Here is a 288,358-nt window from a genome sequence, read left to right as displayed (position 1 = left end):
AAGCACAAATGAATGTAGTATTGTTTCCTGGAACTGTATACAGTTTGTTCAGTTGCTAAATTCAGCTGCAGGTGACCCTTAGAGAACATAATGTTCATGGCTTCAGCCTCATTAGCCGGAGTAAGCAAGTGCTATATATGGCAACAAGACCACTTTACCGACATCATTACATTTAGCATGATGTTCAGTGCTTGGCATTACTATTTGAATAAGAACAAGAATACAACTCAAAACAGATATTCATTAGTCATTGATTAGTATAATGCGTACGTTCCACTTTGACTTTGCCACTGGGGAATTACGACTCTAAAGAATCATGGAAAAGACTATTAACGTATAACTTTTTTTTAGTTTTGAATAGAGAGAAGATGGATTAGAACACATGTCAGTTTTTATTACTATAAAATAAAACATCAAAACAGCGCAAATATATAAATAAATATACACTCCAGTGAAAAATTAAATAATAATTAATAAAAATATAAAAAATAAAAATTAATAAGTCCCACTCTAAATCAATAAATTGAAAAAATAAAAATGTATTCATAAAAGTACTTTTTCCAAAAAAACTTTTGACGCATGTTTCCACCGAAATAGTGCTCAAATACCACACCGCACTCACCACATTTTGGTGAAAAAAAACGCCTTTTAGGGTTTTTCTGGGATCATAGACCCAGTCAACAAGCCTCCAAACACCAGATTTTTTTTAATATCCCCTACTCCAGACAGGAATATAGCCAGCCTCCAGCCTCCAGGATCACCAGACACCACTCTCCAAGAAAACGTTTTGAACAATGCAGGGAAAAAAACAAATATATAGTGTAATACTGCAATACTCAGGCAGAATCAATTTCCAAGTACCAAACCACTCACATTCTTCAAATGTATAATCAGCATTTATTGTATTTCAAATGGAGCCAAAAATGCCACATCATCAGGGTATTTTTGAGACAGATGACAGCACAAGAATCACCCACAAGCAAGATGGCCCCCGGGAATGCCTCACAACGGCATGCGTTCCACTCACCGGAAGTGACGTCAACGTGTTTTGCCCCTTCCTCCAGGGCATTCTCACAGACACCACCATTCAGGTCAAAGCCGTATATATAATAGATGCAGGATCCTCCCCTTTATGCCTGATAGGCCGTATGCTAATCTTAAACCCCATTCAGCTGTCAGCTTTTACCACCATGGGATCCCTTTACAATACATAAATAAGTATACAACACCAGGAAATGCTTCCCTCAATAAACCACATTAGTAGGCTTCCCCCAAAATACAATCATGCTGATTTAAACTCACAAATTATTTTATTATAATTATCATATACAAAAAACTTAATCTAAAGTTAAATAAATTAAATTAAAATTAAAAAAATATGTAAAAATTAAAAAATAGAAAAAAGAAAGAAAGAAAGAAAAAATAGAAAAAAAGATATAGAAAAAAATGAATAAAAATAATAAAAATAAATAAAATAAAAATAAATAATAAAATTAAAATTAAAATACCAATAAAATTAAACAGCTACGTTCTCAACTAGGTGCACACCTAGATAGAGCTATTAGCAACTAGACAAAAAGCAGTTTATGTCGATATCTACATTTAACCCTTTAGGTACCAATGTGCCTAACTGATATATCCTTTTTGTTTCATTCTGTGACACAGATTTAACCATATCACCCCCCTCCAAGGGGTTTTGACTCTATCTATTTAACAAAACATCAACAAAAGATAATAAAAAAATGCAAGCGCACATCAGAAAAGTCAGCCGCTAAGCACCAAAGGTAACTAATAAACCTCAAATAACCAGAATATAAAAGAAAAGTGCAGCGCTAAAATCAATATAATAAAATTAGGTACATATAATGATACATAAACAAAGTTCATAAGGTGACTATAAGTGTTCGTGGAGATATTGTATTCAAAGGAGTTCTACGATTTCTCTTAACTCGGTGCTAGTGTGATTAGGTGTAGAAAAAATGCGCACTCACCGGAACGCATAATATAATGCGCATAAATATATGTAAACTCCTGATGTCATCAGAGGTCATCCAAATGGGGGCAGAGTTGGGGTGGAGATCCCTCGCCAGGTGTACAGGTCCTGGGGCTCCTGATGTGGATCAAATAGGTGCCAGAGTCCCCTTTAAGGGATGAATGGGTGCAGCTCAACAGCTATATAGGAGGCTCCCTCTCTGGAAACTGGATTCTGGGTTGTCTGAAATTTAATACTCCCCAAGGGAGTCAAAGTAGGAAAATACCCATAGTGTAGTATTAACTTGTTTAATTGGGTAAGATAAAATATCAGGTAAAACATCAGACATCCAGGTATGTTAATGCAGGTAAAAACAGAGCAAACAGCTGTGTACAATGTGTGCAAATGGGACTAACCATCCACAGTCAAAAATGGCCGCCGGAACTCCGTGTTATTGGCTCCTCCTTATGCTTTTCGTGCACCCACACGTCATCTGAGGGGAACACCAATAACGCCAAGCCACGCGCCGTCAATATATATAGGCGGTGGCGCATGCGTATTCCACAGGTGCCATCTTTAAAGGAACCTAATTAAATGCGCACACGCGGCTAAGCGTGCACCATTTTTCCGTGGATCCTAATCGACAATGTGATTTATAAGAGCTGTCAGTGTCAAACAGCAAAATCTCCGGGGGGAAAAATCAGGAAACAATCGTATTTATACACGGAATGGATTATAGATCCAGATACAAATAATATAGAGATACAGAAGAGAAATGTTTTCCTTGTGAAAAAGGACATAAATCAAGTGTCCAAACAGGATCATGTTTCATGGAAAAAAGATTCAATCTCTTTTACATGTAAATCTATAAACAATCATCAAACAATAAAAAATCATGTGGAAATTAATAACATTGTTAAACATATAATATCAGCATAGAATATTCCAGATCAGATAAAAAGTCTTCAAGTAGTACTAGAATAATAAATTACAGTATAGGACGATAAGATACATAAACAGCATAATGCTAATAAAATATATATATATGGGGGTAATACAAATGATATTTTGAACCGATAATAATGACTTAATCTTAAAAATGACAATAATGGAGGAATCAATTATTAATACCAATATAGTGTAAAAATATACTACTAATAATTATTAATACCAATATAGTATAAAAATATACTACTAAAAATGAATATATAAATAGACAAATAATAAGAATTCCAATAGTTCTGCTAAAAATGTAAAAAGTTAAATGGAGAAGGCTAACTAATATTGATGAAACATTTTATGTCAATATCAATATTGTGGCCATAGGGGTGCAAAGTACGTAATTCGTGTACCCAGCGTGTCTCAAGCTGAGATACTGCTGGCAATTTGTTGGTACCTCTCCAATGAGAGCGAACAATATCGATCCCTATAAACTGTAAGGTTGTGGGGTCTTTATTGTGTTTTAACCTATGATGGTTTGACAAGGAGTGTTCCCTATAGCCTTTTTTGATATTGCTGACATGCTCCTGTAGGGAACTGTTATTTTATACACTAGTTGTGGTTTGTTTACATCCATATACAGCCACTACCATAGAGGTCCCATTACAGACAAGTCCCTAGGTGTGCTTCCTGCCCCTATAAAGAGGTCAAGAAACCCCAGGATGTTATATAGTTTTGTTTTCCAGGAAGTATCAGGCAGAGGGTTCCAGCCTGCCATGTGCTGTGTATCTGGGGAGAACTGTATGGGAATTCTGTGAGTACTGATCCAGATTAACAAGGCTGTTATCTATGTAGTTGTTACTGAAGCAGATTAGGTCTGCCTCTGTTATATTTCAACTTCTGTATAGGAACCCTAATAACTCTGTAAGAGAGAGATTTGTGGTTCATTATCATTATTCTATTTACACACTGCAGAATCCTTATAGTTGTCTATATATATATATATAGATCAGTGTTTTCACCTGCATAAGACTGTCAGGTGAACTTTCTATTAATTGCAGTGTATCTTTGCAGCCTCTTTGCTTGAAGAGCCTTATTGACCTGGATCTCTCTTTAGCTAGGATTAGCATAGGGAGCGTTGGATAAGATTAGGCTAGAGGTAGGTTAGGCATCCGACGGCCACTTAGACAGATAGAGGCCCGGTTGCAGTGACAGCCCAGTTTAGGGATAGGGACTAAGAGTAAGGCAAGATAGGGCATTTTATCCTTTTAGGTGATGCATCGCTGATCTTCAGACAAGCCGTGCAATCATCCGCATGTTACTTGGACGCCATCACAGCATCTAAAGTGGAAGCGTGCATCTTATTGACTCTCACCTCTCCAGGGGCCCCTGCAACCGGACTTCGCTATAACCCATGGTTGGAGGTATTCTGTATACTACATGCACATATACCCGGGTATAATTGCAACCTCCCAATTTATGCTAAATTGTAATTCCTGAATGTTATTCTTATGCATCCTTTTTTATGTGGCTGCTTTATATAAACTTTGCATTAATCTCATACAGGTGTGGTGACATGTTTCCATGTTAGAAATATAAGCTGGGTGCATTAATACTGCTATGTATAGTTACTTTAAGTTGTCTACCTGTTACATTCCTAGAAAGGGGTGAGTCTCCTCAATTGCAGGATCCCTATTCTAGGTGGAGGCACTGCCATTTGTATTATCACAACCCCCTCTTCCATATAGCGAAGGCTCAGGATTGCCTACTCATATACAGGTTAGCGCCATAGCTTGTTTGGTCTGGGCCATTTCACATAACCCCCCCCCAAAACAGGGCTACACTCCCTTAGTCTGTCACGTAGGTGCCTTGTAGTGCGCCCCACATATTGGAGCTTGCACAGGCATTCCAAGAGGTAGACAACGTGCTTGCTGTTGCATGTGACGCATTTATCTATAATATAGGATTTTCCCGTAGTTTGTGAGTTAAAGGCGGATTTTTTACACTTCCTACCTTTATTGACTGTGCAAATTACGCATTTATTACATGGGAAGAAACCTTTCAGATTTTTGAAGAAGGAGATATTTTCAGGAGGGTTAATGATGTTAGGAGCTATGCGGTGGCATAAAGAAGTAGCTTTCCTAAAGACAATTTCTGGCTTTTCTGGTAAGAAATTTGAGAGAATGGGATCAGTCTTTAAAACGCTCCAATTTTTATTAATGATATGGTTCACAGCCTTATGCTGTGTGGAGTATGTAGTTATGAAGGGACAGATTTGGGTCCGGTTGTGTTTCTCCTTATCTTTCAACAGGTCAGCCCTATCGATTTCAGCTACTTCTTTAATTGTATCATCTAGTTTCTGTTCCAAATATCCTTTCTTGAGAAATCTGTATTTTAAATTTTGTGCTTGTAGATGATACGTGTCGTGGTCGGAACAGTTCCTCCTTATCCTTAAAAATTGTCCCTTCGGAATGTTTGCCAACCACATCAGATGGTGGCAACTACCAATAGGGATAAAACTATTTCGGTCTGTTTTTTTAAAAAAAGATTTAGTAGTATTTCCTCCATTGTGATTCAATAAGGTGAGATCCAGAAAGTTAATCTCTTTAATACTGTAGGTATATGAAAACTCAATGTTTAGTTCATTATCATTTAATGTCTTAAAAAAGTTAATTAAAGCCGCCTCCTCCCCATTGCAGTATTACACTATATATGAACTTTGTTTATGTATCATTATATGTACCGAACAAAACATCAACTATGATGGATCTCGATTATGAAATATTCTATAATGATGCGATAGACTATGATATTTATAACCCTTTTTTATGTTCCTAATGTGTTCCCCCAATCTTGTGGATAATTTTCTTGTGGTCCTACCTATATACTGGAGATGACAAGGACATTCCAGTAAATATGTGACATAGGTACTATCACATGAAATAAATTCTCTAATCTTATGAGACACCCCATTAGTTTGTGACTGAAAATGCATATAACTCTTATTTTTGTTCCCCTTCATACTTTTACATGCCAAGCATATCCCACACTTGAAAAAACCAGCTCTATCCAAAAAAGTTAGCTTTTTCAAGGGTGCAACTGGAACATTTTCTACCAACGTATTCATCAGGGTTGGTGGTTTCCTATAAATGAATTTTGGTTTATTGGGCAATAAATCCTTTAATACATCATCTCTTTTTAGAATAGGCCAGTTATTGCTAATAATATTCTCGATTAGTTTATATTGGTTAGAAAAACCTGTAATGAAGGCTAAGTCACCATTAATATTTTCCTTTCTTTTTTTGTATAATAAATCATCTCTATTTATCTTATTAACTTGTTCTAATGTGTTGACTAGAGTTTATCTCTTATAGCCTTTTTCTTTGAATCTTTGTAGCACTATTTTTGATTGTACCTCAAAATTCTTATTGTCATCACAATTATATTTTATTCATAGTAGTTGACTTTTTGGAATAGCCCACAGCCAATTTCTGTGATGACATCTATGATTAGGGATATACCCATTCCTATCTACCTCTTTGAAATGGGTCCTAGTACAAAACTTATCCTCATGTCTGAAAATAGTTAAGTCCAGAAAATTAATAGCTACAGAGCTAATATTATTAGTAAAGGAGTTATTATAGGTGTTACATACCATTCCCTGAATGTATTCCTCCAAAGTTTCATGGTTTCCATTCCATATTATTATGATATCATCTATAAATCTCCTACACAATACTAGTTCTGACTTTTTGTTTTTAAATATAGTCTCACGCTCCCATCGACTCATGAACAAGTTTGCTACAGAAGGGGCATACTTTGCCCCCATAGCCCCTTGGGACAAGCTGGAATATATTATGGGTCCTGCGCTCAATAGATCCAACCCTAAGCAAACCCAATCCCTCTGGCACAACTGGTAATGAATAGCAAATACCCCGCCAAGAAATTTGCTGACACAGGGTTAAATGAAACAAGAACAATTTTATGGAGAATGAAATGCAGTGTAGAGGGGTGGGGTTCCCCTTTCAACTTCCAAACTTACTTTTCTTCTTTTATGCAATGCAGTAAATTTGGTCTGCCACTAGAGGGCTTCACAGCCAAAAATCTCCGGATGGCAGAGTCGCACTTTAAGCAGAATACAACTGATATCAAACAAATAAACTTACTTATACTCTATCAATGAAATGTATTACCCACACCCGTGTATGATTCTGCTTCTGAGGGGCGTTAGCCAAAAATCACCTCAGAGTCAGAACAGGATGCAATAAAGAGGTACCTCTAATAAGGCTACTAAGCCAGATTCCCCCACTCTAGTCCTTGTAACGGTGGAGCTCTAGTTGGTGCACGTTTAGTCCTTACAATGAAGTAAATAGCAGCTGAAGGCTTCTTTGGAGTTTCAGCTGGTGTGGGTTACATCCAATTTTACTAGGTTTCTGGGCTGAGAGGGTCCAACCTCAGTGTCTAAACGCAACACAAAGCACCCCAAGACCAGGGGCAGTCGCAGGATGCAATCTCCCAGTATGTGTCAGTCCCCGGGGCAGACAGTCTCAATTACACTGGTGGTGAGGGGCAAAGCAGGCAGGAGGATCTGTGGCTTGCACAAGGCCCCGGATGGGTGAGATCCCAGCAGTGGGGTGCGGATGTCCCAGTCTATATGCAAAGTGTGAATGGTGTGTCTTACTCTCTCCAGGGGGACAGCTCACCAGACTCTGAACACACAGCAGGGTCCCTCTATCCACGCTGAGTGCTGTAGTGCCTCCTCCTCTGCTTGGATGGGCTCCACATGTCCCTGTCTTTTCTCCAGCCTCGTGTCTCTCTGTTCTCCCCTTCACTTCCTGCTTCCTCCCCCTCCCAGCGTTCTTTGCTGTGTAGTGGATGAGCCATAAACTTGGCAGAATGCCCAGGTTTTCCAAATAGGGGAGAGAGAGGAAAGCTGACTGCTGAACATGTGATTCCTTCTGAATCCTCTTGTACAAGGAGCCTGCTACAGATAATTATAATAAAATACTTTGTGAGTTTAAATCAGCATGAATGTATTTTGGGGGAAGCCTACTAATGTGGTTTATTGAGGGAAGCATTATCCTGGTGTTGTATACTTATTTATGTATTGTAATGGGATCCCATGGTGGTAAAAGCTGACAGCTAAATGGGGTTTAAGATTAGCATATGGCCTATCAGGCATATAGGGGAGGATCCTGCATCTATTATATATATGGCATTGACCTGAATGGTGGTGTCTGTGAGAACGCCCTGGAAGAGGGGCAAAACACGTTGACGTCACTTCCGGTGAGTGGAACGCATGCTGGTGTGCGGCATTCCCGGGGGCCATCTTGCTTGTGGGTGATTCTTGTGCTGTCATCTGTTGCTGACCATGAGATCTCAAAAATACCCTGGTGATGTGGCGTTTTGGCTCCATTTGAAATATAATAAATGCTGATTATGCATTTTAAAAATGTGAGTGGTTTGGTACTTGGAAATTGATTCTGCCCGAATATTGCAGTATTACACTATATATTTGTTTTTTTCCCCTGCATTGTTCAAAACTTTTTCTTGGAGAGTGGTGTCTGGTGATCCTGGAGGCTGGCTATATTCCTGTCTGGAGTAGGGGAGATCCAATAATATCTGGTGTTTGGAGGTTTGGAGGCTTGTTGACTGGCTCTAGGATCCCAAAAAAACCCTAAAAGGCGTTTTTTCACCAAAATCTGGTAAGTGTGGTGTGGTATGTGAGCACTATTTCAGTGGAAACAAGGGTCAAAATTTTTTTTGGAAAAAGGACTATTATGAATATATTTTTATTTTTTCAATTTATTGATTTGGAGTGGGACTTATTAACTTTTATTTTTTATATTTTTTTTATATTTTTATTAATTATTATTTATTTTTTTACTGGAGTGTATATTTATGTATATATTTGCACTGTTTTGATGTTTTATATTATTTTTTGGTGTTTACACTAATGAGCAGCATTATTTATTTATTTAGTATTTAATTTCACGGTTTTGGCGCTGGTGATTTTGTACATACAGTTTTTATTACTGTCTGTGCTCCCATTAAGGGGATTCACTCTCTCTATTCTTTGTCCTGTATACCATTATCATTGAAGGTGAAAGCAAAAGAAAACCCACATTTTTCATTGTCCCCAAAAAAGTAAAAGAGGGAAATCTTCCAATAGGGACACTAGTTTTAGTGACCTGGGGGTCCCCAAGGACTTCCCTTAATTTTTGGGAATTTCCTCTCACTTCCTGTTTGGCTATGGGACAGGAAGTGAAGGGAAATCTCTGCAATGGGACACAGATGGTGAACAAAAATCAGACAAGGGTTATAACCCTCCCTTACTCTATTCATAGTGAAAAAAAAAGTTTTGTCTGTAGTTCTACTTTAACCACTTCCCCCCTGGAAGATTTACCCCCCTTCATGACTAAGTGCTAGTTTTTATACTAGTAATGGAAGTGATCAGTGACATAGCGGGACTCCTGGAGTAAAAATCTAATAACATGTTATTATTTAACCACTTCCCATCTGGCCCATGTACATAAACGGCTGGGCGGGAGCAGTGCAGAAGCGGGTGGCTGTTTGCAAACGGCCTCTGCATTCACTGCCTGTGCATACTCCCTGGCGCGCTCCCTCCCGCTGTGTCCGATCGCTGTATAGGACCTCTGTGTGAGGTCCCGATTCATGTGATCACTGATTGGCCAATCAGTGATCACAGAAACAGTAGTAAACAAGATGTCACTTCCTGACATCATTGCGTACTACGTGTGAAATCTGTGAATGAACACAGAGGTCACATGGTACAAGGCTATTCACAACAGCCTTGTACCATGCGACATGCTGTGACCAATCACAGCTCTCACTGTATTTCTCAAAGGCTGCAAGAATGCAGCCAGAGAGAAGGAGAAATTATTGCTTTTACAGCCTTTATGGGTGTAAAAGCAATCAGTGTAAGAAAATTTTAAAAAATCTTCATAACCCCCCACAAGTAGTAGGGTAGGGTGACAGGATGTTAAAAAAAAAAAAAAAAACCATAAATAATAATATAAAAATAAAAGAAAAATGTAAAACAAACGAATTTGGGTAATTTTTTTTACTAAAAAGATAGAGGAATACATTTTGGCTAAAATTTATGAAGAAAGATTATTTATTTGCAAAATTTATAAGAAAAACACTTTTTTTTCAAAATGTTTGGACTTTTCATTTATATAGCAAAAAAATAAAAACCGCAGTGGTGAATAAATACCACCAAAATAAAGTTTTATCTGTCTCAAAAAAAATTCATATGGGTACAGTGTTGCATGACCACGCAATTGTCATTCAAAGTGTGATAGCACTGAAAGCTGAAAATTGGCCTGGGCAGGAAGGGGGTGAAAGTCTCCGGACTTGAAGTGGTTAAGGTATTAAGGTTTGAACATGCACTACAGACACAGATTTATTTATGTATATATAACCATTCATCTGAATTGTTTTCCTTTTAGTCGTATTTTAGTGACTAAAATATTGTTAATTTAGTCAATGAAAACATTTTTGTCAACAAAATTAGCTCTGATTGACATACATATATCAAACATCGTATTGTTTTACTTACTGTACTGGAACAGAGATATGTATGGTCTTCTACGTTCCACTCTCAAATATTAACAACTAATCAAAACCTATATTTCCACTCATGGTTACAAATAACAGAATGGAAAAATGCAGGCAAGCACTATGGTGTAACTCATCATCACAAAAACACTTTCATTTCAGAAGTTAAGCTCATTTTGCTCCCCCTTCCAGCAGTGACTTTGCAGTCTACCAGTCTTCACTCTAGTAAAGATGCTATATGCTATTAAAATGTTTCCAGTTTTTGGTACAGTGCATCCTTTATGTTAAAACTGAAGCAAATACCTGTGTGAGGGGCTCTAGAGTCTGTCCTCGAGTGAGATCCTGACAATATTGTTGGGATTGTCCCCCCTTCTTTCTCCTGAACCATATTGATGTCGGCTCCAAGTTGTCTGCTTACTCAGGAGCTGATCTCCCCCTCCTCACCTCCAGGGTGCTCGGCCTTTCGCTGTTCTTCTCTAAAAGTGTTTGCGCAGCAAGACAAGCCAGCAGCAATACTAGCAGCACTTCAGTGACTGTATGGTAAGAGTAATTACTGAAATTACCATTCTCTATCAGGTATATATTTTTATTTTATATTCCATTGGTATATATCAGAAGACCAGTTCTACCTGCGTCTACTGGAGCCGATCACTTGAGTTGTAATCACCCCCTCTAAACATTCAAACACAGAGAAAATTGTTACTCAGTTCTTACTGACAGCTCAAGTGTAGTTACAACAAAAACGAAAGGTAAGAGGAAAGGAACAATAGCTGCTCCAGGCTGACAGTAAAATTTTCTTTTATTCAGGGTCTCCCACAATTCTTCTTTAACCACTTCTTCTTTAACTCCCCTTCCTGACCAGGCCATTTTTTGCGATACGGCACTGCATTACTTTAACTGACAATTGCAAAGTCATGCAACGCTGTGCATAAATGAAATTTGTCCTTTTTTCCCACAAATATAGCTTTCTTTAGGTGGTATTTTATCACCTGTGGATTTTTTATGTTTTTGCACTATAAACAAAAAAGACCGACAATTTTGAAAAAAACAAACAATATTTTTGACTTTTTGCTATAAAACATGTCCAGTAAAAAATGTTTAAATATCAAATGTCTTCAATGCCAAAATGTATTCTGCGTAAATATCTTTGCTAAAAAAATTCCCAATATGTGTAAATTCATTGGTTTACGTGAAAGTTATAGCATCTACAAACGGCGGTATATATATTGGAACTTTTTTTTTATACTAGTAATGGCGGCGATCAGCAACTTATAGCAGGACTGTGGGACTGCGGCGGGCATTCTGACACTGGGTGGGAAGTTATAGCGTTTATAAATGGCGGTATAGATACTAGCATTTTTTTTATACTAATGGTGGCGGTCAGCAACTTATGGCAGTGGTCAGCGACTTATGGCGGGACTGCGGCGGGCATTCTGACACTGGGGAGAACTGACTTGGTACCACTGACATCCCAATGACACTAATACAGTGATCAGTGCTAATAAAAAGCACTGACACTGTACTAATGACACTGGGCAGGAAGGGGTTAACATCTAGGGCGAACAAAGGGTTAACTGTGTGCTGCTTAACATAAGTGCTGTGTGTGTGTTTTACTTGGGAAACATGCTGCTGTGTTTTTCTCTGCTGTGCAGAGAAATACACAGCAGCATGTTACTGCTGGCAGGAGAGAGACCTGTGTTGTTTACACACAGGTCTCTCACGTCAGTGTTGCTCAGTGATCGCCAGGTGCTGGCGGGAAATCTCCAGCCGGGACCTGGTGATTGACATCTGTAGCCACCATTGGCAGCGCGGGTAGAGCGGCGTGCGTGTGTGCCCCTAGCCGGAAATGCAAATCACATATATACAGTGCATCCAAAAAGTATTCACAGCGCTTAACATTTGCCACATTTTATTATGTTACAGCCTAAATGGATTAAATTCATTTTTTCCCTCAACATTCTACAAACAATACCCCATAATGACAATGTGAAAGAAGTTCATTTTGAAATCTTTTCAATTTATTAAACGAAAAAAAAAACGCATAAGTATACACAGCCTTTGCTCAATACTTTGTTGAAGCACCTTTAGCACCAATTACAGCCTCAAGTCGTTTTGAGTATGATGCTACAAGCTTGGCACACCTATTTTTGGGCAATTTCTCTCATTCTTCTTTGCAGTACCTCTCAAGCTCCATGAGGTTGGATGGGGAGCGTTGGTGCACAGCCATTTTCAGATCTCTCCAGAGATGTTCAATCGGGTTCAAGTCTGGGCTCTTTCTGGGCTACTACAGGACATTCACAGAGTCGCCACTCCTTTGTTATGTGGGCTGTGTGCTTAGGGTCATTGCCCTGTTGAAAGATGAACTGTCACCCAAGTCTAGCCATTTGCCTGTTACTGAGGAGTGGCTTCCGTCTGGCCACTCTACCATAAAGGCCTGATTGGTGGAGTGCTGCAGAGATGTTTGTTCTTCTGGAAGGTTCTCCTCTCTCCAGAGAGAAATGCTGGAGCTCTTTCAGAGTGACCATCGGGTGTTTGGTTACCTCCCTGGCTAAGGCCCTTCTCCCTCGATCGCTCATTTTGGCCAGGCGGCCCGCTCTAGGAAGGTTCCTGGTGGTTTCAAACTTCTTCCATTTACAGATGATGGAGGCCACTGTGCTCATTGGGACCGTCAATGCTGCAGAACTGTTTCTGTACCCTTCCCCAGATCTGTGCCTTGATACAATCCTGTCTCAGAGGTCTACAGACAAGTCCTTGGACTTCATGGCTTGTTTTGTGCCTCGACATGCACTGTTAACTGTGGGACCTTATATGGACAGGTCTATGCCTTTCCTAATCATGTCCAATCACCTGAATTTCCCACAGGTGGACTCCAATCAAGTTGTGGAAACTTCTCAAGGATGAACAGTGGGAACAGGATGCACCAGAGATCAATGTTGAGTGTCACGGCAAAGACTGTGATATTTATGTACATGTGGTTTTTTGTTTTTTATTTTTAATAAATTGCAAAGATTTCAAAACGAACTTCTTTCATATTGTCATTATGGGGTATTGTTTGTAAAATGTTGAGAAAAAAAAATGAATGTAATCCATTTTGGAATAAGGCTGTGACATAACAAAATGTGGCAAAAGTTAAGCGCTGTGAATACTTTCTGGATGCACTGCATGTGATTTTGTGCAGCCCTGCCGCCCTATAGCAGTATTTCTGCTATAAGGCGGTGGGGAAGTGGTTAAGACCCATCTATGTAGCTGCTTCTACACTACCACCAACTCATGTTGGGAATGTGCATCATGTATATTCATCATTTCACTGTTCAAACAATAAATCTGCTGAGTCTTGGTTACATGGCTGAGCAAAGACCATTTATGATTTATTTGCTAAAACTTTCCAAAATAAGAAATAGCTGAATAGATGTCTTGTTTGCACCTGGAATTACACCTGAATACACAGAGTTTTTCCTCCCTATAGTCTGGTGTTTTTTATACAGAACTAAGAAAATAAACAGATCACTAGGGAAGAGAAATCAGAAAGACATGCACAAAAAATAAGGGCCAGTTCCCACCAGAACATAATGCGGGAACCCCACTTTCTGAGAATGTTTCCAGCACTACGTTTAAAACACTGCAGTTGCAATCTGCAGCAGGTGTCAATATTAACCAGTTTCTGCTGGCCTACATATATATGCGACCTTTGGGCTTTAACGCTGAGTGGCCACAATCTTGCGTGGAGCCCCAGATCGAGGGAGATTATCAGTGGTCTTGTGTGTCTTCCATTTTCTAATTATTGCTCCCACAGTTGATTTGTTCACACCAAGCTGCTTGCTTATTGCAGATTCAGTCTTCCCAGCCTGGTGCAGGTCTACAATTTTGTTTCTGGTGTCCTTCGACAGCTCTTTCGTCTTCACCATAGTGGAGTTTGGAGTGTGACTGTTTGAGGTTGTGGACAGGTGTCTTTTATACTGATAACAAGTTCAAACAGGTGCCATTGATACAGGTAATGAGTGCAGGACAGAGGAGCCTCTTAAAGAAGAAGGTACAGGTCTGTGAGAGCCAGAAATCTTGCTTGTTTGTAGGTGACCAAATACTTATTTTCCACCAGAATTTGCAAATAAATTCTTTCCAAATCAGCCAATGTGATTGTCTGGATTTTTTTCTCATTTTGTCTCTCATAGTTGAGGTCTACCTATGATGCCAATTACAGGCCTCTCTCATCTTTTTAAGTGGGAGAACTTGCACAATTGGTGGCTGACTAAATACTTTTTTGCCCCACTGTATATGCATCCCTATGTAAACATATTACTGCTCTGGGAGCGCACTTTCTGCATGCTCCGAGCACAGTAACCGGTGGGTACCGGAAAAGTCTTGATACATACTTGCGATCTGGAGCTTTCCGATCATGTAACTACCAATCACAGCAGTCACATGATCAGAATGCCGGCCTTCTCCTCCCGGCATTTAGAACCTCTTAAAGGGATGGGATGTGACAGTGGGAAGGGGTTAGATTAATGACACCCCAAACGCATGTCGCAAATAATGCAGTTGCAGTGAGTTTCTAAAAGTAGTGCATGCACTACTTTTGGTGCGGTGCAATTTGAGCCCATCCAAACTGAATCAGCTGATATTGCACTGCAGAGATCTGCATGTGAATCGCACAGTAATGCACTGTGTTCCCGGTGTGAAGTGGTCCTGAGATTAGGTAACTGGGAACTGCAGTATTTTAGTTTTTACACATAGGTTTAAGAGGTGGGAGTGGATGGGGACATTTTAATATTTCCTCCCCCACGTGCCTCTTCCCCTGATTTCTCGGTCAGGATCAATAGCACTACTATCAACCCATTCCTGCATGCCAGAGTGCTAGGGGTAACCCTGGATCTTTTCAGGCCCATATCCAATCCCTTTACAAATCATGCCACCTCAACCTCTGCAACATCTCCAGAATATGTCCCTTTTTAACCAATGACACCACAAAGCTCCCAATTCACTCCCTGGTCATCTCCTGCCTCGATTACTGCAACTCCCTCCTCATTGGCTTACCTTTACATAGGCTATCCCCCCACCAGTCCATCATGAATGCTGCTGCCAGGCTCATCCACCTTACCAACCGTCCATTGTCAGCTACCCCTCTCTGCCAATCCCTCCACTGGCTTCCACTCGCCCAGTGAATACAAATTCAAAATACTAACAACTTACAAAACCATCCACAACTCTGCCGCCAGCTACATCACCAACCTGGTCTCAAAATATCAACCAAACCACTCTCTTCAATCCTCCCAAGACCTTCTGCTCTCTAGTTCCTGTGTCACCTCCTCCCATGCCCGCCTCCAGGACTGATCCCAAGCTTCTCCCATCCTATGGAACGCCCTACCCCAATCTGTCCAACTATCTCCTAATCTATCCACCTTTAGACGTTCCTTGAAACTGTTCTCTTTAAAGAAGCCTATCCTGCTTCTACCTAGTAAACTGCATTTTGTTTCCTCCATCAGCTCATCCCCCCCACAGCTACTACCTTTTGTATTACTCCACCCTTCCTCCTAGATTGTAAGCTCTAACGAGCTTTCCTCTTGTACCAAATTGTATTGTAACTGTTATGTCTACCTTCAGGAAAATTAAAGTGCATTTGTGCCCAGACTATGGACATTCAAGTATTTGCATAAACTTAAAGTGATTGAAAAGTAATTTTTTTAAATTAACAAATACGTCATACTTACCTTCTTTGTGTAATGGCTTTGCTTAGAGTAGACCCAAACCTCCTCTTTTTGGGTCTCCTGCGGACACTCCTGGCTTCTCCTCTGTGGTGCCATATTGAAAGCTAAGCAAAGACAATATAGTGTGGCGCTTGCAATACTACAACACAGCAACTCCCCTAAACAATGATATAAATAAAATCCCTTCAGTGACACCATACACATGGAACTGTACTACAACACACCTCCCTCAGTAGCATCCTTAACTAAAAATGCAAAAATGCATGTATCAGTAAAGTGCATTATCAATAACACACAGTACTTCAACAATACCAAACACTGTGAAATATATTGCATAAATATTGTAAATAATATAAATTCTGTGCAAGTCAGCAACAAAAGTCTCTGTGAGAGGTACATATATCCAATAAACAGTGTTGAGATCCAATGTTCATAAAGTCCTCTTATAAAAGTGCCTTGGGCCCAGAGGTAGAAAATCCAATATCTCCACTTATTATGACCAATATGTGCTCCCTTGTGAATACCGCACTCACCAGATCTCCATAACTCCCTATAAATGGGTCTTCCTATTATAATTCATTTATGTAGCGCCAACAGTTTGTGCAGCACTTTACAATATTAGGGCAAACAGTACAGTTACAATAAAACAAGAAATATAAGCGAGCGCCAAGTACATTTACAATGCAATAAAATACAGGAGGAATCAAAGGGCCCTGCTTGTTAGAGCTTATAATCTAAAAGGAAAGGGTTAAGTGATACAAAAGGTAATAACTGTAGGTGATGAAACGATGGAGAAAATACATGTACAGTTGTTAGGAGGAGGCAGGATAGGCTTCTCTAAAGGGAAAAGTTTTCAGGGATCGCCTAAAAGTGGACAGAGTAGGAGATAGTTGGACACATTAGGGAAGGGAATTCCATAAGATGTGAGAGGCTTGGGAGAAGTCCTGCAGGCGAGCATGGGAGGAGGTGACAAGGGAACTAGAGAGCAGGAGGTCTTGAGAGGAACGAATTTGGTATTTTAAGACTAGGTTAGTGATGTAGATGGGGGCAGAGTTGTGGATGGCTTTATAAGTTGTTGTTAGTATATTGAATTTAATTTGTTGGGTGAGTGGCAGCCAATGGAGGGAATGGCAGAGAGGAGTAGCAGACACTGAACGGTTGGTAAGGTGGATTATTCTGGCAGCAGCATTCATGATGGACTGGAGTGGGGATAGCCTATGTAAAGGTAAGCCAATGAGGAGGGAGTTGTAGTAGTCGAGGCGAGAGATAACCAGGGAGTGAATTAGGAGCTTTGTGGTGTCATTGGTTTGGAAGAGGCGAATTTTGGAGATGTTGCAAAGGTTGAGATGGCAAGCTTTGTAAAGTGATTGGATGCGATGCTGAAAGGAGAGCCCAGAGTCCAGGATTAGACCTAGCACCCTGCCATGCGTGAAGAGTTTTGCCGATTGTTCCATTGATCTTGAGAGAAGTCAGGGAAAGGGGCACGTGGGGAGGAAATATTAGGAGCTCAGTTTTGGATAGATTGAGTTTGAGGACGTGGTGTGACATCCAGGCTGATATGTTGGTCTGTAAGTTAGTGATAAATGAGGACATTGATGTTGTGAGCTGAGGGGTAGAGAGCTAGATTTGTGTGTCATCAGCGTAGAAATTATAGTTAAAGCCATGGGAGGCTACCAGCTGACCCAGGGAGGAGGGGTAGATTGAGAATAGCAAAATCTTGGGGACCACAACAGAAAAAGGAGAAGTATGCAGGCTCGCTCCGAAGCTTATTTTGTCCACTAAAATTCCTTATAGCTACACTATGTGTTGTGTGCTCCTTTCTCTCCTTTCTCCAATGGACCTGCCCCCCTGCTCCCTCGTCACAGGATTTGACTGACAGCAGCAGAAGCCAATGGCAAAGCCTTTGAGAACAGGGAGAACCTCTACAGACAGGTACAGTGCTGGAATGAGTGAGGTAAGTATAAGGAAATGCTTAAAATAAAAATTGTTTAGGTTTTAGAACCATTTTAACAAGCACTTCAGGGTTGACTCACACCAGCAGCCATGTTGCGTGGCCACTGGTGTGTTCGGAGAACACACTGCCAAAGCACCAATCCCAGTACATTGCACTATTTACTTTCTTTTTTACAGAACTTTATTGAATTGTCATAATTTGCATTTCATTATGTTCTATTCACTACAGTGACATTGCTATTCAATTCATGGCACTCGAAGTACTGCATGCAATACGTTTTTTTCTCCACACACTACAGCAATATGGTGGTGTGAACTAAAATCATAGAAAATAAGGGAAATTGTTTTGCCTGTGCATTGGGGCTATGCTGGGCAATGCTGCCTAATGCAGCCCAATGTAAATTGTGTGTATAAAAAGGGTTTTAAAACAAGCCATCCATTCCCTCTCTGCTTTTACTTGTAAGTAATTAACTTTCAAAGATCCTCCAAGATCAAAATAAAGGTTGTTAAGTCTGGTTATTCAGATTCCAATTGTTTTAAAAGTGACTCAGTCCTTCCTGGGACCTATATACCTAGCCTGAGACAATTACTGCAGACAGGTTTCATCAGATAGCTGGACTCACCAAACTCTTGGCATCCATGATTATCTTTATTGCTTGCAGAAAGTTGAGGCAGACTATATTATAAGGCTTCATGTACACGAGCCTACCCTGACCGTGGAAAATCGCAAAATGCGGCAAAACCGTGGCCATACCATGACAAGCGCTATACCGCATCATTGCAGCATGATGTGCAATGATGCGTTTTCCCGTGGCCAGCGGTCAAAACGTTCCTATCCTGAACGCGATTCTTCCAAGTTCAGGAGAGGGAGGTTTAACCTCAACTAAACATGGCAGCTCCTACACTCTGCTAGAAGCCTATGTGTACATGGACACAGGCTTTTATGGAGTTGAGTTTAGGAGCTTTGGCAAAAAAAAGGCCAAAAGCTCCTAAACTCAAGTTTAGGAGCTGCTCATGTACATGAAGCCTAAGGTAGATGTTGACAATGAAGTCTTTCAGGTGGTCAAAATGAATATTTTCTTTCCTAGCTTCAATGTGTGTCTGAAACAATACAGGAACTTACAAATGTTGAAGAGGAAACTACATCATACAAAGAGGGAGGAATTACAGAAATTACATGTAATTAAAACAATGACCCCCAGGGTGGCAGCATATCATAAACAATTAACTAGTGAAACGACATAAGCTATATACATAGATGCAACTGCATCAATCATCCAACTGCTGGAAGCAGCACTCCGGTGTTAACTTCTAAAACATAAGGCCACATGCACACTGAGCATTTAGCCTCTCTGCGTTTAATCCGATCATATGGAGTGCCCAAGAGGCACAGATGCAGCTGCCAGCCTCTAGGACTAGCTGATAAACAAATCGGCTGAATGAAGCTGCATGCTGCACTAAATGGTACATTAATTTAGCACCGTATGAGTTCATTGATGTATACACAGATCACACATATCCTGCATTCTGGGCAAATGTCCCTGAATGCATAGAACGCTAAGTGGTAGTACCACTTAGTACAGTGTCCTGCCCTGTCTGGGTAGCCTGTGTTGCTATGGCCATTTTAGTCATTTTTTTTAATAGCATATTGTTTTGGCTACCGTTTGGAAGGTAAAGGGTCCATTGCATTCCCAGTGAGTTTTAGCAGTTTGGGATTCCTATTCAAATGCTAATGACCTTGCTTGGCTTGTTCGAAAAAAGGCTGGTTTACCAGGAAGTGATGTGGGCAGGGAATGGAGGGAGGAAGAAAGCAAGATAACTACCATGTGTTTTGGAAGAACAAACTGGGTTACAGACTTCAAGGAAGAGTCTGTCTTCACAATGGCAAAAGCATGCATCAACCATTTTTAGGTGACACCTGCCCCAGTCCCTACAAGCATATAGTATAGTCCCTACAAGTATATCCTCCCTGGAATAGGGACTGTGGTGCAAGGTTCGGTCAAAGGCGTTAACTGTTTTCTAGCTGTTGTAAACTATCTATCAGCTTTTTCTTGTAGCAGCTAGTGGGATCCCTCTTTAATGTTTAGTATAGTCATGACCATGGTGCACTTCTCTTTGTCTTCTGGAAGAATGATAATGCTTAGATCCTTACTAATTGATAAAGGAGCCCATCTCTCTAGTTGTGTCAAGTTGGAAAGAGGTGCTTTGGCACTGGATAGGATCGCCAAGATCCTCAGACAAGTTGTCCAGCTTTTTCCACAATATATGGTTGTTATATAGAGTTTGTATCTGTCATTTTAAAACCTCTACCCTGTTGAACTGACAATAATTCACACATTCAGTCATGTAAAAGAAAGGGTTAACACATATGCAGACTTCCTGACAGCAAGGAATAGTATTACTGTACATAACTAGAAAAGAGTGGAGTCACAATTTTCAAATCTTCCGGGTTGTTTTTGCACAATCAGCATCTGCCTTGACACATTCTACAATGTTTGAAATAAGGCGACAGTGCCACCTACTGTATGTGAATATAAGTGCTGGGGTATGTTCTTGATACTCATTAGAACTTAGGAAGTGAAATGGATAAGTTGTGAAATGTCTTCAACACAACAGAAAACGTTTAGATGAGTGCAACAAATTACCTCTGGCTATATCAGGGCTTGAAATTTCCACTCGCCTGCTTGCATTGGCGAGTGGAAATTATGGTGGGGGTGAGTTTGTCCCCAGGGCCGTCTTGCTGAGCAGGCTCGGAACTCAGGGCCGGATCTGTCACTCGCACTGGGAGCCGTCAGATTGCTCAATAGTTGAGAAAAATGAAAGCAAAGGAAGGAGTGTGTGCTGTGCTCTCTGCCTCCCCTAGAGTGCAGTACCTGGCTCTGTGCATGAAGGTAACGATATACTGCAAATTTTTATAGGGCTGTGTGTGAGTGTATGTGTGTGTATTTGTATACGTGTGTGTGTATTTGTGTGTGCTGTGCTCTCTGCCTCCCCTAGAGTGCAGTACCTGGCTCTGTGCATGAAGGTAACGATATACTGCAAATTTTTATAGGGCTGTGTGTGAGTGTATGTGTGTGTATTTGTATACGTGTGTGTGTATTTGTGTGTGTATGTGTGTGTGTATTTGTATGTGTGTGTGTGTGTATGTACATGTATCTGTGTGTGTGTTTGTGTGTGTCTGTGTGTACCTGTGTGTATCTGTACATGTGTCTGCGTGTATGTACATGTATGTGTGTGTGTACATGTGTGTATGTACATATGTCTGTGTGCGTGTGCATGTACGTATGTTTGTGTGTATGTACATGTGTCTGTGTGTATGTACATGTCTGTGTATGTATGTACGTACATGTGTCTGTGTGTATGTACATGTGTATTTCTGTGTATGTACATCTATCTGTGTGTATGTACATGTATGTGTGTCTTTACATGTGTCTGTGTGTGTGTACAGTTGCAAGAAAAAGTATGTGAACCCCTTGGGATTCCGTGGACTTTTGCATGAATTGGGCATAAAATGTGCTCTGAACGTCATATAAGTCACAACAATAGAAGAATACAGTCTGCTGAACATAATACTACACAAACATTAGATGTTGCCATGGTTTAATTGCACATAACATGTAAACATACACAGTGCAGGGAGGAAAAAGTATGTGAACCTTTGGACCTAATAACTGGTTGACCCTCCTTTGGTAGCAATAACCTCAACCCAACATTTCCTGTAGTTGCAGATCAGACCTGCACAACGATCTGGAGTAATTTTGGACCACTCCTCTTCACAAAAATGTTTCAGTGTAGCAATATTCTTGGGATGTCTGGTGTGAATCGCTCTCTTAAGGTCATGCCACAGCATTTCAGTCGGGTTGAGGTCAGGACTCTGATTGGGCCACTCCAGAAGGTGTATTCTGTGCTGTTGCAGTCATTGTTTTGTTGAATTACTTGTATGCTTTGGGTCATTGTCCTGTTGCATCACCCATCCTCTGCGGAGCTTCAGTTGGTGGACAGATGGTCGTACGTTTTCCTGCAAAATGTCTTGATAAACTCTGGAATTTATTTTCCCATCAATGACATCAATCCGTCCAGGCCCTGAGGCAGCAAAGCAGCCCCAAACCATGAGGCTCCCTCCGCCATGTTTTACAATGGGGATGAGGTTTTGATGTTGGTGTGCTGTACCTTTTTTTCTCCACACATAGTGTTGTGTGTTCTTCCCAAACAACTCAATCTTGGTTTCATCTGTCCACAGTATATTTTGCCAGTAGTGCTGTGGAACATCCAGGTGCTCTTTTGCAAACTTCAAACGTGCTGCAATATTCTTTTTGGACAGCAATGGCTTCCTCCGTGGTGTCCTCCCATGTACTCCATTCCTGTTTAATGTTTTCCTTATTGTAGATGTGTCAACAAAAATGTTAGCATGTGCCAGAGATTTCTGTAGGTCTTTAGCTGACACTCTGGGATTCTTCTTTACCTCATGCAGCATTCTGCGCTGTGCTCTTGCAGTCATTTTTACAGGACGACCACGCCTAGGGAGAGTAGCAACAGTGCTAAACTTTCTCCATTTGTAGACAGTCTGTCTTATCATGGACACATGAACATCAAGGCTTTTGGAGATACTTTTGTAACCCTTTCCAGCTTCATGCAAGTCAACAATTCTTGATCGTAGGTCTTCTGAGAGCTCTTTTCTGCGAGGCATGGTTCACATCAGACAGTGCTTCTTGAAACCAGTAAACCCAAAACAGGTGTGTGTTTTTTAAGGGCAGGACGGCTGTCAGCAACACATCCAATATCATCACACTGATTGGAGTCATGGTTGGCTCACTCCTGGCTCCAATTAGCTCTGGGAGAAGTCATTAAGCTAGGACCTCACATACTTTTTCCTCCCTGCACTGTGAATGTTTACATGTTATGTGCAATTAAACCATGGCAACATCTAATGTTTGTGTAGTATTATGTTCAGCAGACTGTATTCTTCTATTGTTGTGACTTAGATGATGTTCAGAGCACATTTTATGCCCAATTCATGCAAAACTCCACGTAATCCCAACGGGTTCACATACTTTTTCTTGCAACTGTACATGTGTCTCTATGCATGTGTGTACATGCTTCAATGTGTGTGTATGTGTCTGTGTGTGTGTACATGTCTGTGTTTGTGTGTACAGATGTCTGTTTGTGTGTGTGTATATACATGTGTCTGTATGTAAACCTACATGTATGGGTGGTTTGGTCAGGCTCAGGATTATGTGGTTATTATGGGTGGTAGAGTATGGGGCATTTGAGGTATTGCTGGGTTGGATAGTAGGTAGGATATGCTTGACAGAGTTATGAGTGAAAGATTATGGAAGTTATGGTTGTATGCAGTGCATGGTCTAAGTATGATGGAGTGTTTAGGGGGATATTGGAGGCCCTGATGTAATGTGGGGGGACTCTGGGGACCCTGATGTAATGTGGGTAATATTTAACCGTGTAATTTCATGAAATAATTTATGAGGGAGTGTTTAGGGGCGGAATTAGGGGTAGAGCAGGGTAGGGATTGGGTGGGGCAACTGGTGGCGAGTAACTCCTAAGGCCTGACTAGTAGCTCAGGACTTGAAATTTTAAGCACTGGGCCATATCATAACCTTGGTGTATGGCAGGCTAGCTGTCATATTTTTGAAGGTGGAGGTTCTGAAGCTGTCTTCAGAACATTTGAGGAAGAACAGTGGGACAGTGTTCTGGAATCGGTCCACCTTAGCTCTCTAAATGCCTCTCAGAGACTTTCACAATTGTACATTATTTTACATGTCTATTATACTCCTAGTAAGTTGCATACTATGACTATGGGCCTTCTAGACTCTCCTATATGTTGTTACATAGTTACATAGTTAGTCTGGCTGTAAAAAGACAAAAGTCCATCCAGTTCAACCATAAAAAAAAAAAAGTTATAATGTTGTAAGTGCAGTCGGGATAGGGGCAACCTTATTCATATGCTTTGACGCTGTCCAACGATCCATAGATGTTGGATGGATGTCCTTAACATGGTCAGTATAATATTTCAAGTCACCATTCCTTTAGTTCGTAAACCATGCCTCCTCAACATATTTATTTACTTATTACAGGTACTTACTTACACAGCTCTTTACATATACAGGTGAAACTCGAAAAATTAGAATATTGTGCAAAAGTTCATATATTTCAGTAATGAAACTTAAAAGGTGAAACTAATATAGGAGATAGACTCATTACATGCAAAGCAAGATAGTTCAAGCTGTGATTTGTCATAATTGTGATGATTATGGCTTACAGCTAATGAAAATCCCAAATCCACAATCTCAGAAAATTAGAATATTGTGAAAAGGTACAATATTCTAGGCTCAAAGTGTCCCACTCTAATCAGCTAATTAAGCCATAACACCTGCAAAGGGTTCCTGAGCCTTTAAATTGTCTCTCAGTCTGGTTCAGTAGGAATCACAATCATGGGAAGGACTACTGACCTGACAGTTGTGCAGAAAACCATCATTGACACCCTCCATAAGGAGGGAAAGCCTCTAAAAGTAATTGCAAAAGAAGTTGGATGTTCCCAAAGTGCTGTTTCAAAGCACATTAATAGAAAGTTATGTGGAAGGGAAAAGTGTGGAAGAAAAAGGTGCAAAAGCAGCAGGGATGACCGCAGCCTGGAGAGGATTGTCAGGAAAAGACCATTCAAAAGTGTTGGGGACTTGCACAAGGTGTGGACTGAGGCTGGAGTCAGTGCATCAAGAGCCACCACACACAGACGGATCCTGGACATGGGCTTCAAATGTCATATTCCTCTTGCCAAGCCGCTGCTGAACAACAAACAACGTCAGAAGCATCTTACTTACTTTTGCATCTCATTTGGAAACCAAGGACCCAGAGTATGGAGGAAGAATGGAGAGGCACGCACTGCAAGATGCTTGAAGTCCAGTGTGAAGTTTCCACAGTCTGTGTTGATTTGGGGAGCCATGTCATTTGCTGGTGTTGGTCCACTGTGCTTCATTAAGTCCAGGGTCAACGCAGCCGTCTACCAGGAGATTTCGAAGCACTTCATGCTTCCTTCCGCAGACAAGCTTTATGGGGATGCTGACTTCATTTTCCAGCAGGACTCGTCACCTGCCCACACTGCCAAAAGCACCAAAACCTGGTTCAATGACCGTGGGATTACTGTGCTTGGTTGGCCAGCAAACTTGCCTGACCTGAACCCCATATAGAATCTATGGGGCATTGCCAAGAGAAAGATGAGAGACATGAGACCGAACAATGCAGAAGAGCTGAAGGCCACTATTGAAGCATCCTGGTCTTCCATAACACCTCAGCAGTGCCACAGGCTGATAGCTTCCATGCCACGTTGCATTGAGGCAGCAATTGCTGCAAAAGAGGCCCAAACCAAGTACTGAGTACATATGCATGCTTATACTTTTCAGAGGTCCGATTTGTTCTATGTACAATCCTTGTTTTATTGATTCCATGTAATATTCTAATTTTCTGAGATTGTGGATTTGGGCTTTTTATGAGCTGTAAGCCATAATCATCACAATTATGACAAATCACGGCTTGAACTATCTTGCTATGCATGTAATGAGTCTATCTCATATATTAGTTTCACCTTTTAAGCTGCATTACTGAAATAAATGAACTTTTGCACGATATTCAAATTTTTCGAGTTTCACCTGTATATTGTACATTCATATCAGTCCCTAACCCTCAAGGGGTATACAATCTAAACTCCCTAACTCACATTCACACATACAGATACTGAGGCCAATTAAGACAGGATCCAATAAACCTACCAGCATGTCTTTGGAGTGTGGGAGTCCCCAGGGGAAACCCACACAGGCAAAGGGAGAACATGCAAACTCCAGGCAGTTGGTGCCATGGTTGGGATTCGAACCAATGACCCTAGTATTCTCAGGTGGAAGTGCTAACCATTTAGCCACTGTGATATATTAGATAGTCCCCATATAACGGACTACACTAGGGAGGCTTTCACAAGGGAGCTATTCCAGACTAGGAATCTCATTCAGCAGTATTGGAAAGTACACCAGCCTCCATCACTTTGAGAATGTAGTGACCACATGGGCTATATGCTGCAGTTAGAGAAACTTATTTTTCAACATCATGGATGTCCTGTGAAATTTAACAAGCTTTGGGACTGCTGGTTAGATACACCATGCCTATCTCCTATGGACCTTGTCATGAATAGCAAACTCACTGTTGAAATGTGTTTTCTCTTACCTGCTGGTACATAAAAAAAAAAAAAAAAATTTCTGTTAGGGTGCCGAATTGTCATGTTTTTGTAACTTCAGTTTGCTGATATGTTATACCCTGCTGTCCATGGTTCTTATGTTTTTTTAATTTTTAAGTTTTTATTTACATGGAGAACATTAATGTAGATTAAGGCATATGTTAATAAATCACATATAATTTGTGACCACCGTCTGCAGGCGCACATGCGGGTGTCCGACCCATGCAGGCTTAGGCCAAAGGAGCGTTTTTACAGCTGAATTATATCAAGATATAGGGATGTAGGAAGAAATAAGTGAGAAAAGAGTAGGGGAAACAAAAAAAAAGAAGAGAGCAGGGGAGGATGGTGATAGGGAGTACAGAGACTGGTGCCCAGCCAGAAGAATGCAAGGGACAGAGTATCTAGTCCTTACTGGGCATGAGCCTGTGTGACCTGAGAGGCCAGGAACAAGGCATAGTTTTGTGAACATTGTAAGTCAATAAAACCACACTTTACTGAATTGTTTTTTGAAGCCGCTGCTAGGCGTTCCATATCATTAACCATTTACCACAGCTATCAATTGACCAGTTGTAGGAGGGACAGTCTGCTTCCATTTTTGTGGGATGCATACTTTGGTGGTATTAAGCAAGTGGATCAGAAGGGATTTCTTGTACCTATAACTTGAAAGAGGGGTGATGTTTAGAAGGAATTTTTCAGGGTGCATCTCCAGACAGAAATCAGTAAGCTTGTGAATCAGCCATTAAATATCTTCCCAGAAGGATTGTAAACAAGGACACAACCAAAAGATAAGTGATAGCGTGCCAGATTCTTGTTGGAAATGCCAGCATGATGAAGAAATAGCGGGAAAGATCAAATGAAGAAGTGCAGGGGCCCTGTACCAGAAAGTCAGCAATTTATAACTTGGTATCTGCTGGACAGAGAGGACCGATGCTCAAAATGAAGGACCCAGTCTCTGCGCAGGAGTCAAGGTTTTGTCTAAGTCCCTTTCTCATGTCTGAAGGAAAGGGGAATATAGTACTCTGGAGGTTTGGAAATCAGAACATAGGTCATTGAGAGCGTGTGACGCAAAGGGGATGTCTGTGGCTGTTCAGGGTTCTGCACTTGTACGTCTATATGCTGGTGTATACGCATATATTATTGTACATTCTTTCTTTTTGTATGTTTTTGCTGCACATCCTCCACTGTAACTGTTTGCTCTGAATGACTAATTTAATAAATGTTTGTTCTGGTTTAAAAAAGTCTATGTTTATTAGGTGCCCTGATGTATGATATGCACATATAGTTCTAGATCAATGACTCACCATGTAGTCAAGAAAGTATACAGATTTTGAATAGATCTACAGTGACAGCCCCAGGGGTGGACTGACCATTTGGAAACCCAGGCACTGCCCGAGGGCCCGAGGTCAGAAAGGGGCCCCATGAGATGCCCCTGGTATCTTTTTCATAGGCTTTTTTGAGTTTGGGCAAAGACACGGGCCCCATGATCCCCTATTGCCCGGGGGCCCCATGAGTTGTCAGTCCCCCCCTGGACAGCCCTTGCATAAATTAGCAGGGGCAATGACAGCAGGCCACTGTTTACATATTTCTGTCACATTTCTTAGATCCTGATTATCTTGTATTTACCAATTTATGTATGGTAAATACAGAATGAAAACTGCTAGCTCAATGTGACTTTTACAGTGTATACCTTTCACAAGCCACACCAACATTGTCAACCAAGAATCAGACAGGCATTTCATGTAATTACACTGCCACCCACTGGCTTTCATATTCTTTCACTTGAAGGAAATGGAAAGAACCACTGTTATCTATTTAACTCCCAGAGGCCAACAATATGAAGGGGTACTACACCACTGACCGCTAACATGAGCAGGCACTTCTCTACTTTCCACCACCATAAGAAGATACTTCAACGCTGACCATCATTGTAAGGGGGGACTTCACCATTATTAGTATAAGAGGGAACTTCACCATTATTAATGTAAGGTGGAACTTCACCATTGTCAACGTAAGGGAGAACTCCACCACTATCAACATAAGAGGGAAGTTCACCACTATCAACGTAAGGGGAAACTTCTTCATTATCAATTTTACCACTATGATCTATTTTCTAGGTCTGATCAAGTCTCTCTTAGCTTGGTGCTTGATTACTTCTGCCTGTCTCTGGAATAGCCTTCCAGAGAACACAGAACTGAAGTTATGAATATTTATGTGTCCTCAGCCAGTCCCTGCGAAGGGCACCCAGAGGTGGCTGAGGGGGAGAAAAAATGTTTGGGAGATTTATTTAGAGTGTACTTGTCCTGGGGCTTTTGTCCCTGTGATGCAGCCTGTGTACCAGAAAGCTGATTGCAAGCCTCAGCATGGGCGCTGCTGAGGGCCTGATGGAATCTGGAATGAAAGATACTGGCCAGATGGCATAACCTTCAGTGGATGAGCAGAAGAGGGATCCTTTTATCACAGGAGAATGCTGCATGAAAGTTGGTAGGAGACAGCTGTATTGGGACATTGTGTGTAGAACCCTTGCTTAAGACTCCAAGTGTGTATCTGCTTTAGGAGTTGCATGCCAGAAGTTGCTGTATGAACTGCAGCTGCTCATAAATTGCCCTAGATTAACGGACTATCCCCTCTACCTCTAATCAAGGCTGCTAGAAGATTTGTGATTAAGAAACTGGCTTCCTATATCGGTTTGAAGTTTGGAATACAATAAACTTACAGTAAAGACATCCCCTAGATTGAGCCTCTTTGTTGGAGTGTGTGGAACTGGTGTATGGGCCTGGCAGCCTCTGAACAGGTAAAGGAGACCTGGGCATATTCTCAGCAGCCCCTCCGAGGATGAGTACTATATCAACATAAGGGGGAGCGTCACCATTGTCCATCACCATGGAGAGTCACTAAAATAATGATGATCAATGGCACTTTCACACTAACCACCAACAAGATGAGGGCACTTCACTACTAATGATTAACATAAGGGGAAACTTCACCACTGTCCACTAATATGGAGAGTCACTACAGCAATGACCATCAATGGCACTTCACCACTAACCACCAACATAATGAGGTCACTTTAGCACTATCAATGTAAGGAGGCACGCTACCACTGAGTAAGATGCACTGCCGCTCAGCAAAAATCCCCTACATTAATCCGCTTCACCCAGATTCTGGGTACCTACTGGAAGCTTGCCCATAGCAATCGTACTTATTACTGTAGCAACATTCCAATATGGAGAGATTCCAGTGTGAGGGATCAGAGTACCCACACCACCATATTCTGCTCCTTCACCAGGCCTGGGAGATGGCACCCAAATTTAGGTAAAAGTCTAAACACTATAGCAACCTGCCAGAAAACCTTATCATGAAAATAGAGGAAGTGAAAGTGGATGTTTCACTACTGAGACAGGACTTGTACAGAGGTGAGAAACTATATCAGCCAGATAGCCTCCCTGCTGTGTGAACAAAGACTTCAGTATTCTGTTTAATTTCTACAAATATGTTCAAAGGACTAAGAAAACCAGTTGTGTAAATTAAATATCAGCATTATGGCATTAAAGTATAACCAAGGGCAAAACTTTTTTTCTAGTAGTCTTGGATAGAGTGGAGAAGGATTAGAACACCTCTCACGTTTTTATTGCAGTCTGTGTCCCCGTTAGTGAGATTCACCCTCTCTATTTGTTCTGGTGATTGTTTTCTCAGAGAGTGAAAAAAAGTCCTAAATTTGAGTGGTCATCAGAACAGGAAATCTTCCAATAGGAACACTAGCTCTGGTAACGCCAGTGACTACCAGGGATTTCCTTCACTTTGGATGTATTTGGTCTTATTTCCTGTTTTGGCTATTGGACTCTACTTACATATGGCTACTCTATCCAAAATGAAAAAAAAAATTCTATTTAACCTTACACCTTTTTCTGACAGAGACATTTGTGTGGTTTTTATACATGTATAAAAATCATTTTAGGCCTGAAGATTACATTAAACCCCCAAAACATTATATATTTTCTGAAAGCAGACACCCTATAGAATAAAATAGTGGTAGTTCTAAATTTCTACCCCACATGATATTAGCACAACAGTTTAGGAAACACAGAATTTCAGTAAATATACACCGTTATTTGTAGGGTGTACAAAAGCAATGAATTAAAAAATGAGGTTGTGCTGAGTAAATAGATGCCCAACATGTCAAAATATTGTGCACAATAATCTTCAGTATCCTATATTTTCATAGGTGATGCTTTAGATGCCCCTACAGGTCATCAGTTTAGAGTTAACTGTGAATAATGGGCTTAGAATTGTTGATCTCACTCTGGTGTGTGCAGCGATATGTAACATGTGTGTTGCAATTGATGGTTTTGCACATAGGCTTCCCTATGCATATGTTTGGGGGGACTCAAAAATGGATTTGAGGAGGGAAATTTAGGTGCTTGGGTGTAACTTCATTTTTTACACTTTTTTACATTCTTTTTTACTAAATTTTAAAAAGTCCCTTATGTGATCAATTGTTGACAGGTTTTCTTTAACAAGACATCAGGGGTTTAAAAGACCCCTAATGTCTTACCTGTACTTCAGTGAATCTAATACAGTGCACATTGCACACCATTAGGTTCTTTCTCAGCCATACTGTGTGTAAAACATCACCTAAGGGTCATTAACAGGAAGGGAGGTCAGTAAACGGATGTTCATATGACCATGTATTTCATCTTTCTGACATGGGGGGCGGGGTTACAGTACATTGTGCAGATACGTAGCGTGCCTGTATTCCATAAGCTATTCTGCCTGAGGGCAGGCTGTGACTGGTTGACTGGTCAAGGGGTGTGTGCCAGAGGCAGGCTGTGAGTGGTCAGGAGGTGTGGTGACTTACAGTAGGGAAAACAATTATTTGATCCCCTGCAGATTTTGTAAATTTGCCCACTTACAAAGAAATTAAGGGTCTGTAATTTGTATCAAAGGTGTATTTTAAATGATAGAGACAGTATATCAACAAAAATTCAGCAAAAACACAAGATACAAATATTATAAATTGAGTTGCAGTTCTGTGAGCAAAATAAGTATTTGATCCCCTACCAACCAGCAATAATTCTGTCTCTCACAGACTGGCTATGTGCTCATGTGGTACACAGATTAGTCCTGTCAACTTAAGAAGGTGCTCCTAATGACAACTCGTTATGTGTATAAAAGACACTTGTCCACAGAATCTCTTTCTTGGGCACCACCATGGACAAGACCAAAGACCTGTCAAAGGACATCAGGGACAAGATTGTAGACCTGCACAAGGCTGAAATGGGCTACAAGACCATCAGCAAGAAGCTTGGTGAGAAGGAGACAACTGTTGGAGCAATTATTCACAAATGGAAGAAATACAAAATAACCATGAATCACCCAGGGCCTGGAGCTCCATGCAAAATTTCACCTTATGAGGTAAGGATGATCATGAGAAAAGTGAGAGATCAGCCCGGAAGAAGACGGGAGGAGCTTGTGAATCATCTCAAGACAGTTGGGACCACAGTCATCAAACAAACCATGTACAGGCCCATCTGAAGTTTTCCAATGGACATCTAAATGATTCAGAGAAGGATTTGGAGAAAGTGTCAACATTGAGCTCTATGGCATTAACTCAACTCTCTGTGTTTGGAGGAAGAAAAATGCTGACTATGACCCTAGGAACATCATCCCTACAGTCAAGCACAGAGGTGGAAACATTTTGCTTTGGGGCTGTTTCTCTGCTTAAGGTACAGGCCGACTTTGTCGTATTGAAGGGCCAATGGACGGGGCCATGTATTGTAAAATCTTGGATGAGAACCTTCTTCCCTCAGCCAGAACACTGAAGATGGGTTGTGATTGGGTCTTCCAGCATGACATTGACCCAAAACATACCGCCATTTTTGGAGCGAGCTGAAACTTCAAGTTGCCAAGTGACAGCCAAGAAACCTTAAGGATTTAGAAATCTGTAAAGAAGAGTGGACCAAAATCCCTCCTGAGATGTGTGCAAACCTGGTAACCAACTGCAAGAAACGTCTTACTTATGTGCTTTCCAACAAGGGTTTCTCTTCCAAGAACTAAGTCATGTTTTGCTTGGGGATCAAATACTTATTTTACTCACTGAACTACAACTCAATTTAAAACATTTGTATTATGTGTTTTTTCTGGATTTTTGATTGATATTCTATCATTTAAAGTGCATATATGATAAAAATTATAGACCCTTAATTTCTTTGTAAGTGGGCAAACTTACAAAATCTGCAGGGGATCAAATAATTATTTTCCCCACTGTAACAAACTACCCAATACTGGCATGCTGTTTGTCTGCACAGTGTCCAGTTCCTCTGAATGGCCAGCCAAATAATGAAAACTGACCACACTAACACTGATCAGCTTCTGTGGTTTGTGTGATCAGTTTAGAACATGGAAGAAAGGTGATTGGGCAGGATTAACCAGGTACCTCAGATGGAAGAACTACATAGTTATATATAGTTACATAGTTAGTATGGCTGAAAAGAAAAAAACTCCATCCAGTTCAACCAAAAAAAAAAGTTATAATCCTATACCCACAGTTGATCAAGAGGAAGGAAAAAAACAGCAAAGCATGATCCAAATTGCTCTTGCAGAGGAAAAAAATCCTTCCTGATCCCCTGAGAGGCAATATGATATTCCCTGGATTAACTTTATCTATAAATGTTAGTATCCAGTTATATTATGTGTATCTAGGAAAGAATCCAGGCCTTTTTTAAAGCAATCCACTGTGCTGGCGAGAACCAACTCTTGAGGGAGACTATTCCACATTTTCACAGCTCTTACTGTGAAGAAACCTTTCCGTAAGACTCCTTTTAATCCAGATGTAAAGAGTGCCTCATTGTCCTCTGTGATGACCTAAGGGTGAATAACTCTATACCGAGTTCACTATATGAACCACTGATGTATTTATACATGTTGATCATATCCCCCCTTAATCTCCTCTTCTCAAGAGAGAATAACTTCAGTTCCTCTAATCTTTCTGCATTGCTGAGCTCCTCTATGCCTCTTATCAGTTTGGTTGTCCTTCTCTGTACTTTCTCCAGTTCCCCAATGTTCTTTGTGTGAATTGGTGCCCAAAACTGAACTGCATATTCCAGATGAGGTATTACTAATGATTTGTACAGGGGTAAAATTATATCTTTCTCTCTGGAGTCTATGCCTCTTTTAATACAAGAGAGGATTTTGCTCGCTTTAGAAACCACAGCTTGGCATTGCATGCTATTATTAAGCTTGTGATCTGCCAGAAATCCTAGAGCCTTCTCCACTATTAACCCCCCCCAGTATGTATGATGCATTCATATTCTTAGCCCCTAAGTGCATAACCTTACATTTATCATCAATAAACTTCATTTGCCACATAGTTGCCCCATTAAACAGTGTATTGAGGTCGGCTCATAAGTTGGAGACATCCTGTAAGGACGTTTGTCCACTGCAAAGACTGGTGTCATCTGCAAAGACTGAAACTGTATTTTTAATCCCAGACCCTATATCATTTATAAATACACTATAATGCCAAAAGTATTGGGACGCCTGCCACATATGAACTTTAATGGCATCCCAGTCTGTAGGGTTCAATATTGAGGTGGCCCACCCTTTGCAGCTATAACAGCTTCAACTCTTCTGGGAAGGCTGGCCACAAGGTTTAGGAGTGTGTCAATGGGAATGTTTGACCATTCTTCAGGAAGCGCATTTCTGAGGTCAGGCACTGATGTCGTCGGAGAAGGCCTGGCTCGCAGTCTCTGCTCTAATTCATCCCAAAGGTGTTCTATCGGGTTGAGATCAGGACTCTGTGCAGGCTAGTCAAGTTCCTCCACCCCAAACTCGCTCATCCATGTCTTTATGGATCTTGCTTTGTGCACTGGTGTGCAGTCATGGTGGAACAGGAAGGGGCCATCCCCAAACTCTTCCCACAAAGTTGGGAGCATGAAATTGTCCAAATGTCTTGGTATGCTGATGCTTTAAGAGTTCCCTTCACTGGAACTAAGGGGCCAAGCCAAACCCCTGAAAAACAACCCCACACTATAACCCCCCCTCCACCAAACTTTACACTTAACACAATGCAGTGACTAAACCAAAGGAAAGAGAGGAGCAGAAAAAAAATATAGAAAACACTTAAAGGCACATGACAGTCGATATGACAGTCATGTGAAATATGACACTCCCCGTTGAAATCTATGATTTCTATTATAGTAAACTTTAGTTCAAGTCTTATATACTGTAAATAATGAATATTCTTTCCAGGAACATCTGCAAAACAAGAGGGAAGGAAAGAACAAAGGAAAACAATGCAAACATTTAGCATAATACTTGCAGATGTTGGTCTCGAAAGTCCAGGCTGAGACATGGAAATCCATATTCAGAGGGGAAGGCAGAAACATGCACGATTCCTTCTTACCTCCCTTTAAATCAAGTTGATGACTTGTCTTCCTCTTTAGGCAAAAGAAGTACTAGTTCCTTCATAGGCCTGAAGTAAATGTGTGCAGAACCTTCTTTCATGGTGTATATAGCCAAGATGTGTCCCGAAATAGTAGGTACTACACGACTGCCACGGTCAGCTGGGTTGAGGCTTGTGGGAACATAGTGCCATTCTTCAGGCGTAGAGAAGACATGAATCTCTCTTCTGGTGGCATTCTTTAACCAATTCAATACCGGGCAATTTTACCCCCTTCCTGCCCAGGCCATTTTTCAGCTTTCAGCGCTCCCACACTTTGAATGACAATTGCGCAGTCATACAACATTGTACCCAAACTAAAATTTTATCATTTTCTTCACACAACTAGAGCTTTCTTTTGGTGGTATTTATCAACACTGGGGTTTTTATTTTTTGCTAAATTAACAAAAAAAGGCCAAAAATTTTGAAAAAAAAAACATGTTTTTCTTTGTTTCTGTTATAAACGTTTGCAAATAAATAATTGTTCTTCATAAATTTAGGACAAAATGTATTGTACTACGTGTCTTTGGTGAAAATAACCCAAATTAGGATGTATTTTTTAGTTTGTAGGAAAGTTATAGAGTTCACAAACTATGGTATAGATCTGAATATTGATCAATCCTGAAGTACTGACAGCCAATCTAATTTCCTGAGGTCCAAGAATGTCAGAACAGTACAGATATCCCCCAAATGACCCCTTTTTGCAAAGTAGACAGTCCGACGTACTTCATAAGAGGGATGGCAAGTTTTTTGAAGTTGTATTTTTTTGTCATAATTGTTCGGAAAATGAAAAAATGAAAAAAATTATTTTCACTATTTTTTTTTTACATACTGTCACCAGTGCAGTACAGCGTCATCATATAACTGGCATGGCGGTGATTAGGGACACTGACTGGTGACAGTATGAAAAAAAAATATATAATTTTTTTTTCATTTTTTTATTATTTTTAGTTTTCTATTACATTTTTTTTTTACGATTTCTTTTTCATATTTCACTATGACCAAAATAGTACAATGTTACCATAGTAACATTGTACTACTTTGCGGAAGTGATCAGTATTTTTTTTTTTTTTTTTACACAATTTGCTTACAGCAAAGAATTACTTTGCTATAAGCAAGCATTTACCTGAATGACATCGATTCATTCAGGGTTTTTTTTTTTTTTCGTGCTTAGCTGTGATTTGGCCACAGCTAATCACATGACACAGCTGGGCTGTGATTAGCCCAGCTTGTGCATGTGATCTCTGTGACCAATCACAGCTACACACACTAGTATACAATGGATGGCATGAATGAAGCCATCCATTGTATACAACTGTCATGTGACCTGCTGTGATTGGTTACAGCAGGTCACATGGCATCGGCAACGGGGGTCGGTACTCAGATCTGTCATCGGCCGTGTCCGAGGTACACGGCCGGTGACAGATCGCGCCACTGCGTAGCTCTGCAGGCGCGCAAACTGTGCGTGCCCGGGAGTATGCCATATGGCGTCTACCTGGAATGCTAATGGATTTTGCACACCGCCATTCGGCCATTGGCCGGGCGGCTAATAGTTAAGGATGCTTGGGTGTAAGAGTGGTATCTGGAGTTGTTCTAATGCTTTTAGAGACTGTTTCCACGATTCCCACCTTTGTTGTTTCTTCTTGGGTAAGGGGGTATCCCAGCCTGAGCTTTCAGAAGTTGTCTCAGCAGTATCTTACCCTGAATGGTGAGAGCTGTAATGAAACCTAACGGATCATAAATGCTGTTTACTGTAGACAATACTCCTCGCTTTGTGAAGGGCTTGTCACAGCCTGATGCTTGAAATGTGAATGTGTCTTGTTTAACATTCCAAAGCAATCCAAGACTGCGTTGCGTAACAGAAACGTCAGATCCTAGTTGGAATTTCTTCACACTGACAGCATGGTCATCAGAAGGAAAGGCTATCACGACCTTGTCGCTGTTAGAGATGATTTTGTGAAGTCTGAGGTTTGCAGTGGCAAGCATGTTCTGGGTTCTAGTAAGAAGGTCAATAGCTTCTTCTTCATTGGGCAGAGATCTGAGTCCATCATCTACATAGAAATTCCTTTCGACGAACTGTCTTGCATCAGATCCAAATTCTTTCTCACCCTCTTGAGCTGTTTTGCTCAGTGCATAAATTGCTACTGCAGGAGAAGGACTGTTACCGAAAACATGTACCTTCATTCGGTAGTCTATGATTTCATCGTCGACATCATTATTGCGGAACCTGAGGAAGTTTCTGTAGTCTTCACGGACGATGAAACAGTGGAACATCTGCTGAATGTCAGCCATAACAGCAATTGGCTCTTGTCTGAAGCGAAGTAAAACTCCTATGAGATTGTTGATCAGATTAGGACCAGTGAGAAGATTGTCATTGACGGAGACACCTTCATGACAAGCACTTGAGTCAAAGACCACCCTAATCTGATCAAGCTTGCGAGGATGGTAGACACCAAAGCATAGTAGATACCAACATTCTTCTCCTTCCATAAGAGGAGGTGTCAGGTATCTCCTCGATCCCTGCCGCGATGGTCCCGGCGCAGGCGCAGTGCACCGCCCTGTGCAGGGACACGGGCACTAGGTCCGGGCCGGCCGCGGCGTTCGAGTTCGCGCATGCGCAGTAGAAGCCGCGGCCGCCCGCTGGGCACCAATGGCAGCGCAGGGCGGGATATTTAAATGGCCCTGAGCTGTCATTCAGTGCCTTCTGGTCTTCCCTGCATCCTGTGAACCTGTGATCCTGTACCCCTTGTAAGTTTTGACCCGGATTGAACCTGACCTTGCTGCTTTCTCCTGCTCTGACCCTTGCTTTGCCTGACCTCTCTCCTGGATGCCCCCTATTGGATTTGACCTGCTGTTGCTGACCTGGCGTGTGACCCGACCATTCTATGCCCGCTGCCTTGTACCTTGCCGTCCTCTCTGTTACCGACCCGGCCCGTCTGACCTTGCTCATCCATCCATCCATCCCTTGCAGTGAGGTCTTCCGACCTCCTCACATCAGACTCTTCCCCGTGGGAGCCCCTTGCGCATACTACTACCACTGACGGGCGTACCCAGTAGTCACGACCTGGTCTCAGGGAGCTCCAAGTCCATCCCCACCATCAGGGGCCCTGGTGAACAAGCACCCTGGGACTTAGATTCCGTGCGCTGGGGGCGCCTATTCAGTGGAGTGCTAGTAGTACCGCCGGGCGGTCCCTTACAGGAGGTGCAGGCTCAGCATGATTTCTCTCAAACACCTTCTGCATAAAGTCCACAAAGTGCTTTTTCATCTCAGGCTTGTGGTTCAAACTGTGATTTAAAGAAACAAACAGAGATTCTGCATGTACCCTGTTGTTTGGTCTCTTTCTTGGGGTACGAAATGGTAGAGGTGCTACCCAACTGTTGGAATCGTCTTGGTAGAACTCTTTACTCATAGATTTGAAGAATTCTTTGTCTTCTATGGTAGCTACCAACTCATTGTCTTTAGTGGTTACCTTAAACACTCTGTTGCCAATGTTGTCATTCCAGAGATTAGGAGCTTTCTTATTGTCTTGTATGATGTGCTGTGGTGCACCTTTTTCAAACATTCTTTCTTTCACAATATATTTATGTGGTTGTTGTGCAGAACAAGTTGTTCGTCCATTCGACAGAAAATGTGTTTTAAAGGAAGAGACTTAGTAGGATCTCCTGTCCTTGTCTAGGCAGACATTGCCTAGGATGACCCATCCTATATCCAGACGCTGAGCATATGGTGCATTGTGTGGACCATTGATTTGATGACGAACTTTGTGCACCCTTAGGATGTCTCGACCAAGTAACAGCAGGATATCGGCACTTTCATTGAGGGCTGGTATTTGGTTATGTGCTTTAAGTGAGAACGGTGAAAAGCAGCTTCAGGAGTAGGGATCTCCTCTTTGATGCTTAGAATCTGGTTGCACTCAGTGAAGGAGGAAGTAGAGAGGAGACATTGGCAGCAGAGGGAGTTTTAACTTGCAGACACCTGACCATCCTATACCCAGAGAAGGGACTTCTTGCCCAGGGAGCAGCACACGTGTAACCCCTTGGGGGACACTCTGGTAGATGTGAATCACCCCTTAAACATCTCTTGGGATCCCGCTGATGACAACCCAACCCTTAGAGGGAAGATATCCCCCATTCCTGGCTTGCTTTGATGACTGATTGGATTTTATACAGGTGCATTTTAAATGCGCGTCCGGTGAGTGCGCATTCTATATATTACTTGCACAGTCACCGATCCCATGAAGCAAGCACCTTAAAGGGCTCCTCTAACTCATGTAATATTTATGAACTGAATTTATTGTCATTATCTCAATATTTTTAAATATGTTAAATATTCTTACATATTTTTACTTCATTCATATTTATATATTTATATTTTTTTTAGTGCTGCACGTTTTATATTGTCTGATTAAGGTTTTTTGGTTACCTTCGTGCATAGTGGCTTTTACTATTTCCTTGTGCGCTCACATACCTTGTACAAAGTATTTATTATTTAGTCTGTAGGTAAGTTATAGAGTTCACAAACTATGGAATATATCTGAAAATTGATCGATCCTGAAGTACTGACAGCCAATCTAATTTCTTGAGGTCCAAAAATGTCAGAACAGTATAGATATCCCCCAAATGACCCCTTTTTGCAAAGTAGACAGTCCGACGTATTTCATAAGAGGCATGGCGAGTTTTTTGAAGTTGTACTTTTTTTGTCATAATTTTTCGGAAAATTAATTAAAAAATGATTTTCACTATGTTTTTTTTTACATACTGTCACCAGTGCAGTACAGTGTCATCATATAACTGGCATGGTGGTGATCAGGGACACTGACTGGTGACAGTACGAAAAAAAAAATTGATCATTTTTTTATTTTTTTTAATTTATTTATTATTTTTTATTAAATTTTTTTCTTTTTTTAGGATTTTTTTTTCATATTTCACTATGACCAAACTAGTATAATGTTACCATAGTAACATTGTACTACTTTGGGGAAGTGATCAGTATTTTTTTTTTTTTTTACAAAATTTGCTTATAGCAAAGAATTACTTTGCTAAAAGCAAGCATTTACCTGAATGTAAAAATAGTGCAGCGCTAAAAGTAGTGACAATAAGACAGATATAAGTCCACTAAAAGTCTTAGTCATATGGACGTGTCCAGTGACGAATGAGGATTCAGAATTGGTGATCCGTGTGGAAACGGCTGAAAAACGCACTCACCAGAAGTAAGACACATAAACGCAGTGTGCATCTAGAGCTCATGGATCCTCAATCCAGAGGGGAGTAAAGCTGGTCCGGTTACAGGAATGGTGAATCCCTCCTCTGTGGATGCAGCAACAGATCCTCCTTCTCTCGATTAGGTGTAGAATTCCAAGATCAAGATTCTGCAAGCAAAAGCTCCTCAAGGGAGTTTTAGGGAAGGACACCCATAGTGTAGTAGGTTATAAAAAGCAGCTTTATTAAAATAATGATATCCAATTCAAAGTAGGCAGGTATCATAAGCACCTGCACCTAGGTCCCCAAAACCTCCTATACCTAAGCTATCGCTCCCTAAAGGGAAAAATTCTAATATAAATAGGAATAGAAATGCTAATAGCAATAAGAATGACTATCAGATCAAAACCTCTAATAGGTTTGAACCACTATCCAATCTACCTGACTCTAATGTGGGTTTTAGAGACTCTAGGTGGCACCCCAATAACTACCAGACGCCGCAAAATTTTAACCAACCATATCCTCTTGAGAGGAATTACCAACACAGCCCTGCTAGACCAGCTCAACATGGGGGGTATTACCGTAAAGGACCTGAGATACAATCTAATGATAGAGGGTACTACCCCTCTCCAAGAAATCATAATAAGAACTATAAAAAACCACACAAAAAATCTTACAACCCTCCGAGAAACCCTGCTCCTAACTATTACCCTCCAGTAACTCCTAAGGTCCATAATACTAACGATTATCATTATTATAATAATCAGGAACAACGTTTTTTAGGATCAGGCAGGATAAGAAAAAGGAGTGCAGATCAAGAGGAAAGAGAGGAGGAAGAAGAATACATAGATACCCAAAAAAGGAGGAAGGTATAATAGGTAAAGGTATCTTTAACCTGAGTACTACAACCCTTTCAGATAATGAACTGAAGCTCCTAGATAAAGGATTAAAGTATGCACCGGCTAGATCCCTTAACAAATTTGAGACGTTCATAGACGTGCACAAGTTCGCTAGAAAATTGTCCATAAAAAGACATTTCCAAACTAATCCCATTGCTAAAGATGTAACTATGAATAAAAATAGGAATTCCTCTAACCTCAGTAATGCATCTACATTCAACCCTCCACCACAAACTAACTCTACAGTGGGTCTCTTTAGAGATCAAACCTTAAGAGACTTACAGAAATTACAGATTAAAAAAGTATATGCAGATGCAAGTCTTAAACGTGCAACTAAAACACTGCTAGAGAAAAATGACTTGGTCATCCGCCCTGCGGATAAAGGTGGAGGAATAGTAGTCCTTAACAAACAGGATTACATGGAGGAAGTATACAGTATCTTGAAAGATTCCTCCACATACCTTCCCCTCAATTACAACCCTACAACGGCCTTTAAGAACGCCCTGAAAGCTATCATTAAGACAGGCTTCGAGAGAGATATCATCAACAAAAAAGAAAGGGACTTTCTCTGTCCCAAGGCACCTAAAATACCAATCCTCTATATCTTACCTAAGATTCATAAGGACCCTTTGAGACCCCCAGGAAGGCCAATTGTCAGCGGGATCAATTCCCTTTGCTCCAAGATCGGACAATATATAGACCATTATCTTCAGCCACTGGTAGTCCACACCCCCTCATATCTCAAGGACACTAAACAGGTCCTAAATGCCATTAAAGATGCAGTCATCACTCCATCTACAATATTGGTTACAGCAGATGTTGAATCGCTGTACAGTAACATTAACCACGCAGATGGAATGCGAGCCGCAGAATGTTACCTAAGACAGCAGAGCCCTCTTAGTTCTACACATATTGATTTCATTATAGAATTACTTGAATTTGCAATGGTTAAGAATTACATGTGGTTTGATGGCAAATATTATTTACAAATAAAGGGTGTGGCTATGGGGGTGAAATTCGCCCCCAGTCTCGCCAATTTATTTATGTCCTTCTGGGAGGAAGAGATTATATACTCCAGGGACTGGCCAGAATTGGTCTTCTATAGGAGATATATTGATGACATTCTCTTGTTGTGGAATGGGAATACACAATCGCTAGAAAACTTTTTCACTACCTTGAATTACAATAATCAAAATATCAGACTCACCTATAACTTCAGTCATGAAGAAGTTAGTTTTTTAGACCTCACCTTGGTGAGGGTAGATAATAAAATTATCACCAAAACGTTTTTCAAGTCGTCCGATCGGAATAGTTATATTCCTTTGGATAGTTGCCACCATCCCAGCTGGCTTGCTAACGTCCCTAAAGGACAATTGCTAAGACTGAGAAGAAATTGTACTAACACCTCAGATTTTCAGATACAAGCCAATATTTTGAAAGAACGTTTTTTGGAGAAGGGCTATAATGGGGTATCCCTAGATAACACTATCTTAGATATTACCCAGATTAGCCAGGAGGAACTCCTAGGTACCAATTCTAAGAAAATAAATGACATTTTTTGTCCGTTTATCACTACCTTCTCTGTCCAACATAGAGCGGTTAAACATATCATCAAGAAAAATTGGAATATATTAAAATCTGATCCAGTTTTGAATAACATACTTCCTGATACACCTGAAGTAATTTTTCGGAGACCAGCCATTCTTAGAGATAAAATATCTCCTAACATTATTAACCCTCCTGTTAAATCACTCACATTGTTTAATATGAAAGGTTTTTACCCCTGCAATAGGTGCATCGCTTGTAAGTGCAATGGAAGTAGAAAGAAGAAAACCTTTTCCTATAGTTCCAGTCAAACACACAAGACATACGAAATAGATAAATTTATTAGTTGTGACAGCAAATTTGTAGTCTATCTGCTTGAATGCCCGTGCTCCAAACAATATATTGGCCGGACCACCAGGAGGCTTAGAGACCGCCTTCGGGAACACATTGCTAACATCAGAAAAGGATATAAAGACCATTCATTATCTCTACATTACAGACGCTTTCATCATAGGGATCCCACATCACTCAAGTTTGTGGGGATTGACTTAGTCACCCCACATTGGAGGGGTACACATAAAGTGAGAGCAGTTTCCCAGCTGGAGACTAAACACATTTTTGAATTGGGTACTTCCCATCCAGCGGGGCTTAACATAGACCTAGATCTTAACTGCTTTATTGCTAATGGATGATGTAAATTTAAACAATTAATCTCTCCCCTTTTTCCATGTTATAGACGCATGGTTTGACCTTCTCACATGCGTTTCTATCTAAGCATTTTCTACTGATCTTTTAATGACTCTCACATGTGTCATTATTTTCGAGGTTGGTGCAGATTTAGTTCTGCAGTCTTTTTATTTTATTTTAGTTTCACCCTCTGAGAACTTTTTTCTGGCACATAACTTTTATACATATGATGTCTTTTTGAATGTTGATAATTTTAATTTGCAAAGATATAATGACGCATGTATATACATTTACTGAAATTATACTATCTAATTGGAAATGAGTTCAACACATTGGCGCTATCGCGCCTTTTTTTATATATTTTTACATAGATCTGAATCAGATTGTCTTTAAAATGGGTGTATTTCACACCGTTGTTGAACTTGTCTTCATTGACATTCATCTGTCAATTATAGGGCATTCTTGCCCTTCCACCCTGTGTCTTCGAGCTCCATTAAAATGGATGACGGAGCCACGCACATGCGCCTTAGTTATTGCACACTGGCGCATACCTAACCGCGCATGCGTCATTATGCCTATTTATATGCGCCTATTCGCGTCATCACGCCAATGGTTCCATACCTCTGAAGATGTGCGTGCGCACGTAACACGTAAGGAGGAGCCTGGACGTCGAGACGCTACGCCGCCGGAGCCATGTGGAGGCCCGGCGGCCATTATTCAGAGTGTCAGGGTTAGTTTGTCTTGCTGACACATCTTTATGATACCTGCCTACTTTGAATTGGATATCATTATTTTAATAAAGCTGCTTTTTATAACCTACTACACTATGGGTGTCCTTCCCTAAAACTCCCTTGAGGAGCTTTTGCTTGCAGAATCTTGATCTTGGAATTCTACACCTAATCGAGAGAAGGAGGATCTGTTGCTGCATCCACAGAGGAGGGATTCACCATTCCTGTAACCGGACCAGCTTTACTCCCCTCTGGATTGAGGATCCATGAGCTCTAGATGCACACTGCGTTTATGTGTCTTACTTCTGGTGAGTGCGTTTTTCAGCCGTTTCCACACGGATCACCAATTCTGAATCCTCATTCGTCACTGGACACGTCCATATGACTATAAGACTTTTAGTGGACTTATATCTGTCTTATTGTCACTACTTTTAGCGCTGCACTATTTTTATGTTATTTCATTTAAGTTTATATTGGTTGCTTAGAGTGCTTAGCCGCTTTCAGGATTAGCGCTCACTGCTGTTTTTTTTCTATTCATTTACCTGAATGAAATCGATTCATTCAGGGGTTTTTTTTGTGATTGGCCCAGCTTGTGCATGTGATCACTGTGACCATTCACAGCTAGACACACTTGTATACAATGGATGGCATGAAAGGAAGCCATGCATTGCATACAACTGTCATGTGAGCTGCTGTGATTGGTCACAGCAGGTCACCTGGTATTGGCAACAGGTCCGGTACACAGGTCTATCATCGGCCTGAGGTACAGGGTCGGTGACAGATCGCGCTGCAGCGCGGCCTGCACAATGTGCGCTCCGAAAAGGACGCCATATGGCATCCACCCGCAGGGACGAGGTGTTTGCCTGGCCGCCATCTGGCTATAGGCTGGGCGGCAACTTGTTAATAGCAAAAAGCCAAAAATATATTTTTTTCAAAATTGTCGGTCTTTTTTTGTTTATAGTGTAAAAAAAACGCACAGGTAATCAAATACCACCGACAGAAAGCTCTATCTGTAGGAAAAGGACGTACATTTAATTTATGTACAGTGTTGCATGACCTCACAATTGTCAGTTAAAGTAATGCAGCACCATCTCGCAAAAAGAGGCCTGATCGTGAAGGGGGGTAAATCCTCAGGAGGGCGATTAAAATGTCCTGTGTGCATGAAGCCTAAAGCCTGTAGACGCCTACGTGTGACTAGAAACCGGAGAACAGAGAGACAGAAAAGTAAAAAAAAGAGACAAAAAAAGTGAAATTCCCTTAAAAGTGGCGTAATGGACGCCTAGTGTGCATGAGGCCTTAGATCTCAGTGTGTACATATGACCATGAAATATGACCAGATATCGTTTATTACACAAAGTCATCACACTGCACACTATCCTACACAGACCTCCCTGGTCAGCCATCCACGGCCATCTACGAGGACCGGGAGCGCGCTCTGCACAAGATCAATGTCGGGGAAGCGCACGGGAGCCAGCTCAGAGAGTCATGGAAAATCCCAGCATCGGCGATGGGATGAAAACGAGTCTTGAGCCGCAGTAAGGGGCGGGACTACAGGAGTAGCGGTGTGCGCATGCTTTGCTTGGCTTCACTGACGCTTTACTGCTCCGCCCGGGAAGTTTCTCCTGTGTGCCCGGAGCCCGTGATCTCTCAGTGTGTACATTTATACTGGAGGGCTGTTCGCTGCCCTGTTAACTCGACACTTCCGGTTATCTGTTGTCTAGCAGAGAAGAACCTGATGAACGACGAGGGTGGACGGCTCGAGCACTCCCCCATCAGTCCGGTTAGTGGCACTGCTAGAAGCGGGGGCTGTATGGCTTGTCTCAGTCAGTGTGGGGATGTGGAGGGGGGATAGTGCTGCCTGGCTGCTGAGTGTTGGAGGAATGTGGAGGGGGATTGGGTGACTTGAGCCATGGCTGCATGGGAGTGGGGGGAATATGAGGTGTCCCCTAGGATCCTCCATTCCTGGAATGTGTCACTAAGGTCCACCATGTTTCCCTTGTATGCAGCTCTCTTGGTGGCCTTGTGGTTTGGTTCTGAGTTCTCCAGGAATGTAAAGTGTGTCACTTGGATGACAGGCATATAGAATAGGCATTCCTTGAAGCCAAGCTCTGAGATACATGTACATTCCATCATCAAACCCCAGCACATACGTTGATGGACTATAACTTTAGATTAGGACCACCCACCCACCTGATAGTCAGTAGGTCCCCCTTTTTGCTGTGAATACGGCCTTGACCCATGGAGGCATGGACTCCACTAGACCTCTGAAGGTATGCTGTGGGATGGATCTGGAACCAAGCTGCCAGTAACAGATCCATTTAAAGTGGTACTAAACCGCAGCTTGATAAATTCCCTGCATTGCCTTCTAGCACATTATGAAGGACCTACCTTCAAATGAAGCCCTCCAGCAGCATGCGGTCACCGCGGCAGAGGCTTCCGTCTTCACTTGGTCTTCCTTCTGGGTTCACGAGCTCCGGCCGTCTGGTTGAGGCACGATGATGTCACTCCCACACATGTGCACGGGAGTCTCGGCCCACATCGCAGTGCTCTGAAGGAATGTTCCTTCAGAGCACATGTGCCAGCTGTCAAAAAGAGCAGCTGTCTCCTAAAGCTATATTATAAGAATTTGGAGGCCAAGTCAACAGCTCTGAACAAGTTGTTGTGTTTTTCAGACCATTCTTGAACCATTTTTGCAGTGTGGCAGGGCACATTATCCTGCTGAAAGTGGTCACCACCATCTGGGACTACAGTATCCGTGAAGGGGTGCACTTGTTTAACACCAATGTTTAGGTAGGTTGTCCATGTCATGTATGTCATGTAACATCTGCATGAAAGGCTTCCCAGCAGAACATTGCCCAAAGCATCACACTGCCTCTGCCAGCTTGCCTCCTTCCCATACTACATCTTGGTGCCATCTCTTCTCCAGGTAAGAGATGCGCTCAGCCATTGACCGGATGTAAAAGAAAATGTGATTCATTAGAGCAGGCCACCTTCTTCCATTGCTGTGAGGTCCACTTCTCATGCTCACATACCCATTGTAGGTGTTTTTGGCTGTGGAGACGGGTCAGCATGGGCACCCTGACCAGTCTGCAGCTACACTGCCCCATACACAACAAACTGCAATGCCCATTTCTTTCTGCTTTCAATGCATCAACTTGCTTGCTGCCTAATATATCCCACCAACTTTCAGATGCCATTGTAACAAGGTAATTATTGTCATGTCCTTAACCTGTCAGTGGTTGTAAAGTTATGGCTGATCATTATATGTATAGAAGACAGCAGCTAAATGAAAACATCCGTTTTGGAAACAACTTATTAACCAGCTTGACATTGATCCTGTTTTAAAAAAATAAAAATTACATTTTATTTGTGTGTGTGTGTGTGTATATTAGACACCAGAAGGAGGGAATAACAGAACTGATCTATCACATCTGCTCACTTGGGGAAACTGAAATCCTCATCATGTATTGGGAATTTCAGTTTTGAATGAACAGTCATGTGGGCAGGCATTTTACTAAAGCAGACACTCCCGGACTGTCAGTCCTCCTGGTCAATCAATTGATGTATAGCAAGTGAGTGGGTCAGTTCAGTTTACGACTCCCAATAACTCACTACAATAGGCAGCAGAGATTTCTCCTGCAGTGTTTTATTTTCTGCCTATAGCTGTCCCCAGGCTTATAGCCAGCATCATTCAACCCACCTCCTCTGAGTCCAGGTCGTCCTGAACCCTCCTAAGTCCGTGGCTTCACAGTGAAAGGAGAAACAGTGATGAGCTTATCTTGCTGTCACTTTGCTCTTTTTTCCTATCAGCATGCTTCTTGTCAGTACCTGAAGTGATTTGCTCCTTGTACTGCTTCTGCTCACACTCCAGCCCTGCTGTATAGGGATTGCAAGAGGCTGATATCAGGCCAAATTAAGATATTTACACTGCTTGCATTAAAAAAAAAAAAAAAAATATATATATATATATATATATATATATATATATATATATATATATATATATATATATATAAAATGACTGATGGATAAGTTGCATTTATTTGTGTCCTTTAGATCTGCCTGAAGTTCAGCTTTACCTGCTTAAGGCCCACTCACAGTACATTTACTGCTGCAGGGTGGGCCCTGTGCACAAAATCACATTTATATGTGATTCTGCATTTTCGGGTGGGGGGGGGGGTGCGTGACCACCCTACCTGTGCCGTCGATCAGTGGATCCTGGTCACTGATTACTGGCGATCACCGACGGAGGAGGGCTGTATTGTTTACCAACAGCCCTCCTCCCTGTCACTTTGGGCACACTGCTCGGGAAGCACACTCGCCCCCTAGTAAAACACTCCCATCACACAGTTAACCCTTTGATTGCCCCCAAATGTTAACCCCTTCCTGCCCAGTACCATTAGTACAGTGTCAGTGCTTCTTCCTTTTTTTTTTTTTTTTTTTGTTATAGCGCAAAAAATAAAAAACACACAGGCAATCAACTACCATAGAGAGAGCTCAATTCATGGGGGAATAAAGGACGTAAATTTCATTTGGGTGCAGCACTGCATGACTGCGCAATTGTCAGTTAAACTAACGCAGTGCTGTAACGCAAACCGCTTCTTTAACTGCTTCCTGACCACCCTATAGCAGAAATACTGCTACAGGGCAGCACGGGTGTGCAAAATCACGTGTATATATACATGATTCACACTCTCGTGGTTTTCACACCCCTCCCAGATAGCTTCAGATTGCCCAGTACACCATTAATCACATTTAACCTCTGATTGCCAGTAACACTCTCATACACTAAACCTCCATTGCTAGTAAAGTGTCTGAACGGATCAATATCTTTGATCAGTACTATACCAGCATTCACATTAGTATAGTGTCCCCAAAATCACAGCGTTAGTGGGATCAGCCCCGGCACCTGCATTTAGCCCCTACACTTACCCCCCCCCTTCTCCTCCAGCAAGTGCAGTGATGTAGGTCACTGTCACTTGATACATTGCACACAAAACCGCAGTGTTTGCAGAATTGGGCCTGATCTCTGCTAGCACTTGCCAGTAAATTTTGATGACTCTTATATGCAGCAGAGTGCCAGTGCTAGTGCCGCTCTACCTTTTTGTAAACTGGTGAGCATCAGCGGCCTAGTACATCCTGGTCTTTCACATACCAGCACTGCAGTATCACTTGGTGACGTGACAACTCCCATAAGAGCAGTACAAGCTGGTGTGGTGGTCCTGCAGCCACCAAGAATTCGAACATAGGCCCATAGAGCCCCTAGTATCCTTCTGGATGTGCTTGCAAACCCCGATTGGCAGCCCACAAATTTTGCAGCAACCGTACTTCCCCCATTCACTGCCCAACCTGGAATTCAGGTAGAAACCGCAAATTTAACTACTCCTCTTGATTTTTTTTTTTTTGGAGCTCTTTTTCACCGAAGATCTGTATGCATTGATTGTGGATCTAAGCAATATATATGCACAATTTATCGTCGCCAACCCAAATTCAAACCTTACCAGACCATTCGCATGGAAACCCATTATGGTTTCCGAACCTAGGCATTACAAAAAAAAAAAAAAGAATTGCGGTTGTATTGGTCCACATACCCAATTCATCAAATGCCCATGTTCTCTGCTGCCATGGCCAGGCATAGATATGCGAGTATAATGTGTTTTATGCATTTCAATGACAATACACTGTTTTCCTCAGGGTGACCCTGAATATGAACAGCTCCAAAAAATGCAGCTCCTCGTAAATCACCTTAACCAAAAATTTGCAGATGTCTATATTCCCCCAGCACAAAAAATCTGCATTGATGAGTCCCTCATTAATTTTTCTGGCCACCTTACATTCAAACAATTTCTACCCAGCAAGCATGCCAGATATGGGGTCAAGATGTACAAGACCTGTGAGATGACAACAGGCTATACATATAAGTTTTGGATTTACGAGGGAAAAGATAGTCACGTGGAGCCCCCCAGATGCCCAGACTACATGGTGAGTAGTGGCAAGATAGTTTGGGACTTGGTGTCCTCCTTTTCCATATGGGGTACCACTTATACATGGAAAATGTTTATTCAAGCTTGCCACTATTTAGACATTTGTACAATCTTGGAACTGGCACATGTGGCACCGTGCGACCTAATATGTGCACACCATTAAAAGTGGGTGGATGCAGGGCGGTATATTATAATGGTGGGCATACCGCACACTTTTTCTGGAAGAGATTTCTTCTCTTTTTTTCATTCCGCGCATAGGCTGCATAAAAACAAAAACATAGCATGTATACCCAACAAGGGCCAGCGACGTACTTGTACATAACTTGACTTTGGTTATACCAGAATGATGCCTACAGCTGCGGGCATCATCCTGGTATCTTTTTTTTCATGTAAAAGCAATCCTAGTGGCTAATTAGCTGCAGGATTGCTTTTACAAGCAGCGGGAGACATAATTGTCACTTAAATGATTTAATGCTCACACATGCCATGGGTATATGTGGAATTGCTCCCCAAAATACATTCTGCTACTTCTCCCGAGTATGGGGGTGCCACATGTGAGAGACTTTTTGGCAGTCTAGCCAAGTACAGGACCCCAAAATCCAATAAGCACCTTCAGGCTTTTAAAGGGCTTTATTTCCTCATTACACTTCCTGACTGCCTATCACAGTTTCGGAGGCCCTGAAATGCAAGGATAGCACCAACACTCCCCAAATAACCCCTTTTTGGAAAGTAGACACCCCAAGGAATTTGATAAGAAGCATGATGAGTATTTTGCAGATCTCGTTTGTTGCCACAAGTTTTTGTAAAATGAAGAAAGAAAACAAAAACATTTTCTTTTCTTTTTTTTTTATATTTCAAAACCTTGTGAGAAAAAGTGAGATCTGCAAAATACTCACTGTGCCCCTTTTTTAAATTCCTTGGGGTGTCTGCTTTCCAAAAAGGGGTAATTTGGGGGGGGGGGGGGGGGGTTGGTGCTATCCTGACATTTCAGGGCTTCTGAAACTGTGATAGGTAGTGAGGACGTGAAATGAGGAAGTTACGCACCTTCAGGCTTTCAAAGTGGTCATTGGATTTCAGGCTCCTATATGTGGCTAGGCTCCTAAAGTCTCACACGTGATATCCCCATATTTAGTAGATGTAGCAGAATGGATTTTGGGGTGTAATTCCACATATACCCATGGCTTGTGTGAGAAATATATAAATTTGTGGGGGGAAATGTGTTTGTCATTTTCCAAAAACATGTAAAAAAAAAAAAAAATATTCCATGGACTCAATATGCCTCTTAGAAGATAGTTTAGGGTGTCTGCTTTCCAAAAAGGGGTAATTTGGGGGTGTTTGTAATGTCCTGGTATTTTAGCACCTCAAGAAATGTGATGAGCAGTCAGAAAGTAAAAGCTGTGTAAATTCCATTATCTATACCATAGTTTGTAGATGCTATAACTTTCACACAAAGCAATCAATATACACTTACTGGGATTTTTTTTTTTACCAAAAACATGTAGCAGAATCCATTTTGGCCTAAAGTTATGACTAATTTTGAGTTTACTATATATTTTTTTATAGCCAAAAGTAAAAAATATAGTTTTTTTTCAAAATGATTTGGTCTTTTTTTGTTTATAGTGCGAAAAATAAAAAGCGCACAGATGATCAAATACCACCAAAAGAAAGCTGTATTTGTGTGAAAAAAAGGACGTAAATTTTGTTTGGGTACAGCATTGCATGACCGCACAATTATCAGTTGCAATAGTGCAATCGCAAAAAGAAGCCTGGTCATTCAGGGGGGGTAAATCCTCAGGATGGCAAGGGGTTAAAGTATACATGCCCCTCCCCCCACCACCACCACTCTTTGAATGGGTTCCTGCGGCCTTCTAGTATTTGTCATGAGGTTATCCAAGGAAGGGAGGCTGCTGTAGCATGACTGTTCGTTCTGGACTAGGCCTAAATTGCAGTGGGAAGTGAAGCCACCGGAGAAAAAAACAGAAATGGCAGATTTGCAGCGCTGAAGGAAGTGCTAGACTCCCCCTTGGCTCTGATGTGTCATAAGTCAGTCCAGGGAAGACTTTGGAAGACTTCCTCACTCTGCTGACTGCTGCTGCATATGAGGTCTGGGGAGTGAATTTTACAGGGGAAGGAGGGAATTTGTGCTGTGGGCGATTTTTAGTTTGATAGATGCTTGTACTAGAAGGGATATTTTTTTAATCCATGTTACTGTTGACCTCTGCACTGTGACGTATGGACTTCTGCACTGCAAGTTGCATACTGCAAACCTCTGCACTCTGTTATCACTGACCCTTAACTCTTTGAATTATTTTTTTTTTTAACTTTTTTTTAATAGGGCCTTGCTTGGATATTTGCTTAAAAATATGAGCACAGTGAACAATAGTGAGCTTTGATCTCTTCCACTTGTTCAGGTAGATCTGAACCTCTCCAGGGTTGCCCACCCTTGCTGTAACCTCTTTCGGTCACTTCCTGTCTACCGTCGCTCACTTCAGCATTGGCTGCACATCATTGCCCTTGGCCAGGTTACTGATTGTATCACTTTGTGTAGTACTGTGTTGGAGCACAGAGTACTCATTTTTCATAGGATTAAAAGGACAGTGCACTCGCTCAGGTGGGATGCTGCTAGATGCAGGGTAGAACATACCATTACAGGAGTCAGTCATGATGAGGAGGTTAGCAGGAGGAACCACTGAGAGCTGCTGGGGACCCAGAAGATCCATAGTTCCTAAGTGTTGGATTCCCTTTTGCACTTCACAAACGATTTCTCAGGACCAGAGAGGTTCAGGTGGCAGGTAAGGTAAGTGTTTTACATTTTTCTTTTACAGGTTTGCATTGATTTCAAAAGTATAGTATAGGGACAAAATCCTTTAATGTAATTAAACATGTGAGCATTTGAGAATTTTACCTGGTGATGAAAACTGAAGTATTTTGAAATTTGCATCGTAAATAACTTACAGGAACGTGTAATTTTTATTTTGCCCCTAAATCCACTTTGTTAGCCAATAAAAGGTATCCCTTAAATACCCAAGGTTTCCACATTGATAAAACAAGAACATTTTCTATGTAAGTGGTGAGCAGAGGGATGTTGTTTGGATGCCTAAGATTGCATGCCTACAGGCTCCAGAGATGGAAATTCAGCCTTGATTGTACTGTGTTTTTACTGGCAATCTCAGCCACACATTATCTCTCCAAATGTAGTGTACTTTACAGCTTGTGAAGTGGCCAGTTCTATGTATTGTACTTGATTAACACATATCAGTTCTGTTTTATATATTTCTGCTTGAAAAGCTGACCCACATCATTTTTTGTTCCCATGGTTTGTTTCCAAAAGTTTTCGGGCTGCCTTCACTTTCAGGCCTCATCTCTAAGACCCCATAGATAGACAAATACCAACACACACCTCTTATATGGCATTAGGGCTACTGCAAATTCCAGATACTCACTTCAACACTGTAAACAAGGGTAAGTATTTCATAACTAAATGTACCCCAGTAAGCCTGTTTTCAAAGGCTCCATACATGCTTGCATCCACCAGTACCACACCCTCATTTCTTTAAAGTTGTAAACTTCAGCCATGAAGTATGAGCAAAGCATATCCCTCTATAGTGTGTACTTGCATCAATTAAGATGACCAAGTATCATTTTTCTTTGCTGCTTTGTTCCTCTGCTATCAGCATGATATACTTCTGACAAGTTTTCTTGACACCAAGAGAAAAATGGTGACAGTGTAGGGACCTCCAGCAGGTTGACAGTGTCAGTTCTGTTCCTGTGTGCTGTATGAATGGGGTGTGTCTCTTCCCTCCAATCCACTCTCAGAACTCTCTTCACTGAGCTCTGCAGAGTGTAACTTCAGCTATCCATCCCCTTTTACCTGAACTTTTTTACTAAACCGCTGTCAACAAAAGTGAGCACACCCCTAAGTGAAAATGTCCAAATTGGGCCCAAAGTGTCTATTTTGTGTGGCCACCATTATTTTCCAGCACTTCCTTAATCCTCTTGGGCATGGAGTTCACCAGAGCTTCACAGGTTGTCACTGGAGTCCTCTTCCACTCCTCCATGATGACATCACAAAGCTGATGGATGTTAGAAACCTTGCGCTCCTCCACCTTCCATTTGAAGATGCCCCACAGATGCTCAATAGGGTTTAGGTCTGGAGACATGCTTGGCCAGTCCATCACCTTTACCTTCAGCTTCCTTAGCAAGGCAGTGGTCATCTTGGAGGTGTGTTTGGGGACGTTATCATGTTGGAATACTGCCCTGCAGCCCAGTCTTTGAAGGGAGGGGATCATGCTCTTCCTCAATATGTCACAGTACGTGTTGGAATTCATGGTTCCCTCAATGAACTGTAGCTCCCCAGTGCCAGCAGCACTCATGCAGACCATGCCACTCCCACCACCATGCTTGACTGCAGGCAAGACACATTTGTCTTTGTACTCCTCACCTGGTTGCCGCCACACATACTTGACACCATCTGAACCAAATAAGTTTATCTTGGTCTCATCAGACCACAGGACATGGTTCCAGTAAACCATGTCCTTAGTCTGCTTGTCTTCAGCAAACTGTTTGCGGACTTTTTTATGCATCATCTTTAGAAGAGGCTTCCTTCTGGGATGACAGCCATGCAGACCAATTTGATGTAGTGTGCGGCGTATGGTCTGAGCACTGACAGGCTTACCTCCCACCCCTTCAACCTCTGCAGCAATGCTGGCAGCACTCATACGTCTATTTCCCAAAGACAACCTCTGGATATGACACTGAGCACGTGCACTGAACTTCTTTGGTCAACCATGGCGAGGCCTGTTCTGAGTGGAACCTGTCCTGTTAAACTGTTGTATGGTCTTGGCCACCGTGCTGCAGCTCAGTTTCAGGGTCTTGGCAATCTTCTTATAGCCTAGGCCATCTTTATGTAGAGCAACAATTCTCATGGCAGAGAGAGTTCTTTGCCATGAGGTGTCATGTTGAACGTCCAGTGACCAGTATGAGAGAGCAATAATACCAAATGTAACACACGTGCTCCCAATGCACATCTGAGACCTTGTAACACTAATGGGTCACATGACACCGGGGAGGGAAAATGGCTAATTTGGACATTTTTCACTTAGGGTTGTACTCACTTTTGTTGCCAGTGGTTTAGACATTAATGGCTGTGTGTTGAGTTATTTTGAGGGGACAGCAAATTTATACGGTTATACAAGCTGTACACTCACTACTTTTACATTTTAGCAAAGTGTCATTTCTTCAGTGTTGTCACATGAAAATATATAATATATTTACAAAAATGTAAGGAGTGTGCTCACTTTTTTTTTTTTTTTTGGTTTATCATGCAGGTTAAGCTGTACCTATTTGTTACTTTGACTACATCTGTGTCTCTTAGGGCTTCTTCTCACAGGTGGCCAGGTTGAGCCTTGTTCTACGTATTTAGGTATGTTTGCTAGCCAGCTTGACTTCTGGTACGTTTTCAGCACTTCTATATCGCTGTATTTTACAGAACAGTAAATTACTATTCCAATCACTTTAATGTATTTTCCTATTTCAAATGACAACATTGGTTGAAATTTATGGCCACAGTTATTTACTTATGTCTGCTTTATTCTTTTAGTGATGACATCACAAAAAAGGAAATCATCTTTGCCAGGGAATACTACAAAGCGTCAGAAGCTTAAAGAATGTGAAAGTCTTTCTGTTACTCCTAAAAAGGGACTTGGTGTTTCTAGCAAAGCTAAAACAAATCTGTGTTTAGCGCAGAAGAGAAAAACATCAAAAGCACCTACCATTAAAGCCATTAAGAACTCAAAAACATCCAAGGCAGAAACTGGGCAAAAGAGAAATACAGTTTTAAAAGCTACCAAAAAAACTGATGTAAAAATTGTGCCTGGAAAGGGTAGAAACCTACGTAAAGCCAAAGAGGTGATTTCTTTAAAAAAGGGTACACAAAAGTCTTCCAGTAGTGCTTCAAAAGCACAGAAAAGGAATCAGTCCAATGTCATAAAAACGGTGGCTAAAGAATCCTGTGTGCAAACTAAAAGTAAAAAAATAACAAAAAGCACTAACAAAAATCCTCCTTTGAGACTAACAAAAACTGTTAAATGTGTGAAAAAGAATGTCGGCACAAAAACCAGACATAAATCTGATCCACAAACTGTAGTTGTAAAGGAAACTGTCAAGAATGCAAACCATTGCACTCCAAGCAAATCTTCACAGAAGAAAGCAAATAAGTGTGATAAGCTGCCAAAATGTAATAAACAAGCTAAAAAGGTCATCAATAAAAAGAAAGCACCAGTTAGGAACACAACTGGTAAAAAATCAGAAGTGGAACCCAAGACAAAAGCACATAAGCCAGCACAAGCTATTCAAAAGTCAACTGGAACATGCAAAAAGGGGTTAAAGCCATCACAGCCAATTCCACAGCAAACAATTCCTGTGGTGTCCAAAAAGAGGACTGAAGACAAAACTAAGCAAGGCTATACAAAAACTGCTGCAAAAAATTCTAAAAAACCTACAGAGAAGATAAAAAAAAATTCAGAAGCTAAAAGTGAAACCGATTCAAAACCGCTTAAGAGAACTCGCCCTCTCAGCAAAGCAAAGAACTCTGTAAAGTCTGTCCCCAAAGGTACTGTAGAGAAAGAGATTACAGTTGGTAACACATCCATTTCTTGCAAAAGTTCAAAACAAATGTTAGATTCATCCTTGAGTAAAAGAGTATCCTGTGAAGGCAAAGTTGTAAATATTTTGCCATCCGCAGCACCATTAAAACGTAAAAGGAACACAAAACCTGGGGACAGCACAACCAAAAGTGTAGCAAAAAGGCAAAAGGTTGTCCAATCAGAAGCCAGTAAGAAAAAGGACACATCCACTGAGGATGATCAGATATCTAAGAGAGTTAGTATCTTGGATTTGTGCAATCAAATTGCTGGAGAAATAGAGTCTGATACAGTTGAAGTTGTTAAAGGCCCAAGTTCTCCAACTAGTCCTACTGAGGAGAAGAATAAAGATGAGAAAGCACAAAACCTGATAGACGTTTCTCCACCCATTGCTGAAAAAAGTCAAGTCAACCAATTGAAGCGGTTCTTTCCTAGCAGAAAGCCACTGCAAATGAAATGTAAACTGGAGAAGAAAACAAGCCCAGGAACAAGGAATTCCAAGTGGAACAAAATCAAATTAAAAAATAGCTTTGCTCAAAATAATTTACTCCGAAAACGAGCTTTGCTTCCCAGTCTTGAGTTGATTAAGGCAAAAATTTCACAAGGGCGACAGTCGGCTTCTGGCATCCCTGTTTCTGTAAACAGCAGAAAATCTGATACAATAACGGCAATGGAGAATAAACAAACCAAACCTCCTGTTTTACAAAAGGTAAAAGACAATACTACTCAGATACCTGGAAGTGGAAAGATGTTGGAGAAGACCTCTGCAGAGAATGGCTTCCTAGAAAACCATATAAAGCAGGAGCTTGAAGCAGCACTTGATGAGGTAACAATGTGGTTATTTATGGCTTTGCCTTTGGAAAATATTGTAAAGTAGGTTTGATAACTACCCACTTTCTTCCAATTAGGAAACTTATTGCCTGGCCCTATATTCTGTATAAAGGTCAGTCCACTTGTAATTGATATTTGGCTCTGTATGACGATTAAAATACAAAATGTACTTTTATTTCTAAGCTACTCTAAGGCCTCGTTCACACCATATGTGCAAAAAAACAGATGGAAACTGACGCACAGATTTCACTTGCAGAGTTATCAATTTTCATGTGCGGCTCAATGAATTTTACACAAGTTGCAGATTCCTGAGCAGAAAAAATCTGCACATGATACTAGTGTGGTGGTGTGAATAGAGCACCTGGAGAACAAGTGATTTTGTTGTGCCTTTGCAGAACGTGTGCAGAAAAACTGACGTTTCTGCACCGTGGTGTGAACAAACCCTAAAAGGTAATGCTTCTGTTGTCTTCCAAGGCTTGCACCCTGCTAGAGAATTTTTGAGGAGGTTCCTCTTCTTGTACTGCAAAAATATGTAAGCTGATGTTCTAGACTTCTCTTATGATAATACAATTCATGATGAAATCTCCACTCTACAGATAGCTCCCCCACTTAACACCCCATGTCCACAGGTACATTCAGCACTACCTTTATTCAACCCTGCTACTACAGACAAGGTTGTCAACCTTTTTTCTAACACCCACCTAACCACCTGTCCCCTGGACTTTATTCCCACTTAAATACTGCGGTCACCCACTGGCTCTTTCCTACACTCTCTTACTCACATCTTCAATATCTCCCTCTCTTCTGGCATTTTCTCCAACTCTCTAAAACATGCACTAGTCACCCCCATACATAAAAAGTCCTCCTTGGACTCCACCAATCTTAACAACCTACGCCCCATCTCCTTGCTCCCCTTTTCCTCCAAACTCCTCGAATGCCTGGTCTACAACCAACTGAGTTACCTCATTAAAAATAGCCTTCTTGATCCCCTTTAGTCTGGATTTCGCCCTCAAAACTCCACAGAAACTACTCTCCTATAAATCACAAATTATTTACTAACAGCAAAAAACAATGGACACTATTCTGTACTCCTATCTCTGGGCCTTTCAGCTGCCGTTTTTTATACCGTTGACCACCCTCTGCTCCAACAAAAAAAACTTTAGTCCCTTAGTATCAATGACAATTCTGCTTCCTCCTCTTGGGGTCCCCCAAGGTTCTATTCTTGGACCTCTCCTCTTCTCAATCTACACCTCCTCCCTGGGTCAGCTGATAGCCTCCCATGGCTTTCAATATCATTTATAATTTCCTCAAGCTCAATCTATCCAACACCGAATACCCCCCCCCCCCCCACGTGCCCCTTCCCTGACTTCTCTGTCAAGATCAATGGCACAACCATCAACCCATCTGCGTATGCCAGGATGCTAGGTGTAATCCTGGACTTAGAAGTCTTTTTGGCCCCACATCCAATCACTTTCCAAAGCTTGCCATCTCAACCTCCGCAACATCTTCAAATTATGCCCCTTCCTAACCAGTGACACCACAACTCCTAATTCTCTCCCAGGTTAACTCTCGCCTTGAATACTGTAACTCACTCCTCATTGGCATACCTTTACATAGGCTTTCCCACCTCCAGTCTGTCAAGAATGCTGCTGCCAGGTTCATCCACCTTACTAACTGTTCAGTATCTACCAATCCCTGCAATGGCTGCCACTCGCCCAACAAATTACATTCAAAATACTAACAACTTACAAAGCCATCCACTACTCTGCCCCCAGCTACATCACCAACCTAGCCTAACTTTTCTGTTCAAAGAAGCCTAATCTGCCTCCACCTAACATCTGTACGTGTATTTTCTCCATCAGTTCATCCTCCACAATTATTACCTTTTTTGTATCACTTGACCCTTCCCTTTTAGATTGTAAGCTCTAACGAGCAGGGCCCTCTGACTCCGCTTTTATTGTATCTGTACTGTCTGCCATCATGTTGTAAAGTGCTGTGCAAGCTGTTGGCACTATATAAATCGTGTATAATAATAATAATGTAATAATGCCAGTCGGTTGTGATGCTGAACCAATGGCTGTTGTCATTTGAGTCACTCCCCAAAACAGGTATGCAGATCAGGAGTTCTGAATTGCAAATCAACATGCTTCTTTTGGCTCAGTGACTCAAAGGGTTTGATTCACTAAAGCTGGAGAGTGAAATATCTGGTGCACCTGTGCATAGAAACCAATCACCTTCCAGTATTTATTGTCAAAGCTTAATTAAACAAGCTGAATTTAGAAGCTGATAGGTTACTATGCACAGTTCCACCAGATTCTGTGTGCACCAGAGACTTCCATAGCGGCTAACAGTCTCCAAGAAAGTATGCGTTGGTAGGCTAGTTATTGCTCACTTCTCACTAGAGTCTCCTTTTTCTTTCTTTTTTTTTAACTCCTCCGTGACCACAAAAATTTAGCATCATTGGCTAATTTAACAATAGCCAAATAGCTAATATGCCAACCTCAATAATTTACACAGTTGTTATATTAAATGATCTCTGATATAACTCCATCCCTCACTAGCTAATCACTTAACTAAAATTTAAAAAGTAAACAACCAAATCACAGTGCTTATGTGCAGGCTGAAGAGGACCCAGTGATGAGGTTTATAGAAGCAAGGTTGTACAAGACCACACAATGAATATTTTATGATTGTGGATGAAGAGTATCCTCCCCCTTCCTTTAGATTGTAAGCTCCACGAGCAGGGCCCTTATATTCCTTCTGTACTGAAATGTATTGTAATTGTACTGTCTCCCTTATATTGTAAAGCGCTGCGCAAACTGTTGGCGAAATATAAATCCTGTATAATAATAATAATCAGACCTGGTGTGCTGCACTCAGTTGAGGCTGTGTTTAATAAAGGACAACTTGTACCAAAGGTACAGTTGCCCTTTAACCGCTTGCCCACTGCCCTATAGCAGAAATACTGTTGCAGGGCGGCAGGGTTGCGCAAAATCACGTACGTGCGTGTGTGATTGGCATTTCCGAGTAGGGAGAGCACCTTCTTACCCGAGCTGTCATTGGCGGCTAGGCTTGTCAATCACCAGGTCCCAGCCGGAGATTGCACGGCGGCACTCGGCGATCGCCATGCAAAGCTGACTGGGAGAGACCTGTGTGTAAACAACACAGTTCTCTCTCCTACCAGCAAAACATGCTGTTTTGTATTTCTTTGCACAGCAGAGAAATACAAAACATGTCTCCAAGGTAAAACACACACTGCACACAGTTAACGCTTTGATCGCTCAAGCGTTAAGCATATGTTACTCAAGCAAGCTAGGAATTGGAATAGGTTAAAATAAGCTAATTAAAAGGACTGCATAGTGTTTTTAAAAAAACCATTGAGAGAGCTCAAAATCCCAGGCTTAAATAAAAAATAAAAAACCTGACAAAGGTTTGACTCATTCATTCTGCCTGATCTGTTCAGTTAGTCATATCCTATACAGTGGGGAAAATAATATTTGATCCCCTGCAGGTTTTGTAACATTTGTATCGTGGGGGTTCTTTCTTGAAATTTGGTTGGTTGATATTCTATCTCGATCACTTAAAATACACATCTGATAAAAATGATAGGCCCTTCATTTCTTTGTAAGTGGGCAAACTTACAAAATCAGCAGGGGATCAAATAATAATTTTCCCCACTGTAGCTTTCCAATTAGAAAGCACTCTTTGAATTAATATATTGCCGGCATTTTAATTGACCTTTTTCTATTTTAATTAGCTTGTTTGTTAATGGATCACTCTGTCATTCATTTCTCTCCTTTTCTGAGACCTGTACTTTAAATTGTTTCTGTTTTTAAAATAATAATTGTATTTGTCATCTTGGCTTGATAGAGTTTCAGATTACATTTGGATTCAAGTCCTGAGAATTCTCCAATGAAGAGAATCCAAGTGTCTTCTTCGCCAGAGCTCAAGCCATCAGTCACTCAAAGTAAGTGTTGTTTAACTGTACATATTGGCATGATATAAGTTAAAAGGTACTTAACTGCTTCCCGACCACCCTATAGCAGAAATACTGCTACAGGGTGGCACAGGTGCGCAAAATCGCGTGTGTGTACGTGATTTTGCATTTCGGGGTGGGGGGGGCGCACCCTATACGTGCCATCGTCAATTCCCTGTTTATTAACAGACCTCCTCCCTGTGGGCTCAGACACACTGCTCTGGATGACTGTGCACAGCCATCCAAAGCAGTGTGCTTGCAGCGAAGCACCAACACACTGCCCCCCAGTAAAACACTTCTTGCACACAGTTTACCCTTGATCGTCCCTCATGTTAACCACTTCTTGCCCAGTGCCATTAGTACAGTGTCGGTACTTTTTTTTTTTTTCTTTAGCACTGATCACTCTATTGGTGTCACTGGGGATGTCAGTGACACCAAGTCAGTTCCCCCCCAGAGTCAGAATGTCGCTATAAACAAAAAAGACCGAAAATTTTGAAAAAAAAACAATATTTTTTACTTTCGGTTATTAAAAATATATATAGTAAACTCAGTAATAAATTTAGGCCAAAATGTATTTTGCTAAATGTCTTTGGTAAAAAAAAAATCCCAATAAGTGTTTATTAATTGGTTTACAGTAAAGTTATAGCGTCTACAAATTATGGTGTAGATACTGGAATGTACGCCATTTTTTTGCTATACTGCACTGTGCTAGTTTAACTAATAATTGCGGGGTCATGCAATGCTGTACATAAATGAAATTTGTCCTTTTTTTTTTCCTCTCAAATTAGAGCTTTCCTTTGCTGGTATTTGATCACCACTTAAACAACCAAACCAACTATGGTATGGATACTGGATTTTTTTTCTCACAAGTTTTTGGAAGATGACAAAAAAAAAGTATTTATTTATTTTTTACACAAAGTTATCAATTAAATGGTATATTGCTCACACATGCCGTGGGTATATTTGGAATTACACCCCAAAATATATTCTTCTACTTCTCCTGATTCTACATCATCTGGTTGTTGAAGTCCACCCTTCCCATGTTAAGGTTATAGTCGTGGACACAGAGGGGCTTCTTAACAACACCAGCTGCCGTGGAAATTTGGATGGTCTTGTCTGTGTGAATGGAAGACAGCACAAAAACATCCCGTTTTGTCCTTCCACTTCACTGCGATCAATTCTTCGTTTATCAAGCAGGCTTTCTCCCTTTCTAAGACTGGTATTTACAAGCCGTTGGGGAAGCCCCGGCGATTAGGTCGCACAGTGCCACGTGCGCCAATTCCAAGATTGTACAAATGTCTAAATAGCGGCACTCTTGTATAAGAATTGTCCACGTATAAATGGTACCCCATATGGAAAAAGGGTGACACTAAGTCCAAAACTATCTTGCCACTGTTCCCCATGTAGTCTGGGCATCCGGGGGGCTCCACAAGGCTATCTTTTCCCTTGTAACTCTGAAAAATGTATAGCCTGTTGCCCTCTGATACATTTTGACCCCATATCTGGCACACTTGCTGGGGAGACATTGTTTGAATGCAAGGTGGCTAGAAAAATTAATGCAGGACTCCTCACTGCAGATGTTTTGCTGGGGAGTATACACATCTGCAAATCTCTGGTTAAGGTGATTTTACAAGGGGTCGAATTTTGTGGAGCTGGTCATATTCAGGGTCCTCTCAAGGATGACAGAGTGTATTGTCATTGAAATGTATAAATCGCATTATATTCTCATATATCTGCCTGGCCATGGCAGCAGAGAACACGAGCATATGATGAATCGGGTCATGTGTATAACTGCTATAAGGCACATGTTAACCACTTGCTCTCCTGAGGACTTACCCCCTCCCCCCTTTTATGACCAGTCCATTTTTGTGTTACGTCGCTACGTTATTTTAACTGACGATTGCACGGTCATGCAACTCTGCACCCAAATTAAATTTACTTTTTTTCCCACAAATTGAGCTTTATTTCACTGGTATTTGATCGCCTGTGCTTTTTTTTTTTTTTTTGCGCTATAATCAAAAAAGAGAGCAACAACTTTGAGAAAAAAACTATATTTTGGAGTTTTTGCTATTAAACATGTCTAGAAAAAAATTTTTAAAAATCAATTTAGCCTTAAATTTAGGCCAAAATGTCAAAACTAACTTGGTGTCACTGACACACCAGTGACCCCAATACAGTGATCAATGCTAAAAAAAAAGCACTGACACTACTAATGGCACTGGGCAGGAAGGGGTTAATGTGAGGGGCGATCAAAGGGTTAACTGTGTGCTGGGAGTGTTCTACTAGGGGGCGGGGGTGTTTTTCACTATAAGCACACTAATCGGGATGGCTGTACTGTGTACAACCATCCCAAGCAGTGTGCTCGAGCTGATAGGGAGGAAGATTGTTTGTAAACAAAACTATTTTCCTCCCCGTCGGAGATGCTGGGTAATCACAGGGTGCTGGTGGGTAATTACCAGCTGGGACCCGGTGATTGACCTCCTCGGCCGTGGATGGTGGTGCGTGTAGGGCGCGTTCGCGCACCCCCTACCCAGTAATTCATAATCACGTGTGTATATACACGTGCTTCTGCGCACAGGTGCCGCTATAGAACGGTCCTTAAGCGGTTAACTGATTAATAAAATAACATAAATATATGTTCTTTGTTTGTGTTACTGTTGCAGATTTTCTCTTGCTTCCTGTCTAGTAAAATTGTTGTCGGCAGGACAGGTAGTAGTCTTCACATACTTTACTTTACTTTAAATCACCTTAACCACTTGCCTATCAGGCACTTATACCCCCTTCTTTACCAGGCCAATTTTCAGCTTTCAGCGCTGTCACACTTTGAATGACACTTGTGCGGTCATGCAAGATTGTACCCATATGAAATTTTTATCATTTTTTTTGTCATAAATAGAGCTTTCTTTTGGTGGTGTTTAATCGCTGCTGAGTGTTTTACTTTTTGCGCTATAAATAAAATAAGTGCAAAAAATTTGAAAAAAAAGTTTTTCTTTATTTCTATTATAAAATTTTGCAAACAGGTAATTTTTCTCCTTCACTGATGTGTGTTGATGAGGCGGCACTATTGAGGTGGCACTGATAGGCGGCTCTGACTGGCGCAACTGCTGGGCACTGACTGGCGGCACTGGTGGGTGGCACTGGTGGGTGGCACTGCTGGGCACTGGTGGGTGGCACTGGTGGGTGGCACTGCTGGGCACTGGTGGGTGGCACTGCTGGGCACTGGTGGGTGGCACTGCTGGGCACAGGTGAGTGGCACTGCTGGTCACTGGTGGGTGGCACAGGTGGGTGGCACTGCTGGGCACCGATCATCATGGCACTGATCGTCAGTGCCCTGATGATCAGTGCCGATCCCTGATGATCAGTGCCGATCCCTGATGATCAGTGCCGATCCCTGATGATCAGTGCCGATCCCTGATGATCAGTGGCGATCCCTGCTCTGACAACTGCCGTTTCTCAGCAGTACTTTCCTCACGCTCTGACAGCGTGAGGAAAGTGCAGCCGAGAACTGCCAATTGCATTTCCCTGTGATCAGCGTGTCATTGGACGCGGCTGATCATGTGGTAAAAGGCCGCTGTGATTGTTTTTTTACTACATTATGTGATCAGCTGTGTCCTGGGTCGCGCAGGAGAGTGTGTTCTGGGAGGTCGTCATATGACGGTCTCCCAGAACTGGCCAGCCGCAGTGCAGCCGTCATTCAGCTATCTGCGGTCGGCAACTAGTTAAACATGTAACAAATTATTAATAGATGACCTGTACAACATAAAAAATATCATAAAGTGGTTTGTGAAAAAGGATGCTTAATGATCATGGTGCATATGTAATGGTTTTCTATTATTACAAATTAGGATAATTACATGGCAGACAACATTTTCAAACATGGCTTACGTTCCATCCTTTAATTCTATAAATTAAAGTCATTCTTGAGGACAGGCAAAATATCCCTGACATAGCTCCTATCTCTATTATTGCCCACATTAAGGGCTTGCCCTTCCTGCCTGGTTCAGTAGAGTTATTTCTCTTTTAACTGCAAAATGTTCAAGTGGTAATCTTTAGTGATTGCCATGGTGTGCTTACAATTCTGGGACACAAATCATTCATCACTACTGTTTCTGAGAATATTAAGAGCTGAAGATCTACTAGGAATGATATGTCATTTTATACCATCGCAGATTTAGATTCGCTTTAAGAGTGGTTTAAAGTAGAATTCCAGCTGAAGCTTACAGCAATTCGCAAACTGCAAAAAAAAATATTCTGCCTGCAAGTTAAGGACATACTATGAAAGACTTACCTGAAAACAAAGCCCTCCAACGGAGCACTGTCATTGCTCCCTGTGGCTTTCTTCTTCACTTGGTCTTCCTTCCAGGTTCCCGGGCTGCGGCCGTTTGACTCGCCGGGCAGCGGTGATGGCACTCCCATGCATACGCGTGGAAGTCTTGGCCGCGGCACTGCTCTCTCAACAGATGGCACGCCATCCATTGAGAGTGTAGTGTGCATGCCCTGTTGACATCACTGGAGCTGCTAAAGTGAATATCTCCTAAACGGTGCACATTTAGGAGCTATTTACAGTGCCTACAGGTAAGCCTTATTAAAGGCTTACCTATAGGTAAAACAGGAAAAAAACTTTACTACCACTTTAACACCTTCCCACCTGGCCTATAACTGTATAGCAGATTGATGGACAATGGATGCCTTCCTTTAATGCCATCCATTGTATGAAATTGTGTTGTTTTGCTGTGATTAGTCATAGCGATCACATGGTATAGTCAGGGCCAATCACAGCCCATCAGTACCATGTGATTCGCTTTTGGCCAATCACAGCTAATCACAAACATTTCATTCAGTAAAAATGGTTGCTTATATCAATAAAATGTGTAAAATAAAAAAATCTTGATCACTTCCCCAGAGTAGTACAGTGTTACTATGGTAACACTGTATTGCTCTGCTAACAGTGTAGAACAAAAAAAAAAATATATATTTTTTTAATGTAAAACATTTTTTTTTCCCTGACTACCACCACACCAGTTATATGGTCATTATGAAAAAAATTACAACTTCAATACCTTGGATGCTCTATTTTCCAAAAAGGATCATTTGGGGGATATTTGTATTTTCCTGGCGTTTTCGGCCCTCAAGAAATGAGAGGCTGTGAGTGCTTGATAGATTTTCAGATATAAATACCACAGTTTTTGGACTTTTCCTACAGACTAAATAATATACACTGATTTGGGTTTTTTTTTTTACCAATGAAATGTAGCAGAATACATTTTGGCCTAAATTTGTGAAAGGTTATTTGCAAAATTTTATAACCGAAATGAAGAAAAGCATGTATTTTGGGGGGAAAAAACATTTTTTTTTTTTTTTTTGTTCATTTAGCAAGAAGAAAAACTCAGTGGTGATTAAATACCACCAAAAGAAAGCTCTATCTCTTGTGGGTACAGTGTTGCATGTCCACGCGATTATCATTCAAAGTGTGACAGCTCTGAAAGCTGAAAATTGGCCTGGGCAGAAAGGGGGTCAAAGTGCTCGGTATTGAAGTGGTTAACTAGTCTTAAAAATGCTCTCCCCCCCCCCCCCCCCCCCTCCTCACACCTGTATTAACTAACCTGTGTAAAAAAGATGTATGTACCTGCCTGTTTTCACCCCCCTCCAGGCCATTCACATGATCTCCTACAACGTCAACCAGGCTTGTCTTTGTAAAGCGCTTTGAGAAACTACCTTTTAAAGGCACCATATAAAATAAAGATTATGTATTTATTGGAAGGAATTTAAGTGAGACAGCCGGTAAACAATCTTTCTTTTATTTTTAATGATGTTACATCCTCCCCGTTCAGGAGAAGCTCTTTTTGCACTATTGTGCCAATTTGTTTTTGAAAGTCATTCATAAGGAAGGTGAAATTTGTGCAGAAATATGATAGGTTGTTGATCTATTGAAAGCTCACATATTTAATGGGGGAAGGGGTTCACTTGATGGTGAAGTTGGCTTTTAAACCTTTTGTAGGGTTGCTGGTGGTAGTGGTAGGCTTCATTCACACAGGGTGTACAATATCTTATGCCCCTGCAGTGTTTACCTCTACGGGGGTGCACAGGTGTTCCATGCATCCCATGGAGTCAGTCCCACGGTTCAGTGCTTTTGGAAATTGATGCAAAAGTTGAAAAGCTTCCTTTTTAGTGCTGAAAACTCTGGCAGGAGGTTGGTGATAGTAATGCCAGAATTAAGAAGAAAGAGGTGTTGGTCATCCCTGTAAGCAGAGATCTTGTGTTGGTGAAACCCATGTTGATCCTTATGTCTAGGTGTGATCTGATACTCCTCAGGAAAGGTTTCAGAGTCAAGATGCAAATGATAGGGAAGAGGCGGCACCCTGATGGTTCCCTTTTGCTAATGAAAAATGGTTCAGAAAGGTTCACATTTATTTGTGCTGAGGGGGAAAAGTATTAAGGCTAGTGGTCCACTCCTGACAGTCATTCTTTAGGAATACTGTTAAATGGGAAGAGTCGTAAAGTTAATGCTGTATCCATGAGTGACATTCACTTTTTATAAGTGGACCATTCCGGAGGAAGTAGTTCTTGAGGAATCGGCTAAGGAGGAGCTTATAACATCATCTCACTGCCTGGAATTGACATTCATACTTGCCAATTATGGATGAAGTTGGTTGGTTCATACTTGTGAAACAGCACTGGTTTGAAACTGTTCTATGTGAATGCTCTTAACTGACTTTTGTGTAAAGCTGTTTTTTGCACCATGACTTTTTTTTCCTTGCAGACTATGCTTGCACAATTTAATTCTACAGTTTTGTGTTTTATTAGTGAAGAGATAAAGATGTTGTTTTACCCATTAACCACTTCTTGACCACGCTATAACCAAAAGACAGCTACAGTCCAGTTCTGGGAGGGCATCTGGAGACGCCCCCCTGGGGCGTGCTCTGTGATCGTAGCTGATTAGTGATCACGGTAAAGGGTCAATCACAGCGTCCCTTTACCATGTGACCAGCTGTGTTCACATTATAAATAGACTTGTCAGTTATTGGCAGTCCTTTCCTCACGTGCTGTCACTGAGACGGTAACTGGCAAGTGGCACAGGATATTTACAGTGATAATCAGGGCACTTTTTTTTTTTTTGGCAAAAATAAAGCCAGTGGTGATTTAAATACCACTAAAAGAAAGCACTATCTGTCTTAAACAAAAAAACATTTTAATATGGGTACAGTGTTGTGTAAATTGGTTACTTAGAACGTGACATTTAAGAATATAAATATGGTCATATTTTTGAATTGAAGAACATCGAAAACATTGAAGTAAAACTGAACGTTAGTTCAGAAGTGAACCCAGTAGGGGTCTGAATAAATCAGTCAAAAGAAAAAAGTAAATAATACGAATAAGAAAGACCCTCCACATCTACATCCTAATAGAAAACAAATTTTCCCACAAGAATGCAATAGCATTAAAAAGCCAGGTGATAAGCCAATACCTTTTTTTTTTCTCCATTGTAAACACACCAACTAGGGAGGTAGTCGCATGCAGTCCAACGTTATCCCAGGTCTCCCCCAAAATAGATCAGGTCTGTTCCAGTACCCTATGCTCTCATACTGTGCTCCCAATTGAGAACCCTAATGCAATAGATTTAACATTGAACACTAGAGAATGTGTGCATTCTGGTTGATCCTATACCAACACACAACCGCTATAGTCCTTTATCTCAGGATCTTGAGTATTATATTCAAGAAGGAGCTTGTCCTAAAACTAAAGTCCCATCAGATTGGGACACAGTACCTTCTGCTCCATTTTTAGACCTTCCTCCAAAGGGAGCCCAGAAAGGGAAAGGAAAAAGCTAGACGAGGTGGTCAACGATGTAAGAACAAGCAAGAAAGAGAGAATAGACTAAATAGTAGTGAAAGTACCAAGATTTATAATTTATCTTCCCACCCTCTCACTGGAGCGAAACTTTCATTTATTAAGAAAATGTTTAAGTTTTGCCCCTTCTGTGGGACCTAATAAATTTGGACTTTTCAAAGATCTAACTATCTCTGACAAGTAAAAGACATTATGCTATAGAGTCGCACATTACAGTTTCAATAAACAGTCCTGCCTGTGATTCTCCCTCCTAGTCGAATGACAATGAAATCATTAATATATTAGAAGAACTATGGACTGGGGGTAACATGGGCAGTCAACTTTTTAATATTTACCTATATCCTGAAGTGACACACACACAGGTTTAAAGCAAAATCAACCTTTTTTCCGACACAATCCAAGGGTCCCTTTTTTATTGAAACCTTTTACCAGGTTGTGTATTGGGATTGTTTAGTTTTTGTGTGAAACATCAGGGAAATTAGCCACAAGAAATATTTCATGCTGGTAACAAGGCTTTGAAGGAGCTAGAGACCAATAGGAATATTGTTATAAAACAAGCTGATAAAGGGAGGTAGTCTGGTGGTTCAAGGTGGGGGTAGTTATTTAAAAGAATCACGTCTTCTTCTTTCTGATTCTGGGACATATATTAAGCTGACAGGTGATATTTTACCAGGATGCCATATGGCTCTGAAGACATTGGTTGAGGACGCCTGAAGAGATGGAGTGCTGGATAAGAGGGAGAAGCAATATTTGCTCCCCTCTATGTGCAGTACCCCCTACTTCTACCATCTCCCTATAGTCCACAAATCGTTGAACATCCTTCATAGTATCCAGCTCCAATAGTTTCATTAGTAGCCTATCAACAAACATCGACGTTTTTCTCCAACCTATGGTCTGTCAACTTTCATCTTACATTAGAGACTCAGGTCATGTTATCAAGGTTCTAAAACAATATACTTCGGAAGATGGATGGATATAATTGAGCATGCTCGGATGTTTCCTCATTATACACCTCCGTCCCCCATAGAGTTGGCTTATTAGCTTTACAGCATTATTTATTTAAGAATACCAACATGAATTTGAGGTAGGCTCCATTTTTAGTGGATGGCACAGAGTTTTGACTCAAACACAATTATTTCACCTTTCTAGTAAATTCTATTGGCAGACAAATGGGACAGCAGTGGGCGCCAACCTTGCTCCGGGGTATGCCAATTTGGCAATGGGCTGTTGAGAAAAACAATATGTTTGGGCCAACAATCCCTTCACTAGATATATAATTTTTTTTTTTTTTATGAACGATACATCGACGACATTTTGATTATCTGGGATGGTGGTCCAGATGTTTTTTCGGCCCATTGCAATTCCAACTCCCTAGGCTTTGATTGACCCAAATACTATTGTCTTTTGGACCTAGAATTGTCTCACAAAGATGAGGTTATATGTACTAGCAACCACATTAAACCAACTGGGTAACTCTTACCTCCGTTACTCCAGGTGTCACCATCCGGCTTGGAGAAAGAACATCCCTAGTAGGCAATTCAATAAACTGAGGAGGAATTGTTCAAAACTTGAGGTGTACAGAGAACAAGGGGAAACATTATCTAATATTATAGAAAAAGGGTATACTCCATCTTTAGCTTTTGATAGATGCCAAAATCCCTGGGATAACACAACAAATATTTCCAAAAATCAGAATCATAACAAGGTGAGATTTGTTACGGGATATAGCAACCGATATTGTAAGATCTCCAAAATTGTCTGTAAACTTTGGAACATCCTTCAGCTAGATCCTAAGTTGGCTCCCATCTTGCCCCCAGCTCCCTATGTCACTTTTAGAAGGGCACGCACATTAAAAAATATTTTGGCCCCTAGCAAATTGCTAGGACGAAATGGGAGTAACATGGACATTCGGTCCTATTTTGATCATAGGACTGGAGTGTTCCAATGTAGAAAAATAGGATGTCTGACATGTCAATTTATTAAGCATGGACACTCTGAAATAATAGACAACAAACGGAATTGTTTTCAGATAAAACAGTTTATAACTTGTGCTACAGATTTTGCAATATACGTGCTATTTTGTCCATGTAACCTATTGTATGTGGGCCATCCCCTATGGAAACGTTAAACGATAAACATAGCATCCCTCTGCATTTTCTTCAAGCCCATGGCAAATACTTTGCTTGCCTGGAGGTCATGGCCATCGAGCACATTAAGGATAGATTATTGAGATATAATGAAAGGTTCCTTTTTGGATATAAAAATTAGGTTCCTTTTCCTTAAATGGTCTAAACGACAACCTTGAGATCTATAGTTTTGTCTGAATAATGATTGTAAATTTTTTGCCTTTATTTTTATTTAATTTTTTTTCCCTAAATAACTATTGGGTGAATATATTCCCTTTTCTTTCCACCTTCTTTTCGTGTATTGTGTTTTTATAATAGTTTTAATGTTAATTTTAAAACTTTTCTTATTTTATGATTGGGGGTAATCGCTCATTAATTGTGATGTTTGTACATGTACACATTTGGTTTGTGCGTTTCATTTTTAATATGACTGTACGTATTCATTTATTCAGGGAGATTTACCAATTATCTTGCCACATAAGTTAGTATTTTAATTTGTCTAAGGTTATTTGTTGAAGGATCTTTTATAAAGGCAGTGGTAGAATATCACGATCATGCTCTGCCCCTTTGCCTGCCATTAGATTGGGCCCCTTATATAAGACAGCTAGTTGCCACAGTTATATATGACTTTACAAACCGCATGTGAGCGAAACACGTTATTAAGGTAACTACCTTGCTTGCGGTTCAGCCTTATCCTTGGTGGCCAACTTTCGCTTCCTCCCAGGACCCGTGACGACCGTTCCGGTGCGCCGTGGTCCCCGTTCCCGTCAGTCTGTTTCCACCCATCAAGGAATTAGCTCTGCACACACCATCTACTCTGGTTCAGGGGCTTCTACGGCCCAAGGTGAGCGGATATTCCACCACGGCCGCAATTGGGCATTTGATACTGCTGTTATTGGATGACAATACTGTTCTTTTACTGGAATAAATCTATAACTTTTATTGGAGCATATTGCTTGGTCATTACAACAACAAGCCTATGTCATTGAGTGCTGTTTCTCTGAACTTCATTTATCACTGTTTCTAGTGTGGCATCAGCAGCTGAGGATTGTTTGGCTTTCAACAGATTTGGGGTTTTAGTGCTTGGAATTCTTGGTTTTTATTGTACAGTGTTGCATGACCATGCAATTGTCATTAAATCCTGAAAGCTGAAAATTGAACTGAGCAGGAAGGGGGTGAAAGCCTAGTAGTACTGAAGTGGTTAAGGGGGCACACAGTTTTACTCAATATGATGGTTTGTATGCTGCCACCTTAACTTCTTGCTGACCAGCCACTGTAGAAATACGGTGGCAGGTGGGCACGGCTGGGCAAAACCACGTTTTAAAACGTGCATTTGCAAAACAGGTAGGGGGGTGTCTTTCCCGCCATTTGTAAACGCTATAACTTTCACGTAAACCAATTAATTTACACGTATTGTTTTTTAAACATGTCGCAGAATACATTTTGGCAGAAATGTATGACTAAATTTGATTTTTACATTTTTTTTTCTACTGGACATGTTTTATAGCAAAAAGTCCAAAATATTGTATTTTTTTCCTCAAAATTGTCAGCATTTTTTTTTTATAGTGCAAAACATAAAAAACGCACAGATGATCAAATACCACCGAAAGAAAGCTCAATTTGTGGGAAAAAAAGGATGTAAATTTCATTTATGTATCATATTGCATGACCGCACAATTGTCCGTTAAACTAGCACAGTGCTGTATAGCAAAAAAATGGCGTAAATTGCAGTATCTATACCATAGTTTGTAGACGCTATAACTTTCACACAAAGAAATCAATATACACTTATTGGGATTTTTTTTTTTACCAAAAACTTAGCAGAATACATTTTGGCCTAAATTTATAACCAAAGGGTTATCAAATACCACCAAAAGAAAGCTCTATTTGTGTGAAAAAAGGACGTAAATTTCATTTGGCTGCAGCATTGCATGACCGCGCAATTATCAGTTAAATTAGTGCAGCGCCGAGTAGCAAAAAGAGGCCTGGTCATTAAGGGGGGTAAATCTTCAGGATGGCAAGTGGCTAAGGTGAGGACCTGCCTATATATGTTGGGTTTAAACCCCAGCAAATCCAGGTTGCCATCCTTCCTCCCTCTTTGCATTGTCTGAATCAATACAAAGCTTTCCCTGATTAGACATGATGAAGAGATGGCATTCTCTGAATGGTGCCTGTCCTGAGTGACTGACCTCCTGTATTCACAACACGTCAGACTGGCCACACAACACGTCAGGCTGGCCACTCAGCACAGGACCCAGAAGCAAGTGGAGATCACTGGAGTAGCGGTGTCTCCTTCAGTGATTTCCAGCGGCATCGGCCAGGTCTGGAATATACTTGGTTACATTGGTCCAAGCTGGCCCAATGTAAATATATATAACATGCTGATGTCTGGAATTATTTGATTTCCCCCATTTTGGTTGTACTGTTGGTAGGAAAACAAAGTATGAAAGAAAACATACCTAAATGATTATCTGGAGTTAAATTTAAAACGCAAATTCTATAATCTTTCACACAGTAGGTGACAGGGACTGCAGCGTTAATAGTTGATTTTTAAAGGTTTTGAGATGCTGATTCGTATGATCAATGTAAGTGCTTAATAAATGAGATGTGAATATTGAAATCTATTTTAGGCAATGATCACAAGCAGCTGACAGACCAGATGGCTGCATCTGCTTTGAAAGGGTAAGTGTTAAGTCTGTACTTTAATAGTTTTGTACCGCACTCGTGATGCGTGGGTGTTGCTGTAGCAGTATGGCAAGTGATGAAGCTAAGTATTGTGAAAAATAGGCTGTTTTATCTGGCTGCTTACAGATGCATTATTTTTTTTTTCTTAAAAAAAAAATGTTTTGGTGGATATAAGGTGGTATCAAAAAGTTTTGAGACTAGTTTTGTATCATGCGAACAGATGGCAGCACAAGGCTGCATGCACAGTCACAGGGAGCACCGTCCTTCATAAGTCAGTGGGCCAAAAGACATTATCCTGTGTACATTGGGAGCTGTTCAACTGGTGCTAGTCTGACCATGTGCGTTACCACTTCTGCTTTTTCATCATGGACAGCAAGTTAGAACAAAAAGGAAGCATAGAATTCTGCATAAAACTGAGGTGTTTGACATGATTCGGCAAGTTTACGGTGATGTTGCAGTAAGTCATTTTGAAGAATTTTTGAGTGGCACATGCACTTCAAGAGCAGAAGAACATCATTGGAAGACAAGAGATCGGGAATACCTTCAGTGAACTCAGCTCCAAAAATGCCCTTTCCCTGAAGATGAAGATTCAGCTCTAAGGTCATCGTTTTGACAACATTGCAAAGATTCAGTGATTTGCCCACATTCACACAGAATTTCACATTTGCTCTTTGCTCTAACTTGCTGTTCATGATGCAAAAAGCAGATGTGGTATTGCATGTGGTCAGAATAGCACTAGTTGCACAGCTCCCAATGTACACAGGATGATGTCTTTTGGAACACTGACTTATGGAGGTCTGTGCTCCCTGTGACTGTGTGGGTAGCCTTGTGCTGCCATCTGTTAGTGTGTTACAAAACTAGTTTTTTGAAACTTTTTGATACTGCCTCATAGTATTGGTAATATTGTAAATAATTTAATAGCTATAATATATTTGTATTTATTATTTTGATTATTTACACTACAGCACATAAAGGCCTAAACAAGGGGACGTTAAGACACAAGGAAAAAATCTTCGTATTTGACTCATTTTCTTAAACGTTGATTGTATTAATGTTTGAAACCATTTGAGGTACTGGAAGGTTAGCTGAGGTTTTTTTTTTTTCCAATGTTTGCATGTGTGTCTGTGTCTGCCTGCTAGAGATGTGTTCCAGTACACATTGGACATGTTACTGTCATAAGAATGCAGTTATTTGGCTCAGCTTGGCCTTTTTTCTATCCAAAGCTAACAAATCGTTTTGCTTGACTTCTGGAAGCTCTAGTGCCTTTATTACAATTCTGTGTCTCTTTAGGGGATTTAACAAAATGGCTATAGATCAGAAAGGGACCCTAGCAAACATTTCTGTGCTGTTTGTAGCCATTTGCACATGTATTGCGTCTGTTACAGGGTTACAGCAAAACAAGATGTACCAGAAACGAAATCAACTAAGCCAGCCTCTGACGCAAGCATTCAGAAAGAAATCCGAAAACTTAAAGAGGCTACCAATGATATCAACAAGCAACCTATCATAGTAAGTGTGGGGGCTTCATGTGCACTACAGTGGTGTTATAGTAGGTGTGGTAATGGTAGGATATCTATTATATTAATAATGAAAATGCTGTAGTGACTTCTAAATGATTTCTAGAATTTCAGTGTAGCCAATGTATGGTACTATAGGGACATGATAGTTGTCAGACCTGACAAGCTTATCGCAGGTCATATGAGTTTTTTTAGTGTTTCCCTGTATTATATGAAAGCTAGTACTTTCCCTTCTGCTACTGTGTTGTAAAGACACTGCACTCCTCAAAATAGTGAGTTTAAATAAGATCCCAAAAGCAGATGTTCACACATTCCGCTATAATTTATTCTATAAGGAAAAAACGAACGCTTGTTCAAAACACAGTGAAACAGTCACCTGAAATAGGTGTATCACAAAACAAAATAAATTTAAAGTCTAGACAGTGAATGCAGCATTGGTCCCTCACTGCCTCTAAGTCCGAGAACTGAGCAATCAAACAGTCCTGATTACTCAGTTCTCGGTCTGTGAGTCACCGGCACCCTGCTCTGCCCCTCCATTGCCTACTGAAGTGCTAGGCTGTAGGTGGGCTGGAATGGCTGGCTCAGTTTCCCAGCGACTCGCTGAGAGGCTGAGCCAGCTACTAGTCCAGTTATCTGAGTGGATCCCGACATTAAAGTTGGGATTGATCCAGAACCTAGACCAGCTCAGTGATGTCAGCCAACAGTGGACTTTAGCCCGCATTCGGCTGAAAACAGGTCACAGGAGTGCAGACCGAAGTGCACTCCTGTGACCCACAGGAGAAGTAGGTCCAAAAGAGCTCTGGGCCCTACTTCTCCTTTTTGATGGTATCACCAGCAGAATTAAACCAAACAGTCCAAATACTCTCACATTAAAAAGTGCAACTATGATCAGCAACATGTAAAACTTCTAGTGCAAATCCATGCAAAGTCATCTGTAGTCTGCCAACAGAAAACCACCAGGACGCCCAGCAATCACATGGATAGAAATGCTGTGCTGTGATCACATCTTGCATGATTCGTCAAGTTTGACTTCTTTAGGAACCCATCGTAGTAAGTGTGGGGGCTTCAGGTCATGTATACTACAGCGGTATTACAGCATGTTTGATAATAGTAGGATATCTTATTATATTAATCGTGAAACTGCTGTAGTGACTTCTAAATAATTTTTTAAAAATATCAATGTAGCCATATTTCTGTAAATTGCAATGTATGGTCCTATGGAGTCATAATGGTTGTCAGCCCTGGAAAGCTTCTCACAGGTCACATGTTTTTTAGGCTACTTTATCTATACCACTTACTGGAAGTCATTATCTTTCTTGTGTCAGGATGCTGGACAGAAACGATTTGGTGCCATATCTTGCTGTGTGTGTGGCATGCTGTATACTGCGTCAAATCCTGAAGATGAGGCACAGCACCTTCTCTTTCATAACCAGTTCACCAGTGCAGTAAAGTATGTGGTAAGCACTCTTTATTGTATTGTCTTACTCTTTTTCTTCAGAATACAGGTAAAGTGTGTGTCTGTGTGTGTGTCTGTGTCTCACAGAAGTGAGTACACCCCTCACATTTTTGTAAATATTATATCTTCATGTGAAAACACTGAAGAAATGACACTTTGCTACAATGTAAAGTAGTGAGTGTACAGCTTGTATAACAGTGTAAATTTGCTGTCCCCTCTAAATAACTCAACCCACAGCCATTAATGTCTAAACCGCTGGCAACAAAAGTGAGTACACCCCTAAGTGAAAATGTCCAAATTGGGCCCAATTAGCCATTTTCCCTCCCTGGTATCATGTGACTCATTAGTGTTATAAGGTCTCAGGTGTGAATGGGGAGCAGGTGTGTTAAATGTGGTGTTATCGCTCTCACTTTCTCATACTGGTCACTGGAAGTACAACATGGCACCTCATGGCAAAGAACTCTCTGAGGATCTGAAAAAAAGAATTGTTGCTCTACATAAAGATGGCCTAGGCTATAAGAAGGTTGCCAAGCCCCTGAAACTGAGCTGCAGCATGGTGGCCAAGACCATACAGCGGTTTAACAGGACAGGTTCCATACAGAACAGGCCTCGCCATGGTCGACCAAAGAAGTTGAGTGCATGTGCTCAGCGTCATATCCAGAGGTTGTCTTTGGGAAATCGACGTATGAGTGCTGCCAGCATTGCTGCAGAGGTTGAATAGGGGGGGGGTCAGCCTGTCAGTGCTCAGACCATACGCCGCACACTGCATCAAATTGGTCTGCATGGCTGTCATCCCAGAAGGAAGCCTCTTCTAAAGATGATGCACAAGAAAGCCTGCAAATAGTTTGCTGAAGACAAGCAGACTAAGGAACTGGATTACTGGAACCATGTCCTGTGATCTGATGAGACCAAGATAAACCTATTTGGTTCAGATTATGTCAAGCATGTGTGGAGGCAACCAGGTGAGGAGTACAAAGACAAGTGTATCTTGCCTACAGTCAAGCATGGTGGTGTGAGTGTCATGGTCTGGGGATGCATGAGTGCTGCCGTCACTGGGGAGCTACAGTTCATTGAGGGAACCATGAATGCCAACATGTACTGTGATATACTGAAGCACAGCATGATCCCCTCCCTTCAGAGACTAGGCAGCAGGGCAGCATTCCAACATAATGACCCCAAACACACCTCCAAGACAACCTCTGCCTTGCTAAAGAAGCCCAGGGTAAAGGTGATGGACTGGCCAAGCATGTCTCCAGATCTAAACCCTATTGAGCATCTGTGGGGCATCCTCAAATGGAAGCTGGAGGAGCGCAAGGTGTCTAACATCCACCAGCTCCATGATGTCGTAATGGAGGAGTGGAAGAGGACTCCAGTGGCAACCTGTGAAGCTCTGGTGAGCGCCATGCCCAAGAGGGTTAAGGCAGTGCTGGAAAATAATGGGGGCCACACAAATTCTTTCGCTTTAGGGGTGTACTCAACTTTTTGTTGACAGAGGTTTAGACATTAATGGCTGTGTTGAGTTATTTTGAGGGGACAGCAAATTCACACGGTTATACAAGCTGTACACTCACTACTTTACTTTGTAGGAAAGTGTCCTTTCTTTCTTCAGTGTTGTCACCTTTAAAAGATATAATACAATATTTACAACAATGTGAGCGGTGTACTCGTGTGTGTCTGTCTGTCTGTCTGTCTGTCTGTCTGTCTGTCCTCAAAATGTGAATGTTGTATAGACTGGTGCACCTCGCCTTCCTTTGCATTCCTACTTGCTTTGCACAGGTGCAGGGAACTAGAGACAGGCACTCTTACCAAAGCAGCCAACTCCTTGCTAACAGTAATGTTGGACATCTGTGCGGCAAGAGGGTCTGTCTGACATTGCAGCTAGTGTTACAGGGCAACTAAGATTTTGGGGCAAAGTGTACATGTACTTTGTCCCATCAGGATCTAAATAATGTAAAAAAAAAAAGTTGCAATTCTGCTTTAAGCGTCATAGCTGTATATCTGTTGAGTGAGATTTAAGGCACTGCTGCCTTAGTCTTACCAGGTTTGACGTGAGATTTGGTGATGTCACTGCTGTGCTTCTCACTGTTCTCATTCCTGGAGTGTCTGATATAAGGAAGAAAACCACCTCTACACAGAGACAGTGCAGGCATGGTAAGTCAGTAATAGGAATAGATTAGGTGCAAAGAGTCCACGGCATTACTGATGACTAGTTCTTTGCCCTCTGCCTTCCTAATTTTGGGCACAGCGTCCAGAATTCAGTTCTTTACATTGATTTATTTTATGCAGGGCTGGAAGAAGGAAAGGATTGTGGCTGAATATCCAGATGGGAAAATCATAATGGTGTTGCCAGATGATCCTAAATATGCACTTAAAAAGGTAGTTGCAACTTTAACTTTATTATTTTAAGGAAATAAAAGTGAAACATTTTGAAATATAGTGGAATTTTCCTTAAACTCTAAATTTTTTTTTTTTTTTAGGTTGAGGAGATCAGAGAAATGGTGGATAATGACTTGGGGTTCCAACAGGTTCCACTTTGGCTGCATTCCAGGACAAAAACCCTTATGTTTATTAGCTCAGACAAGAAAGTTGTTGGGTGTTTAATTGCAGAACATATACAGTGGGTAATTATTGATCTTGATTCATTGTTTGGATCTGGGAAATGCTGCATTTTCTGCGTTCAATGTTTCCACATTTCCAATAAAATATTTTCAATGTAAATGTTTTATTGGTATATAGTGACTCGAGGCCACTTGCAGTCTGTCTTAGAGCTTGTTCACATGGGAAGCCAGGCATGTAGTAAAAATAGGAAGCTGAGCTGTAGTAATGCGGGTTAATCCTCCAGATTATGTAGAAAGGCTGTTTGATCCGGTCTTCTCTGATCCTCCCCTTCTACTGTCCCCAGTCCATCTGCTGAGCTCTAGGAGTCACTCTGCACTTGCTCAGTTTATTGTGTATGGCAAAAAGTTTGTTTTGTTTTCTTTGGGAGGGTGCATGTGATCAGCACAGTGCCAATCAGCATTGTCCAGGCAGAGGGTCAGGGGTTATGTAGCCTTATAGGACAGTCAGAGCAGAATGAAAACTCCTCCTACAAGCTTTAACCAGTCCTCAGCTGGACACTGATAGAAGTCATAAGACTGCTATATGCTGCTGGAAAGGTATTTAGCAGTTTACCTTTACTGAAATAATTGCATTTCCATGTTGTGTGTAATGTGGGAGACCAAACATAGTGAATTCAGGGTCCAGAGTTTAGTAACACTTTAAGCTGCAACAGCCAGATGGGTTGTACACATGATGCAGTTGTAATGTTTTGGTTTGTGGCCGCTGCAAAAATGATACTGTATGTCTTGTTCGGTGAGTAGTACTGCTGCTGAACACAACCTATTCAAGCGAAATGTGTAATGCACACGGTTGTGGTGTAGACTTTCGTGGCTAAAAAAAAGTGAGGGGGCACTGATCAATTTTCTGAAGGGTAGCATGGACTGCAACAAGTGTGAATGAGCCTTAACCATGTTCCACTGAATGCTTAAACACTTTACATTATGGTTGCTGATTAAATCTGAGCTACAACCTTACCTTCAACCTTACGCAGCTGTACAGGCATCCCTGTGGTACTGAAATTACTTTGATTTCACAACACACATTGAGCTTCTCAGGTCAAATAGAGCACTTCTCAGTTTCTGGCTGGACATCTAGCATCATCAAGCTCGTTCCTCCCTAGCCTTACTGTGTCTGTGCCACCCCTTTTATAGAGAACCTGGTTATTGGAGAACCTAATATAGAAGCATGGTTAAACCCGTGGCTTGCAGCCTAATTATGCACATCATATGAAATCCCACCTTAGGCTAATTCTCATTATTCCAAAGGCAATCCTAAAGTTATGGAGTACGTTTTGTTATGGTGGTTCATGAAGTGTATATTTATTTCCCTTTTTTTTCCAATAGGGTTACAGAGTAATTGATGATATTAATCCAGGTAATCCATCATCTGACACAGAGAAGTTATTTTCTGAAAGAGTAAAAGCTTGGAGCTGTTCTACTACTCCTGAGCCGGCAATCTGTGGAGTGAGCCGCGTCTGGGTATTCTCAATGATGAGGAGGAAGAAGATTGCTTCCAGAATGCTGGAGTGTCTAAGGTAATTATAACCAGGCTGTATAGGATTATTGGGAGTAGACAATTGCTAAGCTGTTTCCAGACAGTCTGGCTATTAACTAAACCTAAGGCTTCATGGTACAGAATGAATACACAGTGACAACATGATGGCGGTTCTAGAGGACCGTGAGAGGTAAGGTATGCTACTGAATTATTTAGAATCAGCAGAAGTTTTTGGATGGCGTATCTCTGGTGATAGATCACACAGGTGACGGAAACCTATTGTGACTGGTGAATATCATGACAATCTGGTTTTGGATCTTTCAGGTGGTGTGTGTGTGTGTGTGTGTGTGTGTGTGTGTGTGTGTGTGTGTGTGTGTGTGTGTGTGTGTGTGTGTGTGTGTGTGTGTGTGTGTGTGTGTGTGTGTGTGTGTGTGTGTGTGTGTGTGTGTGTGTGTGTGTGTGTGTGTGTGTGTGTGTGTGTGTGTGTGTGTGTCACTTTATTAGGTACACCTGTTCCATTGCTCGGTAACAACAATTGCTAATCAGTCAATCACTTGGCAGCAACTCCATGCATGTAGACGTGAAGGCAACTTGCTGACATTCAAACCGAGCATCAGAATGGAGAAGAAAGGGGATTTAAGTGACTGAACATGTCATGGTTGTTGGTGTCAGATGGGCTGGTCTGAGTATTTCAAAAACTGCTGATCTACTAGGATTTTCACACACAACCATCTCTATGGTGTACAGAGAGTGGTCCGAAAAAGAGAAAATATCCAGTGAGCAGTAGTTGTATGGACAAAAATGCCTTGATAATGTCAGAGGAGAATAGACAGGCTGGTTGCTGCGACATTTAGATGATGGGCTCAGAATTTAGAGCAAACATGAAAGAATGGCTCCATCCTGCCTTGTATCAACGGTAAAGGCTAATGGTGGTATAACTGCTTTTCTTGGCACTAGCAAGGTGTACTTAATAAAGTGGTGTTTGTGCCTGCTGAAGAAAAGTATCCCCACAACATGATGCTGCCACCACTATCTTTCACGGTGGGGATGCTGTGTTCAGGGTGATGTGCAGTGTTAGTTTTCGCCACACATAGCGTTTTTGCTTTTAGGCCAAAAAGTTCAATTGTGGTCTCATCTGACCAGAGCACCTTCTTCCACATGTTTGCTGTGTCCCCCACATGTCTTCTCGCAAACGGCACTTCTTATGGCTTTCTTTCAACAATGTCTTTCTTCCTGCCACTCTTCCACAAAGGCCAGATTTATAGAGTGCATGACTAATAGTTGTCCTGTGGACAGATTCTCCCACCTGATCTGTGGATCTCTGCAGCTCCTCCAGAGTTACCATGGGCCTCTTGGCTGCTTCTCTGATTTAATGCTCTCTCTGCCCGGCCTGTCAGTTTAGGTGAACTGCCATGTCTTGGTAGGTTTGCAGTTGTGCCATACTCTTTCCATTTTTGGATGATGGATTGTACAGTACTCCGTGAGATGTTCAAAGCTTGGGGTATTTTTTTTTTTTTTTATAAAATTACCCTGCTTTAAACTTCTCCACAACTTAATCCCTGACCTTTCTGGTGTGTTCCTTGGCCTTCATGATGATGTTTGTTTACTAATGTTCTCTAACAAACCTCTGAGGGCTTCACAGAACAGCTGTATTTATACTGAGATTAAATTACACACAGGTGGACGCTTTTTACTAATTAGGTGACTGCTGAAGGCAATTGGTTCCACTAGATTTTAGTTAAGAGTATCAGAGTAAAGGGAGCTGAATACAAATTCACACCACACTTTTCAGATATTTATTTGTAAAAAAGTTTGAAAACCATTTTTATCATTTTCCTTCCACTTCACAATTATGTGCCACTTTGTGTTGGTCTATCACATAAAATCCCAATAAAATACATTTACGTTTTGGTTGTAACATTATTATTTATTTATTTCAGGTACTTGTATAGTGCCATCAAATCTACGCAGTGCTTTACATACATATATTGTACATTCACATCAGTCCCTAACCCTCAAGGAGCGTACAATCTAAGGTCCCTAACTCACATTCATACATATACATACTAGGGACAGTTTAGACAGGAGCCAATTAACCTACCAGAATGTCTTTGGAGTGTGGGAGGAAACCGGAGTACCCGGAGGAAACCCATGCAGACATAGGGAGAACATGCAAACTCCAGGCAGGTGGTGCCGGGGGTTTGGATTCGAACCAGCGACCCTAGTACTACCAGGCAGAAGTGCTAACCATTTAGCCACTGTTGCTGCCCCATGACAAAATTTGGACAATTTCAAGGTGTATGAAAATTTTCAAGTGTGTGTGTACACACACTCACCTGCCACTTTATTGGGTACACCTTGCTAGTACCGGGACCCCCTTTTGCTCTCGTGCCTTCTTCGTGGCATAGATTCAACAAGGTGTTGGAAACATTTTGGTCCATATTGACTTGATACTATCATGCATTTGCTGCAGATTTGTTGCCTGCACATCCCAGATGTGAATCTCCCGATCCACCACATCCCAAAGGTGCTCTATTGAATTGAGATCTGGTGACTGTGGAGGCCATTGGAGTACAGTGAACTCATTGTCAGGTTCCAGAAATCAGTTTGAGATAATTTGAGCTTTGTGACATGGGGTATTATCCTACTGGAAGTAGCCATCAGAACATGGGTACACTGTACTCATAAAGGGTTGGACATGGTCAGCAACAATACTCAGGTAAGGAAGAAGGTTTTCGTCCAAGATTTTACAATACATGGCCCTGTCCATTGGCCCCTCAGTGCGGCAAAGTAGGCCTGTACCTTTTACCAGAGAAACTGCGCCAAAACATAATGTTTCCACGTCCGTGCTTGACTGTAGGGATGGTTTTCTTAGGTTCATAGGTAGCATTTTTCCTTCTCCAAACATGTCGAGTTAATGCCAAAGAGCTCAAATTTGGTCTCATCTGACCACAGCTTTGCTGCCTGTGCAAATGGACGCAGCAGCGGGGCTCGGGAGCGAGCATGCAGAGGTGCCACCATGGGAAGTGGCTTACTATGGGGGCACCTGAGAGAGAGGAGAGACCAAGAGCGCCAGCGGGGAACCCAAGAAGAGGAGGTTCTGGGCTGGATAAGTATAAACATGTTTGTTGTTGTAAAAGATATTTTTTTTTTTTTTTTTTTTTAAATAAGTAGTTTTTGCTCTTATCAAACAGATATACCAAAATGGGCCAAATAAGAGAAGCTCATTGTTGGGGTTTTCATATCCTTAAAGTTTAGCTATAGCTTGTATTCATATCAATGACAACCTCAACAGCCACTCCATAATGAACTAAAAATGTTTGATATTATGCTCTTCATTTATAATTCTAATTTTCTCCTGACAGAAACCATTTTATATATGGCTCTCATCTGAATAAGGATGAAATTGCATTCTCAGACCCAACTCCAGATGGCAAGCTGTTTGCAACTAACTATTGTGGCACCAGTCAGTTTCTAGTGTATAATTTTGTCAGCGGACCTCATCCATCGAGTTGAAGAATGGACTTCATAACTTAGTTTACAGACAGCCTGTATGTTTTCAGATGCCCCTACCAATGAACTCAGGATGTGAACACCCCAGGGGTTGTTCATGTGTTATTTTTAACTGGAATAAAAGGATTCGTTAAAGCTTGATTTTTAAAGCAAATATTTTGATATCTTTTTCTTCCAAGAGATCATGGTTCAAGTATTTTCTATACTGTACTTTAGTCATGTTTACATGCAACAAATATGTTTGTTCATAGTGGACTAAACTAATTGTAAAGATAGAACACTCTGATGAGTGTAAACTGAAGTCCTCATGTGGATATATACAGAAGTGCATGATGAGTCTGTAGACAGTCAGCAGCTGTTTGTGACCTGTGGGTTCTCTTGTTTTGTTTTAGACCAGTGACCGCTCTGTAAGCTTTTAAGAAGGAAAAGTATCATTTTTAACAGATTAAGTTTTTAATCCTAAATAATCAGTAGGGAAAATGTTGAAGTTAAAGGCATATTACTTTGGGGGAAGATGAATATTTTAAAAGGACCTCCACTTAAAACTGACAATTCAATGTTGATATGGTTATCACACTATGTTCCACTAGCTGTAAAACTCCCTTGCTGTCTTTTTTTTTTTTGCTGGTACCACTGCTTTCTCATTGAACTACAGTTCAGCTACAAAAGGTGTAGGTCCACTTTCCTTCCTACTTTCCCCTTCTCTAACACCTTTTGGACACAAAATACCTTTTTTTTTTAGGAGCGGGTACTTAGATTTGATAGGTACCTGCTTCCCCCCCCCCAAACCTCCCCCACCTCACTTTCAACGCCGCTTTCTGAGAAACATCACAGGTCCCAGAAAGCTGCAGGGACCGTTCACAAAGTGCAGCACAGCTCGAGCATGAGTAGCAGGAAGCCGGCTGTAAAACCACTAGGAGTCACAGCTGACTTTCCATAGTAAAGATGTTGGCACCAGGGTCCTAAAGACCGGTGAAGAAACCGGCCGGGTGAGGACAGTGCTGGATCCCCTGGACAGATAAGTGTCCTTATGTTAAGTCAGTGGCTACAACATTTGTAGCTGCTGACGTTTAATTATTTTGTAGTGGGGCGGTGAGGGTCTTCTTTAAATCATCATTTGGATCACAGGTAAAACCTTAAAAAAAATAAAACAACTCAGTGGCCAGCTTTTTATGGCTTGTATACCAAACTAAAAAATGCAGAAAACTGCATTTGTGTGTTTTTATCCGTGCAGGGCAATGCAAAAGGGTCACTAAACTCCATTCCTGCCCAGCAGCATGTACTTGCCTTTTCTTGCTCCCATACCTCTTTCTTTGGCCACCAGGACTGGTGAAAAATGCCCTATATAATCTCTAGGAAGGAATGAACTAAGCTTCTGAGTTATTCTGTCTCAGCAGGTGAAATAAATGCTCAGTCCAAATGGAACGTATCAGATGGCTTGTTAAGCAATCCAGGACTCCTTTACATTGCTGGAGACTGCTGTTGCCTAAAGTATTTGTAGATCTGAGTCATACACCTCATTGTGTGTAGGTGATGCTACAAAGATGTGCTTAGCCTGATAACCAGCACGGCTATTGGGAATTGGGCTGTGGCTGCCTAAAGGCTATGTAGTAGCCTTTATACTGACCTCTTGACAGATTTATTTATTTTTTATTCGAAATATTAAAGTGACTTAATGGACAGCATGGATACTTTACTTCTGGTTGAGCTGGCACAACCACCATATTCTTTCTTTAGGTGATTGCACCATTTTAGATGCCTTAGGGCTGTGTTGGTCCACAGTATGTGTACTATGACCTGCAACAGTTAACCTCTGTGGTACACATTTAACGGATCTGAAGCTTTCAAAACCAATAGGGAAGGTTCTGTGTGTGAGGGGGCGTTCACATCTGTCTAGAAGGACCATTTCTCATATATAAATTCATTTTAAGTGCTCAATAGAATTATGTTTGTTAGTATCTCAAAAAGAAATGGATGTCTGACACTCTGGGTACAGATCCTGATCATATTTGGTATCTAACAGGGTTAGGAATTGATGTGAAGGAAAGATGAGCAAATTTTAGATTTGACTGAATGTGTGCAGATTTGTTCAGCTTGCAAAAAATCTCAACCCTCCTTGCTGAGATTAGGATATCTATGATTTTTTCAAAGATCATTATATATGCTTACATTTATGTCAATCAAAAATAGCTGAAATGTCAGGTATACTCCGTGTGCTAATCTGTAATGCGGAATGGCTTTAGAAGAACATTCTTGTTCTAGTTTTAATGGCTGGCATTACACGGAGCGTTTAGACTGCATGGGTGTGCCCATAGATAACACTGACTCCACCATGAGGTTTAAATACAAAGATAGAAGTGCGTCCATCTTTCTTTCTTTCTTTCTTTCTTTTTTTTTTTTTTTGTTTTTTGCTGGAAAAATTAGATTTCATCTGTGAACTCTTCCATTGCACTGTATTTTATAAAACTTCTGTTATTTTGCTCTTGTTTTGTGAAGGAATATTGATATGAGGGACAGTACACATGAAAATGTGCATTACTCTCCGCATCTAATAATTGGCTCATGCCCATCATTTTTGCACGCTTGAAAATGAAAGAGTTGCACTTCCGATATTTTTATTCTTTGAGGTTTTTTTTAACTTACAATTATCCTCTAGGAAAAACAAATGCTTTGTCTCCGATATATGTAATTAACACACACTACTACAACAGAATGGGCCCTATTAATCTAAAGAAGAACTATGCTGCCCATAGCAACCAGAATCCCTATCTACCATTCACTGAGCATATGAAAAGGAAAAACTGGTTATTGTGAAGCAGAATTCTCTGTAAATCAGTACAGACCTGTCATACAGGCATGGTCTTTGCATTAGTCTAACTATGAGAGATGCCTTTTGTTGCCCATATTCAAATGGAATCTTTACCCAGAATCCTCTGGCGGAATTTTTTGTGCCGGGGTAGTGTTTCTGTTTGACCGAACATCCCTGCCCTGGAACTCATAGGTGTGTTGAAAGTTGGGAAATGGTTGCTTCCATCTAAGTATTCCAAAACGGTCAGATTTCTTCATGCTAGATTCCCCATAAATTACCTTTTTGCAGTAAAGATATACTCTTTTTAAATATTCTGTGCAATGTATGTATACTTATGAGGATTTCAGAGTGACACTTGTCTGCTTTTCAGTCGCTCTTTTTTTTTAAGGGTTTTTATACTGTATGTTAATAAACTGCTGTGGCCTTTCTGTAAATGTGTAGAATAATAGTTTTTTTTCCTAACTGTTTTGCTTGATTAATGGTAATAAACCAGTTATTTTGACCTTATATTTGGTGTCTTTTCTACTGTTTTTCTTCTCTAAAGAGCCATCTAAAATGTAATTGGAACAGTGTTTTTGCTACATTTCTACTGGTAATTTACTGAGTTTCTAGAGCGAGTTATTCAGCAGTTAGAAAACTGTATTTCTTAATTGTACATTAAATGATACAGGATGGGTATTTAGATACTTTAGGTTATGATGCTGCCTTCAAGCAAATCTGAAAGAACAGCCCAGTATAATACCTCTCAATCCCAGCATGCTCCCAGTTTTTTGTAAGTGTCTTAGGAGAATAGATGTTTTCTTGCTTCTGAGAGTAGAAAAACGGTTTCTTAGTTTTTATCAAAATTTATTTTACTTCTAGCAAGTTTTCTTTGCTCATGCAGAGCCACAAGGAGGTAATTTTTGCATCTTTCTGGACTGGCTGATCCTTGGCATTGCCATGGAAGCTGTACCCAGACCCTGCTGAGAAGCAGGGCCTGTCTGTAATGTACCTTTTTGGCACTGAACTCTAGGTAACTCAACATATTGGGTACCTGCGTGAGTGCCTTACGCAGACTGCTTTACAGGTCAAGGGCCACAATGCACCTGTCTGGTGGAGGTCTGCCCCTGAAAACAGTTTAGAGGGGTATGCCTGCTGGAGGTGAGAATTCTAGCGAGAACAACGTGCTCCCTGGAATCCTGCCTGTTTATCACTTGATGAACCCAGGAAAGAGGGGTGTCAAAGCACCCTTTGTTGTAACTCAGCAATGGTGAGTAGGGATTTTGCCTTTGTTATGAGCCTGTGTCAGTGTATAAAATCCAGTTCCAGCCTGAGTGTTTCATCCAATGTGCCTTGGCTGTGAAACAATCAACCGCGTGACCAGTGGTCAGAAGTGGGAACTGCCATTTATTTGTTGTATAAGTGATCCTCTGCAACTAGGGGGTTTCTGGGCCCTTCTGCTCCTGTGCAAATTCCCTCTATGGTGGCCATACTGTGCTTGCATGTGTCATTTTTGTTTTGCGCATTCACGCTCCTCATTGCCCATCGACCCTCAATTCCGTCCGTCTATCTCCTCTTTGACCAGCATCAATTGTATGATTCAGTGGACAGTAGCAGGGTTCCTTGCTGCTTTCCGAGTGACTTGGTCACAAATGCCATAAACACTTTCTGTGCCAGTAGTGAATTTGTGGGTACCATTGTGGGCTGTCTCTCCAGTAGCCAGGGGGTCTAAGTGTCCCCCCTGTAGGAGCTGACGCAGATTGCCCTGCTCATGGTCTCCTGCTTGGATTGAAGCACTCATCTGAGCCTTCCTTAAGCTCTTAAAGAATTAACCATTCCACTGCATTTGTAGAATAGAATTGGCTGTTATCAACTCCTCCTTTTTTTTTTTTTTTTTTTTTTTTGCAGCCATGGGAACTTGCTCAGAACTCGGGGACCACAAACACATTTTTATGTCCTCTCCTCCAGAGTCCATCTAAATTCCCTAAGGATGCAGTTGCTTCTGCAATGTCAACCAAGGATAAGGAGTCTTGTACGTTATTTATGTATTCTAAACTTCACTTTGTCCTTATTAGTCCTTATTAATGCAGTCCACGCATGGTCCCCATTGTGGATTTCTGTTTTAACAAGGTGCTGACTGTTCCTGTTGAGGATATCCCCGTGTGTAAACCAGGGTATAAGAGGCCATTGCAACCATGTTCATCTGCCATACCCTAGAAATCTGGTCTAAGGTTGTGTCCTAGGACCCTCGGTCCATCCTAATGGATCCTTCTTCCTCCAGCTGTTGGAGCTTATGCCAATTTTCCTACTCTGTTGTGTTGACGGGCAAGCTGATATTACACATCAAATATCCAGAATATCTTTTCGGTCTTTTTGGCTTAAATGTTGGCTTGTGGAGCATCCATGCAATTAATGCCTCTTGCATGTGCCTTTTTGCTGGCAAACTTCTCTTTGGATAAATTCCTTAAAGTCACCAGGGGGAAAAGAACACTTTTGCCCCAGAAAAGGATACAGTCTCCATCTGGGAAACCCTCTACTCCTGAGGCTACAAAAAATTCTCAGGCCACTAGGTCCAAGGCAAAGTGTGTTCCTCACAATTAGGGTACTTTTTCAGAGTGGAAGTAGGTCTGTTGGCCTTCACAGCCATCTGGTCTCGAGTCATTTCAGATGTTTGGGTCCAGAGCATTTGTATCCAGGTGCTAGAAATTGGAATTTTGGTCTCTGCCTATACTTTGCTTCATGTTGTCAAACTTGCAAACATCCCCACAAAGATTGTCAGATCTTTACTCCACTCCAGCACAGCTTTCTCTCAAGGGATGGGGTGGGGGTCGAAGCCATTGTCTTTTAGAAACAAGGTTTTTCCATTTTTTTTCACGAAGATGCTGGACCCTGTTCTTCAACAGCTTTACTCTCACTCAGTATCCACAGAGGGGGATATCTTGACAACCCTCTACTAAGGGAGCAATATGCTCGGCTCTTTTAGCCAATCTCTAATAGACCATGGAGATCCTACAGATGTTCAGGTGCACCCTGATTTCCTATTAAATAGTGATAGAAAGTGTCCCCTTGTCTGTTGCATCTGGGCCTAATCTTAGGCACAGCCCTGTACAAGAATTTTCTTCACAGAGTACAAGCTCCAGTCTCTCTGCTCCCATGCTTGGATTCTACAGTCAGGAGTCAACCAACCCTCTGTTTCAACATTCTTGCAACACGGGTGCATTCTCTGTCCGCATATGTCTGACCAACCATGCCTAATGAGGAGTCCTAAGTACCTTCTTACTACAAAGGACTTGGTCATCAGTAGAAGTTTAGCTTCCCTTTAATATTCTAGACTTTGGGGCAATTTGGTTATTCCTTTTGATGTTGGACTGTGAGGTCAAAGGAGTAGGATTCTGTTTGGATGATGCGGTGGCTTATATCAACCATTAAAGAGGCATGAAAAGCCTTGCAGCTCAAAGAAAAGCAGATCTGATTCTGGCTTGAGCAGTATTTCACGTTCCAGCCCTGACCTCCAATGTGCATCCCAGGTATGGAAAAATTGCAGGCAGCCTTCCTCAGTCAGTGTTTGGACTGCAGAGAATGGTCGCTTCAAGATCTGTTATAGATGGGAGACCAAACATGGACCTCCTGGCTTCCAGGTTCAACAACAAATTCAGCATGTTTGTTTCCACACCCTGTGATCCTCTAGCCTTCACAGTGAATGTTCTGGTGCCTGTGAGATCAGTTCAGCCTGATCTACACTTTCCTTTCTGTGAAGCTCCTTTGTTGGCAGGATTAAGATTGAGAGCATTACAATAATTCTTATCACACTGAACTGGCCCAGGAGGATGTGGTACTTTGGTCCTCCAAAACAAGGAACAGAGGGCGCACCAACCTTGCATATTACCTTTTGTGTTAATAAAACAGATGCATACTCACAAACCTCAACAAAAAGGCACGTCAGAGTCCACAATGTACTTAAAAGCAACCTGGTCACTTTAGACAAGTCCCAGATGCAAGAAGTCCCTCCAAAGGTCTGATGCGTTTTGAGGGGATCTCCCCTCGACATATGTCGACCCTTTGGAGGGTCTTCTCGCTTCTGGGACTTGTCTAAGTGACCAGGTTGCTTTTAAGCACATTGTGGACTGTGATGTGCCTTTTTGTTGATGTTTGTGAGTATGCATCTGTTTTATTAACACAATAAAGCGATCACAAAGGTAATGTGCAAGGTTGGTGCGCCCTCTGTTCCTTGTTAGGCAGTACTACTTCTGGCTTTCCCCAGCCTGTAGGGACAGCAAAGTCTGTGCAACTATCAGATCAGCTGAAGATGCGGGATTCACTTTTGCCAGTATACTTTTCTTGAGTGCAGATTGGTCTGGTTTGGATCAGTATTTGGCTTTGAAGATCATTAAGGGCAAATCTTGGCTTGAGCAGGGGTTTTTTTTTTTGTGGGGGTGGGGTGTTTTTTTTTTTTTTTAGCTACCTCTTCATGTTTTAGTAAAAGCCTTCATACCAGTGTTGCTCACCAACAGACAGAGTGATTGTTGCTGGGTTTAGTTAACTAAGCAAATAACTCTTTAAACACCAAACTATCCCCAGATAGATTATGGCCTACCAACTTTTCACAATCACAGCACAGACAATTATGAATCCAAATAAATGTCTGGTGTACACACACAGTCACCACAGACCGGTAAAGACAGAGATTTACCATGCAGTAGCGCTCTTCAAGAGACAGGGTTTCCTTAAATTTAATATTAGTGCATTAGAGACAACTTTAACACTTTTCAAAATATTGCCTAATAAAAGCTGCAAATACCAACATTTTATAGAAAAAATGTATTACCAAGGTAACAAAGACAACAATGCAACAGAAAAACAAAAGGGTTGAAAAATGTAAATACCTAAGCCCTAGCTTGCAGAGTCCAGTCAGCAAGGACAAAGGTATAGTGGTTAAAACTTGGCAGATCTTCCTTCTTTTGATGGTACACAAGAGCTGTTAACAGCAGGGCAGCCCCTCTTTTCTTGTCCATGAATTGGGTGTTGACAGAAATGATCTGACCAATAAAGTGGTTGAGGATTGGCCATGGAATGTCACTATGTTTACAATCGTGCCACAGATCAGTTTTTATAGGGATTTATATCTTTGAATACTTAAATGTTAAGGTCTGCTAACGTGCATATTAATGTCTAGTGTGCAATTACCTTTTGAATGCATATAAATATAATAGATTTCGGATATATATACTTTACCTAGGAGGGCTAATGTGTTCTATTGGCTCCCCATACCCTCTAATATAAAGGTGTTTGGAGTCAAAATGATTGCTCAATAATGACTGTAAATAAATATGTTCTTATTTTGGCCTTGCTGTTATTTCAGAAGTTATGAAACACCCTGAAGTAATTGATTCTACCAGGCCAGAGACACAGAAATGTGTATTGCTAAAAATTCCAGCTAAGGTATTTACGTGGGGGGGGGAATCTGGCAGGATGTCTGGTAGCTTTTTCTGATTGCTCAAGCTTGCAAGTTTGACAGTTTTTTATGAGGACACATAGCCTGAAATGTGGATTCAGGTAATAGGTGCGAGAGGGTCTGTGTGTGTCCTCATGTCCATGTGTGTCATCATTCAAGCCTATGGTCTCGAGCAATATTTTGCCGTTACTAGTAAAAGTGCACTCCACTCGAGCAGTTAGTGCTTCATGGACTTTTCAGCCACAGGCATCTCCTCTTCAGATTTGCAAAGCTGCCACTTGCCCTTCTATTTGCAAATTTCTTTTAATTGAAGTTGACTTTGATTATGAGGTTCTTTAGATGCCTTTGTTGAGCTACCTCAATGGGGAAAAAATAGCTGACATAGCAATCTTTATTTTTTAGGAAATCCCTTTCCACTTAATTCTGCAGCCACTAGAGTTTGATCCAAGTTTAATATACTGTAATGGTTTTAGCATTGTGTAGAAGAATCCACAACGCTATCCCTGCGCATGGTATTGGCTTTTCCTAGAATGGGCCCTATGCCACTGATCCTTGCCCCTTGTCTTTTTTTTTTATGACCAATGATGTGACTCCCATGCATATATGTAGGAGTGATGTTATGGCAGCCCAGCCAGTCAAGTGGCTGAAGAGTCTGATCACAGAAGGAAGACTGGGAGAAGATGAAAAATAAAAGCCACTTTTAGATGCAGAGTTTTCTATGGAACAATACACACAGCTGTGTAAAGGTCAGTAATTCAGCAATGAGTACGGAGCCATAAATTGAAAATAGAATACTTTACATTTGAGTGCAGTAATTTACACACATACACATGTAGGCCAGGTTCATACCTATGCAGTTTTCAGTGTGTTTTCAGTTTTGCAGAAGCATTCTACAGTCCATTTAACATGGTTTCCTATGGGTTTCGTTCACATCTGTGCATTTTTGGAAAGTGTCAGGGACTTTTTTTTTTTTTTCCTGCGGCAGGTTACATTTTTAATTTTATAGACTTCAGTGAAAACACAGTGGAAACGCATCAAACGTAGTGCTGTGTTGTTGCTGGTTTCTCCCGCACAATAGCCGACAGCTCCCAAAAATGCATATGGAAAAAAACGCAAAATGCTGCTTAAGTGTGCAACACTGGCAATGATTTTTGCACATGCACCTCGCAGAACATTTTACTCAGGATCTTTCAACAAAATTCTGAGTATAAGCATCAGTAAATTATCATGTCTGTGTGCAACTGGTCTAAAAGGTATCTGCACTTTGTGCCTGCAGTAGTTTTGGAGTTGTTGTTTTTTTTTTCTCCTAAGAGTCTAAGACTCCTTCCACGTTTGTGCAACTACAAAATCGCACGGATTTCATTGCGAATTTACAATGTGACTTGACATGACTTTGGATGAGTGCTACTTTGGCTTTGACCAAGGATGATTGTTTGTGCTCTACAAAGTTGCACACAAGTCGTATGTATATTATTCAGGTGCAACTTTCATGTGATTTTGAAGGGATTACATTGAAGTCTATGGCCCTCAAGTTGCATGAAATTCGGACAAAAGTAGTGCATGAACTACTTTCAAGTTGCTGTGACTTTAAATTGCACAGATATGAATGGTACTTATTGGGAAACATGGGGTGCAACTTGTCATGTGACTTTGGGCCCCAAAGTGTGAATGGACATAAAATGTTTCAGGAGCTTTTTTTTTTTCTTCAAACTGTACCTTTTCTGACTCTTTAGCCTGAAATTGAAAGTTACTAACTGGAAAGGGAAAGGATTTTCTTTAGGTTAGCCATAAACATTCCAAGGATTTATGAAAGATTACTGTGGATCGTTAACACATTCTGTACTTTTGTATATTAATCTAGGCCTTGCAAGCATTTTTTAAAGTGACGTATTTACAGTGGGGAAAATAATTATTTGATCCACTGCAAATTTTGTAAGTTTGCCCACTTACCAAGAAATTAAGGGTTTATCATTTTTTTTATCATAGGTGTATTTTAAATGATAGACAAAGACTATCAATCAAAAATCCAGAAAAAAAACAAATAATGCGAATATTATAAATTGAGTTGCAGCTCAGTGAGCAAAATGAGTATTTGATCCTCAAGCTAAACATGACTTTGTGCTTGCCAACAAGGGTTTCTCCACCACATACGGAGGTAAGTAGTTGGTTACCAGGTGTGCATGCATCTCAGGAGAGATTTTGGTCCACTCTTCTTTACAGATCTTCTCTAAATCCTTAAGGTTTCTTGGCTGTCACTTTGCAACTTAAAGTTTCAGCTCCCTCCATAAATTTTCTATAGGATTAAGGGCTGGAGACTGGCTAGGCCACTCCATGACCTTGATGTGCTTCTTCTTGAGTAACTCCTTTGTTGCCTTGTTGGTATGTTTTGGGTCATTGTCATGCTGAACCCATCCACAACCCAACTTCAGTGGTCTGGCTGAGGGAAGAAGGTTCTCATCCAAGATTTTACAATACATGGCCCCGTCCATCGGCTCCTCAATGCGTCAAAGTCGGCCTGAACCTTTAGCAGAGAAACAGCCTCAAAGCATAATGTTTCCACCTCCATGCTTGATTGTAGAGCTGGTGTTCTTAGGGTCATAGTCAGCATTTTTCTTCCTCCAAACACGCTGAGTAATTCCAAAGAGCTCAATGTTGGTTTCATCTGACCACAGCACTTTCTCCCAATCTCCTGAATCATTTAGATGTTCAATGGCAAACTTCAGATGGGCCTGTACATGTGCCTTCTTGAGGAGGGGGACCTTGTGGGCGCTGCAGGATTTCAATCCATGGTAGCATATTGTGTTACCAATGGTGTTTTTTTTTTTTATGCCTGTGGTCCCAACCGCCTTGATCATTCACAAGCTCCTCCTGGGTGTCCTGGACTGATCTCTCACTTTTCTCATGATCATCCTTACCCCTTGAGGAAAAATCTTGTATAGAGCTCCAGACTGAGGGTGATTGATGATTGCTTTGTATTTTTTCCATTTGTGAATAATTGCTCCAACAGTGGTCCCCTTCTCACCAAGCTTCTTGCTGATGGTCTTGTAGCCTATTCCAGCCTTGTACAGGTCTACAATCTTGTCCCTGCTGTCCTTTGACAGCTCTTTGGTCTTGCCCATGGTGGTGAGGTTTGAATGGAAGAAAGAGATTCTGTGGACAGGTGTCTTTTATACACATATCGAGTTCTCATTTGGAGCACCTTCTTAAATTGACAGGACTAATCTGTGTACCACATGAGCACATAGCCAGACTGTGGGAGCCAGAATTATTGTTGGTTGATGGGGGATCAAATATTTATTTTACTCACTCAACTGCAACTCAATTTATAACATTGTATTGTGTTTTTTCTGGATTTTTGGTTGATGTTCTGTCTCTTATCTTTTAAAATACACCTATGTCCATAAAAATTATGGACTCAGTTCTTTTTAAGTGGGCATACTTACAAAACCTGCAGGGGATCAAATAATTATTTTCGCCACTGTAGAAGTAGAGGGGTGACTCTTCTTCCTTACAACATGATCAGCTTCAGAATTATTTAAAAGAAAAAAAAAAAGCTGCAATCCCAACCTCTTTTCCCTTGAGAGCTAATTGAAAAGGCTGTACTGGAAATTACACTATTGCAACTTAGAAATGTAGGCTATTCATCGGTAGTCCTCCCTCATTAGTAGCACCCCAGAAATCAATATGATTTAATAACTGTCAGTAAGCATTTAAAACACCTGGTGGAGGTATACAAGACTTCTAGGAAACCAGTAATTAAATCATAAGACCAAGAGAAAGGTGATAGTGAAAAGGAATATGAAATGTTGGGGTAACATTCTTTAAAACTGGTCACCCTGAATCGCTCTAGCTGATTGTAATGTGAAGTAATTTATTCTAAAACATCCTCACATATCAAAAACTCTACATTCAGGTCATTGTTCCAATTATGTAATTACTTTAGATTGGATAGACTGGACACAGGTTAATTTTAAATACATTTTTTTTTTTAACACTAACATTTTTCCTATTAAATCTAGCAATCCCCTTTAAATAGCACAGCCACCGGTAGGATAATTGTGGACACTTTTCTGGAACCCATAAGTAGTATTCAGCCAAATAATTATAAACAAAATACCGTAGCGCTAATATAATTACAGTGCTCAGCATAAATGTGTACACCCCTTTTGAAAAGACAGATTGTAATCTATCTCAATGAGCACAGGAACAATTTCCAAGATTTTGACAAAACTGAGTTTTATAGAACATTTGTTTAGCTCATTACATGAAAGTAAGGTTAATAATACACTGCTCAAAAACTTAAAGAAACACTTTTCAATCAGAATATAGCATCAAGTCAATTAAACTCCTGGGATATTGATCTGGTCAGTTAAGCAGTAGAGGAGGTTGTTAATCAATTTCATTACCAGCAAAGTAGCTGAAATTAACACCAGGTGCACTAGATGGGCAACAATGAGACGATCTCCAAAACAGGAATGGTTTTACAGGTGGAGGCCATTGACATTTTTTTTTCCCCTACTCATCTTTTTCACTAGTTTTGCATTTGGCTGGGGTCAGTGTTACTACTGGTAGCATGAGGCAATACCTGGACCCTACACAGGTTGCACGGACAGTCCAACTCCTCCAGGATGGCACATCAATATGTGCCATTGCCAGAAGGTTTGCTGTGTCTCTCAGCACAGTGTCAAGAGCATGGAGGAGATTCCAGGAGACAGGCAGTTACTCTAGGAGAGCTGGACAGGGCAGTAGAAGGTCCTTAACCCATCAGCAGGACCAGTATCTGCTCCTTTGTGCAAGGAGGAACAGGATTAGCACTGCCAGAGCCCTACAAAATGACCTCCAGCAAGCCACTGGTGTGCATGTCTCTGATTAAACAATCAGAAACAGACTTCATGAGGGTGGCCTGAGGGCCCGACGTCCTCTAGTGGACCCTGTGCTCACTGCCCGATGCCACAGAGCTCAATTGGTATTTGCCATTGAAAACCAGAAACAGCAGGTTCATCACTGGTGCCCTGTGCTTTTCACAGCTGAGAGCAGGTTCACCCTGAGCATATGTGACAGACATGAAAGGGTCTAGAGAAGCCGTGGAGAACATTATGCGGCCTGTAACATCGTTCAGCATGACCGTTTTGGTGGTGGGTCAGTGATGGTCTGGGGATGCATATCCATGGAGGCACACACAGACCTCTACAGGCTAGACAATGGCATGCTGACTGCTATTAGGTATCGGGATGAAATCCCTGGACCCGTTGTCAGACCCTACGCTGGTGACGTGGGGCCTGGGCTCCTCCTGGTGCACAACAATGCCCAGCCTCGTGGCGAGAGTATGCAGGCAGTTCCTGGAGGATGAAGGAATTGATATCATTGAATGGCCCTCACGCTCACCTGACCTAAATCCAATAGATCACCTCTGGAATATCATGTTTCGGTCCATCCAACGCCGCCAGGGTGCACTTCAGACTGTCCAGAAGTTCAGTGATGCCCTTGTCCAGATCTGGGAGGAAATACCCCAGGGCACCATCCGTCATCGCATTAGGAGCATTTCCCAACATTGTCAGGCATGCATACAAGCACATGGGGGCAATACAAACTACTGCGTACCATTTTGAGTTGTTGCAATGAAATTTCAGCAAAATGGACTAGCCTGCTACATCATTTTTTCACTTTGATGGAAATGAAAATTATCAACCTACAAAGGATTGAATTCAAAGACACCCTGAAAATCAAATGATAGGGCATCCTTATGTTCCTAACACATTACCCAGTTCATATCAGTATAGATATCCAGCATGATATTTTTCCACATTGAGATCTGATGTTTTCAAAGTGTTCCTTTAATTTTTTTTGTGCAGTGTATAACTTAGATGACAAAATTCTTAGTTTTACTCAAAATAGTTGATGCAAAAATGAATACACCCCACAACAAAATACGACTACATCTAGTATTTTGTATGACCTTCATGACTTGTAAGGAGAGCACCAAGTCTTCTAGCCATGGAATGAAGAAGTTGGTGACATATTGCAACATCTACAGTTGCAAGAAAAAGTATATGAACCCCTTGGGATTACGTGGATTTTTGCATGAATTAGGCATAAAATGTGCTCTGAACGTCATCTAAGTCACAACAATAGAAGAACACAGTCTGCTGAACATAATACTACACAAACATTAGATGTTGCCATGGTTTAATTGCACATAACATGTAAACATTCACAGTGCAGGGAGGAAAAAGTATGTGAGGCCCTAGCTTAATGACTTCTCCCAGAGCTAATTGGAGCCAGAAGTGAGCCAACCTTGACTCCAATCAGTGTGATAAAAAACACACACCTGTTTTGGGTTTACTGGTTTCAAGAAGCACTGTCTGATGTGAACCATGCCTCGCAGAAAAGAGCTCTCAGAAGAGCTACAATCAAGAATCGTTGACTTGCATGAAGCTGGAAAGGGTTACAAAAGTATCTCCAAAAGCCTTGATGTTCATGTGTCCACGGTAAGACAGACTGTCTACAAATGGAGAAAGTTTAGCATTGTTGCTACTCTCCCTAGGCATGGTCGTCCTATAAAAATGACTGCAAGAGCACAGCGCAGATTGCTGCATGAGGTAAAGAAGAATCCCAGAGTGTCAGCTAAAGACCTACAGAAATCTCTGGCACATGCTAACATTTTTGTTGACACGTCTACAATAAGGAAAACATTAAACAAGAATGGAGTACATGGGAGGACACCACGGAGGAAGCCATTGCTGTCCAAAAAGAATATTGCAGCACGTTTGAAGTTTGCAAAAGAGCACCTGGATGTTCCACACCACTACTGGCAAAATATACTGTGGACAGATGAAACCAAGATTGAGTTGTTTGGGAAGAACACACAACACTATGTGTGGAGAAAAAAAGGCACAGCACACCAACATCAAAACCCTCATCCCCACTGTAAAACATGGCGGAGGGAGCATCATGGTTTGGGGCTGCTTTGCTGCCTCAGGGCCTGGACGGATTGTTGTCATTGATGGGAAAATGAATTCCAGAGTTTATCAAGACATTTTGCAGGAAAACGTAGGACCATCTGTCCGCCAAATGAAGCTCCGCAGAGAATGGGTGATGCAACAGGACAATGACCCAAAGCATACAAGTAATTCAACAAAACAATGGCTGCAACAGCACAGAATACGCCTTCTGGAGTGGCCCAGTCAGAGTCCTGACCTCAACCCGACTGAAATGCTGTGGCATGTCCTTAAGAGAGCGAGTCACACCAGACATCCCAAGAATATTGCTACACTGAAACAGTTTTGTGAAGAGGAGTGGTCCAAAATTACTCCAGATCGTTGTGCAGGTCTGATCTGCAACTACAGGAAACGTTTGGTTGAGGTTATTGCTGCCAAAGGAGGGTCAACCAGTTATTAAGGCCAAAGGTTCACATACTTTTTCCTCCCTGCACTGTGAATGTTTACATGTTATGTGCAATTAAACCATGGCAACATCTAATGTTTGTGTAGTATTATGTTCAGCAGACTGTGTTCTTCTATTGTTGTGACTTAGATGACATTCAGAGCACATTTTATGCCCAGCTCATGCAAAACTCCACGTAATCCCAAGGGGTTCACATACTTTTTCTTGCAACTGTATCTTTTTCCATTCTTCAAGAACCACCTCTTTTAAGCCTGGATCCTGGATGGAGAGTGATGCTCAACTTGTCTCTTTAGAACTTCCCATAGGCGTTTGAATGGGTTCAGATCTGGAGACATACTTGGCAACTAAATCACTTTCACCCTGTTCTTCATGTCATGTTGAAAAAGTGCACGACGACCAAGGACACGGGGTGATAGTAGCATCTTCTCTTTCAATATAGAGCAGTACATTTGTGTATTCATGGTACCATTAATGAAATGCAGCTCCACAACACCAGCGTAACGTATGCAGCCCCACAGAAGGACACTGCCACCACTATGTTTCATTGTAGGCACCATGCATTTTTCTTTATACTCCTCACCATATAGTTTTAAGGCCATCAGTTCCAAGTAGTTATCTTCTTTTTCAGCATGGACCCTGGCAAATTTTAGGCAGGCTTTTTTGTGCATGGGCTTTAAGAGAGGCTTCCTTTGTGAACGACACCCATGCATACCATTCCTCTACAGTGTAGGCCATATTGTGTCATGGGAAACAATCACCCCAGTTTGGCTTTCTACTTCTTTAGCTAACTGTAGTGAATTTGCATGGTGATTTTCTTCAGCCCTTCTCATCAGAAGACACTCCTGTCGAGGTGTTAACTCTCATGGACAGCTCTCTGAGATGGTTGCAGTTTCAGCTTTGTTAATTTTTTTTTTTTTTATCATTTTTGCTATAGTATTCTGACTGGTAAGTAAAGTGTTGCTGATCTTCTTGTAGCCTTCACCTTTCTTGTGTAAAGAAATTATTTTCTATCAGGCCTTGTGACATTTCCCTTCCATGTGGTTCCATTGCTGACAGCATGAAACGGGAAGGGGTTTTCTTTAAGTAACGCTCTTTTATAATCAACTGTCTGCTTGTCACCTGTTTAATGAATAATTAGACTCACCTGTAGTTGAATTCTTGTTAATTTTGATTTTGTTCTCTAAAATTTAGCTTTGCTCCTAAGACTTTCATGGGATGCATTCATTTTTGCAACATGATCTTGTATTAATTTTGTTAGGGAAAAAAAGCTTTTGTGTGTCTGCAAATTAACAAATCTTGTTTTCAATCAATGGTCTCATTGGTGGGAGTATTTTGTTCTATAGTGTCCCACAAAAAATGTTGATTCTGAAAGGAAAGAAAAGGTTTTCTGAAAAATCTGTTGGGGGTGTACTCATATATGCTGAGCACTGTACAAGATACAAATTAAATTTTAATACTGTGAATTAACAGTGGTAAATATATGAAAATATACTGAAGCATGTGTCTACTATAGTCTGTGAAAATAGCCCCATAAGTTTACAAATGCATTTCATATGATTTCTACATCAAAACATGCCACCAAATCATGTCTCTCCTTGTTTGAAAAGGGACTTGCCCTCAAAATGTGATGACTTAATTATTAATTTTAAATCATCTTCCAACACTCCAGGTGTATGTGTATATATGTATATATATATATATATATATACACACATTTTTTAAATCTATTCAATTTTCTGTTGAAAAAGAAAAATTTACATAACAGAGCGTCTGGGCATGCCCCAGCTCAAAATTCACTTCTTTTTGTTTACAAACATTTTTATTAGGGGATAGACTACAAAAACTGCACCATTTAGTGAGGTAGATTAAACAGCTTGAAAAAAAAAAGCATATATAGGAAATTAACAGAAATAGAAAGTAAAATCATGAAAATATAAAAAATCAGTATATGAAAGAGGTAGTCAATAATAGCGGCAGAACAACCACAAGATCAATAAAAGGTTCAATACAAAACAACCATGATAGACCATCAATTGAATAATAAGTGTTGATGCGTTCTCTAACCATCCCATTTCCTGTTGAATAAATGCATCCTATCAAGCAACATCTATTGAATATGTTCCATAATCATAACCATGTCAACTCTCTGTAAGACAGAAGCCAAAGGGACCACAGGAGATGTCCAATGCAGGGCAAAGGCCCATAGGGTGGAATTGCAGATAGTGTGACTTAGCCTCATTTGGTATACTGGGATCGCCAAAAGCGATACGCCTAACAAGCAAATTTGCAAATACAAATCCTCCGGAGAACCCGCCAAAGCGGAAACCACCTCCGAAATCTTACGCCAGATCAAGGTAAGACCAGGGCAAGCCCAAAATACATGTCCGAGAGTACCAGCAAGCCACACCCTCTAAAGCAAAAGTGCGACGTTCCTGGAAACATAACATGAAGTCTAGAGGGGGAATAGTACCAACGAGTTAAAACCTTCAGGGCAGTCTCACAAACTGAAAGAGATCTAGAGAGCCTTTCCATATATTCTCCACCATGGAAACCTATTCCTCAGCTGAGAACATAACCCCACACTCACTCTCCCATTTCTGCCTAGACAAAGGGGGCAAAGGAAAAATGATCTGTAAGAAAGAGCGATATATATCTCGAAATTCACTTCTAACATAGATTACTAACAAAAACATTTCAAAACAACTTCAAAACAATCTGTGGCATAAATCCCTGCTCAGTTCAACTAATATGGAAAATACTGATGCTGTGAAACAGTCGTCTCCACCACATTATTCGGACACAAGAGAATAAAGGAGACCAGTGAAACTGCTCCCACACTACTACAAGAGATCTACAAACTACACTGTGTACCACGACCCCCACGTGGTCATAATTATATGAGCAGAACAATTACATTATTAATAAACTTATGATCATGCATTAGTGTTAGAGGACTCAGTCCATAGATGCCATACTTTATAGAACTTAACCAGGCAGCCTCAAGACTCATGTGGCTTTATATAGGGGGATGGCGGCATTAACTAGGGACTTCCAGAAGTCAAGAGATAGTGTCTCTGGTATCTTCCATTTCAGCACTATGGCCTTAAGGCATAAAAAGAGGCCAAGGAGGGTCTTAGTTGCTTTGCTAAAAGCCAATTGACCTACCAATCCAAGCAAGCAGACCTCCACAGTCAACGGTATGGGCACAGTAATAAGCTCAGAGACAAATTTCAGAACTTCATCCCAAAATCTATGAATCTCAGGGCAGGTCCAAAGCATATGTAGAAAGTCAGCGTCTGTTTGGTACACTTCCAGCAATGGGGGTAGGCCCCTGGATAAATTTAATTTAAACGCTGGGGCGTATAATATGTCCTGTGTAGTATCTTAAACTGTATAAGCCTTAACTGCTGCCAGTTGCAGAAATGGGTATTCCCAGATATCCCCCCAGTCCTCCATATCCATTTGTGGAAAGTGAACCTGCCACTTAGCATGAAGACCCTCCAGACCCACATGGATGGAAAGTAGTAAAACTCTGTATATTTGAGAAAGGAGTTTAATTAAGAGCTCTTCTCACAGTAGGGATTCCATGTCAGACCTTTCAAGGGCCAGGCATGTCGGCCCAAACTGAGAAGAGACGGTGTGTTGAATCTGGAGGTAGAGGAAAATGTAGGGTCACCTTGCTAAATCTTGGGGCACCGTATTTCCAAAGAAAAGACAAAATTATGGAACCAAGTTTCCTAAAGAAGGCTTTTGGTATGCAGACTAGGAAGTGGCACAGGACATATAACCACACAGGGAGGACTTTTATTTGAAGCAAGTTTTCTTTTACCTATAAGTGTCAGGGGGATATTTTCCCATGCCTTTAATTGGAGTTTGAATCTACACCCTCTCCTGAATTCTACCAATCTAGTATATTCAGTCACAGCAGGGGAGACAGTAATACCAAGATAATGTAAGGAGGTAGTCCAAGACAAAGGAAGGGACACGTCAGCAGCTTTTTTTGCCTCCTGGTCAATAGGTAATATGAGGGACTTTCCCGTTTATTCTTAAGCCAGAGAGATCAGCAAAGTGAGAGACGATGCTCAAGGCTTCCCGGAGGGGAGGGGAGGGGAGGGTCCTGGATCATTTAGGAATAGAACCAAGTCGTCAGCATACAATGCTAATTTCTCTGTTATGGTACCCACGCGGGTGCCCCGAACTACATCAGACTGTCTTAAGGCAGCCACTAAGGGCTCACTGGAGCAAAAAGAGATGGAGACAAGGAGCAACCCTGTCGCGTACCTCTCCATATCGGAAAAGCCTGTGAGAGCATACCCCCCCCAACTTTATCTGGGCCACTGGTTTCTTATACAATATGTTATTCCACTTACCGAATAGGGGACCACCTACAGACATATACTGCCCAGGTGTATATATTTATATACACACACATTATATTATACGGTTATTGATCGGTTAAAGTGGATCTTCCCTGTAAGTAAACCTTATTTTATTGGTGGAGCCTGTTCCCACTCAAATGATGTTGAATTGGCCTGATGGCAGCACAGAGGAACTGGCACCCTGAGAAGATTCGGCCACATGGAAGACAGTGCTGGTCTGTATGGACAGGTACTTGTTCATCTATGCAAACTGAAACACAGTTTCTGAAAAGATCTGTCCCTATGGGTTATTTAAACACTGTACAAAGTACAATGATACAATTGCAACTGCAATGAGAAGGAATGGGGTGGGGAGAATCACACTAACCTGATTCCAGCACTGGGTCTTCTTCAATGTATGAGGCCATTGAGGTGCAATAAATCAGCAGCCAGGTCTTAAAGGGCTAACACATATGTTGCATGGCATTGCTGCACTCAGTATATTCCAGCCAGCAACTGTGAGATTCTGTGAGCACTCTAGCCTGTAACTAGCTTACCTGAACCTGAGAGTTCCTTGTGCAAACCAACCGGCAGCTGGTCTTCCTTGTGTGCTCCTGGCAGCAACTTGTTACCAGTATCCGCATCTGATCCCTCTTCACTTTAGTGCCCTCTATGCTCTCCAGACTTGCCCCGAGCCCAGTATCACAGTGCTACAAGAAAATTGTTGCTATTAATCCTAGTGAGCCCAGTGCTGCAAGACTCATTCTTGTAAATCTGTGCTTAGTCTCTGGCAGCTGCCTGCTTGGGCAAATCCGAAGGTTGCAACCTGGGAGTCATCAGCAGCAAATGCAAGGTGCTAGAGTAGTTCCTTAGACCGTATGACTTGACCTTTCTAAGGGCTCCCACCTTTACTAAACAGGCAGACACACAGACTCCATTTCATTCAGTACCATTGGGCATTCAGTCACCGCAGTGTCCTATGCCACCACCTAGCCCCAGATACTGCTACAAATTCCTGGCCAGCCATTGTGCCCTTAATGGGAACAGAATCCCTATCCATGATATAGCCAATCTTTGACACTGAATAAGAATTTAAGTTTAAAGTATGGCCCCTTTCACACAGGGCAGACTGCAGCTGCGATCTGCTTGCTCACCAGGGGACTTGTCTGCTGAACCCCGCTGAGCAGGCAGATGACAGGTCCATGCCCGCTATGCAAAAGCAGACACAGCCCACTCTCCTCTATGGGCAGCCAGATGTAAACAGATCACCTATCCATTTATACCAGACTTCCATCCGATCCAATCCCCCTCTGTTTTTGGCAGATCAAACTGGATGTAACCAGGTGTAAATGGACAAATCCGTTTACACCTCTGCTGCTTAGAGGAGAATGGAGGTTTCCAAACAAATCCACTTGAAAAACAGATAATCAGACCCAATCGGAATGTCCATGTAAATGGGGCCTATTGTGTCTGATCTGTCCAAAATGCACTTATACTCAGTATAGGGACATTCAAGTATTAACATGCAATTAAAAAAAAAAAAAAAAAAAAAAAAAAAAAAAAGCCATCGCTGACCTCTCTAGGGGCTTTTATTGTGAATTTATTTATTAAAGACCACAACAGGGTTAGGTTTCAGTCAGTTTCAAACAGTTTAGAAACAGATGCTGATTGTCTACATTCGAAGGATGGCAGGCTGCCAAAAACAGCAAATTTTCATAGATGAACAAGGGCTTGTTTTAAACTGCTTTTACAGTTTCTTCAAAATATATATACTTTACTGTGTATGATTTAATTAAGTTTAATTAAAACAGTAGAATAAAGCTTTTTTTTTTTATTAGACTTGACAATAGGTGGGTCAAAGGGATACCTTGATTATTTCATACATTTGTAGAGAAAATAAATTTGAAGATGAATCAGTTGCTTCATAATGGCTATGGGCATAGTTTTTTGAGATTTTAAATTTAAAGTCTTTGATAATTTGTAGTTAATATGTAACAGACTCACCAATATAAATAGGGTCCGGATTTGCATACAATCTCTCTCCCTCCACCAAATCTGTTCTAATAGTAAAATCAGCAACCAGGTCTTACTCTTGGAATTGGGAGAAAACAGCAGGTTTGAAGGGGTTTTTTTTTTTTTTTTTTTTTTTTTGCATGATTGAAGCAAACTTTGTCACATCTTCGTAAAAAATGTCCTGTCCTTGTGACCATTTAATTTTGGTATATTTATTCCTGTTCTCTAATTCCTTGTTGAGAGTGTAAAAATAAAAACATAATTAAACAAAAATAACAAAATTACCCATAGGAGCTATACAAGTATGTTGGTTAGAATTTCTTTAATCACTTGAGTGTCAACCTATAAATACCCCTTTAGCAGGCTGTTTTCCAATTTCCAGTGCTTCCATACTTTGACAATTATTCTGTTATACAACATAGCGTCCAAATTATTTGATGTCATTTTTAGAGAAAGATATATACCACCAAAAGAGTATTCTAACAACCGCTGCACTTTTTTTTTTTTACTATATAAAAAAAAAAAAAAAGACTAAAATCAAAAGGATCGTTCCCCTTATATTGTTAAAAGAAGCAAGTAGAAACCCAAAGTTATTCTAATGTTTTTGCCACAGTTTTTTGGAAAAGAACAAACATGCTGGTTTGGTTAAACATACGGAAGAGTTAGGTAGTCGTGCAACAAATACAATGCATACAGGTCATGAAGGGAGTGAAGGTGGGGAAGGGGACAATTCACAAAGTGGGAGAATAAGGATGAAGAGATTAAATGTGCAGATGTGCATGGTGTGAAGGGTTTGAATATAAAGAACTGCAGCCAGGATGTGGATCAAACAGAATGGAGAGAAAGGGGTGGTGAAAGGGTTAAATCATTACTTGGAGCTGCTGTGATAAGAAACTAATGACTTATTTATATATTAGTAGACAAGTGCAATTTGTTTTGTTATTAATAAAAAAAAATTTCATTGTGGAGATTCGGATATATATATATATATATATAAAATTTCCGAATCACAATAGTGATGAATTTCAATGAATCCGAAACCATTTATCCGAATTCGAAAATGAGTTGGAAACCTATTGCAATAAATACAGTAGGGTATAAAAAAAAAAAAAGAAAAGAAAAAAGATGAATAGAACGAAGGGAGTAGAATAGAAAAGAAAAAAACTGAATAGAATAAAAAAATAGAATATTATAGACAGGAAAATAAAAATAGAATAGAAAATAAAGGTCTCAGGTGTGAATGGGGAGCAGGTGTGTTAAATTTAGTGTTATTGCTCTCACTGTCTCATACTGGTCACTGGAAGTTCAACATGGCACAGAACTCTCTGAAAAGAAAAAAAAAAATAATTGTTGTCCTACAAGGCTATAAGGAGATTGCCAAGACCCTGAAACTGAGCTGCAGCATGGTAGCGAAGACCATACAGCAGTTTAACAGGACAGGTTCCACTCAGAACAGGCCTCGCCATGGTCGACCGACCAAAGACGTTGAGTGCACGTGCTCAGCATCATATCCAGAGGTTGTCTTTGGGAAAGACGTATGAGTGCTGCCAGCATTGCTGCAGAGGTTGAAGTGGTGGTGGGGGGGGGGGGGGGGGGGTCAGCCTGCCAGGCATCCCGAGGTTTGGAACATAGATACACTGCCCCCGCACTGCCTCCATACTCCATATTGTTACTGTTGCCGAGTAATTGTATATTATATATACTATAGTATTATAGAGGTATGGAGGAGGGAGGTAAGGAGTATAGTGCTATATCACCCTACATGACTATTCTATACTGGTAACAAATTATACTATCTCCATGCTAATATAGATACATCTCAAGCCTTTATTACTCCACACCATTGGGAAATAATATATTGTTATTAGAAGAAGAAGTTAACTTCACAAAGAATAACCCCCCTAGGAGAAGATTGCTACAGAAGAGATTCACACCCTGAAGGACATTTCAGCTTGGAGGGTGAGTGATAATAGTGGTTTTATTGCAGGGTTGTCTAAGGAATTTGGACTTTGAACCTGGAGAGTCCTAGGGTGGGTCTAAAGATCTGACAGACTGTAAGGAAAGGAGTAGGAATAAATCTTCAAAATAAACATGAAAGGCAAAAATACCAAAGGGGTTGGGTCTAGGAACCCCCAATCCGGTACAATCAAAACATTTGCGACACAGGGAAATTTCACGCCAGAAAGATCCCAGGGAGTCAGTGAAAAAAGTGAATTGGAAATAAGCCTGGATAACAGTCCGAGACTTTCCCTGGGCCCGGTGTATAATAGTCAACAATTAATGGAAGGCATTGAGTCGAGAGAAATTGAAAGGGACCTTCAAATACCAAATAAAAAGGAAATGGCGGAGATGTTTAAAAATCTGGAAATATCAATAAAGCAAGAGATGGGTACAATTCGGGAAGATCTGGAACAATTGTTATCTAGGGTGGAGGAAACGGAGGAAAAAGTTCAAATACACGCCCAAATCATCCCAAACTTGAAAAAAGAGATAATAGACAATAGAAAGGATCTAAAAAGATTGCTTTATATGATGGAACAACAAGAAAACAGAGCAAGGAGAAATAATCTAAGAGTGAAAGGAGTCCCAGAGTTGACCCCGGGGGAAGATTTAAAAGAGTTAATTGGTAAAATTTTGACCTTCATAATGGATAATCAGGACATGGCGATATGTAAACTGGATGGAGTATATAGGATTGGGAGGTATCAACGAGAAAAAGGAGTAGAGAAACCAAGAGACATAATTGTCAAATTCCATAACCACGGTGATAAAGAAGAGATATGGAAAAAGGTGAAAGGAAGAACAAGTATTGTATATGGAGGGAAAAACATCCAAATTTTTGCGGACTTAACAGCAGAGACTTTGAGGAAAAAGAGATCACTGAAACCCTTATTAGAAGTGCTGAAAAAGCATAATGTGAACTATAGATGGGGTCGTACAGCGGGATTAATTGGTTGGAGGGAAGGAATTACAGCGGTCTTGAGGTTCCCAGAAGATATGGGGGATTTTTGTGATAAATTTGGCATACAGAAACTAGAGATCCCGGGTTGGGAAGTGGAGGAGGGAGAGCCATATAAATTGGAGGAAGAAATTTGGCAGCCGGTCAGAAAAAGAAATAGAGAAGTAATGGATAAAGGGACACGAGGGAGGGGGAGGGGGGAGTGCGGTCATGGGAGGAGCTGAACCCCTAAGGTAGGGATCTGAGGTGGAATATGATCCAAAGGCGGAGGAGGCCTGGAGGGGAGGGTGTGGGGGGGAGAGGAGGGGTGGTGGGATGTGGGGGGAGGAGGGAGGAGAGATGGGGGGTGGGGGGGCCGGAGGGGATGGGAGTTGGGTTGGAGGGAGGGAGGGGAGGGGGTATTGGGTTAACACTCCGCATGATAGTAGGGATAAAGAGGAAGAGGCAATTTGGAAGAGAGATAGAGCGAATTAAGAAGGATGGAAGAAATACAGTTTATAACCTATAATGTGAATGGGTTGAGTTGTCCGGGGAAAAGATTTAGATTGTTTAAGGAGTTACATCATAGGGCAACGTCAGTGGTATTTTTACAGGAGACACACTTTGAGATAGAGGCAAATGTGAAATTGAAATCTAAATATTATCCAACATGGTATTACGCAGACTCTCCAATTAAAAGAGCAAAAGGGGTTGCAATAGGATTGGCAAAGAATATGAGATTTGAGTTGGAGGATAGAAGGACCGATCCGGAGGGGAAATTTTTATTCTTGAAAGGTAAACTTCAGGGGATCAAGTGTACATTAGCCAATATATATTGCCCTAATAAGAAACCGGAGATGTATATGAAGGGTCTGCTGAAAAAATTAATGGAATTTAAAAAAGGGCGTTTGATAGTAGCAGGAGATCTAAATTTCTGTATGGACCCACAAAAGGACGCTACCTCTTCTGTGCAAAGAGAGGGGGGTAGGTCTCTGAGAGCTTTGAAAAAAGTGATTCATGAGTATCAACTAGTGGACACTTGGAGAATAATGCATATGAAAGACAGAGACTATACCTTCTTCTCTAATGCTCACGACACATACTCGAGATTAGATTACATTTTAATCGACCATCAACTTATAGAATTTCTGGTTAAAATTGAAATAGAGACAAGAACGTTCTCAGATCATGCCCCTGTCGTAATGAAAATGGGATGGGGAAGAAGGTGGACTGGAGGTTTAGGATGGAGGTTAAATGAGGCCCTTCTTCTGGATGAGGATATAGCTCAGAAAATCGAGAAAGAGATTAAGGTATATTTCAAGGAGAACGAAACAGAGGAAGTATCGATAGCCACAGTTTGGGAAAGTCATAAGGTATTTATAAGAGGAATCTTGATTGCGGCAGGAGCAAGGAAGAAAAAAGAAAGAAGAGAGGGTCAGTGGGCTTCTAAAAGAAATACTGGACTTGGAGCAGATCCATAAGAAGAAAATAACAAAAGATACAAGTCAGAGGTTAACGGATAAAAAAGATGAGCTAGAGATGTTGATGGATGAGGAGGAGAAGAGAAGAGTATATAACAAAGTCTTAAATGAGAGATATAGATGGGGTGATAGACCAGGAAAATACTTAATGAGAGCCTTGAATAAAAAGAAAAATAGGAACTATATAGAAAAGATAAAAAGTTCTAAGGGGGAATTGGCCCACTCAACTAAAGAGATTATTAAAGTGTTTACGGAGTATTACAGAAAGTTATATAACATTAGTCCCCAAGGTTCCCCAAAAGAAGCTCGAGAGGGAATTAATGAAAAAAGGATGATATATTTAAAAAATGCGGGATTACCAAAACTAAGTGAAGCTCAGCTGAACTCCTTGGACGTGGAAATTTCCCAGGAAGAAATTAAAGCAGCATTAAGAAGTACAGGGGGAGGAAAAAGCCCAGGCCCGGATGGCTATACAGTTAAGTACTATAAGAAATTTAGCGAAGTGCTGTTACCCAAACTGGAAAAGTATATGAATGCTCTGGGAGGTGGGATGGAAGTGAGGAGAGAATCTTTACAGGCCCATGTAGTACTTATTCATAAGGAGGGAAAAGACCCATCTCAGTGCTCCAGCTATAGACCTATTTCATTATTGAACACAGATACCAAACTGTATGCAAAGGCTTTAGCAAACAGGTTGAAAGATCGAATGCCTGAATGGATCCATGGAGATCAGGTGGGCTTCGTACCTGGGAGAGAGGGTAGAGATAACGGCTTGAGAACCCTGATGCTTATTCAGAAAAGTAGAAAAGGGAAAGCCCCGGTGGTGCTCTGGTCAATTGATGCACAGAAGGCATTTGATAGAGTGGACTGGGGCTTTATGATGGACAACTTAAAAGTGCTGGAGATAGGTGATAGAATGCGTGAGTGGATAAGTAAATTATATAGGGAGCCTACTGCAATCATCACGGTAAATGGGGAGAGATCAGAACCCATTGGAATGTCTAATGGAACAAGACAGGGTTGCCCACTGTCCCCTTTGCTGTATGTGTTGTCACTCGAACCTCTGTTGTCAATAATAAGGAACAGTGGAGCGGTAAAGGGAATTCAGATAGAAACTATAAAACATAAAGTAGCGGCCTTTGCGGACGACTTATTGTTCTATGTGGGGAATCCCCGAATAACTCTCCCAAATATAATGAAGATTCTGAAGGAGTATGGTGAACTATCAAATCTAAAAATTAATCCAACGAAAACAGAGATCTTGAATATTAATATATCAAAGAATGAAAAAAAAAAAACTACAAAAAGAATTCCCCTTTATATGGAGAGAAAAAGAGATAAAATACCTAGGAATAAAACTCACTGCCTCATCTAAGCATTTGTATAGATTAAACTATATTTCTTTGATAAATGAGATCAGGGAAGATTTAAAAAGATTAGAAGGAGGAAACCCATCCTGGATAGGACGTATAAACCTAGTCAAAATGGTAATTATGCCTAAAATATTGTATAGATTTCAAATGGTACCAATTAAAATTCCAGAGGCCTTTTTTAAGATAATAAAAAAAATGTTAACAAGATACATATGGAAGAATAAAAAACCTAGAATAGCATATGAAACATTGAGTAGGACTAAAGAGAAAGGGGGATTGGGTCTACCAGATGTCAAGAGATACTATAAAGCAGTGGTTTTAGCAAGAATATATGACTGGACATTTAACCATAAGGGGAAAAGTTGGGTAACAATTGAAAATGATATAAGTGGAATTAGATTGAGTCAGATGATATGGGTTCCAGCACAGTTTAGAGGAATTAAAGAAAGCACAAGTATTTACACTTTAAATGTTTTAAGGGTATGGGACAATTTACACAAAAACATGAAATGGGAATTTAATTCTACACTAATGCCTCTCACAAACACTGAGTACTTTCCCCCGGGACAGGATAAGATATCAGGGAGATGGTTTAGAAAGGAGGATACCCAACTGAGAGATGTTCTGGTGGAGGGGGAATTGAGATCACTTAAAGAATTAATGGAGAAGAAGGGAGATATCTTTATTAGAATAGATGAGTGGAAATATCATCAATTGAAATGTTTTATTGGAAATCTCCCGAAACCCCTGAGATTAAAACAGGAGTGGAATATGTTTGAAAGGTTGTTAGAAACACGAAGGGATGGGAAGCACGGTATTTCAAAAATCTATCTAACACTCACAGAATTAGACACAAACATAAAGTTAAGTTTTATAACAAAATGGGAAAGGGACATGGAAGTTGGGTTTGACGAGGACAAACAGAGAAAGATGTTTAGATTGATACATGAGAATGTTAGTATGAGAGAGGTTGAGATTAATTATAAGTGTATGACACGATGGCACATTACACCGAGTGTTGAGCACAAGATGAATGGGGAAAATTCAAAAATGTGTTGGAGAGGATGTGGAGAGATAGGCACGGTGTTTCACATATGGTGGGAATGTCCGAAAATCCAGGTTTTTTGGAAGGTAATAGTCAAATTGATTGAAGAAATAACTGAAATTGACATAGGGTTAGACCCAACGACGTGCCTCCTACATAATGTGGAGACATCTGTAAATAAATACAAAAACTCGGCGTATGGTACTTCTTAAATGCGGCGAAAGGGTTGATACCCAAGATAGGTAGAATGGAAAGATCATACCATATGCAGGAAGATAGCATGGGAGTTTATTATATGAGATGGGAAAAGTGGGAAAAAGGAGGATTGAAAGAGAAATATAGGAAACTATGAACTAGGATGTTAGCTAAAAATTAATAATGCCTCGAGAGATTAGAAAGCTCTAGAGTCTGCAGAGGGGGAGGAGGGGTGGGAAGGGTCGGGGTGGGATGGGAAAGAAAAGAGTTTTTAGAAGGGGAAATGTAGAAATGTTATAAATGCCTATTTATATGTGAATTGTTTCCCTTTTTGGGTATTTGTATTTATATGAAAAATTTAATAAATATGTAAATTAAAAAAAAAAAAAATAGAACGAAGGGAGTAGAATAGAAAAGAAAAAAACTGAATAGAATAAAAAAATAGAATATTATAGACAGGAAAATAAAAATAGAATAGAAAATAAAGGTCTCAGGTGTGAATGGGGAGCAGGTGTGTTAAATTTAGTGTTATTGCTCTCACTGTCTCATACTGGTCACTGGAAGTTCAACATGGCACAGAACTCTCTGATAAGAAAAAAATAATAATTGTTGTCCTACAAGGCTATAAGGAGATTGCCAAGACCCTGAAACTGAGCTGCAGCATGGTAGCGAAGACCATACAGCAGTTTAACAGGACAGGTTCCACTCAGAACAGGCCTCGCCATGGTCGACCGACCAAAGACGTTGAGTGCACGTGCTCAGCATCATATCCAGAGGTTGTCTTTGGGAAAGACGTATGAGTGCTGCCAGCATTGCTGCAGAGGTTGAAGTGGTGGTGGTGGTGGGGGGGGTCAGCCTGCCAGGGCTCAGACCATACACCGCACACTGCATTAAATTGGTCTGCATGGCTGTTGTCCCAGAAGGAAGCCTCTTCTAAAGATGATGCACAAGAAAGCCCACAAACAGTTTGCTGAAGACAAGCAAACTAAGGACATGGATTACTGGAACCATGTCCTGTGGTCTGATGGGACCAAGATAAACTTATTTGGTTCAAACGGAGTCAAGCGTGTGTGGAGGCAACCAGGTGAGGAGTACAAAGTCAAGTGTGTCTTGCCTACAGTCAAGCATGGTGGTGGGAGTGTCATGGTCTGGGGCTACATGAGTGCTGCTGGCACTTGGGAGCTACAGTTCTTTGAGGGAACCATGAATGCCAACGTGTACTGTGACATACTGAAGCAGAGCATGATCCTTTTCCTTCGGAGACTGGGCTGCAGGGCAGTATTCTAACATGATAACGACCCCAGACACACCTCCAAGACAACCACTTCCTTGCTAAAGAAGCTGAGGGTAAAGGTGATGGACTGGCCAAGCATATCTTCAGACCTAAACCCTATTGAGCATCTGTGGGACATCCTCAAACGGAAGGTGGAGGAGCGCAAGGTCTCTAACATCCACCAGCTCCGTGATGTCATCATGGAGGAGTGGAAGAGGACTCCAGTGGCAACCTATAAAGCTCTGGTGAATGCCATGCCCAAGAGGGTTAAGGCAGTGCTGGAAAATAATGGAGGTCACACAGGATATTGACACTTTGGACCCAATTTGGACATTTTCACTTAGGGGTGTACTCACTACCAGCGGTTTAGACATTAATGGCTGTGTGTTGAGTTATTTTGAGGGGACAGCAAATTCACACTGTTATACAAGCTGTACACTTACTACATTGTAGCAAAGTGTCATTTCTTCAGTGTTGTCACATGAAAAGATAGAATAAAATATTTACAAACTGTGAGGGGTGTACTCACTTCTGTGAGATACTGTAATATTATAGAATGGAAAATAAAATAGCATAAAATAGAAAATAAACAAATGGAATAGAAAAGAGTAGAATAGAAAATAAAATAGAAAAAATAGAATATAGTCATCTTCCAAATTTTGAACAGAGGGTGCACTGGCTTAATGCATTATCCTTCAACCATAATCTTTATTCGAATAAAATATGGTAAGTATTATACTCCCTATATGATGAATTTTTTAAGCATTTGTCATTTTGTAGCAGCAAAATCCAGTCCACGTTTCGTCATATCACAACAGGGTAATGGCGCATCCAATAGGCTAACGCGTTTCAAAGACTTGCTTCTTCCTCAGAGCCAACAAGACTGTTTCCTGCATCCTGGCTTAAATAAGGTGTCATGGCTGCTTGTCACAGGGGAGGCATCCCTAACCCCCCCCCCCCCCCCCCATGGGCGGGAACTAACCCTTCCTGTCTCATCCTTCTCAGTAAAATATACAAACCCATACAGTGCCTTGAAAAAGTATTCATACCCCTTGAAATTTTCCACATTTTCTCATGTTACATCCAAAAACGGAAATATATTTTATTGGGATTTTATATGATAGAGCAACACAAAGTGGTACATAATTGTTAAGTAGCAGGAAAATAAATGGTTTTCAACATTTTGTACAAATAAATATCTGAAAAGTGTGGTGTGCATTTGTATTCAGCCCCCCAGAGTCAATACTTTGTAGAAACACCTATTTTTGCAATTACAGCTGCAAGCCTTTTTTGGGTATGTCTCTACCTGCTTTGCACAGGAGAGAGAGGTTGAGGTATTTTGCAAAGCAGAATGGGCAAGAATTTCAGTCAGTTTGGATGTAGTCTTGCCACAGATTCTCAATTGGATTTAGGTCTAGACTTTGAGACTAACACATGAATATGCTTTGATCTAAACCATTCCATTGTAACTCTGGCTGTATGTTTAGGGTCATTGTCCTTCTGGAAGGTGAACCTCCACCCCAGTCTCAAATCTCTTGCATGCTCTAACAGATTTTTGTCTAAGATTGCACTGTATTTAGCTTCATCCATCTTCCCACAAAGTCAAACCAGCTTCCCTGTCCCTGCTGAAAAGCATCCCCATAACATGATGCTGCCACCACGTTTCACGGTGGAGATGGTGTGTTCAGGGTGATGCGCAGTGTTAGTTTTCCACCACACATAGCATTTTGCTTTTAGGCCAGAAAGTTAAATTTTGGTCACATCTAACCAGAGCACCTTCTTCCACGTTTGCTGTGCCTTGCCCATGGCTTCCCACAAACGGGACTTCTTCTGGACACTCTTCCATAAAGGCCAGAATTGTGCAGTGCATGACTGATAGTTGTCCTGTGGACAGATTCTCCCACCTGAGCTGTGGATCTCTACAGCTCCTCCAGAGTTACCATGGGCCTCTTGGCTGCTTCTCTGATTAACGCTCTCCTTACCTGGCCTGTCAGTTTAGGTGGACGGCCATGTCTTGGTAGGTTTGCAGTTACGCAATACTCTTTCCATTTTCGGATGATGAATTGAACCATCCATGAGATGTTCAAAGCTTGCAATTCTTTTTTATAACCTAACCGTGCTATAAAACATCTCAAAACGTTATGCCTGACCTTTCTGGTGTGTCCCTTGGCCTTCATGATGCTATTTGTTCACTTATGTTCTGTAACAAACCTCTGAGGGCTTCACAGAACAGATTTATTTATACTGAGATTAAGTTACACACAGGTGGACTCCATTTACTAATTAGGTGACTTCTGAAGGCAATTGGTTCCACTAGATTCTAGTTAGGGGTATTAGAGTAAAGGGGCTGAATACAAATGTATGCCACACCTTTTACATATTTGTAAAAAAGTTTGAAAACCATTTATCATTTTCCTTTCACTTGACAATTATGAGCCACTTGGCATTGGTCAAAATACCAATAAAATACATTTACGTTTTTGGTTGTAACATGACAAAATGTGGAAAATTTCAAGGGGTATGAATAAATTTTCAAGGCACAGTATGCATCTACTAAGTGTACCATAGATAGCACTGCTTGTGATCAACTTAAAATATACAACATAACAATTTAAATTGTGTCCGGACGTTTAATTTTGTGTGTCCAGATCTTGGGTGCCATGGCACTCACTAGGTGGGCACCTTACTATTTATATTTCTAGCTATCAGTACTAATGAATGTGAAGACTAATGACACTTATGGTTTTTTTTTTCATTATAGTAGGTTTTGTTAAATATTAGTGTCATATAAGAAATCAATGGATACTATATTAATGTATGGATGGTTTTTCCCATCTCTATACGTGCACGTGTGTGTTCATGTACTTATGTACACATACACGCGTATACATTACATGGGGCTCTACGCCAACATATTGTAGCTTTTAATGCAAATTAGTATCTGAACCTTTATGCGTTATGGATGTTCTTAATGATCTGAAACCTGTTTTAATGATCTCCAATCAATTTTAATGAATTGGTTCTATATTGCACTAAGTTTACAGTTGGCATGTTGCTTATCCATGTGGCTGTGTGCACACAGAGTTGTATACATGCCGCATGGTCCACATGTGGGGTACTGCACATAAAACTTATATGCACCCCTTAATTATCATTTATCTGTATGGTCCCACTGTCTATACATGCCACAAAGTTTACATAAGAGAGATTGCGCACAACTTGTGTGCAAGTTCTAGTATATCTCTCCAATATCTGCGACATTTGTAGCCAAGTCCTTGTTATGGCTGTGTCTAATTCTATAGACACAGCAAGTGCACTTTTTCAAATCCGACGACTAGAGACTCTGGTTCTTGGGCAGCACAACTCTGGGGGTGTTTATACGTCCCACACTGGAGCGCACAGCAAGAATACTGGGGCCTGACCAGCTGCAGTTGGATCTAAAGCCCCATTCTTTGGTTTGTGCGGCTCTGGGAGTTGTTGTGAGTTCCATGCTGGAGCACACTTTGCCATCACTATAGCCAAATGTACTGTAGATTAAATACCAGATGTGTTCTCTACAAGCTGGAACACAGTGTGGCAGCACTTCCAGGTTGGAAGCATGGACGTGCATTCCACTGAATGACGTGCACTATGGAGTGAGCACTACACAGATCAGAGGTTGAATAGCAGTACTACAACAGTACGCTCTACAAGGGATTATTGTGGTATAAAGAGGTAAGGGAAATTACCAGTTAAATTAAAATGAGTCGCATAATTATTTATAAAGATCTTATAACCATGCCCTCTATCAGAGGGTGTGTGGGACCAGCGCATGTGGATCTTGGAGGTAGGTTTCAAAATGTTATATGTTTAATATATTTTAAGTTGATCACAAGCAGCACCATCTATGGAAGGGGTGGGCAACTGTGGCCCTCCAGCTGTTGGTGAACTACAAGTCCCATCATACCTCTGCCTTTGGGAGTCATGCTTGTAACTGTCAGTTTTGCAATACTTCATGGGACTTGTAGTTCTACAACAGCTGGAGGGCCACAGTTGCCCAACCCTGATCTATGGTATACTTAGTAGATGCACATGGTTTTGTTTATTTTGCTAAGAAGGTTGGGGCATGAGGGGTTAGTTCCTGCCCTTGGGGCAGGTTAGGGATGCCCCCACGTAACAAGCATCACATGACATTTTTAAGCGAGGATGCGGGCAACAAGTCTGTTTGCTCTGAGGAAGAGGCAAGTCCTTGAAGCACGTTAGCCTGTTGGATGTCCTTTTGTCCTGTCATATGATATGACGAATCGTGGACTGGATGTTGCCGTTTCTATATGATGAGCTTTTGATGCAGTTGTCATTTTGTGAGTATAATACTTACCACTTTTATACGAATATAAATGATGTTTTAAGGATAATGCACTGGGCCAGTGTGCCCTCTGTTTTGTTTGCTTTATGGTTACAGTGTTCCCAGACTCCCTCAGTCTTTGAGGGCAGCAAGGCGAGATTTATCCAAGAAAGCCCAGATCGCAATGTAACCAATTGCTATCCTTGGGCCCACTCTCAAGCGCAGGAGATTATCTACTTAGAACTGGATAAAGCACTATCGGGTGGTTGTTGCACCCATTAATGTTTGTAAAGGGCACTTTCTGTCCACTACTTCACTGTAGTTAGATGTACAGCAGTGCAAAAGCGGGTAAATAGGATTGGACTTTTTATCGGCACAACATGAATCTTTACAGACATTTTGGTAAATAACTTTAATAACAACAACAACAGTTCAATTAACTGATAAAATTAACCAATCTGCTAACAATACAGCATGAGGTAGACTGACTAGTGAAGCCAAATTCACCAAGTTTTTGGTCAATAAAGTCCCTTTTTAAGCAGCATATTTAAATTTTTCATCACATAAAATAATTTGTATACGTTGTAACAAAATAAGCTTGATGCTGATATAACTGACTCGGATTACATTCAACATAGGCATAATTCATGACCTAGGCAACCTTGGCGTCGTATTAGCCATATTTTGTAAAAAGCACACCACCAGTAAACATTGAATATCCATGCTCTCTTTGGTGACAGATCTGTTATGTCAAACAATTTATGTAGTGTTTCACAAACCATTTTATAAATCATAAAATTAGAAAATGGGTATAATTTACAAAGATTAGAGATGCCATTTTGTGTTACAACAGGTCCACAGAATGAATGCCTTTCCTCATTCTAAAATGAAGTAATTTAGTGCAAATCGAAAACATAACAGGCTGGAGGAAAAACATACAGCTCTCTGGAACAACTGGCAGAAAGGGCTCGAGCAAAATGAAATACAACACAGTATTCTCTGACAATACAGAAAGACAGATTAAATATTGTCCTTTAATCTTTGCCACACCTGGCCCATTTAGCATTTCATCCTTCTAGGAATAACCCCAGTCCGAAATGTGATAGCTCCAACAAGCAAAAACAAATGGTGACCCTATTGTTCTTTACCAGAAACACAATAAGGAGTGCACCAAAGGCAAGCCTATTTAGCAAAATGAAGTATATAAAAAAACCCCAGCTAAATAAACATTAATATGTGCAACACCAATCAATGCAACATATATTACAAGTATGCAAATCTTTTCTTATATATTAAATATTTTGTTCTAATTTGTAAACATTTAATCTTCAATAGCTTAACACTATTTCAAACTGAAGCTAAAACATGTTACTTAAAAAGTGAAATAGTAAGAGCGCAGTTTGTTACCTGCATGTTTAGCACATAAAATAGAATAGAAACAATTGGCCCATTTTGCTTTGGTCTAAAAATAAAAAAAACTGAAAAAACAAAATTAAAAAAAATTAAAAAACACACGACACATGGATGCTGCTATAGCCATTTTTTTTTTTTTTTTTTTTTTTTGAGGGCACATTTTTCAGGATGTCCAACTCATCTTCCCTTTGCTAGCTGGCAAGTCTGTCACATACTTGTTTGGAGTCAGACACCCGATATCCACATTCTTATTCTAAGTCAGCAACTCTCCGGACAGCAAAAGGAGGACATGCATGCTAGACGTGGAACATCAACAACAAGTCAGCAGTGCCCATATTTCTAGCCTGCCAGGTTTTCATTAAGTGGTTATTAAAGAACGTGTGCATTGAAGGGTATATTTGGAAAAGTAAAGGAGCATTTCTTTATAACCTAATGCCAAGCATCAGCTTCAAAATAACAGTGGTGTACACTTTGTACTAAGCAATCATAACGTTCTGTAGTCCTATAAAAGAATATAATGTTCGGGATGTTTCTTACTTTTAGTAGATGGTTCACTAATATAGTAACAGATGAATGTAATAGGTGGCTAGATATGATGTCTCAGGACGGGGGGATGAAAGAGGACATTGCACTCGCTTGACAGGATGCCAATTAAATGGCCCTTATATGTTGGCACATCCATCAGTTTTATATATGCATTTACCATTTACATTTTTGTATGGTTTATCACTGATACGAAGGATACAAGAATATAAATGAATATATTTGGCACACTCATCTTTTCAAAGATTTAAAAGGAGGCCTTTTCTGACCTGGAAACACATTTAAAACGTTGACAGAAAAAAAAGCTGTCATTGAGAACGTTGTCTCACAGAAGTCTTGCTTGGCCATGATTTGCATTAAAAACGTCACTGGTAAAAGTAGAAAGACTGCTCCACTAGTCATTTTTGTGCTAATTATAAAAAGTTGATAATCAGCCTGAAAATGTGGTGGTCCATAGACCCAGGATAATTCATGAAAGTAAAGCAAATAATGAAAACAAAGGCAAAAAACATTGAAGTCTTCATCTGTCCAACAGTAGCAAAGAGTTTCTTCTCCGAAGGCCAAAAAGGTAATCTTGGTTATGTGGACATGGTCCTTCCATTAATCAGACGCAAACAAATCTGAATCCACTGATTTCTTTGAACGTGCATCAAAACAACCTTTCACAGCCACATTCAAATGTGTCGTCCAGTAAGAAAATAGAGTGGTTTGTCATCGATGCTGTTAGCAGTCTGGAACTCATCCCGCAGTCGGAACTGCCATTCATCCTCTAGCTCCAAACGTACAATGGTTTGCCGAAGAGAACTCCTGTCCTGGCAAATAACACAGAGTGTAGCACCTGCAAGTAAGAGGAATACAATCTGTTTAGAATAAAACCACCAACATATTTATACTGCAAACAAGAATGACAATGCTGTAGTTAACCTAACAGCCTGATGAATGTATGTTTCCCATCCTGGCATTCATATTATGTTCTAGCTCCTAACCCAAATAAATACCTAGAGTTGTTAATATTCTTATTGTCTGACTGACCCTGATATAGGTCAGTGTGTATGATTTATCCATGCACAACCCTCTCTCTTAGCCAACAGCAACCTCACCCCTACACACTGCAATGCACAGGTGCTGTAAGGTCCTGTAAGCTTCAACTTTGATTAAAGTAAAGGGTTTGTTAAAAAAAACTAAAATTATTTGTTAAAGTAAAGGGACTAGGCATTCTAATTTAAAGCAGAACTTCAACCTGGTGCTCCCCCCAACCTTTTTCAAGGTCACCATCTTTCACAATTTAATGCATATGCAGATGTGCCACAGGACTCTGCCAGGTATTCCCTGTGCAAAGACAAGGAATCCCAGAGCATGTGCAGATATCACAAGTGTAATAAAAGCGCCACACCCTTAATACTTTAAAGCAGCAATTCCACCTCAAAGAAACCAAATAAAATTCTTAGTGCTATAACTTAAATAAAGGAATGCGCTAAAACCACAAACTATTCCTAATTTAGTGTAGAAACATTAGTGCAAAAGATATATATATCTATTCTCAATTAATATCAAAAAATATCAAAATTATGTGCAAAACTATTTTTTAGTGCATAAGTAATTTATATAATTAAATTTGTGAATATAAAAAAATGTCCAATTCTGAATTTCTTCAAATGTCCAAACAAATCCTTTTCAAATTCAGGTGCTCTCAAAGAAATTGTGCCAAAATCCACCACCAAAGTAAAGTTGGGTAACTCACCAGAGCTCCATGCTGATCAATCTCTAGATCAGCAAAAAACGCTTTTTGCTCTGGGAGCAGATGCAATGAATCAACTTCTCAGGTGTGATGATCAATAGCTACACAATCATCCATAAGGTAGGTATCCATCACTCAATATAATGGTTCCAGGAGCATTATATCACTCTCTCTTTTTATATCTCTCCACCGAGGTCATGTTTGGGAATGAAAGAGAAAATCATGGTGCAGCCAGTTTTTTTATAAAAGTATCCAACAATTTAATAAAGATTTACACTCACAAAAAGGGTGTCTTCACCGACACCAGTATAACAGCATAAAACAGCAAATGGTATAACAGTCTCCTGTTCCCCGCACACTCACTACAGCGCTCGTGACTCAATTTTCTCCACAGACGTCAGCATCCAGCAAGCCCAGCAAGATTTGTGAGTGTAAATCTTTATTAAATTGTTGGATACTTTTATAAAAAAAACTGGCTGCACCATGATTTTCTCTTTCATTCCCAAACATGACCTCGGTGGAGAGATAAAAAGAGAGAGTGATATAATGCTCCTGGAACCATTATATTGAGTGGTGGATACCTACCTTATGGATGATTGTGTAGCTATTGATCATCACACCTGAGAAGTTGATTCATTCCATCTGCTCCCAGAGCAAAAAGCGTTTTTTTGCTGATCTAGAGATTGATCAGCATGGAGCTCTGGTGAGTTACCCAACTTTACTTTGGTGGTGGATTTTGGCACAATTTCTTTGAGAGCACCTGAATTTGAAAAGGATTTGTTTGGACATTTGAAGAAATTCAGAATTGGACATTTTTTTTATATTCACAAATTTAATTATTTAAATTACTTATGCACTAAAAAATAGTTTTGCACATAATTTTGATATTTTTTGATATTAATTGAGAATAGATATATATATCTTTTGCACTAATGTTTCTACACTAAATTAGGAATAGTTTGTGGTTTTAGCGCATTCCTTTATTTAAGTCATGTGCAGATATGCTGTTTTTTCTGATATTGGGTATTATCTGTGCACATGCATCGGGATCCCCTGCATGTGTGCCGACATAGTAAATAACTTTGCATTGTTACCCCTCTTTACCATGTCAGTGTCACAAAAGGCATAAGGAGGAAAAAATTCGGGGGCCTCACAGGGTCCCTTTCTCAAGGCAACATAGAGACTATAATCATGTGACCATACACCCACGGGTCCTTAACCATTTCCATACCGGGTACTTTTACCCCCTTCCCTCCCAGGCCATTTTTCAGGTTTCAGCACTCTCACACTGAGTGACAATTGCACAGTCATACAACATTGTATCCAAACTAAAATTTTATCATTTTCACACAACTAGAGCTTTCTTTTGGTGGTATTTAATCACCGCCGGGGTTTTTATTTTTTGCTAAATAAACAAAAAAAAAAAAAAGACAGAAAATGTTGAAAAAAAAAACCCACATTTTTCTTTATTTCTGTTATAAAAGTTTGCAAATAAATAATTGTTCTTCATAAATTTAGGCCAAGATGTATTCTACTACATTTCTTTGGTGAAAATAACCCAAATTAGGATGTATTTTTTAGTTTGTAGGAAAGTTATAGAGTTCACAAACTATGGTATAGATATCTAATTTCTTGAGGTCCAAGAATGTCAGAACGGTACAGATATCCCCCAAATGACCCCTTTTTTAAAAGTAGACAGTCCGACGTACTTCATAAGAGGCATGGCGAGTTTTTTTGAAGTTGTATTTTATTTGTCATAATTTTTCGGAAAATGAAAAAATTAAAATTTTCACTATTTGTTTTAACATACTGTCACCAGTGCAGTACAGCATCATCATATAACTGGCATGGTGGTGATCAGGGACACTGACTGGTGACAGTATGAGAAAAAAAAAATATTTTTGTTTAATTTTTTAAAATTTTTTCTTTTTTTTAAGATTTTTTTTTCATATTTCACTATGTCCAAAGTAGTCCAATGTTACCATAGTAACATTGTACTACCTTGCGGAAGTGATCAGTATTTTTTTTTTTTTTATACACAATTTGCTCATAGCAAAGAATTGCTTTGCTATAAGCAAGCATTTACCTGAATGAAATCGATTCATTCAGGGTTTTTTTTTTTGTGCTTAGCTGTGATTTGGCCACAGCTAATCACGACATGTGCATGTGATCGCTGTGACCATTCACAGCTAGACACTAGTATACAATGGATGGCATGAATGAAGCCATCCACTGTATACAACTGTCATGTGAATCACAGCAGGTCACATGGTACCGGCAACGGGGGCCGGTCCTCAGATCTGTCATTGGCCCGTGTCCGAGGTAGACGGCTGGTGACAGACCCCGCTGTTGCGCGGCTCTGCAAGCGCGAAAACTGCGCATGCCCGGGAGGACGCCATATGGCGTCCACCTGAAAATCTACATTTTGCCAGCCACCAAACGGCTATTGGCCAGGCGGCTATTGGTTAAAGAATTGAGCTCTTCAAAGCCATTGTTTCTAGTTTTTAGGGACTCTTTAATGACTGGCATAGGACCACTGGATTGGCGTAAGGCCAATGTGGTGCCAATATTTAAAAAGGGGTCAAAATCTTTACCAAGTAATTACAGACCGGTTAGTTTAACTTCTATAGTTGGGAATATACTGGAGAGTTTAATAAAAGATCACATAGATAAGTTCTTGCTGGAAAAAAAATATTTTAAGCAACAGACAGCATGGATTCATGAAAGACAGAAGTTGCCAAACAAATCGGATTACTTTTTATGAGGAGGTGAGCAAAACCTTGGACAGAGGGGTGGTGGTGGACATGGTATACTTGGATTTTGCAAAAGCGTTTGACACAGTTCCCCACACATGGCTAATGTGTAAGGTAAAGTCTACAGGATTGGAAAAGTCTGTATGTAAATGGATAGAAAACTGGCTAAAAGATCATATTCAGAGAGTAGTGGTTAATGATTCATACTCTGAACCCTGGGGTACACCACTGATGACCCCAGACCATTCAGTGTTGGGACCCTTACTTTTTAATACATTTATAAACGATATAGGGTCTGAGATTAAAAATCCCATTTCAGTCTTTGCAGATGACACCAAGCTGTGCAGTGGAATAACATCCTTACAGGATGTCTTCAATTTACAAGCCAACCTCAATGCATTGGTTAATTGGGCAACTATGTGGCAAATGAGGTTTAATGTTGATAAATGTAAGGTTATGCACTTGAGGGCTAAGAATATTACCCCTGTACAAATCATTAGTAAGACCTCATCTGGAATATGCAGTTCAGTTTTGGGCACCAATTCACAAAAAGAACATTGGCGAACTTGAGAAAGTACAGAGAAGGCAACCAAACTGATAATAGGCATGGAGGAGCTCAGCTATGAGGAAAGATTAAAGGAACTGAATTTATTCTCTCTTGAGAAGAGGAGATTAAGGGGGGATATGATCAACATGTATAAATACATCAGTGGTTCATATAGTGAACTGATGTAGAGCTATTCACCCTGAGGTCATCACAGAAGACAAGGGGGTACTCTTTACGTCTGGAGGAAAAGAAATTTAATCTCCAAACCCTCAAGAGTTGGTTCTGGCCAGCTCAGTGGATTGTATCTAAGAAAGAATCCAGGCCTTTTTTGAAGCACAGAATATAACTGGATACTAACATTTATAGGTAAAATTGATCCAGGGAATATCCGATTGCCTCTCGAGGGATCAGGAAGGAATTTGTTTTCCCAGCAGGAGCAAATTGGATCATGCTTTTCTGGTTTTTTTTTTTTTTTGCCTTCCTCTGGATCAACTGTGGGTGTAGGATTATAACTTTTTTTTTTTTTTTTTCTATGGTTGAACTGGATGGACTTTTGTCTTTTTTCAGCCAGACTAACTATGTAACTATGTTACCATGTAGCCTTGACAAAGGGGTCCATGAGACCCAAAAATGTCCGTCCTCCCTATGTGATGCCGTTTTAACAGTAAACATGTGAAATACATTTGGAGTGCTGGTGGCTTTACATCTCTGCATCTGATTCTGGAATGCCACCATCCGTGGCATTCACCCATCATTACAAGGTTAACTACTGTGAAGAGTATACAGCTTCTATTTGGACTTTATATGCTAAGAGGGGTGTCCTGGGCAAATTTCCCAGTGTGCATGCGCCCTTCATAATCACTGTCTCCTGGGACATGTGAGTGGCAATCCCAAGAGGCAGCAGTGGGCCTACACCATTTTCAAATTGGCAAGGTACTGTAATATACATAACAAATGAATAGCTTTTATGTGGCCCCTTTAGGTCCATTAGATATATCAAACATTTTTTGTTATATCTGTTCAATAAGTGCAAAAAATACCTGTTGACCTGAAATGTAGTGATCTAATTCCTTGTGCTACATTCCTAATAGTTGTTGCCAGCTATCTAAAGATTACAGAACCACCTATATATTATGGAGGAGAGGCGAGGAAGGGTGTAGGGAGTTTGTAGTCCAGTCCTATGATAACGCTGCTAGCCTATAGATAAAGTACAGCAAGTGAGCATGTCACTCTAGGGCAAGAAGCACGTGGCTGGCAGGATCACCATCTGAAAATAAAGGAAAACTACTGCAGCCACCACATCCAGGGACTAAGATGCAATAGATTACATTTCTGTCCTTCGCCTTGCACATACTTTAAAGTAAACCTTTCCTAAGAGAAGTATATAGCTACTGTTGTTCATTGCCTGACTGTTATATGAACCCTCTGGCTTCAATAATTTTGTGTCAATAATCCAGAACAAGTAACCATATTAGGAAATTAGAAGTCTATATCCTCATAAACCTCAGTTAATAACTGAAGTATTGGAAAAAGAGGGTCAGCGTGACATCCAGGCAGATACATTTGGGAACGAGTCAGTGGGAGCAGTTTACATGTCTGTCTCTAAGAAAGCATAGTTGCACCATTTCACTCCTTAAAAAAAAAAAAAAAAAAATTAAAAAAGAAAAAAAATCTAGAATTTTTTAAGTTAAATAAAGGGGATAAACCCCTCACATTTTGATTTCCTCTTCAGATGATGGGTGTCAGGTAGAATAGGAAGTGAAATGTTACCGAAAAGGACAGACATTTAAATCCTGATGTAATGTAGATCTATCTAAATACGAATGTTCAGCTACAAATGTGTCTGCTTTCATTTTATTACTGTAACTGTGAAAAGACATGATCGATAAAAGGTATTAATTGTACAATAATTGAAAAAAGTTGACAGTTTTTAACTCATCATTCAATTCAAAACTAAAATGTAGTTTTGGCTGAATTTGGGTTTGTATACTGTAGTATCACCTCAAGCGATACTGTAGTATAAACCTGTCCAAGCAGGTGGTTAAAGTTATGTACCTTTAAGAAACCTGAACTTCTTCAGCATCCCTGCACAGACAAAGGAGTCACACAAATAGAGCAGAAGTCCACTGAATGCCAGTCCGTCACAGCTCACATTTACAGAGTGTGGTCTGGAGCTCACATAGCACAGCGTCACCTGAAATGTGGAACATCAACAGTTCATTTTATATGATGGCTTAATGAAGAGATGTTTGTTGTAATGTTTCATCAGAAGACATATCCACATTAACACAGACTATGCAATTTGATTCAGAAGATTATAACAAAATAATATGCTTAAAACTTATTTAATACCAATTTGATGAATTTGAACATTTGGGAGTACTGAAAATAGGTACAAAAACAAAAGATGTGTATCACAATGATGGAAAACAGTAACCTGTTTAACTACTCATTTCCCAACACTTCATTCACATGGGCGTTGAGTCCTGTACACTGGGAATCAGCCAGTTATGTAACTGGAGCCACCAGGTGCTCCAGGTCCTTTCAAGTCTATGGGGACACAGCAGCTGAACGGACACAGCCGCTCATCCTTATCTGATGAGAGTACAGCGGCAGGTGAGAGACCCCTGAACGCAGATCGTGTGCTTTCAGAGCAGCTCACCCTTATTATAAATATTATTATGCAGGATTTATATAGCGCCAACAGTTTGCTCAGCGCTTTTACAATATAAAGGGAGACAATACAGTTCAATACAAGAGGGTTGAGGGCTGCTCCTTGGAGCTTACAATCTAAGAGATGCCTGTGAAATTAGAATGAGCAGCTGTGTCTGCACAGCCACGTTCCCAGACTTATAGGCTGTCTGCATGCAGCTTTGGGCAAATCGAGCCACATATACAAATGTCAGATTCATGACGTATGGACCTTGGTACCCCATGTGAATGAAGCCTACAAGCATACAGGAAGAAGACACATAGAACAGGGATTACTTCAGGTCCTAGATTCAGGTAGCAGTCTACAGCCAATAGTGGGTTCCTTGGATTGCTCAGAGCCTTTGGAAACAGTTTGTGGGCGCTGTACTGAAGAAACTTCTCCAGCAGAAACTGAGCTGGGGCTGCCAGGAGCGTCTGCTCACTATCTGGAGCACACACGTACTGCAAAGGGGAGATGGGACCAGCAATTTCTGTTATCTACACAAGAGAGAAGAAACACACCATAAGAATGCCATTTTGTCTATATACACAAACAAAATAAACTGAGCTTTAGAATTTTAACTTGCCCAATTTAAAAACACAAACTAATCTCCAGAAAGAATGGTGGTTGCAGACCTCCAGTGCAATTTACATGCTATAATCCCTGGGGCTAGTATCTTCTTTATAGAAATGAAATGGCCCAAGACCAGGGAGCCTCAAACATGCACTGCACAACTTGTTAAACTGTAGGTATACCCCAACAATGACCTTCTCTTATTTCCCCCTTTTTGGTCTGTTAAATTGTGTTTTAGGATATCTGTTTAAGTCGTCTAAACAAACAAAAACAGTTGATCTGGTCAGGAAATCTTAACTGTCCAGAGTTGTCCCAAAGAGCTCTCATCTTGGACTGTAAAATAATTAGCCTTTTTTATAGAGATATGCGAGTAGGAGTGGTTAGGAAGGTTAGCAAAAGACACTGGGAAGGCCAACAACACTCAGTTCATAAAACAGGGTTTAGGAGTTGGGTGCTGCATTTCTAGCAAATCAAAATTTGTATTTGTGAAGGTCTTTAAAAGGCCTACAACAGAGGATTTTCTAGTAATAAAAACAAAACAAAAAAAAAACCCACACATTCTTGCCAATAAGCTTTTGTTCACATCAAAACTGCTTCTCCCTTTATACAAGTCATTGGAAATGTTAAAGTATCCTAAAGCAAGCAGGCTGAGGCGGTTTAGAAGATCAAGAGCAGGTCAGAAAGAAGTCAACTGCAGGTCAAATACAACTGTCAAACTCTGAATGTTTCAGAAGCATCTTAAACCAAGATAATTTCATATGCATGTGGCATACACCTGAAAGCAAGCTGCATTTGCCCATCAGCACAAGTCCTAAGGCTGACCACCAGTGTCTCAATCCTGCCTCATTTCAAGGCCTAATTCATGAAATATCAGGCTATTTAGTGGACCCTTCCACTAGGCAACAACAAAAATAAATGAGAAATAACTGATGATCAAATTTGTTACTATGAGTCATCATTGGTTCTACTACTTCTCCAAATCTATACCTCTTTATATTATGAAATCACCAGCATGCCATACCATGACTTTGGGCTTGACAATGAAGTCCTTGTGTCCTCCCACGTGTATATGCTTCTTCATTAGGCTAAAATTGTTGAAGCGGCAAATCAGCAACCCTCCACTGTTAGCTCTAAGGTTGAAATCTATGTCTTCACAGAAGTACCTAAAATAATAAGCCACATCACCAAAAATGTACACCCTCGTAGAAATTAAAGGACAGCTTTTCATTCATAAAAGAGCTTACAAAGAGTAAAGGCTCCATTCACACTAGGGCATTTCAAATGTTAGCACGATTCTGCGGGCGACTTGAAAAACACAATGTGTGCAAGTGTGAAAACTCATGATCAAGTGTTCAGGTGCCATTACTTTCAATGTCACGTAAAAATGCAGAATCACGTAAAAAAGAACCCCATGATTCTTTGCGCAATCGTGGTGTGTTCGCCACATGGAAAAATTTGCAGTGATTTGCAGAAACGTCCTGCGTTTTCAGGTGCCATTGAAATGAATGGCTCCGGAACACGCGATTGCACATTTTCATACTTTCACAGCGCGTTTTAAGATTGTGGGCAGAATTGCGGCGATTCCTCCCATTATTTGAAACACCCTACTGTGAATGGAGCCTCGAGGACACCGACATGTTGTAACTCACCAAGTCCCCGTAATGATCAGCCATGAATAGCTTAGAATGATTAGTCTGACTCAATCTGTCTGATCACTACTCCTTACTGCACAGTTTTATGCTCGATGCTGACAAAACGTTATTAGGTATGGACAGAGCAGGGAAGGGTTGGAATCTTTGTCAGGTTTCAATTTCTATTCTTTTTCCTAGTGAGAAGAGTTAACGGAAATGTTGGGAGTAGTCATCCAACAGAAACCCATACAAAATCACATTAGTAGTAGAGGGAGGAAGAGTTCTGGCAATGCCTTTATTGCTGGCTGTGTCTTCCTATTACATAACAACTGTGCCCACCACTAATTTTGTCTGTGGCACACCAGTGGGGCCACAAAAAAGAAAAAAGGATAAAGCTCCATGCACACCATTTTATTTAAGCTCCTAGAAGCTGTTATTAGCATTTTGTTTTCTGCTCCTACTTTAGGCGATTAGCATTTTTGAGCTTCAGCATCTAGGAGCAGGGAGAAAAAAAAAAAAAAAAAAAAAAAAAAAAAGGGGGGGGGGGTTTGTAGAGTTTTTTTTTTTTTGGAGCATTTTTCCAGCAGAAAAAAAAAAACCCCACCAAGCACTCGTAAACACTGCTACAATGCTCCTATCACTTTTTTTCCAGCTTTTTTTTTTTTTTACATGTACTGTAAAAACACTAACAAAATGAAAATGCTCTTAAACGCTACTAAAAGCGCTATTACCAGTATTTTCTATCAAGCATTTTTTTTTAGCTTAAAAAAACCCAAAAAAAACCATAGTGTGCATGGAGCCTAAAGGAAATGTACCTCTTTCCCACAATACTAGACAAAAAATGGCTGGAGGCTTTAAAAAGGCACCTTTAATGCTTATAGTAGCAAAATTCCACTACCCTGCCTCTGGATCACTAAATGCACGTTGATAAGATTTCATTTTGCCCTTTGATGACAGGTTTTAAGATTACACTTGTTTTTTTAAATATCACCATTTGTTTGTTTTATGTGTTCATTAGTATTATATATCCAGTAGGATTCTCAGAATTTATTTCAATTCAGGTAGCCTTTATCCAGGTATTTTTTTTAATAGGTGCGTAGTGTTTAAAGCAGAGTTCCACCCAAAAGAGGAAGTTCCGTTTTAAGTCTTTGCCCCCCACTCCGCATTAAGGATTGGCACCTCTGGGGAGCGGGGACCCGAATTTGACAGGTACTCGCTACCACTTTCGCTGCGATCGCCTAGGCGATTGGAAGCGGAAGTTGTCCCCCTCCCTCCCCGTAGTCTTCTGGGACATGTGACAGTTCCCCGAAGACTACGGGGCCCATTCTCGCACATGCGCAGTGGGCACTCGGCTGTGAAGCTGCAAGCTGTCCCAGCCGGGTGCCCACACTGAAGATGCCGGGGAGAGAAGATGGCCGGTGAAACCAGCTGTTGAGGACACCGCGGGACCGAGGGACAGGTAAGTATTTTAAAAGTCAGCAGCTACAGTTTTTGTAGCTGCTGACTTTTAAATTTTTTTTTTCAGCTGGAACTCCACTTTAAAGCAACTAGTGTCCTAATTTATCCCTGGTGGATAGTACACAGCAGCTGTAGGCGATATAGCACACCTGAGTACAGGGTAATAATATTTGTGTAACTAGGTGATTTTATTTGCACAATTATGTTTTTAATCCTTTCTAAAATGGTCCAAGCTGTCATGGTTGCTTCTCTGGGTACCATGTTCTCTCACTGTCCTTTGTCAGACATAGCATCCTGCCTGGACCAGCCAAGTCCAAGAACATTTTCATGAGAAAGTATATTACCATAAAGCCAGCTTACCTGTTAAGATCATACTGCACATTCTGGGTCAGGTCCACGTTGAGCATTATAAAGTCATGAACATGACACCTGGAGAAGGTTCGCTTGGGGAAGCTAAAATTTAGCTTGCTGTTCCACTTCTGGATCCCCAGCATTGCATAGTTGGTGATCTTAGGTGTAGCTTCCATGTGTTGTAGCACATACTTCAGAGAGACATTCTTGATACCAGAATCAATCTCTGTAGATTGACTAGAAATATCCAGATTTAGAATATGCCAGTACAACTCAATTATAATACATTATCAGTATAGAACACAGAGCTGTGAAAGTGTGATGCACAATCAACTTTGCTGAACCCACTCATGTTTCCTCACATTTCTAATGTGCATCAAGCTTACATCTATAAAAGGGGCTGGAGTTTTTAAGACACTGCAATAGATGCTGTTCTTTAGAAGTCTGGCAAAAATGTAAAAGTTACATATTAAAAGGTCATTAAATTATATGTATTCTAAAATTAACCTATTTTCATAATAGCGGTTTTAATCACAGTTTTCATATAGTTTGTATGCTTCAAGTAAATTCCTATGACACCGCCTTGGAGTACTTTCAAGAACATTTAGAGATCCTTCATTGGTGGAGGTACTTCTGTCTATTCCCACAGGTCTATGGATAACTAGCTGCTGCAGTAATCATTTATGTTAAAACTACACGCAAAATGTTTCCCCTCCCCCTCACTTTGGACACAGCAAGGGAGGGTTATAACCCGCCAGATTTTTTTTCAACAGCTGTGTCCCACTGCAGAGATTTTCCTTCATTTCCTGCCCCATAGCAAAAGAATTAGTGAGAAAAAATCTCTCCAAATTAAGGGAATTCCTTGGGGACACCCAGGTCACCAGAACTAGTGTCCCCATTGGAACATTTCCCTTCTACTACTTTAGCCCTAAGTGTTCTAGTTCAGCATTTTTTTTTTCCGTAGCTACTACTTTTGAGGGGCCAGCCCAAAATTTGTGTTTTTCTTTTACTGTCAATAATAATGGTAAAGCAAAACAAAGAGGGTGAAGTTCCCTCAAGGGGGCACAGACAGCAATAAAAACCTGACAAGTGTTTTAATACCTCTCCACTCTATCCAAAAAAAAAAAAAAAAAAAAAAAAGGGGGTTTTGCCTTTAGTTATACTTTAACAAGCTGATCCCTGTAACTACTGCTTCATATATCTACTCCAACTACAGAAGCTAAGAACGTGTCATGTCCAACAACTTGCACCCTAATCTGCCAATGACATGGCTTGCCATATAACATTTCTAGTGATTCCGTAAGTATACTGTACTGCATGGAACATTTCAGTTGCTACTAAACATGCCGTTTCTTCCAAGCTGTTAAAGTAGGTGAAAATAACTTCCTATCTTGACTTACTTTTTGGGGAAAGTGTGTAGGTAAAAATCATCATATATCCTGCTTTTATGACTCTACAGCTACTGAAAAAAAATGAATGCTGAACTAGACCACTTAGGGCTAAAGTAACCCTTGAACCCTGGCAAAACCAGCAGTCTTGGACACCCAGGGCCAAAGATGCATATTGAACAGAATATAACATATCCAATCCTTGCATCATCCAGGGGTGTGGAAATTTTTTTAAAAACTGTTTGTCCAGGCACTAAATCGGTGCCCCAATCTACTTTTCCCTCATGACAATCTATTTGTCTAGATAAAAAATTTTTTTTTAACCAAAACCGTATTTAAATCAAAAGGTGATTTTAGGAATGTCTGGGGCTTTTTAAAACAAAAAGGGCTTTATGGCGACTTAAACGTGTAATATTTTTAACATTGTGCTGTTTATTTCCTCCTCCCCTCCGCACCCGGGGACTAGCAAGGAGGAGAGAGACCTTGCAGTATATTGAGCATTGATTGGCTGCTCGTCAAGAAAGGGTGGGTCAAAACTTATACTTTATCCCTTTCGCTGCCGAGCCATTTTTGCGGTTTTTGCACACGATTAAAAAATAATTTTAGGCCTGAAGATACATAAAACCCCCAAACATATATTTTCTGAAAGCAGACACCCTGGAGAATAAAATAGTGGTAGTTTCAATTTTTTATGTTGCTTTTTTACTGAAATTTTGTGGTAAAATCATGCATTGCCTATATTTTTTTGTAAAGTATAAAAGATGCGAGTAAATAGATATCCAACTTGTCAAACCATAAATTTGCGTGCGCTCGTTACGAAGGAGGTCTGGTGCTAGAATTATTGCGCTCATTCTGGCGTGCGCGGCGACATGTAACGTGTAGCGCAATCGCTGGTTTCGTGTGTAGGTGCCGCAGCGCGTGCTTTTATGGATGTATGTGGGTGGGGGCCTCATTAATTTTCTTTGGGGGGAGGAGAACTGGTATGTGCTTGGGTGTAACTTTCATTTTTTTACAATTAGAAAAAAAAATTTTTTTTTCTCATCACATAGGGGACATAGGGTCCCCTATGTGATGATTTTTGGTGACAGGTTCTCTGAGACATCCAAGGTCTAAAAGATGCTGGATGTCTCAACTGGGGATTGCATTTTAATCTCTCAACAGGGACCCGGAAGTGACATCATAATGTCACTTCCGAGTCAGCACAAGGGGAGGGGAGCGGACTTGTCTGTTCTTCTCCCTCCCCTCTAGCCGATGGGGAGCCGGGCCATCAGATGGGCAAGTGGAGCCCAGGAGACCTCATGCCATGAGCGTGGAGAGGCTGGCACTGTGTGGAAGCAATCGGCGGCAGCGTTGCCGACTGTTTCACCTAACAGGTGAGCCCTGCTACTTGCCCGCAGCAAGGCTAAAGGTAGAAAGAAACTACCTGCCCAGTGCCTGGAACTACATGTCCCAGGCATCAGGCGACAGGAATCCAACATCCCTGCATCATCATACTGGCTTTGACACTGGCATTTGTTCTTTTCAAATGCTTCCCTGAATGGGCTCTGCCAGGCAGAAAACTACTAAAGTGCAAGCTGCTGCATAAAAATAGAAGTTCGTTTTAGCCCTTACTGTGGTCTTGTGTAAGATGTAGAGTGGCCTCATGTATTATAGTGCCAACGTTTTGTGCACTTCTCACAGAAAACGGGACTGTTTTTAATAGATACATATCCTTTTACTCATTAGCAAGTTCAGTTAATATGCAATTTGCTCACATACCTTGACTGCTCTGTAACTTTGCCATGTAAATTCCACAAAACACAGGAGTCATCCATGATAACAATGAGGGGCCATACACACTGACGCTTGATTCCCATCTCCTCCATACGATTTCTCTCCAGTTCCAGATTGTGGTAAGACAGCTCTTTAATAAGAAACCTGGAAGCCCCTGTACAAGAATAAAGCAGTGTGTTCACATAGAACTTTTTATGGAATCAGTTTTTTTTTTTATTACTCCATCCTTCCACAATTAAAATAATTACTTTTGATATTCACATATAGTACATAGCCACACATTTAGTTTATTGTCCATGTAATGAAAAGCCTTTTTAGATTTCTGTATGAATAAATGCACCTTCTAAATTTAAAAGCTTGATTTATATGCATTTCAAAAGTGTATCTGCCTGTTTGCCTGAAGTTTTACTTTAAGTTATTATATAACATTATGTTTATGTTCACAGCCATGTCAGTGCCCTCACTTTTCTCTACTGCCCTTAAAAAGATCATGTCACCAGAATATCCATTTCAACAAAAGCTTCCCATAAGATATGTTCATTTAATATACTTCATGCATGTTATTCACTTTTAAAAGCCTCCCTCCTGTAGACAGCTAAAAGCCCTGAGGCTGCTGCTGGGTACCGCCATCTTTCCTGTGATGCCAACAGCCACAACAGACAGAGCTGTCACTCAAGTGACCCTCTAGTCTGTTTAAAATACGGTAATACACTGTCTCGCCCTGCTCTACACATGCTCAGTTTCTATTTTTAAGAACTATGCAGAATTTGTAAAGGCCAGTTAGCCGACAGCCTAGGTTTAATGCTGCTAAGGACTCTGGGCTTCGGAAAAATGGTAGCCTACAGCAAGAAAGAGGAACAATGCTGGAGGCAATTTACAGCACACACTCATTTTGGTAGAATAATTATTTATGTGAAATGTATGTTCCTGGCCAAAGAACATTAATATTTTTATCAAGTTGTTATGGGTATAGTTCCACTTTAAGTAGGAAGTTGGATAGGGGTGAAGTTGCTGGGCCAACACACAACGTAGTATGATGACTTTGAAGTACAAAAGGGGGCTGTGCTAGGGAATGGACTCTCACAAAATAGTTAGATTTTCTACCAAGGTTACAGAAACAATTGAGTACTGTCCGTGATACTTTTTTTATTTGCACTAACAAAATTTTGAGGACAAGCTTTCAGGGAGTGTCCCCTTCTTCAAGGTCCAAGCAGTACTATACAAATCACAAAGTTTTAGCAGAATGTTAGAAGAGATGAAAAAAAAAAAAAAAAAAAGAAGAGGCTAAAGATAAGACACAGCAAAAGCAAAGGGGGGGGGGGGGGGGAGACAACACTCACATCACAGAGGAAGTCAAGCTTGAGCTGATAGTCATAAAACTGTTGGATAATGATTGAGGAATACGGCTACAATCACCTCTACCAAGGTTAAAAACACAGCAAGTGAATACAAAATAATTTATGTAATGAATAAACTCTGCAAGCAAGCACCCAAAATGCCTGTCCTTTCAAAAGCAATTTTTGTGATGGGGTCTCTTTAGGCAATAAAGGTAGGTCGCCAACCTGCTCTCACCCTGTGACTGGACAGAAAAGGAGAAGCAACACACTGAAAAGGTCAAAAAAGTCTCTCCTCCTCCAGTAAGCATGCTCAATATGATTACTGACAGCACCACACAAAGCAGCAGAGCCATGATTAGCTCAGTACTGTCCCTCCCACTGTGAATGTTGCTTTGCCAACAGATTTAGGTATGAATACTAGTTATATTAAAAATGACTTTTCTTTTTTACACGAACATGACAGGATTAAATTTTGTTAATGTATCTCTGATGCGCTTAATAAAAATTTATAAACCATGAACCTGATAAATTTACCAAAGAGTAATTTTTGGGCATTGGGCATCCATATTTGTTAATGGTATTATATCACCATTGCTCAGAACAAGCTGCCTCTCCTAACAGCTGTTTGAGCTCTAGGTAGCAAATAGGTATGGCAGAAGCACGCGCCTGCATGATACTACAGGAATTCATTTAGTAATAGGCTATGCATTCAGATACAGGCCTCTTGATCTTCCATATACTTTGACACAGAATTGGTTACAGATCTAACAACCAAAAGAGATTGCCCAATATAGTGTACGGTGTTAAGATAAGGACACAATGGATAGATGTCATCACTTACCAGCTCCAGCATTATTAAACATGCTAGGAAGAACCAGCATGATGTGATTGGCCCAGTACTTTCGGTAAAGTGGCATCTCATACTCCTTTACAACCATGATATGCAGGTGACTGTTACCTTCCATGGCATGATATAGGTTTAATAGTCCATGTTCATGTCGGCCACTTGAAGGGGTAAAAATTGGACTCTTAATGTTGGGGTTCTGTGGAGAAATTTGTCAATATAATCACTACATTACTCTTTGTCGTATATATTGAGGAGTGCAAGTGAAAGAGACGCTTACTTTATCAGACACCAGGGGGAGCCTCATGCTTTCCAGGTGTTTGCCCTGTTTGCTGAACACGAAGTGAGGTTCTTTGGACTTGGGGATGATGAAATGAAGTTGAACCTCCTCGCCAAGCATTGAGGATGAAAAAGTAAAGGCATGTATGGTAGATTCAGGCACCTAAAGTAAAAGGATACAGATTTCAGGATAAATCACTATATGTATAGGCAGGGGTGGACTGACCATTGGGGAACTCGGGCACTGCCCGAGGGCCCGGGGTCAGTAGGGGCCCCATGAGATGTCCCTGGTACCTTTCATAGGCTTTTTTGGGTGTGATTTGAGTGTGGGCGAGGATACAGGGGCCCCATGATCCCCTATTGCCCGGGGGCCCCATTAGTTGTCAGTCCACCCCTGTGTATAGGTTTTACAGCAAAACCATAAAACAGGTCATACATGTAAGTGAACAACTCCACACAGTCTCCTGGACTCTGAAGTGTCCCTTAATGGTGGTAATTGGCTAGATGGTAATCCTGGAACTGTTAGCTATGCCTCGCCCTGCTGCCCTCTCAAGACCAGGGCCGTCTATGGATAAGCTTTCTATACTCCATGTAAGAAAGAACATCAGTTTTGAGAGTTGATCCATTCTAAATCATTAATAGACTGGTAGTGCTGAACTTCCAATGCTGCTAGTCCAACGGAATTAGTCTATGACTAAAGTTACAGTTCAATGGTTTGGACAGGAGCAGCCTTAGGTTACATGGTGTCATTTGTCAGATTTTAGTATAACCTTAAAGAAACAAACTTACAGAATTCCATATCTCCCTCATATTATTTTTCTTTGCCATTATGCCTATCATGCACAGTTTAGGCTTTCAGGAAAGTGGGGTGGATCCTACTATGAGCCATTGCATGATTAGAGAAGACCAGAAAGATGGAGAAAAATGGCTAGTATAAAATTAGAAGGGATTATTAGATTTGGCACAGCATTGGTGTCATTGCAACAGAGAACGTGTTAATAAATTGTAGATCCTGTGACCATGGCTAATCGAAATTCAGCTGCTCCAGCAGGGAATGGACGAATTTTGAACCATGAATGGCCACTGTGGTTGAACAGAAGTCAGTCAATCTACCAATCTGCAGAACTGTTCTGGGTATTCTGATGGAGGGGGGAGTCTCTCTGCTGTCAGAATACAATGATACAGCTGGGAGGATTCCCTCATCCACATCGAATATGTGATAAAAAAAAAAAAATTACCAAATTTTCCTTATTTGTTTAACCCACTGGTTGAATGAACAAAACATACCATGTATGGCCAACTTTTGTAAGCAATAGAGGGGCAGATACCTATAGGGGCCCAGTGTGGGGAAAAAAAACCTGAATTATATCTGTACCTGCAGAAAATCCTATTCACTCCATAAAGCTGAAATTTAGATATGAAAATGTTTCAATCATTACAGTGGTCCAACTTGGACAAAGGTAAGTTTACATGTGCTATACTTGTGGGAGCTAGGAATCACTGTAGTAGACACAGTGATCGCTGTTTGCTTCCAGATCCTATGTTGAGCAGCTGCCCTTCTGCTTCAGAAATACAGGAGATTGCTCACTCAGCACAGGCACCGCTCAAAGGACACTGCATTTTCTCAAGAATGCAATACATGCAAAACAGCAGGGAAGTTGCTCAGCACAGGGTCTGGAAGCTAGCAGAGGTCCCTTCAGTAGTGGGGCCTACTACAGTAATTTCAAGCTTCCACAGGTATAGCACATGCATACTTACATTGATGCAAACTGGAACAATGTATCTCTTTCTCCTCAACTGTGGTTGTATTTTTCTGTTTCTTGCTCACAGCTGAAGTTTATCAGTCTGTAGTCTTACTGAAAAACAATGCACTGTACATAATAAAGGAATATGTGATTTAATAAAGGAATATGTGATTTAGGTGAAGAAAAAAAAACAAAAAACACATGTGTAACTTAAATATGGTACAAGTATTCAAAATTGGAAAGTCACAATAATAAATAAATAAAATAATTTAAGGTAAATATAGTTTTGGGGAAAAGCACAGGTTCACATGAACACTGGATGTCATGGGCTATACACCACCATGACCACTATAATACATATTTTCAACATCCATCCTAAAATGCATTGGTACCTGTGACGCAGAGCTGACATCCATGTATTGGTGACACTGTTCACAGTGGTGAAAAGTATTGTATGATGCATATTTTGTCAGCATCATAGAAACAGTTTCACGTTTCTTAGATTCATCAGAACGACCTCCAGAGGACTCTGTACAAAAACACAAGTGATAGGAAAATTCTTATACTGTAATTCTAGACGTGGCTTAAGTATACGGTTTCCACACAGATTTTTTGCATCAATCACTGTAGCACTGTAAAAGTGGCAACGTATATATAGGTGGCAAAAGCAGGCAGATAGAGCTGTGATTTGACAAGTTACTTACTCCATGTAAAGATACTTCCTCAAAGCAAATGCAATGCATGTGAACATTTCCTCAAATGTTTATGCCCACTCAGTGATCAAAAGATAAAATGAAATTGAGTGTTGGGACATTTGAAATCTTATATACTTCATTTATGCTAGTCATTCAGAACTGTACAGAAATATTACGTATCTAGAAAACTAGAATACCCTACACAGTGGGACGCTTGGAGAGGGAGAGGCAGCACTCCCAGAAAACTGGGCTCTAATGCTTTGAAAAGTGACCTGTCTGTCTTGAAGAGCCTTAAAGTGGTTGTACACCCTAACATTTACCCAGTGAAGTGATTGGCCTCAGGTGGTGCACAGAGATTAAACGATTCCTCCTACATACAGTGAAGGAAATAAGTATTTGATCCCCTGCTGATTTTGAATGTTTGCCCACTCACAAAGAAATTATCAGTCTAAAAATCGAATGGTAGGTGTATTGTAACACAGACAGAATAGCAACAAAAAATTCAAAAGAAATGCATGTCTAACAAATTATGCACTGATTTGCATGTTCATGAAAGAAATAAGTATTTGATCCCCTTCACAAAACATGACTTGGTACTTGGTGGCAAATCCCTTGTTGGCAATCACAGAGGTCAGACGGATTAAGGTCTGGAGACTGGCTAAGCCACTCCAAGACCTTAATGTGCTTCTACTTGAGCCACTCCTTTGTTGCCTTGGCCATGTGTTTTTGGTCATTGTCATGCTGGAACACCCATCCACGACCCATTTTCAATGCCCTTGCTGAGGGAAGAAGGTTCTTACCCAAGATTTGACAGTATATTGCCCCATCCATCATCCCTTTGATGTGGTGCAGTTGTCCTGTCCTCTTAGCAGAAAAACACCCCCAAAGCAGAATGTTTCCACCACCATGTTTGCCAGTTGGGATGGTGTTCTTGGGGTCATAGGCAGCAATCCTCCTCCTCCAAACACGGCAAGTTGAGTTGATGCCAAAGAGCTCGATTTTGGTCTCATCTGACCACAACACTTTCAACCAGTCCTCCTCTGCATCATTCAGATGTTCATTGGCAAACTTCAGACGGGCCTGGACATGTGCTTTCTTGAGCAGAGGGAGCTTGTGGGCACTGCAGGATTTCAATCCATGTCGGTATAGTGTGTTACCAATTGTTTTCTTGGTGACTGTGGTCCCAGCTGCCTGGAGATCATTGACAAGATCCTTACATGTAATTCTGGGATGATTCCTCACTGTGCTCATGATCATTGACACTCCACGAGGTGAGATCTTGCATGGTGCACCAGACCTAGGGAGACGGACAGTTTTGTGTTCTTCCATTTGCGAATGATTGCACCAACTGTTGTCACCTTCTCAATAAGCTGCTTGGCGATAGTTTGGTAGCCCAGTCCAGCCTTGTGTAGGTCTACAATCTTGTCCCCGACATCCTTGGACATCTCTTTGGTCTTTGCCATGGTAGAGAGTTTGGAATCTGATTGTTTGATTGTTCCTGTGGACAGGTGTCTTTTATACAGGTAACAAAATGAGATTAGCAGCACTCCCTTTAAGAGACTGTTTCTAATCTCAGCTTGTTACCTGTATGAAAGACACCTGGTAGCCAGAAATCATGCTGAATGATAGGGGATCAAATACTTCCCTCATGAACATACAAATCAGTGTATAATTTGTTAGACATGCATTTCTTTTGATTTTCTTGTTGCTATTCTGTCTCTCAGTGTTACAATACACCTACCATTTGATTTTCAGACTGATAATTTCTTTGCGAGTGGGCAAACATTCAAAATCAGCAGGGGATCAAATATTTATTTCCTTCGCTGTATGTAGCATATGTTTATCTGCAACGCTCTCTAGAGTCAAAGTGTGGAATTTATACAGCTTGTCTGAGCTTTCAAAAAGCAGGGGGCGGGGAGCTGAAGTTCAACTCTGCAGAGCTCAGTGAGAGCTGACAGGAAGGAAGGGACACACCCCCTTCACACAGCACTTAGGATGGAGCTCCATCACACAGCCTGTGATTTACAGCCTCATCTCTTTTCCTATCATCTTTTTATCTCCTGGTGTCAGAATAACTTGTCAAAAGTGACTCATGCGGATAACTTAGGAACAAGGCAGCAATGAGAAATGACACTTGGTGCTGTGGATTTATACAAGCACACAGTATAGCGGGATATGCTTTGTTCAAAATTCATGTGTGAAGTTTACAGCCACTTTAAATTGCAATGTATGTGATTCATATCTGAACATTATTCCTATCTCATGTCATACAAGTCAAATGATGAAGTGACAAGACTCGTAGACAATAAAATACTGAAATGTACTGCAGCCGATTACCTGATCATTGATCACACTTACTGAAATGAATCCAGCATTAAATACTAAATATTTGCTCATGTTTGAGGCATCGCCAAGTAAAATCACTTCTGTTTAATGAATGATGCTTATGAATTCAGACAGACTCTTACAAGCTAGCACTTCACTCATGTTCACATTTTCTGTATTTATGTCTTGCTGAGCACAGTTACTATGTACACCAAAGCTAGGAGTTATGGCAAGTAAAGGGTTACGTAGGCAGACTTTCTGCTGGCCTGCTGCCGAAATAGCCTTTCATGGTTTTCTCTTCACACAAGATTAAGAAAAAAAGAAAATCTTCTACAACCTTTCAGCATAATCCCATGGCCTTTCTCGAGTGCTAATTGCACGTTACAAATCAAACTAAGTAGCATGTCCAGCCAATTCACATGATCATTACAGCGTATCAGAAAAAATACGGGGGTAATCTGACACACAATCATCAAATGTTTATACTGCATGACATTGCATCAAACAATTACTAAAGCCAAGTTTAGGGTCAGATTTCTTCCATAAAACCTTTTGTTCCATTATTAGATATCAGATCATATAGTAACCTAGTACGTGTGGAACGCTTTACACACTAAAAATTAAATTAATATTTAGAAGCGTTTCAATATAACTACTTAGGGTTAAAAGGACTAGAGAATATCCATCCAATATACATCCTGTTTCTACCAACATGTTTTGCCTGCCTTTACATGTACCATGTTGTGGAAATTAACCCAACTTTGAAAACATGGCAAAACAGAACACTTTAACTTTTAAACCTAAAGCAGGACATAGATGTGATTTTCTTTTCTGCAGCCACAGGTTGCAGGAAAGAAAAAAAAAAAAAAAAGATAGACTGTGTTGATGGGAGAATGCCTCCAGTGGAGCTATTGTGTTCTCCCAGCTGGGGGTGCAGGGAGCTGTCCCTGTGGGGAAAATACAATGATTATTGTTGGTGGCTGTAGCCATGGACAGTAATGCATCCTAAAAATCTGTCAGGCTAGTTGCACCCAAGTCAAATCGATGGATCAATTTGAGTACAATAAGCCTGCCCATAGATGGATAGAATATCAGCCGTCCATGCACACTAGATTGCCAAACTTATTGGGACCCTCCTCCAAATCATTGGATTCAGGTGTTCCAATCTCTTCCATGGCCAGAAGTGTATAAAATCAAGCACCTAGGCATGCAGACTGCTTCTACAAACATTTGTGAATGGGTCTCTCTCAGGAGCTCAGTAGATTCAAGCATGGTACTGTGATAGGTTGCCACCTGTGCAATAAGTCCATCTGTGAAATTTCTTAGCTACCAAATATTCCATGGTTAACGGTTAGTGGTATTATAGCACAATAGAAGCAACTGGGATTAATAGCAACTCAGCCATGAAGTGGTAGGCCAAGTAAAATGACAGAGCGGGGTCAGCGCATGCTGAAATGCACAGAAACTGCCAACTCTCTGCAGAGTCATTAGCTAAAGACCTCCAAATTTCATGTGTTTCAGATTAGCAAAACAGTGCATAGAGAGCTTCATGGAATGGGTTTCCATGGCTGAGCAGCTGCATCCAAGCCTTACATCACTAAGTGCAATGCAAAGTGTCGGATGCAGTGGCCTAAAGCACGCCACTACTGGGTTTGGCGGGTTGCCAGGAGAACGGTACTTGCCTGACTGCATTGTGCCAAGTGTAAAGTTTGGTGGAGGGGGATTATGGAATGGGCTTATTTTTCAAGGACTAGTTTCAGTGAAGGGAACCCTAAAAGCATCAGCATACCAAGATATTTTGGACCATTTCAAGCTTCTAACTTTGTGGTAACAGTTTGGGATGGCCCCTTTCTGTTCCAACAAGGCTACGCACCAGTGCACGAAGCAAGGTCCATAAAGACATGGATGGGAGAGTTTGGAGTGGAGGAACTTGACTGGCCTGCACAGAATCCTGACCTCAATCCGACAGAACACATTTGGGATGAATTAGAGCAGAGACTGTGAGCCAGGCCTTCTCATCCAACATCAGTGCCTCACCTCACATATGCGCTTCTGGAAGAATGGTCAAACATTCCCATAGACATCATCCTAAGTTTTGCGGACAGCTTTCCCAGAACAGTTGAAGCTGTTATAGCAGCAAAGGGTGGGCCACCTCAATATTGAACCCTACAGGCTAAGGCTGGGATGCCATTAAAGTGCATGTGCATGTAAAAGCAGGCATCCCAACACTTTTGGCAATATATAGTGTACCTCTAGGCAACCATGCATTTACAGGTAGGGGAAAACAAACACACACAAACACCAAAAGGCACATTCTGAGAGGATCTTTTGTGCAGAAAAACAAAAACAAAATAACAAAAACCCATGTAAACGCATGTAAATGCCTGCATAGATGTGTAAATGTATTCCAAAGGCCAGAATACATTAATATTCTGGCCAGTAGAATGCATTTATGCTCAAAGGCCATAGGTACATAAACATACATATTGTGATATTAGAGGTGTTTTTCTGCATGAGGCTTAAGGATTTTGTTTGATGCTGTTCCATCAGTCCCAGCTAAAAAGCGTTACAGAATTGATATACAATTGATCTAAAATAATGTAACCATTGTTTGTTTTAGGGAAGAGGAGATGGGAATAGTACAAAATTGGTTTTAGCAATTATACAATGTGAAAGTAGCAACGTATGAGGATTATGTCATTGAGACTACCCCATATTTTCTCTGTTTGTGTAGAATGATGAGAATTTGTTCCATTGCTATTTAGTTAGCTTTGAAAAAACCTGAAGATTTTTGAAGCAGCAGATACTCCTGGAATGTTGAAGTCCTTGTATGGATATAATATTTGAGCCGTTAGTCTAAGCAGTTCCAAGCTCTCATAATGACTGCACCAGACTGCAGCAATAAAACATATTTTATATTTGCAACACAGTATATGAAATTAGTTCAGTGTGTGTAAGTTAAGTGTAGTATAAAAAAAGAATAAACTATTTTATTTCCACAAGTAAGTCACAAGAAACCGCAAGGAGAGCACTCATCTAGCTACAAGCACTACTGTCTGGTTCCAGTCTGATTCTGCTGACTGTAGACCCCTCAGAAGCTGTCCTGGGCTGTTCTGGTGGCTCTCAGCACTTCCTGGTTGGCTTGGGTCCACCGGTGGGTGGAAATGACTTCACAACAGGAAGCGGTGGGCATGGCACGCGTTCAGGCCATGATGATAGAGCATGTATGCTCTGAACATGTGCCACACCCCCCACTTGCTCTTGTGACATCTCCGCCGCCCGGTGGACCCAAGCCAACCAGGAAGTGCTGAAAGCAGAGTTATTATTTTTATACTACATGTAACTTACACACACTGAACTAATTTCATAATATAGTGTTGCAAATATGAAATAAAACAACTTGTTTTATTGCTGCAGTCTGGTGCAGTCATTCTGAGAGCTTGTAAACTGCTTAGAACTTTCTGAAGGATCTATAGTCATTAAGGATCTTTATGCTACACTTAGATGGCGCAGTTTCCCTTCTTCAATTTCCAGTCATACAGAGTATCTTCTAGCTCTTGATGAATCAATTGCCACTGAGTCAAGCTTTTTGTGAACTTTTTGATTAATTGGACTTTAAAAGAGAAGTATGGGAAACATTTTTTTTTGTAAATCATACTTGCATCTGTCTCCCACTGGCTCTATGGATGAGAGCTCAATGATCACATGACCACTGAGCTCTTACTGCAGCTGTGTGCAGAGATCAATGACTGTCAGTCACCGTTCTCTGCTCAGCCCAGCCGCACTCACTGGAGGGCTGAGGAGGGGAGGGAGTGGCTGGCTCAAGCTCTCAGTAGCTCACTGAGAGGCAGAGCCAGGTGCCACTCCAGAGTCTGGGGTGGATCCTGACTATGACTACAGTAAATGGTCATGATTCTTCCCCAGCCTGGACTGGCTCTGTTAAGTCAGCCAACTGTGGGCTTCAGCCCGCTGTCAGCTGAAAATGGGTCACAGGAGTGCAGAATGTACTGCATTTTTGTGAACCAAAGGAGAAGTACAGCTAAACGAGCTTTGGCTGTACTTCTCCTTTAAGGACTTTTAATTATACCTGCCTTTATTCTTTGTATACTTGGGTGGCTCCATCTCAGCAGGCCAAAACAACCTATTTGTTTTTTGCTTTGAAATTAGGTCTTTATTTATTTATTTTTTTAACAGCCTGTATTAATTAAATGATTCAAGGCAAAGTTGCAGATTTTTATTTAAATGCCAACAGGAATAGAAATATACCTTGCTTAGCTTGTGGAATGTATACAGCGTAGAGTGGACTGACATGCCGATATTTTGGATCATGTATTGTGACATCAAAAGGAATTTTACTGAACACTTCAATATCTGGCCACAGTTCATAGTCTGTTGTTGGCTCCTCATGTCCTTCAACTTCAAAAGAAAAAAAAAAAAGAGAAAAATATATTTATGCATAAAGGATGCCAACTGATAACACAATTAGGCATTATTACTTAGCAGACTAATGCAATAAGGTGTCATGGTAGAACATTGAAAGCAACCTATAATGCAGCCATATCTGTCACATGGGGAAAACCACTGTTTAAGACCCCTGAGTAGTAAAATCCCCTTTCATCATAAATTGGATCATGACTTATATGCCACCAATGTTCTTTCCTAGGGACTATATCACACCAAGCTAAAATGATTGTGAACCAACACTTGCTTGTCTGCCTAGATAGTACACACTTTCCTTCGCACATTTTTTCCTTTTTCAATAAGATTAACCACTTCCAGACCGGACACTTTTACCCCCTTCCTGACCAGGGCAATTTTCAGCTTTTAGCGCTATCACACTTTGAATGACAATTGCGCGGTCATGCAACACTGTACCCAAATGAATTTTTTACCATTTTTTTGAGACAGATAAAGCTTTATTTTGGTGGTATTTCTTCACCACTGGGATTTGTATTTTTTTTGCTATGTAATGAGATGTCCAAAAAGTTTGAAAAAAAAGTGTTTTTTTTATAAAATTTTGCACATAAATAATATTTCATCATAAATCTTAGCCAAAATTTATTCCGTTATCTTTTTAGTAAAAAAAAAAAAATCCAAATTAGTTTATAAGCAAAAATTATAATTTTTAAACATTTTTTTTTACATTTTTATTTTATTTTTTTATATTATTTTTTATTTTTTTTTTATTTTTTTTTACATACTGTCACCCTAGCAGTACAGTGTCACCATGGTGACACTTGTGGGGGGTGATGAAGATTTTTTTTTTACACTGATTGCTTTTACACCCATATAGGATGTAAAAGCAATCATTTCTCTTTCTCTCTGTGTGCATTCTTGCACTCATTGAGAAGTACTGAGTGAGCTGTGATTGGTCACAGCTTGTCACATGGTACAAGGCTTTTGTGAATAGCCTTGTACCATGTGACCTCTGTGATCATTCACAGATTTCACACGTAGTAAGCAATGATGTCAGAAGTGACATCTTGCTTACTACTTTGCATGTGATCACTGATTGGCCAATCAGTGATCACATGATCGGGACCTCATACAGAGGTCCCGTCCGACGATCGGTGTTTCACTGTGTCCGGAGGACACAGCGGGCACCGGATCACGGTGCTGCGCGTGCTCCCAGGGAGTGCGCACAAGCAGGGTGCGGGGAGGCCGTTTATAGACGGCCACCCGACCCTGCAGTGCCACAGTCCGGCCGTTTATATACAGCGGCCGGACGGGAGGTGGTTAAAACAGTTTGTTTCCAGGAATCAACTTTTTTTTCTTTTTTAAAAGGTGTGATCAATAGTAAATGTTCAAACAGTGACTGTCAAAATATGGAAGCTGCCCTTTCAACTTGTTTATAGGCAACAGCTCTGGGGCTGATAACCTTATTCCACCTTTTCTTAGCAAGTCACTGGCCCAAAATATGCATGCAGCTAGTGAAGTGTCCAGCTATCTAATACACATACTTATCCCTGGTCAGTTGCTCACACTGTATTGAAGTAAAGATACAATTAAAAGCCCCAAAGCTTTCACAATCAACAAGTCAACATTGGCAGCTCCAATATTTCTATGCTGACAGGTAACCTTTAAAAGTATAGGATTTACTTTTTTTTTTAATGTAATCATAGTTACCTAAGTGGATGCAGCATCAGTCCGATGCTGCAATTGTCCCCCGCTGGCTCTAAGGCTGAGAACTAAGCGATTAGACACCGCTGATCGCTCAGTTATCCCTGCCACTCTGAGCAGAGAGAGGTGACAATTAGGTACCGCTCTCTGCTCCCCTCCAGCACTCACTGGAGCCCTGGGCTATGGAGGGGCAGGAGTGGCTGGCTCAAGCTCTCAGCAGCTCATTGAGAGGCAGAGCCAGGTGCTGGTCCAGGGATTTGGGTGGATCACGACCATATGGTTGGGATCTTTCCCCAGCCTGGGCGGACTCTGACGCTTGCTGTACGCTGAAAAGGAGTATGAACTGGACTCTTGTGATCCACTGAAGAAGTAGAGCCAAACAAGCGGTTATTAAAACTTGCTTTCTTTTGAACTGTACAAAAAAAGTACAAAAAATGGCCACTGCCCCAGTCTATAACTGGCTTTTGCAGCAAGGACAAATGAACAGGCAACGCATGTCAAAAGAAAAGAAGTTTCTTTTAAACTACCAGTGTAGCATGTTCAGCAATATATTTACACTGTACATATGACCCAATATTGTGTACATACTGTATACCAACATATAACCAGGCGGATACTTAGTGGATCCTTTGTATTTTAATTACAAAGACGCTTACCTTTGTTGATTTCTTCCTCATCATAGACATCTACCTCTAAAAGCCTAATCAGCATACGATATAGTATTCTAAGAAACTGCAGGTAAGCACCAGTCTTCCCTACCTTTAAAATAAAGGACATGTTAGCATAAATACAATACCATATATTACAATACCATATATTTACTGAAAAAAAAATTCAAATGGAAACTAGTTCAGAATTAAAAGCAGACAACCCAAAACTATCCTTTCATAGCAAGAAAACATTCAAACTGGAGTGATTCTCAAAGAAATCAAATTACAAATGACATCTCCTTAAAACACCAAAGAAAATAAATAAAAAAAGCTTTACATTCAACAAGTGACATTATCTTAAACAAAACTCCAGGCAAACAGCTAAACACACAGTTGAAATACACTCTTATAAACTGTCATATCTATTAAAGGTCCAGACACCTCTATCAGACAGCCAGAGCCTTCTTAGTACCTTGTTCTGCCCCCTCCCCTAGCCTGACCACTGCTGTTCAGGCGATCACCAGAATCTGATATCAAGACTGATTTAGTTCAAGCTGCATGCATAAATACATGTATTTTAAAAGATAAATGTCAGGCACATAAAAACCATTAATAAATACGGTTATGTATTCATATTACTAAAGGTACTTTCACATGCACAAAGTATTCGAAATTGGTGTCAGCCTCTTGTAGCACTCTGTACAGAAGACCATAGACTGGACAGCGAGGGGTAGCATTAGGAGCCAACCTGGTGTGCTGCATATACATGGACTTAACAGGAGCATGCCGACAGGATGAGAAAGCAGAAAGATGAGCTCATCATTCTACTGCTGTTTCTTCACTGTCCAGGCACAGTCTGAAAGAAGGCAGCAGTGTTCATCTTGACGTCAAATGTTGGTTTTGTTTTAGTCAGTCATAGTCTGATTAAAATGTCATTTTAGTTTTAGATGTATTTTAATCATCTGAATTGTTTTAGTTTTAGTCGTATTTTAGTTGACTAAAATCTCCTACATTTTAGTCTTCTAAAATCTAATGGCTTTAGGTAAATTGTAATGCATTATTTAAGCATTTCTCTAGAATTTCCAAACTCATTAAATACTCCTAGAGTAAAAATCTAACATCATTTATGGTATTAAAGTTTGAACAGGTTTGCACTACAGACACAGATTTAGGCTGCAAGTGGGGATTGGGAAGTAACTGGGGGTGAGGGAGTGCACAGGGCAGAGAACTGGAGGCTGTGATGCACAATCCTAAACACACCACTAAGCACTGCTACTTTGCTAGGAGGGGAAACACTCATGTGGTTGGCAGGCTTTAAAGGTGGAGCTCTGAGAAAAGCGGACGTTCATGCAGGTAAAAATCCCTCTCACACATTTTCATTTCAAATTGATTTGCGTCACAGTTTTCATCAGTTGAGGAAAATTTGAATTGATTTAATTTAGTTTTAGTCACTGAAAACATGCAGCTGACGAAAACTATGACGAAAAGATTTTGATCAATGAAATTAACACTGGAAGGCAGGCCACCTAACTGTATTGCTCTAAATGCAACAAGTCTGGCCACAAATCTCAGAGCTGGGTGGACAGTAACCCCTTGGCGCCTGCGCTTCCCGGCCTTTTAAAGGGTTTCAGAAGCCAGGAGGCAGGCGGGGTTTTAGGGTCATGTGACCGCCATGATTCGCGGTCACATGAACGGGAAAGGTCCCGACCACAAAAGGAGATTGAGACCTTTCCATGAGTACCGGACATGTGTGTTGGGTGCGCGCAGAGCGCGTGCTTTCAGCACATATGGTTTTTTTAATCGCACACAAATGTTCAGCGTCAAGGCCCTCGGCGTGAAGAGGTTAATAAAATAATTTGGCACAGTCCACAGTGAAATGCAGTCATTACATTCTTAATTCTGAGGGCTCTTGTGAAAACAATACAAGAATTCTATTCTACCTATACCCCTGTACAAAACTGGTCTACAATTTTTGACATGCTAGTAATATATTTATTGTATGCTGAGGAACCATATTTTAAATGCTTCATATTGTGAGAAAACAAAGAATTAACATTTGGCTGGTAAAATAGATCCTATAAATATAAGGATGTATTTACCGGTTTGCCTGGAGATGAGCTTTTAAAAGATTGATAAAAATGAATACAACACTGCATTGTGCTATGTTTTTACTTTTGCCTGGTGTTCAGCTATAAGAAGATATAGATGACTATTTTTAAGTATAAAGCATGTGTTCTAAATGTGACAATAGGATATTGCATAACAGGGATGAATATGCTAGATAATCCCAAAGCAGAACATAGCTGCTTCTTCCTATACTCACAGATCAGTTTATGAACTTCCCACCTCATTCAGAAGCTGTTTGGGAATACAAACTGCAAGCAGTGTTTATTACATTCATTTCTCAGCAACCAGCCAGCAAATTTGTCTACCGGTTACCAAAGCTATCTTATACGCTGCTTCATTGGTTTGCTAAAGAGCAAGAAACATATGTCAGGAAGGAAGAAACAAGCATGAACACATGCCACCAGCAGTATCCTTAATTGGGATAGCATGGATTCATACTGACCCATTACAGTAAATCCAGCCATGGTTATAAGCCATAAAAATGAATACCAAATATATTTTAGTGTACTATATACTGTATTTAACATTTTCTTTTGGAAGTCAGCCTGCACAAATCCAAGCACTGCTCTCATTCTCACAATCAATCATTAAACATGCATCACTGAAATCATTATTTCTATAGCCAAACTGCATCTGCCCCATTGGTTGACTCATTCACCCTACATAAAACATTAACATTATCTATACACAATATCTTGGGGGAAAAAAGTGCATTCTCCCTTGAGGTATAGGTGTTAATTCCTCTGTCATGGTTTAAAATAAAAAAATAAATAAAACAGGATTGAACTGAACCCCATCCCAAAAAAATCAGAAGGTTAATGACCTGCGATGGTCCAGTCAGAAGAAGACGGCGTGGATGAACAGTCCTTGCTCCATGGTCACTGGGGTTTACATAGTCCGCATGGTGCTGCCTGGCTGTTGTCCACTGCCGGTAGTAAAGTGATTGCTCATCACTGCTCAAGTCTTTGGATATTGAAGGCCTTAGTGATCTCAACCAGCTCACATCAGCATGGGGTAAGAGCGAAATGGTACAGAGTGCCTGTCCATTTTTATGAGAAGCAAGGAGATTGTAAGTAGCTCTTGAGAGAACCACAATGCGTGGCATTGTTAAACTCAACGTCCTGCTCTTTCTTCCTGATTGATGAGTCCACTGAAGAGTTTGTACAGAAGAGGAGGAGAATTTTGAAGTTGTGCTGCTGGCCATTTGGGCTCCAAGAGAGTCACATTCTTGTTTGATTTCACTGGCTGTAGAATTTGGGTAAGTGACTTCATCCAGAGAGCTGTTTGCTACATTTGGGAAGTCAGGGTTTAATGGCTGCCTCTGTGTGTCTTCACCTGTGCTTGATGAACTGACTCCATTTTCAGCTATGGAACCTGTGCCAAAAGAAAAACACTGAACATGAACATAACCCTTTAAATAACAAAATCCCTTTTACTTTAATAACTTTTCAGAAGGCAGTCAGCTACTACAGTGCATTATCTTTGTTATCATTTTAGTAGGTGGTTTTCTTAACTTTATACATCATAGAAATGTTTAATTTTTGTTTTGTGCAAATTCAAATGAAGATTTTCTCAGACAAATCGGAAAATAAACACAAAAACATGGAAAAATATTTAAATAAAAAGCCCAAAAGTCCATAACACCACAGAACCAAAACATACCTACAGTATGCTTCACTCAAAAATGTACTAACCTGAAGTTCCAGTGACTTCACTGCCATTACTCTGTGGTCTCTCGAGGTCAATAAACAGATCATCAGAGTCGTTTGCAATGCTGTTAACCTTGTCAACTTCCTTGTCACTGAGGTCCAATGCAGTCATTGGTTCTCGAATGACATCCCTTGATACATAACCGCAAGCCAGGCCTATTTCTTGCTCTAACGCAGTCCTTGTTAGGAAACTTGAGTCGATAAGTCGGAGGTCACAGTACTTCAAGGATCTAGAAAGCAGAAGGGGTTTCTTATCAACATGGTGGTTACAGAAAATGCATAGAGGCTTTCTACACCTCTTACTCTATAGTCTATGAGAGTTAAATCACACTGTATTGGTGAAAAAAGTAAAGCAGGAACTATTTTTTAAATTGTGCTACTTGAAAAAACACTTATTAAGACGGTACCATAGAAATACATTAGATGAAACTTGAGGTGCAATTTGTAAAATCGGACGTTGCGCCTGAAAGTCGCAGTGGTGTGAACCATGGCTTAAGGTCAGGACTAAAAATAAAATAAAAACAAAGCATTTTAATTTGTTTTTAGCCAGGTAAATATTATACAGTCTTCTATCCAGCTAGCAGGTGGAGCTCTAGTGTCCTTTTAACATAAGCATTATTTTGTGCTGTGTGAAGTCCTTTTTTTATGAACTCAAGCTATCAAACCAGTGACTCGTCCCTCAGACATCGGAAGTTTCCATCAAATTAATGGGAGCTGCAAAGCAAAGTGATCTGCTCTGTGGTCTCTAGTTAATCCATAATGCTCCGAGAGTATTCTGTAATGCATCAAATGGTTATGTTGGTAAAATAAAGATTGCATATAGACAGTTAAACAGAAAACAAGAGCTTGACGTCTTGTGAACTTAAAAAAATTTAATTAATTAAAAGAAAATTCAATTTCAAGTGTAACTTTATTTTGCCAACCTAAAAATCTCCCCTCCTTTTTCCCACATGCATTTCCTGAGTGAGATGGGCATCTTTAATTGTTTTGAGTCAGGTATATATAAAATATATGTCATGTCAGAGGGCAGCCAGCCATTACAATGCATTATTTAAGATGTCAGCTAAGTGTAGGTTGTCTTGTGCCTTTACCAGGCACAAAAAAAAAAAAAAAAAAAAAAAAATCACAGTTGGATGTAGATTGAACTAGAAAGGTTTTACATTTTTTCAACATCTTCCTACCAATCTTGTACATCAAATTTTAACAATCACAGCGGTACATTAACCCTTTAACAAAAGAAAAATGGGGACTGCAATCAATGATCTTCTGGTTTCAATATTTTTGAGTCAGAGACCTGGAAATAGCATGCAAATCAGAATTCAGGGTGAAGTGAAAGGTTCTTATCTGCATACAATTGAAGCCAGGGAAGAAGCATGACAGTGAGGAAAATAGCTTTTGCAAATGTGGATTCAGTAAGGAAGTGTTTCCCTTCAAGCATGAGTAGAATTAAATAACCAAAGCACCTAGGAAAGGTTTCTCCAAGGGGGTCCTTGCCGGTAAGAACTACAATACAAGGTAGGCCTTCAAGGTCTTTGAATGTTCTAGGAACCCAGTCTTCTTGTTCACATCCACTCCATATCTTCAAAGAAAACACATGGAAGAGTCAGTTTTTAAAAAGCACAACATAGGGGTTGATTTACTACAACTGGAGCAGCAAAATCTGGTGCAGCCGTGCAATTTAGCCAGCTTCTAACTTCAGCTTGTTAAATTAAGCTTTGACAAAACAACCAACACAACAACCACCTGATAAGCCTGGATAGCTGATTGGTTGCTATGCAGCGCTGCACCAGATTTGTGAAAAGCTAGTATTACACATGCTCACAGTGCTAATGTCATGTGACAGAAACATCAAAGGACTGGTTTTAGCAAAAACGTTTTTTTGTTCAGTTTTTTTTAAGTGCTGTAAACTTGGGTCCAAGTGACTTGATAACTTATCAGTGAAGGACTAATGGAAAGGTGTGAGAAACAATAGGCCACTTCCCAACATTTCTATATATGTTGAAACTACAAAATTTAAAGACCCCCAGGATTCAGGACAGCTGGACCCACATTTTATTGCTCAACTCAGTTTAGTGAGCCATTTGTGTCAGATTTCTGGGAATTTACTAAGCTTCTTGTGCCATGGTAATTGCTCAGGAAACTCATTAACAGAGCAGACAGACCTATTTCTGGTCTATCTGCACCACATGGCCCAGTTTCTATTTCTCTCTATTATGTTTGCTGTCTGCCACGGCACAGACAGATCGATCCTAACAAAGGGGCTTGCACCCCTTTTGTAAATTAGAAGCAGCATTTGCTCCATGTTCTAAATCTAGAAGAGTTGTGCAAGCTTGTGCTTGCACAACTCTTTGTTTCATACCCCTATTTATGAGTTTGGTTTTTTTCTTAAAAATAAAGAAAAGAAAAAAATAACAATTTATATTATATAATTTAAGCATGCATTCCAAAATTTGTTCTCCTTTTCAGACCCATGCAAAATCCAGCTGGACTTATGGTGAACAGAAAACAGTCACTCATAACCTTGCTCCCAGCTCTGTCTGAAAAAGTGAAGAGATGCTGGTTGGGAAAAACAGAGCTTTGGGTAAAATGGTCTCTGACCACAGTAAAAAAATCAGAATGTTTTGAATATGATCTGAGAATCTCTCTTACCTTTAATCTAGTGACAAAATGCTTGGCAACAGATAATTCAGAAGCAGGATTACCAAGGAGCACTTCAAAGCGATACTGCAACCCCAGTTTGTCTCTCACTTCCTGCAGTCGCTCCTTTGCCAACATTGCAAGCTGTACAGAAGGTACCCGGATGATCAGCATGTGTCCCTGGCCACTTTTGTCTTTCACCGGGAAGCTAAGCAGGTCATCCACAATGCTCAGAGTCTCTGGTGTGGTGTGGTCTCGGAGCGAAGTCACAGTGGTTAAAGCAATAAGAGCCTCAGAATACTGCTGAATAAGAAGGTAGCAGCGAATTACCATGCTGTGAAGCCTTGGGTACCTGAAAGGAAAGGAGGATGGTCATTTCACAGAATGATGTGTCAAGATTGCAGTAAAAGAATGTATGACATTGAAAAGGGGAAATTAATCTTGGAAAACAAACTTCACCTTTCCAGAAGTGTGTTGACCATTTTTTCAAATGTTTCATCACATCTCAATAAAGGACTTGTAATACCCCACTGTAGAGATTTGCTGTACTCATTAATACCAAAATAAATCATTTCCTCTCCAGTTACACCCTCCTAGGTTACAAAAAAACAAAACAAAAATAAATTAAAAAAACAAACACACAATTCATTAAAAGTTTAAAAGCCAAAAGTATAAATACAGTAAAAAGACTTTCCCACTAGTATTCCACGTTTCCCGCTTCATTTTCACCTTGCTCATGTAACCAATGTCATAAATATTATAAAACTGCCTTTTTCAGATTTTAATTAGTAATTATAACAATTACTGGGAAAAAAATAAAGTCAAATAAATAAACTATATGTATTGATTATACACGTACATCGTTTTTTTTTTTGTTTAAATGAAAGGATATATGATATAAAATTCCTTACCACCATGTCAGGCTGAATCCAGTGCACCTCATTGCTAGGGCTGATTTTGGACTGCTGCGTCTGTAAAGCATATGGAAATGCACTAACTTGAAGCACTATGAGATTTAAGGCTTCCTGTACTTCATGACTATTGACAATCCGGTCAGAAAGGCCCTGAGCGGAATCTCCATGAGACAATGTTCCTGACATGGCACTAGAAAAGAAAACACGAAGTCAGAATACACATTTTACAGATTTGATGGGGCAGAAAACCACTATCAGAAACAATTGTAAATTTCAAAATGGGACTTCAACTGATATTTTTTTTTCTCCAGGGATGTAGGAGTACAATCTTAAATTGTGTACCTAAATGTCCTAACTGCTATAGTCTTCCTAAAACCAAATCTGCTCTTAACACTTAACCCTACCCTGACCAAAATAAAAAAAAAAAAAAAAAAAAAAAAAATTTAACCCAACCTAAAAAATTACACCTTAATATTTAAGGCTTTTTTTTTTTTTTTTTTTTTTTTTTAAATACAGCCCCATCACGTTCTTACAATTAAAATGATCAGGCTGCAATTGTCTTTCTATTGAGGGCTGTCCTTTGAAGTCAAACAACAAAAGAGAAAAGTTCCCAGCTCAACTTGCCGACCAGCCTGCAAACAAACTGAATGAACCTGTGTAACAATATGCGTTAAAAACAGGGGTTTAGTTAGCACACATTTGCAAATACATGCATAAGCTACAGAGCTTCGTTACGGCACCCCGATATTCTGTAGTTCCTAACACTACAAATTTTGAGAGCCCCCATAGTAGAGGCACATGTATTTAATGGATAGACCAAGGGCAGGTGGACCCGAGGGAGCCCACCCCTCCTTAAAAAGATACAAGTACAGGAGTGCACTGGACACCCAGCATGTAGCACAATGGCAGCTAGGGTGTCCAGTGCGCCCCCTCACCAACAATTCAACAATACAAGAAAAGCCTGCTGCCCCAGTCTAACTGGCCTTCACAGCAAGGAGCACATGGAAGGGCAAAACATGTCAAACAACAAAAGAGAAAAATTTCCAGCTTATCTTGCCAACCAACCTGCAAACAAACCAAACTAACCTGTTTAACAGTAGGTGTTAAAAACAGGGGTGTAGTTAACACACATTTGCAAATACATGCGTAAGCTACAGAGCCTCGTCACGGCACTCCAATATTCTGTAGTTCCTAACTCTACTCCCTCAGGTCCACCTGCCCTTGGTCTATCCATTAAATACATGTGCCTCTACTATGGGGGGGGGGGTCTCAAAATTTGTAGAGTTAGTGACTACAGAATATCGGGGTGCCGTGACGAGGCTCTATAGCTTGCGAATGTATTTGAAAATGTGTGCCAACTAAACATGTTTTTAACGCATACTGTTAGGTTAATTTGGTTTGCAAGTTGAGCTGGGAATTTTTCTATTTTGTTTGACATGCATCACCTTTCCATGTGCTCCTTGCTGTGAAGGCCAGTTATAGACTGGGGCATCAGCCATTTCTTGTACTGTCCTTTGAAGTGCCTCTTATTCACCACAGGATGCCCTCAGTTTTTCCTAAATAAATAGATGCCCAGAGTCTTTCAACCTAGAAGTCTGAGGAATCTAATAAAGGGCATCATGGGTCTATTACCTTGAAAAGTAGTCACCACTGAATCTTTAATTCACTCTGCAAGGGGGCAGAGAGTGGCACTAATGTCAGTGACTCTCTGCATCATTGAAGACCGCTCACCGCCACGAGAAGACCAAAGTGGACCGAGCAACTTATGTGACAGTAATGAAAACTTTGTATACAAGTATATTAGCTTAGGGGCTTTAAATCCCTAATTTTCAAAAAAATACCAAAACATATGTTATCGTCGAAATGCATTTTGGTAAATTAAAGCTATTCCAAATTTTCCATTTCAATTGGCACCTGCTATTTTTAAAAAATAAACAAAAAAATTAAAAAATTGTCACTGTCTTGCAATGTCAATCTTGGTTATTCCTGTACACACTTTATGTATAGAAATCCCAGCAGCAATCTAATTTCCTGCTTGAGTCGCTGTTTTTGCCTCTTTGGTTTTCCCAGACATCAGCACAAAGTATAAAGTCCAATTACAGGAGCCCCTTGCAATTTTTTTTTTTTTTTTTACAACAGAGATCAGGTGGTGTATGAAGGGAGGCCATATCAATAAGCCATCAGGTCGAGAAGGGATAATATAAGACCTAAAATCAAATTATGCAAAATTTGCTTAAATGCTTGCAACGTACTGTATACATGTTTACCAGGAAGGTATTGTTTATCACTCAACAAAAAACTGTCCAAATTTAAGCTAGTTGCTTACACTGATTAACCTGTGCAAACAGGCACCACAACTTATTACATCATAACCAATGGAGAACCAAAAGCCAACTCTTCTGCACCAAGATTTCTTTGCAGAGCAGGGGCGTTGCTATACCCTGGCCCCCATGGCACATATCCCAGGTCTTCTACTGAGAGCCCTGAACATCCTTTAAGTTATAAAGATTATCATTTTTTCGTATTACACAATTTGGGAATATTAGTTTATCTACTTTTCAATCCATCTTTTGTCATCATGTGACATTACAGCATTTAGACCAATTAAATTTTGTTCTGCTAAAAATATATTAGTCTTAGATTTGATCCAAATGGAATCTTACCAGTCACTGAACATTTTAATCTGTAAGCCCAGAGATGCCTCTAGTGTGGCCCTAGAAAATCCCGTTGCAGAATACTACTTGGCGGTAGTTCTGCTTTACGATGATGGATGTTTTAGAACAAAACAGACAATTTAGAGGCCTTTTAAAATTTGCTTAGATCTTAATGTAATTAAGCTTATTAAGTATTAACTGCATTAAAAAAATATATGGTGACTGCTTTAGTTTTCTTTTGTAAAGCGGTTATGTTTTTTTTTCTACAATAATAAACATGTTCTTCTACACCTGCTCTGTGCAATGGTATTGCACAGAGCAGCCCAAACCTCCTCTTCTGAGGTCCTCCACCGATGCTCTAGGCTCCTTAGGCTCATCCTTTTCCCAGTGCACCACCATAGGAAGTCACTTCCTAAGGAGGTGCACCTGCGGGCTCACTCCTGAACTGGGCTGTGTGTGTCCATAAACAAACACAGTGCGACTCAGCCCTGGCCCCCGACTCTCTCCTCCTAGAATTTGACTGACAGCAGTAGGAGTAAATGGCTCCCGCTGCTCTCACTGAGTCCTGTGAGGAGAGAGACTAATGCAGATGGGCACAGCGTTGGTTTGAGAGCTCAAGTAAGTAGAAAAGGGGTGAGGGGGCGATACAACTGGGGCATTATTTAAGCTTAATGCAGGGAATGCATTAAGGTAAAAAATATTGTGGCTTTACAACCACTAACTATATTTTCACTTGATAATCCTGCCAAGAACACAATTCCTGTCCCAACGTGAAACATGCTCCTGTACCCAATTTGACTTTATTTGTGCAGTTCCATAAGGTCCCACCATCAACCCAAGGCGGATGTTTACATATGTTTGTCATTTAGTGCACTTACCTGGTTAAATCTACATGGCTATTGTCATGGATAAGAACGTAGAGAGTATATGGATTTTGTTTCACTTTTTTCATAAATGCATCGAATTTGGTTTGAAAATCTCCATCTAGTCGAAGCACATACTTTTCTGCTCGCTGAGGAGCAAATGCCAATTCCTCTAGACCCAAATCAATCAACACACCTACCAAAAAAAAAAAATCAAAAGTCTGTGCAAACGCTGAAGAGATATGAAAAAATATAGCACGTGTTAACAGTCAAAGTATATATTGCATTTACACCTAAAAAGGATTATCATGATTCATCAATATTTCTTTCTCTGCCAAATGTGATGTGAACTACTGTTCACACTGGGTTTACCAACCCTCTACCCATCCACCAACAGATCCCAGAAATATCTGGTACCATCAAACAAGGGGGAAAAAAAAAAAAAATTAAACTGTCTACCCACAATCCACTGCTTGGTCCCTGAGTGGCCAACTGCCAGATATCATAAAAGGTGTGGAGGGAGTGTGCATAGCTAGTGCGAGTGTCCGCTTGAGACAAAAGATTTTGTAGTATTCAGTTAGTGGATCAAGGTGATGGGGGAAAGTGTCACGTAAACCCTCTTTTGGATCCCTTCACTACAAGTACATTGAAACCGTTAATTTGCCCAGTAGCCATCTTTTTTGTTTTGTTTCTTTATACAAGCAGAAGTTTCTTCCTTAACTGGATTCGTACGTTTGGGCAACTTATTTTCTTCTATAGTTTTATCTCGTAGGAGTCACCCAGGGGTTGTGCACCATGCTGTGTTATTTACACAAGTTCAGTGTCCAAGTTCTCATTTATTCCTAGTAAGCGAGACCCTGACAGTTGAGCCTCCAACCACCCAACCCCTTTGTCTTCTCGATGAGAGAACAGAGTGGTGGGGGTGTAAAGGGGTGGCAAGCAAGACAGCTGTGTGGGCCACTAGTAGAATGAACCTGCTGCTTTGGCCTGCATGGATAAATCACACGCTCACTTTTACTATCAGAAGCCTACCTAACACACAATTAATGCCCTCAGCAACAACACACTTACCTTTATCTGATGCTGAAACAGTGCTAAAAGCTACCATTCCCACGCTGAGCTCTAAAAGCACCCAGATCGCAACAATGAAGAATTATGACTTGCAGTTGGGTGTAGCTCAAACATTTCAATAGAGCGGACATAGAAAATGAGGATCAAACTGTTTTTTTCCATTGCATTTGTAACATTTGACTTGTTTGGTAGCACAAAGTAATTTTTGTCTTACCAGACAGTCTAATCCTTTGAACAGTCTGCTGTACCAGTATTTCTGAGCGAGGGACAACAATGAGGAAATCCACCTTGCTGAACCGTCCTAGATCCAGACTTTGACTTCCACTGTCTGCAATTGCGCACACCTGGGAGAGGAGCTTCCGAGCAACCATCAGTTGAGACTGGTATATTTGGAAGTTATTGGTGTTACAACCTAGAATCCAGAAAAAAAACCTGTAACCATTCAATAACATTTACAGAAATAGACTACATTGCAGATGCATATCCTGGTAGTTGGCTTGGTGGTACAGTCTTCAGGTAGATGAGAACAGTTAATGCAAACTTCTGCAAGCTCTCTTAAGTACATATAAATCACATCAAACCTTTAACTTGTTAATATAAAATTCCAAAAGTAATTTTTAAACTTTAAGCTTAAAAAAAAAAAAAATTATTCTGTCCTGAAGATTCTTGTTCAGGCATTTGATGTTTTGGGTGACAAAGCTCTGTCTGTCTCCCAATGTCTCTCCTATGTTGCCACCCTGTCACATTTAACCACTGGTCATAAGTATAAGTGTCCATGCAAACGCTCATGACGCAATCCTGTTCATATGTAGTCACTAACAGGAAATAGTAAAACAGTAAGTAAGAGGAAAAAAATGGCAATTGCTTAGGATACCTCCAGATTTAGCATAATAAATGTCATCCAGTTAGGGTTTCACATCTTCTAGCACACTACATTTTTTCTGTGACTTCTAATTTTATGGTGTTCTGTGTCTCTTAATACCCATCCAGGTATAGGGATTGATTGGGGGTTCTGTTCTTGCATTAGCAGGCATGAACCAAAGGGTTCTGGCCCCATGTCAATAGACACTTGCCCCTTCTGTTCTTTTCAGTCATGACATGGTGAAAGAACTGTGGCAGAGAAAACTTTTTATACTCAGACAGACTGCCTGCAGTGGACTTGATTGTCCATTGCAGAGACGTTAAAAGTGTTGAAAATATATAATTTATCTTTTACTGATAGGGGAAAAATGGGGCACTGCTAATCTAGAACAGCAGGCTTTGGTTACTATGGTTATCTAGCTATTTGACCACATGATTATTATTTCATTTAACCTGGCACAGTTTAATCTTTAATTTGATGGGTCTGCTAGGAAATACACGATGAATCATGACCCACAATAAAATGTTATCAATAAAATGTTATCAGAAGTACACAGCTGATTGCAATATCCACTTTATAATTCCCAGGTTAAAAGGTTGAGGGCACTTTTTGGATTTATTCTATTACAGCGCCATCAATTTACGCAGCGCTATACACATATTGTACTTCAGATCAGTCCCTGCCCTCAAGGAGCTTACAATCTAAGGTGCCTAACTCACATTCATAAAAGCTAGGGTCAATTTAGACAGGAACCTACCAGCATGTCTTTGGAGTGTAGGAGGAAACTGGAGTATCCAGAGGAAACCCAAACAGGCACAGAGAGAACATGGAAACTCCAGGCAGGCAGTGTCATGGTTGGAATTTGAACTAGCAATTAATTGTATAAATAAAATGTAATAAAATCAACAAGCCAGAGGAAACACAACATGCATAAAATGATAAATTACAGAAACCGAATAATCATATTTTATGGCTTTGCACAAGTGGCAAGTTACAAGTTGAGATAAATTTACTATGACCTTGTTTCTTTAGTAATTCTCACTGCTAGCAGCTAGATATGATCACACAACTATACACACACAATGCTCTGGCATTGCCCAATATTTGCTTGTAGGCATCAATAGCTCTGGGTCTGAAATATTTGTTTATCTCATATTTCCAAGCTATTTGGAACATCTTACAGTTCAATGATCATTTCCCGCTCTCCTTTGAAAAGCAAATGATCTTTTCTCAAAACACATGCTGCAATTATATGCCAGTCAAATTGGCATACAAAATTTTGGTGGTTCCAATAAGGACAAGCAATTCTCTTGCTGTACAATATTCTCAGTGTGAGAACTGCCATTGTATCACATTAATAGGATTTCATCTTATTTTTTTAAGAGAGGTATGGCCAAAGCTTTTTTGGTCATGCTTTACTTCTGGATCACAGGAGTGCACTTCCTTTTGCTCTTCTGTGACTCAGCTAATAGCAGGCTAAAGCCCACTGTCAGTCGATCTCACACAGCTGCTCCAGACTCTAAAAGATCCCAACCATATTGCTAGGATCCAGCCAGCTGCTTGATTTGACAGCTGGCTTCAGCGCTCAGCTGATAGCTAAAGCAAGCTGTGCTTGCCCCACCGTCAGCCTGGCACTACAGTAAGCGATGGAGGGGCGAGGCAGTAACTGACTGTCACTGCTCTCCGCTCAGCGCTGAGAGGATTGAGTGATCAGCAGTCATGTGATCTCTCAGTTCTCGAGCTTAGAGCCAGCTGTGAACAGCACCGGCATCAGACCAATGCTGCAGCATAGAGAGTATTTTATTTTTTCTATTTTTTTTTTTTTTTTTTTAAAGCCCCAAACTTCTCCTTTAAGTAAGAATGTTGTAGATATGATGGTGTATACAGGTGAAACTGGAAAAATTAGAATATCGTGCAAACGTTCATTTATTTCAGTAATGCAACTTAAAAGGTGAAACTAATATATGAGATAGACTCATTACATGCAAAGCAAGATAGTTCAAGCTGTGATTTGTCATATTTGTGATGATTATGGCTTACAGCTCATGAGAACCCCAAATCCACAATCTCAGAAAATTAGAATATTACATGCAATCAATAAAACAAGCATTGTACATAGAACAATATCGGACCTCAGAAAAGTATAAGCATGCATATGTACTCAGTACTTGGTTTGGGCCCCTTTCGCAGCAATTACTACCTCAATGAGGCATGGCATGGAAGCGATCAGCCTGTGGTACTGCTGAGGTGTTATGGAAGACCAGGATGCTTCAATAGCGGCCTTCAGCTCTTCTGCATTGTTCGGTCTCATGTCTCTCATCTTTCTCTTGGCAATGCCCCATAGATTCTCTATGAGGTTCAGGTCAGGTGAGTTTGCTGGCCAATCAAGCACAGTAATCCCACGGTCATTGAACCAGGTTTTGGTGCTTTTGGCAGTGTGGGCAGGTGTCAAGTCCTGCTGGAAAATGAAGTCAGCATCCCCATAAAGCTAGTCTGCGGAAGGAAGCATGAAATGCTCCAAAATCTCCTGGCAGACGGCTGCGTTGACCCTGGACTTAATGAAGCACAGTGGAACAACACCAGCAGATGACATGGCTCCCCAAATCAACACAGACTGTGGAAACTTCACACTGGACTTCAAGCATCTTGCAGTGTGTGCCTCTCCATTCTTCCTCCATACTCCTTGGTTTCCAAATGAGATGCAAAAGTTGCTCTCATCAGAAAAGAGGACTTTGGACCACTGAGCAACAGACCAGGTCTGTTTTTCTTTAGCCCAGGTAAGACGCTTCTGACGCTGTCTGTTGTTCAAGAGTGGCTTGACAAGAGGAATACGACATTTGAAGCCCATGTCCAGGATCCGTCTGTGTGTGGTGGCTCTTGATGCACTGACTCCAGCCTCAGTCCACTCCTTGTGAAAGTCCCCAACACTTTTGAATGGTCTTTTCCTAACAATCCTCTCCAGGCTGCGGTCAACCCTGCTGCTTGTGCACCTTTTTCTTCCACACTTTTCCCTTCCACATAACTTTCTATTAATGTGCTTGGATACAGCACTTTGAGAACATCCAACTTCTTTTGCAATTGCAATCCTTATGGAGGGTGTCAATGATGGTTTTCTGCACAACTGTCAGGTCAGCAGTCTTTCCCATGATTGTGATTCCTACTGAGAGACCATTTAAAGACTCAGGAACCCTTTGCAGGTGTTATAGCTTAATTAGCTGATTAGAGTGGGACACTTTGAGCCTAGAATATTGCACCTTTTCACAATTTTCTAATTTTCTGAGATTGTGGATTTGGGATTTTCATGAGCTGTAAGCCATAATCATCACAATTATGACAAATCACGGCTTGAACTATCTTGCTTTGCATGTAATGAGTCTATCTCATATATTAGTTTCACCTTTTAAGTTGCATTACTGAAATAAATGAACTTTTGCACGATATTCTAATTTTTCGAGTTTCACCTGTATGTCACAAAAGTGTTCTAAGTATCAGTTTTCAAAAACTACATCAAATCATGTTGGGGTGTCTTTAATTGTGTATAGACTACAGGTGGCCGGCTTCCACTGTCCCTGCCTTGACAATGCCAAAATTGTCTTACCTTTCAAACTTGTTTTTGGACTTTCACATATGTACTGTAATTATTAAGCAGAGATTGTTTTATTTTTTTACCTTGGCCAACAAATCAAAGCTGGACTGATCATTACATACACGTTCAGTGAACATAGGGTATAGAACTGCTAATATCAGTACGCAGAAAAAAAACAAACGCCCATAAGAAAATAAAAAACAAAGCAGCCAGTAAGATCAGCAATGAACAAATGTGGAAATCTGATGGAGACGATTCAGTATTATCTACCTCTGCCTTGTGCAGGAACCATGCAGGTTGCTTCCTGGGAAGAGACGCATTCTTTCACATCACCATGAAAAGGAATGATTACATTATCTCCCCTCTTCTTCTGAATTTTTTCCAGCAACTTGTCCAAATCATCACCTAGGAAATAAACAGGGAACAATGTGTAAATTAGTAAAACACAATAAAACACAAACCAAATATACCAGAGTAAGTCACCTTGGGTACCAGTTTTAGCAGAACCTTGTCCCCATCTAAAAAAACATATATTAGATTTTTCCTTAACCACTTGCCAACCGTGCTATAGCCAAATGACGACTACAGCGCGGTAGTCCAGTTCCGGGAGGGCGTCATATGACGTCCTCCCAGAACGTACCATTTGAACACAGCTGATCACATGATAAAAGGTAAAAGGCCAATCACAGTGATCAGCTGTGTCCAATGACACTGCAGATCACAATGAAAATACAGTTGTTGGTTATTGGCTGCACTTTCCTTACACTGTACTGCTTATAACCAGCAAATAACACAGAGTATATTCTACACTGATCATCAGGGCACTAATGATCAGTGCCCAGCAGTGCTACCCATCGGTGTTGCCCAGCAGTGCCACCCATCAGTGTTGCCTAGCAGGGCCGCCCATCAGTGTCGCCTAGCAGGGCCCATCATTGCAGCCTCATCAACGCACATCAGTGGAGAAAAATTAACTGTTTGCATCATCAGTGCCTCCTCATCAATGCCCACCAGTGCCACCTCATAAATGCAGCCTATCAGTGCCCATCAGTGCTGCCTTTCCATGCATCTTCATCAGTGCTGCCTATCAGTGCAGCCTCATCAATGCACATCAGTGAAGGAGAAAAAACACCTGTTTGCTAAATTTTGTAATTGAAACAAAGAAACTTTTTTTTGAAATTTTTTGCTCTTTTTTGTTTACAGTGCAAAAAATAAAATGCCCAATAGCGATTAATTATGACCAAAAGAAAGTTCTATGTGTGTGAAAAAAACGATAAAAATGTCATGGGTACAATGTTGCATGACAGCGCAATTATCAAAGTTTGGAGGTTTAGATATTGACTCTGCAGACAGCTGGAAACTTCTGCACACTTCAGCATGTGCTGACCCCGCTCTGTCATTGTATGTGGCCTACCACTTTGTGGCTGAGTTGCTGTTGTTCCCAGTTGCTTTCACTTTGTTATACCACTGGCAGTTGACCATGGAATATTTAGTAGCAAGGAAATTTCATAGATGGACTTGGTACCATGCTTGAAATCGGAGTTCTTGAGAGCGACCCATTCTTTCACAAATGTCTGTATAAGCAGTCTGTATGCCTAGGTGCTTGATTTTATACACCTCTGGCCATGGAGGCGATTGGAACACCTGAATCCAATGATTTGGAGGGGTGTCCCAATACTTTTGGCATTATAGTGTAGCTGCTGTTTAACACTTTAACTGCCAGAAATTGTGTCAGAGGGAGAAGTAGAAGGGGAGAAAATCAGACTATGTATGACCGGCGTACTTTAGGTTTTCTTTGACATACGTAGCACTGCCCAATGTCCACAGTTAGTTAATGGAGGCCCAATACATTTCATTTATAAAAACACAGATGTCAGAACATAGTAAATCTTTATTTTCATGGAAATTGAGGTGACATTTATTACTGCTTACCTGTGGATGTGGTCTTAAAATGTGAGGCCAAGAAGCTAACCTTCCCTGTGATAAGCTCATAACTGATCTCTTTCAAGAACTCGTTGGTTGTCAACATGCTCTCTGCTAGAACCCGGGATTGATATTTGCCTTTAAAAAAATTCAGAGAAGGATCAAAACCCTTTGCACCACACTAGAACACCGTATTTTGTCAGCTGCCTTTGTTAACTTTTATTGGTCTTCCAAAATAAACAAAAAGGAACACCTAACTTGTACAATTTTTCTAGAATAAGTCATGGTGCCATGACATTTAAACATAAATGGAGGTCATGTGCTAATCAAACGTCTGCATGTCAATATCTAGTCTTGTTCTGTGAGCAGTTAGTGCTGTTGCATAACTTGTCCCAGTCTGATGACATAACCATGGCAACAGAAATATTTTCTAACTTATAGAAAATCAATACTGTTTAAGAATTCTGAAAGCAGTAACACCATATCAATCTATGACACCGTGATACAGATGTCTATGGGTGACATTCAATCTTATAGGAGTCAAGAAATGGTAGTCTTTTTTTTTTTTATCTAAAGTGTACCACATAATATATGAAGAAAGCAACACTAATAGCCATTCTTTCAATTAATTAACTTATAAAGATTTGTAATAGTGAAGCATTCTGTAATCTGGACCAATATTTTTTTTTTCTTTAAAAGATAACTTGTGTCTATGAAAAGGCACAAAAGATGTGTTGCTAGAAGCAACCAGTGAAATAGCTATACTTTGCACTAGAGTTAACGCTGGAATTAGGTTGCAATGTACATTTTGTACACCTTTCTTCAGTACAAAAGGTCCAGTGTTATTTTGCAAGCTTTGACAAAGCCATAGGAAGTATTCTTAAAATTGTTCTAACACAACGCTTACTTTCATGCCTTTATTTAAGCAGCACAATAATTTAAGGAATACATGCACATTTAAACTAGATCATATCTTGTAAACATATCCAGACAAGTCAAGCAAGTTTAAAATCATGCCTTTGACTTTCCCCCCCCCCCCTTTACCTTGTTGTATTTGATATCTGTACTGGAATCATAAAAATGTCTATCAGCTCATTCAGTTATTTCCTGAAAAATGTGTAGACACCAGAGCATACAAAGCAGTGTCAGACATTCCATGGATTTACTGTAAATACTGTATGTGATCCTTTGAAAGTTCATCACTGGCTGGCAGATATGAGCAAATATGCAAATGAGTGCTAGACAAGCACCAGGATTAACCAGGAAAGCACTGCAGCCGCTTTCCTTTCCTTCAGCATTTTAAAACTTTGCATACACTTCATACTAAAGATGTGCTGCAGTGAAATTATTTAATCTTTGATAAAAGAAAAAAAAAAAAAAAAGTTAAAAAGCCCCCATATATCCTGCCTTAAGCAACAGAATCGGATCATCTTTAATACGACTTCTGCTTTTATTTTAATAAAAACTCTTTACATTGTTCAGTTATATTTTAAGAGCCAGTTGCTGGTTTAATCAGTTTAATGTTTGCATATTCTGTTACTTACCAAGAGCAATAACACAAAACTCATTTCCTCGTGCCTTTGAGGAACAGATTGCTACTACGTAGTCAGGAAGCTTCTGCTGAGGTTTCATATCACTCAAAGATCGAAGAGTCTCAGAGATTCCCTCTGCTAGAGAGTTCTGGGTAACAAGAACATGAACCAAATCCTGAGAAACACTGGCAGACAGACGGGCCAACCAGGGTAATTGAACCTGTGTCACTAACATGGCAGGAGAAGTCACTGGCAAAGAACGTTCTTTATAAGTAAATTCCTGTAGAGCTTTAAGAACAATTTGCTCAAACACTTCACGAATGGGTATTTGATCTGAACCTAAAAATGGTAAAATAATTCCATTACAAAAAATTAGCATGTAGTGGCAATGATTTAAAAAAGTTACAAGCAAAATTTCTTTGGAGAAATGCATATAAAAAAGTCAAAAGATTTAAAATATCCAAAACAGTTTGTACTCACCAAGCCTCACAAGATATTGGATCGTCAGCAGAATGAGGTTTTCTACACTCAGGAACTGGCTGCTGGCCACTCCCATCTGATCCAGTTCCTTCTTTTCCAACTCCTGTAACTTGTAGCAGTTCACCAACATTGGACTTACAACAATATCTCCAACATTCCCATAGAAATATGGCAAGGAACCATAGCCTAGAACAATATTCACAAAACTGAAAACCACTCAAAGCTTTTACATTAACAATGAAAGCTAAAGGAAAGTAAAATTTAATTTTTTTTGGCAAAAAGTGTGGTTGAAGATCCAGTAACATGTATTCAACAGGGCAGGTGACATGGTATAAATCACTGAAAGTCCACACTTTCTGTACATGCATGCCACAAACTGCACAATGGCACCAAAATTCATGAGAAAATCTATTTTTAGGAACTGATTTTCTGATGGCACTGTTCAAGTTAATCGAAGCCCTACTTTCTGAATGCAGCACACTGGTTAGAGATTTAGCTCTGGAGAAGGTCCATAAAATATTAGCAAATCACTTCTATTGCCATGACGTGGCTATTTTTTGCAAGTACTTTACCAGTTTATGTACAGCAGCATCTTCAAAAACTACAAAATTCTTTACACTGTAATCCTCATCCACATTGAAAAGTAAGCCTCATCATTGACCTTACAGATTTCTGTGTTACATGTACCCAAATTCTGATACTTCTTAGAAGGAACTCAACTTTAGCTGGTTGCTCAAATTTTGGCAGACTCTTGTTGAATCCGTCAGAACTTAAGCTTTTGGTGGTCCTGCAAAACACCAGCCAGCCAGCACAACAAAAGCCGATTTTTCAACTGACTTTTGCAGAAGGATCTGGGTGGAAAATCCCCTGGAACCTGGTATTCAGCAGTTGCTGGTCCTGCCTGCTGCTGAATACAATAGCTGGCAGCAGAGATATACACACACTACAATCTAAAAAGTACATAGCTAGTTTTGAAGCACATCTAAAACCAAATTTTGTTTTATGTCAGATTAGGGAATCATAACTTTAACAGGAACAAGTCTTCCCAATGGGATAGTTCCTTGATATGCTTGTTCTGGTGACAACCCAAAAATGATGAATCGCTTATCACTTTTAGTTCTGGTGACAATGGTGATCAAGACCAATAAAGAGCAAATCTAATGGGAACACAAAACCTTATAGAGGTTCAAAAATCTAACCACAATCAAGCATAAAAAAAATATCTGTCTTGAAAAACTGCTAAGTAAGCTAAAAGTTGCTTTAAAATTTAGATAAGGCTATACTTTGCCTTTTAAGTTAAACTAAACTCCCCACTCGAACGTCCAGAGCTACCTCGCCAGACTCTGACATGTCTGACCGCTTTTCTTCCAAGTTCCTGATCTTAATTGATGGATGTCACTCCTGTGCATGCACGGGAGTTCATTCATCTCGGTGGATGGAGAAATTGTACAGTGTGTGCAGCGCAATATACAGTGACGACAGGCAGGCAAGAAACTTAAATGCAGAAAAGGCATTGTATGTCTCTTCTAAATTAAAAATCCTGCCTGTTCACTTTTTTTTTTCTTTCAAGTTCTACTTTAATATACGTAAATATTTAAGCAACAAGCCAACTTTATATAAATAATGCTACCATCTGAAGAAAAAAAAAAAAGAACTATAAAAAAAAAGTGTGACCTTACTCAATATAATTTTGCTTTAAATGTAAATATAGCATGAAGTTTTATTAGGTAAAGAGCACTTGTCTCTATTTAGTTCCTGCTTACCTACTAACATAGGTGTAATGGACTTTGCCACTTATGCTTAGCTTAGTCTGAGTACTTGTATGCATGCTTAGTGTTACTAAACCCAGGACCTTGCATCCACTATATCTGGTCTCCCACAGTATACAAAACATGGAAATGCAATTATTTTAGTAAATATAAACTGCTAAATACCTTTTCTCATCAGTAGTTATAGTAGTCTTGTGACTTCTATCAGTGCCCAGCCCAGCACTAGCTAAAGCTTGCAGGAGGAGTTTTCTTTCTAGAAATCCCCTGACCTCTGTCTGGACAGTGTTTTGTGGTCCTGTGTCAATCACATGCACTCACCCAAGGAAAAAAAAAAAAAAGCTCTCTAGCAATACGCAAACTGAGCAGGTGCAGAGAAGACAGGATCAAACAGCCTTTTTACACAATGCAGAGTATTAACCCCTTAAGCTCCACAGAGTATAACAAGTATGCTTTACTGCATATACAGACTGATTTTACTATTGTGGGTTTAGTAACACTTTAACTGACTAGTGCTAGACAATCAACTTTCCCCTGACTGAGATGGACCATCTGGGAGGGTGATCATAATTTTTTCATGTTAACACATTTTCAGGTTTATTCAACATATTTCTGTAGTCTCAACAACATTGGTTAGTGTAATGGAACATACATCAAAAGCCTTCTTTAATGTCTTACAATAATATTCTACAGGGGAGGAAGGGGTTATTATACGAGTGCCAACATTTTATAAATGGTAATACTCACCTATCAAAATAACAGGCCTCACTCCAGAATTATTCAACAGATTTTCTGGCACGATTACAGTTTCCCCTGCTTGGATCGGCTGTGGCTGGAAAACTCCTCCCAAAACTGGCGGCGGCACAGTGGCTAGAGCATGCAATAAATTCATAAAACGATCAAATTACATACAAAATCTTCAGACTGATATTTTGCCATCAAACCAGATAGAAATTGTTGCTCTGGTTTAAACTTCATCTTTCACAAAGTAGTCCATAGTACATTAAACTTTTAGACAACTGTAATTAAATATTTGCACATTAACTTGTTCACATCAGATGTGCTGAGCTGCACTGATTAGTATGGATCAGGTAAACGAGTCCTAACTAAACATCTTATTACGTAGCTGAGATAAAACCAATCACTTGCTCAGAGAAGCTTTTAAATAATTCCCAAGCTTCATCCATGGAGAGCTCACATCTGTCTTATCTGCCAAAGCTTGGAGGGTTTTTTTCAGCTACTTTTCTGTTTACGGCACCTTGGCCAGACAAAAAAAAGCAAGGAGGGCAATGCTACTTTCCCATCCCTCTGTGCGCTTTTAGTCTTTTGCTTGTGTTTTGTCAGCAAATTTGTATGCAGTACACCCGATTGGCTTCCTGTCCGAAGCCTGCTATGTTGGGGAAGACCGAAGCAAATAGCAAGTCAGGTGCTTGTGCCATTTGTAAGTAAAAATAAATGTAATTTTAAAACTATGCACAACTGAATTACAATGTGTTTAATACATAGCATCCTGGAGTTTTACTTTTAGGCCTCACACTGGACGTTAGAAGAAAAAAAAAAAAGCAAGTACTGTTAGCTGTAGAATGCTGCAGTAAAATGTGATTTTTCTTGTGTTATTTTTTTAGCTTTTTTGCATTAGCTTTTCTCAGCTTTTTTTAGTGTTTTTCAGTGTTTGAGTATTTTTGAACCTGGAGTATTTTTTGAACCAGAAGATTTTGTGGAAGTATGACTTAGCTAAAACACGAAAACCCTGAAAAACGCTAAAAAAAGCAAAAAAAAAACCCAAAAAGCTGAAAAGCGCTGATAAAAGCTGAAAAATGATTTAAAAAAATGCAACTATCGGAGCATTTTTGAGTCTGAAGATTTTATGGGAGTATGACTTTGCTAAAACACGTAAACACTGAATAGCCACGGTTTTTAGCACTTTTCAGCTTTTATCAATATTTTTCAGCTTTTATCAGTGTTAGAGCATTTTTACAGCTACAAAACTCCTCTAGAAACCCACTAGTTCTGGGGGTCTTTTCCAGCCAGAAAACGCCCATGCCAAAAACCGCTGATTAAAGCCTGTGTGTGCATGAACACATAGGATAATATGCTAGGGAGTTTACTGGCTGTAGAAAAATAAAATGCCAAAAACAGCCGCTGTAAAGATGTCCAGTGTGCATGAGGACTTAAAGGAAACTTGTTTTAAAAGAAATTTGCAGGCTGCCACTATAGGTCTTCCTGAAAAGGCTAGTTGACCAACTATTATTATTATAAAGGATTTATATAGCGCCAACAGTTTGCTCAGCGCTTTACAATATAACGGGAGACAATACAGTTCAATACAAGAGGGTTAGGAGGGCCCTGCTCCTTGGAGCTTACAATCTAAGAGACCATCATGCTGCTTCAATACTTTGAGTTAATGCTTAAACAAAAAAAAAAAAAAAGTAAGCATATCAAGAAGTCTAACTTGACTGGTTACATACTCAAAAATAAATATATATTTCAGCTTACCAGTCCTTATTTTGCGGTGGCTGCATAAGTGTCCTTTTAACCTGACACTCCTGCAAATAACACATTTCCTTTCCCCAGGTTACCTTCTCAAATGTATCTATGGAGCGCAGCATGGTTGTCACCCAGGCTGGACTTCAAACATGTCTGCCTTTGTAACTCCACTACATGGCAGATGATTAAAACACCAGTTTACAAAAGAAAAACATTTGTTTGTGTCTTCTGATCATCTTATAGGAAGTGACAAGAGCACTGCATTACTGACAATATCAACAGGTATTTTCTATAATTGCCAAAACTGCTCTTATCCTAAAAAAGGAACACTAATAAGAACACAAAATGTAATCTATGGCAGCTACTGCAGGAATGGTAAGCTGATATATTACATTATTGTTTATGGTTTTAATTATTCTTTAGGGTTGAACAAATGTAAAAACTGACTGTCCAAAACTATTATGCAGCCCAGGGGCTACACCATGACCATCCCCAACTTTATTTTGGACAGGTAAGAAGAGGCATAATAGCCTGGAACAGTATACCATTTGTCAGCGTACAGTATATGCATAGAAGAATGGGGATAAAAAAATTGGAGGAGAATAAGTGACCGATATCTAAAAACTATCAGTGTTAGAATAACAAATCTGATTAGTTGCTATGGGTAACATGCTTAGTTAGAGATATCAAACATTAGCTGGCCATGTGTGAACAAAACAGCCACTGAATGTCCTAATAAAGAATCTACAAAAGGCCTACAGACACTAAAAACTCACACTGTGCATCACAATAAAACATAGCATACACACTGTATTATCAAAGCCCAACATTTTATAAAAAAAAAAAAAAAAAAAAAAAAAAAAAAAACTTCAGTTCTAGCTCTCCATCCATACAAGTGAGCTATAGTTTGCAATGTGCAAATAACAAGCATTCTTAGATAGTACTCTGTACCTGGTCTTGTTATTGGTCGCATAGGAGGTGCAGGGAAGGCCAAAACTGGTGTTTGAATTGGTGAACTTGGAGGCCACCCCCGGTGTCTTTTCTTTGGTGGTCCAGAAAATGTTATTACTGCTGTAAAGCAAAAAAAATCCCCCCCCAAAAGCCACTTTTAGATCACAATGTTAATAAGATCAAATCTTCTAAAGTACAATATCTATTAAGACATACTGTACATCTTCAACAAAGAACATTGAATGTCTACAGCCAGCCAATGTGTGATACCCCAGCTGAGAAGATAGGAAACTAATATATATTTAAAATTAAACCGTAAACCTGTACATTTATTAAAGGAAAAATAGTAAAATGATATTTGCACACCAAATCACTGAAATCCCTGCCAACCCTTACATTTGAGTTCAATTTTAAATTGCTTGGACAAAATTGTTTTTGTCCAGCTTTTTATAAGCTGATCAAAATGCAAGGAACCCAGATTATAAAAGAGTCACTTTAAGAGTATATGGGTTATGAGGCATTTCAGACCTCAAATCTGAAACTATGTGGGTAGCTGCATACCATTTTCACCAGTAATGCTGCCAGGACTTGAGGACGTTGACTGAGAAGGTGCAGGATTTATCAGAGTGCCCCTGGCTACAATTGCGGTTCCATTGGTCTCTGGCGATTGAAATAAAATAGGTGCTGGAAAAAACAGATCCAAATATAAATGTTTGAATATACTGTACATTTACACAATGAACATACTGTATGAAAACATAAGAGCTCACCTGGATATGTCTTTCCTAAGGGATGCACTGGTAGTGGCAAAGGCTTCACAATGCTTTTATTTCGGGACAGATCCTGAGGAGTACTTGAATGAAGAGCAGTAGGAGTTTTGGAAAAGGAAAAAGACTGTACCTCTGTGAAGATTGAAAATATGCAAACTGTTGTAAACCCTGTTCCCACCAGTATACACATGTGAGTTGCAATAGTGTGTTAATCACATGCAAAAACAATGCCAATCTCTCATTTGAGGCCACAGGGAAAAAAAAAAAAAAAAGCATACACTGAGGTATAGAGAATGGGTTGTTTACTTCTCATCTAGTGCCTTAGAAAAATACGGGCGGCACAGTGGCTTAGTGGTTAGCACGACTGCCTTGCAGTAAATGGGTCATGGGTTCGATTCTCGACCATGGCACCTCCTGCATGGAGTTTGCATGTTCTCCCTGTGCTTGCGTGGGTTTCCTCCGGGTGCTCCGATTTCCTCCCACACTCCAAAAGACATGCTGGTAGGTTAATTGGATCCTGTCTAAATTGGCCCTAATATGTGTATGTATGAATGTGAGCTAGAGACCTTAGATTGTACGCCCTTGAGGGTTAGGGACTGATGTGAATGTTCAATATATATATGTGTAAAGCGCTGCGTACATTGACAGTGCTATATAAGTACCTGAAATAAATGTCTCCTCTGGTCAGCAATCTGATCCAGACATGTCAGATTATATATATATATATATATGCACATCTGTATGTAGGTGGATTCATGATCATATTTCTACTGTTTATCTGCTTAACGTGAAATATTAAGCCAGCATTGCCTCCTGAGATGTGTTAGCTGAACAAAGTACTGAAAATGTTTATGTCTACAATAAAATCAGATTACAAATGTCAAATTTCTAGATCAGTTACAAAATTAAAGTACCTATCAGTACACTATGAGCAGAGGAAGAAATCAATCCCCCTGAACCATAGAGCAAACGCTACCCAAGGGCTCCCTTAACAGCCTGCTGCTATTTTTAATACAGCTTGTACTAGCTTCTTCAGTAAGTCTATAAAGCCTTTGGATGGCCATACACGCTTTAATAAATGATCAATTCCTTTTCTGCTCGATCTCTTCCGATAGGAATCCTCTATCTATAGTAGACAACCCATTCAACATAATACTTTTGTAATCTACAATCATAGGTTAACAATAGCATCTCTGTTTCCAACATGTAATCTCATTCTGATTAATGCATGTGTTGAATAGGGTTAAAAGGTGCTGACTTTCATTTGTACTCAGTGTATGGTGCATCTTGCTGCAGTGTCCAAAAGTCAGCCAGCATTGATGAATTCCAGTTGCCCTCATACAGTTTTTCAATTGTGGTAATGTCCTGGTGAAACCTTTCACCATGTTAGTCACTGATCCAACCAGCAGAATGTAGTTTGGTGCTCCATAGTTGCCTGGAAAATTCTCATGGACATCCTTGAATGTTTTGCAGGAGATTTTCTCTAGCCCCACTAACAGATCTATGAAAGTCAGGGGTCAGCAACCAGTAGATTGTGATCTACCAATAGATCTTGGCCAGGTGACTGGTAGATCTACATCTGGGCTTGCCGACTCACCATCCCAGAGCATCAAACAAAGTGCAATGCAGAGGAACTACTTGTAAAGTTGGAGCTGTAGCAAGAGCCACATAAGCTGATGTCTCCTCTGTAGTGCTGCTCCTACGCCCCATCATGGCTGGTGGGTGTAGCACGGGCCATGCATGACCCATTCAGTGAATGAGGCTGCTCTGCAATTGCCCTGCAACCTTGTGCAGTACAGCAACAAGGGGTTTAACAGGCAGCGGTGTGTTGCTTTCTCACCACCTGCTTTACACCCTTGGACCCTGCAGAAGAATGAAGTTGCAGGGCACTTGCAGAGTGGCCCATTTACTTGAATGGGTCTCTGTTGACAGGCGGTAGCATCCACCAAAAGCAACAGGGGGTGTATTTCCTGCTGCAGTATGTGTACACCTTTGGCTTCTGCCTCAGGTAAGGATTTACATGTGAACAAGCCCTTAGGGTGCCGCTGCCAATTATAACTAAGGGCTCATTCACAGGTGCAGTAGGCACTGCTGCTCCTCTGCAAAGTGATCCCTGTGTGTTTGACAGGCGTTCAGGAGGCGGTATGTTGCCTCATCATCATCGGATTTAAACCCATGATTGCCATGCAATTCATGTGATTGTGACACGGTAGGACGGCAATTAGAGGTTTAAATCAGGCCTGAGAAGGAAACACTGTGCCCCTTTGACTTCTCCCACAGTGTTCAGGCAGAACTCCACCTCTTCAAGGTTCCCTACCCCAATCAAATTCATTGGTGACTTAACTGATCTGTGGACCAATCATAATGCCTATATTCTTGGTTTCAGTTATTCTTGGAAACATTTGTCTCAAAAAACAAACCTTCCCTTTCCTTGTTCATGCTTTCACAAAACTTTCAGCAGTTCGAGTTCTATGTGAAGTGGAGGCAAAATATCTTAGTCACATCAACAAGTGGATCATGTGCCAAATATTTCGGCCCTCTAACCAAATTCTCTCAGAGTAGCTATTTCTTTTTAATGTAATGCAACTCTTGTACAGCTGTTCCACTCACATACGTAAGAACAGTACTTGGTATTGGTAACCAAGCTGTATTCCAAGCAGAAGAGTCAGTGCTTTTAGATCTCCACAAATATTCCAGTTGTATATGGTGTGCTGGATGTGTTTCAACAATAGTTCCATGCTATCCCATGTTTCTTTCAGATGTACAGGTGTAGCCAACAGGTATTGCAAAAACAGATGGCTTGTATAAAATGGTACGTAATAAGTTAAATTACAAGTTACTTTCATGATTAAACAGCCAAAAATTATAGGATCGACCAAAAAGTGATCTAGAAGCAAAATCGTTGTTGCCCAGTGAAATCAAAGTGTGTATGGCCACCACTAGAGAGGTTCAACCAGCAATATCAGTAAAGAAAAGAAATTCCTCTGGCTTTACAAAATAATTATGGCTTGTATTACATGCAGAATTAGTGATCCATAGTGGAATACATTTGTCTTTAACAGGAAAAAAAAAACAAAAAACCACACAACACACCATTAATATTAGTTTACAAAGATCTCATTAACGTTCAGGATACCTGAAGGAGAGAATCTGGACTTGTATCCATTACTGCTTCCATTCTCTGAGAGGGGAGTGATTGGCTTAACAACTGGAGCAGGAAATGGTCGACTTCGAGGTTCTACATGACAGATATTCTTATTATATTTTAAAAAGTAATAAAACTACATACATAATTCTGAGGACAACTTATAATATTTAAAATAGACCTAAAACAAAATTATTAGTTTACATAGAGTAGTAAAGGACAGAACCACTTTTGGATTTTTATGGTCTGCTAGAGTCCCAGTTTAAGGGACTTCGCCTTACTTTATATCACTAGGACAGAGAATCTGGTAAAATTATTCTAACAGAATAAAACCATTACCAAGAATCCCCTTTTAAAAGATTTCAGAAAGCATAAAACCTCGGTTTTTATTGCTTACTGAACCCTCACTTCTATTCATTGTGACTCCCTGATTCCTCAAGAGTGGGGAAAAAAATCACAATGTAGATAAAGGAAGCCGTAAAGCCTGGCAAATATAACCCTTACTCATTATCTAAAACAGACATAAAAAAAATTCTGTCTGAAAAACACTGAACTTACCTTTCCAGCATATAGGTGGTCCTTTACAGAGTACCCCCTGGGAGTTCCTCACTAGATAATATTTTAAGTGCTTTTGCTTCTTTGGTTGAGTTGTAAGTTTCAGGTTTATGTGATTTGAAAACTCTGTAAAATATCTGAAACCCCGTTCTCCGCAGCCAACGCAGTTTCCAGAGAAACCTTTAAAACACATACACAATAAATATCTCTGAGAAAACATGCATCTACTTTATTTTTTATCTGGTTAAAAATATCATGAACGGCTGAAGGTAAAAAATAGATCCTGGAAAGGCTTCTGGTAATCCAAACCAGAGGCTCAGTATAATTTGGCTACATGTCATGTCCTTCATGCAACAAAAGCATCTGACAAATCATTTAATTGAAAATACTGCAATGACATTAGTATGGTGAAATTAATAAAATCACTAGGCCAAAAAGGGAGACTGACAATGAAATTGCAGTTACATTAACCTTTGCACGATATTGCCAACAAGGTTGCAAAGCAATTTGTCGAACCCACTTGGCTGGGCCCACACATTCACACTGCACTTTTAATAATTTCAATAAAATACAAGTTTGATACCAGACTGGCTCTCCATATAAACAAGTGAGTGTGCAGCTAGGGGCCTGGTCTTAGATTTTGACAATTGGCTATGCAATCTAGCCACTGATATATTGCAGAGCTGAGGAAAAGGAGAGTGTAAGACAGGGGCAGGAGGGGGATCTTGTTACAATCTAAGTGTAAGTCTCCAATTTTAAAATGAAATGCCTTGCCTATGAGGAGGAACCTCAAGTTGCATCTTTGCTTGGCTCTGTGATCCTGGCGACTCTGGGTCATGCCTAACCCCCTGGAACTAAGCACTGCATGTGCTGCCCTCTAAAAACAGCAAAAATACACACAGTTACATATAAATAACAGTTTTACTTACCAAAGGATTTGCAGTTTAGCCATTCTCATTAGATACACTACTTCCTGGTTTATGATTACCATTTTCTGGTTCAACTTTTATCAGGACTAGATTTTTCACCAGGGAGCAGAGGCAAAGAGGCACCGTTTACATAAACAGTGAGTAAAAAAAAAAAAAAAAAAAGTGCTTTGGGGGTCTTACATACCGCCATGTTGTCATATGGATGTACAGAGTAAATTGCAGGTGTAACTGTGTTGCCTGGGAGCCATGGTTGCAGCATATTTTTATTCATAGACATGCATTACAAAAAAACAAAAGAAAAAAAAAAAAAAAAAAACACCTCTGTATGCAGCAATATGTCCTAAACTAAAAAAAAAAAGTTTTTTGCCTGTAGTTGAACTTTAATGCACAGAGTGGAGAAGAATTATAACACTGGTTAGGTTTTTATGGCTGTCTGTGCAGATTCACTCTCTCACTATGACCCATTTTCCATTAACATCGAAAGTGAAAATAAAAGAAACCCCAAAAATGTAATGGAGGGGAAAATTTTCCATTTGGAGACACTAGTTTTGGTGATCTGGGGGTCCCTAAGGAATTCCCTTAATTTGCAGCGATTCTCACTTCCTGTTTTGGCTATGGGAGAGGAAGTGAAGGTAAATCTATCCAATGGGACACAGATAGCAAAAAACTGACAGGAGTTATACAACCTCTTACCCTATCCAAAATGGGGGGGGGGGGGGGGGGGGGAGGGGAGTTTTGCTACTAGTTCTAGTTTATTGAAGGCACTCACATTTATACGGGCATATTTTTCAACATTTTAAATGGTGGAAAGGAAAATGTTTAACCTCTTCCCGCCTGGCCTACGGCCGAATGGCGGCCGGCAAAACCCCTCACCTTTCCGGGGGGGCGCCATATGGCGTCCTTTTGGGCATGCACAGTTTGCGCACCTGCAGAGCCGTGATCTGTCTTCGGCCGTGTACCTCGGACACGGCCGATGACAGATCCGAGTACTGGCCCCGTTGCCAGTACCATGTGACCTGCTGTGACCAATCACAGCAGGTCACATGACAGTTGTATACAATGGATGGCTTCATTCGTGCCATCCATTGTATACTAGTGTGTCTAGCTGTGAATGGTCACAGCGATCACATGCACAAGCTGGGCCAATCACAGCCCAGCTGTGTCATGTGATTAGCCGTGGCCAAATCACAGCTAAGTACAAAAAAAAAAAAAAAAAACCTTGAATGAATCGATGTCATTCAGGTAAATGCTTGCTTATAGCAAAGTAATTCTTTGCTATAAGCAAATTGTGTAAAAAAAAAAAAAAAAAATACTGATCACTTCCCCAAAGTAGTACAATTTTACTATGGTAACACTGTACTACTTTGGTCATAGTGACATGAAAAAAAAAAAAAAAAAATTATATTTTTTTTCATACTGTCACCAGTCAGTGTCCCTGATCACCGCCATGCCAGTTATATGAGGACACTGTACTGCACTGGTGACAGTATGTAAAAAAAAAAAAATAGTGAAAATAATTTTATTCATTTGTTCATTTTCCGAAAAATGACAAAAAAAAAAAAAACAACTTCAAATAACTCGCCATGCCTCCTATGAAATACGTCAGACTGTCTACTCTGCAAAAAGGGGTCATTTGGAGGATATCTGTACTGTTCTGACACCATAGTTTGTGAACTCTATAACTTTCCTACAAACTAAATAATACATCCAAATTTGGGTTATTTTCACCAAAGACATGTAGCAGAATACATCTTGGCCTAAATTTATGAAGAACAATTATTTATTTGCAAACTTTTATAGCAGAAACAAAGAAAAAGGTGGGGGGGTTTTTTCAAAAATTTCTGTCTTTTTTTGTTAATTTAGCAAAAAATAAAAAACACCCCAGTGGTGATTAAACACCACCAAAAAAAAGCTCTAGTTGTGTGAAGAAAATGCTAAAATTTTAGTTTGGGTACAATGTTGTATGACCACGCAATTGTCAAAGTGTGAGAGCGCTGAAACCTGAAAATTGGCCTGGGCAGGAAGGGGGTAAAAGTGCCCGGTATGGAAGAGGTTAAACAAGTATTAATGGGGCACTTGACACCTTTGCTATTCTAAACTGTATCACAGAAATGTGTAATAGAACTGGACTTGCTATTGTGGTCAACACCTCCACTTTTCTTTTCTTAAGGTTTTAAAGCGCAACTTCACTCTCTCAATCAACATTGACCATTTTTAATGCTTCTGCTGCTAACGTTAGTAAATAGATAGGAGTGTACATCATGTTTACTGATTTTAAACTTAAAATGCTACATGAATCATTTGCCCTTAGTCAAGATGGCCATGGCTATAAAAGCTATGGGGGTGTTTTCAAAGTGAAGCATGGAGACATAAAATGGATAGGCAAGTTTACTTTGAATAATAAAATGTATTCGTGTTTGTGGTGCTAGGATGCAGCGTAGTTCTACTTTAAGTGGGATAAACCTGTCACACTATAGCAACTGGACCTCAGCAACGCTTACCTAAAAGTGCATTTTTGCCATCATCATCAGGAAGAAATCTTTTATCCACTGCACAGACAAGTATGTGATCTGGGAGGGATGGAGTCTTCACCCCAACTAATAGAAATCCTGTAGGGACCTCAACCTGTTCTTTGCAGAGTGACGCCAATCGCACATCTTTCCCTGCTTGGCAGAACCCTGAAATTGATCACAGAGTAGCTTTAAGACAACTTTCCCCATTTAGGAGTTTCATTAAAGTGCATAACTGGCAAAAGAAAATAAATCAGTTCATCTTTGCAATACTGTACATGCACATTTTCATTTTAAAAATGTTTTTATATTTTAGGGTACAAAAAAAATCCAGTTTGCTCCTAAATTCCTGCTTAAACTGACAACATGGTGCAATCTGCAGTGCTAAAAAGTGCAAGTGGACTGTCAGCTATGTGCTGGACTACAGGACACATCCAATTTTCCTTATTTTCATAACATACTAAGAAGATGTTCTGTGGTAAAGCAAGAAAAGCTCTGGAAGGGATGACAACACTAAAGTTTTCAGGGCAACAGAAGCAGAGCTGCCAGCTTAAGCAGCTCACTGAATTTCTGACAGGACCAACGGGTATGTGTGTGTAGCATATTTGAAACAGGGACAAAAATAAAATGTACTGGAAGTTTCTCCATCCCCCCAAGTTATGCCCATATATACACTTTAGAACATGAGGGACCCTAGATAATAACATTACATGCAAAAAGGGGTAGATTATAGTTAATCCTATTATAATAAAATCCAAACCCATCGGTTACATACAGTGGCAAAAATAATTTGATGCCATGCTGATTCTGTACGTTTGCCCACTTACAAGGAAATGAAAGGTCTATCATTTTTATCATAGGTGTATTTTAAATGAGAGAGACAGAATATCAACCAAAAATCCAGAGAAAAAGAAAAAAAAAAAAAGAAAAATGATACAAATGTTATAAATTGTGTTGCAGTTCAGTGAGTAAAATAAGTATTTGATCCCCCCACCAACCAACAATAATTCTGGCTTCCACAGACTGGCTATTTGCTCATGTGGTGCACAAATTAGTTCTGTAAGTTTATGAAGGTGCTCCTAATGACAACTCGTTCTGTGTAAAAAAAACACCTGTCCACAGAATCTTTCTTCCATTCAAACCTCACCACCATGGGCAAGACGAAAGAGCTGTCAAAGAACGTCAGGGACATGATTGTAGACCTGCACAAGGCTGGAATGGGCTACAAGACCATCAGCAAGAAGCTTGGTGAGAAGGAGACAACTGTTGGGAGTGATTATTCGCAAATGGAAGAAATACAAAACAACAAATCGCCCTCAGTCTGGAGCTCCATGCAAGATTTTGCCTCATGGGGTAAGGATGATCATAAGAAAAGGGATCAGCCCAGAACTACACGGGAGGAGCTTGTGAATGACATCAAAAAGGCAGTTGGGGCCACAGTCCCCAAACAAACCACTGATAACACAATACGCCACCATGGATTGAAATCCTGAAGCGCCTGTAAGGCCACCTCCTCATGAAGGCACATGTACAGGCCAGTCTGAAGTTTGCCAATGAACATCTAAAGGATTCAGAGAATGATTCAGAGTAAGTGCTGTGGTAAGATGAGACCAAAATCGAACTGTTTGGCATTAACTTGACTCACTGTGTTTGGAGGAAGAAAAATGCTGACTATGACCCTAAGAACACCATCCCTACAGTCAAACACAGAGGAAGAAACATTAAGCTTTGGGACTGTTTCTATGCTAAAAGGTACAGGCGGACTTTGCCACATTGAGGGTCCAATGTAAAATCTTGTATGCAACACTTCTTCACTCAGCCAGAGCACCGAAGATGGGTCATGGATGGGTCTTCCAGCACGACAATGACCCAAAACACACCGCCAATAAGGTCATGGAGTGGCTCAGCCAGTCTGCAGACCTTAATCCTATAGAAAATTTATGGAGGGAGCTGAAACTTCGAGTTGCCAAGTGACAGCCAAGAAACCTTAAGGATTTAGAGAAGATCTGTAAAGAAGAGTGGACCAAAATCCCTCCTGTGATGTGTCTTACCTCTGTGCTTGCCAATAAGTGTTTCTCCACCAAGTCATGTTTTGCTTGGGGATCAAATACTTTTTACTCACTGAACTGAAACTCAATTTATAACATTTGTATCCTGTGTTTTTTCTGGATTTTTGGTTGATATTCTGTCTCTATCATTTAAATACACCTATGATAAAAATGATAGACCCTTCATTTCAAGTGGGCAAACTTACAAAATCTGCAGGGATCAAAAAATTATTTTTTATTAGGTATACCTGTTCAATTGCGAACAACAAACTGGTAACACAAATTGCTAAATCTGCCAACAAGATGGCAGCAACTCAATGCATTTAGACATATAGACATGGTGAAAAAGACTTGCTGAAGTTCAAACTGAACCATCAGAATGGGGAAGAGAGGGGATTTAAGTGACTTTGAACATGGCATGGTTGTTGGTTCCAGATGGGCTGGTCTAAGTATTAAAAAAAACTGGAATTTCCACACACTTACACCTACACACCCACACACCTCTATGGAAATGGAGAATCGTCAGACCAGGCAATGGTTTTTTAAAACCTTCTATAGTGCAATTTTGGTGAGCCTGGGCAAATTGTAGCCTCAGTTTCCTGTTCTTAGCAGACAGGAGTGGAACCCAGTGTGGTCTTCTGCTGCTGTAGCCGATCTGCTTCAAGGTTTGACGTGTTGTGCGCTCAGAGATGGTATTCTGCATACTTTGGCAACAGTAACACAAATAACCGCTTGTTACAACCAATCATCTCGAACCAGTCTGCCCATTCTCCCGACATCAACAAGGCATTTTCGTCCACACAACTGCAGCTCAATGAATATTCTCTCTTTTTTGGACCACTCTCTGTAAACCCTAGAGATGGCTGTGCGTGAAAATCCTAGTAGTGAAGCAGTATTTTAAAAAATAAGACAAGCCCATCTGGCACCAACAACCATGCCACGTTCTATGCCACTTAAATCCACTTTCTTCCCCATTCTGTTGCTCGGTTTGAACTTCACATCATCTAGACGTCGTCTTCACCACATCTAGATGCCTAAATACACTGAGTTGCTGCCATGTGATTGGCAATTTGTGTTACCAAGCAATTGAACAGGTGTACTAACAAAGTGGCCAGTGTGTGTAAGCTTTAACATATTAATATAATTAAAGTTGTTAAAAATCTAAATCTTCAGTTTTAAATTAAAAAAGGTAATCTACCATGAAGGTCATTTTTTTTTTTCTTTTTTTAAGATGACAACTGTCTCCAAGGCTCCTGCTTTATCACCTTGTCACAAACACCCCTGGTTGGAACTGCAAGGAGCTAGCTTAACATATTGCGCTGGCATAAATGCACAGTTGCCATTTTCAGGTACATGGGCCCGAGCAATGATGTGAGTGCTTAAAGATGCACTTTAATCAGATAATGTATATTTCCCATACCAGTGCATAAAAATTAACAAACTTGCTTTAAGTAAAAACAACACTTTCACCCACTGTTGCTAGCAACAGCAGAAAAGCCAATATGAAGTTAAACACCTGACATCCTGCTAGTGCAGCGTTTACCCTCTCAACTTATGCTAACATAATAATATACAGAAAAATGAGGAAAGCACTAACTACATTGTGTTATCTGGTTCAGACAAGCTCAGCAGGAAGACTGAATACTCATGGGTCCTAACTTTGACACTCATCCAAATTCCTGATCATTAGAGGCATGGGAACTGGATACAAGTAAGATTTTTCAAGAAAATGTACTGAGCTTGTTTTACAAGACCAGTATAAAGTGTAAATCATGCTTAGGAGGGTTATCCTTTAAACGCACAACAGAGAACAAAGCTTGCAGCCACCATGAGGCTTAAGCAACATGTAGGCAGGTGCCAAATGTAATAATGGTGTACTGTAATTGTGAGATGCTGTTTGGAACTGTTCAGGTTGGCGTGCTTTGGTGTGTCCATTGTTTGGCATGTGGAGCACCCTGTGGTTGGGATATTCAAGCCTGATTAGGTGGGTCCAAAGGTCATTTCTTGTTTGGAGATTAGTCATGAAACTGAGAGGAACCATACACAGAGATGTAGAGTTTGTTAAGTGGATTTCCCCCTTGGAAGGACCCTGACCTGGGACTATAATTAACAAACCATTGATTGGAATTTATAAAAGTTAAAAATGGTATGAGACTGTTCTTTAAATTCGTATGTTAAAATGGAATGCTGTTACTTTCATAATCTTTTTCCATGTGGATATCAAAACCAACAATATGAAGAGAATATATATAACTAAGCCATTTGATTTAGTACAAGGAGTTGCTGGGTTAAGTGAATAGTCTGGTCTAATTTACTGAGATTATTGAACAAGAGTGAAATCCTTCACTGTATGGGAATGGGAAACAAATTGTATACCTATTTGTTAATTTGATGAGTATTGGAGAGAATGGAGAAGCAGCCAGTTCAGGAGAGGAGTCTGTGGTGGCAGAAAATGGAGGTTCTGTCAGAGGGGGCATTGGTGGTTGTATGCTCTGCCCTTCTAGCAACAGAGACCCCAAGTTAGGGCCTGCGGCATAGCAGAAACTGCCTATGGGCTGGGCCTGAAACACGAGTGTGCAAAGCCTCATGAAGTATACTGCAGTTTGCCTCCATGTCTTTGGGTTGAAGCGAGTTGTGTAAATGTTTAAGAACTTGTGGAAGATGGTCAATGTTTCAGGCCATTTCTTTCAAAACAGTTTTCTAGTCAGTGCTAGGACAGGTGTCACTGATAGGAGAAAAAAAAAAGTTATGTCAGATGTGGTGCCCAGTGTAGCAAGCTAGCCTCTGTGCAAGGGTAGGTGCCAACTCACACATTAGATGATATTACCATGCAAGCACTTAAAGAATTAATAAACAGTCAAAGTAAGAGGTTCCACCATGCTAGGGTTACCACCCCCCACAAACATGTAACAGAAACAGGCAGAAACTGAAACAATCAGTACAAAGAGATTAAAGTGGAATTCAAACAAACATGTGTTTTGACTTTTGGATAAAGAGGGGAAGCAGTAGAACCTCTGTTTTTATAAAACTCAGACCACAGAGAGATAAAAGGCATATATTATACTATGTCATCTGATAGACAGGACCTTACCATCTACAGTACAAGAACCCTCTGGAGGTGGCTTCTGGATGTAAGGCAATGGAGGACTATTTGAACCAGATACATCATCATCGTCGTCATCTTCCATTTCACACACTGTCTGGCTGTTCGAGAAATCAAGGCTGCCATTCTGAGTGTACCGTTGGGCAAAATCTTTATCTAGTTCCTCTAGTTTAGGCTTTACATCAATACCTTATGAAAAATCAATATAGAATATTAATATACTGCCATTTAAAAAACAAAAAGGCATACAAAAATATGCTGAACTATTATTTAATATTAGGACAATATGAATCTTTTTTGGACATAATTTGACACTTTTCCAGGCTTTGATCACAGCCTGCATACTTGGATGCTGTAATACGACAAGCTTTACTTAAGATGCTTCTAAGATCTACAAAATGTCTTTATGAAATAATGTCTAACAATTCTAGCCTGCATTTCATAAGCTCAGTAAAACGTGACTGACTTACTAGACATAAGCAAAAATATTCATACAATTATTTGGTAGATGACCAGGGTTACATGTGCCATTTCTGTCCTCACAGGGCTCATTTGCCCTCACTTCTTGTCCCTGTGACCCTACAGAAAAGAGAATACAAGCAAAGGCCTCCGAGATTGTCTGCGAAAACATTATTTTATTACCAGTTGTAGTTTACTTAACTGTGGCTACTGGGAGAGGAAGTAAGGGAAATGTCACCAATGGGCACATAAAAAAGAAAATCTTGCTAATGCTTTAACCCTTCCTCACTCAATTCTTTATTAACCAAGGAAGGCAACTAATGTTACACTTGACCAATTGCGGCCAATAAATTTATTGACAGTGGCAGTAGCACTTCCGCCCAGCAGTACTAGGGTTGTTGGTTTGAACCCTAACCATAGCACTACCTTTTGCATGTTCTCCCTGTACCTGCGTGGGTTTCCTCCCACACTCCAAAGACATGCTGGTAGGTTATTTGGCTTCCATATAAATTGTCCCTAGTATGTGTATGTATGAATGTGAGCTAGGGACCTTAGATCGTAAGCTTCTTTTAGGTTAGGGACGGATGTGAATGTAAATATATAACACTGTGTAAATTGATGGTGCTATAAAAAGTACCTGTAATAAATAATGATGATGATTTCAATACCCAACAGTACTAGTAATGCTTTTCATGCTAGAAAAGAATACTACTGTATAGATGAACCCTTCCACGGTACCTACCTTCTGGAGTGAATGGGGAGTTGTCTGCATTGAGATAAAGCTGGGAGAACACTGGTCGTGGTACTACACTGTTACATCTTAGAGAGGCTTCTATAGAATTGTGAAGAGCTTCCTCAAACTGGGCAGATTTCAGCTGGCCTGCATAAGAGTTCCCCATGACCTGTTAGGAGAAATATTGTGAAAATGAACATCTAAATTCAAAAGTGAACTTCAGCTCCAGGCAAGCATCTAAATACAAAGTTGGACTACACACATGGTTTGAGTTATGAGCAGCCGATTTGGTAATTCCAGGTACCCATAACAGAAAGAAAAGCCAGGTCCTCAACTTCTACTGCAACAGTTGCAGCAACAGTGGGAGCTATTTACTTAAAGTCAAATCAATCAACTTCCAGGTGCTCTTGCCAAAGCTTAATTGAACAAGCAGAAATTAGAAGCCTATTGGCTACCATGCACAGCTGCACCAGATTCTGAGTGCTCCAGTTTTAGTAAATCTACCCCAGCTTCTCAAATCGATAGGCTAGGAGTGTTATTTAGCAAAAAAGCTGCAAGACACTGAATCATGTATCTGCTTAATTGGTTTTCCACTTGTTAGATTTGTTTTAATAGTGGATCTAGTTGTGACCCACCACTTCTAGTGCTGCTACACAGGCAACTGATGGCATTAATATCTGCAGGTCAGTTTTAATATACATAAAAATGACTGCACAGTCAAATACACATTGACACGGATAGTAGGCTCCATGTGCTTTTTCAAAAGGACACATTTCCTAATTGTTGCTGGCTATAACTGTTTATCACATCCTCTCTATGTTGCTTTCCACATATACAATACAATCACGGAGCAGATTTCCTAAATTATTTTGGCTGTATTAACTTTAACAGTCTCTTTACATTCAGAACACAGTGGAGGACAGGGGCTGAGAGTTGTTACCGCATAACACACAGTGCCCAATCAAGGACATGCATTTATATCACTCACATTTAGTGCACCATCCCTCCCACGACCCCAGACAGTCAGGCATAAACTGGTTAGGCCCATTATATCCAATTAAAATGGGCCCGATGCTGGCCACGTTTACACTGCTTTATCTTTAGCAGCATCTTTTAAAGATAGGTTCACATTTAGCAACAAGTTAAATCTGTGTTTAGAATGTAATATGTAACATGCTTCCATGCACCAGCCCACCACACCCCAAGACACTCCCATAAAAGCAGGTGGGGATTCCTCTCTTTTGCAGGCAAGGGTACATTTTGTAGCGCCCCTCTAGATAGGCAGCTAGTGTTTTATTTTTAGTTAGAAAGGCTGAGTAGAAGTCTTGGAGAATAGTGAGCAGGGTCAGGGTTGAGAGGCTCTGCAGGTCAGTTTCTTGATACCTCCCCCCTGCTTTAGAATCTTGAGAAGATTCTAGAAGCAGTGGGCAGGGGTGAGGAGCAGCTGGCCTGCAGACTTAGAGGATTCTGGTCAAACCCCGAGCAGGAGGCTTGACAGGGGCCAGGGCAGCCTTTAAGAGTGAATGAGCCGGCTCAGCAAGAGGAACATTTGGGTTGAAGATGTGAGAGCAAGAGGTGAGTTTGGAGCCTGGGAGGGGGCCCAGTGGGAATGGACCTGCCTCCAGGTAGGATCTGGACAGGAGGAAATCTGAACCTCACTGGCTCCCTGAGAGAGGACCATTTGTGGGACTAAGGAAGGAGCCATCCCAGCAGAAGGCCTAAAGGCAGTTACCAACCTTCAACTTACAGAAGAGGGACAGTGAGCACTTCTACATCCCATGGACTGTAGTAGGGGAGAGGGCATTCAGGTAGGAAACCTAACTAACCCCCAGCTGGACTGTGCTTTAAGGTGGTAGATTCTAGATCCCCTTGTCTAGGGATTCCTTTAGACAGCTGGATAGAAGAGGACTATCTAGGGTTTGGGTGGTACACCAGGAGAGGCTGGAGAGCTCTCCAAGAAGAGTTTAATGCCTTACAAGGTCCTGTGTAAAAAAAAAACCAAAAAAAAAAAAAAAAACACTACACACACGGAAAAAAATGTGCATTTATGTGCATTTATTTTTAACAAGCATTAACATAGCCTTTAATTCTTGTAGTAAAGCTCCAACCCATGATCCGTTTCTCTCGTATTTGGGCATAGCCTTGTGTTTTAAATTGTCCTGCTGCTGGCCAGTTTTACACCGCTGTGTCATCTGCAGCCAATTATCTCTCATTAAAATGTCCTGCTGCAGACAACATTATTTGTTTGAGATTATAATTTTTAGCTTGGGGTGAGTAAATCGAATCAGGCAGGAGCTGTTGACACCTTACTGCATCCTTTCAAAAATACTGTGCACACAAAATACACCCCTCGCTCCAGATTATTGAAGGGCTCCTGACAAAATTTTTTTTAATTAAAATAGTAAATATGTTATATTCATCTGTGCAATACCATTGCACAGAACTGCCCCAAACCTCCTCTCCTGGGGTCCTATGCCCGTGATCTTGGTTTCTCAGCTTCTGTGTCTGCACCCTTAGCAAGCAAAAGTATGTAAACAGCACACCACACACCTACAGAGCTGGTCCAAATCCTGATGAAGGGGTCCTTCGCGGTTCCAAAAACATTGCTTCTGCTGTGATGTGATTGCTGAATAAAGTTTTGGACCTGCTCTGGAGATGCGTGGTGTTCTGGTGACATACTTTTGCTTAGAATATTTTTGGTTTTCAGCTGCTAGTCACAGCAGCACCAATTTACAGCAATTTTACAGGCACTTGTGTGTTGGATATAATGTTTGCTCCCATAGCAAGCCACTTGCTATGGGAGAAGACTTGCAGGCTTGTTCTTGAGCTGCGCTATGTGTGTCCATAGACACACACAGCACAGCTCGACCCCACCCCCACTCTCTATCAATCGGCTTACGTACAACCAGCCTGTTGGTTTGTTCCTGAACAATCAGTGCTGCCGGCTACAGATGGTACCACTGTTCATTGTAATCTGCCAGTGGAGAGCAGAATGCAATTGTTCGTGGGAGTGTTCCTCCATGCTCACTGAATACGTGGAGAGGGTAATCTGTTCATTTCTTTTTTCACACTGGTTGAACATAAAAAAAAAAAAAAAAAAAATATCTTATATGGCCTGCCTAAATTATGGAGATGAGGGGAGGGGAACGTATTCTGTAGTTCTAATAATTGCCGTCACTGACAAACCTAGGGTAAGCAAGCACTGCACCCTAGGGCAGAAAATGTGCCAATAACAGAATCACCACCTGTAAATAAAACATAAAAAGTCTAAAAAAATAAGCTGCAGTATAAAAAAAATGATCTTTGGTTTAGATACACCTAAAATTCTGTCCCCTAATTTTTAAACTTTGATACCATTCTCTGCAGCAAGTCAAAAAAAAGTAGCTTGGAAAAAGGTAAAAAAAAAAAAAAAATCATATTATGCGGCAGAAGTCAGCCCTCTATATCGTGTCCCATCTGTTAGTTGTAGGTGGAGATAGGGAATTGTGTTTCTTAATAGTGGGCAGGTGGTCAGCAAAAAGAAGCCAAGGGGATATGTCACAATAATGAGCAACACAAGGCGAGATAATGAATCTGAGCTAAACAGGACAAACAAAGATTTGGAAAGTAAGGAGGAGGCACGTGTGATGTGGTAAAGAACATCACAGGGGACTTGTCAGAGCACTCTTCAAACCTATTTGTTACACAGCTGTTCGCAAATCCCAGCTTCATTTACATAAAGGGCATGACTTCTTTATTAGCTCAGTCATTGCTGAAGCTGTTGGAGATCTTTAAGAGGAGAATGGAGCTTTTCTTGGCTGTAGATCTTTATACTGTCCATACACTACATTACAGTGCTAAGAGGCAATATATTAGTGTGATGCTCTGAATGAAGGAGCATACATACAGTGTTTCCCCGAAAATAAGGGGGTGCAGAGGTGAGCTGCAGTCAGGTGTTGAAGAGGTGAATTGACAGTTGAGTTTCTGACAGGGGATGCAGAAGCGAGCTGTGGCTGGGGGGTGAAGAGGCAAGCTGTGGCTGGGGGGTGAAGAGGCAAGCTGTGACTGGGGGGTGAAGAGGCAAGCTGTGACTGGGGGGTGAAGAGGCAAGCTGTGACTGGGGGGTGAAGAGGCAAGCTGTGACTGGGGGGTGAAGAGGCAAGCTGTGGCTGGGGGGTGAAGAGGCAAGCTGTGGCTGAGGGGTGAAGAGGCAAGCTGTGGCTGGGGGGTGAAGAGGCAAGCTGTGGCTGGGGGGTGAAGAGGCAAGCTGTGGCTGGGGGGTGAAGAGGCAAGCTGTGGCTGGGGGGTGAAGAGGCAAGCTGTGGCTGGGGGGTGAAGAGGCAAGCTGTGGCTGGGGGGTGAAGAGGCAAGCTGTGGCTGGGGGGTGAAGAGGAAAGCTGATTTTAACTGTTTGGTCCTTAAAAGCATTGTGGAGTCAGTAAAGTGCTACTAAACCCACAATGCATGCCCAGTTTGGTGTGTATTGCTAGAGTGTTTTTTTTCTTGGGAGAGTGCATTTGATTAGCGCACAGCCAATCAGTGCTGTCCAAACAGAGTCAGGGGTCCTGCAGCCTCATAGGACAATCAGGAGAGAATGGAAACTCCTCCTACAAGCTTTAAGCAGTGCTCTGCTGGACACCGATAGATGTCACAAGACTGCTATATACTACTGATGAGAAAAGGAATTTAGCAGTTTATATTTACTAAAATATTGCATTTCCATGTTCTGTGTACTGTGGGAGACCAGATATAGTGAATGCAGGATCTTAGGTTTAGTAACACTTTAATTTATATCATGGTCTTCACTCCACATACAGGAAAGGTACAAATAAAAAAACAAACAACCTTTGTGCATGAATGGCATAAGTAGCTACAACTTATTAAACTGGTATCAACTGATAAAAATTAAATACAGCACATCAATGGTGAGCAATGGGTGGGGCCAAAGGTGCGATGGCCCCCGGCATCCAGGACAGGACAGACATAGACTGCCGCCAGGCAGCCTCTTAGCCTTCCTGCCACAGCCGCACGCCGGTGGTTTGTCTTTAGTGGCTGGCCGTCGGGCGACCCGCCATCTGACACACTGACAACAAATGAAGAATCTGAACAGAATAAAGAGTAAGGGCAACACAAAAAACCTGGTAGAGTTTGTGCGTGGAAACCATAGACACTTGGCACTGTGTTCTAGAAATGAAGCTACAGCCATAAACTGTCCAAAACACAAATGGTAAACTCGTGCATTTGCGGGCACTAGATAGCATAGTACGACTCCGGAAGTACCGTGCGGTGGGTTTCAGCGTGTCTTCTAAAAGTAGTGCTTGCACTACTTTTTCTATGGTCCAGTGTGTTTTGTAGCCCATTCAAATGATTTGGCTGTCAAAAACGCAACACAGGTAAATGCACTGGAATCACACAGGAACGCATGCGTTCCAAAGTGAACCAGCCCTTTGGGGCATACAATTAAGGAGTTGGCCCCAGGCATCACCAGAAAACTCTACATACCACATGATCACATTATAAAAATATGGCACAACAGATTGCTTCAGAAAAAAAAAAAAAAAGTCATAAAAACATTGGTCTATTATTGTCTATATACATTTGTTATCTTCCAGATTTGAATGTAAACAAAGCAAAAAATAGGCATCTAATATATCCGTCAGGCAAACTGGATGCTGTATTCCTGTACAGGCTGATTGTTCCAAAACATTGGAAGATCTGTTCCAAAGACCTGCCTATATATGGCCACTGTGAGAAAATGGCTAAAGACCTCCACATAAGGACTAGTAATGGTTTAGAATCGATTCTGAAATGATATATAAGTAATACTAAATTTGCAGCACTATGCAAACTGGGTATGCCAAGATCGTGAAAAAAAAAAAAAAATACCCACAAACACAAAATTTATATTATTATACAGGATTTATATAGCACCAACAGTTTGCTCAGCACTTTACAATATAACGGAGACAATACAGCAACAATACAGTTCAATACAAGAGGGATAGGAGGGCACATATAATTGGCTACACACAATGGCAACAACTGCAAATGAATATTTGTCAACATATGATGCAGAGCAGGGGTCTCCAAACTACAGCCCATGATTCAAATCGCTTAATGGGAATTTTATCCAGCCGTCAGCTAGGGTCGCTGGCGTATCCTAAGATTCAATGCACAGAGGATTTGTAGAATTTGGTCTCTGCTTCTGATGGGAAGAACTCTAGTATAACAGGGACTCTGACGTGAAAGGGGGGGAATCCAGTATGAAGTTAATTCTTGGGGATTGTTCATTCATTTAAATTTCATTCCTTAATTTATTAAACCGATTTTCTTTTTGCCTGAGAATATTTGGAAAATATCTGATTTGGCCCTCAAATTGAAAAGTTTGGAGAACCCTGATCTTAAGAACTCAATCTAAGTGGAAAACCCAACAGAATTCAAATAAATTAAAAGTGTTTTTGTTGTGCCAAAGCAGCATTTGAGCTAAAGATTGTTTAATGCCATCAAATCTTCAGCTAATTGGTTTTAATACATTATATGCATGCTAAGAATATGCTATGATGAAAGCAATCCATTTACCTTCTAAACAGTCACATGCCAGAGATGAACTTTCTTTGTCCTAAAAATTCCAGCAATTTTTCTGCAAAGTAAACAACACAGGCAAGAATGTACAGAGTCTGGTGCTAACTACAGGCACTCAGCATGCCAAATCCAGCATACCATAAAGGCCAATGTGAACTGGAAGTGTCAATAAAAACAAGCATACAGCTTAGGCAAAAGGGACTGAACCATTAACCTTCCTAAACAAAACATGACCTAACCTACTGAGAAGGCCAAAGAGTAGCTGGATTTTATGAAGTGATGACCTGACAGAATTATAGCATTTAGGAGGACTGGGGCTACTACAGTGTACCTTATGGTCTATTAAAAGCAAAAAAAGGTTAACCACATCTCGCAACCACAACTTTTTGTATGTATTAAACAAAAAAGGGTTGATTATAAAAAAGGGTCTTAATAGATTTTTCATCTACAAAAACACCGACAATCTAAAAACTTTAGATTGTAAGCTCCGAGGAGCAGGGCCCTCCTAACCCTCTTGTATTGAACTGTATTGTTGCTGTATTGTCTCCCGTTATATTGTAAAGCGCTGAGCAAACAGTTGGCGCTATATAAATCCTGAATAACAACAATGTTGGGTCTCAATCACTTTATAATCAAACGACTGGATTTACACAGTGGGACTTTAAAAGAAAATGTCAGTTATTTGCACCATTTTTGTACCTTTGAAAGTAGTTCACTTATTTAATGCTTATAGCTAAAAAAGATAATTTTTTTTAGATGTGTGTACTACATAGGACATATACAGTAACATCTCAAGAAGTTTCATTAATAAATCCAGTTAGAATAGATATTCTGCCTTAAAGCCTGAAGGGCAAAGCAACAGGTTTGTTTTAATGCCCCACTTTTTAACAGTCTTAGGATCACACTGCTCTAATTTAAATAGCAATAGCCCCCATAAAAATACAGATCAGGATAAAAAAATGATTCTAATAGCAGAAGCGTTTCATAGGTTGCCCCCCCCCCCCCCCCCCCATACAGTTAGGTCCATATGTATTTGGATACAGGCACAATTGTATTTTTTTCCCAGGTATTTACCGAAACATATAGAGCTATAGTTATATAATGGATATGGGCTGAAAGTGCACACTCTCAGGTTTAATTTGAGGGTATGTACATCCAAATTGGAGGAAGGGTTTAGGAATTACAGCTCTTAAGAGTAGCCTCCCCCCTGTGGCAGCTTCTACTGCTCTTTGAAAAGAGTTCCGCAATGGATTGCTTTTCAGAGAGCATTAGAGCAGTGGCTTGCAGGCTTTCAGGAGGCAATGCTGCCATCTCCCAAATGCCAATTAGCTTTTTGGCTTTTTTTTTTTTTTTAAAACAAGGAATTTGATGGGGATTGGTACACTGCAACTGCAAGTTCAATGGACAAATTTGACAGATGGGGGTGCCTGTCCAACTCGACAGGCTATGTTACATTTGCTGCTGCTGAGATGCTTTGCATGTGCCCAGCCTCCTCCAGCTGTATGTTCTCTTTTAGGTAGGCGGTAAAACCATGGCTCAACCACCTGTTTTTATCGCTCTCTTGCCCCCCCCGATGTAAATAAGGCCTTAAAAGTAACAATGTGGAACTCTGCACCAGCCATGGCACACAAGCAACAAGAGTAAATAGCTCAGCAGAAAGAGAAGGGGCCTAACATGTCTGCAGGAAAATGTAGACATTAATGTCTGGATTGAGCTACTTGACACTTTCAAACATGATGAAGGTGATCTTAACTTACATCTAGAGTTACAATCCCTGCCTCCAACCCTATCATTTTGAATAGCATAGGGAGAGGTAAACTATTGTCTGTTTTTGCCATTGGTATCTCATTAGGAAGATTTCCCTTCACCTCAGTAGACCGCGGCTTGCTGACCCGCCATTCCAGAACATCAGAGTGCAATGCAGAGGAACTACTTGTAAAGTTGGAGCTGTAGTAAGGAACAAGACCCACATAAGCCAAAGCCTCCACAGCCCCTGATCCATGCGGAGTGATACCAACTCCACTCCACCTCTTATCCTGGCTAGTGGTCTCCAAAGTGGTGCCAGCAGCAGAAAATAAGATGTTCGGGGTAGTGTGAAGCAATATACTGGGCATAATAGTATAGGGCTGCTTTCACACTGATGCACTGGGATTTACCCACACCACGGGTGCAGTGCAGTACCTGCAGCTTTCCTGTGGGTTTGCTTCGTTTAGCCATAGACTTCTATTATATTCTGTGGGTTGGATGCACTTTCTGAAAGCACACCAAAACCCCAACCGCACCCCCTTTAGCTGTAGCAGCCAGGGGTGTACATATGTCACAGCGGAGTTAAACGCCCTGTCATGGTTGGTGGAAGTAGCACTTGCCAAGTATGACCCATTCAAGCAAATGATGCCACTCTGCAAGTGCCCTACAACCTTGTGCAGTACAGCAAACTAGGGGTTAAAGCAGGCAGTCTTGTGTTGCTTTCTCACCCCCTGCTTTAACCTTTTGGACCCCGCAGAAGCATGCAGTCGCTTGCCAAGTGGCCCCACTTACTTGAATGGGTCGCAATTAGCAGGTAGTAGCACACACTAAAAGCAACAGAGGGTTTAATTCATACATCTTTGGATGCTGCCTTGGCAGCTAAAGGGGGTAGGGATTTGGGGGGCGGGGGGTAAGGGAGAAAAGTAAAACCTTGACTCATGCACAGGGTTGTACCACCCCCAAACGTTGTGTGTTAACAAGCCCTAACAGGTGCTGCTGCCAAATGCAATTAAGGGCTCATTCACAAGCAATCCAAGTGTGTTTGACAGGCGGTGAGGGGGCAATATGCTGCCTTCTCACCACTGGATTTAAACCCATGATTGTCATGCAATGCACACAACTGAGACAGTAGTACGGCAATAAAAAAAAAAGTTTAAATCGGTTATGAGGAGGCAACACTGTGCCCAGTGATCCTTGACCTCTCCAATGTTGTTCAGCTAGATCTCCACCTCTTTAAAAGGAGAAATTCTTCTTTCGGAACATGTAACATCCGTTTTTAGGGTGGAACATGCCATGTTCCCATAGCAGCAGCAGCGCTCGCCACCCCCCTCCCTCTGACAGTACAGGGATACTTCTCCCCATACTATCTGTCAAATTTGAAAACAGCGAGGCAGTGCAGGGTCCCGCCCATACATCCGCATCATTCATTCAAGGACTGCTGTGAATGAATGAACTACAAGTCCTGACAGCCTAAGCGGCTGACTGCTTGTAGTTTTCAATGAACTACCACGGCGCTGTGGAGCGCCATAGTATTTCATTGAGCTTCCTGTCATTGAAGCCTCCGTATGGGAAGCAGATATTCTGACAGGTCTGCAGGAGACCTGCATTGCACCAACAAACTACTGATCACTGGTGCAATGCTTTCCAGGCTCCTGCAAAAAAATGTGCATTTATTATTTTTGTCTAAAAGGTGAATTTATCCTTTAAGGTTGCCTACCCCTGCTTTAACGCTTATACCTTCCTGATGGGGGCAAAGTGACATTCTATGCCTGAGGTACAGATCATATAAATCTAATAAAATTACTGATTATAAGTTATTAAAACTGTTGATATTGCCTTCGACTGCAAATGTTAAGAATCTAGCCACTAAATTATTGCTGCTGATAAAAAAAATAGTTATGCACCTAAACTAGTCAAATATTTATTTTCAAATTGCACAAAAGTGATGTAGAGCGTCTGGGTACTTTGTGCATTTGTAGTATCCATAGTTTGAAAATACCTACAAGCCATGGATGTGTATGTACGGTAAACCTGTTCCTGTTGTACGAGTACTGACAGCCTGCTTGAAATGACCAGAAAGGGGGTTGAAGAATAAACGAACAAGTGTGTGACAAGGGTGTAGGTTTGGCTGATAAATGGTTTCGATCTACCTACCCAAACTGGGAAGTATGCAATCACAGAAGGTTTAAATATATAAAAACATTTACAATTGACAACGAGGTGCCTGTCCTGATGAATTAAAAATAAGTGTCCTCCATGCATGTGTAGACATAGATTATGGTAGAAAACCTTCAGGTACAGACTGAAGGAGCATTGTGTGTATGCAGGGTTTGAACAGATGAATATATTCCATCTTATGAGTCCATTCACTGTCTCTAAGAAGCATCACTAAGACCCACAAACACCACCTCTGATGAAGAATTATACCATGGGGTTTTGGCACTCTAGCCATTATGTTACTTACACACTATGTTGCTTAATGTCCAACTAATGCACTAGAGATTGGCTAGATAAGAACATGGGTCTACAGTGGCAGAAATCTCAAAAAAAAGAAAAGACTGTTGAAAAAGCTTTTCTACAATATACACTTTCTTCCTCCTGCCTGCTACAGGTTATGACCTATGTTTCATTCCTTTGTTAGATATCCAGCAGCCCTTGACTGTCGATTCCTCAGTCTATGCTAAAGAGAACAAAAAGCACAACCTCTTCTGACAGCTGGTAATAGAATGTTTCAAAATTCTGGATTCCCAAAAGTTATAGCTATTAGGGGAGCTGGAAATGAAACTGCCTTAATTCTTCATGGCATAGATTCAACAAGGTGTTAGAAAGGCAGGAGTATCTTGTGTCAATAGGGACCAAAATCTCAGAGGAGTGTTTCCATCATCCCGAAGCAGTCTGCCCATTCTCCTCTGACATCAACAGGCATTTTCATCCACACAACTGCCGCTCACTGGATATTTTCTCTTTTGCGGACCATTCTCTGTAAACCCTAGAGATGGTTGTGCAAGGAAATCGCAGTAGATTAGCAGTTTTTAAAAGTACTCAGACCAACCCGTCTGCCACCAACCATGCCACATTCAAAGACACTTAAATCCCCTTTTTTTCCCATTCTGATGCTTGGTTTGAACATCAGCAAGTCGTCTTTATCACATCTAGATGCCTAAACGCATTGTTGCTGCCATGTGGCTGTACCTAATAAAATGGCTAGTGAGTGCAATTTGGTTGTAAAGGCTAAAAGGTTTTTTAACCTTCATGCATTCTCCTCCCTCTCATTGACTGAGACACCAGCAGGAGCCATTGGTCATTAGTCACAGCCAGCGAGCAGGGGGTGGGGGGCAGGGCAGAGCCATGGCTCGGTCTGAAGGACGCACACAGTGGAGCTCAGGAGCGAGCATGTACTAGTGCCCCCATAGCAAGTGGCTTGCTACTGGGGAAACTGGTCAAGGGGGAGCAGACAGTAATGACAGCAGGGGACCAGGGAAGAGGAGAATCAGGCTGCTCTGTGCAAAACCATTGCACAGAGCAGGCAAGTATGACATATACTTGCTATAAGAAAGCTGAAGCTTTAATATCACTCAAATACCAACAGTGAAGCCACATAAGTAAAAAATGTTCTTGTCCGGAACTTGCAGTTCTGAGAGTCTGGAATATTCAGTAACATTAGGCAATTCTGAATAAACTACAGCCAACTTGGCCAAAGGAAAGTGCATTTCCTTCTCATCTGTTGCTTCATTCTACATCAAGAGCACAATATTAACTGCATGACATTTGGCAAAGTTTATCAGTTTCTAAGCAGAAAAAGAAATCCTCTCTCAGATACATCAATGCTTATAGTTTAGCCTCATAAAACCTTTTCACAAAAACATCTTCATGAGACTTAAGGAGTAACAAAATCCATGCTGTGTTGTCCTGTAGGCATCACTCAGCTGTTCAATGATGTTCAGTTTTGATGTGGGGAACAGTGCCAACCTAAAGAAAACCACAGACAATTTGAGGAGGGCAGAAATATAGGCCAACCTTTAGCACCGATGACAAATGCCAGGTCCTTCAAGTTTGCCTCTGTTTTGCCCATTTGTATTTACGTCTGCATAGGAGGTGAATGCAAACTTATCCTACTGTGTAAACTGGACAATAAATAATTGGGAAATATCAAGCAGAAGCCAACAGTAGGCCATATAATATACATTTTCAAAGAATTACTCCTCTGCTTCTACTGATGGAGCAGACTACCCATTGTCCTATCTAGGTAACACATCAATGCTGAAGTGACCAATCTGACTTTGGTATAAATAAAATCATTGTAAAAGCATCATGCCACAGGCATGTTGCATCAGGCGATATCATGCCTTTACTGTGGTGCTGCCTAAGGCACAGAATTCAAGTAACAAGGGTTCACACCTAAAATCAAAGCACCACTCTAATATCATGGCTTTGGACTCTCTCCTGCCATATGGTTCTACTATGGATTTACAAGCATTGGGGTTGATTTACTAAAACTGGAGCAGGCATTTTTTTAATTCTCTTTCTCACGCTCCTCTATTTCCCCTCCCCTATTAGTACCTAAATTGAGGATATATATGAATGCATTGGGTGGAGAGATGGAAATGAGGAAGGAATCACTACAAGCACATGTAGTTCTCATACATAAAGAAGTAAAGATGATACTCACTGTTCAAGTTATAGACAGATTTCCTTATTAAACACAGACACTAAACTATATACAAAAGTTCTGGCAAACAGGTTAAAAGACCATATGCCGGAATGGATACACATAGATCAAGTAGGTTTTGTCCCAGAGAGAGAGGGTAGAGACAATGGACTGAGATCATTGTTTCTCATACAAAAAAAGTAGGAAAGAAAAAAACCCATGTGGTGGTACTCTCGATTGACGCTGAAAAGGCTTTCGATAGAGTAGATTGGGGATATACAGTGGGGCAAAAAAGTATTTAGTCAGCCACCAATTGTGCACGTTCTCCCACTTTAAAAGATGAGAGAGGCCTGTAATTGGCATCATAGGTAGACCTCAACTATGTGAGTCAAAATGAGAAAAAAAATCCAGACAATCACATTGGCTGATTTGGAAAGAATTTATTTGCAAATTATGGTGGAAAATAAGTATTTGGTCACCTACAAACAAGCAAGATTTCTGGCTCTCACAGACGTGTACCTTCTTCTTTAAGAGGCTCCTCTGTCCTGCACTCATTACCTGTATCAATGGCACCTGTTTGAACTTGTTATCAGTATAAAAGACACCTGTCCACAACCTCAAACAGTCACACTCCAAACTCCACTATGGTGAAGACCAAAGAGCTGTCGAAGGACACCAGAAACAAAATTGTAGACCTGCACCAGGCTGGGAAGACTGAATCTGCAATAGGCAAGCAGCTTGGTGTGAACAAATCAACTGTGGGAGCAATAATTAGAAAATGGAAGACATATAAGACCACTGATAATTTCCCTCGATCTGGGGCTCCACGCAAGGTCTCACCCCATGGGGTCAAAATGATCACAAGAACGGTGAGCAAAAATCCTAGGACCACACGGGGGGACCTAGTGAATGACCTGCAGAGAGCTGGGACCAACGTAACAAAGGCTACCATCAGTAACACACTACGCCGCCAGGGACTCAGATCCTGCAGTGCCAGCCGTGTCCCCCTGCTTAAGCCAGTACATGTCCGGGCCCGTCTGAAGTTTGCTAGAGAGCATTTGGATGATCCAGAAGAGGATTGGGAGAATGTCATATGGTCAGATGAAACCAAAATAGAACTGTTTGGTAGAAACACAACTCGCCGTGTTTGGAGGAGAGAGAATGCTGAGTTGCATCCAAAGAACACCATACCTACTGTGAAGCATGGGGGTGGCAACATCATGCTTTGGGGCTGTTTCTCCACAAAGGGACCAGGACGAATGATCCATGTACAGGACAGAATGAATGGAGCCATGTATCATGAGATTTTGAGTGCAAACCTCCTTCCATCAGCAAGGGCATTGAAGATGAAACGTGGCTGGGTCTTCCAACATGACAATGATCCCAAACATACTGCCCCGGCTATGAAGGAGTGGCTTCGTAAGAAGTATTTCAAGGTCCTGGAGTGGCCTAGCCAGTCTCCAGATCTCAACCCCATAGAAAACCTTTGGAGGGAGTTGAAAGTCCATGTTGCCCAGAGACAGCCCCAAAACATCACTGCTCTAGAGGAGATCTGCATGGAGGAATGGGCCAACATACCAGCAACAGTGTGTGCCAACCTTGTGAAGACTTACAGGAAACGTTTGACCCCTGTCATTGCCAACAAAGAATATATAACAAAGTATTGAGATGAACTTTTGATATTGACCAAATACTTAATTTCCACCATAATTTGCAAATAAATTATTTCCAAATCAGCCAATGTGATTGTCTGGATTTTTTTTCTCATTTTGTCTCTCATAGTTGAGGTCTACCTATGATGCCAATTACAGGCCTCTCTCACCTTTTAATGTGGGAGAACTTGCACAATTGGTGGCTGACTAAATACTTTTTTGCCCCACTGTATGATGGATACACTGGAAATATTGGGGATGGGTCCTAGAATGAGAGAATGGATAAGGAAATTATATAGTCAGCCCTCTGCAGCAATCATGGTCAACAGGAATTATCAGAGTATTTCGGGATGCAAAACGGAACAAGACAGGGTTGTCCTCTGTCTCCACTTTTATATGTTTTGTCATTAGAACCTCTATTAGCTACAATAAGGAACAATATAGATATAAAAGGAATCTGGATAGGAGACACAGAGCATAAGGTGGCAGCTTATGCAGATGATATGCTGTTCTATGTGGGAAACCCAAGGATAACATTGCCAAATTTAATGAGAGCACTGAAAGTATGTTGAGATATCAGATTTAAAAATCAATCCAACAAAAACAGATTTAAAATATAAATTTTCCAAATAGTGAGAAAAAACTAAAATAGTTAGGAATAATACTATATCCTCCAAGAACTTGTATAAATTGAATTACATCCCTTTGTATAAATTGAGTTACATCACTTTGTTAAATGAGGTTAAGGATGAACTAAGGAAATTAGGAGGGGTACCCCGTCGTGGATAAGTCATATAAATTTGATAAAAATGGTGATCGTTCCAAAAATTCTATATAAATTTCAAATGATACCAATTAAACTACCAGAAGTATATTTTAGAACAATTAAAAAAATGTTAAGATTTATTTGGAGGAATAAAAAAATGATAATAAGCTATGAAATTTTAAGTAGAAATAAAGAGAAAGGTGGACTAGGAGTACCAGACTTGAAAAGATATTATAGCTCAGTAATAATGGCGAGAATTTTTTATTTTACTGGACACATAATGCAAAAGGGAAAAGCTGGGTTAAAAACAGAAAATACACTAAGTAGCACAAACTTAAGTAGAATCGTATGGTTACCTCCACAATGACGAGGATTAGTAGATAGCACAAGTTTGTTCACATTAAATGTTTTAAGAGTGTGGGACGCATTACACAAACAGATGGGAATTTAATTTTTAATGCCCTTAGGGTCCACAGAATTTTTACCCCCCGGGTAAAGAAGGTATCACAGGGAAGTGGATAAAGAAGGAAGATGCACAATTAAGGGATATAATAGTGGGGAGGAAACAGAATCACTTAAGGAACTGGAAAAAAAATTAGAAGTCTTCACGAAAATGGATGAGTGGCGTTATTTTCAATTGAAACACTTTATAGGGAAGCTTCCAAAGCCTTTAAGAATAAGAGGATTGGAACCCTTTGGAGCATTTGTTAGATACATGGGGAGATGGGAAACCATGAAAAAATTAATGTTTTTGATACTGTGTTTATGTTTTTATAAAGGATATACTTGTATAACTTATTAATCTGAAAAATCAATAAATATTTAAATTATAAAAAAAAAAAAAAAAACTGGAGCGTGCAAAATATTTGCACAGAAAGCAATCAGCTTCTATGTTATTTTTTTTTAGCCAAACCTTAAGGCTCCATTCACACTAGGGCTTTTCAAATAACGGGCGGAATTGCCGCAATTCTTCCCGTGATTTGATAACGTGCTGTGAAAGCGTAAAAAATGTGTGACCTCGTGTGCATGGTGTTTTACGCTTTTTCCTACTACATTTTCAAATTGCGGTGATTCTGTCCGCGATTTGAAATGCCCTAGTGTGAATGGAGATTAACTGAACAAGCTGATTGGCTACGATGCACAGCTGCACCAGATTTTGCACTCTCCACTTTTAGTAAATCAACCCCATTGTCTTTATAAACTCTGGTAAAATGGAAAGCATTAGGACATCAAGATAGTAAAAATGCAAATTATCCAAGTTTGGTCTAGGTGGAGAACATTCCCTAATTTCTCACATATAAAAATCGGTATAAAATCACCGAATACGTATGCAAAAATAATGCTCTCTGCCTTCAGCAAGAAAACATATTAATTCAACTTCAGCACCCACTTTATCCACTCTTGCTGGAAAGGAGGGGTTTCTGTTTTTCTGGCCGATGAGCATTTAAAAAAATCAAAGCAGACTAGTAGACTCACGTTGAATAGTATGTATCACTATAGCACTGTACATGGTATTATATTTATTCATTTTCACAAAACAACAAGAGCAGCAGACACTGCAAAAAACAAAAAATAAAGACAGACATTCGACAAGTTTATCAGTAAAAATCTCAGCAAACATTACTTGTGCCAAGCCATGTATCAGGAGAATGGTTATTTTGTCTAGTCAGATGAATAACAGACCAAATTAAGTTTATTCATGGCTAGGATTCAGGTTACAGTCATGCAGATACAACCTTTCCAAATCTGCAGCACATAAACTAAATATAATTAGGTTGCTAAATCAGTTTTTAAAGGTGCATCATAAAGGGTTAGTGCTCAGTTAATGAGAGGGAATCTATTGAAGCAAATAACCTTCAACCATCTCTTACAAATGTGTAGACCAAGGATGTATGTGACCCAAGGACACTGATCGTGCTCAGCAGATTATACAGAACACGCATCAAATGGGAAACCAGCCAATGAAGAGGTTAAAATGAAAAGATTGGACAAAGTTTGTTTTAACACTCTCGGTCTTCTTTCGGAACACAAAGATGTCTGCTGCTATGATCACCCAAAATGTGCCCTCGTTTTTGCAGCTACTAAAGATTTTATTTGTATATTTTGGGTAACATTTCGGAATGAGAAAATCTCTGAAAAATCAGAGGCACAAATATCAGGCTGCAAAATATATAATTAAAAAGTGAACTGCTAGCTACGAAGCTAAAACAATTCTGCCGCCAATAAAAAATGAGCAGTTTGGCCTTGCAGTTACGGCATCCTAGATTTAGCTAGGATATGGGTTCATATGGGTGCACTCAGTCATGCCCTTTACAACCATGGGTCTCGCACTGAAAAGTGGGACAAAGCCATATATAGGGAGTATAGGTTAAGTACTCATTCACTTCTGTGTGTAAAATGTTTGAAAAGAGAAGGGAAGGAGACTGGAGAGATTTCCCTTGACTTTCTGTCCTTGAGAAACAGTAAATGAGATAAAATCTCCCCAACATCAGAGAAATTCTCATCTTACACAGCTGTCAAGAAAACATTTGAGCCCACTGGATAATTGACTCATCTTTTGCTCTGGTGACAATGTGTGCTGCATTCTGAGCATTTGTACCTGGGAGCATAAAGCCCTAAACATAGCTCTGTTCAGTACAGCTGCTTTATTTTTTTTTTATCCTCCCATAGAATTTCACAGACTGCTGGCAACGGTGGCTGGACACTGTACCTCTGCCTTCCGGCCACACAAAAATGCCGGGATCTGAGGAACAGGGGCTTAACTCCCAGTGTGCATGAGGCCTCAGTGCTTTACAGAATGCCAGGTTCTTACGAGTTTACAAAAGCACGCTCATTAGGTTTATCTTTTATTGTAAACATATATTGTATATACAATGCACAATACAGGATTAACAACATAGCTCAATACATATTTTATACCTACCTTTGTGTTTTCACTTGAACAAGAAGACTGTCATGATTCCTTAGCTCTGGGTTTGTTAAAGGCTCTTTGTTAGGCCCTGACAGGAAACAAAAGTGACAAGAGTATATTAGTAGGTTCTGCTATACAATTATGTGAAAAAAGGAAGCAAATTTATATTGGCTATTGCCTGTATTATATGGCCTTGTAGGGATTGTAGGAGAGAGACAATATTTTGCCACCAGTGTCTTATCTCAGTTATAGTATGGCTGGTGAGTAGTTCAATCAAGAAACGACCACCCAAAAGAAATTTTTTTTGGGTGGAGTTAGACTTTATTTGAATTACTTGACCTTAGAAGAAAGCAGAATTAGGTAACAAATGTACTTAAGCACTGGGTATAGACATGCTGTTACTTTTCAGCCAGAGTAAGCCCGCATGAGACCTATGAAGATAATCATCAATGGCATTTATGAATCAAAAAAAGTCAGACACTCAGACTTATTAGGGTTTGCAATGGACTGCTCTTCAAAGTTTGGGGCATATTTACAACACAGTTAGGTTAAGGCCTGAGAATAACAAAAGGAACTATTTACCATGGAAAGTGTAAAGACTTAACTTGTCTGGAACTCCTCTCCTGCAGAGTCCCAGGCTGATCAGCTCACTTCCTGGTTCTCCACTGTGGACACTGTAGGTCATGCCTAAGGAGTCCTGTTTCCACTAATGACTCCGGCCCAACCTCCCTGCTTGCAGCCCATTGGCCTGTGTTCTGTTTGTGCCCCATTTAAATAAAGCGCTATCCCTGGACACATGTTCCTGAATCTTTGTGGGCTCTGTGTGCTGACCCTAGCCTATTTATGATCATGTCTTTGCCTAGACCTACCACTTCCTCATATTTGACCATCTTTTCTATCTTAACCTGGACTAACCCTTTTCTGACCAACTACCTGGGACAAACACTTGCCTCATGGTCAGAGTTTGCAATCAAGGCTGCAATTTGTCTATGAAATCCTGCATAGCTGTAGTGAACTCATCCCCGGGTAGAGCGCAGGAGATGGCCACATTGGGCAAAGCTAAGGCCAAGACTTCTCAGCAGAGAAAACATTTCCAATAGTAATCTGAGGAATACTGGGAGCAGAGAGCGTTCATACCAGGCTTGGTCGCCGTTTTTGGGGGGGGGGGGGGGGGTTTTGGTGCGCCAGTTTTGTAATTCTCCTTTTGGCAGCTGATTAAACCAAGTGTTTTTGAAGCAAGTGTCACTTCATGAATGAGAAAAATCTGTTTTTATATGGACATTTTTCTCAGTTACTGATATAAACTAAAATACAAAAAAAATCAAAAAAAAACACAGCTATGGTGCAGTCTAACCCCTTGAGGTGATAAAATTAGCAAAGAGCAGAAAAACATTACAGCTGCACAAAATGCACTTAAATCAATTCCTCAAATAAAAGAAAAAAAATCTATTTGTGGAATTCTCTGTAGACCTGCATTCTGCCATGCAGTGGGTGGCCTTGCTGCTCTACCAACATGAAGATGATCACAGATGGCCAACAAGGTCAAAGTATACTGCTTCTGAGAAAACGGTAGGCTTTTACAAAGATCTTAATGATTCCAAATTTGCAACAACTGTAATCCAATCCTGCCATTCAGGGGTCTAAATGAGCATTTTACCCCTTGACACGTGCTGCACACTTCACCTGCTAGTGGAGATATTAGTATTCAGTATAATCAGATGAAAATACACAATGACCTTTGGCCCTTGGGCCACAGGGCTTCATTGACAGCACATTTTCGTAAATGCCAGGATCCCTTTTGTTGTCACTTGCTCTTTCATCTATTATTTAAAGCATTATACTAGCAGCAAATCCTTCTCAGTTGTGTTTCATTCATTCTGAACACAGCTTTTAAAGGGCAGCCAGAGATCTGTGTGGCACTGCTTGCCACGCGTATGGTGTATAAGCGGCTTAGTATCACAATACACAGCAAATATCCACCACATAAAGGCAGTCTGTTGGGATTAAGAACACAGGCTATCAATTAACCTAAATTTAAGATGATGTAAATATTGTTACAAAACAGCAATTATAGAATCAAATGCAAATACAATATACCAAAAAAAAAAAAAATGACATGCATAGTGATAAAAATAAATAAATAAAAAAAAAAAAAGATGAACACAAGACCCTAAACCTAAAAAGAAAAAAAAAAAACCACAGCATCCTTTATGTGCAAATTTAAGGAAAAAAAACAAACAAACCACAAATACTAAAATAAATGTGACCTGTAAAAGCCAAAATTGAAAATAAATGACAGAGGACCACCTTGACAGAAGAAGCAGCAAATGACTCTCTCACTTTTCATGACCTTTAGAATAAGACACTCGATCCATCTTTGTTCTTTTCCAAGCTAAACTGCTTACTCTTGATTTCTAACAGTACAGCCTTGTCTGTTCCACAGCCACTCCACCAATCACCAATGCTTCCGGTATCAGCATTTGCTGGCAGAAGCAGTTCACTCAAGACTCATCCATCTTGCAAAGCCTGGAGTGACAGATGCTCACAGTAGAGAACATACACTGTGGTGAGTGAGCACCAGATAACATCTCCAGGAACTGCCTTCAGAGGGTGTCCTGACTGACACTGCAACCATAAACCTTTCAAAGGCAGAAATCAAACAATGGTGAGGACAGAAACCTATCACAAATCAAGGCCAGATAAAGACTATTTGGTGACCAAGCTCACTTTTCTACTGAAGGTCAACTTCCTAGTTAGAAAACCCTATGAATGCACACAGGGTCTAACAAAAGCTCCAGTGATGGCTTCCAACACATAATGCAGACTGTTACAAAGCTATAAACAAAAATAACCACAGACAAGGGATGGTCAAATACGCAGGCAAAATTAGAAAACATCTAAAAATAAAACCTTAGATTGCCACGCATTTAACTTAATACAGGTGGGTAAACCCCTTTGGCACAAGCTTACCTTGATGGAGTAAAGACAGATGTGCCAAAAAAATATATACCATGTGGTCACCATTTTCTCCCAGCTTAATTAAGTCAACCAGGTATATCTGCAGTAAGCTCCAGGAATTGGCTGAAACAGGCAGCAAGCCTCTAAGCACATTGTATGAAAATATCTTGTCAATAATAGATTTACAGAAAAAGTGGAGCTATACTTTCAGCTTCCAATATTTCTGGATCTAAGTCAAGTTTGCTCCAGTCCCTTTCCACCTTCCAAAGCCTCCCTATAGGCCATTAAGGCCACGAATCACAGAAAAGCACTAACAGTGAGGCAGATGAGAAGGGAAAGGTGAGGCCAACAAACTTTAATAGGGGAAACAAAAAAAAAAAAAAAAAAGGATTAACATGCTAAATCAGCTGTCTATATATCTGCATCTACCAATTGCTTTGACAAGAAATTATCACAGAAAGTAACCTTTGCTTGCACTTTTTTTATGCTCAGCAAGAACTATCCAGTTTTATTAGCAAAAGATTTTTATTTTCAGAGAAAGTCATTTTGGCCTACCTCTCCTGGGCTTTACTACAACTCCCCAGCCCCCCCAATTGGAGTCTCCTTTCCCTTTAAGCTAGTGCAAAATAAATATTTTTGTGGATATTATAGAACCATTTTCAGGGCTTCAGAAAGCAGCATCTCCATAACCGAGCTGTGTAATGAACATCAAACCTGATCAAGAACTGGATAATTCTGTAATAAGTACTTAGGAACAGTACGGAGGCTGACAGAAACCGTTGAGAAAGCAAGAAAAGAAAAAAAATGTTCCTGATATATCCATTAACAGACAAGGTGTTTAAATAGAAATTTGGTGTAGCGTCACAGCCATGTCAGTACAACCTGACACAGAACCAAGTACAGTACACTCAACCCAATACTGTTCACATCATTTACGGGTTAGCCATGCATGTTATTGCTTACAGTGACCACATGACCTTGGCAGCTGTATTAAAAGAGAACCTGTGCTACTTAGAAATATGCAGACTACCCTGCTCCTGATTATGTGACATGCCTGGCAACAGGGCTGACTGACCAGATCAGTAAGTACAATGGCACAGACAAGCTTCTAGGATTACTAGACAAGGGCCAATAGTGGTAGCCTACACTTGTGTGTACAGGTTTCCTTTAAAAAGAATCTGTATGAGATTCCCAACCACTGCCAGTAATTGTTCTCATGTCCAGATTCCAAAAATCAATGCTGGTTCTGGGGCAGAGCAAATCTTTGCCGAATTACACACAATGCCTAACTTTAAAGGCTTGGGAACTACAGGCAGGTAGCCACTTCCCTAAAAACATTGCCTTCAGGCCTAGCCAACTTCAGAGGAAATGAAAACAAGTTTGTCACCTCTAAGCACAATGTAGATCCACCCAAAAATGTTTTCATTGCTTTGTGCCTCAAAAACAAAAGCCACATTGAACCCAGATCATAGATTATAAGAAATCTAGAATGGAAAATATACTGATCACCATCAGCAAAATGAAAAGGGATATTTAAACTCCAAAGTTACATCTCAAAAAGTGTATAAGAAGTCATCATCCCTTCAGTGAACTAAGGTTTGACAAGTTCAGTTTGGTTTCTTACTGTTCTTACATTGTCCAATTCCTACAGTAATATAACAGCAGGAAAAACGCTGTCAAAAGACACATCTTTTTGCATGCATGTTCATAAGTGTTCCCACATCTGGTGTGAACACATTCTATTGGCCACAATTGTGGCCATTATAGTGCATTAATGAGGGAATGTGCCTAAATGCACCTAGAGTTAATGTGGGTTTAGGTTCTTTTGAGCATTTTCTCTACTCAAACTCCTCTCCTGAACGCACAAGAGATATTTTTGTTTTTTGTAGCCTCTGAATGCCCCTACCTCTAAAAACTCCTATGTGTGCATTGACCCATGGGTTAACATGGAGAGGCGTTTAGACGCAGAAAAAAGAAGCTAAAAAAATGCTGCTTTTACAGACGTTCAAGCCCTTAAAAAAAAAAAAAAAGTGTGCATGAGACTTCAAGGAAACTGGATTTGTGGTTTTGTCTCCTGTATCAAAGGTTGCTTACAATAACTAGGCAGTGGCTGACATACAATTTGTCTTTAAAAAATATGGAAGATCACATCAGGGGAACCTGTATGTTTTGTAGCTACACAAGTGGGAGGGGTGAGTGCTGTGGATACCAGCCTGTTTCAGGAAGCAATATTGATTAGCCGGAAAAGAAAAAACAAAAAACACACACACGCCCCAAGTACAGCCTTGGCCAAAAATTTTGAGAAGGACACAAATATTAATTTTCACAAAGTCTGCTGCTTCAGTGTTTTTAGATCTTTTTGTCAGATGTTACTATGGTATACTGAAGTATAATTACAAGCATTTCATAAGTGCCAAAGGCTTTCATTGACAATTACATTAAGTTTATGCAAAGAGTCAATATTTGCAGTGTTGACCCTTCTTTTTCAAGGCCTCTGCAATTCGTGAGTAAAATTGTGAGTAATCCTACTCCCTTGGCTGAGAAGCAACTCCACACATGAATGCTCTCAAGATGCTTTACTGTTAGCATGACACAGGACTGATGGTAGCGCTCAGATTTTCTTCTCCTGATGCCCGAAACCAGGAGTGTCAAACTGGTAGCCCTTCAAGCTGTTGCAAAATTACAAGTCCCATCATGCCTCTGCCTTTAGGAGTCATGCTTGTAACTGGCAATCTTGTAATGCCTCATGGGACTTATAGTTTGACAACAGCTGGAGGGCCGCCAATTTGACACCCGTGCCCTAAACAATCGGAAAGGGGATTCATGAGAGAAAATTACTTTCACCCAGTCCTCAGCAGTCCAATCCCTGTACCTTTTGCAGAATATCAGTCTGTACCTGATGTTTTTCCTTAAGAAAAGTGAATTCTTTGCTGCCCTTCTTGACACCAGGCCATTCTCCAAATGTCTCTACCTCAGTGTGCAAGGAGATGCACTCACATCTGCCTTCTGCCATTCCTGAGCAAGCACTGCATTGGTGGTGCCTGAAGCTGAATCAACTTTAGGAGTTGGTCCTGGCGCTTTCTAGAGGTTCTTAGGTGCCCTGCAGCCTTCTTCACAACAATTGACCCTCTCTCCTTGAAGTTCTTAATGATCCGATAAACGGTTGATTTAAGTGCAGCAATATCATTGCCTGTAAATAAATTTTCATACAAAGCAATGTCTGCACATGTTTCCTTGCAGGTAACCATGGTTAACAGAGAAAGAACAAGGATTTCAAACACCACCCTCCTTTTAAAGATTCCAGTCTGTTATTCTAACTCAATCAGCATGACAGAGTGATCTCCAGCCTTGTCCTGGTCAACACTGACACCTGTGTTAACGAAAGAATCACCGACATGATGCCAGCCAAGTACATTTTCACTTTCATGTTATAGAATGGGTGTGGAATTACAGTGTTATTATATGCTAAAATAATTTTACAGTGTAAACAGAACCACTTAAGCTGGCCATAGACCGTTTGAATCGCAGACTATTTGAATCTCGGCAGGTTCAGCATGAACCGACTGAGATTCAGACCATTTATGGGCAGGCTAAAATGTACCCAAGTTGATCGATCAAGCTGGATTTTACACGCAATTATCGCTAGCGGTTATTAAAGCCACTAGCAATAATCACGGTCTACTCCCTCCGGGGACGGTTTTTCCCACCGGGAGAACAATGGCGGGAGGGAGTCCCGTACACTGTGATGATGGAGGAATCAAGCAAATTTCTTTCCTGCAACATGGTCTATGGCCTACTTTACACTGGTCTTCAGTCAAACTTCCAAAGTTCGATAGATAGATTAATCACACTAGTGGCGTAGCATGAGTTGTCAGCACCCAGGTCAAGGCACTTGCACCCAACTTGTGGACTTTTAGCACTCAGAGTCCCTTTCATTAATACAGCTTGAAACCCCTTACCCCCTAAATACATGTAGTATTGGACCACTTGGCCAACTATTAGCCTATGTGCAACAAATGCGCCATAGAAGCTCCACAACCTTTTTAGGCGTAGAGCTTTGAATGTTTGTTGCCCGTTCTGTAACATACAGAAACAAGCGACTGCTGGCTGCATTTGGGGTGCCATTATGAATTAAGCTTTGATGCACTTTCATGCATTTCTAGAATGTGCAGTTGTTAATGACAGAATGGTGATTATAGCATGGTGTCCAGTGACCAGAGTCCGGGGACTGTGCCCAAAAGGTGACCCAGGCTAAAGTTTGCCATAGAACAGGGGTAGGCAACTGTGGCCCTCCAGCTGTTGGAGAACTACAAATTCCATCATGCCTCTGCCTTTGGGAGTCATGCTTGTAACTGTCAGTTTTGCAATGCCTCATGGGACTTGTAGTTCTACAACAGCTGGAGGGCCACAGTTGCCCACCCCGGCCATAGAAGGATGGAGACAGCGATAGAGGAACATCAGGGCTCTGTCACAACTGGCATGCTGGCTCTTGTAGCTGCTACTGACCTAGGATTCTCCAAATTATGGCCCTTCATGTGTTCAACGTATAAACGTACACATACATTTATACAAAGTCATCATTTGATAAAGTTCTCATTAACCTGCCATTAAATTTCACTCACATTTATTTTTATTAGTCCAACTCATTTTTAACACTCTTCCATAAAACACACTCCTCAGACTCAAAATCAATATTGGTATGTTAGATACCATTAAAATAATGTATCTGCCCTTCAACATCAATCGTTATTTGTTATCTATAAGTTGATTCATTGATTGACCAAGGTCAAGAAGCCATTAGGGACACTAAAACCTCAAAAGGCAGTAGAAAATATATCAAGAACTACTACACTTATTGTATAGCAAATTAATTTTTACTATTTAATAGAAATGACTATTCTAAATTAGAGAAAATATTACAACCATGTACTTACTCTGTAGGATCTAAATTTAACCCAATAAGTGTAAGAAACTGTAAAAGCAAACCAATATTCTTCTTTGGTCTGTTAAACACCAATTCATAAATGTTCACATACTCCTCCCACCCTCTCCACAATACGCTGGTCAGTCCAAGGGATACCTTCAGTGATAGATTGTTACAACCATGATGCCACACAGAGCAACACAGGAAATCATTTTGCCTGTGGCCATCAAAATTATATAATTCTTCTGTGAGTGCTGGATGTGGGGGTTTTAACCTTTACTTTTGATTCCAACTTTTAAAGTTAGTGTTTGTATTACGTTAAATTATGTGCAATCAATCTTTAGTCTAATATTTAGGGGAAGTAATGCAATATTTTATTTCATTTCATGTTATTGTACTTATTAAGTTGTTAGTGGTGAGTTATTGTATTTTAGTTTTGTTTGTATAATTTTATCTTAATCATTTCCCTTTTGGAAATAATAGGAGTATTCTGAATCTTTACCAAGGCGCAGAAGCAGTCAATCACAAAAGTGGAACCAAACAAACATTATGGATCCTGCATTTACTGTCCATATCAATTCTGTGTATGACTGCTCATTTTTTATTTCTTTACCAAAAGAGGACCAGAGCGTGAGATTGTATGTATGTATGCATGCATGCATGCATGCATGTATAGATAGAGAGCTAGAGATATATATATAGAGAGATAAACATTTGTCCAGCACGCTAATATGCATCTGGGCATTATTTTATGATTCCATTTCATTGAGGGTGGCCATTTTGATTCCTAAATTCCTTAAATGAAATTGAGGATTTATATTAATTCAATTGTATACATGTTTAGCCCATATAAATCCTGAAAAAAAAAAGGATGGATTTATTTTTCAAACTATGACAAAACTGAGGTGACCCATACTTCTAATCCTCCTGGAAGTATATGGCAGGAATTTAACTCTTACCCCGTTAGCAAAGGTTAGCTTTTCACACAAAATAGTTACAGAGAGTTAATTAGGCACTGGGGTGTGAGGTCACATCCTAAATCCCTTACCATCTTGACTACCTGCAGAGTGCTCCTGTATGTGACAATTCAGAGTTCATTCCCAGTAAACAAAAGATGGGGACATTCCATCTGAATGCCATTACTAGAACTAGCCCATAAAATTCTCTAGGCTTGGGAGACTAAATAGCTGATCAGCCCTAGGCTGAAAGGAGGGGAGGAAAAAAAAAAAAAAAAGGAAAAAAAACACTTATTCTGTCATATGAAAAAGCCATAATCATTAAGTTACGGGCCTACTATAAAACATCTCTAAATTAGTGACACTCAAAAGCATTGATGAGCCTTTGACCAAGTTAAGCTAATCTAAATGGCCTATTCTTCAGTGAAAGTAATTTAGTAATGAAAGTGAAGTTTTAAAATGGAATCATTGCACAATATAAGAAAGTACACCTACAAAAGAGGTCAAGTCGCGGCCACGAGCCTCAAATAATAACTGCGAGCTCTGGCAACTGAAGTATAGTAAAAGAATTGATAGTGATATGTGCTATGAGAAAATGAATAAAGTTCAAGGAAAAAAAAAAAAAAAACACTTGTATTTAAATGTTCTGATGATCTCTAGACTCAAAAAAAAAAAAAAAAATTCTGCTATTTTAAAAAAGTATTATAAAAATTACATTGTTACTGCCATGTAAGTTTTTCCCACTTCAGTAAGGTAAATGTTAAAAAAGTGTTACTAAACTCAGGATCCTGAATTCACTATATCTGGTCTCCCATAGTACACACAACATGGAAATGCAATTATTTTAATAAATATAAACTTCTAAAACACTTTTTCTCATCAGTAGTATATAGCAGTTATGTGACTTCTATCAGTGTCCAGCTGAGCACAGGTTAAACTTAGAGTTTTCATTCTGCTCCAACTGTCCTATGAGGCTGCATAATCCCTGACCCTCTGTCCAGACAGTGCTGATTGGCCCCGTGCTGATCACATGCACACTCCCAAAGAAAAAAAACCCTCTAGCAGTAAACACTAAACTGAGCATGTTCCAAGTGCCTCCTAGAGCTCTGTACTATCAGCAGATGGATTGGGGACAGAAGAATTAGAATTAGGGAGGGTCAGAAGTCAGGATCAAACATCCTTTTTACCCAATGCAGAGGATTAACCCCTTAGGTTCCACAGTGAGTATAACAAGCATGCTTTACTGCATGTACAGACTGATTTTAATTGGTGTGTGTTTAGTAACATCTTAATAAAGCTACTTGGTAACCTGAATAATAGGGTCCACTGTACCATATTGAATGAAACCATCACTTTTACCCCAAAACACCACCTGCATATTACAGCAGTTCCCAGTTTCTGTCCCACTGTAACAGCTGACTAAACATCTGTTCTTCTGACCACAGTAAAGGATCATATGTGAATGCTCATTCTACAGATCACACAAATCAGTTTAGCTGGTGAAGCATTTGAAACCCTAGCTTTTAATTCATGTTTATAAATTTAATTTATCAGGCCAGAAGATACAGTATATTTCTGTAGTCCTCTTGTATGGTACAGTACTCCCAAGACTGGAGATTCTCAAGAGTACAGGCTCATAAGTCTATTAGGGCTCCAAAACAGTATTTTACCTGGAGATACCATAAGTGGCCAAACAGGATGAAGCTGTGCAATAGAGACAAGAAGCTGGGTGGGTTAGTGCACGATAGTTCAGGAAAGGTACACATGGTGGTAGAGAGCAGTTTTTAAAGAATAGTTGTCCTATATCAAGTTATGTATTTTGTGTAGACATGCATTTTGTGTATACATATGGGTGTAGAGCAGGGATGTCAAACTTAATTTCATCACAGGTCACATCAGCATTATAGTTGCCCTCAAAAGGGCCGGTGGTATCTGTAAGAATTAAAGATTAGATGTCCAGAGCACCCCCCCCCCCTTTCACATCAGACGTCAAGAGCCCCCCCATCATCAGGTTTCAAGTCACCCACCCTCCCTAGTATCACAGTGCACCTCTTTTCCTTATGCTAATGCCAGGAAGAAACTGGGGGCAGAGCTGGGAAGCAGAAAATGCAGGCTTTGATGGAGGACCAGAAGAGGGTTGGATGAATGCTGACACCATTGGAGGTGGAGATGAGAGGGTGCTGTGGCTGTACAGAGTCAAAGTATCTGTAGGAGTTCTGTCTTCCTTCATGGCTGCATGGAGACGCACAGGATCTGGAGGAGGAGTTCTGTACTCCTCTCTGCTGCTGACTGCTGAGACAAGGTGGGGGCAGAGACAAGGGCAGTGTCGCAGCTGCAAGAGAGGTACGAGGGGCACATGAAAGATTGAAAGCCACAGGCAAGACTCCCAGAGGCATGATGGGACTTGTAGTACTTAAACAGCTGGAGGACCATAGCTTGGAGACCCCTGGTGTAGAGAATTAAGATACTGTATTTTATACAGTATGAACATTTTGCCGTCCTCTTAACAGGCAACAATTCAGATAATTTACTAGGGGTGGGGGAGGAGTTTCCCACAAAACACATGGCTTTTAAAAAAATGGGAAACCACAAGGTGCTGCAATTGCTGACCCATTTGGAAAATGCTATGATTCCTGGCTGTTATGATGATCTAATGTTTGAGATCTGCAGTTCATGCTTCATTGTGACCTTCATGCTCATTCTGAGACAATAACTGAGAAAGTATTCAAGCCAGATACAGCCAAGCAAACAGGATTCTTAGGGCAACACCCTATTTAACATTTATATATGGCTAGGAGGAAAGCCAGTTCTCTGGTGTCATTAAATTTCCTTCATTAATTATGAAGGAATTTACCGACTGGCTTGCTATGTAGATTGTGAACCAAGTCTTATTTCTTATGTAATAAAAAAAAAGTATAATAAAAGTATAAAAAAAAAGTATGCAAGGAAGATTTTGCAGATATTTGGTACTCATTGCATGAGTTATTAGCCTCCCAAATGGCAATTAACCTTCATGAAGATTTACAGTGTAAAGCCATCCTGATTATCTCATCTCATCCATCACTGTAAGCCAGTCATTCATCACAACAGTAAATGCTTCCTTTTGTTCTTACAGATAGTCAATTAGCATATCAAAAGGAGGGTGGTTCACATTCTTAATACAATTAAAGCAAATGCAGGGGATTTAAAAGGCTGGTAAACAAAAATTAGCATTTTGGAATTTAAATCTAAGATCAGCACAGACAAGAAAACACTGACAACCTGACAATTTAAAAACTAGAAAGCCTTTGGATCATTTTTCTATCTTGAACACCAAGTATTCAGAGAATGTTGGGCCATTTCCTATTACTGTAGCGTCAGGGTCTTGATTCAGGTTTAATTAAAAAAGTGAAAAGAAACTTAGATAAAACCCATTGGAACCTTGTCAATGGCAGTCTTTCCATAACATTTGCATGCGCATCCAAAACAACACCACCAGCATAATATGCTCTAGCTAGCTACTTCACTAACATTAGAATTCATAAAGAAATTTCCTCCATAATTAGATTACATTTAATAATCTTGTTTTACTGTTTATACTCCATGCAAGTTATTATTATACAGGATTTATATAGTGCCAACAGTTTGCTCAGCGCTTTACAATATAGAGGGAGACAAAACAACAATACAGTTCAATAGAAGAGGGTTAGGAGGGCCCTGCTCCTTGGAGCTTACAATCTAAGAGCAAGTCATTATGACTCCATGTATAGGAGTTACCAGAAATCTTCAAAAATTCATGTTGTTTTGTGAGAGGTACCAAATCTATTTAGTTACTGCATACAGTACACTCAAATAAAATTGGCAAATGAAGGCCACTTTGCTCTTCAAAAACACCTCTTGCTTTGTAAAAACAAATAAATACAATTTTGGATGAGGTTTTAAAGCCACCATGTTTTTTTGTTTTTTAAACAGCACCTGCACTATTATACATTCATGTCTGTCACTGACCCAGGAGCTCAATTTTTGTCTAAATTAGACAAACACAGGAATATGTGGGTGGAAACTAACCTACCAGCATGTTTTTGGAATATGGAAGGTAATTAGATCACCAGGAGCCAATCCATGTAAATGCAAGGAAAAAAAGAAAAATACATAATGCAGACACAGCCTACTTAGTGGGACCTGAATCAAAGAACTAAGCCCTGGAAGCTCATAGGTCTTATCAAGCAGGACCATAGATCATTTTCATATCCTGGGCAGGGATTTAACCTTGGGCACCCAGAGCCTGTGCAAATTATAGGCCTGGCAAAACTGTGCTATTCTTGGGAGGGACTTAAAACTTGAGCCTACACAGTAGCATATGTCACAGTCACGGCCATACAGCAGGTAAAAAAGTATTGAACACGTCACCATTTTCCTAGGTAAATATATTTCTAAAGGTGCTATTGACATGAACTTTTCACCCGTTGTATCTCCATATTCAGTTGCTCAAAACCAATGATGTCTGGGCAGCCGTACACAGCATCTGGGCTTTCCAGAAATATGCCATCTTTACATAATATACAGCCTTGTACGCCATGTGTATGAGGCCAAAGAAGACAAAAGTTCATTTGAGGTCAGCAGTAGTGGCACTAAACTTTCTTAGAGGAGCCTGGCTTAACACCTCCTGCATGATTCAACTAAGCGTACTTTTCTTTTTTTCTCTGGAGGACTCCCAACAGCTCTCTCTGCTTGCTATGGGTCCTGCTGGTTACCTCCTGTTGCACGCTGTTCCAAAACATCCTCCTTTCCAGTGGGCTAGGGACCACGTCTGGCTTCCAATGCAGCTAATCAGAGTTCTCCCCTCTCCTGGTGAGACTCCAGCACCTTAAAGCAGGACCCACATGTTCCCCCCCCCCATATCTACGCCCCTTCTATCAAAGAAAGCAGCATTCTGCCTTCCTGTTTGAATAGCTATGCCGACACTACTAGCAACCACTAAATACTGTCCAGGTATTCAGCTTTCGTCAGATGAGGCAATGGAGTGTGGTGAACAGATATGACACATTGTGCATGCCACAAAAACGCAACTTGGAATGCAACAGTATGTAAGAAGGCATTTGTACAATAAAACACTTTATTAAAACTTGTTTTTTTAGCACAAGCTGTATATTAATGACAGAGAAATGCATCCCATGTCAAACATAAATGTAACATTGTGCAACCTTTTGATGAGTGTGGGCTTTTAAAGGCCACTGAATTTAAGCAGCTTTGTGATGTTTGCCAGGAAGTTCCATTTAATCCTAGACCCAGGGACTCTATGACCTAGAGTGTTTTTATCAGCCCTGCTCTGACCCTGACCAGTTACCGTCATGCTCCCACACAAAATATTTGCTCAGCATTGTCTTTCTAAACTCTGCATTTATACAATAGAAGCAAACACAAACCATAGCAATCATATCTCACCAAGGGCAGCACACGGCACTATTTTCAATTCTGCTTTTAAAGTGCCCACAGACATGACAATTTCCTGCAGAAAAAAAAAAATGATCTAGAAGCTCCGTTCTGATAGTTGACCTGTTCCAACAGTTTGAAAAGAAGTCACAAGGATACCAGGATGGAATAGGTGGATGTACTAGGTTCCACATGCACAGTTCTTGTACCACGTTTTCTACTAACGTTTGCACGCACAGTAAACACTAATATCTGCAAGACAAAACTATTGCCCTAGAGACAGACAAATTTTGAAAATCAGGATGCTGGCAAATGAGATGGAGAAGAGTTGGGTGGCCTAATATCTGTATATGGGTGCTTAAAGTGGTTGTAAAGAGTTAGGGTTTTTTTGCCTTCATGCATTCTATGCATGAAGGTAAAAAAAAAACTTCTATGCTGCATGTGTTCCCCCCCATACTTACCTGAGCCTGTTCCAGTGATGTGATCCCAGCTCTTTCCCGCCTCACTGCACAGATTGATAGCAGCAGTAGCCATTGGCTCCCACTGCTGTCAATCAAATTCGGTGACAAACTACAGATACGGTTACTGTTCAAGTATTCAGACAGCCATTGGTGTTGCGGCTGTCTATATACAATAGCTAGTGGTGCAGATTCCTCCATCCACGATACTTAGCATAAATGGGGATATCAAGGGATAGCCCTTGCAGGGATGAACAAAACAAATCTATCAGTGGACGGCTAGTATTACGGTCCTCCCCATGAAGCTTTTAAATGCCAATCCCCCTCAATTATCTGATTCACCTCATGTATTTGTACATACACACACCTCAACATAAATGAGTGCACCCCAACAGATTTGTCAGAAAATCTTTACTTTTCTTTCAAAAATCAACATTTTCTTTAGGACACTATACTACAAAATATTCTCACAAATGCAGGCCATTGATTGCAAACAATATTTGTGATTTGCGCGCGCACATACACACGCACAGACAAAAAAAAAAAAAAAAAAAGCACATGGAAGAGAAGTGTCACAAGCACTGAGAAAGTAAATAATTTCTTTACACAAAAAGGTGAAGGCTACAAAAAGATCAACAAAGCTTTACTTATCAGTCAGAATACTGTAGCAAAAGTGATACAAAAATTTAACAAAGATGGAACTGCAACCATCTCACAAGAGACGTCAAGGCAGTCCAATGAATTTAACACCTTGACAGGAGTGTCTTCTGATGAGAAGGGTTGAAGAAAAAAAAAAAATAGCCATGCAAGTTCATTGCAGTTAGCTAAAGAAGTAGAAAGCCAAACGGGAATTAATGTTTCCTGTGATACAATACAGCGTTCCCTGCAGAGGAATGGCATGCATGGGTGTCCTCCACGAAGTAAGCCTCTCCTAAAGCCCATGCACAAGAAAGCCCACTTAGAATTTATAAAGACGCATGCTGAAAAAGAAGAGGACTACTGGGACTCTGTGCTCTGGACTGATGAGACCAAGGTAAATGTTTTTGGAACTGATTGCTTTAAAACTGTATGGCATCGCAAAGGTGGGGAGTACTAAGAAAAATGCATGGTGCCTACAGTGGAACATGGTAGTGGCAGTGTCTTTTTGTGGGGCTGCATGAGTGCTGCTGGTGTCAGGTAGCTGCATTTCATTGATGGCATCAGGAATTCACAGATGTACTGCTCTATATTGAAAGATCATTTTCATGTTGGAAAAGTGCACATCTAAGGACATTGTTGAATTTCTGAATAACAGGGTGAAAGTGATTCAGTGGCATTCAGTTGAGCATCATTCTCCATCCAGCATCCAGTCTTAAAAGAGGTCGTTCTTGAAGAATGGAAAAAGATAGATGTTACAATATGTCGCCAACTTGTTCATTCCATGCCTAGAAGACTTGGTGCTGTCTTTACAGATCATGGAGGTCATACAAAATACTAGATGTAGTAGTTTTGGTTGTGGGGTGTATTCATTTTTGATAATTTTCCAACTAATTTGAATAAAACTGAAGATTTTGTAAGCCAAGTTATATTACCTTTACTTTCATGTAATAAAAGTTAAACAATGTTCTACAAAACTCAATTTTGTCAAATTTTTTTAATTTTCTAAAAGGGGTGTACTCATTTATACTGAGTAGTGTGCGCGTGTATATATACACATATATCCATATACACACACGTTTATACAGTGATCAGAAATGTTCCAGTAAAACCAATAGTGAATCATTGCCATAGTAGTGCATAATAGTTTGTGTGTACCAAAGAAACTTGAAGACATGAGCCACACTGCCAGGTCAACATGCTCTGTGTGTTAGCATGGAAAGGCGCATACATTAGGCAAATGCTGTGTGCACACCACTCTACTTCCATACTCCAGTGCTCCAAGCCAGATTGTGGGGAGGAAAAAAGCCAATGCTGTTAAAATAAGCAGCGGATACAAAATATAGTTGCAATAGCAGGAAAGTGCAAAGGGTGTGTTGGGGAACCTGTATGTACTTTTATTGCTAAACTTGAATTATAAAACATCACATCTAGGAAATGAACATTTTAGAAGCAGATACCCACCTTGGCAGCACCCATTTCCTGTTCATCAGGGTCCCCACCAGAAGCAGAGACTAACTGAAGCCTCCTGTATGGAGACCCTGTGTCAGATATGGAGCGAGTTTTTCCTAATGTGTCCTTGAGTTATTCAATTACAAACTGATTCAACCATCAAAACATCCTCTTTTTTTAGAGTTTCTCTCCAGGATTAAAATGTAGATTTTGCACTTTATTGCCAGACCTAAAAGATTATGAACTAGAATCCTTTTTCTGGAAAAAATAAATAAAGCTTAGAGCTGGAAACATGCAAGAACTGAACAGACATTTAGCAACTAACAAACCAATGCAAATTCAGGGACAGATGTCTCCCTGGAAAATGAGAACACTTGAAAATTCTAAAATGAGAATCATCAGGAACATTATTAGCTTAGAAATTTGGTTCAAGGATGTTAGCTGCGTATGTAAGAAGAAAACCTTGTTCTTAATTGTCAATTGATAGAAATTTGGTTGCAAAGATTTTTCAACATGCTAGAATTCCATGGATTGAACACACTCCTCCAAAAGTGAGAAAAGTGCATAAGTCATGTCACTTTCTTTTTTGTAGATACGTGTACAACTGCCCAGTAGAATTTATTATTGCTTGGTGTTCTGAAAATTATATGTTGGTACTACCACCATGAAAACACAAAGTTTTCCATGTTTCACAATACAGATCCACCATCAGAGTAAAGTGAAAGGAGAAAACAAATGAAAGATTTTGTAAAAATGTCCTATCTCATGCATGATCCCACAACTGGCAGGTGGGCTGATAACAGATGTTTGAAGATATAGCCTGCAAACAGAGCCTTCCAGTGATTATAGACTATGCAAGGTTATCATCATGTTATCACCTTATAACTGCAATCAGGTACACCAGCACTATTTACCTTATAGCCAAGAACATTTAACTACATAACCTATTAACTTGTACATATGAGTTCTTTAGGGAACACAATTCAGACAAAAAAATAAAGTGTGCAGGCTGTATAGTTCAAAATATATGAAAAGGTCAATAAAGTGTCCAAATGAATGTGTCACAAAAAAAAAAAAAAAATTAGTACATGGGCTGTAGAGTTGGTTCATGTTTTAACGGGTTACCGGAAGGTGCCCTCTCATCAAGGCTGTTTGTGTTCTTTTTAGGAATGATGCAAGCACGTTTGAAAATAAGGCCATGCACAGGAAGAGTGGTAGATTAAATACAATCAAGGAAATACGAAGCAACAAGTATTGATAAAAAATGTGGAAAAAAAGCCTGAAATTCATGTCCGCATGCGCCCACTGACCTCTTCAAGGTAAACATACCTATACAAAGACCACAAAACAGACTGGATTTGATTTAAATCAAGTTGATTTGAATCACGATTTAAATCATAATGTAAATCACTAATGAAAAGGCTCCATTTAAAATCATATCCTAATTTTTAAAGAGCAACTGTCATCTGTCCCGCAGCAGCTCCTCCTCCTCTGACCCGCTGTTGACTTGCCAACAGTCCCATTTACTTTATTGGGACAGCTGGTGATGTGGCAGTGACAACAAGGTGAGGGACGTTAAGGCAGCAGGTGAGTGGATGCCTGATAACAGGCGCTGCCATGACGGATCTAAAATGACAGGTGCTCTTTAAATGTAAGGAATCCGACTCATTCTTGCCGGTAGTTAAAATCGTTAATACTTGCAAACCAAATGAAGGTTTCTTTTTTAGAATAATAAGCTGTCAGGTTAGTAAAACAGCGATATCAGAACCGATTTTAGGTTAATCACATATAGTTGGATAACTACTCAAAATTCTTTTATTTCATGTTTTTTTCTCATGGTTGCTGTGAAATTGTGTGAATGCATTAATGCAGTGCATGTTATCTTAGCTTACATTCATTGAATTCATTTACCAAAAATGTTTAATATTGCAGAATATACAGCTTCATGCTACATAACTAAGCTCCATTTCATGCTGAATAAACTAAATTATTAATGTATCTTAAATAGAAAACCATCTTTAGATATTTTTACTCCAAAAGTATTTAATTAAAATGAAGTAAAAAAAAAACACACACGCACAAACAAAAAAAAAAACAGGTCCCCCTCCCATTGTCCGAGACACCGCAACGGGAGCCACTGGCTCTCATTGCTGTCAATCAGAACCAGTAAGCAAATGAGAAGACAGTGGGGTCAGGGACGAACCTCTATGTGCCTTATGGACACACAGAGCGGGGTCAGGAGCAAGCACACACCACAGCCCCAACAAGAGGCTTGCTATTGGGGGGAATGGTCAAGGGGGAGGAGCCAGGAGAGCTGGCTGGGGACCTGAGAAGAAGAGGATTGGGGCTGCTCTGTGCAAAACCACTGCACAAAGCAGGCAAGTATATCTTTTTTTTCTTTATTAAAAAAAAAAAAAAAAAAGCTTTAATAGCACTTCAAGGCCTCATGCACAAAGGACATTATGAAAACCCTCCTAGAAGCCTTTCCTACTGGCAGTAGTGTTTTGGCAGAAAAAAAAAAAGCCTTATGCTTGTAAAGCCTCGTGCACACAGGGCGTTTATGCATCCACTTTTAGGCCTAATGTACACATGAACTCACCTAGTCAAACTCTCCTGGCAGCAGGAAAACACCAAACACAGCAAAAGAGCAAAACCGCGTATAAACGTAGTACCGCGTTCGACATTCCTTTGATTGGCCAGAGTATTTTCCATTGACATGGATACATGCCCAAGCGCTAAACGAGACTAGTGTTTTTTGGCCAAAACATTCTTCTCCTGAACGCGATTATTCTGCGTTCAAAAGAGGAACGTTTAACTGCCCCTAAACTGTGGGAAAATCCTATGTTTACATGGACACACAGGGTTTTATCGAATTGAGTTCAGGGGCTTTGACAAACAAAAAAAAAAAAAAATGCCAAAAGCTCCTAAACTCACGGTTAGGAGCAGCAATGTACATGGGGTGTCAGGCTTGCCCTCCATATTAAGAAGATGTTTAGAAGTTTTTAGTAGCAGTAGCACTTACCAGCAGGGAAAAAAAAAAAAAAAAAAAAAAACACCTAGGGCCAGTGCATTCAGGAGCAGCAGCGTTTTGGCAGAAAAAACGCTGACAGCTAATAAACGCTCCTAAACTTAGGAAAGCCACAATCTGAGTGCATGTTAGTGAGGTGTTAGGGCCATGCATCTAATGGCAAATCTAAGAATGGGAGCCCATTGGCAGCATCAAAATAAGGGTCAATTTTTAAAAACGGGCATCATTTTATTGTAACGCATATTGATTTTTTTTTTTTTTAAATGTAATTAAAAGGTGACCCAAGTCTTTCAACCCTCAGCAGGGCTTAAAACACAACAGCATTTTTGTAGACTGAATAGTGTCAGCCCTGTCCCATTGTATTTTGTTAAACTACTCAATTCCTCCCACTCTCCCCATCTCTACTTTGTAGACGCTAAGTAATTTGTACTCAAAAAATAGAATTAGTAGGGCCAATAAGACTCCTTGAGATAACACAGGAAGACAAAAAGATACAGGACAACTCAATTTCTGAAATGATCTTCCGGTTTGTACTTCAGATACAACAAACCACTTTCATTGTTATATTCAACAGAGCAAATAGGAACAGTTGTTAAGGTTTACCTATACTTTACAGCCAACATTTAGCTGATTATTTTTATTTATTTGCTGTACAGCTTTAGTCACATTACTTACCTGTAATGAAGGATGTCCCCCACATGTGCAGGAAGCTGGATCCTGGAGAAATCTTCACTGAAGGGATGCCAGTCTTCTTCCTGGCTCTGTACTACAGGCATGCAGGGGATTATTAGCTTGGGGCTCTGAGCTGACCTGGTGTGTTCCTGACGTGGATCTGCACCCCCCCCCCCCCCCCTCTCCTCCTCCGAGAAAAGCTCATTTCACTGCCTGGTTAAGCCTGGTACACACCAAGTTTTTTTTCCCACCATTCAACCCAGTAGGATGGAAAATACATAAATAAATGAATAAAAGCCTGACCAATCGCTGTATGATAGTGCAGCGATATCCCCTGCTGTGCTATTGTGTTCTGAAAAGGGGACCGCCCTCGCACCAGGACACAAAAAACACTTGCAGCCAACGGCTGACAACGCTGATTGGATGCCAGTCAGCTGCTGGTTTTCCGGCATGCTCGCTCAATAGAAGCCAGCTTGTGAAATTGGCATCTGTTGGATAGGCAGCTAAACATACAGGCCGAAAGTTGCCCCAGTTTCTACTGTACTGGCTGATTTTGATGGATTTTTGGCCTGTGCACACCCTGCCTTTAACACTATCTGTAAGTGGAGGACAGTTTTCTCAGGATTCTCTACCCCATGTACAGATCATGTTACAGGCAGTGAAAGCAAACAAAGAATATTTCTCAATGGTGGAGAATAGGGCAGGTCCTCATTAAGAACTTTAACAGCAGCTCAGCCCAGAGCCCAAAACCATTACCCCCTGCAGCTCCAGAAGCTCACAGGAAGAGGACTGGGCACCCCTGCAAAATGAGTTCTACGGGATCAAGCTGCTTGCACTATGTGGCGATGACATTCATCATTACAGGGAAAAAATATATATATATATATAAAATTTTAAAGTGTTAGCAGTACCCCATGAATGAATTCCAAATAGCAGAGTGTCCATCCCACACAGAAGTGTTCCTATCCAAAAAAATATTTGAGCAGCATATTAAGGTAAAAATGACTCCATCTATTTTACTGACACAGCCAAGTTATGCTTAAAATGATTCATTTGTACTTCAGCTCATGTTGTTCTCCTACGATGCAGGCCTATAAAGAAAAACGCAACCCTTATCTACACAGAGAGAGGTACATTTTGTACAATTTCATATTTTCACTGTCTGCCATAAATTATAAGCAACAAGAAAAAAAAAAAAAAAAAAAAAAAAAACACAAACCCAGGATGAATTATCCTGCCTGATACGTCAGCTAGGAAATCCACTTGTATATGATCTCTTCACCTCTTTCAACACTGGAACAAGCTGTACCCGTGATGCCAAGTGCAGCCTGGCTTGACACTTACATTACACAGATTTTACTGAACAATCCCAGAATCAATCATTTAAAAACTTGCTTCAAACTTTTTTTTACCACGAGAAAAAAAACAAACACTGCAAATTATTTAAAACAAAAAAACATGGCAGATTTAGGGGTAGATTGGTAGATTGTACTGTTGGTTCCAGGACTAATGATTTTTTTTTACATCATAGCAGGGTGTATTAGAGTTAGAAAACTGAAAGTAGCCAAACAAAAAGGGGCCATACATCAGGACAATAACTTTGTCACCAATCACATAGTAATATAACAACAGGAACAACTGTAATAATGTAACAATAAACTAGATATTGGCAACAAATGCAAAAAAAAAAAAAAAACAGTTTGGCTGGGAATTTTCAATCAACAAGGCTACCATTTACAAGGATCCATAAGGATCTGCTCACACCAGGTGCATTGAGCTACATCGCAGAACACAAACCCAAACCTACACAGATTTAAAAGACGCTAACTTAATATTTTAAGGCCCAGTTTACACTGCTGCGAACCCATCGTCCTGCGATTTCCAGTATGACTTTCATGTGACAGTTGCATTGAAGTCACATCAAAGTAGGGCAGGAACCTTTTGAGTCAAATAGATTGGAACAACCAATTAAATTAAATGTATTGTGACTTGACAAGTGTCATGAAAGAAAGTCACAGCACTGTAAACCAGGCTAAAACTAGAGTTCCTCCTCCTTTATCTTGTTTGCCATTTTGAAAAGCCAGTAGAAGTCCCAATGCACACGGGACGTTTTGATAAGGCTGGTAACATTAGCTGTGTAAAGTCACGTTAAAAAACGGGAGTTTTTCAGCTTTGAGCGTATGCAGTTTTTAGCAGGTTTTTTTTTTTTTTCCAAAAAAAAAAAGTTAAAAAAACACCGGTTTGTGGTGTTTTACCACGTTAGAGCGGTTTTACAGGTAAAAAACTCCTCTAGAAACCCACTAGTCCTATTTTTTTTTCCATCCAAAAAAAAACAAAAACAACGCATTGATTACAGTCTCTGTGCACATGGGCATACAGCATAACATGCTGGGGGGGGGGAGGGTTTCTAGCTGTAGAAAAAACGTCAAAAGCAAAAAAATCAGCTGTAAAAACGTCAAGTGTACAGGAGGACTAAAAAGGTCCCTGTCACACAGTGGGTTCGATCAGGTCCACCTGTCAGTTTTTCAGGCAGACCAAATCAGATTGTCCATTCACCCCTATGGACAAGACACAAGTCCATTTACACCCCCCACCTCCAAGTCCGATCTAGTCAACTTAAAAAAAAAAAAAAAAAAAAAAAAAAAAAAAGGATGGAAGGGGATGTGTCCTTCTGTTTAGGCAGATTGGAACATCCAGCAGAGTTGGCAATGGAGCAGAGAGACCTTTGTTGGTCTCCACTCTGCATAGAATGAGCGGACAGGGATGTGGCAATCAGCCCGCTCTACTTGAAACAGCAGGGGATCTGTGAGCAGATCCCCTTCTGATAGGGATGGAGTCTGCCCCATCTGAAAGAGGCTTAAAAGGAAAAAAGTAATGGTGGAAATAAAACTTGTATGGGTATAACCAATTTTTGGCATATTATATATACACACACACTTAATAGTCTGCCTAACTGAGGGCGTGCGTGGCAGGGCAGTGCCCATTGCCTAAATGGACTGTACCAGAAGGTGTCCCTTTTTCTCATCTCAAAAAGTTTTAAGGTATGTTCTTGCCCTGACAGAGATGAATGAGCCAGGTGGTAAAGTAATTTAAATCTCAAAACTGAATGAAGAGAAATACAAACCCATTGCCAAGTACCAACCTCTGCAAACCTGTATTTCATATATGTATTTATTCGTTTGTCTGTACTTTAGTGTTAAACCTATAAATTAGTGTCAAACAGCCTGCAATACAGATAGAAAATTTCCTTCAAATGAATACTGAAACAGTACCAATAAATAACAAACACTATTATTTCCGTTTACAAAGTTATCATTATGACAAAGTTTGTGTTATATGACTGGTATCCCTGATACAGAAAAAATAAAAATAATAAGAACATTTTCAGCAACTATGCACAGTTGCTATACAACTTCCCTGAAGGGATTTCTTGAGGTGGAAATGTTGAATTACTTTTTTTGTAAGCCTTAGAAAATTCAATAAACTTTTTTTTTTTTTTTTTTTAAATCAAACAATGTTTATTGAATTTTCTAAGGCTTACAAAAAAAGTAATTCAACATTTCCACCTCAAGAAAAGTAACCCTCCCACGCCCCCCTTACAAATACCCCAACAGTTGGGGTCACCCGTATAAAAATGCATATGAATGTTTACTGGTAGAACTTCATAACGCTAAGATATAACTACTACCAAGTGTGCTCATTGCAATTTGGTTATCTTTACTAACACACTTCAATTATCCTCCTTGCCGAAGGAAATATAACAGAATAAGCCACCTAGACCTGCCATTGCCTTCTGTCAAGGCAAGTTGAACTACACTGAAAGTAAAAACAAAGCACTATTACTGTGTTTAAAGTGTTACTAAACCCACAACAGTAAAATCAGTCTGTATATGCAGCAAACCAGGCTTGTCATACTCACTATGGATCTAAGGGGTTAATCTTCCGCATTGTGTAAAAAGGATGTTTGATCTGATCTTCTCTGATCCCCCCTTCTTCTACTTCCCCCCATTCATCTGCTATTACAATGCTCTAGGAGTCACTCTAGCAATACACAACAAACTGAGAATGTGCAGAGTGTGTTTTTGTTTTTCTTTGGGTGCATGTGATCAACACAGAGCCAATACGAACTGTCCAGACAGAAAGTCAGGGGTTATGCAGCCTCACAGGACAGTGAGAGGAGAATGAAAATCCGTCCTACAAGCTTTAACCAGCGCTCTGCTGGACACCGATAGAAGTCACAAGACTGCTCTAACTGCTGAGGAGGAAAGGTATTTGGGAGTTAATATTTACAAAAATAATTGCATTTCTGTGTTCTGTGTACTGTGGGATACCAGATATAGTGAATGCAGGGTCCTGGGTTTAGTAACACTTTATTATTCAGATAGCCAATGTCACAACACAAATAAGTCACGCTATCCAAAACGTAAAGTAGAAAAAAATTTTTTTCAAATCATTAGGCAAGCATCATTAATATTCATGAAGTTCTGTATGTATTGCTTGCTCCCTCTCTCTCTATATCCATACACTTCTATAGCCTATATACACATGAATATCTTTTTATCTATATATGATATCTATATCACTTTACCTACAGGAATAGCATGAAATGTTAGTGCTTTACACCCAAATTGTTTCACTTGTTTAAAGAAAAAAATAAAAACAAAAAAAAACAAAAACACAGTAGGCTTGTGGAAGAACCGAGTACATTGTGACACATTCAGCCATGCACTGTGAAAAATGAATGTATTATGAAATTACATGTACAGCCCACACAATAGCTGCAAATGTGGACAAATCTACACACCGTGTACCTGAGGGCATGCCAGGTGAGCTCTGAATGAATACAGCTGCAGTATCCTAGCCAAGGCTTCAAAGAGTCATGAAGTCCAAAGATAAGAACCGTGATTTCTGACTATACTTTGTACCAATAACCGGCCAGCAAAAACAGAACATCTAAATATATTTCCATAAACGAATCCCAAGTTTTTCCCAGTGCTGTCTCTTTAGATGGTTTGTGGTTGAACAGCAACTGAAGAGATCCTTCGGAAAGAGCAGGATGTTTTAGAGGACAGGAAATCTTACAGAACAGAACCTACTGGCTGAAAATAAAAAACATTTATGAACCACTGAATCATGGTTTTCCTGCTCCATTTGTGCCTCTCCTTCCACCAGCCTGACCCAGCCTTGGAATTTTAGTCCTGGAAGATCTGAGCATGTGAGGAAGTTTAATAAGCTACAGCTATTAACCAGCAAGTCGACGAGCACTACAAAGAAGGGGATGTACTCAAAAAAACACCATCTACTTACCTGGAGGTACCATATATTTTACAAGGCTTATACCAGTGAAGAAAAAAAAAAAAAAAAAAAAAGGTGGGGTTGGAAAGTATAGGCTAAATATTCTCAGTCAGGGTTCCATAGAATCATAGGATTCCTCCAGGAGGTTGCTAGAGATTCTTTGAGCAGTGGCTGATTGACCTCCCAACTGATGGTGCCTGCATAGTAACAGCGCCACTCCCTTTGGCAAAGCCATCAGCATCACACCAATTATTATTTTAGCTGTCTGTAATGGTGGAATTCTGACCACCACTTTACGGGCTGCATTATTCCTACTGACCACCAACGCAAGGGGAATATTTCCTATTGACCTCCAATTAACTGATTTTAGTAAGGGTTCTCCAAAGTCCTAAAAACTAAAAATTATTTAGCAAAGTTCCCATGGTAAAAAAAAAAAATAATATAACTATTATAGGCTATTAAGCGAACCATTTATTTTGTAGATTACCCATTTACCCAATGGATGGGTACAGTCAAAAAGTGACATGTTTATTTGAAGTGTTAATATTTAATGTTAGGTTAAATTTTAAAAGCTGAGTGAGGGAAGAGTTAAGTGTTAGTGTCAGCCAAAAGATATTTTTACACTGATCCGTAGCAAAAAGGCATGTGCATTTTTACCGCGTTTGCAATTTTTTTTTTTTTAATTTAAAACACAGGACATGTGACTCAAACATCGCACCAAAAAAACAAAAAAAAAAAAACCCCCACAATGTTTCAATGTGGAGGTGCGTTTGTGGTGCAGTTATTTTATTGCACCAAACCTGTACCAGAAATGCAGCAAGCAGGATTTTAAAATACACACTGGACCGGCAACAGATCAGCGTGACGAATGCCATAGGAATACATAATCACACATTTTTCTTCCAGTTTTTTTTTTTTTTTAAAAGAAAAAAAAACAAAAAAAAAAAAAATGTGAAAGCAGCTTAAAGGTTGGGGTAAAATCAGTAACAAGAAGGGATACACTTAAGTTTGCATTTGTGTTTAGTGCTGAAACCCCCACACTGAGGACTATTGGGTTCCCAACACTACAAGTGCTTGCATAATGTCAGGACCTGTATAGATCGTACTTTCACCTTTTACAGCGCTTCAATGTAGCAAAATGGTGGTTTAATAGTAAGCACAGCTTTGCACCTGCATTTTCTTGTCTGATTTTGCATGTTTGAGATGCATGGTTTTTTTTTTTTTTGCACTGCCATTGAAGTCTAACACACCAAAAAGCATGGGTTGAAGTGCCAAAAAAGTCCTGTAGTATTTTTCTCAGCACAGGTGTGAATAAGCCCCATAGATATCAAATGGCAATTGCGTTGGGCAATGTGCTTTAAATTGCAAGTGTGAACAGGGTTTAAATCTAAGAAGAGTAAATCTTAAAAACAGGGCTCAACAAATCCCAGGCGCCAGGTCACCATAGCAACGAGAAATTGTATTCTGGAGCTTGGATTCGCACACTGCCTCCCGTAGGCTGCAATGAAAAAACCGCGCCTCCCCCAGGCTGCAATGAAAAAACCGCGCCTCCCCCAGGCTGCAATGAAAAAACCGCGCCTCCCCCAGGCTGCAATGAAAAAACCGCGCCTCCCCCAGGCTGCAATGAAAAAACCGCGCCTCACCCAGGCTGCAATGAAAAAACCGCGCCTCACCCAGGCTGCAATGAAAAAACCGCGCCTCCCCCAGGCTGCAATGAAAAAACCGCGCCTCCCCCAGGCTGCAATGAAAAAACCGCGCCTCCCCCAGGCTGCAATGAAAAAACCGCGCCTCCCCCAGGCTGCAATGAAAAAACCGCGCCTCCCCCAGGCTGCAATGAAAAAACCGCGCCTCCCCCAGGCTGCAATGAAAAAACCGCGCCTCCCCCAGGCTGCAATGAAAAAACCGCGCCTCCCCCAGGCTGCAATGAAAAAACCGCGCCTCCCCCAGGCTGCAATGAAAAAACCGCGCCTCCCCCACTCTGCAATGAAAAAAACGCGCCTCCCCCACTCTGCAATGAAAAAAACGCGCCTCCACCACTCTGCAATGAAAAAAAACGCACCTCCACCACTCTGCAATGAAAAAAACGCGCCTCCACCACTCTGCAATGAAAAAACCGCGCCTCCCCCAGGCTGCAATGAAAAAACCGCGCCTCCCCCAGGCTGCAATGAAAAAACCGCGCCTCCCCCACTCTGCAATGAAAAAACCGCGCCTCCCCCACTCTGCAATGAAAAAAACGCGCCTCCACCACTCTGCAATGAAAAAAACGCGCCTCCACCACTCTGCAATGAAAAAAACGCGCCTCCCCCAGGCTGCAATGCAAAAATGTCTGTTAATAGCAATCCTATGTGAACATTATCTCTATCACTTGCGATTCTGAAACGCATGGTGACAAATGCACAGGACTCTTTTCATTAGCACTCAAAACATAACACATGTGGATTGCATCTGTGTGAAACACTTCAACAGGAACACAAAATATTTAATCTGCGTTTCAAAACAAATCCAGGATTTGCATGTGTGAACCTGGGCGGCTCCATTCACACTTGGGTGTTTTGGGATCCCAGCAGAATCACTGTGATTGCAAAATGCAGGTTCAGGTGCCATTATTTTCAATGGCGTCTAAAACATGGTGCGGTTTTGCTGTGATTTTTGCGTGGCAAGTCGCATCAGATGAAGTCCCGGGCACTGACAACCCATGCTACACTGAAAAAAAAATGGCTCTTAACTTTTTTTAGCTGGCTCCTAGATTCAAAGCAAATTTGTGGAGCCATGTGTTAAAAGATTATCCCTTTGTCAAGCGTAGCACCAGGGTTGGGTGCAATTGTCCACTGTAACTAGCCTTTCCTCAAAAGGATCATGGGGCATCAGCTGTTCGGAAGAACATTGTTTTAAAAACAAAAAGTAAGACATTTGATGTATTAATGGCAAAAAACGTTCAGTCATACCCAGCCTCAACTGTAACCTGGAGAACCAACTTCAGTTCAGGGACACAGCGTATAAAATGTACTATAGCCTACAAATAATTATCTCAAAAGCGAGTACCTACAAGTAGAGCCAAAACATTTGCAATGACGATATCAGGTTCTTAAGAACCTGTTGCCTTAGTAACCAAGCAGATGCAATGGGGGATGTTACCATAGCTCTCCAGTCTAGAAAATAGTAAGTCCAGAGAAGATTGTGTTTATCTCAGCAGGTTTTGTGGCTTGAAACAAAGACAGAACTCAAAAAGGCACTAAGCAATTCCAGCCTTAATCCTCATTAGTTATGCAAAACCACCAGACCAGGTTGAACTAGAACTGACCAGGAATGTTTAACAAAAGTCTGAGGAAGGCATGTAACACAAAGATGCAAAGATGTGGAAATTCTGGCTGTTTTTAATCCAATTAGCACATCAAGTATAGAAGGAATGTCATTTTGCTCAGCAGCAGTCCAGGAAATACAGTCACTTGCAGAATCTGAAACAACTAAAAAAAAAAACCCACACAACAGGTCAGAAAACAAAAAAGTGTTACAAATTGGTCCACATAATTAAAAATTCCAGATTCCGATCAGTGTAATTAGGATCTGCTATACAGGGTGGATTAAAAAAAAAAAAAACACAACTGGGATTTAAAAATCAGATTCATTTTATTTTTATCAAATGTATTTTAATAAAATGCTTTTGGAGTAAAAATGTATGTAAAAAGAAGATTAATAAATTAGTTTATTCAGCCTGAAATGCAGCTTAGTTATGTAACATGAGGCTGTATATTCTGCAATATTTAGGCTAGGTTCACATTTGTGCGGGTGGTGACGCTGCGGATCCACACGAAAAGCTGTGCAGCCGCACCACCCACACAGAGAAATTTAGTTCTAATGGCATGCTGTCCGCGCTGGAAAATGCAACCATACTGGGAACCGAGGTTCCCGTGCGGGCTGCGGTTTCAGAAGAAGTGGAGGGACGATGTCTCTGCATGTCACGGGGCACGGGAGTCCATTCAAATGAATGGGCTCTCGTGCCGACGCAAAACGCGGCCCGCATGGCCGCACATATGTGAACCGGGGCTTACATTTTTGTTAAACTCATTCAATGAATTCAAGTTCTGCAAGCTGAGATAACATGCACTGCATTGATGCATTCACACCATTTCATAGCAACTATGAGTAAAAACATGAAATAAAAGAATTTGAGTATTTCTACTATGTGTAATTAACCTAAAATCAGATATCGCTGTTTTGCTATTCTGACAGCTTATTATTCTACAAAGGAAACCGTCATTTGGTTTGCAAATATTAAAGATTCTAACTATTAGCAAGAATGAGTCGGATTCATTTAAAGAGAACCTGTCATTTTAGATCCATCACGGCAGCTCCTGTTAGCGGCCATCCACTCACCTGCTGCTGTCATGTCCCTCACCTTGTTATATCACGGCATCAAAGTGAATGGGACTGTCAGTGAGCAAAAAGCAGGTCAGAGGAGAAACTGCTGCAGGACAGAGAAGACAGTTGCTCTTTAAAAATTATTTAATTCGAGCCTTTTCACTAGTGATTTAAATCAAATCCACCCTGCTGCTATATCACACCGCTGCATGAGAGTTGCAGTGTGTTTTGAGATACATTTTACTTCCATTTTCATTCATCCCTATGGATGTAGTGTTTGGCTAGAAAGCTCACCAAACATGACAGAAGGACCCTTTTCTAATTAACCAAAATGCAGGGATGTAACATAGCCCTAGTAGTCCTGAGCCACAACTCAAGCACAGAGGATCCCATACACTTATTGTTGATATAGACAACAGATCTATTTCTGTCCCTACAATTTTTATAATAAGTTATTGCTCTATTCACATCTGTCCTTCTGTAAATGGAGCTTAAAAGGGTTAATCTTTGCAAAAAAACTGGCTCTGCAGGTAAGGGGTGTCTGTAAATTAAAAACCAACTGTGTAGCTTTGATTAAAGTGTTACTAAACCCAGGACCCTGCATCCACTATATCTGGTCTCCCACCATACACAGAACATGGAAATGCAATTATAGTAAATATAAACTGCTAAATACCTATTCCCATCAGAAGTTAGAGCAGTCTTGTGGCTTCTATCAGTGTCCAGCTCAGTACTAGATAAAGCTTGTAGGATATTTCTTTCTGATCTAGGAGGATTCAAAACCCCTGGCCTCAGTCTGGACAGTGCCGATTGGCCCTGTGCTGATCACATGCACTCTCCCAAGAAAAAAAAAATGCCTATGGTTCAGTCCCTCTTATCAAGGGATAAGAGGTGGTCACTCGAAAAAGGGGAGGAACATAGAAGAAAGGATCAAATGGCCTTTTTACACAATACAGAGGATTAACCCCTTAGGTTCCACAGTGAGTATAACAAGCATGCTTTACTGAATATACAGACTGATTTTACTGTTGTGGGTTTAGTAACACTTTAGTTTCCAATTGTTTTTATTAAGTAATTTTAACAGGTAGTACAAGCAAATAGTGTACCATCATACAGACAAAACATAAGGCACTAGGAACAACAAACTGTACGATGAACAACTGACTGTTTAAAACAAAAACCACTTAGTACAACCAAAACGAAAGCAGGCATTTTTTGCCTCATCCATATATAAAATAACAATACAAAACAGAGGTAAGGAAAAGAGAAAGCAAAGAAAGATTGGAAGAGAGGGTCAAGATAGGAGATATTAAGGCACAGATATGTATTGAATCCATGGGTTCCATACGCTATCGAATTTCTTCAAAGCATTTTGCAGAATACAGGTGAGCCTGTCATTGACTATAATCCAGTTTAGTTTTTTTTAACATTATCAATTGGAATGACCGATTTTTTCCAATGTCTAGCTATGGTGATTCTTGCTGCCAGAAACATGTAAGATCAGCTTATGGGATTTCTAAGGAACATTATCAGGGAATTTATTAAAGAGCATTGTCTCCGGGGATCTGCATATATTTACTCCCGTCACTGAATTTACAAAGTTAAACATGTGAATCCAAAATCTAATTGCAAGTGGACACTGCCACCAGATGTGATACAAAGACCCCACCCGGTCACAGCGTCGAAAACACATTGCAGAAGCAGACAGATGCATCCTCGCAATCCAAGTAGAAACTAAATACCATCGCAACAAAGTTTTATAATTTGCTTCAATTAGGGTAGTATTGATAGAAATTTTTTACAGTGCAAAAGCAATATCTTGCCAATCCGATAAATCATAATTGACAGCTAAATCACTTTCCCAGTGCTCCATAGAAGGAAGTTTACAAAGAAGATCAAGGAGGAGAGCATATATTACGGAGATACGGCCTTTTGGAGAAGCCCCTATGCAGGCAAGAAAGTTCAAAGGCGGTAAGCAAAGGTGATTCATCCAATAAAGCAAGCTTCAAGCAGAGAAATGAGACAATCTGGTTATAGCTGAAAATTTCAGAGGCAGGCATATGCAATTTGTCTTTAAAATATTGTAAAGAATATATGCAAGAACTGTTAAGATAGTCTCCTATCCACAATAAGCCTTTATTGATCCACCATTTAGAAGGGGCCAGCTTCAAACCAGGCACAAATTCAGGATTACAAAAAACCAGGAGCTACAGGCCTATGTGGAGATAATGATTTATAATGACGAACCCTGTCCCAAACTGCCAAAGAAAACGACAGAGTGGGGCACAGTATAGGAGGGCGTAAGCGATTAGGAAGCCAAAAGCAACTACCCGACAGCGAGAGGTTGACAAGAAAGAGCTGTGATAGAGACCCAAAGGGGAATATTTCCCCCAGCAGTGGTGTAAGCCAATTGGGCAATTTGTGCATCCTTGAAGTGTGGAGATTAGGGAGGCTAATACCCCCCCCCCCGCCCCAAGGTCTCGGAGCATACAGCGATTTCTGATTCATCCGAGGCCGTATATTATTCCAAAGACCAAATGAGGACATCAGCTTGTAAATGCCGTAATTCTCCTCTCAGAATCGATACCGGTAAAGTCTACAAATAATTGAACAATCTGGGTAAACATCATTTTGATGGGATTGACTCTGCCGAACCATGATAAAGAATATTCTGCCCAACAGCGAAGATAGTCTTTGAGCATCTTAAAGAGGGGAGGGTAGATAGCCTGATATAGCATCTCGACTGAAGCGGTGAGATGTATCCCTAAATAAAGGTAACGACCTATTCACCAATTGAAAATCATAGGAAGCGCAAAGCTGTTGTTCCTCATGCATGGATAAGGAAACAATTTTGGGAATTAAGACAAAGCCCAGAAAGAGCAGAAAAAAATGACGTAATAGTGACAATAAATTAGGGATAGTTATCATAGCAGAAGTAATATACATAAGAACGTCATCGCTGAACAGGGCACATTTATGTTCTTGTCCACAATGAACACCATAGATTTGGGGATGGGCCATAGCCAGAGGCTCAATTGCCAGCACAAAAAAGAAGTGGGGACAACGGACAGCCCTGTCTAGTACCTCTTCGGACTGGAAATACAGATTTGCAGCCTTTAATGGAGACCTGAGCTGAGGGATTATCATATAACGAGCGCAGCAAAACCAAAAAGGATGGGCCAAATCCAAAGGCCTTCAGGGTAGTAAACAAATATTCCCAAGTCAGACTATCAAAAGCCTTCTGAAGGTCCAGAGGAAGAAGCAAGAGTGCCCGACAAAGGGGAGCGTCCCAATTAGAACGGACAGCTGAGATCAGAGTAATAGATCTGCGAATCTGGTCTAACGTTTGATGACCTAATATGAACAGAGACTGGCCTTTATGAATATATTGTGCCAGAAAGGAATTAAGCCATACGGCTAGAAGTTACGTTAACATTTTTAAATCACAATTAACGAAATAGGGCGATAATTGCAAACATCAAAAGAATCTTTATTGGGTTTGAGAATAACACTAATATATGCCCTATTTTCATCTAATGGGACCCCTGCCTCTTCCTTCAAGGAATTGAAGTATAGTGTCATATGTGGAAGAAGACTAGCAGAAAAAGTTTTATAGTACTTATTAGGAAGGCCATCGGGGTCCCGGGATTTATGGGACAATAGTAATTTAAGAATATTTTTGAGCTCCTCAGAAGTAATAGGCTGTTCCATTAACTCTCTATGGGCTTCAGTGTGGGAGGGAATAGGCAAAGACTCTAGATAACATCGAATAGAGGAAGGTTCCACTAGCCAAGGTGGGCTGTACAGGGAGGCATAAAAATCATGAAATTCCCCAAGTATCTTCCGAGGATCTTGGTTGATAGTACCTCCCTTTATCCGGAGTTTTGGCAGTGCTGAATGAGCAAATTTGGGGGTAAGCTTATGGTCTGTCTCGTCACATAAAAAACACGTATAGTTCATCCAGCGTAATTGTTTTTCCGCTTTTGTGGTGAGGCATAAGTTCCAACTGGGCTTGCTCCTCCATAGATGAGAGACTTTAATTCTGGAGGACAGGTGGATAAAGAAGCCTCTACTAGAGGTTTTGTAGGCTGCCCAATTCATTTTAGAAACACTGTAAAGTTAAATAGTCCTATATTGTAAGCTCCAGCAAGGGTCCTCTGATTCCTCCTGTTTTGAATTGTATTGTAATTGTACTGTCTGCCCTCATGTTGTAAAACTCTAAGATAGCGTTCCCACATCCCACCTAGTTACTAGGATGTTGCCAAAATGATCCCCATCTTTACTGCTCACCACTCTATACCAGGAATGAGCGCTCCCTGATTCAAATCTTGCACATGGGCAAGCCCTCCTTGCTGCCATAGTAGCTTGCTTGAGTAACAGTGGGGACAAGCAGTAATGGCAGGAGTCATCCTAGCAACATCCCTGCAACAAGAAGATGAAGGGGTGCCATCTCAACATTTTTTAGCCAGGCTCTGGGAGGTACATATGCCCTACAACTATAACTGGGGCATTACTAGCTCCGAAAGCGATTGTAAATGCTGGGGGTTTTTTTTACCTTATTAAAAATAAAGAGGGTAAAAAAAACCTTCTGCATGCAGCTTCGCCTGCAGCCAACCTAAATACATACCTGAACCGATCTTGATTCAGGGATGTAAACAAGACCCTAGGCTGTGTTGACTCTCTAGCTCCCCACTGGCTCATAAACATCAACAGGAGCCACTGGCTCCCGCTGCTGTCAACCAGAGCCAGTGACAAAAAGAGTTGACTATTAAAAACAAAAAATGACCTGCTAGTACATCTAGGGATAACAGAAATAAAATTTACATAAACCTAAGGCAAAACAAGCATGTACATTTAAACAGTGTTCCTGTTAGAATGCGAATGACAGAGGAAATATACTTTCCTACATGCACTCAGTTCAGAGCCCAGGCTCTGTATAGTTAAAATATACAGTTAGGTCCATATGTATATATTTGCACAATTTTAGTTTAGTATTTACCAAAACAAATTCAAGCTATAGTTCTATACTGGATATGGGCTGAACGTGCACACTCAGGTTTAACTTGAGGGCATGTACATCCAAATTGGAGGAAGGGTTTAGGAATTACAGTTCTTATGAGTAGCCAACCACTGTTTTTCAAGGGACCAAAAGTAATTGGACAATTGCATCAAAAGCCATTTCATGGCCAGGTGTGGGCTACTCCATTATTTCTTCATCAATTAAGCAGGTAAAAGGTCTGGAGTTGATTCTAAGTGTGGTATTTGCATTTGAAATCAATTGCTGTGAACCTACATCATGCGTTCAAAGGAGCTGTGCATGCAAGTGAAACAAGCCATTGCTTCAAAAATGAAACAAATCCATGAGAGAGATAGCAGCAACATTAGGAGTGGCCAAATCAACAGTTTGGTACATTCTGAGGAAAGAAGAATACATGGTGAGCTCAGAAAAATAAAAAGGCATGGATGTCCATGGAAAACAACAGTGGTGGATGATCGCAGGATCCTCTCTATGGTAAAGAAAAACCCATTCACAACATCCAGACATGTGAAGGACACTCTCCAGGAGGTGGGCGTATCATTGTCAAATTCTACAATCAAGAGAAGACTTCACGAGAGCAAATACAGAGGGTTCACCACAAGGTGCAAACCATTCATAAGCCTGAAGAATAGATACAATAATGCAGTGGAGAGAATTCCCTGAAATGTGTGGATAGGGGAATTGGTTCTGTTATTTCAATCAGCCCACTGGAAAAAAAAAACACAAAAAAAACTGAACCATGTATGGCCAGCTTAAGAAGAATAAATGTAAAGCAGGACAGATGGCCTTCTGATTTGTAGTACGTTTATGCCAAATCATGTCGTGGAAGGATACGGAGAACAGGAATATTGTATAAGCAGAGTAATGAATGTATCAAACCAACAAGCTGCCCAGAATTAGTTATAAGTCACATGACAAAACATTATTACGTTACGAACAAAAGAAAAATGTCACTTTAATTGCAACATAAACAGGGGGTCATGTCTCCCGATGGACAGAACCAAATCCATAACTGCAGAGGTCAGCGACAGCTCTAGTAGCAGTGCTGGGGCAGCCTTCTTGCTTACAGTTAGTCTCCTGAACTACTGCAGGTCTGCCATAAACAGCGACTGGAGCACTCAGCATTACATACTTTTGACCTCTGCATCACTTACTCTTTACCTCTGCAAGCACCTCTGTACTCTGCATTACATACTACTGACCTATGAAAGGTCAATTTTACCAACCTTACAAGGGGAGAGCAACAAGCAGCAAGTTGGCATCAGCTTTGATGAACAGTGGTCTGGATAGGTTTTCAAACCTGTTTGATTGTACTGAAGGTCAGTGAGCAATAGGGTCAGGAGCTACCTGTAAACTCTTAAACATGATACTTTACCTGGCCTGGATAAACACAGTAAGGTTCAATAAATAAATGGTGCAGCGCTGAATAAATACTAAATCAATATACAATCAAACTAATTAAATAAACCTAATTTAGTAAAAAATGGTGTATTACTAATTAGTGCTCACACATATAATCAAAAATTATTTTCACCCCAACATTAAAATCATATTAAGTGAATAACATATTCATGCATGTGTATAAAACACTCTGTGAAATAATACAAACTATGCGCGCTCGCACGCACGCACACACCAAAAATGTCCCAGCAAAGTAAATATAAATCCGTGCTCCACAGCAATGACTCGCATGCAAATATTGTGAATCCAGTGCCCACAACTCGTGAATTCAAAACCTTCTAAAGTGGCCCCTCACCTCCCAATAGTGACTACAAAGGCCAGCTCGCTTTTGGGTAAGTAACTCTTTCCCAGGAACAATCTCGTCACCACTAGATGAATCCTCCTGGAAAGCCACAGGCCTTTCTCCTCCTGAGTACTCCGCACCTCTGGTACTTGTCTCAGTAGTTCACCCACACAGGATCATGATAAAACAGATAAAGATCCTCCATAGTGTAAATCAGTATTTATTAACTCGATAAATCAAAGAAATCCTACTCACATGTCTCACAGTAACATCAGGCATTTCCCCATACTATGGGTACATGTGCATGGTTCCGGGTGTACAAAGATGCCCCCCCGCCGGAAATGACATCACCGCGTACCGGAAGTCCTGTCACCGCGTACCGACGCGTTGCGTCACGATAATCAAGTGACCTTCAGGGTATGATACCCATTTATTATTTATTGTTGTTTACACTTTATGGTTGAAGGGGGGTGTTGGCAGCTTAGTGGTAGGTTTCTCTATTCAAGCGCAGGAGATTATATTTTTTTCACAGTAAGGTTCAGGCATCTCTCATCTTATTACTTACTGTAACATTAGAAGGTACCCTTAAGTCAGGGTTTCTCAAAGAGTTGCATGGAACCCTAGGGTTCATGCAGAGGTTGCTAGGGCTTCTTTGAGCAAGGGGCATTTTCAGCCTTTCAGATAAGTTCCCACTGATACAATTGATCTTCTTATATATCTGAAAGGGAGTAATTCATCCCAATGGCCACAAAGGTGAGGAGCATTCTTCCCACTGACCATCACACTAATGTATCATAAGCTGTAGATATAGTCATTTTTAGCAGAAGTTCCCTGAGATCAGAAAGTTATTTCAAGGGTCCCTCCGCGTTGAAAAGGTTGAGAAAGTAATATCTTAAGGCAGCCTCTCTCTCCCAGTGATGCATCAGAAAAGATGGGAAAATATACCCAATGAAAACACAAAAAGCAAAAATCTAAAGTTTTGACCCTTCTCCACCACATCCAGAAAGTTCAACATTTGGTCCAAAGCCATACTTTATGTATGCATATGCAACTCAAATATTAAGGGTCCATGCACACTGGCTTAGAAAAAAAACAAAACACTGTTCTTAGGGGAGTTCAGCGTTTTGCCTGTAGAAGCGACTAATATTATCCTATGTGTCCATGCACATTAGGTTGTTTAGGGGGCACATTTTCACCTTAGCGTTTAGAGGCAGTTTGGGTTTTGTGTTTTTGAGAGCAGATTTCTGGCAGAAAAAAGAAACACACACACACACACACACACACACACACACTAAAATACTCCTAACAATAGTACAAAAACTGCTCAAAATTAGAGGGTTTTTTTTCCTGCCAACAGCACTTTTTTTTTTTAAGCCAGTGTGCATCGACCCTAAAAGGGAATTTAGAGTTTTTAAGAATGTTACCCCAACATTTCAACATTTCATATTCCTGATAAGAGCCTGCTCTACCATGTAGTTGTGTTGAAACATATCCAGTTCTCCATGTGTGGTTTTCTTTGTGTTAAATCCCTGGTGTTCCTGCCAGTCACTCTGTGTTCCCATTTCAAAACTGACCACACGGGGGGCGCTCGTGAGCAGCAGCCATGATGGCTGCCTATTAATTTACTGTCTCGGCCGCCGGACACATCGGCCGATTTCTGACCCTCAGGGGGGGTCCCTCCGCTTCCTCCCTGGCCCCCTGTCCCTCCAGCACCCTGATGGGGAAAAAAACCCCGGCCCCCCGCACCTCCAGCGTCCGGCGGACCGTTCGGGAGGTTGCGGCCTACCCGCCAGAGATCGCGGGTGAAGCCGCGGCCTCGATTTTAGGCCGGCCGCCGGAGGCTTCCAGGACCCCGGCCGCGGATTTGCGGTTTTCGCCCCGGACAACAGCTGAAGCCCTGGCTGCAAGTTTGGGTCCCCTGCCATCACTACCTGCAGGTGAGATGGATCCTGGCAGTGGGGAGGACCTGGATCCCGAGCCATCCCAGCGGTCGCACATTCCATCCCTGCGGGATGCCGAGCTCCTGCACCGCTTTAAAAGTATGCTGCAAACAGAATTGTCCTCCGCTACCACCAAGCTGGCCGACCGTCTTTCGCGGGAAATTCGGGATTTGGGCAATCGGACGAATGATCTCGAAGATAAAATGGACGCTGCGGCCACAGTCATTGAAAATCACGAACAGGACCTGTGCGACCTTAAGAAGGAATTGGCGGACGCACTTCTGCGGCTTGAGGATTTCGAAAACCGTTCCCGCCGTGGCAATTTGCGATTAAGGGGTATTCCGGAAACGGTCACAGATCTTACCTCCACTGCTACTGCTCTGTTTCAGGAGCTGACACCCACTATTCCCATTGACCGGCTCGAATTTGACCGCATGCATCGTTCTTTGGGCCCCAGACGACCGGATGGGCCCCCGAGGGACATTGTCATCAAGTTTACTTATTACCGCACTAAGGAAACTATCCTCTTGGCGGCCAGAAATAACCCTGATCTTAGCTTCCAGGGGCACCGCTACCACCTTTTCGCGGACCTCTCTCAGACCACTCTCCAGAAGCGACGCCAGTTGAAGCCCTTCACCTCGGTCCTGGTGAAACACAGAATTAAATATGCCTGGGGCTTTCCGTTCCGCCTCACCTTCACCTACCAGGGCCGCAGTCATTCTGTGGCTACGCCGGAGGAGGCCCATTCTCTCCTGGAATCTCTACATCTTCTCTCGCCGGAAGCTGCTGATCGGAGCCCGGCTCATTCCTCTGGATCCTCGGCAAGGCCGCCCCCTCTGGGCCGCATCTGGGAGCGGTCGTCCAACAGGAGGGGGGCTCTCCCTCAGACCCCTTCGCGATCAAGTCCTTCCTGTTCTTCTCCAGGCTGAATATGCGCCTTGGAACTCCCACATATCGTCTCACCGAGGGACTACCCTGACGAGATTGTGAGTTTGGCCCTTAGGGCCTCCCCGGTTTGTCGACATTCTAGGTTGAGACTGCTCCGGCTTGCCCTTTTGGGTTTCATCCCGGGTTGGGGGGGGGGTCTCTTCCTGAACTTAGGAATCGGGACTTTTTGCTGCCGCAGCCTGTTTTGGGTCCATGTGATGGTGCTTGGGTCTACGTTTGTGGCATTGGGTGATGGTTCCCTTGGGCTCCAAGGTGGGAGGTTGACCCGGTGGGCCTGGTTGGGTGGAGGGGGGTTGGCCCCTGTGGTTCTCTGGGTTTCTATGGGAGGGTCGTCGCGGAGGTTCCTGCTCCTGGGACTTTTAGTTTATTAAGATTTACTATAATCTATTATGTACATTGCCTTTTTGCCCCCTGAGGGCTTCTGTTTTGATGTTTCCATTTGCAGCCATGTGTCCGGTGGTAGAGTTACCCCTAACTGTATCCTTCATGTGTAGGATGCACGTCACCATTGGTGTGACACGATTGCACTGTTGTGTATACTTTTTGTGTCTTTTTCCTTTTTTCTTTCTTTGTTCTTCTCTTTTTCTCTGTTTTTTTTTGTTTTTGTTTTCTGCAGGGTTCCGGGACGCCATGGTCCGATCGCCATTGGGAGTGGAAATTGCTGGCTGCTTTGGGCTTTTTTCTGCTGAGCGTGTTGCGTTGATACCGCCATGGCCTCACCCCTTTTGAAAATACATTCACAAAATGTTCAGGGCTTCAATTCGCCTCAGAAACGGACTAAAGTTTTTCATCACCTCAAGTCGCAACAAATAGATGTGGTATGTCTACAGGAGACCAGGTTTTCTCAGTCCTCCGCGTTATCTTTCACCTCACTATCCCATCTTTTACACGGCCTCGGCTCCTGAGAAGCGTCGGGGTGTTCTGATAGCTTTTAAACGCAATCTCCCCTTTGTCTGTGCTCGGAATATAGCGGACCCCACGGGCAGGTATTTGCTTCTGCAAGGCACCCTCTGGGACCAGGAGGTTACCTTTGTCTCTTACTACGCGCCTAACCGTTTCCAGCATAAATTCTTTTCGCATCTTTGCACCATTATTTCTCGACACTCTAAGGGTCTTTTTCTTGTTATGGGGGATTCGAATGTTACCTTAGATTCCACACTGGATAGGCGCTACGCACAAGGAGCGACCGCCTCTCATGACTTGGTGCTGGAGGAACATTTGCGGACGGCGGGGCTAGCGGACATCTGGAGGGAACTTCATCCAACTGAACGCGACTTTACGTTCTATTCTAACCCTCATGACAGTTTCTGTAGAATTGATCATATATTCATGCAGGTCCAGCAACTCCCCTCGGTCCGGCGGATAACTATTCCCTCCTCACCCTGGTCAGACCATGATCCTTTGGTACTCCTCCTTGCCCTTTCCGGGTCAGAACGACGCCCTTTTCATTGGCGCATCAATGACTCTTTACTGACCACTCAGGCTACCTGCCAAGAAATAGAATTCTTCTTACGGACATACTTTACGGAAAACTCGGGATCGGTCTCTTCAGCAGTGCCCCTATGGGAAGCGCATAAGGCCACGGTGCGGGGTCATGTTATACAACTGGCTGCAGTCCGGAAGCGGGAGCGGGAACGTCGACTCTCGGAGCTTCATTCTCTCCTGGCCTCTGCGGATGCGCGTTGGAAGTAATCTCCATCCGTGGCCCATAAACGCGCTCGGGACGCTCTGGCGACAGAATTGGACCTCCTTGCCTCTTCGGAGGCGGAACGGGCCTTGCGTTGGACCAAACATAAATTCTATTCCTGTGCTAATAAGCCCGGTCCCATGCTAGCCAGGAAACTCAATTCTGTGGGGAAACCCCATAAACCGATTCGGCTTCGACTTTCCACGGGTGGCTGTACTTCTAATCCCCAGCAGATTGTTTCCCGATTCTCGGACTTCCTTTCGCGCCTCTATGCTGCCCCAGATCCCTTCCCTGTGGCCCAGGCAGAGGCATTCTTTCAGGACCTCCATCTTCCTGGATTAACCGAGGCAGCACAGGTGGCCCTCAACGCAGGTGTCACCGTACCGGAAGTGCTACAAGCAATCAAATCTTTACGGTCCACCGCGGCCCCAGGTCCAGACGGCTTCTCCGCTCTCTATTATAAAAAATTCTCAGCCCTATTGGCGCCCTTTTTAGCTGCCTACTTTAATGAGTTACGACAGGGCTCCTTGCCCTCTCCGGACGCACTTAGGGCACATATCTCTATGATTCCTAAGACGACCGCTGATGTCCAGGAACCGCAAGCCTTCCGGCCCATCTCTCTTCTTAATGAAGACTTGAAAATATTGGGCAAGATCCTTAGTTTTCGCATCAATAAATATTTGTGTAGCCTGGTCCACAGGGACCAAGTAGGGTTCGTCCCCGGGAGGCAGGCGGGTGATAATGTCCGTAAGGTGGTCCATCTTATACATATTCTGCAACAACGGAAAATCCCAGGATTCTTACTGTCCTTGGACATATATAAAGCTTTTGATTCTCTATCCTGGGAATATCTGCGGTTTGTGCTGTCTCGTTGGGGTTTCGGGGATTCTATTCTCTCTTGGATTCAAGCCTTGTATTCCTTTCCTTCGGCTTCCGTTAAATACGCTGGGTATTTCTCGGATCCCTTTCCTGTTGGGCGAGGGACGAGGCAGGGCTGCCCGCTGTCCCCGGCGCTCTTTGTCCTGGCGCTTGAGCCACTGGCTTTAGCGCTCCGGACCGACTGCAATGTATCGGGAGTTCCATACGCGGGACAGGAGTTTAAGCTGAGCCTCTTTGCGGACGATGCCCTCTTGACCCTTACTAATCCTCTGACGATGCTTCCTAATTTGCAACGGGTTCTTGAGCACTTTTCCTTGATCTCGGGTCTACGTATTAATTTGGATAAAACCGTTGCTCTCAATATTACTTTGGCTTCAGATTTGGTTTTGCGCCTACAATCCCACTTCCCTTACCGGTGGGCTTCCTCTTCTCTTGAATACTTGGGCATTCGCTTGACCCCTACCTATGACTCCCTTTTTGCTGCAAATTATTATCCTTTGCTTAGCTCCTTATCTTCTCTTATGCATTCCTGGCAATTTCCGCACCTGTCTTGGATAGGACGGGTTCGTTCAGTGAAAATGACCATCTTGCCGAAATTGTTATATTATTTTCGCACCATCCCAGTGCAAGTTCCCCCTCATTTTCTTCGGTTGCTTCAGGCGAAGTTTATGCGTTTTATCTGGGCCAATAAGCATCCCAGAGTTTCTAGAAATACGCTCTTTGCTCATAGACTCCAAGGTGGTCTTGGGGTACCCAATGTAACTAAGTATTATCAGGCGAGCCAAATTGCCCCGCTGTCTATGTTGCACGCTTCCTCCGATGTTCCTCTCTGGGTCCTGCTGGAACTGCCTAATTGTGCCCCTATCGCACTATCGACACTTCTATGGCTTCCCCCTGCCCCCTACGGTGCTGAGTCCGATGTTGCTCCATGGCCTACGAGTCTGGGACTCGGTACGTTACTCCAGTGGCCTGATGTCACCTTTCTTGCCCTTGCTTCCAATCGTTAATAACCCTCTTTTCCCGCCGGGTCTAGATCACCCGAGGGCATTTTCTTGGTGGGTGGCTCATGGTTTCTCACAGGTGCGACACTTTTTGATTTTTCGGTTCTTTCCCACCTGGAATGTCCTCCGGGAGTCTCGGGATGTTCCCCCAGCGGAATTTTTTCGGTACCTTCAATTGCGGCACTGGCTACTCTCGCTGAGGGCCACTTCTGCTTTCCCATATCAGACATCTGCCTTTGAACGGCTTTGCCAGCAGCGTCCGGGCGCCCCGGGCCTTATCTCCCTTCTTTACGCAGCTTTGAACAGATGCTCGTCGCACACTTCTCTTTCATATGTAGTTCAGTGGGAACGCGACCTGGGAGTGGCTGTGGATCCGGAGGACTGGAATAAAGCCTGGTCACTCATAGCTAAATGTTCGTTTAATACGACCACGCTGGAAGCAGCCTATAAGGTATTGTTTCGTTGGTATTGGGTGCCGGCTCGTTTGGCCCAGGCCAACCCTGCCTGTAGTGATCGATGTTTTCGGGGTTGTGGCCATCGTGGCAATGTACTGCATATCTGGTGGTCATGCCCGAGGTTGGTTCGTTTTTGGTCTCGTGTGTTTGGCCTCCTTTTCACTTTGTTTCATCTCTCCATACGCCGGGATGCTCGGTATGCTTTGCTTCATTGCCCCATACCGGGCCTCTTGGCTCGTCAGCAGCGATTGGCTTCCTATTTGTTTTTATCAGCCACTAGGACAATTGCCCAGGCCTGGAAGAGTCCGTTTGTACTTTTTCGGGGGGTGCGGGATCGTATGACTACTATGATGCTCAATGAACAGATGTTGAGTATATGCAATGACTCTCAACATAAATTTTTGAAAATATGGGAACCGTGGTTGCAATATGCCTTTCCCACGCTGTATTGGCGCTCATGGACCCTTGCTCTCTGGTGTGTGTTTTTGTTTTTTCTCTTTCTTTCTTCTCTGCTTTTCTTCTTTCCTTTTCTGTTTGTTTTGATGTGACAGTGGACAGCTGTCTTTAGTTGCGATAATCTGAGTTTCACTGATGTTATTGTTACCTATGTGCCATTGATAGCCCCTACGTGGGCATACGTTTTGCCTTATTGGAATTAGAGCATTGTCTGCTCTATTATACATTTTCTATCGGTGCAATTGATAGCCCCTGCATGGGCGTGTTTTGTTGCCTCTGTTTTATACTGTTTAAAATTAATAAAAACCATTGAAATACATAAAAAAAAAAAAAAAAAAAAAAAAAAAAAACTGACCACACTAGGCATGCGAGCACATCCATCCTAGCGTGGTCAGTTTCTGACTGTGTTTGCAACACAGTCTACCTGCCCTCCGATGTCCAAGACTCTCCCCCTCCACATATATAAGCACTGGGAAGATCAAAGCACTCCTGCTTTTCCATCTTCACCTCTCTTAAGCCCCTTAGGCAGCTAAACACAATAACGGGAGCTTTGTTTCTGTGTATGGTTGGTAACAAACTGCTCAATTGGGGACACGCCATATTTTCTCAGTACAAATATACCAAAACACAGGCTGTGCTTCTTGATTTGTTGGGTTACACATAAGTTGTGCTTTGCTACTGCATCTTACAACGCAAGTCTAGTTGTCAGCCACCTCACTAAAAACAATGCACTCCCTTAGTAGCTGATTTATCTGAACAGTTATATATAGAAAAAAATGAATGAGTTAAAAGAACATACCCTCTTGTTGTTCCTCTACAAATCTCTATTAAATACAGTAACAGTACAACAGAATTTTAAAATTGATCACAAAAAATGACTTCTAAATAAATATTGCAATAACTCAAGATATGTGCTAATTTCCCTTTAACAGCTGATCTACCAACATACCTAGTATTTGTAGCAGGTACTACTGAAAGAGTACAAAGGGTTATGTTCGGTAAATCAAAGTTTTTGGCACGATTCTGAATGCAGTACAGGAACCTGTTTTGTTGACCTAACAATTCCCTGCTTGAAAGGCCTGGCAAACAAACCAGTCAGTGCAAGCTAGAAAACTACTGGCAAATAAAAATATGTTCTAGACCAGCCTCTCATCCAAGGTTCTGTGGAACTCTAGGGTTCCCCGAGCAATGAGCAATTTCTGCCTCTCAGACAAATAAATCACTGGCACCAATGATCATTTTGGCTATATGTAAGGAGGCATTCTTCTCATTAACCATCATGCTAATGTACCATGAGATGTAAATGGTAAATACTGGCAGTGGTTTCCTGAAACTGGGAAGTTATTTCAAGGGTTCCTCTACATTTAAAACGGTTGCGAAAGGCTGTTGTAAAGGATTTTATCAATAAATGTAAGTTTTGAGTTTAAAATTACACTAAACCCTGGTTTAAAATAGAAAATTCTATTCAAGCATATATTCTTGAAGCAAAAATCCACTCAATCTGTAAAAAAAAAAAAAAGTCAGTAGCTAAAAAAACAGTAGCTGCTGACTTTTAAAAAACAGCCACTCACCAGTCCCATGATCCCGCAGTGCCCCCGCCACAGCCCATTTCCTTGGCCGTCCTGTACTCTAGGCACCGGCATCTTTGGTGTGGGAACCCAGCTGTGACAGCTTGCAGCTTCACAGCCAGGTGCCCACTGAGCATGCGCAAGTAGATCTGCACTTCCTGAATGGTCCTGTCATCTTCTGGGACCTGTATCATGTCCCAGAAGATTACAGAGAGGGTGGGTAGAAGGACAACTTCCGCTTCCGATCGACTAGGTGATCGGAGCTGAAGTAGGAGCCAGTACCTGTCAATTTCAGGTACCAGCTCCCCAAAGGTGCCAATCCTTAATTTTGGATAGAGTAAGAGAGGGTTATAACCCGTTATTTTTTTTTTTTGCCATGCATATCCAATCGTTAAGGATTTCCCTTTACTTCCTGTGCCATAGCCAAACAGGAAGTGAGAGGAAATACCTGCAAATTAAAGGCAACTCTTTGGGGACCCCCAGGTCACCCGAACTAGGTGTCCCCATTAGAAGATTTCCCTTCTATTGCTTTTATTTTACTTTGAATGATAATGGTAAAAAACGACACACAGAGGATGAATCTTCTTAACAGACAGCAATAAAAACTGACAGAGGTTCCAATCCAATATCCACTCTATCCAAAAGTAGCTTAACCTTTAGTTATAGTTTAATTCAAATTGTCACCTTCTATTGCTCTCAGCCTCTCCAAATCATTTTTTTTTATAAATTTCAATTTACTGGTGGGATCTAAATATTCTTTCAGAGTGACTGTTCCTTCTCCATAGTCCCATCGTATATAGAAATAGAACAACCATCTCTTGCTTGCTCCCAAGATGGTCTATGGGATTTGAAGCATGCATAGATCAGTGCACAGGTCCACAATTAATGAGTATCGCTTGTTCTAATCAAACGTAAGTGAGGGAGATGGTTCAGCAGGTCATAGAGGATGTTACAAAGAGATAGAAAAACACAGTAAGAACAATTTTATGCAAAATACATTACAGGGCTATTAAATAGTGGATGTGTGTAGATAACTTAATTACTTATTGGAAATCAGGATATGGTTTAGTGTCACTTTAGACCATGTACTCCAAATACATAAAAATTAAAAAAAAAAAAAAACCCACACTGAATGGGAATGCATAGATGTGATTTCTCAACTTTGGCTGCAGAGGCGAAATACACTAAGGCAAAATGCTCATGGAGTCTTCATTGATCATACGGTTCCTCTGCTGTAGATGTAGTCAATCAGCATTCATAATGTTAGCCATACAGTAATCTTTTTTCCATTTAACAAGCAGGTTGGACGGGAAAAAAAAAAAAAAAAAAAAAGCAAAAACATGACCCAATTGCGGATGGGAGAAATTACTCCCACAGGGTTATTGTTATCCGACAGCGGGGAGCCTACCCCACCATCAGAACATACTGGTTGGTGTTGCTGACTATTCCTGGCGGAACTGATCGTTCAGGAAAAACCAAACAGTCAATCAATACATAGCGAATTCTTTAAAAACTAGCCTGTTCATACATGGATTGAAATTCAGCTGATCCCTGTTGAACCAGACAAAATTTTGATCCATGTACTGCCGTCTTAACACTATGGACTCTACAGCCAAGCTGGCCTTTCATCATGTACATCAACCCAAAATGACAAAATGTTTTCCCATTAACTTGTCCAATACTAGATAAAATAATTTGGGAGAAGAATTTAAAATGTATACAAACAGGGTAGTGTACTTTCTGGAAATACAAAAGACTGAACCTTTGACCTTTCATAGCCCTTCCCCCCCCAAACAGATCACAACTTAATCTGTAATTCCCAAAGGCAAACAGACTGTCACCTATTTCACAGACATGTAATGCGATCAGCCAAGACAGACAGCTGTTCCTTTTCAAAAGGACCAGTACAGTTCAGGTTCTAGGATGGGTTGCCTCTGCTCACTCTGGGGTGCTGAAGCAACCGGAAATGTACCATTGCTCCATGCATTAGCACTTACTGAAAGCAGGTACATTTGTCATTTCTGACAACTTCAACCATGCATACTGTTTAAAGGTCTATAGGAAAAAAAAAAAAAAAAAAAATCTAAAAAACAAAAATGTCAAAGCAAAAAAATACCTAGCAATATTTGAAATTTGTGGTCAATATTTGACAGAAAAAAAAACCAAAAAAATTAAAGACTCACGCTGGGTACACATGTAAAGGTTTTTTTCGTTCAACTGAGCAGGAAGAACAAAAAAAAAAACCCTGAGAGGTCACTGTATCAACTATGTGATGTTAGTGTAGCGATCTCCCTTGTTGAGCTATTGTGTTATGACTGGGAGACTCCCCACTTCCAGAATACACTTATCACTGTTCGCAGCCAGTGGCCGCGAGAGCTGATCGGATACTGGCTTTCCAGCATGCTCATTTGACAAGCCACTCATGAGAACGGCTTCTGTCAGACAGGGAGCTGTACACTTGGGCTGAAAGTAGGCCAGTTCCTGTTCACCCGACTGTTTTCAGTCCATGTGTACCCAGCTTAACCCACCATACAACCTATTTGTAACTAATATGAAACTTTGCATATAAGAGATATTAAAAAGAGTCTGCTATAGTAAAGTCAGATTAGCATACTGTAGCAACAGTATTAAGTACAGTGAAGTTAAACCCTATTCACACTTGTACGGCTTGTCATGAGACTTTGGACATCAAAGTCACACAAGTTGTACCCCATGTTTTCCAAATGATTACCATTCAAATATGTGTGACTTAAAAATGCAGCAACTTCAAAAGTAGTTCATGCACTACTTTGGTCCTACTTTCATGCAACTGGAGGGACATAGACGTCAATGTTAACTCTCAAAAGTTGCATGAAAGTCCTACCTTAATGCTTTTCATGCAGCAGTGGTGCAACAGTGGGTCCAAATTTGCAGAGGGACAAGTCCCATCCAAGCCACACCCATCCAAAGTTGCACTTCAAAGTTGCGCAACTTGAGTCCTACAAGCGTGAATGGAGCTTCAACCAGACAAAATGTTGGAAATGCAAATTATGGTGGCTATACATGTACAAGTGTGATCCTATAAATTGAACAATCACATGCCAAAGCTGTGGTAGAATTTCCTTGATTGCATCTGGTTGATATGCTAAATTTTTTTTTTTTTTTTTTTATAGATCTCCTTGAATCATGGCCAATATCTTCAGGTGATCATAAAGTGGAGAATACTGTGCGCTCTGTATCATTCATTCAATGAATCTATGATAGCTTGACGTTTTGCAACTTCTTGTATCCAGGTTGATCACAAAACATCTATGTATTGACACCAAATACAGCCCAAGCGCCTGAAATGATATAGAGGGCTACCTTTTAGCACACAGCATGTAGGCAAAGGACATGTCTCTTGGCCCAAACAATTTAAAAAGGGACATTAAATTTGGAGTTGGACTTTAAAAGTTGGCTTTTAGTTTAGCCTTTTCCTCATTTAAAGTGAATCCAAGCGTACCCCAAGAAGGTGAAAGCTGTACACACTTCCTTTCATCTTTCCACAGCTTCATTAGGTTGCCAGAGGAAAGATTGGTCTGTGCTGGGAGATAGGCCTATGCAATCTCTTCCCACTCTCATGTGGGTGGCCAATCACCAAAATACCAGCACTGTTATGTCAGGGGAAGAAGAGAAAAGTCACATGTTCCCCATACCCAGAAGTACCTTGTGTTTCTCTAAGATCCCAGTGGTTGAACAGAGTAGCAGCTGAGGGCAGAATATGACTCTGGGAGGGTGGCATTTATGTGAACCTGTTGCTTCGTACAAGTAACCTGTAAAAATAAAGCCCCCTAGAACAAACCCAACACCCTTCATCACAATGATAAAGAGGAGGAGAGAGTTTCAGGAGCTTCTGACTTCAAGTAAACCTTCATATCCCTACATCTATAGAAGAACTGTAGAACATTTAACACTGCTGTCCTGCCGGCCGCTATCAGTGCTGTATATAGCATCAGCACTGTGTTTCAGAATTATAGGGACTTCCCATCTACTGTTCTAATAAAACTGAGTCAGGATGAGCGTTGCTCAGCTATTCATAAGCAGCCTTCTATTTTGAACACAAGGCTTCCTCTGAATAGCTGGAGTTTGTGACATCATTTGCCCGCCTCTCCACCTCTTTTAGAGGAAGCCTTGTTTGTATTCATTGATAAAAACACAAGGCTTCTTGTGAATGGTTGAGTGGCGATTTTGTTCTGATGGCAGACAGGAAGTCCCTGTACTTCTGCCAGAACACAGCGCTGCCTATTTTATGTAGCTGGTGACAGCGACTGCAGAAATTAGAAAAATAAATTTAAAGCTATTTAAAAGGGATAGCAAAGCTGAATCTAAGCTAACCATAGACGAATCTTAATTCGGTCAGTTCAGCAGGGACAGGCCAAAACTCGATCTGTGTGTGGCTGCTCCCACTGGACAAAAGTCAATCTAATGATCAACTTCTTTCAAACAGGCTTACTGGAGAAAAGTTCTCAATCAGTGGCTGCCAGAAGACAATATCTCAGCAGGGAGGAATCCTATTAACCACCTCAATTGTGTAGCCCAATGGCCAAATGAAGGGAAAAAAAAACAAAACAAAAAAAAACCCTACACACCAACCTTACTAGGAAGGTCATTCTTGTTTTCTTTTTAATACAGTATGATCAAAACATCTGACTTGATTCTACAGAATCTAAATATGATAAAATTGATCACTATGGGCATCCTAAAAGTCACCAGGTGAGCCATCAGCTTGTGAGCAGATGATTTTCAGACACGCAAGAAAGGATTTAAACACGTAAACATGCAACCTGATTTTCTACGGATAAATGCCTTCCAATTAAAAACTCCTCCTGTTCCAAAAGTTTATTTTAAAACGATTCCTCAACAGAAGTCTTATAAGGTCATTCTGCTCCAACTATTTTTAGAATTACATTTATGCGGTTATACAAGGCCTGAAAAAAAATTGCAGAAAATGACTGAATGCTAAAAAACACATCAAATAAATCGCCTCTGGACAACCCCAAACACTACTAGATCATTATCATGCAAGAAACAGACAGCTCAGCTTAATTCTGGCCAAAGGTACAAAGATTTTTCAGCTGATACAGCATTTGTTCATTTTTATTCTCAACTTTTGCATGTGCAATAATCGACCCACGTATCTCTTTAGTGGCATATGTACATAAAATAATCTTAATACAAAAAAGGTCCACTGAAATGGCATAAGGAGGAAAAAGAAAGTATTTACTGCTCAATTTAAGAACTACATTGGATAAGCAATTTTACTCATATTACTGAGCGATTTAACTCTTTACTGCCAGTAATCCACTTACAACATGCTGATGCAACTAAATCAATAGCATGTGATTCAAGTCAGTCATGGGGTTTACTGTATACAGCCATCTGCAAATAGACTATACAGTAGGTTTTAAAAATTGGAAAAGCAGAAGTTCCAGGCCCCATTCACACCTTCAACCGCAATTTTTTGTTTGACACTCTAAAAATGTTCAACAAGGAAAATCCCATTCATCTAAAAAGGCGCCTGTTCACATATGAGCGGTCAGTCATCTGTGGCAAAAATGCCTGTTCAAAAAAAAAAAAAAAAGTATGCAAGCTTCTTTTTGGCAAGTTTAGCTATATAAAACTTCAATGGGAAAAACGCACGACATGAACATTTTACGAGCAGGTTTGATTTCTGCTCAAGGTAAGTATTGGGGAGCTGCTGCACATAAGAGGTTTTTTACCTTCATGCCAAAAACCCTTGAGCCTTTACAACCATTTTAACGTACTGTATGAAACCAGAAAAAAATATACTATTTACTACAGGATTTGTACATATTTAGTCTAATATGTCAAGTATTAAAAAGGGGGGAAAAGAAAAAAAAAGAAATATTGCATATAAAATATTTTATATTTTTACACGCAGCCAGCAGGTTGAACGCTCCACTACTTGCATGTTTTCCACTTCTCCTTACCATCTATTGTAATATGCCTATTTATAGAACTCCGTAGCTCAAGCAGAAAATTACACAAACACACAAAAATAGGTCATAGCAGTAAATCTCTCAGCAAAATTAAAGAGTATGGGAAGAACAAAAAAAAAACAAACATACACACCACTCCTCACCTTGGTGGACGCAGCCCATCGGTTCGATTTTGCATATGTCCCCCTCTGCATCGAAGGCTAATAACGGAGCAATCAAAGGCTGATGATCATTCGGTTCATAGTCTTCAGTGTGCAGAGTTACTATCAGCCATCAACTCTCTGTTCTACCCCCCTAGAGCAAAATTGGGGTGCCGGTCTGTGCAGGGGGCAAGAGTAGCTGGCTAAGAGCGGCACCCTAGAGTCTGGACCAACTGAGCGACTTCAGCCAACAAAAGGACTTTAACCTGCTGTCGGCTGAATAAGGGTCACAGGAGTGCAGAGTGATCCAGCCAGTAAATCTGGTTTTCAAAAGGAACATTTATTTTATTTATTTCAAGTACTTATATAGCGCCGTCAATTTAGGCAGCACTTTACATGCTTTTTAGTATCAGTTTCAGAAATTAGAAAAACCATTTAACACTAGCAGGAGTGCTTGCAATGTTCCGCTATTATTTAGGGCTGCTGTACACAGGGCGTTTGAAAAACTTCTCAATGCTGGAAACTGACTGCTAGAAAATGTAGTTTAAAAATGTCAGTTTAGCCGCATTTATGCACAAATTGCATTTAGAAGCGTTTTAAAAAAATAACCTCAAGAGACCCTCCCAAATGCACTGAAAAATAGTAAACTATTTCAGACATTTTTTGAGAAATCGAGAGAGCAGAAGCAGAGAGAGCACTACTTTCTGATGGGTGTTGCAACTGTAGCAAAAGTAGCTCGTGAAACATGCTTGGCATTGTGGGAGGAGCTACATAGTTTTGTAATACCTCCGGAGCGCACACAACACTCCTGGTGCTTTTTTGCTGTGTTTTGCAGTACAGTTCTGTGCAGAAATAACGCAGCACATTTTCCCATTTATTCCTTCACGCAAAACCTGGAACTGACTGCACTAGTGTACCGGGTCCATTTGAATACATAGAAAATGCTGTGCATGCATTTTTGATGAAGAAAAAAGGCTCTGGACAGCATCTGGATATGGACCAGCCCAAAAACGTGTCTAAAAGCATTTGAAACTCCGGTAAACTCTACTCCCGAACGTGATTTTTGTGCTTTCAAAAAAATGCCTGTAACCTCAACTGACTGTAAACGACTATGTGTACATGGACACATAGGAAAACAAACAGGTGAGTTCAGGGGGTGCTGAAAAAAAAACAAAATGCACAAATGCTCCTAAACGTCAGTTTAGAAGATGCAGTGTATATGAATGAGCCCTTACTCATGTAAAAGCTTTACCCCAGAAAGAAAAAAAAAATGCTTGCTTTAACTGCTTTTAAAGAATCAGCTGGAATTTGGCTTCAATTTGTTTGTTTATTTAAATTTGTAGTACACTCAAAATTCCCCTCCCCCAGACTGACAAGCTGCTGTGCAAAAGGGGCCCCTGTGCTCCTTCATCCAGAGTGTAGGCACTCTAATATAGGAGGTGTGTTACTGGCCAGATCAAGGGGAAAAGCCTAAGAAAGGATAACTGATGTTAAGCTGCACTATATTACACTTTTAGCTTTGTGGGCAACACTGCTTTAGGCAAACCCACTCTGCTCTTGGAATTCATTGTCATGTAGTAAACATTTAAGTCACTTTTTTTTGTTTGTTTTTTTTAAACACTTCGGTTTTTTTCTTCTCCTCTAACTCCAATGCATTTGTCACAATGGCAAAACTTTTGCCAAACTCTCCTGGAGAAATAACTCTAAATTTTGGCACGTCCCTCTTGAAGGATAAGTCATTATTCTACAAGATTTATATAGCATCAAATACCTTCAGTAACATGTATACCATATTCAGGGTGTAGCATGTAACTTATGCAGCAGCCTTGCACCCCCTGATCCCCCCCTATAACATCAGGCAGGGGATCATCTCCTCATACCTGCCATCACAATATAAAATCAGAGTGAGTGTGTGGAGCTCCACTTGCATAGCCACTTCATTTATTCACACATCTGTAAATGACTGAACTACAAGTCCCATCAATGCTCTGCAGGCTAATAATAATAATAAACACATTTTACCTGCAAAAAAAAGCTTTTGTTTTGTTTTTTTGAAACACCGCCCAAAAAAAGAAAAAAAAATTAAAAACAAAACAAAAAAACAAAAACAAAATCTCTTATCCCTAGCCATGTGTCTGAGATGACTATTGTGAGAGAACATGCATATTAGTACTAACTGTTATTTGGAATTATATTGGAACTGTACAGTCTCGGTTAAATTGTAGTGTTGTGCAAACTGCTGATGCTAAACAAATCTTTAATAAGAATACTGTACTTAAATACATTTTGGGTAAATCCTGCATTTCAGAAGTCCATGGATCATTATGGTTTTAAAAAGCAACCTGTTCAGAAGAGCCAGTTATAAATTACAATGTAAAAGTAATATAGATAATTACATACAGTTGCAAGAAAAAGTATGTGAACCCCTTGGGATTACGTGGAGTTTTGCATGAATTGGGCATAAAATGTGCTCTGAACGTCATCTAAGTCACAACAATAGAAGAACAGTCTGCTGAACATAATACTACACAAACATTACATGTTGCCATGGTTTAATTGCACATAACATGTAAACATTCACAGTGCAGGGAGGAAAAAGTATGTGAAGCCCTAGCTTAATGACTTCTCCCAGAGCTAATTGGAGCCAGTAGTGAGCCAACCTTGACTCCAATCAGTGTGATGATATTGGATGTGTTGCTGACAGCTGTCCTGCCCTTAAAAAAACACACACCTGTTTTGGGTTTACTGGTTTCAAGAAGCACTGTCTGATGTGAACCATGCCTCGCAGAAAAGAGCTCTCAGAAGACCTACGATCAAGAATTGTTGACTTGTTTAAGAAGGCGTATTCTGTGCTGTTGCAACTGTATATACATTTCAACACATTAATAGAACATATTTAAAAAAAAGATAGTATGGAGGAGAGAGACATTTTCCAACACTTATTTGACTTCCTCTTCTGTAAACCCCACATAACAAACACTAAATGTCATTTTGGTGCCTCTTTTTACCAAACATGGACCAACAGGCATTGCATAAATGTCAGTTATTGCAGTTTCTCTGTAGGCATGGGCAAATTTACCGCAGGTACAAAAGACTATTCTATTTTTATGTGACCCTTTAACAACATCCCCCTTTTTTACAGCCACAGGTTTTCTTTAAGTTCCTCCTGAAAACAATTGCTGTCTAGAAGTTATTTATTCTCCGGCATCTGCACTTCAAGTCACTGGTATTCTTTAGGTGGAGCCAGGCAAGAAGCATTTCAAGAAGGTGATGCCAGCAACTGCTTTAAATTCCTCTCTGCAAAGATTTTCTTTATGACATTCCATAAAAACTGAATATTGAGCTAAGTTGATGACAATAAATAATTTCAGTTTATCTGGACAGTGTGGAATTTTTTTTTTTTTTACTTAGGCTTAAAAATTGTTGCCAGAAAAGTCTGTTTTAATCCACATGACTAAAAAAAGCAAAAAAAAAAAAAGCTGAAAGGAAAAGCCTTGAAAAAAGAAAACGGATCTTCAACTAAATTTCTCAGCAACACGTGTCTCCAGAACTTGGAAACAAAATGACCAGTAAAATGTGTTTTTCATTAACCAAACTAAACAAATAGTTTCAGAAACAGATAAGATTACTGAACACAAAACGGATTTTAGAACGCTTTTGGAAAATAATGGTGAAATTAGAAGTGACATAAATGAGATAGCAGAAGAATGGATGAAGAAAAATTATAAGCAGGTCAAAAGACTTCCTTATCAGGTCAATGGCCAAACTCTATTGTCAACTATGAAAAGTAAATATCTACATAAACAAAATATGTTCGTTGTCAAGAAAAAAAAAAAAAAAAGCCACATACAACATTTGTGTGATCCAGTATAGAGTTCTCTTCGCCAGCCAGGAAATGGTTAACTAAGGTGAGAACGTGCAGTAGAGGGCAACAGCCACCAATATGTACAATCAGGTCTATGTCAATCTCATAAGAAAAACTGGTATTTTTTTTTTTTTAAAAAAAAACAGCTTGCCAACAAAAATCTAGTATCCAAAGTCAAAATTTACATTTGTTTGTTTAAGATGGAACCTGTGACCCTGCTAGGAAGGCTTGCTCTCCTAATTTGAGCTGTGACCACTGGGGACAGGGACTTATGGTGATGGAGATTCAAAAACCCAGTAGTCACCAAAAACAAGAATAAAGCAAAAACCTCCCAATAGGGACACTTGCCCCAGTGATAACCAATTGAATGCAAATGTTAAGTTTCCTTATACTAGCACCTACCCCAGGACACTACAGTAGAAAACAGATTTCACTATACTCTCATCCGACCAAACACCTAAGATGGTTAAGAGCAGTGCGGTGGAAATATATTGTAATCTATTATTAAACTACTCTTTTTTTGCACCTCCCACTCCTGCCCCTCAAACTACCTCCAGTTCTGCCATCTCTCTATCCTCCTTTGTCCACCATACTGCCAGAGACCACATCAGCTGCCTCCCACATACTGTCCCTGGCCCCACCTAATCTCAGATTTCTGGCCGCTATGGGGGAGTCTCGATGGCCACACAGGGTGGGAGAGCCCAAAATAGTAACTAATGCAGGTAAGGTGAAGCTTGCTGTTAAAGTACCTGGAGTGAAGGGCAGGGCACACAGGCAGGTATGCAGAAATTCGTAGGCAGGGCAGGAGGTGTGGCCACTTCCTCCCCTCCTAGCACCGATGGCCGTTTCATTCAGGCTGATCCAACAATTGAAGAGGAGTAAAGAGGAGGAACAGAGGTAACAGCCCGGAAAGTTTAATCTCCAGCCATGCAGTATATGACTAACTGACCACCCTGCCACTACACATCACTCGCTGACCGCCCTGCTACAAAATACCGCTCATTGACTTGCCTGCCACTACATACTGCTCATTGACCACTGTGCTACTGCTCACTGCAGCCATACATACAGGACTAGAGAAAATTAGAAAAGATATTGTGGTGTTATAGGTAGTGCATAGGATTAGGGGATTCAGCACCTGCAGGAAACTAAAGATCAGCACAGCTGTTTTGAGGGAGACCTGGAAGAGTGGGTAAACTGTAAAGCTTGAGGGGTAACCAGAGAATTAGTGTATATAGAGTCTGGGGTAACAGAGAATGGGGAAATGGCATGTCTAGCTTGGGGATACCTGGAGGAATAGGCTGGGTAACAATATGTCTAGGACTAGAGGTACCCGCAGAGACAGATGGAGTAACAGTATGTTCAAGACTAGGGATACCTAGAGGGGCAGATTGGGTAAAAGTATATGAGGGATTGGGGGTATCATGACAGACAGGGAACATGACAATACAGAAATTCATCTAGGCTGACCTTGGAACACACACGAAAAGGATGTTGTGTCAGAGAAGGAATAGCAGATAATGCATACAAGGAGCAGGATTCTCCAGACAGATAAGGGGTTACCAGTGGAAGGTCAGAACAAAAAGGGCACAGCTAGTAAAGGGGAAAGGGCTCAGAGTAAAAGGGGAACATAGGAAGGAAGAGTGGAGTGGCCAAAAGAAGGCCGAATCTAGGGTTCAGAGAAGACAGGTCACCACAAGCAGCTCCAAGGCCAAGACACCACTGGAAGCTCTGAGCAGCTGCACGGACAGGAGGTAAATCCTAATCTTTTAACAAATCCTACAGGTCACTCATCAGTCCAGTCTGCTGGTACTGCAGACTACCCCTAGTTTGATCTACTTACATCACAGTATCTTCTATAGATCATCAGTTGGCAGGGACATCAATAGGGTTGTACAGGCAGTGCTTCTCATTGGGTCAGCAGAGGGACCAAGAAGGTTGCCTGTGGGTAGGTGGGGGCTGTCAGGTAGGTTGTACAGTGCCCATGATTTCTAATGGCAGACATGCTTAGCCCTTTCCACTATAATCAAGTGGTTTCTCCTTTTTTTGGCAAAAACAGAGAAAAGTAGCACTGCTCCAGGTCAGCTCACTAAACAAGACCTCACACTCCTGCAATGTGTGTGCAGGCCTAGTTCGCACACCTGTGCTGACAATTAAAGGAAAATCTGGAAAAGCTGCACTGAAACACATGTCCACTTTATTATTTTGAAGACAGGATTTAAAAAAAAAAAAAAAAAAAAAAAACACCTCACAGTACACCAATGTAGGAGAAAGGTTCACACATTTCACGCTAACCTCAGCACTGATGGGTTATGATTAAGACTGAATTTAATGTGCAATGCGCGAACCGTTCTGCCCCACTGGTGTACTGTACAGCGTTTTTAACCCCGTGTTCATTCTAATAAAGTGGACATGTGTTTCAGTGCGGCTTTTGAGGATTTTCCTTTAAATCACCAATGGTTTCTACTTTTCACATCCTGGCAGCCAGCCAATCATAGCTCCCTTCTACTGGGTGCCACAGGATGGGCAAGCGGAGAAATGCTGCTCTGCATGATCCTTCCACTGTAAACTTAATATTGTCTAGAACTGAGCAAGCCTTTTGTAGAACACTTTTTAAAAATACATTTTCCACCTATAATGAATTGGACACACAACACAAAAACGGTGTTCCTGGTAATTTTTGGAAAGGTTGGCAACTATGCATTTTCAAGTTAATAAAAAATTTAAAAGTTTTGGTTTTAGGCCCCTTTTACACTTGGCAATTTGGAAATGCTGGCAGAAACGCTGCAATTCTGGCCACGATTCCAAAGCGCTGTTAAGTGTGGGATACGTGTTTGGGTGCCATAATTCTTAATGGCACCCCAAACACGGTGCAATTTTGCAGCAATTGTTGTGTGACAGATTTGTGCAGAAAGAACACCAAGACATGCCTTGGAAAAAAAAAAATCAAAACAAAGCTAGTTGCCCAAAATGGAACAGGAGCTCTTTTTTTTTTAGGGGAGAAAGGTACATAAGGCAGCCCACTGAAGTAACTGGGATTACCTATGCACTACATGGGAAATCGCACTTAAAAAAAAAATTATTTTATCTTAAGTGAGAGCAATCATTCTCACTACATGAGATCTGAATGGGGCCTTTGATACACGAGTTGACCTGACACAAACTAGGGCAATTGACTCAAAATATAATGTGAAAACGTGTACACAAAGGCTATTTTCAGAATACACATTTAAAAATAGCCAGAAAATTCAGTTAAATGAAAAAGTTGAAAGTCCATGCAAACCTCACGCATTTCAGTAAAAGTTGAACATGGCCATACCCTTCCACCTCTCAAGCCTTCCTACTGGATGGCAGAACTCCCAGATATATTTTCAGGGCAATTATTTTTCTTAAGATCTTCCAGGATAGCATTATCCCTTTAAGTTATCCCTGTCTACCGCTAACCGTGACAGAAAACAGAGAAATCGTAATGTTTTAGCCTTCACACGTTGACAGCGTTTCCAAACCACCAGTAGTAAAATAAATACGTAATGTCATAGGCTTTATAGTAGGGTAGATATAAACTTTACCAGGAAAAAAAAACCCAAAACAAAACATAACAAAAAAAAAAAAAAAACGAATAAAGGGACTGTGTTGAGCAGCTATTCCAGTACAGTTACACTGTATGGACAAGGCAAAATGCCATATCTCCTACGTGTCTGGTTCACACCACTATATTGTGTGGGCGTGGGGCGCTGAAAAAAAAAGCACTGCATGCTATACTTTTTTTCAGCACAGCACAGTACCAAGCAATCCAGTGCTTCGCACATTGCTGCTACCAACTGAACCTCAAGGAGATGTCTGCGTGACATCACAAAGTTAATTTTAAAACACACACACAAAATGCAATTCGCCAAAGTGGGGATAAAGCCCCTTTTTTTTTAAAAAGTGCAAACTTCCCACACCTTAAAGTGGTATTAAACCCAAAAGCAAACATGTTATATTGCAGCTTAGCAATTCTTAGATGTGATGGCTGTATTTTTTTTTTAGACTTTCCTTTATCTTCACCTGGTGATCCTGCCAGTAAGTCTAGGTTTATCACTGTGCTTACAATGGTTAGCTTTTATTCATATAAAACCTTTATCCCAAAAGGAAAGAAAAAAAATGGTTTGCTTTAACTACTTATTGTGTGAGAGTTGGAGTTTGGCTTCAATTTGTAGTGAATCTAAATCTGCTAGTACAAGACTACCCTCCACCCAGACTAACAATGCTGCTTTCCAAAAGGTGTCTTTTTTCTTCATCCAGAGTGGGGGCATTCTAAAACCGGAGGTATTTTAATGGCTGGATCACAAGTGAAAACACAGGGGAAAAAGCCTATAAAGGAAAACTAATGCAACCACCACACCTAATGATTGGTAAGCTGCAATATATTACAATTTTGGGTTTAATAATGTATTTATGTGTACCCGCTGGTTTGAATAAACTCCAGGCATGCCAAATTATCCTCTGCAAGACCCATGCAGATTTATGCAAAAGTGCTGCCGATTTTTCTCAGTTAATTACTGAAAGTTATGATAACAGCCTGTCTGATACACTAAACTATCACGCCGAATTCTCACTGTTAGGATTCCCCAGAGATAAAGGATTTCCCTACAATTCCTGGTTATGGTCTCATCCGTCTTGTTCGGCGTTTCCTCCACTCTATAATATAAAACCAAAATACCTTTTTTCAGCTTCTGTTGCATCTCAAGGCTTCTGCAGCCTCTTCACAGCTACGTATTTATTTCAGGTACTTATATAGGGCTGTCAACTTACGGTACGCAGCGCTGTACATATATATATTGTATGTTTACATCAGTCCCTAACCCTCAAGGGGCTTACAATCTAAGGTACTTTACGTTTACATGCATACAACCTAAACATGGTATTTCTGATGACTTTTTTTTTTCTAAACAGTGACCATAGTGGATCATACCTGCATAATGCGTGTTGATGTAGATTTTAGTGGTTGGGTTTAAATATAAAGTGATTGAAAAGGCAAACCTTGCTTTGTATATACTGGGGAAAGGCTAGACCCTCTGCCAAGTTCTACTGTTATCTGTGTACCTGCTGTGGAGATTTACACCTTTATTTATCCAAGTAACCATTGGTCTTCCGAAATCATTCAAAGACGGGAAATCTCCTAAGGAGGCAAAAGGCAGCAAAAAGGAGCTTGATAGGGATCACATTTTCCCCACGCTGTTCAAAAAGTTTTGGCTATGGATACACCTAAAATACTTATAATAATCACAATTTTTGGAAACTGTGGCAAAAAGCATGATCAGACTGGACAACAATCCAATGTTTATGGTTCAACCAGGGACTGACTGCATTTACGCATTCCATTTTCTGGTCAATCGCAAAAGTTTACAAAACCTGACTTCTCCTCCCCACTGCGTAAACATAAACAAGATGGCTCAGCTGAGCCATGTATTGACTGTATACTCATGGTAGAGCTGACAGACATCTGTGCTCGTATGTGCAGCTATCTTCATATCCAGAGACTGATACACTCTGTTGAATCAAAACAGGATAAGCAAACGTCTGCAGGCTGCAGAACAGATTGGCGAGGAACTACATTTACAGGAAGAAAAATGTTGGTAAGGCGGTATTATTATACAGGACTTTATAAATTTTTTTTTTTTTATTATTATTATTATTGTAACTGTACTGTCTCCCTTTTTATATTGTAAACTGAGATTTATTATTATTTATTATTATTATAAATACTGTATAATAATAATAAATAATAATAAATCTCAGTTTACAATATAAAAAGGGAGACAGTACAGTTACAATAATAATAATAAAAAAAAAAAAAAAGGATTAAGAGGGCCCTGCTCATAGGAGCTTACCATCTAATAGGGTGGGGAAAGTGGTACAAAAGGTTATAACTTGGGGGATTGAGCTGATGGAAAGTGATAAATGATTAATTGTTGGCATGATAGGCTTCCCTGAAGATATGAATTTTCAGGGATTATCTAAAAGGCAGCCAGATTAGGGGATAGCCAGCAGAAAGATTGAGGTAGAGAGTTCCAAAGGGTGAGAGTGGCTCCGGAGAAATCCTTGAGGCAAGCATGGGAAGAGGAGACAAGGAAGCTTGAGAGCAAGAGATCATGAGAGGAGTGGAGAGGACAGTTTGGATGATATTTAGAGAAATGATTGGTGATGTAGCTTGGGGCAGAGTTTTGAGTAGCTTTGTATGTTCTAGTTAGCATTTTGAATTTAATTCACTGGGCAGACACTGAGTGGTTGGTAAGGTAGATAAGTCTAGCAGCAGCATTCATGATAGACTGAAGAGAGGATAGCCTACGACAAAACGTAGCATTTAAAACAACATGGCATTTTTCAGGTGATCACATTGAAATAGAATTATCAACAGCAGACCATGTGTGAGGTTCATGGGAAATTCAAAAATATCAACTTTATACATAAAGGCCCATCTCATTATAAAAATAACATTTTTACCCAACAAATGTCATTAACTACAAACTCCAGAACACAAAACCACACACGAAAATGGCACACAATGTAAAAGGCTATAGGGAAGGAGCCAGCAATACCTTACCAACTCTCATTTGACACAAAAAATACTCAAGGAAAAGATGGGAATTGCTTCAGAAGATCTACCAAATAAAAATAAGTCAGCAGCAGAACATGTTGCCTAAGCTTCTCAAAACCACAAAGCCTCATAGAATACAAAAATGCAAACTTGTATACAATAAAATGACACCTCACTTGGTTAGGTCCGTTATTAAAATCTATAGTTCCCAAGGGACACAGACTCCCATTGACACCAGAAATTTGTCTCTAAAAAAGACCCATGTTTTCAGTTGTGGCCAAAAGCACACCAATATCCCTCTTTTTCAATGTTTGCGCATGTCTGATAATGACCCTGATTACAAAAGGAATAGAGCATCTTCACATTGCAAGATCATTTTCACTTCACTTAGTGAATCACAAAGTTCTAACTTAAATCATTCAATCATGTACAAGCAAAAAAAATGTACACTCTTAATAGGTAGTTAGGCAAGTCAGAGGTATTGCCATTTTTGTTTGACTGTTTGAGTCAACATTTGGCTGTTTATCGAAATTCAAAAAGGAAAACAAATCTGAAAAGCAGTTGGGAGGGACAGTATAAAAAACATGATCAACTACTGTCAGTTCTACAGAAAAGGATTCTTGGAAGCCAATTTGAGAACTTGACAGTTATTTAGGTCCCAAGTGTGCAAAATATCTGAATTCTACCCAATACTTCAAAGTCCACATAACAGAGATCAGTTTACCCATTTACTGAGCATATGTCTGTAACACCTGATATGTTCAGGTTAAATTAAATGATCATTATGGTAACCACAAAAAGAGACTTGTTAGATGAAATGTATATAAAAATATATAGGCAGGCCGAGATGTAGATGATCTGGGTTCAGCACAGAATATATAGCTACTAATATTCATTGTACTCCATGAGAACACCAGGTTACTTAATAGGGTTCAAATCAGGGATCCAGATATTTTGGAATTAAATTTAGGTCCCTTTATCCTATTCTGTGAAAGTGATACTCCAAAATAAAAAATAAAAAAAAAATTTATCACATAACGGTGCAGTACTTATCCAACATCAAGACTAAAATATCGAAATGGTACAGATCTGATGAAAGCCATACATAGTCTAGAAAGGGGCACATGAACTATGAAAGGAGTACTCGCTCATGCATCACAGCTTATTAGACAACTGAACGTGCCAAGATTAATTAAGAGAACCTTAAAGATCTTTGAAAATTCAAACATTTTGGCCTATTTTCTGTCAGCTTCATAACTGGCCACATGTTACAATAGCTGTAAAGGTTACTAAACTAAGGCTACGTTCACACTAGCTTTGTCACCAGGCGCTTCTCAAACGCCTCTGAAAATTCTGCACATGGCAGCATATAGTGCTGTTCACACGGAAGCGTTAGCGTTGCGTCACAGCAAAACTGATCATTCTGGTTGAGTCAGGAGGAGCTGAAGCCTCCCATTCAAATCTATGGTGCCGTTCAGCAAACGTCTGGCCAGTGTTTGCGGTGCGGTTGCAAGGCATTTGCGGAGCGTTAATACCATTTAAACTTCATTATAGGAGTTTGTGGTGCGGTTTTAACGCTTGGCAAACGCCTCTCAACCACCTCAAAACCGTGCATAGGGCGTTTTAGGAGCGTTAAAAACACTTCAAAAATGCCTGTCTAAGCGCTCGTTCACACTTGACTGTTTTTCCAACTCTTGCCAAACGCCCCTATAGCATTTGACAAGCGTTGGTCCAGCGTCTGCGGAGCGTCTTTAACACTCCGCAAACGCTGCATGTGCGGTTTAGCGGCGGTTGCCAAGCGTTAAAAACGCCCCACAAACACCTATGATGAAGTTTGAATGGTGTTAACACTCTGCAAAACACACCGCAAACGCCGGCCGGGCATTTGCAAAGCGGCACCATAGACTTTAATAGGAGGCGACAACTCCTCCTGACTCGACCAGAGGCTTCCGTTTTGCCACAACGTGACATGAACGCTCCTGTTTGAACAGCACCATGTGCTGCAATGTGCAGAATTTTCCCAGGCGTTTGGAAAACGGTAAAAACGCTTCCCAAATGCCTGTCTGCCGCTTGCTAACAAGGCTAGTGTGAACTTAGCCTAACACTTGTCAAAAGCTATATGGGTGTTTGGCAAGAGTTAGAAATAAAGTCAAGTGTGAACAAGCCCTTAGGTGGATAATGACATTTCACAGTGTGGGGGTCACCGGTCCAATAAACTGAAAGAGGCTGCACTAGACCTGCTCAGTATTAGCTCTGAATTTCCAGCCTGTGATAATTGGGTCAAATCTGCTCTCCTTATAAATGGAAATCACCCAAGATGATTTTCTAAAATGAGGAGCCAGATGAACACATCTGCCTTCCAGGAATTAAGAGTTTTCTCTTGTTAGATTTAAAGGTGTATTGTGGTGTTATTGATAGCAGGCAGATGAAGGACAATTAGGTCCCAATTTATATTATGTCATGGCACGCCATGAATGTATCCTGCAGGACATAAAAACTGACTGGTAAGAAGGATTGTAACATGTGTGGTTTGCTTCATCTCTACACAGAGAAGAGCCACTCATCTTGCCTTTTAACTTTAATGTCCAGCAAAAACAAGCATCATTAATGGCAAAACTACTATGGATAATGAGCAATTGTAATAATTACAAATTTAAGCCTAGGTCATGACAAATTAGCTGTAATTTGCCAAATTAAGGCATAAAAAACTATAATAGTAAAAGAAGCACAGACTGAGAACCAATCAGATTATGCTATAATACACACACCTTGCAACTATATATAAACCAGGCTACAATACACAACTCTGGCTACAACGCATAAACCCCGGCTACAATATATAAATCTGGCTACAATGCACAACTCCGGCTACAACGTATAAACCTGGCTACAATGCACAACTGATGGTATAAAGCATAAAGCTTGCAATATATAAACCCGGCTACAACACACATCTTATGGCACAACGCAAAAACCTTGCCACAACACACAACTCATGGTACAACACATAAACCATGGTAGAATATAAACCCTAGTACAATATAGAAACCTGGCTACAACACACAAGCCATGCTATAATATAAACCTGGCTAAAATATATAACCCATGGTACAAAGACACAAACCATGGCGCAACTCTCAAACCTGGCTACAACACACAAAACTCAAGGTACAACACATAAGCCATGGTAGTATACAAACTTTAGTACAACATATAAAGCTGGCTACAAAACATGAATGTTGGTAGAGCATATAACCCATGGTACAACGTATAACTCCTGGAATAGTAAAAAAAAAAAAAAACCCCACAAAGCATGGTGCAACTTTCAAACCTTGGTACAACACGCAAACCTTGCAAAAAACTATAAACCTGACTACAACACACAACTCAATGGTATAATATAATCCTTAGTACAACATATAAACCCGGCTACAACACACAACTCGATGGTACAATACAGACCTTAGTACAACATAAAAACCCGGCTACAACACACAACTCAATAGCACAATACAAACTTCAGTACAACATATAAACCTGGCTACAACAATCCTACTAGGATATATGCTAAAACAAAAACACCCTATTATAAACAAATAATATCTGATATCAGAACAACAAATACAAAACTGTAGAATTTGTATTCCCACCAAAGATCAGCCCTTCCTCACCTGGGGCTTCCACTGCATCCAATGCCCACCTGGCCAACACTTCACACATAGAAGACAACACACAAGTGTGTAAAGTTATCAGAGTATGTGAAGCCGCTACTAGAAGGGACACGATCGTAGTCCTGGATCCAAGGCTCTGTCAAGGTTCATGTACGGACTGGAGCCATGGATCTAGGACTACGGACATGTACGGACTGGAGCCATGGATATAGGACTACGGACATGTACGGACTGGAGCCATGGATATAGGACTACGGACATGTACGGACTGGAGCCATGGATCTAGGACTACGGACATGTACGGACTGGAGCCATGGATCTAGGACTACGGACATGTACGGACTGGAGCCATGGATCTAGGACTACGGACATGTACGGACTGGAGCCATGGATCTAGGACTACGGTCATGTACGGACTGGAGCCATGGATCTAGGACTACGGACATGTACGGACCATCCGAGGAGTGACCCCATGGTCGGTATATAGGGGATGCGGAGCTGTAGCTGGGATCCATCCAGGAGTAGATTACCTGTTGATATTCAGTGAGGGATCCAGTGCTCCCCGATCCTCCTGTGTGACAGAAGAGCTTGCAATCAGTCTATCCCAGCCTCGCTCTCCAAGCTCCTCTACTCTCCTGAGTGCGGCTCAGCTCTCCAGGTGGGGGCGTGTCCAGGGAGGAGGAGGAGGAGGGGACTTCTTAAAGCATCTGTCCACCGTGCAGGCTGGCTGAGTGTAAACACGGGGTGTCCTGTGCAGGAGATGACTGATCCCCAGACTGCTGCCGCTGTACGGAGCTGGGAAAACACCAAGTCACCTCACACCACTGAAATGATTGCCTCACCTGGCAGGACTTACATAGGAAACATTTGTACTTCAATGTCGGCTGAATCCAGCCTAATATATGACATGTCTGGTTCGTCTTCCTAATGTGCCAGTGATAAGGGTTCATTTCCCATGAATGGCGGTGCTGTATGCTGTCACGTTGTAGATCCGTCCTCTGGATCTGCCAGGTATTGGAGGCAAGCTGAACCAACAGACGGCTATGACAGAGCGACACCTTGTGGTCAAAAAAGGGAACACCCATTCTGAGTTTTCTGGAAGGTTGGGACTTGTGACGTGTTTGCTGCTCCTAATTGTCAGGACTGTTCTGGAAATACACCTCTGTAGATGTATCTGTGATCCAAAGAACATCTGCTGAGATTGCAGGGTAGCCTACAATCACCTTCCTTTCAAATAATCCCATTTAGCTGCTTTGCAGCCTGGAATTAAGACAGAGTCATTCATGTCACGAAAAAGGTATGGGAGCATTGAGATGAGTACAAGTACTCATGTAAATGTTTAGTATCAGCACCGGTATCAGTATCAGCAACCCTAATGCAAACTGGAACATTCAGCTGGAGAGCTTGTCCTTCTGAAAAACCACAGACTTGCTGGTTGGATCACCAGACAAAAATAGAAAAGCTATAAAAAAGAAAACCTTGAACCACATTTTACACTTGGAGTCAGTTTACTGATTTGCAAAGTGTGGCAGAAAATGCGTATTACCTGGCTGTAGGGGGACCCAAAACGCAGCGACTCCTAAGGGCTACATTATCATGGATTTTAGGCAATAATAAAATGTATCTTTTTTATGCAAAAATATTTTTTAGATATGTTCATAAAGTCCTACTAGAGGATAATAATGGTGTGTTGCATGCTTTTAGTTTAACACTGCTCTAAGGGGCTTAGAAAGATGAGTGTGGAGAAACAACAGAATACTAATCTACTCAGTGAATGGGGGGGGGTGTTGGCACAAATTTGACCATTGGAGGCCAGGCAGGCTGTTCTCCCAACACAGCCAGAAAATTGACCACACTGGGATGGATGTGCTCTCATGTCTAGTGTGGTCAGTTTGAAATAGAAGACTGGCTGATTTGCCAGGTATTTCACACAAAGGAAGGAATACAGAGAACAGAATTTTTTTTAAACAGACGTACAGGCTACAACACATATCAGGAATATGAAATGTTGGGGTATTATTATTATACAGGTTTTATATAGCGCCAACAGTTTGCTCAGCACTTTACAATATAACAGAAGACAATCCAGTAACAATACAGTTCAATACAAGAGGGTTAGGAGGGCCCTGCTCCTTGGAGCTTACAATCTAAGAGGGAAGGGCTGGTGGTACAAAAGGTAATAACTGTGGGGGATGGATTGTCAGGAGGAGTAGAAGATTCCATTATTAGCTGAGGGCAGGATAGGCTTCCCTGAAGAGATAGCTTTTCAAAGACCGCCTAAAAGTGAGCTGAGTAGGCGATAGTCTGATAAATTGGGGTAGAGAGTTCCAGAGGATGGGGGAAGCTCTGGAGAAGTCCTGGAGACGAGCATGGGAAGAGGAGACAAGGGAGCTAGAGAGCAGGAGGTCATGCGAGGAGCGGAGAGTACGGTTTGGGTGATATTTGGAGACCAGATTGGTGATGTAATTTGGGGCAGAGTTATAAATGGCTTTATATGTGATTGTTAATGTTTTGAATTTTATCCGTTGGGCAATGGGAAGCCAGTGGAGGGATTGGCAGAGAGGGGTGGCAGATACAGAACGGTTAGTAAGGTGGAGGAGTCTGGCGGCAGCATTCATGATAGACTGAAGAGGGGATAGCCTGCGATGAGGTAGGCCAATGAGGAGGGAGTTGCAATAATCAAGGTGAGAGATAACCAGGGAGTGAATAAGTTGCTTAGTGGTTTCCGAGGTTAAGAACGGGCGTATCATGGAGATGCTGCAGAGGTGAAGTCTACAAGATTTGGACAGTGATTGGATTTGGGACTGGGGTAGCATATTCTTAAGCTCACACAGTGGCTATATGGTTAGCACTTCCACCTGGCAGTACTAGGGTCATTGGTTCGTATCCAACCACACCACCACCTGCCTGGAGTTTGCATGTTCTCCTTGTGCCTGTGTGGGTTTCCTCCAGGTAATCCAATTTCCTCCCACACTCCAAAGACATGCAGGTAGGGTAATTGGCTCCTCTCTAAATTGTCCCTAGTATGTGTATGTATGAATGTGAATTAGGGACCTTAGATTGTACGCCCCTTGAGGGTTAGGGACTGACATGAATGTACTATATATGTAAAGCACTGCATAAACTGACGGCGCTATATAAGCACCTGAAATAAATAAATAAGCTCACCATACACTATATTGCCAAAAGCATCGGGCTGCCTGCCTTTCCACGCACATGAACTTTAATATCATCCCAGTCTTAGTGTGTGGAGTTCAAAATTGAGCTGGCCCACCCTTTGGAGCTGTAACAGCTTCAACTCTTCTGGGAAGGCTGTCCACAAGGTTTAGGAGTGTGTCTATGGGAATGTTTGACCATTCTTCCAGAAGCGCATTTGTGAGATCAGACACTGATGTTGAACGAGATGGCCTGGCTCACAGTCTCCGCTCTAATTAATCCCAAAATTGTCCAAATGTCTTGGTATGCTGATGCCTTAAGAGTTCCCTTCACTGGTAACTAAGGGGCCAAGCCCAACCCAACCCCTGAAAAACAACCCCACAGCATAATCCCCCCTCCACCAAAAACTTTACACTTAGTACAATGCAGTCAGGCAAGTACCATTCTCCTGGCAATTGCCAAACCCAGAACGGTCCATCGGATTTCCAGACAGAGCAGTGTGATTTGTCACTCCAGAGAACACGTTTCCAATGCTCTAGAGTCCAGTAGCGGCATGCTTTACACTACTACATCCCACGCTTTGCATTGCACTTGGTGATGTAAGGCTTGGATGCAGCTGCTCGGCCACGGAAACCCATTCCATGAAGCTCTCTACGCACTGTTGTTGTGCTAATCTGAAGGCCACATGACGTTTGGAGGTCTTAAGCTATTGACTCTGCAGACAGTTGGCGACTTCTGCACACTGTGCGCTTCAGCATGTGTTGACCCCGCTCTGTCATTTTACTTGGCCTACCACTTTGTGGCTGAGTTGCTGTTCTTCTCAGTTGCTTCCACTTTAATACAATACCATTAACAGTTAACCGTGGAATATTTCACAAATGGACTTATTGCACAGGTGACAACCTATCACGGTACCACGCTTGGATTCACTGAGCTCCTGAGAGTGACCCATTCTTTCACAAATGTTTGTAGAAGCAGTCTGCATGCCTAGGTGCTTGATTGTATACACCTGTGACCATGGAGGTGACTGGAACACCTGAATCCAATGATTTGGAGGGGTGTCCCAATACTTTTGGCAATATAGTGTATGCTATAATATTCTTCTAGATCTACCGACAAGTCTAAAATTTGGCGCCTGCCTGATTGGATACAGATTGACTAGGTAGTTTAGTTAGGTCCTAATGTTACATAGCTTATTTTGTAGATCTAAAGTTGATTTTTCAGACATTGTACAGTCAGAATGTAACATGTACTGTATAGTGACCTTTAGGGTTTGTTCACAATAGCTTTGATTTCTAAAGGTAATTGGTGTTCACTCTTTAGAGAACATTTGATGGGTGGTGGAGAGGCATTGTATCGCCTCCTTACTGCCTGTTTGAACCCCACACTAGCACACCATTAAAGATTGCACCACACACATTTGCAGGGAGCTTGCAGAGTGGCCCTGTTCAGCCAAAAGCAAAGCAACAGGGTCTAATTCCTGCAGCAGCATGTGCACACTCCCAGCCACTGCTTCTGCAGCTAAAAAAGGAGTGATTGAGTGATTAGAGGGCAGTAAAAAGGTGGCCCAACTACAGGGTTTTACAGCCCATCATGCACTAGCATGAACAACTGGCAGCAGGAAGACACCAGCAATTAATACAGAGACTGCAGATTCTAGTAGTAGTTGTACCTCTGCAAGAGAGCTCTGATTTAGCAGAGATGCTTATGGTAAGTATTAGAACTGTATTATGATTTTAGTAAAATGTTTTTTTCAGATGACTTTTTCTCTTTAAAATAAAAAAAAATCAAACTTACAATAAAATATTCACAAGTATAGGGCAGGGTAAGGCCACCCTGAACACATTTCAGTTTATGGTAGATTTGACAGGCTGAAGAACGATAAAAAAAAAGAGAAAGCTGACACAATAGAATTTAAATATTTCTGTTTCTTCATCAACGAATATAAAAATAAAAATAAACTGATAAAGTGGAAGTCTTATGCATAAACCCCTGCACTTAGTGAAAAATTCCAAACCGAGCCATTTCTGTCACTTTTTGCTTACATCATGTTAAATTCAGTGTTTTTTGCTAGAAAATGTCTTAGAACCTACAAATATTATGTATTTTTTTTAAAGCTGTGGCCCTAGAGAATAAATTGGTGCATTGTGCATTTTTTTATGTCACACGGTATTTGTGCAGCAATTTTTCAAACATAATTTTTGGGGAAAAAATAAGCTTTTTTGAATTTTAGTTAAAAAAAACCCACAATACACAACTTAATTTTTTGGGGAAAATATAAAAGATGTGCAGCTCTTGCATGAACAATAAGTGGTGTTTGAGTTAATACGCAAGGCTGGTGCAACCTTCTTGATGTATTGTCATTTATAATTAAAGATCACTCCAATCTGAAGAGGGCTGCAAAGTCGGTAGTGTATTCAGACACCAAACTGAATGAACTGGCCATCAAGTTCTTCTAGTTTCAAGATCGTTTGTGTTGTTTGTTTTACTCAAAAATATTACTATTACAAACAATATATATTCAAAAAACATTTGAAAAAATACTCTGAAGAGGACCATGTTTAATGTAATGTGAATGATGGAATACCACCTAGATTAAAGTTGAACTATTGGCAAAACCTTTTTTTTCATTTTGGATAGAGCAAGGGAGTGTTATAACCCCTGTGAGAATTTGTTTCATCCTCTGTGTCCCATTGTGGAGATTTTCCTACACGTTCTGTCCCATAGCCAAACAGGAAGTTAGAGGAAATCCCTGTAAATTAAGGGAATTCCTTGGGGACTCACAGGTCACCAGAACTGGCATCCCCATTAGAAGATTTCCATTCTATTACTTTTCTGGGGACAACTCAAAATGTGGGATTTTCTTTTATTTTCTCTTTCAATTAAAATGGTAAACAGGACAAATAGAGAGGTTGAATCTCTCTAACAGGGGCACAGACACCAATAAAAACTGACAGGTGTTCTAACCCCTCTCTACTCTGTCCAAAACTAAAAAAAAGTTTTTCCTTTAGTTACACTTTAAAATACAGTGGCAGCTCCAGTTGGATAAGGGTATGTAGCTATACACTGAGTAGAGCATGCTGAAAGAGGTGAGGAGGCACAGAATGTGATAACGATTACAACTAGAGCGTGGAACCATTATTATATCCCACAACTGTAAGAATAAAAAGACTGTCAAACAACTAAACAAAAAGATATGATCCTCCAATGCTAGTGAATTGAGTGATGTGTAGAAAATGTGAATGATAATAAACTGAACGTAAGATGAAAAATCCTGCTACTGAATGTCAAGTGCATATTTATTGAGAAAATCTATCTCAGACTAAACAGAAAACCTATATGCCTATAGTGTAACAAAGCATTTACCCATAGTAACCCCATAGCTACTTATGAGTTTGCTAGATAAATTAAAAACTCAACAGAAAGTTACCTAATAACAAAATGAAAAGCAGTTTCTCATTAAACCCAGGGGCATATCTGCCATGAAGGCAGAAGGCACACCATGGGTGTCAGAGGCAGGGCCGCTATCGGGGCTGTAGAGGAGGAGTGGTGGGTGGATCCCCAGTGTGCACAGGGAGCGCTTGAGGGCCAGGGCCCTCTGTCAGTGTGCGCTGAGCTGTGTGGGGTGGGTGAGGCCAGGGGGTGCCAGTGGAGGGTCTGTGGAGGAGGAAGAAGAAGGTCAGGGTGGAGGCTTCCCCTTGTTCTTTGTTGCAGCTGCCGGAGATCCTGATGAAGATGGGACTATCCCTCCTGACACCATCTGGAGGAGCCACTGCTGGACAGGTAAGAGCTTGGAGGACAAGTGCTTCCCCATTCCTGTCACACTGCCCCCACACTTGTCCAACTGCCCCCTGTCATGCTGCCCCCCCTGTCTCACTGCACCTCCACAGTCATGCTTCCCCCCTCCTTCCCCACTTCCTCTTACCTGTCCTGCTGCCCCCCACCTTTTCTGATGCCCCCCTTCTGTCCCATGGCCCCCCACCTGTCCCGTGGCCTCCCTTTTTTTTCATGATCCCCCCACCTGTCCCACGGTCCCCCCACCTGTCCCAAGGCCCCCCACTTGTTCCACTAGCCCCCCCATCCCATGGCCCCCCACCTGTTTTGTGGCCCCCCACCTGTTCTGTGGCCCCCTCATCTGTCCCGTTGCCCCCCTTTTGTCCTGTGGCCCCCCAGCCATCCAGCTGTCCTGTGGCCCCCCACCTGTCCTCCCATGGTACACCCTGTCCCATGGTTCCCCACCTGTCCCACTGCCCCCATTCTTTCCCGCTGCCCCTCTTTTGTCTCGTGGCCCCCCACCCATCCCACTGTCCTGTGGCCCCCCGTACATGTTCCATGGTACCCCCCGTCCCATGGCACCCTACCTGTCCCACTGCCCTGTCCTTTCCCACTGCCCCCCTCCTGTCCCACTGCCCCATTCTTTCCCATTGCCCCCTCTTGTCCCATAGCCCCCCCACCTGTCCCGCTGCCCCCTTCTGTCCTGCGCCCCCCACATCACACTGTCCCCTCCTGTCCAGTGTCCCTCACATCACATTGCCCCCTCCTATCCCGCTACCCCCCAGAATGTAGAATAAGGCTGTATATGTTTAATTTTTTTGGTAAATAAATTCCATTAATCCATTCACAATGTCATGCTCTTCCAGAGGTTTTTGTAAGATTATTGGGCAGTTTCTCTGCCTACAAGATATCACAGATGCTTGGTTTACTTTTGCAGTTCTCAAAACTGAATTTGACTCAGCGGAGATCACATGCCTCTTCTTCACAGCAAAAATGTTATAACATGAACAGAGTTAAGAAAAAGACCTTAATCCTAACTTCTACAAACCTATGAATACAGAATCAACCCCTTCAGTGCTAAGTTTCAAGAAGTTCAGTGAATAGAATAGAAACAATATTTTTCTGATTGTTTGGAGTGGAATAGATCTGCACAAGAAGAAAGTGAAACTAAGTGTGAGGAGGAAGGGGCTGACAGTCTAAGTTTCTTAAAATATATATATTTTGTTTAGCCAAATTAGTTACCAAACATGGATGTTTGTTTAGGCAAATAACATATGCTGGAATGTTATTGTTTCAGTTGAATAAATCTATTTAAATTGTTATTATTAAGGTAATGATTATTTTTCTCCTTTCTAAGTACAACAGAAAAGTTGTCCAAATATGAATGATTAACCTATTAAACTGGGGATAAAAAAACTAATATGAAAAGTTATACCAGCAAGAATTAGTCTTTATGTAGAAAACTATGATTTAAATCAAGCCTTACTGACTAGTGATTTAAATCAGTTTGATTTAAATCAAATCCACCCTGAGGTTTAGTGAACATCTAGCTGTGATTGATGGTTTTAGTGAAATGGACTTGGTAATATTCTCATCAATTAGTAGCACCGGCCAGTATTTCTGGAAAATTTTATATGAAATTAAAAAACTGGACATTGTAAGTAAATATAAATCTCTCAATACATGTGGTATGTGATACGAGCTGGAGCTATATATGCTGGTCTGACTCTCTAAACTTTCTAAACGCTCAAGAACTTGCTCATGTGGATACCACCTGCCTTTAAATCTTATTCATGATGATGTGATGATGGTAATTATTTAGGAGTGTAAAAAATCCATGGGCCTTAAAACTTGCCCCATGGGTATATTTCACTGTAATTCAAATGTACTGTATATAGCTAATTTTCACAGTAGGTGTATGGAACAGTGGTGTCTAACCTTCTGCTATTTTCAGTAATTCAGGAAATATCAGTAGCCAGACAGTAGATTATGAGATGGTGGACCCAATGACTGGCAGTTTTTCTAAAATGGTGTTTTTCTATAATATATAAAAATATTTGAGGAAATGACAATATATGATCCAGCCAGCACACTAAGTTTTGGTACACCTCACTGCACATTTTGGAGCATACAGCTAATGATCATTTTGTGTGTATGGGTACCCTAAAACCATTATGACAGCCTGTTGTCTTTCTGTCGGTGAAGAGACAAATGACACAGAGCCTGTTTTGGATCCCTTTTACTGCACATGAATTCTGGAAGGTTTTCCAAATAGTTCTACTTTGGAATGGTGTATTGGAAAATACTATCTTGCCTTTTTCAGTATTAAAGACTGTATATAGCTTGATAACAAGAACGTTAAGGACAAAATAACCGTATTTAAAATAAACTGCATTGATTGGACCCTTGAGCACTCAGCTTTGTTTTTTAACACATTTGGACCTATATCTACGTTGAAGTTTTATTTTTTTTAAACATAAAAAGATTTTCATATGTAAGTAGGAGTCAAAACTAGAATTCTAAAGTTCATGCAAAATGTATTGGAAAGAATGGCCAAGCAAAGCTAATTGGTCAGCTTAACACTACACAGAATCGTAAATATACACCAAGGATGGAATTGTGGGAACCCATTTGTAATGAAAAGAAAGTGAGAAGAATGAAATAAGGCTGGTGCTGTAAAATGTAAACTCAGGGCGAGTAGAGTGTATGACCCCTAATCCTAAGAACAGTTACAATGCAACTCTCACCCTTGAACTCTGCGCTTGTATACCAGCACAAAAGGGTCATCTACGGCAATGTTTTGATCACAAGCTTTGTCAGCCCTGGAATGTGTTTTCTTATCTGGAGCAATCCACACCTGACAAACCAGAAGCTCTGATTTCCCAGAACTCACACAAATTGCAATGCACTATTTGCCAACATAAACATATAAAGCATGTAAATCCCTTCCAGACATACACAGCATATAACACAAGTCTTCTACTGTGTCATCAAGGCTTCAATACTGTGTTGTGTAATAATGCATAGAAACTTTAAGGGATTGGGAATTCATCCTTGGAATAACAGTAGGAATGACAAACAGTTAGGAAGTCTATGGGCACCAACAGCATTTAGGAGAAATGCGCAGTTGACAAATTTTAAGAAAAGCCAGCTGAGCAATAATTATTTACTAAAACTAGGAGCATTGTCAGAGGGTACATACTAGTTTCATAGACTGACGGAAAAAAAAAATAAATCTGTCAAGTTCATCCAAGACATATTTAACTGATACAAACACGTGTCTCCCTACAATACTATGGGGCCAATTTATTAAAGGGGTAGAGCATGTTCACTTTGCAACGTAAAATTTTTTTTGTTGTAAATTCTTTATTTGTTGGTCATGGAATTCGGCAGTACAATACAGGTCAGAAAATAGTCATATCTGCACTGCAAGCATTTATAGAGTAGTAGTTAAGACATAGTTAGCTATACATAAGATCATCTTCAGTGTGAAATATACAAACATAAGGAGAATATGGTCTTAACAGAGTGTAAGCAATATAATGTGTCAGTGAATTAGTAACTGTTATTAGTAGATGCCGAATTCCATGGCAGCAACACAAATTTTTACTTTGCAAGAAAATTTTGACTTATCGTAGTGAAAGTGGTAAAAATTAACTTAAAAATAGTAACCAAACATGAGCAAGCAAAATTTTTAAAAAATCAGGAATTTTGCTTGCACTTGATTGGGTGATTGAGTTGGTACAGCTTCAAATCCTTCACTAAACTAGGTGAAAATTCACGTGTTGCTTTAGTAAACTATCCCCATTGTAATGTATGAAACTCTTATGTAAATTTGCATTTTACAAAATCACTTAAACATTTTTCCCTAAAAGTCCTCTCTGTCCATGCACACATAATGCAGGCCATAGATGAGATGAAAAACGACCGAAAATCATCCGAAAAAAAAATCGGCCGATTTTTGGATCGTTAGTGCGATAATCGGTCGGCTGTTTTTTTTGTGATTTTTGACCTTTTAGATTATCGGTCCTGCTGGAAAATAATCGGCCAAATTTGTCATACTGCAGATTTTCGTGGCAATGATGGACAAATTTGCTGATCTTTTTCCGATATTTAAAAATGCGCATGAGCAGTGACATGAAAGAAGAAGGAAAAGAAGAAAAGGAAAAAAAATAGAATATGGATGAAAAGAAGAAATAGAATATGAAGAAGAAGAAGAAAAAGAAGAAATAGAATATGAAGAAGAGGAAGAAAAAAAAGAATTTCAGTCCGATATTATATTTGACATTTAAAAGTATAGCAACATTGTATCTATTTGTATCCGAATAGAAATATCTGTATCTGAAATGGATACAAATAGATACAATGTTGAAACTTTTTCCTCTTCTGCATATTCTATTTCTTCTTTTTATTCGTATTCTATTTCTTCTTCTTCTTCTTCATATTCTATTTCTTCCTCTTCTTCATATTCTATTTCTTCTTCATATTCTATTTCTTCTTCTTCTGCATATTCTATTTCTTCTTCTTCTGCATATATTCTATATAATTGCCAGCCGTAGATGGGACGAAAATCAGCCAACCTTTTTTTTACCAATAGTGGTAATGTCGGCTGATTGAATGACCAATTTTTTGTTTTTTAAAAAAAAAAAAAAAAAAAAACAGCTGTTTTTTTTCCCCGTCTATGGCCTGCATAAGGGTTTATTTACTAAAGCTGGAGAGTGCAAAATCAGGCTCATTTCTGCATAGAAGCCAACCAGTGTCCAGGTTTTATTGCCAAAGCTTAAAGCGGAGTTCCAGCTGAAATAAAAAAAAAAAGTCAGCAGCTACAAAAACTGTAGCTGCTGACTTTTAAAATACAGCCACTTACCTGTCCCTTGGTCCAGTGGTGTCCTCACCACCGCTGGTTTCACCAGCCGTCTTCTCTGCTTGGAGCCGGGACCTTTAGTGTGGGCACCCAGCTGTGACAGCTTGAGGCTTCACAGCTGGGTGCCCACTGTGCATGTGTGAGAAGCACTGCACTCTGTGAATGGCCTTGTAGTCTTCTGGGACCTGTCACGTATCACAGAAGACTACGGGGAGGGAGGACAACTTCCACTTCCGATCACCTAGGCAATCGCAGCGGAAGTGGAAGCGGGTACCTGTCAAATTCGGTACCCGCTCCCCCCCCCCCCCGGTCCCCAAAGGTGCCAATCCTTAATGGGGAGCGGGGACAAAGCAATAGAGTGGAACTTCCCCTTTTGGGTAGAACTCCGCTTTAATTGAACAAGCTAAGGTTAGAAGCTCGGAAGATTGGTTTCTATGCAGAGGTGAGCCTGATTTTGCACTCTCCAGCTTTACTAAATAAACGCCATCGGCTTTTTATCAGACTTTAGCAGCAGCAGCAGCAGCGTTTAGGGGCAGTTAAATGTCCCTCTCCTGAATGCAGAAGAATTGCAATCAGTAGAGGAACATTGTGGCCAAAAATTGCAAAATGTGGCAAAAACATGTGTAGATGCGGCACTGTGTTTAGCCGCATTTACCATCGTTTAGCACTTGAGAGTCTATTAATTTCAATGGCAAGTACTCTGGCTAATTAAATTAATAAACTCCCAAGCGCTAAATGCAGTACATCTACACACATTTTTTGCTGTGTTTAGCATTTTTCAGCGGCCCGGAGAGCTTGGTCCAAGAGAGCTTCAGTGTACACGTAGCCTAAGAGTTGTATGCGAGATAGTTCATTAACTACTTTGTGGCTAACAGTCAGCAATCAGGAAAGAGAACACTGTAAGGAGGTTTCACACTTGCTATTTTATAAAGTGTACCCTTTTAAAGAGCAATTTTAAGCAACATATTAAACCAGTGATGGGCTGTTATACAGTAAACGCTACAACTATGTTAAAATCAGTTGACTTATTTTGCCTGTATAAGAGTTATCTGGGTCGCCAGGAGTGTACCTACAGTAGATACATATGGTTTGGTGCACTATATCAATGAAAGGGAGAATACCTGGACTACTGGGCATGTAGGTTGTGACACCTCTATAAATATTAATACTTAAAGTAGATCTGAACTCTGGCTGACATTCAGATTGCTAAAGCACTGTCATAGCCCACGTTCAGCTGAACCTGGAAGGATGTTGGTGGTGCAAGCCCAAACAGCTGCCGTTGGGGCATTCCCTGCCCTGCAGCTGCACATACAGAAGGTGGCAGGAATGCTTGTTACATCATTGACCTAATATAAACACATGAGCATGATTAAGTTACAGAGCCATTGCTGTGAAGAGTCTACGTTTGTGTAGCTTTCATTAGTAAGCAGTGCATGCATGTTTTTACCATCCTGAACCTGTTTTGCTTCTAACTTTTCACCTGTTTATTAAACGTCAAATCAGGATTACTTCCTGTCTACAAACAGAACCATGTTAGATAATGATGATGGGAGTGGCACACAGTAGCGCCCAGTAATACCAATCAAGACGGGAGAACACAACATACCACCTCTGCAATAATGACCTACTTATTCCTAGCAGGATTTCAGCTGCAAAAACCCATGTACAAAAGGCCAGGTAAGGACTTGGGTGATTGGGTTGAGATACAGTGAAGCTTGATCCTATCATATGGGAACCCACCTGCTCAGTAGGCGGTACTGGCCATTAATGCCCTAGACAGGGAAGATAGAAGGTTATTCCTGCACCCCCCAGTAGAACACCAGAATTCTGTTGAAATGACGTAACCAAAATGCTAACCACTTTCCAGTGGTGTGTGACCAAGCTGTAATATTAAGGGACCACAAGGCCCACTGTGTCAGCAAAAAAATAGAAAATGAGGGAATCCACAGTGCAACATGCACTGAAAATGTAAGACATAGCAGCAGAGATACGTTGTAGCTAAAGGGGTTGAGTAGAATGGCCTAGCTGGTGTTATGACAATAGATGGCCAAAAGAACAATTTGCAGATGGACTGCTGGCAAAAAGGTCAGAGAAACCATGCATGCGAAACATAAAAGAAAATTATATTTGAAATTTCACAAACTGTTAGAAGAAGAACTTGGCTTGGGAACAGGTTCAAGCAGAAATCCTGAAAGTGTTCCTCTTTCATGACTGGGGCAAGATCCCTTGCAAGAGAAGCAGCAAGAAGAAACACCTGTCTCTTCAGGGAGAGAGGCAAAGTCCAAAACTCCAGTTGGTAGCCTCTGGAAATTGTACTCTGGACTCA

At 40.7% G+C, this 288,358-nt stretch overlaps 2 protein-coding genes across 2 annotated transcripts; one reads left to right on the top strand and one right to left on the bottom strand.

Moving 5' to 3' along the window:
* Positions 1-45,452: 45,452 nt before the first annotated feature.
* Positions 45,453-87,860, top strand: ESCO1 (establishment of sister chromatid cohesion N-acetyltransferase 1). Its single transcript, XM_089678347.1, has 10 exons — positions 45,453-45,655; positions 55,459-57,326; positions 61,202-61,298; positions 73,912-73,963; positions 75,352-75,475; positions 76,809-76,940; positions 79,226-79,315; positions 79,417-79,560; positions 80,881-81,071; positions 84,397-87,860. Exons 2-10 carry the CDS (start codon positions 55,461-55,463, stop codon positions 84,545-84,547), a joined length of 2,847 nt encoding a protein of 948 aa, XP_089534473.1. The 5' UTR covers positions 45,453-45,655; positions 55,459-55,460; the 3' UTR covers positions 84,548-87,860.
* Positions 87,861-119,585: 31,725 nt separating this feature from the next.
* GREB1L (GREB1 like retinoic acid receptor coactivator) lies at positions 119,586-275,236 on the bottom strand. Its single transcript, XM_089678331.1, has 34 exons — positions 274,769-275,236; positions 208,151-208,226; positions 189,864-190,023; positions 188,651-188,851; positions 183,503-183,679; positions 180,076-180,252; positions 179,509-179,610; positions 176,373-176,504; positions 176,164-176,286; positions 175,603-175,722; positions 172,912-173,034; positions 170,399-170,584; positions 169,931-170,257; positions 168,396-168,524; positions 166,737-166,871; positions 162,233-162,430; positions 160,963-161,143; positions 157,428-157,620; positions 156,976-157,109; positions 156,529-156,868; positions 155,343-155,458; positions 153,865-154,109; positions 152,994-153,544; positions 150,050-150,152; positions 147,540-147,689; positions 140,646-140,782; positions 138,510-138,671; positions 138,227-138,428; positions 136,034-136,202; positions 132,897-133,124; positions 130,469-130,610; positions 129,171-129,371; positions 128,238-128,376; positions 119,586-121,982 (listed from the first exon to the last, which is right to left on the bottom strand). The coding sequence occupies exons 3-34, from the start codon at positions 190,018-190,020 to the stop codon at positions 121,819-121,821; spliced, it is 5,844 nt and encodes a 1,947-aa protein (XP_089534457.1). The 5' UTR covers positions 190,021-190,023; positions 208,151-208,226; positions 274,769-275,236; the 3' UTR covers positions 119,586-121,818.
* Between the last annotated feature and the right edge of the window lie 13,122 nt (positions 275,237-288,358).

This window comes from Staurois parvus, unplaced genomic scaffold, assembly GCF_062004578.1.
Source record: "Staurois parvus isolate SC_StPar_1 unplaced genomic scaffold, SC_StPar_1.0 ptg000015l, whole genome shotgun sequence".
NCBI lineage: Eukaryota > Metazoa > Chordata > Amphibia > Anura > Ranidae > Staurois > Staurois parvus.
This window is presented reverse-complemented; position numbering and strand designations above follow the sequence as displayed.

Bases quoted from the DNA above. Each gene is read 5' to 3' on its own strand.
- ESCO1 (XM_089678347.1), top strand. From the start codon at position 55,461: ATGACATCACAAAAAAGGAAATCATCTTTGCCAGGGAATACTACAAAG. The intron at 76,941-79,225 runs GTAAGCACTCTT...TATTTTATGCAG, and splicing joins CCAGTGCAGTAAAGTATGTG to GGCTGGAAGAAGGAAAGGAT. The intron at 79,561-80,880 runs GTAATTATTGAT...TTTTTCCAATAG, and splicing joins TTGCAGAACATATACAGTGG to GGTTACAGAGTAATTGATGA.
- GREB1L (XM_089678331.1), bottom strand. From the start codon at position 190,020: ATGGGGAACTCTTATGCAGGCCAGCTGAAATCTGCCCAGTTTGAGGAA. The intron at 175,723-176,163 runs GTATGCAGCTAC...TTTGCTTTACAG, and splicing joins CAGCATTACTGGTGAAAATG to CAGTAATAACATTTTCTGGA. The intron at 138,672-140,645 runs GTACCAATGCAT...CTTTTACTTTAG, and splicing joins ATGTCAGCTCTGCGTCACAG to GTGCCTGAATCTACCATACA.